Source organism: Epargyreus clarus, unplaced genomic scaffold, assembly GCF_041222505.1.
Source record: "Epargyreus clarus isolate Ecla_fem2 unplaced genomic scaffold, WU_Ecla_fem_2.2 ptg000006l, whole genome shotgun sequence".
Classification (NCBI taxonomy): Eukaryota; Metazoa; Arthropoda; class Insecta; order Lepidoptera; family Hesperiidae; genus Epargyreus; species Epargyreus clarus.
The window spans coordinates 6,238,253-6,515,315 of record NW_027332214.1 but is presented as its reverse complement, the minus strand read 5'-3'; the positions used below and the strand labels follow the sequence as shown (position 1 = coordinate 6,515,315).

At 36.3% G+C, this 277,063-nt stretch overlaps 12 protein-coding genes and 1 long non-coding RNA gene across 18 annotated transcripts; 6 read left to right on the top strand and 7 right to left on the bottom strand.

Moving 5' to 3' along the window:
• The first annotated feature begins 58,347 nt into the window (after positions 1–58,347).
• FMO2 (flavin-dependent monooxygenase FMO2) lies at positions 58,348–72,073 on the top strand. 3 transcript variants are annotated; one of them, XM_073073855.1, is made up of 8 exons: positions 58,348–58,509; positions 64,609–64,811; positions 68,253–68,391; positions 68,990–69,161; positions 69,610–69,885; positions 70,420–70,583; positions 70,939–71,082; positions 71,577–72,073. In XM_073073855.1, the coding sequence occupies exons 1-8, from the start codon at positions 58,435–58,437 to the stop codon at positions 71,781–71,783; spliced, it is 1,380 nt and encodes a 459-aa protein (XP_072929956.1). In that variant the 5' UTR covers positions 58,348–58,434; the 3' UTR covers positions 71,784–72,073. The 3 variants fall into 3 exon arrangements, with proteins under 3 accessions (XP_072929956.1, XP_072929957.1, XP_072929958.1); XM_073073856.1 differs by lacking the exon at positions 58,348–58,509 and adding an exon at positions 62,711–62,915; XM_073073857.1 differs by lacking the exon at positions 58,348–58,509 and adding an exon at positions 64,098–64,306.
• A 2,223-nt stretch (positions 72,074–74,296) lies between these two features.
• On the bottom strand, positions 74,297–99,692 carry FMO1 (flavin-dependent monooxygenase FMO1). The gene is made up of 8 exons (XM_073073858.1): positions 99,474–99,692; positions 92,066–92,265; positions 88,929–89,067; positions 79,032–79,203; positions 77,440–77,712; positions 76,702–76,862; positions 75,999–76,142; positions 74,297–75,519 (listed from the first exon to the last, which is right to left on the bottom strand). Exons 1-8 carry the CDS (start codon positions 99,552–99,554, stop codon positions 75,319–75,321), a joined length of 1,371 nt encoding a protein of 456 aa, XP_072929959.1. The 5' UTR covers positions 99,555–99,692; the 3' UTR covers positions 74,297–75,318.
• A 6,391-nt stretch (positions 99,693–106,083) lies between these two features.
• Positions 106,084–126,042, top strand: tst (superkiller complex helicase subunit twister). Its single transcript, XM_073073854.1, has 22 exons — positions 106,084–106,232; positions 108,542–108,715; positions 108,877–109,138; positions 109,918–110,100; positions 111,029–111,187; positions 111,714–111,856; positions 112,250–112,362; positions 113,025–113,256; positions 113,646–113,829; positions 114,120–114,257; positions 114,480–114,594; positions 115,509–115,635; positions 116,600–116,704; positions 117,904–118,060; positions 119,061–119,205; positions 119,864–120,186; positions 121,004–121,132; positions 121,625–121,757; positions 123,113–123,287; positions 123,750–124,193; positions 124,704–124,853; positions 125,479–126,042. The coding sequence occupies exons 1-22, from the start codon at positions 106,194–106,196 to the stop codon at positions 125,620–125,622; spliced, it is 3,774 nt and encodes a 1,257-aa protein (XP_072929955.1). The 5' UTR covers positions 106,084–106,193; the 3' UTR covers positions 125,623–126,042.
• Positions 126,043–136,407: 10,365 nt separating this feature from the next.
• Positions 136,408–164,989, top strand: LOC140742824 (proteasome activator complex subunit 4). 2 transcript variants are annotated; one of them, XM_073073852.1, is made up of 24 exons: positions 136,408–136,893; positions 140,947–141,087; positions 141,862–141,978; positions 144,235–144,363; positions 145,505–145,549; positions 146,471–146,681; positions 147,981–148,134; positions 148,753–148,930; positions 149,281–150,705; positions 151,071–151,245; positions 151,642–151,917; positions 152,557–152,819; positions 153,063–153,308; positions 153,596–153,840; positions 155,098–155,225; positions 155,855–156,043; positions 156,838–157,033; positions 157,429–157,628; positions 158,225–158,343; positions 158,682–158,815; positions 159,283–159,467; positions 160,264–160,423; positions 161,168–161,538; positions 162,043–164,989. In XM_073073852.1, the coding sequence occupies exons 1-24, from the start codon at positions 136,664–136,666 to the stop codon at positions 162,415–162,417; spliced, it is 5,892 nt and encodes a 1,963-aa protein (XP_072929953.1). In that variant the 5' UTR covers positions 136,408–136,663; the 3' UTR covers positions 162,418–164,989. The 2 variants fall into 2 exon arrangements, with proteins under 2 accessions (XP_072929953.1, XP_072929954.1); XM_073073853.1 differs by lacking the exon at positions 144,235–144,363.
• A 2,357-nt stretch (positions 164,990–167,346) lies between these two features.
• Positions 167,347–169,187, bottom strand: TfIIA-S (general transcription factor IIA subunit 2). The gene is made up of 4 exons (XM_073073850.1): positions 168,960–169,187; positions 168,751–168,878; positions 168,173–168,279; positions 167,347–167,523 (listed from the first exon to the last, which is right to left on the bottom strand). Exons 1-4 carry the CDS (start codon positions 169,029–169,031, stop codon positions 167,504–167,506), a joined length of 327 nt encoding a protein of 108 aa, XP_072929951.1. The 5' UTR covers positions 169,032–169,187; the 3' UTR covers positions 167,347–167,503.
• A 1,884-nt stretch (positions 169,188–171,071) lies between these two features.
• LOC140742835 (uncharacterized) lies at positions 171,072–172,742 on the bottom strand. Its single transcript, XR_012102305.1, has 3 exons — positions 171,612–172,742; positions 171,447–171,521; positions 171,072–171,359 (listed from the first exon to the last, which is right to left on the bottom strand). It is a non-coding gene; the product is annotated as an uncharacterized LOC140742835 (long non-coding RNA).
• Positions 172,743–172,748: 6 nt separating this feature from the next.
• Positions 172,749–176,255, top strand: LOC140742556 (uncharacterized; the record flags this gene model as incomplete). Its single annotated transcript, XM_073073459.1, has 3 exons — positions 172,749–173,025; positions 173,085–173,562; positions 173,827–176,255. Coding segments are annotated over 3 exons (1,020 nt in total), but the record flags the coding sequence as incomplete, so codon positions are not given.
• Positions 176,256–183,065: 6,810 nt separating this feature from the next.
• On the bottom strand, positions 183,066–191,145 carry LOC140742555 (uncharacterized). Its single transcript, XM_073073458.1, has 8 exons — positions 190,958–191,145; positions 189,174–190,472; positions 188,737–189,003; positions 188,250–188,481; positions 185,213–188,124; positions 184,889–185,091; positions 184,150–184,446; positions 183,066–184,028 (listed from the first exon to the last, which is right to left on the bottom strand). The coding sequence occupies exon 8, from the start codon at positions 183,906–183,908 to the stop codon at positions 183,066–183,068; it is 843 nt and encodes a 280-aa protein (XP_072929559.1). The 5' UTR covers positions 183,909–184,028; positions 184,150–184,446; positions 184,889–185,091; positions 185,213–188,124; positions 188,250–188,481; positions 188,737–189,003; positions 189,174–190,472; positions 190,958–191,145.
• Positions 191,146–193,315: 2,170 nt separating this feature from the next.
• Positions 193,316–222,398, top strand: pyx (transient receptor potential channel pyrexia). 3 transcript variants are annotated; one of them, XM_073073847.1, is made up of 14 exons: positions 193,316–193,349; positions 215,150–215,315; positions 215,923–216,142; positions 216,413–216,569; positions 216,932–217,066; positions 217,174–217,402; positions 217,775–218,020; positions 218,235–218,464; positions 218,819–218,957; positions 219,447–219,640; positions 220,020–220,179; positions 220,439–220,734; positions 221,166–221,363; positions 221,609–222,398. In XM_073073847.1, exons 3-14 carry the CDS (start codon positions 216,039–216,041, stop codon positions 222,017–222,019), a joined length of 2,499 nt encoding a protein of 832 aa, XP_072929948.1. In that variant the 5' UTR covers positions 193,316–193,349; positions 215,150–215,315; positions 215,923–216,038; the 3' UTR covers positions 222,020–222,398. The 3 variants fall into 3 exon arrangements, with proteins under 3 accessions (XP_072929948.1, XP_072929949.1, XP_072929947.1); XM_073073848.1 differs by lacking the exon at positions 193,316–193,349 and adding an exon at positions 194,079–194,168; XM_073073846.1 differs by lacking the exon at positions 193,316–193,349 and adding an exon at positions 210,171–210,315.
• Coq6 (ubiquinone biosynthesis protein COQ6, mitochondrial) lies at positions 199,735–226,134 on the bottom strand. The gene is made up of 9 exons (XM_073073849.1): positions 225,806–226,134; positions 224,734–224,924; positions 224,038–224,289; positions 205,502–205,609; positions 204,267–204,437; positions 203,657–203,859; positions 202,707–202,822; positions 201,729–201,895; positions 199,735–199,908 (listed from the first exon to the last, which is right to left on the bottom strand). Exons 1-9 carry the CDS (start codon positions 225,996–225,998, stop codon positions 199,879–199,881), a joined length of 1,431 nt encoding a protein of 476 aa, XP_072929950.1. The 5' UTR covers positions 225,999–226,134; the 3' UTR covers positions 199,735–199,878.
• Positions 226,135–227,649: 1,515 nt separating this feature from the next.
• Positions 227,650–240,788, top strand: LOC140742819 (uncharacterized). The gene is made up of 6 exons (XM_073073845.1): positions 227,650–228,496; positions 231,382–231,546; positions 235,130–235,348; positions 236,190–236,460; positions 238,293–238,567; positions 240,328–240,788. Exons 1-6 carry the CDS (start codon positions 227,712–227,714, stop codon positions 240,704–240,706), a joined length of 2,094 nt encoding a protein of 697 aa, XP_072929946.1. The 5' UTR covers positions 227,650–227,711; the 3' UTR covers positions 240,707–240,788.
• A 1,421-nt stretch (positions 240,789–242,209) lies between these two features.
• Positions 242,210–247,033, bottom strand: LOC140742817 (CLIP domain-containing serine protease HP8-like). Its single transcript, XM_073073842.1, has 7 exons — positions 246,856–247,033; positions 245,727–245,881; positions 244,869–245,289; positions 244,639–244,729; positions 244,245–244,429; positions 244,056–244,157; positions 242,210–243,614 (listed from the first exon to the last, which is right to left on the bottom strand). Exons 1-7 carry the CDS (start codon positions 246,914–246,916, stop codon positions 243,292–243,294), a joined length of 1,338 nt encoding a protein of 445 aa, XP_072929943.1. The 5' UTR covers positions 246,917–247,033; the 3' UTR covers positions 242,210–243,291.
• Positions 247,034–254,809: 7,776 nt separating this feature from the next.
• On the bottom strand, positions 254,810–269,911 carry LOC140742818 (CLIP domain-containing serine protease HP8). The gene is made up of 7 exons (XM_073073844.1): positions 269,785–269,911; positions 263,765–263,902; positions 263,147–263,261; positions 260,721–260,902; positions 258,984–259,120; positions 257,055–257,186; positions 254,810–255,019 (listed from the first exon to the last, which is right to left on the bottom strand). The coding sequence occupies exons 1-7, from the start codon at positions 269,855–269,857 to the stop codon at positions 254,870–254,872; spliced, it is 927 nt and encodes a 308-aa protein (XP_072929945.1). The 5' UTR covers positions 269,858–269,911; the 3' UTR covers positions 254,810–254,869.
• Between the last annotated feature and the right edge of the window lie 7,152 nt (positions 269,912–277,063).

The window sequence follows — 277,063 nt, the reverse complement described above, 5'->3', positions numbered from 1 at the left end:
AATATTACAACAAAAATACACATAGTACGTAAGTTTAACACATTTTGATTAAAGTCTACAAATATAGTGTGTTTTAACGAAAAAACCAAAAAGTATGGTAACAGCCTGTAGATGCCACTCAACCGATATCTGTACGATCGGAACAGTGTGCTATGGCCCCCATACACACGCTTCAATGTTTACCAGGTTTTTTAACCCACAATCACCTTACCGGCAAGATAACACCCGCATCTTACATCATCAGTACCACCTTTTGTGTTCTCACTCGATTCTCACAAGTGCACTCATCGATGTATAAAAAATATGTGGACCTGTAAAGATATTAAAATTATATTTGACAAAATAATATGAGTGGAAATAATAAATAATAATTTAATTTGCTATTATATAATGTTAGAAATAGTAATAATGGATTTACGACGAAAATTGAACTTCATACATATTGATTGGAAGTGAAAAAATATATTTCTTCAAATTTAAATTTATTTATTAGTTATTTCTCATATATATTATACATTTTTAGGCCAATCAGCATGTAGTCTGAGTCAAAAAGCGTTTAGTTTGGGCCTAGCAGCATTTATTTTGAATCAATTACTATGCATTCTTACAGTTTACTCCTGTTAGGAAAACAAGGCCTTTGAGGGCACTATTTGATTAATTTGTCTACGAGAGCTACCACTGGGCACCAGGTGGAAACGCATTACAGACACTTCATGCGAGAACTCATGGTAACGCTGTAAAAATTTCATGAACTTGACAAAATTCAAGGTGCTTTGTTATCGTTGCGTGATTATGTACCCACTTCAGTTATTTGACTCATTCCGATAGTCACAGTTCGGGAATTACGTAAGCTTCAAAATTAGTTATGTAAAATAGTAATAAAATAGTGATAGCCTTCTGGTTCCATATAAGGCTTCTTCGCTGATGGTCCAGGGTTCGAATCAAGCACCTCGTTTGTCGATGTTATGTACGCAGTAGAACTTAATAATAACTTTATTTAATGGTGAAAAAATAATCATATTACTAAATTAATCCTATGCACTTGAGTTTTTAAAAGCATCTCGAAGTGGTGTGCATGTACCATGGCCTAAATTCATATCACTTTGAAAGGAAACTCGTGCCCAGCAGTGGGACAATAAAAGGCTGATGATGATGTAGGTGCATTAGTGTACACATCGATATAAGGAGTCACTTTTCTTTAGCAACAAAAAATCTTGAACAGGGACGAAAAGTCTGTACATTTCTGACTTATAGAAATAAATATTAATTCCAAATATTATTTTCAAACAGCCTAAAGAAGACAGGCTGGGCGGTCCCGCGTGCCGCCCGCCCTCGCGCCGCCCAATCCGCCGCCCCGCCCAGCGCGCCGCCCAACAAAGCGAGAAAATAATTGAATGTAATTGAATCATCTCCCGAGTATTCAGTTAATGCAGCGCGCCTGACTCTAATCAGTGCGATTGTTGTCGCTATGCAGATGTTCTGTACCCTTACCATGAGTTTTCAAAACATCCCACAATTTTACGTTACGTTTACTCAATCCATTATTCTGTTCCGTTTGCTTAGTAGACTGAGTAAACGTAACAATAAATAAGTGCCCAAGTCTTTTTGTCTACCTCACATGTTCGCAAAAAAAGAGACAAAACATAAAGCGCCATTTTGTCAATTTAGACATTTAATGTTACGTTACTGACACTATGGTTCTGATAGAATCCGCTAGAGGCGCTGATTGGAATTTATATGGGCAAATACGTAAACAAATACCAAAACAGTCATATTTGTCGAAACGTAAAAACTCATGGTAAGGGTACTGATGCGAGGCTCCAATATGCGGTACAGCGTTCAGTCTCTATAATGAATTTGATTGTCAAGTAGTAAGTAGAATTTTGTTTGATAAATGATTTATTTTCATAGCTATAGGCATACATAGTTATGTGTTGTCAAGATCCCCATTTTTAGGCACGGGTAACGGAATGAGAGGAGCTTAGGCTCTACTTTACCGTGATGGCCAAAGGCGGGTAGACTGCAAACACCCTTGTGGACGATTTTTTTCTTTTTAAGTACTCTCAGGTCTGCTTTCCTCGCTATACAGTTAATTGTATCAGGCGTTACTTTGCGGAAATCCATGCTATTAAGTTAAGATTAAAACTACTTCGCAACAATCCGCTACAAATATGTATGATGGTATATATTTTAAACCATGCAGTATGTACCACCCTCCCTCCCTCAAAGGATGCATGCAGATGCAAAAATTAAAAATATACACCACCATACATACCACGGAGCATCATCAGGGTAAGTTGACTCTACAACGGTTAATCGCTAAGTGACCTCCTATATTCCTCATATATATATATCGATCTATAGGTTCCTCGCTATATTTTCTTTCGTCGTTTAAACAAGTGACAATTAATATCTAATAAGCATATAAATGGGAAACATCAGTTGTGCGTGCCCTGGATTATATACACACATATCTACAAAGGCAAATACCTACACTAGACAATCAAAGAAATGATCCGCAAGTCATCAGATAACTTGTGACGACCGTACCAGCTTTTGAAGGTGATAGAACCCTTTGTGGTTCGACTCCCGCGGCACCACCGCCACACCTATTTCTACCTAATAACAGCAGTGTTAGGCGCTGCTGTGTTCCGGTGTGAAGGGTGTGGTAAGGGAGACAGACTTTTCCGAGGCGTTCCAGCTTAGTCCTCAGGAGTAGCGGCGCATCTGTGGCCGACCTTAGGTAGGAATATCTAATCCTATCTGTGGTTGATTACAGATGTCCATGGGCGGCAGTAGCCACTTACCATCAGGTGGACTGCATACTCGTCTGCTACTCTTATATTATAAAAAAAAAACATGCAATTCAGTCAGTTTTCTAGGAGTGGGTATTTGTGTGTCCATCCTTGTGTGTATCTTTACACCTTACGGCAAAATCTTAGTATCAGGCTATGAGGTTAAATAGCGTTCTTTTTATGACGACCCGCGTGGTGGAGCGGTCACCATGCCGGTCTGATGCCCATAGGGTCCCGGGTTCAATCCCCGGCCAAGACAGATTTCTAAATGATGAATTTAGATTACTGTTTCTGGGTCTGGGTGTTTGTGTATTTGTCTCTGTGTGTGTCCATAGCACCCACGATACAGGGAATCCTAGTATGGGGCTGTGAGTGTAGAAAGCGTGTAAAGCGTGTGTTCTTTTTATCAACATTTTTTTTGTTTCAAATCAAACACCCACATTAGTACCCCACAAACCTCTGGTCGCAGTCCTCGAGCCACGTCCGGTGCACCTTGCCGGAACTGCGAAGCCCCACTACACGCGCCGGATACTGCGCCCGCGCATCCTTAGGTATCACTTACCCGTAATTAGATAAGTACTTGTTCGTCCATCGGGTCATGTACCTTCGACATGTGAGTGGTTACTTAACCTACCCTAAATTAATGTTTAAATATTTCTCGTCACTTCATTGTCCCACTGCTGGGCACGGGTCTTCTCTCAGAATAAGAAGGATTAGGCCGTAGTCCACCGCTGGCCAAGGGCGTATTGGTAGACTTCACACATACCTACAAATACACATACACATACCTTACATACACTACAAACTACACATACACATACCTTTGATTTTTTAAATATAAATCTCTCAGGTGTAGCTTTCCTCACGATGTTTTCCTTCACCGTTTTAAAGTAAGCGAGTGATAGTAAGTAATAATTAATTCCTAATGCGCAAATAAATATATCTATTTATACAATATTATACGAGTATTAGAAAGTGGTAGAGTAGCAGTCTGTAGTTTGAAGCTTTCTTTTCTGGCTTGAGGGAGTGGCAAGACTTTTTCTATAATATAGAAGTAGCAGACGAGCATGCAGTCCAACTGATTGTAAGTAGCTACTGCCCCCGGACGTCTGTAATCCGTGCTTCCGTCACTCCATGCTTATTGATTAAATATACTAAATGAGACAATTTACTAATGCAACCATTCATATACTTATTTGTGGCGTAAAGCAATTTTTGTGTTTTGGTGCAAAGGTGTGGATTTACGATTACGAATAAAGCATCTTAGTTCAGATGTGGCAATGGATGTGTAATTAAAATGGATGACTTAAGGTAAATCCACTGTTCTATATACAATCGGCTACAGATGACCATATGCGGTGCACTGTAAGTAAATACTACAGTAGTACTGTTGAAGTAGTAAGTATAGTCCGCGTCAAACTGCTAGTCCGCTCTGAAGTTGTTGCGAGCAAGTGTAGTCATACAATTTGCTATGGCGATGCTATTCATTTCTAAATTCAGAGCGGACTAGTAGTTTTACGCGGACTAGAAGTGTGTAACTGTTACGTTAAAGTTAAGCAGGATGTGGTAAGAAAACATACTAAGTCTCAGAATAAGTGGAATTTGGTCCAATATACCACCATGCTGGGCGACTACAGATTGATAGACCGCACACACCTCTATGACCTTTTTAAGAACCTGGGCCTGTAGGTCTCCTCACAATTATTTCCTTCAACTTCAGAAACTAGTTACCATCAAATGGCTTGTTCCTTTGCTACTGCTTTATTATAAAAAGCCCCCAAAGTACGTTTTATATAACAGTGGACCGTTTTAATAGGTTCTCACAGCCGTGTGAACTGAGCATGTGAAGTGACGAGGTATGACATGACGTAAAGGGATGCGGAAGCTCTATTAGCGTGTCCAATCGACCCTCGTCGTCCACTCATTAATGTCCCACTGCTGAGCATAAGTCTCCTCTAACAGTATTAGGCTTAGGATACAGTTCACCGCGCTGGTCAAGTGCGAATTGGTAGACCTCACACACCTTTTTTTTGTTTACGAGGGGGAAACCTTCAAAAGGTACCCGACGACGTGGGAGCGACGCCGGGTTATGTGGGATTTTTACCGCACTAAAACCCGTGGCCGTCTTCAGCGCTTGGTGAAGAACTCCTGGATCTCCGATGGAACACAACCGGAGTCCTCCGAACGCGATGCCCCAACCGGGTTCTTCCCTGCGGGAGCAGTTTACGCTAGCGCTAGTTTAGTCGTCGTCCTTCCCGAGGTTACTTGCTGGACGGTTCGAGCTCCCACTCTTGCCGCCCGCAACCCCAGAAGCCCCCTTTTAGTCGCCTCTTACGACAGGCAGGCTTCTAGTCCCGAGACTACAGGGACAATACCTAACACACCTATGAGAACTTTTTATAGAAGTCTCAGATGTTCTTATGTATTAGGAGAGGCAACACATCTGTGATTAACTTCTGACAGAATCCCTGTGTTAAGTTAGTTACAGATATACATGGTGTAGGGCTCTGGTGACTCGCAGCGATGTTTAGGGCAAAGGCTTTATCGAACTAAATCTAAATTAATATAGTTATAAGGGAGTCGGAGAAAAAACAACGTTCCTTTATTTGTGAGTAGTCAAAAGTGACATATATTTTCTTTTAAAAATACAATAAATTATAAAAAGGTAAAATATATAAAAACCTATCCCTATTGTCAGCCAGCAGCCTGCATCACCAATACATGAGTTCCAGTAATTGCTTATTATCCAGGTGTACTTGCATGCTTATTACTGCATTCTATTAAAACACATTGCTACATACATTCTTCGCTTTTGAAGTTATATTTCTACCTTTTTTCATTCTCCCGCAAAATCTATTTTGTTGAGTAAGTCGCGGAAAATATGTATCAGCTGTTCGCATTTATCTGTATAGATTAACAAAGTTTAATGTTCAAAACTGTTGTTTGTTTATTTACGATACGATTAGAAAATTATAATTTGAGACCACAGACACACAAACAATTAAAATTTGAAATTTTTTAAATAAAAAGTTGTACTCGTAATGCATCATCTAGTATGACTGAGTGAAAATATTTCGTAATTAGTTACGCCAAAGAGGTCAAAGTATCCCCAATTACCCTGTGACGTAACCAACCACTGGCGAACACTCACATGATCAAGCAGTTGGCGTTTCACACGGGTGTGGGAACACCAAATAACGTACCAGACTTTTATATGGGGATTTCAATATTTTTCATAATACTTATATTATTATCTTAACAAATGTACAACCCTTTTGGAATATTTTGATTAATTTACTAAAATTGATCATTTATAAAATTAGTATCAATTAAATATTCTCAAAAACAGAAACATGTACGTCTCTTACATAAAATTCGACAAATGAAAATTTCTCGGTTTCATTCTCGATTTCTGCACATCATTTCTCTTAATTTTAAATAACACTTAAAATTATACATTAGTCGATGATATTTTTAAAATTTAAGTATGTTTAATACGTAATGTATCGTTAATACTTAATACTCTTTACGATCATTGCGTTTTTATTAATATTTAATTCAATTGCGTCATGACATTGAATTTGACGTGTTAATTAGTGTAACTAATCCGTGTATCGTTCTTTATCAACAACCCATTATTGTCCCACTGCTGGGCAGGGGTCTCCTCTCATAATGAGAAGTATTAGGCCATAGTCCACCGCGCTGGCCAAGTGCGTATTGGTAGACTTCACATACATTATAGTTTTTTTTTAATTAATCTCTCAGGTATGCAGGTTTCACGATGTTTTCCTTCACCGTGATAATTAATTTCTAATATTCACATAACTGAAAAATCAGAGGTGCGTGCCTCGGATTTGAACCTCGGACCCCTCGATCGAGAGGCCGAGTTTCTTAACCACTAGGCTATCACTGCTTGCATTGTGTATCGTTCTAATTAACAATAAACAAATAAATATTATTACTAATTCTCTTATAGCGCATAAAACCACACACACTACGTGAGAAATGCACTATAGAGCAAAACAAACGCACATGTACCGTTGACAAAAGCCTAACATCCCTTCTAAAACAAAGGGCCCATGCGACCGGTTCATCCGAAGGGCCGCACGTGGGAATCACGGAAGGATGTACGTTGTTGAACCACCTTTCTGATTGTTTCCGCTCCGTCACTCTATGGTCATCTAACGTTCACTTCACTATGTGAGTGTACATACTTACTGTACCCTCGTATAGTATTTTTTAGGGATTATTTTAGGTATATGACGTAGAAAAGTTGATTGTACTCTTGTATAGTTCATTCATTATGGACTTTAGATATAGAGGGTGAATTTTTCAAATGGGCCTTCAGGGTCAAATCCCAAACTATAAGGATTAACGAAAAATGCTAAAAGGAGATACGAGGCCGATTTTGATAAGAACTAAAACTGCATCATTACTTTTTTTAAAATAAATTTAACAAAAAAGTACTACCAACTTCTATGTCACTACAAAGTAAAAAATAATTGAAATAAATGTTGGTTTAGTACATACCTATTTCTGAAGTCGGAGCTCAATATATTTCGTTGGATAACGATATAAACAGCGTGTCTAATATGAGCGCAGATAGGTACTTACAGTAATTTTGTTCAGTCACTTAAGTATGTCGACACGAAGTAAATTCATGCAATGGTACAGGTACAGGTAATCTACATCTATCCGACTAAAGACGTGAGCACACTTAGCATTCTATTCACCACATACAGGGCTTCACTCAGTTTGACGAAAAACCGTCGATTATTCCGTTACATCGAATTTCGTTATCGATTTGAAATGCGTTTGAAATCAGTGGCGAGGGTGAGTGGCGGCCAATCACGTGCTCTATAATGACAGATGCGCGCGCGCCACCATTGTTGCGCTCACCATTGTTTGAAGGATAGCGTTGGGGTGTGTGAGAGCAAACATATGAGATCGTAACCGTTCTGGAACGCAAAAAGGTTAAATATTTGCTATTTATAATTAAAATACGTTTATAGCAGTTATAGCCTAGTGGTTCAGAAACTCAGCCTCTTGATCGAGGGGTCCGAGGTTCAAATCCCACGCACCTCTGATTTTGAAATTTATGTGCGTATTACAAATTATCTATCATTTGCTTAAACGGTGAAGGAAAAACATTGAGAGGAAATTTGCATACCTAAGAAATCTTAAAAAAAAAATTTTCAAAGGTATGTGAAGTCTACTAATACGCACTTGGCCAGCGCGGTGGACTATGCCCTAATCCTTCTCATTCTCAGAGAAGATATGTGCCCAGCAGTGGGACAGTAATGGGTTGATGATGATAAATTAAAATACGTAGCAAGGTGCAAACAGTTATAGTCCAGTCGTTTGAAATTCGGCCTCGTATATTTGATTCTGGGTTTCAAAGCCAGAGAGATGTACCTCCACATAGGTACCTGCGTGTTCTATAAACAAATAATAGGCTTTTAGTTTTTTACAGTACTCTATCTGTATCTATGTTTGTAATTCTGAGAGGCTTAAGAAAGCCGTGTCCAGTAGTAGGACAATAATCTTTAGTAATTCAATTGCGGCAGTTACAATAAGCCTTCTATTGTTAAAATTGAGCAACATTTTACTCTAGTCTGTGAAGTATTTTATCCCATCTCTGGTCTAAAGAGTAAAGAGATATTACAAATTGACTCAAACGCGATCCCGGAAATATTGAAGTTTTGTTCTGTTTGAAGGCTCACATCTATGTAAGCTTTACGACTAACATTTTACTTAAAGGATTACATATCTAGTTGCTATCTCGATTACATTAGTATAAAAAAATGAACGAACAGAATTTTTTTATAATAATTTAAGGTGAATAGTTTCACAAACTTTTACTGAATGAAATAAAAGTGCATATTGTATATCTAAAATACATAATGATGATAATATACCTTATATGGCTACCTATTTTCATACATCATCATCATTGACCCATTAATATCCCACTGCTGGGCACGGGTCTTTCTCAAAATGAGAAGGATTAGGCCATAGTCCAACGCGCTGGCCTAGTGCGAATTGGTAGACTTCACATACCTTTCACAAGTTGTTTTTTATTTTTTAAAGATATCTCAGGTATGCAATTTTCCTTACGATGTTTTCCTTAACCGTATAAGCAAGTGATAATTAATTTCAAATACGTACATAATTTTAAAAAATCAGAGATGTGTGCCTGGAATTTGAACCTCGGACCCCTTGATCAAGAGGCCGAGTTTCTTAACCACTAGACTATCACTGCTTTTTTTTTACATAGCTACCAAAAAAAAATTTTTATTAAAAAAAAACTACAAACACATATTACCAGTAATACTGTTGAGTGGACGTTAAAAATGTTTATCAGAGTGTTGCCAGGACAACGCTACCCTCCGCAGGTGCTCGGATTTAATCAACTTATTGTTGCAACCCCTGGAGGTGAGTCCGAGGGGCAGTTCACTAATGTAAAGGGATGCTTTTAAATGTTAAAGATGTGTTATCCTAATATTATGCGTTGTTTTTTAACTACTCGTGGATAAATAGTATAGGTTCCCTTTGCGTGTTCTACCGGCTTTATAATGGTGAGTGTTCCGAGGAACTATTTGACCAGGTCAAACTACGTCTACGTCACCATTCCTCCATCGCACCACTCGCCGAAGGATGAAGTTCCATCCACACCAACTGGACTCGTGGCGGTCCTCCACGGTTCGGTTTGCACGGCCTTTTTTGCCGCGGACGTGTAAGATGTGGAATGAGCTTCCTCCCGAGGTATTCCCGGAGCGCTATGACATGGGGCTCTTCAAAAAAGGTGCAAAAAGAGCTCTCCTTCAAAGCCAGCGATGCATTGGCGAGCTCCTCTGGTGTTGCAAATGTCCATAGGCGACGTTAACTACTTTCCATTAGGTAGCACGTGTGCTTTATCGTCAGGTTCAAATATAAAAAAATAAAAAATCGCTTGTAAGTATTGTAGGTATAACCCTTAAGACGTTAGAACTACCTATGTATTGAACCTAATGGGTATACTATTGACTAGGGAGTAAAACATACTATTTTTATGAGACATTAGTCCTTTCCTTTAACTTGTCATGTATTTTACTTTTCAGAAATGTATCCTTATAAGCGACATCAGGTATCAGATTGTGAAATAATACAATTTATCGTATTTTTATAAAATTTATTCAGATAATCCAGAAAAAATATTCTAAAGCATTCTTATGACTACGGACCTCATTAAAATTATATAGACATCATTATAAATTATTAAATACTTATTTTAATTTGTTCTAGGAAAAGTATTCCATAATCATTATTACTAAACACCATACTAAGATTTATAACTGCATTGTACTATAGTCACTTAATAATATGTTTCTTTGCTACGGCAAAAAGGCGCAAAAAAATCTGTGAAATTCCCTATACGTAACATTTATGTATTTTTTAGTATTAAGTACATCTAGTTATCTCACATACTATTAACGGTAAGCTTGGTCACAAAAAATCGCGATAATTCACTGTCATTACAAAAGATCCATTAACCCACTGCAACCCCAGTACGCAAGCCATAAAAGTATTTCGTGTAAACATGAGCGAATTCTTTCATACGTTAACGTATAATGGTGACGTAATTTGGAGAATTCATAGTCGATTGGCGCACAAAAAGCGGAGAGCACCTGAAAACGTCGGCCATGACAGGCGGGGGGCAGCGCGCGCGCACGCGACCGGCACGCGCACGATGCACCTTAGTACTGTCCACAGAAAACACAAAAGTTTATTTTTTTATTTTATTTTTTTAATAATGGACAGTAAACAGCACTACACATTCATACTTACTCAGCCATACATACATAAATGCATTTAAAATATATTGTATGTTTATATAGGTATATCGTTTTTTTTTTGTTTTAACATCTGGAGTTTCACAAATTATTTTTGTTTGTTTGATTTTTTGTTGTTTTTTTAAGGGTAAAATTAATTCAATATATTCTTTAATTAAACGAGTACATAATATAAAAGCAGAAAACGAGCACGTAGTAAATCTTTTGGTAATTCGCCACTGTTCCCATGAATAGAACTAGACCGCAAATGCGTTGCCACCCCTGAGAGCTAACATGCGGTTTATAAAATGAGACAAATACTTATTATATGTGCTTACAAAAAGGACAAATATTTGCTTCGGAAGTTGGTAGAATCCGTGAAACTCCGGATGCACCACCACCACACTCATTACTGTCTTATATAAGCATTCTTTAACATACAAGATGTTCCAAGTTGAAAGGTATGCTAAAAAGGACATACTTATTCGAGGCTTTCGACTTAGTTCTCAGGGTTAGTAACGAATCTGTAGCCTACCTCAGATAGGACTTCAATCTTTTGTGTGGTGGATCACAGATGTCCATGGACTGCATAGTCATTAGCTACTTCAACACAAAAAATCCATATAATAAAAATACGGTAGCTACCTTTGCATTATCATTTATTTTTCTGTCGGTACCATCGCTAAAGCTTAGTACAAAGCATGAGATTATTTTATTGTGTTTTCGGCGCACGCTCGGAGCGGAGAGGGGCAGAACACCTACGAGTATCGGGTCGTACGTTATAATACACGCTCCAGTAATCTCGGCTACGCATTATTGTGATTTTATGCATGTTTTTTTGCATGGTAGTTTGTTGGTAGCGAAATACTTACATTCAACTTTGGAACCAGTGTGTATGGCATTAAATAAAAGAGAATAATTATTTAAAAAAAAGACAAACCCACTGAGTTTCTTACCGGATCTTTTCAGTAGAGGTCGCGTTCCGGTAGTAGTTTAAGAAAAATATTGTAACTGACAATTTGTAAGTGCCATCGTTGGCCTATACAAAATAAATACATATATTAAAAAAAAATACGCTGTTGTCTTGATTGATAGGACTAGTAAGGCGGGTACTTGTGTGAGGATTTTTAATGTTTATCTATTTAGGAACAAACTAACTAACGACATAATATAGATAAGACTCTAATATTCATAATGCGTAATATCTCTTCGCAGGCCAACAATGTTGGACATTTGGACCGTCCTGCAGTGAAAACGCCCTAATTGATTTTAACATATGAGGTGTTGATGCATTAGTCTAAATTGTAGAGTTTATAACAATTCCCTAGTTATCTATTATTATTACATCCGATAAAAATAATAAATTCTTTCCCCGCCCGTATCTTAAACTAGTAAGCGATATAAAGTCAGTATACATATAGAATTCATTCTGAAATCGTCGTAATTTTTTTTATAACATCTTACTTAAATAATTGAAGACTACACTTGAAACTTTACAATAACATATAGTGGAAATATCCTGGATGGTACACAAACCCCAAAATACTAGACTTTGAAACCAGATGATCAAATTAAAATCAAAGCACGCCCGCTTGAACTCTTAAAAATATTTAAAATAAAAAACCCCAAAATACTAGACTTCAACTAAACCAGGTGATCAAGTTAAAATCAGAACCACACCCGCATTAACTCCTCAAAATATTTAAAATCAATCATAAATTCCAGCCTGCTAACAACCAATCTAACGAGTGCATTATTTGGGAATAATAAAACCCCACGCCTTTACCCGTATGAATGCGAACCCGATAGATAGGTGCATGGCGGTTAGCTCCACAGAGTTAACGATAAATAGAAATGGCCTATAAATTTATTTAATAGTATACATAACGGAGGAATTTTGACAACAAAATAAAATACGAAAATTCATTGAGGTTCACTTACTTCTTTTATCATGACAAGAAATGGATATAACATATACCTAATAGATTAAACGGTAAATAAATATCTGTGGCACGTTTTAGTGCTTAACGTGATAAATATTAATTGGAAATTGGTAAAAAAAACATTCTATCAAAATATTACAATAGGTAAAATTACATAAAAATCTACATGTTACATATTTATAAAGACATACAAAATGATATAATACGCAACGTACCATGAATTAGCCAAACAGACACTTCAGTTTTTTTTTATTTAGGAGATATTCATAGTATTGCATATTGTGGGACATTGCGGGACTTGCGGATTTTGTCACAAATTATAGTTCGCGCATACATGCCATTGCTAGTAGACTATATCTGCGTGGTGGCGGATTGCAGCTGCACGCGCCGTGATAAGGCAGGTGTACGTACTGGTATGGGTGCCCTGAGCATCAAGACCGCTATTTATCAGGATTGAAGCGGTCAAAAAGCTTTAATTGTTGTAATGATATGGTTGTATTAATAAATTTGGATTTTGCAACGAGACAACAGAAACAATATACGAGTAAGTCGCTGCTATCCCAGTAAAAAAATCATACTTGGTTTTTAAGAAGTATGTATTTCATAGTAGGTAGGACGAAAGGACGGGCAAAGAATTTACAAATAAAATATTATTGCATTATATATGATTTATTTGTTATTTTCGTAAACTTAAGGAAATTTGTGTCTTAGTGTATCTAAGAGTTGTTCTTATTAACTTAATAACAATCGTTACACACTAAATAGCTTTATTATTTCGCACTAAAATGTGAAAAAATTCATTAATCATTTAAATTCTTTCGCACATGCATTTTTTTACACTTGAATTTATGCAGACAACGTTAAAATATTCTTTTCAAATGCCCCTACTGGTTTATGCATATATACATATGCACTAAAAAGTCCCTCTTGTTCATTCAGATGAGATATGTGACGGTCATTATTATTATTTCTGATTTTGGAACATAAAATCCCTGACAAGGTGCAGTTGTTGAACAATGGTTTTTGACAGAATCATCTTTTGTGAATTGTAAATGTTAATTACATAAGAAATAACAAGAATTATTAAATATTCTACAGATAGTCAATATTTTTAAAATGTTTTTTAAACAAATATTCATAGTTATTTTTAGTATTACAGAAAATATATATAGGTATTTTGCAATAAAAAATGCTAAAATAAAGAAACGGTTTAAATAACAAAACTAAACTCTTAATAATTATCGTAATTTAAATCGTAAATGTTATGCTTACATAAATTAAGTAAAAATAATAAGTAATAGGTGACCACACCGATAAGTGAAAATTGCCATATAATATTTTCATGTACCTACGTATAATAATCGTCATGGTAAAAAACGTACCTGTAAAAGGTTGAATTCTTATTTTATTTAGCCCTTTTCACTTCATAATCACAATTAAAGTGTAATGTTCATTTTACACCTATTAATAGTTATACTAAGCTTAATTTGTGATGCAATACGAGGTACAAAATAAAATCCCCTCGTTTGTTATTGTACAATTTCTGGAGAGCACTTATTACTTTTTCTCACTTCTCTATAGTTTCTAGTGTACCTAATGTACCTATCCAGGTACAATTCTTGTACCTGAATAACCATTACAAGCCAACGCACTAAGTATCCGAGAGCGATTAAACGAAGAATCGATTTTGAATCGATTTTAAGCAATGAACGGATTTAACGAATCAATATACGATACTAGAAAATCGATTCGATCTGATTCTTCTGTTGAATATAATTGTATATTTCACGTAAATTTATTTATTTGTCGGCTTTTCTGGGTATATCATATATAAAGATTTAATTGAATAAGACAGATGTATTATTCAATTAATTTTCTAATATTTCTCCTAAGTATACAGAGATACACAATTTACACAAGTAAACGAATTTAGATTTTTAAGAAATATTTCTACTGTATTTCGATTCTTATATGGAGAGACTCTTAATATAACGATTGTAATTTGATTTCAAAATCGATTTTCTCAGAAAAATCGACATCCCTAGCACCTAAGTCCACAAAACAGTTGTAGTGGAGTGTTTTTCAAAATCATTATAGGTACTTATCTGCGTACCCACCGAATACAAATGCGGGTACTTCTCTTTATTCTATGCATGTTGAACTGTACTTGTGCAAATTTCTATAGACATTGTGTAGAATGACGCTATGATGACCCTTTTGTTAACGTCTAAATTACAATATAGTTTTGTGTGTAAAGAAATATAAATTTCGTTTGATATGTACAGTTATTTGATGTATCTATCTATACTTAGCTATCCAGATATTACTAAAATAGATAGATATTAAATAACTTATTATGTGAACTTTGTTATTTAAACGAATACGTAAAAAAATTTGTAAAAGTTAAGCTTTCTATATAACTTACTGGCTATTAAAACCAACATTTTTGTGATAATGTAACGTCATTTAAATCTCATCTTAACAGCCATACTGCAATAGAGTTTAAAAGCCTAGACTTTAATTTTAAATGGAATAAAAAAACTCAGTTTAACAAAATAAAGTTTTTTCGATAGCGCATATTAATCCAGCTTTTCATTTGTACATTCGGTCAAAGCATCCATTTATCAGTGATCCCATTGTAACGCGATATTGTTGTGTACAATCATTAGTCGCAACTGACAGTGTCGCAGCACTAACGAGGCACTGCAACTGCAGGTTTTATTTACCTTTGTGAGAACACTATTGGTTTAATTAATGCCGTTATAGGTATAATATTTTAATGGATGTCATTATAAAAATGAAAATGGAGGAAAATACAATTCATTCCCACTACCTTAATCGTAATATCTACTAACGGACCAAAATTAGGTACTGTTAGGGACGATGATAGAAAATATAAAATTTACTTGTGAAATGAGGGTATTAACTAAAAAGGGGCGTTAGAAAGGCGCATTAGATCATTGATCTATAACTAAAGATCCGCCACAAGCGGGCAAAACTTGAAACATACAAAATACGGCAAGTGGTGTAAAACGACTCCAGCCAAGTCCAGTCGCTCTCGCGCGGCGTAGTAATACACACGAATGTCACTGAACACGTTAAACGTCATTATTTTGAATTTAAAGCCTCAAAATGCCTTCTTGTGCAATGCGTAAATGCAAAAATTATGTTCGAAAAAGAAACAAACTTCATGGAATCACCTATCACACGTAAATGAAGAGAAATTATTAAATTTTGTTTATTTTTCGTGTTCGATCCGCCATGATTACGTGAGTAACCAGAAAGAGACAAAGTATGTTTTTGTCAATGAAAGTGATAAAGACGCAAAATGCATGGTCATAGATCAACAGAACAGAAGTGACATTTTATTGAATCTGACGATGTTCATATGTCGTATGTTATAGTTTAAGATCCCACTGCTTAATTTTTATATTAGTGTGTTTTTAGTCAAAATATAACATTTTATGGTTTATTTTAATAAAATAAAATCGATATATGGGAAATTCTGTATCTAATATTTAAATTTCCTTCGATACCTGTGGTAAATAATAAAAAATATTACCATAAAATTTATATAGGATAGTATACGGTATTTTAAAATTTCTTTAATTGAATAAATATTTCAATCATTAAGGTCGTATTTCTTCCTTAACCTAAACATAATTTAATAAACAATCTTTGTATAGCCAGAAATTAATCCTCAAAAAAACCACGGTAAAATTAGAATCTTATATATAAAATTCTCATGTCACAATGTTAGTTACTGTACCTACTCCTGCGAAACGGCTTTACTGATTTTCACCAAAATTTATATGCATATTCAGTAAGTCTGAGAATTGGCTACTATCTATTTTTCATATCTCTTAAGTGATAAGGGTTGTTCACCCTTAACATTTTTTTTATTTATATGGCAACACAATGTTTGCTGGGTCAGCTAGTACATTTATAAAATTTACACAACTTTGCAATTATTGGTCGTGTGTAAAATAAAACTGATAATAATAAACATAGATTAGTAAAGATACTTCGCCGCCTTGAAATTGAAATAAGCCAGAAACGGCTTAATAGTAAGTTCTTTTTTGAATTCTTGTCAAATAAAAACATTTTTAGAGAAAATTTACGAATAAATAACTAATACTGCGTAATTTACATAATAAATAAATAATTATTTCAAATATTTTAGAGACATTTTAGCACGGAGACGTGGCAAAACTTTTTTACGCAACTATTTCAATTCTCAAAACTGGGTACATTTTCTTGTTAGGAGTGAGTAATATTTACTAATCTATGATAATAAATATAAACAATTTTTAAATCGTATATTTGAAACCAGTCGATACATCTGTATAGATACATTCTTTCAAATTATATTTTTATATAATAATAATTTATTTAGTTAAACTGTACTATAACATTTCTACGTAAACGACATACTAAAACTATTATCGACAGTTTTGGACATTTTTTACCTTCTGTTCCATTATTTCTTTGTCTTTGACAAGCATGCGGATCAATGGGAAAGCCACCATACGTCCCGTTTTTACGGGACAGTCCCTTTTTTCGATGCTTCGTGCCGTTGTCTCCGAAATGAACCGTTGCCATTGTCAATTAAGTAACAGTAAATAGTATAATTGTGAAAAAAAAACATGGGGTGCTCCATTTATCAGTTTTCATAAAGCGCCCCACATTTTTTGCACAATTATACTATTTACTGTTCCTTAAATGATACTTATATTGAAAATTATTTTCTACTTTTTAGTTAATTTGATCATAAAAGCGTGTTTTTTATTATTTTTAACTATATTTTTTCAAGTAAAAAGTATTTGACATAAAAAAATCGATGTCCCGTTTTGACTGAAGTAATCATTGGTCACTATATTCCATGGTCAATATTTACGTTTGCGTACACTTGAAACGCAAGGTCAAACACTAGTTGTCTTTTGTATCACATTGTTCTAATAGCTCTGTCCCTTATAGAACATTTGTCTATGTAGTTAAAGGTAAGTAAATTAAAAAACGTGCATGTGTGCTATCAAAGCAGTTTCGCTCAAGTTTTCTCTTAAGTTAGTGGGCGTATAACGTGTCTAGTATAAAATGTCATTGCATTAGATCGCTTACTGGTAGATTCCATTTTTGAGTGTTGTAAAGAACGTTACTCTGCCACTTTTGTTATCGAATTTGTGTTTATTGTGCTTACTTGTTATTTTGTTAACTTAATGAAGTAACGTAAAATGATCTCGGTTTATAAAAGTTGTTATTAAATAATTTCCTAACGAGTATTCCCAAGAGTACTAATCTATTACATCGACTAATATACGAGTGTTTGTAAACCATGATTTTTAGATACGTTTATGAATGATTATTTTTACTTTTTTTCCCTGCAAAAGGTAATATTATTCAAGGGTTAGTGTGTATGTTTAATTCTTTGGTACGCCCTGCAACGTATGAAGTGTGGTTACATTAGTCTAAATTGTGGAAGTGACTTAGCAATTTAAATACAAATAAATGCCTTGGGAATAGTTGAGTATGAGTACGAAAAGATAGCGTATATTAGAAGCGGTAGTAATCGGGAATGAACCCTTTTCCTTTTACCCCAAAAATATCTAGGGCTTCTGTGTAAAAGTTCAAAAACTGTGCACACGGGCTACCCCTGCCTACGCACGGGACACAAAAATAACGAAGGGGAATTTACTTAAAATAAAAATTTATAAAAAAGGAAGTTTAAAATATAATATGCTCTGTAAGACGTTATTAACAAATTACTGTCCCAATGTTGCACACAACAAACAATAAATGCTAAATAAAAAATAAATGGGTCACCTCCCACAGTGCATAGTTGTAGTATGAATTTATAGGCTAACAGAACTTTGAAAACGTTTTTATTTAAACAATTCTCAGGTCTATATGTTTCCTCACATTCCTAAACTGTTATAGCTGGTGATAATTAATTTTATTTTAATACGCACTTAAGTCTGAATAATCAGACACCCCCTAATTGGCTGACAGCCTGAGTTTCACTCACTGCTACGCTATGCTTTCCCATATTTATGCACACATCTTTGGCCATAATGTATTAATATAAACCACTTAACACACGCCAAGAAATCAAGTATCTCCATTAATTCATAAATTTAATAATACATTTGTCGTAGATCTTATCATAAGCCAAGCAGTAACCCCGAACAGTTCTTTGACCCCACTCAGATGTTACCTGCAATCTTCGCCACCCCAATTTCCTTCCAGCAAGGGTGCAACAGGTGCCACCTTGACCCGCTTCTTGGGGTGCGATAGCACGCCACTTGCTACTTTAGACAGGTTTTATGAATGATGGTGACGCTTGATAAGTGTGGAGTGTTTTAATCTTTAATCAGCAAAGGCGTTTGATCTTACAAAAATAAAGGATTAATGAATACTTTATGACAACCTTTATAACATAAGAAACAAAAAGCGAAAAGAGAATAGAAGAGCTTTTTAATAAAACCTTTTTTGTCCCTAGCTTTTGTAATATTTAAAGGTTTTACATGAATGTGGAAACTACAGAGATAGTATTATTGTAAAAACAAAAAAAACTGACTGTTTATAAATATAGCATATAACCACAAAATATTATTATGTGGTATAGCACTCCCACAATCTAATGGACCTGAAATAATGAATGAATGAATGAATAAAATATGTTAAAATCCGTACAGACCGCATTTCCGTTTTTCTAAGTTATCACTCAGTAACTTAGAAAAAAGGAACGGAAATCTTGATATACCTAATCTCGTTGAATCTATAATTAATCTATAATCAAAAGTCTAGAATCTATAATCAAACATCTTCGGCTCTCTTAAAGATATCTATATTTTATTTGATAGATACCTAATATACTTCTCATATAATATCTCATATAATCTCATATAGATATTCAACCTAAAAATCTCTAATTTACTAATAAAGAATAGCAACAAATTGTCAGTACATTGTAAGGTATAGAAAAATGTTTCTTATTTAGCTTTTTCTTGTTAAACATGTTTTAATTATTCCTATATTTTTATTAACCACATGAGGTCTAACATCATAACACTATTATATAAAATTAATTACTCTATTATAAAACCTCATGTTACCTATAACCTTATCTTAATCTTGATCATCTCAGCTGTTATTAATTAAAGGGGTCCGTGTTAATTACACATAATCCATATGACATTGTATGTTATTATTATTATGGTAGTAGCTTCAATATTAATAAGTTTTTATTTATATTATTATTAGTTTTACATGCACACACACGTACCTGTATTTTCATTTAAATTTGAAGTCTTTTATTTATAAGTATTTACATATTACACGCTAGATTATTTCAATCATCATCATCATAGATTCAAGAATAAATCCACCAATGTGGATAAATAAACATAATTTACCGTTTATTTTTTTAAAGTTAAATTTAACTTTTTTATATTTATTGATTAATTATTTAACAAATTAAATTAAAAAATCCCTACATTTTTACGTTGAATCAAGCTGCTTCCATAATAGCTACGGTATCAATTTGATTAAGTCAACAGCCAAACGAAGATCAATACTCCTATGGCACATTTTTTTCCTAAAATGTAGCTATAATAACCATAAAGCAAAATACAACAGGATCGCCGTTATCCACTAAATCAAATTTAGAAAAAAGTTACTTTCACTGCAAAAAGCGTACTTCCGACCCCCGAAATCGCCCCATTGAACATCTGACGAGGTGAATGAATCCATTGGGGTGCTACTGATATAAAATGTAAAGTTACGAACAAACAATTACATTCCGGCACACATCTGTCAGGGCTTAGACAATCACGATACGACACGCGATTTTGAAATAGGGTGCAGTGGTTTTGATAGTTGTAGAAAAGGTGTGCAACTTTAGTCGTCACAATTTAATAGGCCCATTTTGACACATGGCATCGCTAGGCTCTAAGCATGTGATATACAAATCGATAACCAAAGAAACCGATTTTTAAGTCAAATCGATTACAACCCCCCATCATATTGCAAAGATTACTTAATATTATGGAAACAGAATATTTATGATATATTTTTTTTAATTATCTATATATTTTATAAAAAGAACAAAAGAAAATAAATTCTACTGTAATTTAAAAATTTCATCATATTTAGAAGATTAAATAAAGCATCGCTCGTAAACTGTTTTTTTTTTTTGGATTTATCATTCACTAAGAAACAAGGTCTTGATTATTTTATTATTCTTATGATGAAAAAGGGATGAATAATTAATTATTGGTAATTCTAAGTTTCAATTATTTGAAAGTTAATCGATAATGATTTCTTCAGAATGCTTTGAAGCCGAAAGCTCTAGCCGTTACGTGGTCGTAAACTCCCTACTAAAAAGTTAATTTAAAATATTAATGATTAGGATGGCATGTGTCAAAATGGGCCTATTAAATTGTGACGACTATAATCGATACACGTCCGCGCGGACGAAACTGTCCACTTTTCTTATATAACAATAGAAATATAAGTAACAAATAACGCAAGAATATTCAGCTTATATTCTCACTGATTGCAATCTATAACCAGATCCACATAGATCTGAGGTTATGGGACTAAATTTGTCTTATATGTAAATCCCTATAAGCCAAGGTATCCACACCATTGCAACATAAGATCTGGAACATACTAACCACACTCCTCTAATATTTATTTGTAGAGGAAATAATTTTTAAACATGATAAATAAATAATCAACTGATTGAGATATTTGAAAAGTTCATTAAAATTAAAATACTGAATTTTGGAGACATACTTTTTCAAGGCATTCCAGTTTAGTCCTCAGGGATAGCGGCGCATATGGTCGACGTCGGGTAGAATTTTAATCATGTCTGATGCCATCAGATGACTGCACGTCTGCAAATAATAAGAATCAAAAAAATAAGAGACATATGTTTATATAACCAAAAATAAAAGTATCAAATAGTTTTGAACGCAGTACCCGCGCGACGACAGCTGCGGCGCGCACGCACCCGCCGTATTCATACGGTAATGCCGCCTTTTAATTATGCCTGATAAATCTGCGCGCGTGCCGTACCGCTCGTGTGGACACCGCCTAATGTTCTAATGTTGCTCTAGTAATAAGGCGGAAAAAAATTATTGGCTAGCAATATTTGTTTGGTGCTTATAGTTGAGAAAGAAATTGGATTGTATTAAAAACAATATCGCTTCATTATCCAATTGCTTACAAACTTTATGCAAAATACTACTTAAGTACGGTAAAATAAATACAAGAACTGCTTTACTCTACTTCTAGTGTAAAACAATTCTTGTAGTTCGGTGGAAGGTTCTGTTGACTTAGTCCTCAGGAGTGGTAATGTGATCTGGCATGCATATATGATCGACTTCAGCTAGATAATATATGGGCACCTATACAGCTGCTCTATGAGGAGTTGCTTACAAAAGTCCATGGGCGGCAGTGCCCCACTTGATCCTAAGCTTCGATTATTTGAAAGTTAATCGTACTTAACCTCAATAAATCAGGAGTCTGAAATTTGAACTCCAAGGTCCTAGAGGTCTAAGTGCACAACTCTAATAAGTGTTAAAAACCAGATATCTATATGCAATCGTAACTCCAAATTGCCATCAGATTAACTGCATGTTATTATTATATTTCCTACAATTACAACCATAGATCACTAACAAACTTTATAAATTAAAAAAACAAGCCAATTCCGTTCGCTATTATAATACGAAAAATATCATGACATTTTGAAACAAACTCAAAACTCAAATAACCCAAAATGGAGGGCGTAATGACAATTAATTACTGCATCGCTTTCAACATTCGATATTAATTGGGAATAATGAGAGCCGGTCGGGGGACATTTTCCAAAACACGTGCGCAAATCACGGACTTGTAGACTAAACAAAAAGTAGAAAGTACTTTTATACAACAAGATACAAACAATGTGCGCAAAATACAAGTTGCGCTTTTAAATTTTTTGTGACAAAATCAAACATATTTTACCCGACTACAGAGGTAGTGTTTTTCGAGCATACCTATCTATATATGTATGTCTCGTTCTTTAGCACGTCCTTCAAGTCAAACGTTTTTGACAGATTTTAAAGCCCGCTCCACATTCTCACAAGAATCTCGCGAGAACGCGAGGAAAACCCGTTTCATATAGGCTCCACATTTTCGTTTCTCGTGCTTTTCTCGCGTTCTCGCGAGATCCTCGCGAGAATGTGGAGCGGGCTTAACATATGAAACGTCGATGGATTTGTTTATACTTGTATTGACATAGGCTATACTTTTAAGCACTCGGATTTTTATTACTCTATGTTTTTTTTTTTTTAATTTATCAGGATACAATGATTTTCGAGCACAACATAAATAACAGAATTTCGAAAAAACCGAAATTACTTCGGTAAAAATATATTACATACAAAGTAGTATAGTAATTTACCGTGTTCGGTTACAAGAATTATGGTAACTTATATCTTCAAGTTTACAGCAGATTTTTTTATCGTACAGAATACCATTTCCTTCAAACATTCCTTATTTTTTTAATTCATTCATTCTTTCTATTTTTTCTATAGTCTTTGGTTCTGTCATTTTCCATCACACGTGGGCTGATCACGGAGCATTCCACTTAGCGTTACGCCATAACATGCAACCGATTGTCTGTGCTTTGTAAATAACTCACTATAATTATAATTATAAGAGACTACAGTCCTTCAATCTAATATTTTTTATAACATTTTTTAAATAGAATGAAATTAGAAATTTTTATAGGGTTATTTTTTAAACAAATATTTACAAGTTTAATGTAAATGTCTAACACTAATAATTGTGATATAATATAAGGTAAATTTGACACCTCACCACCTAAAGAGATTCGCAGTAAATACTACAGAAATGTTACAATTAATTGTTATTCGACTACTCAAGTACCACTGTTACCCTTACTTCAATCTATACTTACTACATAATATTATAAAGAGGAAAACTTTGTTTGTTTGATTGTAATGAATAGGCTCAAAAACTACTGGACCGATTTTAAAAATTCTTTCACCATTCGAAAGCTACATTATCCACGAGTAACATGGGCTATATTTTATATGAAATATATTTGATAAATAGATTTTGAGGCGGTACTAAGTTTGCCGGGTCAGCTAGTTTGTTATATACTTAGCACCAATGAGATGTTGTTTTATGAGTTTGGCGTGTTTTTATTCAATTACTAGTTTTTGCCCGCGGCTTCGCTCGCGTTTATAAGAAAATAATATAACATACTAACATACATAAAACTGAAAATTCGTACCTTCTACTTTGCTAAAGATCATCACTTGATCAAACGCATAGTTTACGATTCAATCCTTACTAATATCGATTAAAATAATCGATGTTTTGGGTCCAAAAGATCGATTCTCCGATTAATCGATCTTAGATCGCTATCCCTAGTTCCCGTGGGATTTCCGGGATAAAAACTATCCTATGTCCTTTCTCGGGTCTCAGACTATCTTTGTACAGAATTTCATTAACATCGGTTCAGTGGTTTAGGCTTGAAGAAGAGACAACCAGACAGACAGACAGAGTTACTTTCGGATTATTATTATTATTATTAGTAAGGATCTCTTAGAATATGAAGGGTTAAGGATAAAGTCATGTAAAAATCTTACGATGTTTTCCTTCGCGGTGAGATAATTAATTTCTAAAAGTACTTAATCTCAATAAATCAGGAGTCTGAAATTTCAAAGTCCTACTCCTAGAGGTCTACATACAGGTAGGTTTGAAGGTGGTAGAACCCTTTGTGGTTCGACTCCGGCGGCACCACCGCCACACCTATTTCTACCTAATAACAGCAGTGTTAGGCGCTGCTGTGTTCCGGTTTGAAGGGTGTGGTAAGGGAGACAGACTTTTCCGAGGCGTTCCAGCTTAGTCCTTAGGGGTAGCGGCGCATCTGTGGCCGACCTCAGGTGGGAATATCTAAACCTATCTGGGGTTGATTACATATGTCCATGGGCGGCAGCAGCCACTTATCATCAGGTGGGCTGCATACTCGTCTGCTACTCCTATATTATAAGAAAAAAATTAAAAAAAACACACCTCTAATAAGTGTTAAAAACCAGATATCTATATGCAATCGTAACTCCACATTCTACTTATCAAACAAGGCAGACAATCGATACCATTCCCAACTGCATAATGGCTCGCCGTTGACCTAAGAAGTCTAAAAATAATCTCCATCGATCGAATCATTTGACGCAGTGTCTTCGATAGGAGACCTAGGTATTCTATGATTTATAGTTGTGTCTGTTTTCTTCGTGCAATTGCATGAAGCGCAAATATAAGCATTTGTGTGCTGACTGCTGACTATAGTTTAATCTGAAAATGTCATATTGGTTTCTAAATTGCTACCTTCTTCCTCGTCCTTAACTCATTAGTCAGTATTGTGAGACCGCTGGGTCATAGTCCACCGTGTTGACGAAGTGCTAATCGGTAGACTTTAAAAACCTTTGAGCCTTTTTTTACTTTTCAAATTATTTGCCTATTAGAAATTACTATGATGAAAATCATCGTGAGGAAATGTATATATGTAAATGTATATGTATATGTACGAGTACACTAGAAAGGTGGTTTCCGAGGCGTTCCAGCTTAGTCCTCAAGGGTAGCGGCGCATCTGTGGCCGACCTCAGGTAGGAATATCTAATTCTATCTGGAGTTGATTACAGATGTCCATGAGCGGCAGTAGCCACTTACCATCATGTGGACTGCATGCTCGTCTGCTACTCCTATATTATAAAAAAAAGAAAGATTAATTAAAAATGTATCATAAGTGAGTGAAGTATACCAATTCGCACTAGGCTAACCCGTTGAACTATGGACCGTTTGTTCTGAGGAGACCCGTGCCCTGGAGTGGGCAGGAATAATTTGACAATGTACTAGAACAAAGGGACTATTCTAGAAGTTTCTAACATAATAATTATCTCATAAATAATACTGTGTTGTAATGTATAGTGTCACGGTTAATTTGTTAAGGAAATATACAGAGAGACTGCAAGAGGTAATTATGTGATTCATGTTCAGGTTGTGATTACTATTATTATAATTAACTAGGCGTTTTTCTTCTAAGTAGAAAAAAAGGATAGTTCAACTGATTTTCATTGGTGTAGGGTTTGTTACCTAACAAAACATTTGTTTTTGTGAAAAAATAAAACCATTTCTTGAACCAATTTTCAAACATTCTTATTATTCCCCCGCAAAATACGTTCTACGTCAGGCGTACAGCGTACAGACGTACGGCGTTATTTTTTTCTATTTTATGATAACACAAGCACGCGTATCAGCCAGTGACTATATAAATGAAAACTTATTATTGTGATCGCGGGTAAATAACACATCATGGTAATAAAACAAAATAATGAATAAAAATTATACTAATAATTTGAATATATTTGTAACAATTGAGTTCAAATACAACGGAAGTAGGTCTAACAGTAACACGCAAAACTGATAGAACTCTCATGTTTTTTTTATAATATAGAAGTAGCAGAAAAGCATGCAGTCCACCTGATGGTAAGTGGCTACTGCCGTCTATGGACATCTGTAATCAACCACAGATAGGATTAGATATTCATACCTGAGGTCGGCCACAGATGCGCCGCTACCCCTGAGGACTAAGCTGGAACGCCTCGAAAAAGTATGTCTCCCTTACCACACCCTTCAAAACGGAACACAGCGCCTAACACTGATGTTATTAGGCAGAAATAGGTGTGGCGGTGGTGCCGCCGGAGTCGAACTACAAAGGGTTCTACCACCTTCTCTTCATGTCTGGAAAGTCACCACATATTTCTGCCTAAAATAAAAAGCTGCAATGTTTGTGGTTCCACTCCGGGGGTATTACTGCGACACTTATTTCTGCAGTTTATTAAGTATGGTATTTTATTAATAGCAGCTTAAAAACTATATTCATTTAGGCACAATTTTTAACAAAATTTTGACAACAAACTAAACTTATTTTTTATTCCGACAAAGTCTTTAATTAACTGTTAAAACTACAACTAATTATGACTTTCGTTTTTACTTCCCAAATTGATAACAAAAATTAATAACAGATACTAAATTGTTCGATTATGATTCGATTATTTCATCGAGTCCCGATTAATCGCTATGAAACATCTGTTTTGGCGGAAGTAAATTAAGATAATACGTCAACATGGGGTGTTTTATTATTTGAAAGTCACTCTTTCGAGCTTTATTCTTTCAATATAATAAGTTCAAATACTCTAATAATACTGTAAATAGTGTTTCGTTCAATACTTTTATGTATTCATAATTTAAGATTAAGATTTTTGAAACACCTTTTGAAATTGATACTTAATTTACAATCGAAATTTTAATCCACATGTCTTTCTCTTCTATTATTTTTACATTATGACATAGATAATAATAATTATTTATAATATGAAAAGTGTCAACGCACTTTAATCGTATTTTTTATTTTGTTTTTAGCATCCGTTGTTACAGGCCATAACAATACCTTCCATTTTAAAATTTCAAGTGTCCATCAAGTACGGTTTATCAAGTAAATGATAGATAGCGAAGGCTTAGTAATAGTGTTCCGTTTTTACCCTTTAGGTATAGACCCTAAAAGTAAAACTAGTACTTTATATTAATATCAAGCGATACTCCCGACAACTGAATCAACATTCAAAGCAACATCGACATTCGCCGCTCTTGTAAAATATCCAGACATAAAATATATTACTGAGAGCTTTTAACCAAAGATGAAACATGTCAATAGCATCAAATGGCCTTTAAGCTCTTCAAACGCAAGATTTGAATCGATGCTTCCAACAGACAGATTTATTTCTTCGTAATAAAGTTCAGATCAAAGACTTTTTAAATCTCCGATGGACTACGGAACAAAAACTATTAGCAGGGAGTCCCTGCCGCGCAGTAGAGTCGCTATATTTACGTTGTAATACGGGATATTCCTAGTTTTGAGTTTCCAGTACTTACCGTGGTGGTTGTACAATAGCAGGCTTACGCGCTTAAATGTTTTAAATTAAAGGTAAATTTAGGTTTTCGAGGCGTTCGAATGTTAATTCGTCTCAGTCAATCAATGTTAAATCCATAGATATTATCCTACTCTATGGTTAAATCAATCAGTCAGTCAATGTTAAATTGTGTCATCTTTATTCTTTACTTACTTTTGCCTTTGTCTAGTTGATAGCTGATTATATTTCCTATTAATTTTAAAGGTGATAAAAACTGTGTTTCGACCCCGGCGACACCACCACTCCTATTTTATTAACAGCAGTGTTAAGCGTTCCTGTGTTCTAATGTAAAGGGTGTCACCATAGACTTAGAATTTTTTCGCTACGCTAAAGACCAACAAAGCATGAGACAGACATATGTCAACTCATATAGACAATCTACTAGAGAGAAAGAGATGCCAACAAAAGTGACAGTGTGTCAATTTCTCTTCGAATAAGCGGCCTTAAGCTCCCCCGACTACGAGACGTTTTAATATTTTAGTGAAAATCAAATTACTATTAATGTATTTCTGATTTTTTGTTATAATGGTGTCTTGTTGTATTGTTAAGTGTATTGTTACAAGAAAAAATAATCCACAAAAGTATACGTTTCACAGGTAAATACGATTTTTCTATCCCAGGGTTTTAAGCAATATTTCGTCAAATTTCATATTAGTTGGTTTTATACATAGTTTATACAATTTCATATTAATTTATCTTGCTATAAATACATACATTTCATAGCTAGATGTAAAGTTACCAAAATATATACGAGAACTAAATTATTAATCCACGCTAGGGCTTGACAATATGGTGACGTCATATTGTATCGATAATGTGTCGATAATATATTGTAAAAATAAATATCATTTCACGCATCGCAAAAATGGTATACAGGCGATAGTGTTTGTTTCCTATATAAACAGAACATAAACTTAGTTGACGGATAGTAACAAAATTTACATTTTCTGAATTTTTATGTCAAATACCCTGTTATTATAACTCGAATAATTTTTGTATCACCTATATCTTTTCAAGGATACCGAGTCGATCAAGCGAGGTTCGTGACAAATGGATCAAAATAATAAATCGGCCAGACTGGACGCCAAATAAATCGGCAGTTATCTGTAGCAAACATTTTGAAGAAAAATGTTTTGTACAACGAAGTTGCCGGCGTATATTAAAGAAGGATGCAGTACCGACTTTATTTGTGCCGATCAATTTTTTGCCATCAAGACATTTAGTAACTTCCTATGTCAATAGAGATATTATCCCTGAAACTTCAAGTCTACAACCCACACCTGGGACTTCGGGTCAAATTCTTTCTCCTAGAAAAAAAAAGCTTATGGGAAAAATAGCAGAAAAAAATAGAATTTTAAGAAATTTAAGAGTGAAGACAAAAAGGATGAAGAAACGTTTATTAACTTTGGAGGAAGTTCTCAAAGATATTAATGAAAGTCGTGAGCTTAATGACCATCGTAATGAGGTTCAAGTCGCGTGTACTAACAATTTATTACAAAAATTAGTAGACAGGGTAAATAGTAGAGATAAAAAACAAATTTGTCAAACAGATTTATACAACGAAGACCTTAAAAAATTCGCTCTTACGGTACATTTTTATAGTCCTAGGTGTTATTCATATATTAGGGATAAATTTAATTTGTGTTTACCTCACGTAAATACTTTAAGAAATTGGTATTCTCGTTTAGATTGTGAGCCGGGGTTTACGCAAGAATCATTAAATACTATATCAGAATTAGCAAAAAAAGGACCGGTGCATGTGTCACTATGTTTTGACGAAATTAAAATTAGAGAAGAGCCTGAATTAGTTGGTAGGAAACATTACGGATACGTAAACATTGGCAACGATTTATATGGTGAGGAGATAGACGTTGCAAAAGAAATACTTGTATTTATGGTGGTAGCTGTAAACGGGTATTGGAAATTACCTGTTGGTTTTTTTCCAGCTAAAAGTTTTACTGCATCTGAAAAAGCCCGATTATTAAAAATATGTCTTGATTTACTAAACGATACCAATTGTAATGTGATTTCAATAACATTTGATGGGATCGCATCTAATTTAAATATGGTGCAATCACTCGGTGCATCTTTAACTACGGGCCCATATAAACCATATTTTATTTATAAAAGTAGGAAATATTATGTGTTGTTTGATCCATGCCATCTTATTAAGTTAATAAGAAATTTCTTTGGAGATCATAAATTTTTTTACGACAGTACGGGACGAAAAATTGATTTTATGTTTGTCGAAAAATTACAGAATTTACAGAGAAACGAGGGCCTGCATCTTGCAAATAAATTAACTGCGCGACATATTAATTTCAAGACCCAAAAAATGAAAGTCCGACTAGCTGCACAATTATTGAGTAGGTCGGTGGGTGTAGCTATACACGTTTGTGAAAAAGATCTCAGAATGGCGGAATTTAAGGATTCGGAAGCAACAGTACAATTTCTTCATCATGTAAATGATATATTTGACATTTTTAATTCCAGAAATTTGAATAATTTAGGATTTAAAAAGCCACTGTGTCCAAGTAATAAAGCCGATGTTTTCAACAAACTTGATGAAATCTCTGAATACTTCCTATCCCTTAAAGGTCAAGATGGTAGGCTACTAATAACTACCCAAAGACGTTTAGGTTTTTTAGGTTTTATCACAAACGGAATTGCATTAAAATTGATGTATTTATCTTTCATAGAAAAAAAAGATTGTCTACGATTTCTTCCTGTATATAAACTATCACAGGATCATTTAGAAACTTTTTTTGGAGCCATTCGTTCAAAAGGAGGTTTTAATAACAATCCTACCGTTAAAAATTTTATAGCCGCCTATAAAAGATTGTTATGCCATACCGAAATAAAAATTAGTGAAAATGCAAATTGCTTAGAATTAGATAAAATCACAGTGTTATCTACCTCTGGCACAATTGACAAAATCAACAGTTCTTCTAACTATAATAAGATTTTCAAAGAACTGGCACAGGATGGTATTTATGAAAATAGTCAATACCAAGAAACTGATTTTGACGAAGAGCTAGTGTTCTTAGATAACTCTGCTTCTTTGTCTCAAATATCTAAGATGATTGTTACTTATATATCTGGATATGTAGTAAAAAAAATAAGTAAAAAAATTCACTGTAATTTTTGTGTACAAAGTCTATTAAGTAATTCTTCGGATTTGTTTTACAATAGCTTAATTATCAAAAGGGATTATTCACAAACAGGCGACGGCTATCTTACATACCCATCCAGAAACGTTGTGACTTTGTGTTGTAGCGCTGAGAGTTATTTTAGAGAAAATATGAAAACAAAAAGAATGGATGATTTTATTTTTGCCAAGAGTGTCTTAATTGTTTTGCGTAATAACCAACATCTATTCAACGATATGAAATATCATATTTTAGATCAAGATCCATTAGATACCCATAGATATCTTCTGATGAAAAGCGTAATCGAAATCTATTTCGATCTTCGTTTGAAATATGAAAGTAAATTATTAAAGCTTGACAGGTGTACTATCCGCACTCATTTAAATAAAACTGTAATTTTCCGAGGCCAATAAAAATACAGTTAATAGTTATTTTATTTACAAACATAAAAATATAATTACTTTTCATTAGCTGAAGGAAATACTGTTTTAGCGTACAAACGGTTTATGCAGCGTTCGCCCAGACAGCTCTCAGAGCGCAAGAATTTTTGCAACTTCTTAATACTTGTCGGTACATTATAGCCGAACCACGTAATATCTTTATAAATTTTAGTCTATATGTTATTCTGATATAGAAAATATATTATTGGAAAGTTTCATTTAAATCTGTTTTGCTGTTTTTGTTACAAGAAGCGACAAACATCCACCCATTCATCCATCCATCCTCACAAACTTTCGCCTTTATAATATTAGTATGATCAAATTGATGTTATTTAAATGGCGTTGCAATTTGCAGTCCTTAAGTAGATTTAAGGCATTTTTTTAAATACGGTTCTAGAAGCAGTGAAATTTTTCACTAGAAGAAAATAAACAACTTCCAATGCACTTTTTTTGCTAATTTTGATATAGTATTTAATGATTCTCAGAACCACGAATATTACTTATATATATTCTTTCAAATTCAAATGAAAAACAAGTATATCGGGTTTTTCAATTTTCCGGGAAAATTAGAAAAAGAAATCCGATTTCCACGAAGTGGACCCCTGTAAAACTAGCCGCACAATAGAGTTTGAATCTTGTCGATCACTCGCGGCTTCGCGAAATAATCGCTGGACATACATAAAAGGCGACTAATAGAGAACCTCTTCCCATTGGAAAGTCGGTTCAAAATGATTAAATACAATAAAAAAATAATACGTCCATACTGTCCAAATCATTGCGATGATTGATATGACATGAGATGAGAACATAAAAGCAAGTTAAGTTTTTTGTTGATTTATGTTATCTATTTTGTTGATTATTTATTGTTAATTATTTTGTTGATCTATGAGTTACGTATCGTTTAATCTCTTATCGTCTTGTTTTATGTTTTATAATATTAATAAATAATCATCTATAAAAATATAGTATTTAATTATTTTTTGTAATAATTTGAACACAAAAGCTACTTTGCCTACTTAATATTGGATGTTAATCGATAAAAAATATGAACCTAACAACACTATTACGCACACAGACACATATCAGTTTTGGTAACGCGTTTTATCTGACATTGTGTATCTTTGACATCCTATATCTATGGGTGTCACACATCCGAGGCATTTCCGCTTATCAGGTAGGAATCTTATCTTATCTGAGGCTGGTTACGGATGTCTATCGGCGGCAGTATCCACTTATCAGTCGACTGCATACTCGTCTGCTCCTTCTAAATTTTAAAAAACCTTTTTGAATTTTTTTTCTATCTGTATTTGTAATGTACAGGAAATTATAAACGATATTAATATTGATGGTCACTGTATTGTCGGGCTGTTTGCGCGGACGGAAGTGGCCACTCGCCGGCCACTACCCGTGCTACTGTGTACCTTGCTTTATGATTGCATCAAGAACTTGAAAGGTTTGACATAATGGATATGACACATCTTAGCAGTATAGATCAAAATAATTATTTATAGGTTTATTCATACCAAGAAAAGCAAACGAGCGTGCCGTTAATCTGATATTATCTAGGTGGCTACTTCGGCCAATAGAGTTTTGTAATCAACTCTAGATAAGGTTAGATTTCTACTTCGACCACAGATGAATCTATAGAAATGTATTTATTATGATTATTAATAAGTTTAATTAGTGCATAACTGTTCCTTTTTACATTAAACAATAAATAAATAAATGTGTTGCTATCCCTGAGGACTCATTTGGTTGTCGGAAAAGTATATATCCCTTACCACACAATATATATTGAGAAACATATATAAGAACTAAGAATTGCGAAATTTCGATCTTTAGTAGGCGAAAAATTAATAGATTATAAATAACGAGCGTTACCTACGAATAAATAGCAACAAAGTCCGTTGATCACTATAGAAACCACCAAGGTGCCAGGGTTCTCACACACCGGAAACAAGGTGCAATATGCTACACCCCGAGTTACATGCACCATAATAAATGTACCACCATTTTCACAGTGATACCCAACCCTAAAATACAGCTTTGATACACTCGATTAAAGTAGTTTTAGGGATCATTTGAATATACCATTGAATATCCATATGATTTTAAATATACAACAGTTTTCTATGTCACTACAAAGTACATTTTTTAATAAGTAAATGTTAATTTACTGTATTTCGTTCTGAAAGCAGTGCTCACATTAGATACATGTTTTACGTCATGAACCAGCGACTATAGGTACTACCAACAACCAACAATTTAATTGTGGAATTTTTTCATGATTTATCTTCCATACAAAATAATTCTATCGATAATTAATCGATAATCGATATACGAGTACCTACTTATATTAGTAGGTACGTATATTTATATATAACGTATATACGTTATATATAAATATATATAATATCTATTCTGCTTAAAAGCCGACGACTGACTAAGTTAGGACGCTTTTATGCAATAATTTCTTAGTTTAACCATGAAAACAATTTTCATTTAGAACAATGTAGAGTAAAGTCACTTACGTATAAATGTTATAAAAGAGATAAAAACAAAACAAAGAATATATTTTTGTAATATTAACATTACTATAAAAGATAATTTACGATCAATAGTTAAAACATGATTGAAACAATGCTGCAAGCGTTACTGGCATATTTCGATAATACACAAAGTGCAGGGGGAGTGCACGCCGGAGGCAAACATTATAGTGTCGGATTTCATACGCCAGTAGCGTTGATATAAGTTTCGTAGTACGAGTCGCATATACCTGTATTGACTTTTATTATCTATCTATATGATCTATATGAATTTAATGGTATTTGTTTAAGACTAGTAGTGCCCCTAGCTTCGCCCGCGTTAAAGAAATATCATAACTAAAAATGTGTACCTTTATATGTATTGGTTCTGTCACTTTTAAAGGTCTGTGTGCACGAATGATATGTCACCTTCAATCCTTTACTGTCCCACTGCTGGGAAAGGGTCAACATCCACCAAGATAGCCAATGCGCCGCCTCCCCTGAAGACTAAGCTGGAATTCAACCGCTGTTATGAGGCAAATAGGTTTGACGTTGGTGCCGCCGGAGTCGAATCTCAGAGTGTTCTATCACCTTAGTCTCATTTGTGAGTGGCCTTATGAGCCATAAAACATTTGATTTAATTAATAAAAAATAATTATAGTTCGAAAAACTAAAAAACACGCTTTTATGATAAAATCAACTAAAAAGTAGAAAATAATTTTCAATCTAAGAATCAATTAAGGAACACAATTGTACAATGGTACAAAATAATTAAAATCGTATATTGTCATCGGTTTTTGATAATTCTTCAAAATTTTGAATTAAACTGAACGTTCAAAGTGGACAGAAATCGGGCTCAAAGATTCCGTTACTGTTACGTACATACATACATACATACAAACGTACAACCCAAGCTAATAAAAGCGTGTTAACAACCATAACTTACGCCAAATATTTATTCCAAATTAAAACACTTTATGAAATAAATACAAAAATGTATAAAACAAAGAAAATTCCTCAAAAAGTCAATTATGCGTCAATTACCACGTAAATGAAAACTTTATGAATTTCGTGAAAATATAGCAATAATAAATTCGCATTTCTTGAACGATTTCTATGTAGCTAATTGATGTTTAACTCCTGGGGTGAATCGCAGTTTATTAAGAGGCGGAGATAATTAAATTAAGCGGGTTTCTTTGACGCCTGCCCGGATAATATTTTTATTAAGATTTCTGAGAAGCGCGTAGCACTAGGGTTGTTAATGGACTCGATAAAATATAATCGAAGCTTTATAACTTTAAAATTATTGAGTTTTTATTATAAGAATTTGTCCAAAACGACTTAAGATGAGAGCAGCGGAGGAGTGAGAGTTATGTCCAGCAGTGGAACGATAAATGTTGAAGTGATGGTGATGCGATTTAAGCTGCATTTTTATCTACAGGCATGTAGATTGCCCGACACGCTACTTGTGTCAGACAAAATAATATAATTATACTCAATTTGTATAAACGCTTATACCTTCTAACATGACTGAAATAATTTAGCATACTTGTCCGCAAAATTATCCAGAAATTTACAAACGTTACAAAAATTATCCCAAAAATAAGTGGAGTTCCTCAATAAAACTTAAAATCTTCATATAGAGATGATTGATGCGCAAGTCGTAAAACACAAAAATTACTAACCTATAACTTTTTAATTTTAAAGAATCTTTTAATAAAACAAATAATTTAAAGTGGACGTGCCCCACGATTTTATTTTAGTTTAATCAATGCATATGTTTAAAACTGTATATTTCAAAAAAATAAAACTGTTTAAAAATAGGTATCAATATCGTCGGTAATAACAATATATAATGTATGATATCGATATCGACCGTTACCCCGCATCACATTTTTTCATTTCAAAGGTGATAATGTTGAAGTTTGGAGCATCGCGTAATTATATTAAGGCCTCCGAGCGGGCAGCTTCGTAATCGAGTAAATTGTGCGGAACCAATAAACAAGGAACAATTAGTCGGGCATTTACGGCATTTTGTCCAACATTTGGCTCGGGCATTTTGGGCATTTTGTCAAAACAACCGCTGTAACGCTGCTAAAATCAAATATTACTATAAGTTATTTTTTTGTGATATTTTTTGTGTTGTCTGAATCGAGTACTCTCAGAATAATAGGTATTAGAGTCTATTATGATTACATAATACGTGTCAGTAGACCTCATAGGCTTCTTACACATTTTTTTTTTTGTTTTCGAGGAGGAAACCTTCAAGAGGTACCCGACGACGTGGGAGCGACGCCGGGATATGTGGGATTTTTACCGTACTAAAACCCCCCGGTGGCCTTCCTCAGCGCTTGGTGGAGAACGGGATTTCCGATGGAACACAACCGGAGTCCTCCGAGCGCGATGCCCCGGTCGGGCTCTGCCCTGGGGGGAGCAGTTTATGTTCCTCCCGCACACCTGGTGTTTACAACGGCATGCGACCACACATGAAGCCGTCCTTCCCGGGGTTGCTTGCCGGACTGTTCGGGCTCCCACTCTTGCCGCCCGCAACCCCGGAAGCCCCCTTTTAGTCGCCTCCTACGACAGGCAGGGGATACCGCAGCCCTATTCTAGTCCCGGAACTACAGGGACAAGGCTTCTTAAACGTATGATTTAGTTTAAACTGGTTCTATTCACTGTAAAACGTTATTTCAGTTAAAAGTTAATTATTGATACGTAATTTTTGATACGTAAGAAAACCTGCACGTTTGAGAGTAAAGAAATATATCTTAAGAGTATATGAAGTCTACAATACTACTTTAAAAAATTGCGTTGGGTACTATGCGACGGAGATAGAACCTTGTGGCAAACGGACAGACAGCGGAGGCTTAGTAATAAGGTCTTATTACCAGGGTCAGTATTAAGGCACGGAACCCTAAAAATGCCCGTATCCTCGTGTACTCATACTATAAAGCAAATATTGATTAATACACAGCAAGTTATAACATACACTGAAATCTGTAAATCCTTTCGTGTTTTCTTACGGGTATTATTACTAAAGTCACGAGCTTGCAAATAATTATATACACATTACCCGTAGGCAGAACATGGAAAGTTTCCATGTGGTGGCACTCACGCCACCTGGTGTAATCCACTGTGAACTTGCATGGCCATCTACTGCAATATAATTAAACTTAATTTACGCAAACTTACTTAAATGGAAGTAGTTGACGGAAACACGAAATCTTATGGCGAAATTCTTTGAAATGTTGCGCATATTCTTAAGGAAAACTTATAATATGCTTAAATATTTGGGGCTTATTAAAAATTATTTTCAGAAGTTTTTTAAAATTCTCAAAGATTTGTTAAGCACTATCAATCTGCACGTGGCTAACGTCCTCAATCCCTCTCCCTCTGAGAAAAAAGGCAAGGTCAGCTTTAAGAAGGAATGAGTGGATGAAACGACACATGTGGCATGGTTCTTTGAAAAAAAAAATACAAAAATACTTATAATTTGAAATTGTGCGCGTAGCAAGTAACATTATTTTTTTGTTAATTACCAAGATATTCCGTAGGTGTAGCTAATAAGGAAAAATGGAAGAAGACTGTGAGCTAAAAAAATATTTTATAAAAAGATAAAAAATCATAAAAGACACCACCGTTACAAGTTGATTTCTTCCGTAGCAGAACTCCAACCAAATTGAAAGCTAAATGCTGAATAAAGTTATTTGCCATGAATGCCTCCGGGCACAAATTTCAATTATTGTCGCATCCGAATAGTTCTGTAGGGGTGCAAAGTACATTCGCACTCATAAGAACATACATAAGTAAAATTAATTATTTATATGCAAGGATTTTTTCAAAAGGTAGTTAGTATAAGACATACGAGTGTATAGTTAGTCAATTACATTCAACACCAATTAAATTGTTGATCTGTTGATTTATATGTCTTTTAGCAATGATGCATGTTCTGCTAAAGAGTATTGTTCCTGTATTCCCTTGTAAAGAATATTTTAGAAATAGGTGAAAAATGTTTGTGCTTATGTAAGCATAGTGCATACGTAAGAACTTATATTTATTAAACGGACAACGTGCTGTTCTGTACCGTACCATACCTAAAATAGAGTATTTAAAATAAAATTATTGGTAGCCTTTTGTGAAAAATTAGCGAAATATACTAGCCAACTTTATGGTACCCATTTTGCATATCAGCGGTGTAAAAAATCACTGACATGGCTTTTTTCGAACACGACAATATAACTTCATAAAAACTTGTAAACTTGTAATTGTACATTTACCGCACCAACAATAAGGGAATAAGAGAAACAGTTTTCCTATCTAAGTAAAATCCTTACTCATATTTTTGATGTATGTAGCAAGTTTCAATGTTTACTCAGGAGATAATAACAGAACATAACAATAGGCATTGCACCATGACAGTAATTATATCCAGACGTGTTCACACCATGTAATTAAAATTACTATAATTAATTATTTATTGTTTTGCATGAATAAAAAAATAAACTAACGAGCATGCAGTCCAACTGATAGTGGCCACTGACTATAGGAGTCAGTATCGGTATCTTTAATCAACACGGCAGAGCGGTATTAGAGTTGTTAGCGGTGGTTCCGGCGGAGTCAAAGCACAGAGTTTTACCACCTTTAGAAATCTTTCCCCGTGATACAAAAGGCGGGCTTAATGCTAAATGCTAATGCATGGTTCGTGTACAACTTTTCTATGTAAGTTGGTTACAGTTGGTTGGTTATATAAAAACAAACAGAATACTTTAGCGACTGTACCGCACAGTGGGCGTATTCATCTCCTAAAAGGGTCAAAATATTTTATTAGCCTTGCGATTTTAACCGAGTAGCGGGGGCGACAACTAGATTAGAGGCCGGAGGCGAAACGACAAATCGAGTGTTACTTCAACAGATCGACTCTACCCTCCTTATATTTACATACCCTCCAATCTATGCAGAGGGAATAGAGTTTATAATGTTACTGAAATCTGGTGCGCAGTCTTTTATGTGACGTAAACTAATTTTCTCAGGGCCACTGGTCAGTTGCAATGGCGAACGGGAGCGAATGTCACTCGCAGTAAATAAATTCATGTCATCATGCCTTTGAGAATACGGATGTTATAATGTATATATATAACGAAATTTTCTACCACCTATACAATTGACGCATTTGTCTATGTGTATGTCTATGACACCAGTATTAGAAAAGATGTCTATATGTATGTAGGTGGTAGAACCCTTTGTGGTTCGACTTCGGCGGCGCCACCGCCACACCTATTTCTATCTAATAACAGCAGTGTCTGGCGCTGTTCCGTTTTGAAGGGTGTGGTAAGAGAGACAGACTCTTCAGAGGCGTTCCAGCTTAGTCCTAAGAGGTAGCGGCGCATCTGCGGCCGGCCTCAGGTAGGAATATCTAATCCTATCTGGGGTTGATTCAGATGTCCATGGGCGGCAGTAGCCACTTACCATCAGGTGGACTGTATGCTCGTCTGCTACTCCCATATAATAAAAAAAATGTATATCTATAAGCGCAAAAAGCATTGATTTATTATTTATGTATGCCTTTTACCAAACCTTTAACATAATATTAAGATGAAATATGTCCCCATGCGTTGCCAATCTGTCTGGCAAAATGAATTGACTAAAATATTCATGAATCTTTTCCCTCCGAAAAGTACTCCTCCCCTTAGTTTAAAATCATTTTGGGGTGTTTATGCGTAAAAAATTAAGTCAATTTTAATGTTTATTTAATGGCAGAACACTTTGTTTAGTTTTATGTTTTAAAGACATAAGGCTTAAACAATAAAATTTTATGCATATTTGTACGTGGGTAATCGATGGATAATGATGTTTTACACATTATTTAGGTGATAAATTATCTAAACCTAACCTTCTAAACTTCATTTAAAACAATGTAAAGTAGTCAAGTAAAGTGACACAGTAAAATAATAAATAAAAAATTAATTATATTATTGTCACAATAATGTATTATACGACTAGGGGGTAAACACAATCGCGATTTGAGAGTATTTTATCAAATGATCACGTGAATAAGATTGCCGCGTATTCAATCTCAATGCGACAAGGTAAAACAGGTAAAAAGGGACAGTGCCCAGAATTGAGTTAACGTAGCAGTCGGCCTAGTCGCGAAAAACTCGTGACAAGCTACCGGATCGCGTGCAAATCGCAACTGTGAAAGGACCTTAGATTTTACGCAACACAAAGTGAGAAATGATTTTATTATGGTTTCGCATGAGGAAGTACGAACAAGTCAGCGTATGGTAATTAATAATGAAAATTGCATAGAAACTGTGACAATAACCGGCAATTTTAAAATCGTTACGGTGTGCACTTTTAATAGTTTTTAAAATTGCTTTACGTTTATTAATTTTGTATAATGACGACCCGCTAAGGGTCGGATCGCGTGGCCCTTAAGTGTTTAATTTTATCATTTGCTTTTTATAAGCATTGCTCACTGGAACATTGATTTATTTAATTTTGTAATTGTAATCTGTAAATGTTAGAAATACTATTAATTTTCAAATTAAGCAATTATCTCTCTTCTTCTTATATGTCTCCGAATGGTTGGCCGTCCTCTTTTTGCTTCTGTCGTTTCTAATTATTTTGATATTATTGTGGCAGACTGCATACTCATCTGCTACTACTATATTATGAAAAAAACATGGGCATGTGTATTCAATCCCAAACAGGACTGAAGTTCTGATGACTAAATAGAGATTCCTCATGTAAGTGTTTCCCCCTTATCACATATTTCAAACCAAAACGCAGCAGCTAGACACTGCTTTCATTAGCAATAAGTGTGACGAAGGTGTCTACAAATTTTTATTCGAATTTAATTTTTATGGTAAAAGTTTAATCTAAAGATAAAACACTTTAAACATAAGAAGTTCCTACTCTACCTAACAGTAAATCTCAACCTTCAAAATTCATATAGCATACCATTAAACATATTTTCTCGTATAAATTCGTAAGCGTCAAACCCAGGCCCGTAATTAGTGGGTTGATTTGACAGCGATAATGGCGCAGCGTGCCCCGCCGTCCCCTGCACCTTCATTGTAGAGTACAACCAGTCAGTAATAATAAAAGCTTTGAATTTTTCGCTAATGATCTAATGCTTTATTTTGAAAATATTATTGTTGAAAGTAACGATAAATTTATTTTAAGTTATTTGTATTGCGTGTTTGCTTGTTTTTATAATGTTTGTCTCTTTTTAGTTTTGACATTTAGCAAAACATTTAGAACTTTTTATTATATTTACGGATGATCCATTTTAGTTTAAAATTGTTTTTCACCATATTCAAGATTTTAATGTATTTTATAATTATTAAAAATTATACCGATATTTATATAGATTACGGAAACATAATAATTATGTATTTTAATTTTTAGGACCATATTGTAAACAAATTAAAATAATAAAGATAAAAGAAATTACGCTAACAAATTATTAATTACATTTAAAGAAAATCTAACGTGCCTTATAACTACATATTTTTCATTATTAAATACTGGTAATATACTACTATTAAGATTGACAAGTACCTAGAAAAATATAAATTATAGAATGCTATTTCTATCTGGAAATAAAATTCATAAAATATTCCTCGCGCTCGCTTATTTCTACATATTCTTATTTCGCTCGCTTACTTCAGAGACTCAGTCAATCGGAGTGCCTCCTGAGAGGCTTAGAGCCTTAAGGTGTTCGCGCTGGCATCCTCCGGGATTCCTATCTCCTTACTTTTACTTCAAAAATTCAATAACTGAACGATGTAAGACGCAATATGTGTACGTAACATTAAAACGGTGCTATTATAGAGATGTGGATGATAAGCTTTCGTATTTTAGTTTTGTTTATAGTTCTGCTGTTTCAATGTATGTGTTTAAAAATAAAGTAATATTAATAATAATAGTATTATTTTAAAATACTTACGTGCTATTTTCTAGGATAATTGAATGTCGCAACACCTATTTCTGCCGTATGCAATTATAATAACGCAGAGCGTTCAGACTTAGTCCTATCAGTGAACGACTTCAGGTCTCACCAATCTAGGGTTAATAAAAAGTCCGTGGACGGCTTTTAATAATCAATAGGGCATACGCATAACACTTGCTTGTTCAAAATTAAAAACCTTATTTTTTATTTAAGAAAATTACTAAAGTGAAAAGCGACTTTCGATCACAATTCCCTAGCTCATTGACAGCTGACGAGATTGTGTGTGATGAATTCCATCAGATGTGTGAGAGTGAAATGAGGTGTCGCGAACCATACTAAGAATTGTAAAGTACGTAACGAGCTTTCTTCTCGTAAGTACTTTCACATGCTTCGACGTCTTCGTTTTATTACATTTAAATTTCTTGGAGATTCAAAGGAAATACGTTTTTTCATCATTTACTTGCGTTATTGAAGAAGACAGTCGATGTATAAGGGTTTTTAGCGGTTTGTTTCTTTTATGTAAGTAGACATTCGTCAGAAATCTGTAGAATTTTCGTGTTCGTCTAACACCCGTTAGTAAAACTTTTCAAAAATTTACTATATTACCTTTACAGAGTAATTGTGAAATTTTGAATTTCATAAGGCAAAGAATGGTTAAGGTTGATTTTTATCTACGACCGGGACATTACCAGAGCACCGTCGGCACAGCTAGTTTTGTCTTAGAATAGCAACTAAAATGTCATACGTTTTCAAACTGTTCTTACACCATCGTTAATATTTAAAGACATTCATCCAACGATAACAGCCGATAGCGAGGGCTTAACATGGCCTGCAATGCACGTAAGCGCACCTGAAATTAGCTACTAATGGTCACCCATCCATTTCCCGACTGCGCCCAACGTTGCTTAACTTTGTATACCATTTATCCGAAATTTGCTAACACTCAGGGGACCTCGCTATTCACACAGGAAGCCCATAAAAACACCTAAAACACATTTACGGAACAAATAGGCCATCTCGCTAAACAAAATGTTTTGATAAAACCGGGGAAAGAATGACGCATCCCCTGATAGTTATTTGATATGATTTATTCATACGAGCACATCGTGCTGTACGCAACGTCAAATAAGTTTGCTTAATAGAAAATACTTTCCGAAATCTATTTATAAAACCATTATGGACGCGTTTTTATTAGGGTTCCCTGGCCAAGGTTTACTTACTATCTCTTACATATATTATGGTTGTTTCCTATCCTATATACTTTCCATTGAATGAATACTACAATGAAGACACGTTAAAGTAAACGAGAAATAAACATGAATAAAAGAAATAATTAAATAAATCTAATACTCGACTGCACAAAAAAGTAATGCACTTCATAATCCGAAACATAATTGAGAATAGAAAACAAAGTTAAAATAATAAAGAAAGTAGTGCTACTTTGTTATATCTTACCTACTATTTAATGAGCTGAAAGCCTGAATTAAATATCTGTACTAAGTTAAGAAGCAAAAGTGACCCGATTAAAAATTATAAACCAAAATAAAATTAACGGTCGGTTATGTTGAAAAGGAACCCTTGGAATAGACAGTTTGAACACGACATTTCAGAACTACAATATCAACACACTAATTACATTTTACAGACGGAACCCTCAACAAAACGCAACTCCCGCCTGTCCTCAATTCTTTTTGTTTGAAAGCTGTTGCTGACGCTCGTTATGCAAATAGGCGGGCGGTGGTTCCGAGATGTTTATCCAGCTAACTATAATGTTTACCCTTGTTCCTGTACCCCTTACTGTATTGGGGGATCAATTTCGCGTGCATCTTTACTTTAGGTGTGACTGACAATTATTAAGTTAATGCAAACATGTTTGTAGTAAATAAACTGATGTGTTCTTTTTGTTACGATAGAGTTTAATGAATCATAGAAACTGTACTGTTCACTACGTAGTAGGAACTAAGGAAACAGTTTTGGGGGAAAGGCAGCGTAATAAAACCATTCCCGATGATTGTCGGTTTTACACTAATTTATTTAAGTAGAATATGTAAAAATGATGACTGTGAAATTATGGGAGTGTGCATGAAATGTCTATATGTGTGCACTTACATACGAAAAATTGCCAATACGCATTATTGGCGTCACGTGTACGTGCAGTAGCTCGTACAGAAACCCTAAGGATTATATGACTCAAATCATATAATGATTGCCGATTAAGGAAGAAAATAAGATAGATCTCAACTCTCAAATCTTTTAACTCACTGCTGGGCATGAGTCACCTCTCAAAATGAGTGGGGTTTAAAACATAGTCCATAGCGCATGCCATGTAAAAATTGGTAGACTTCACTTCCCTCTGAGATATTTTTTAAATGACTCTAAGGCATGTAGATTGCTTTACAATGCTTTTTTGGTGTTTAAGCAAGTGATAATTAATTTTTCATATGCACATAACTTCAAAAAATAAAGGTACCTGGCATAAGAATCTAACCACTAGCCTACAACAGCTTTTTCCAAATTTTCCAAAAATTAAAAACACTTATAGATAGCTTTACTTCTTATAGATACTCAATAGGTACATTAGTTCAATTAACAGACACGAAACATACAGATTCCATATACCACCAGAAAGTACATAGCCGTACAAAATGAAAGAGGAAACGCTATGCATATTATATAAGTTATCACTTAGCCGGAGAGGATTAGGCCCAGCGGTAGGACAAAGCGCTGATAAAGTATTCACTGAACGCCCCCGTAATCCAGGACTGGAGGATCGCCGCCCCGCCCATTACCACAAGCCGCTTACGGCAGTGCACGGGAATAACGGGAATAGTGATGTTGGAACAAAGGGAATATGTAATACATAGAAACAATACATATCTATTGTATCCAAGGTATATACCATCCATTACTGTCTGACTGCGCACGGATCTCTCAGAATGAGAAAGGTGAGGCCATAGTTCACCGTGCGTGAGTTTACAGGTGGTAGAACCGTTTGTGGTTCGACTCCGGCACCACCGCCATACATATTTGTACTTAATAACAGCTGTGTTAAGCGTTTGTTCCGGTTTAAAAGGTGTGGTAAGGAGTCATACTTTTCCGAGGCGTTCCTGCTCAGTACTCAGGGGTAGCGGCGTGTCTGTGGCTGACCTAAGGCAGGAACCAATCCTATCTGGATCGATTTCAAACATCCATGGACGGCAGTAGCCACTTATCATCTTCTTTTTCACAAATAAAGTAAATGATTCTCTTGAAAAAAAAAATATGTAAAAGTTTATAAAAATCAATTAACTTTAAATCGAGCCTTATCATATGCACGTCTCTAAAATAATTCTGACGCTCATGATATCTACATTAAAATATAAAATAAAGACTTAAATAAAATAAAAAAATACAGACTTTATGATTTTTATATATTGTTGCATATATAAGATGGACACAATATAAAAAGCACATCACTAGCAAAATAACATGTTGGTGTACAAATTCGTTCATATGTAGCCGGTGTGACCACAGTAACTCGAGCCTCATTAATAATTCAGAGTCCATTTGGTCTCAATTAATGGTTTTGCTTCGTATTGTTAATATCACAATTATATCAGCAAGTAGATTATATTTATATAGTTTTTTAATTTACCTATTTAAAGGTGGTAGAACCCTCTGTGGTTCGACTCCAGCGGCAACACCGCCTCACCTACATCTGTCTAATACCAGCTGTGTTAAGAGGTGCTGTGTTCTGGTTTGAAGGGTGAAGTGAGGAAGACATATTTTATAAAGTCATTCCAGCTTTTGTAGTCTTCAGCAGCGCTCAGAGGTAGCGGCGCGTCTGTGGCCGACTTCAGATAGGTATTTAATCTTATTCGAGATTGATTACAGATTTCTGTAGACGGTATACACCATATCAGGTGGATTGCATGTTCATCTGCTACTCCTATAATATATCCAAGCATTATGAGAAAGACAACGTTTTAGCCCGAATTTTTTTGTATAGTATTTTTTTATAGGAGTGGCAGACGAGCATGCAGTCCACCTGATGGTAATTGGCTACTGCCGCCCATGGACAACTGTAATCAACCCCAGATAGGATTAGATATTCCTACCTGAGGTCGGCCACAGATGCGCCGCTACCCTTGAGGACTAAGCTGGAACGCCTCGGAAAAGTCTGTCTCCCTTACCACACCCTTCAAAACGGAACACAGCAGCGCCTAACACTGCTGTTATTAGGAAAATGACATTTTTTCCGTTGGTACTTTCACAGAAAAACAAAATCGTTTCATAAAATAAGATTAACAATTCTAATATACATCTTTTGTCTGCTCCGAACTTCAAAGTATACGGGAAACTTAATAGGAGGACAGGCTTGCATATGCGTACGGGGAATCGCATGCATATTTGATGCACGGTTAATGGGAGCCGCCGTAAGCGGATTGTGGCTGCTAAGTGGCACCTCTTTCTGTTAACATGCCGTGTTGGCTTTTAAACTAAACCCAGGTGGCACTGTGGTTATAATATGCTAGTGCCAAAGGTTCTAGGTTCGATCTACGGTCAGATATTTGAAAATTACTTTAAATGTAGTTCGTTTCGTGTTAGTTTTATATATGCACAGAACCTGATTTTAGTGTTGTTTATTAACGTATCCTTACTAATCCTTACTAATATTATAAATCCGAAAGTAACTCTGTCTGTCTGTCTGGTTGTCTCTTCTTCACGCCTAAACCAGTGAACCGATTTTAATGAAACTTTGTTTGAAGATGGCGAACTAAGATCGATTAATCGGAGAATCGATCTTTTGGACCAAAAATAACGATTATTTTAATCGATATTAGTAAGAATTGAATCGTAAACTATACATTTGATCAAGTGATGATCTTTAGCAAAGTTGTTGTCCATGAGCCCACGAAGGTTTCAGAGTTGGTACGACTAATTCGCAAGATGGCGCCATTGCCATTCCAATGAAGGTACGAATTTTCAGTTTTATGTATGTTAGTATGCCATATTATTTTCTTTGAACGCGGGCAAGGCCGCGGGCAAAAATATGATATAATAACCTCCACACTGCAATGGTAGAACCCATTAAACTATTATTGTTCCGTGGTAGAACCCTTCATGGTTTACCTCCGAAGGCACGACTACTACACTCTTTTTTGCCAAATAACACCGATGGTGTCAGCACTGCTATAGTCGTAGCGTTCCTTAGCCCTCAACGGTAGCAACGAGTCTGTGACCGATCTTCGGTAGGATCTTAACCTATCTGGGGTTGATTATAGACATTACGGCATGTTTATGTTGCGGCACTTTGCTGGGGATGATAGGCAATTGCCACCCACCGTCTTACTCATCTGTTAGTTATGTAAATAAAAAAATCTTCATAAAGATATCTACAATAACGGACGTGCATGCATACATCATGCATATTTGATGCGTTTAATGCCCGCACTGTAAGCGGATTGTGGCGACGGTACGGCGGCACTCTTTGTTCTGCCGCTAATGGAGTGTGGGACAAAAGTGCAAAGTCGGATAATATTCCGTTAATATATTAAAAAATGTGCGGATTTAAATGTGAAAATTTTACTCAGATTTTAGGGTAATAAAATAAAAGTACCAATTTCTGCCTAATAACAAGTGTTAAGCGCTGCTATGTATTGTTTAAAGAGAATTATAAAGTATATAAAAATGATATATCAAATGAAAAGAAAATAAAAAAAAGTGTGTGTGTGTCAGCTACGACGCACGATTGGAGTTTACTCCTTACGAATGATAATTATGATATATATCGAATAGAAAAAAGGGTAGGTAAATGAACGCATCTGCTAAAATGATAAGAGAAACAAACATATATCTGTAATTATTCGGATTATTTATATTACTTCAATAATGCGTATTACATAAAGTATGTTACAAAATAATATAAAATAGCGCCATCTAGTGGCAAGTTTTATAAATTGTAAGTTTGCAAGTTTATCAATCTATGTATTTTAGTTCCAAATATTATAATGGTAACTTAATATAATTGTTTATATTAAAGTAAATTTTAATATAATATAATTATTTATATTTAAAACAATGTTAAACGTTTTATAACTCAAAACTTAATAATTATAATTTCTTTGCCATCTATAAAATATCCTTGTTGCAATTTACGGATGAAATTTATATGAGACTCAATAAACATGTTATTATATGTAATTTGGATTGTTTCTGAATGTTTTATAATTCTAGAATTCATTTAAAACGTATTGCTAATTTTATATAACTTATTTTGAACATAATTAATTAGCAATAATTCTGTAATAAATATTAAATAATACTGTTTTGATTTTTCCCGTTTATCGTTGATAGATGGTGCTGATCAATAATGCATCCATTTTTATAAGTTAAATTAATATATCAGTAACTTACAAAAGCCTCTTTATGTTAAAAACTTAGTAAGCTAATATTATATCTTATTCAATTGCTTACTGATTTTATATGTTACTCTTCTTTAAAAACGTTCATAAAAGATTGTTAATCATATTATGGCGCCAATGTTCATATTTTTCACAGTGTTTATAAATGATCAAACCTATAACTTAATTTATGCAAAAATGTAAACAAATTAGTTAATGACGTTTTAATGTTTTATATATTGCTAATTATTTTTATTGTAATAATTACTTTCATATGGGATTTGAACTTACTGTATTTTAAATTAATAAAAGCACTCTTGATTCATATTTTGGTTTCCGTTACGCCTCAACTTTTCGTGTTACACTTGATTTTACTCCTCATAAAATTTCCGTATCGGGCCTTATAACTCAAATCGTTTCTTAAGGAGTAAACTCCAAAAACATCGAATACCTCCATCTTAATTTTTAGGGTTCTTCACCCTAAATGAAAAAACCGAACCCTACGAACGCCTCTGTTGTATCTCCGTCTGTTTGTCTGTCACATGGCTCAATCTCTTGAACCGCAATAAATAGACACAGCAGTGGCCGCTATAGTAACAAATACTAAAAATAATAAAAAAATGAAAATAATTGGGGGTCACCATGAAAGAAATTGCTATTATTCGCCGTTTTTCACTTATTCAAATTTATTACATCTTAATCTTTCTTCACATACTTACTATGACCTGTAAATATCAACAATGTAACTCAACAATAAATATTAAAAGACATATTATATAGACACGTATATTCCACCGATTGAAATTAGCAGAGAACGCAAGCAAGGAATGTCCCATTTTATTAGATTCCATAAGCCTATTCATTTTTTCACCCTCCAAGGGCAGTATTCACGGTACGACGTATTAGTGAATAATGGGAGCGAATCATTCGATCTTGCGTATTACGCGGTATAATATTATGTGCGCAATGATAATAGCCTCGAAGTATTAGCCGATTATAGATATGCGGCGCTCAAAGTTTGCTATTGTTATTTTTACGATAAAATTCTGGAGCTATTGTTGGAGTTTTTTTTTTTTACAATATAGGAGTAGCAGACGAGCATGCAGTCCACCATGGTAAGTGGCTACTGCCGTCCATGGACATCTCTAATCAACCCCAGATAGCATTAGATATTCCTATCTGAGGTCGGCCACAGATGCGCGGCTACCCTTGAGGATTAAGCTGGAACGCCTCGGAAAAGTATGTCTCTCTTACCACATCCTTCAAAACGGAACACAGCAGCTCCTAACACTGCCATTATTAGGCAGAAATAGGTGTGGTGGTGGTGCCGCCGGAGTCGAAGCACAAAGGGTTCTACCAACTTGTCTATTTAATAAATATAGTTACTCGTAATGTAAGATGTAATTCGTAATGTAACACCGAGTATTGAAAGATTTATATTTCTATATCCAGTTGTAATCAGTTTTCTCCAAGTCACCAGGGCATCTATGAGATGCCTGGAGCTTCATTTGCGTAGACATTGTGGTTGCTCCCTTGTTGAAGGTCGGTTAAGTAATTAGCACTTCATCCTGTTACTTTTGAGAGCTATGACAATAACTTTGGTTCGCAGCAATTGTTTCTAAGTCGAGCCACAAAAAGTTCTATCATCTTTTAAACTTTTGTTTTGTCGGGGAGACTTGTCTATCAGTTCGTTATTTGTTTTTAAGTCGGCTCTAAACAGACAATTACAATATGATAAATTAGTTAAAATATAGATATATTACGTTTAAACACTAAAGATAATGTAGGTTATTTGGAAAACACAGAAATACTCATTGTATGAAAAAGTTTGAGAACCAACGACCACGCAAAAACGTTTGTAGTGCGATTACCTGTTTGATTCCATTAAGCATTACAGAGGATTATTGTAAAGATGATACTTTTCTATTTGATAGATCAAATTGCATAATGTATTCATAACATATTGCTGTTTATGTATGACCAAATATGTATACAAGATATTGACTATTAGAAAACAATGCTATTGAAAGATAGATAGTAGAGCCAGTAAGGATCGATCGGGCGACACCACCCCGTGACCATTAGTGTCAATAAAATTTTATAAAAAACACAAACGCAGTGCACAAACACCGAAACTAATAACAGGAATCTAAATTCATCATGGATCTGTCGTTCGTGCTGCTCAAAGAACGAATGCGGAACCCTCTACCTACATGGTAGAACCCTTTGTGGTTCAACTCCGGCGGCACCACCGCCACACCTATTTCTGCCTAATAACAGCAGTGTTAGGCGCAGCTGTGTTCCGTTTTGAAGGGTGTGGTAAGGGAGACATATTTTCCGAGGCGTTCCAACTTAGTCGTCAGGGGTAGCGGCGCATCTGTGGCCGACCTCAGATAGAAATATCTAATCCTATCTGGAGTTGATAACAGATGTCCATGGCCGGCAGTAGCCACTTACCATCAGGTGGACTGCATGCTCGTCTCCTACTCCTATATTATAGAAAAAAAACATCTTCTCTCGAATAAAAATCGCGTGTCCAATGGTCCACTCCAAGGGAGCGCTACATTACACGTAGCTTTAGTAACTATTTAAGATATCTCCTAACATAAGTATGTTGTTCTACATCCAAAAAAGGAAGAAATTCTCTTATAAAAATATATCGTCAAGCATTAAGCCTGCGACATGCGACATCGCAAAGCTAAGCCCTAAATGTTGTAGTTCTTCTCATAAGCCGGCCTTTGTGCCGTAATCTCATAAGGTCCGGAACTCATTGTACCAGACACCGGTGAAGATTTGAGCCCCGGTCTTTGTATTGGCATCCGTAATACCCGGATTGAAGAATTGAGACCGCGGCGATCTCGGAAAATGTACGACAATTTTCTTTCAACGCGAAAAATAAAAATCGGCCTATACTAATACGGGGTTTTTGGTGTTATGACCGTAATGCTTTGTATTTCAACGTATATAATATAATTCTTAATCGTAATGTGATTATACATTATACATATATGGGGGGGGTACATACTACATTGAACGTATACACGTTAAGTGAGGTATTAATGTTTGGGCAATATGAATTTATAGTTCAACAACAATTAGTATGAAATGTCATAAGTTTGTGAAAACGAAATAAGCATAAATAAAGATCGTAATTCTGATTTGATAAATATGTTTACCCTTACTAAATTTGTTTATTTATCCGAGGCATTCCAGATTAGTCTTCAGAAGTAGCGGCGCTTTTGTGGGCGACATCAGGTGGGAATCTAGTCTTATCTGGGCTTGATTACAGTTGACCATGGGCGGCAGTAGCCACGTACCATCGGCTGCACTGCATACACGTCTCCTATACTTATTATACTCATTACAAAAACAACCTAAAAACTCAAAACAATTCTGGTATAAGATAGAAATATTCACAAAAGAAGTACACACATTCAAAGCAAAAGCGTAAGTACCTTTATCGATATTTTGCATCAAATACGAATATCATAAGGAAGGAGAACAATGGGTATTCCCAAGTCTAGGCAAGGAGGAGGCGAGGCGGCGATTTCCCCGGAATTTTTCCATTACCCGACAAATTGCACCCGCCTCGGTAATGTACTGCCAAGCGCTTATTTACTAGCGTTGGTACTGGGATGAAATATTTGTTGGTGATTTTCTATAGATTTCAATATTTTTATTTTGTCTATTTGATATGATCTCCGAGGAAGTCATGTTGTAGATATTAAATTGCTCAAACTATAATGACAACTAAATAGTTTTTAAACTTACATAATTTAAAGATTGAAACATCTTAAGCTTCCAAAGACATATTTTAAGTACAAATGTATGACTAAGTTAACATGCCTGAAACTTTTTATTTTGACTTCATTATTTAATTAAATTCAATTTTTATGACTTAATTACCTAGATATAAATGTCGATATATTAGCGTTTTCTTTAACCTATTTGTTATCTAATTAACAAGTAATTAATTATTAATGTCACCTGTAACTTGATTAGGTACATATTTCAGACGCCCCGTTGTTAATAATCAGCCTATCCAATATCTATCAATGATCTAAATTTGACAATATTTAATATGAAGAAATTGTCAAATGTCGATTATGAGAGGCAAAACACAGGATGGATTGATTATTAATAACAGACGTAAAATATTTCAAGAAATAATACGTTCTTTTCTTATATCTATGCGTAGTTTAAATAACTGTCAGCACCGAGCTGTAAATAATCAGCAGACGGGTATTACTTGTCTTTCTTTAAAGAATAACACAAATAATTGAGTCTTTGTCACTTTATTCAGTGTATTTCCCATTTCAACCACACTTTAACGCTAGTTTCACAAGCTCCGTTCTCTTTGTCAACTCAAACGGTGGAACCTTTGCGAGTGCGGTCAGCGCAAAGTTTACGTTTATACGCATCACTGTCATTATTTTAATGGTCAGTATTTCTTATCCGCAATATTATTGTTCTGAAGTTGTGTGTATTGCGTATATGTTTAGATAGGTAGGTTGTGAATTAGATGTTTAATTTGCAAAATAAGCAGGAATTAGCATTATTTATCCGATTAAATTAGAATTAGAATTATTTATCCAATATAAATATTGGAGATTTAGAGTAAAGTACCTATGAGTAAAAGTATTAATGGCAACTGTATTTTTTTACGAAAATAATATTTTATCTTAAAAATACAAATAAATATCCAATTATAGGGCTTGCAATTTAGACGCTTGTGAATAAATTTAGACTCTTCCTAACGAGATGAGCTGCATAAAGGCTGAACAGATTAGGGCAAGATTTTCCCGCAAATATAGGAAACTTCGTAGTTCGTAATAACTAATAAGGAACCACGCTCTTTAGCTGCAAATTGTCCGAGGTTTATGCGTAAAAAGTTTAAACCATACTTAGACGTAAAATTCAAACTAAATATGTAAGTAGGTGCTTAAAAATAATAACTTTGTACCCTCAGCATTCATTTTCCTAACATTTCCTTAATGAGACTCGTGTGTAATGACAGTTATATTACCTTTTAGCTTGTATGATAATGAATACAGATTTATAACATCTATATTTCTAAATAAACATACGTGTATATTCCATTACTTCACGCCTTGTGGAAGCTATCCTTGTTGGTTCGCAGCCGCCCGGCGCACACAAAGGTAACATTGCGGTCAGTATAAAGTTTCAATTATACACACGGCAAGCATTGTTTAATGGTGATATTATTATTGATATAAACAATAAGATATAAAATACTGTTCTAAAGCTGGGTTTGGGGTCTTCTAAAAAAATGACTGAGTGCGAGTCGGGCGCGTAAGCGATAGGTTCCGTACGACCTTTAGACGTTCGATATCTCAATCAAGCAACGATTGCGAAAAAATCATGTTGTTTTTTAAATTTTTTTTTAAATATTATTAGTAGCAGCTATACTATTGCAGTTCAAGAAATACAGCTCTGTGGTAGCCAGCTGAACGTACGGCACCCTAAAAGGCAATTATTTAGACAAATACATATTTATTTACTCTTTATTGGCCATATTAAAAAATGTGGTACAAAAGGCGGACTTAATGCATTTTCTCATTTTCTCCCAGTCAATCTTAGTGATATGCAGAAAAATTAAAGACGGGACTACTATAGGTATCTACTAAAAGTAAAGAAAAAAAGGGAGAGGGAGAGGAGCACACAAAAAAGAAACAATGAGAGAAAGAGAGAGAAAAAAGAACTAAGATATAAATAGATAAGAAGTTATTACATAAAGTAAATACATACTACGTGAAAATGAAGAAGAAGTTTGTCAGGAAGAGCATTCAAAAGCCGCGCTTTGGAGCGTGAACGAATTAGAGAGAAATCCAGACCGATGAAGAGGTAAAGACAGAGGACGAGAGGCAGAGGAAAGAAGCTTAGTGACCTTAGATATTTTAAGAACATTCTGGATAATTCTTGTTTATTGTTACCGGTCGACGTCATTTAGCGTTACGTAATGAAAGGAAACGTTCTAAAATTATTTATTATACAATGAAGTTAATTACAATTATATCGTAATTGATTATAACATAATTTACATAACAATTACATCATAATTTTAGTTACATATAGACCTTATCGGTCCAGTCACATTTTTTTATTATTTTTTGTGAGCGGAGCGATTAAATACACGATATCAATCCACTGCTTCACTTTTTTTTTTACAATGGAGAATGCGATGAAACTTGCAATGAAGGCTGGAGAAACGCACCACATAATAATGTTGACATGTCTTCGAAGACTTTAGAATAAGAGATAATAGGTACTATTAATTAGCATTAAAACCTTTAGTAATTTACCTAATCTTTTGAACGTAATAGCACAGTATAAGGATCTTTATTTGTACTGTGGTAATAGCAAGCCAAAGCGAAACAGTAATTTAAAATTTGGCTGTTCAATCTGGGAACCCAACTTCTCGCATCTCTATATTTTCGACGTTATGTGGCTATTAAGAAAAAATAATTACTTCATTTAATGATGTAGGAAAATTCAAGGAAGCCTACACACATGAGAGATATTTAAAAAACGTACTTACCTATATACTCAAAGTTGTGTGGAATTTGCCACTATTAAAAAGATACCTTTGCTCAAGTTGGAAGTTGGGACATACGTTAACGCCGTAAACATCATACGTCGCTTACACATTCTACTAACAAATTGAAATATTCATCTGAAATTCGCAAACAATTCGCGTCACCTGGTCACTTATTACCAACTTGCTCAAACACTTTGTATAGTAAAGTATCTCATATAATCGACACATTACAGTTTAATATAGAAAGCACGCTATGTATGAACATTCGATTAGATGGTTCACCGGACAAGTATTTATCTATTAGCAGGAAATTTAATACAGCGAGCTTTCTCCCTGCCCGTACATTAAGGGCATTCCAGTTAATTATTGACACTTTGATGTGTGATGTGGTGTTATGCATGTACGTATATAGGGTAATCTAGAGGGTAATTGTGTAACGAAGTGCTCTGTATTGATAAACGTTTTCAAGATTCTTGAGCTATTATCTACTTTGTCTTATTTTCCTCTTCGACGCAGATTTCTATGTTAATATAAATTACTAGCTGACCCGGCAAACGTTGTGTTGCCATATAAATAAAAAAGTTAAGGGTGAACAACCCTTATTAGTTAGGGGTATGAAAAATAGATAGTAGGCGATTCTCAGACCTACTGAGTATGCATATAAAATTTGGTGAAAATCGGTAAAGCCGTACGGAGGAGTACGGTAACTAACATATTGACACCAGAATTTTATATATAAAGTTTATAAAATAAACGTTACATTTTTTCACGTTTTATTATTATGCATAAAGTTGGATGCTCGCTCGAGAAATATCAAGAAGTACGGAGAGCGCTACGAAATTTCAAAAATGCTATGCATTTACTGTTACTAAATTTATTAAAAAAATATGCATAAAATGAAAATATAAGTAAAATGTACAGATTAAATGTAATGTTTGATCTAATAATAAGAAGTTGCGTTAATTACGTTATATTAATAAATTGTGTTAATTAGACATTTGGCAATACATCACGTTATATATTTCTACAAACTTAGCGCCTGTTAAGAAAAAGAAACCATTTTAAATACAGTTAGAGACATACACTATGTTTCAATCTTAGGTGTATATTATGTAGGCGTTCTATGTCTATTAAATAGTTTTTTTTAACATAGGAGTAACAGACGAGCATGCAGTCCACCCGATAGTAATGGCTACTGCACTGCTGTGTTCTGGTTTGAAGGGTGTGATAAGGGAGATATACTTTTTCCAGGTGTTCCAGCTTAGTCCTCAGGGGTAACGGCGCATCTGTAGAAATCAGGTAGAATATCTAATTCTACCTAGGGTTTATTACAGCATGACAATGGGCCGCAGTGGTCACTTACTATGAGGTGGACTGCATGCTCCATTGCATTATAAGAAAATGGTAACTATGATTTGAAAAAATAATTCCCGACTATTACTATCCATACAATGGTGAGCAAAAAGTAAATGCAACACTTAGGAATAGCTACTATGGTTCAAAAAGGCTACGGACTGAGTGTTTGGGGACAAATTAATGTGATTTAAGATTCAATTTGCGCGTGTCAATGGGCGGTGATTCGTTTGACCCTCGGGTTTCTCTGGCTAATCTACGAGGGTTGTGCCCGGTATTATCAAAATACTATATTAAAATATGAGAAGAATAATTGGCCAAGTGCGAGACGAATTTGCACACGGAGGATTCCGTATCGCCAAATTTTCATTTATTTATATTTTAAATAAATTTGTTATTCTGTATATAAAATTCTCGTGTCTCAATGGTAGTTACCGTACTCCTCCGAAACGGCTTTACCGATTTTCACCAAATTTTATATGCATATGCTGTAGATCTGAGAATCGGCTACTATCTATTTTTCATACCTCTAAGTGATAAGGGCTGTTCACCCTTAACATTTTTTATGTATATGACAACACAACGTTTGCCGTCATAACATACATGTATTGGTTATACGAGTAATATCGGCCGTACAAGTAAATGCATTGTGTAATTTTGAATTGTCTACCTATTACGGTTCAATAGAAACAGCAAATTGCAGTGTCTTGCATGGCAACCCTTATTTGTCTGTGGTTTTTTAATATTTAGTTTCTATTGTTATAGCGACCACCTTTATACATATTGTGTAAATTGAAGTGGCTATCTATCACAGTCATAAATTAGTAAATATTACTCACTCCTAACAAGAAAATGTAACCAGTTTTGACAATTGAAATTGTCACTGTCATCTATTTTCGTGTTTTAAAAATATTTAAAAAATGCAATTTTTAGATCATTTACAAATGAAACGATATTTCTCCGCACTTTTTGTTCGATTTCGTGTTTTTGCACCACATAACTGGATATGTCGGCATTGTTCCGCATAAATTACACCATGGCAGCCATTAAATGGCTGACACATTTGTGAGCCGTTCAAGCCATTTAATGGCTTCCTTCAATTACAAGGCGGTGAGATGTCTATTCGTATCTATGATCACAGTATTAAACGATAGCCATGTATAGAGGGACAGGCAACTGTTTTACCTTTTGGATGCAGAACCCTAAAAATGCTGCCATGCTGACAACGTTTTATGGTGGTGAAATTCGACATATTTTTTCCTTAATACTGTGAACCCTATATTGCATTATATTTACCATAAATTAAAGATTAAATATTTCTGGCATATCAGTGCCAGAAATATTTAATCTTTAATTCTTATTCTTGTTACTATACGATAATAGTATAAGAGGTCATAATGTCCACCTTTAGGTGACTTACAAGAATTCTAACGACGCACAATACATTATAATATACGTTATCTAATGCTACCATGTTAGTTATAATAATATTTAGTCAATTTCTTAGGACGGGACATAAGAACGTCTTGTTCCTTTTATTGACTTATTTATCGACTCTACCCATTGATAGAGGCATCATCCATGTCTCTAGATGTTTCGAAGCATCTAGTTCTAGACAATGTAAAATCTTCTAAATCTTAATATTTTTACCACGCTATTATTAGCTTGAGTTGTATCTATGTATGTATGTATGTATGTAACGAAATCTTTGACCTCGATATTTACCCACTTTGAACGGTCCAATTAATTTATAATTTTGAACAATTATAAAGAATCGATGACAATATACGATTATAATAATTTTAGCCCATTCACCTCATTAGGATCATCAGGAATTTGGATTAAAGATTTTCCTTGTGCGATGTTATCGTGATTTTTAGTTTTTAAACTATTTATATTTTTTATTAGGTTAGCTTTTAACAGCCTTCAGACTTAGTTTAGGATCAGATACGAGTACTTAGTTGTTTCACCGATATTTGAGGAAAAGCGAAAACTTTTCTTAGCTGGTGAACAGTTATTTATTTATACCATCTTAAACGCTTATCAACAAAATAATTTCGATCATTTTCTAACACCTATTTCTAACACCATTTAAGGTTTCTTGAACAGAGCAGATTTGTGGCTCCAGCCTACTATGCTACTGACCAGAACAATGTCATCTTAAACCTCCCCGAATCGTTCCACCCTCCCTGCATGACAATCTGTAGTTAGTTTCGAGTACCATAGGCAGTGTCCACAACTTAATTTCATTCTGCATTTTTTGCTTTGATATTAAAAATCTGAATAATCAAGTTTAAATAAGATAAATAAGTAACTATTATTTATTAAGTCCCAGCTTGACCACACCCTTATATTCATATAAGTTATAATACAGAGCAACTATTGACACAGTGCATAAGACGACCGATAAATGACCGATCGGCGCCTTTGCTCAATATTAGTAATAATTACGAAATTTACAATTATTTTGGCAAAATGAAGTTTTACTGTACAGCGCTCTTACTTGTGTTTTGTGTGCAAATCAGTCTCTCTTTTGGCTACGTTACAAGGGTAAGTAAAAGTAATCTTTGATTAATATTTAGGCAATAGTTGCGAAGGAGGAAAATTACCTTAAAAATTATATATAGTTAGGAATCTATAAATTATTTATTTAAAGTATTGGTTTCCATTATAGATTGAAAAACTTTTTGAACTTTTTAAATAAATTGCATAAAAAAATTATTATATGTTATTTTTTACAAATTCTACGGACGCACTTTCAGTTTCACTTTCAAATTTTCAGTTACAATATTTTTTTCTTATATCTACTTCCTGATCCGAGGTAGGTATGCGTCCCTCGTATCTGAGAATAATTACAAAATTAAAGATAACTACAAAATTATTATATTAATTGAAGTTATGTAAGCTTTTTTAATCAAAAACTAGCAGAACCCGCGACTTTGCCCGCGTAAAAAATATGGTATGACATACAAATAACTGTAATTGTATATTTGTACCTTTAACAATTTTAACGATAAAGTAACATGAATATTTCATTAATAAAAGTTTTTTTTATTAATTAAATATTAATACATTTTTTTTGTCACTGTGTAGGTACCTACCTAAATTAGTCAAGCTTTCTTCAGAAACATATACTAAAACTGTAATTGGTGGACTGTAATGAAACTTCTTTAAAAAATATAAGTTTCATGTAAGATACAATAATTATTATTTACACTATTCCATAGTAACCGTCCATGTTATTCTCGGAGCCATAGAGTACCTAACCACTATGCAAAAATCATAACGATCCCTTGGTACGTGAAAAACAAAACACAAACGTATACATGGGAGCCGTATGGCAACGATTTGGTGCCAACCGTATGGCAAATCATTAACGCACTAAAACTCCCTCTCACAAATTTTGGTGTTTAGCTTAAGGTATGCGGCCTCACATACAGTGGTCCCGCGGTCGCTGGCTGCGCGGTTAGAGCTCCCAGTCTTGCCGCCCGCAACCCCAAAAGACCCCCTTTAGTCTTTACGACAGGCAGGCGATAATGTAGCCCTGTCCTAGCCCAAAATTGTTATCCAAGGTCTATGTGTCTACCACATCACCATTCACGTATAACCACAACTATACCACGGCAGGGAATGTATCCAAATGTCGCAAACAGTGTATCCAAAGTGGTAGTGATGTAGTGAAATTTCAAAAACATTCCTATGTAAATATGTATCAATAAATTTTTCATCAGAAAATTTTTGAAAGCTAATGTTCAACACCAGCGGTCGGCAACCCGTGACCCATGGGTAGCGTGTGGCCCGCGGTTCTGCGCGTTACTAAAAACCGCTGTTCTGCACATCAGCATGCGCATTGCATTCCCATGTTAAAAAATATGTTACGACGGCCCGTGGAATATCACCCTAGACGAATCCTTTCTCTACTCTATTTTTTTTTCCAAACATGCCAAAAGAAGTATAACTTCAATTACGGTTTTTAAAGAAACTTTCTTTACTTATAGTACCCTAATGGGGTTGATTATTGAGTAGCTAAAATGCTGAAACAGGTGTCTAAACAGAAAGGCATACTGCATACACACACACTTTTATAGCCGTCATAAGGGTTGACCTCAAAAAAACAGTGACTCACATGCTATTATTTCATAAAGCTAAATGCAATTTTTACAGTCCATGTTCCCAAATGAACGAATTTTGAAATAAAGTTCCATCTCCTATTAAACGACCTTAAGGGTTAATTTTCCAAAAACTGTGAAATAGGTGTTCTATTATTTTCAATCAGAAAGTTGAATACCAATTTTCATAGGCTTTGCTTCAAAATCCGCGGAATTCTAAACAATTTTTTTTACCCCTATTTCACTCTCTTAAGGGTAGATTTTCCATAAATAATGTTAAAAAAGTTCTATTATTTCCAACCAGAAAGCCACATGCAAGATTTTATAGTCCTTGCTTCGATTAATTTGGAACTAATTTGGAGTTTGATATAAAATTCCAATCCACATTATCGACGTTAAGGGATGATTTTCCAAAAACAATTAAATAGGTGTTTAATTATTTTCTACCGAAATGCCAAATACCGATTTTCATAGAGATTACATCAAAACTGGGGGACTTTCATACAATCTTACAGCCCTTATTTAACCCACATAAGGATTGATTTTCCATGAACGGTAGAATTCAAGTTCCACTATATCTAACCAGTAAGTCAATGGCTAACTTTCATAGTAACGGCTTTCAAATTGGCAAATTTTAAAATAAACTGTCAACCCCTATTTTACCAACTTAAGGGTTGAATTTCCAAAAATAATGAAAAAGGTGTTTAATTATTTTCTACTGACTTTCATACAAACTTACAACCCTTATTTAGCCACATAGGGGTTGATTTACCAAAAACGGTAGAATTAAAGTCCTACTATATCTAACCAGTAAGACAATGGCTAAGTTTAATAGTGCTGGTTTCCGAAATGGCAAATTTTAAAATAAGCTGTCAACCCCTATTTAACCACCTTAAGGGTTAACTTTTGAAAAACTGTGGAATATCAAAAAAATCGTTCTTAGTGCGCATCTACATTACAAAACGAAGCTATATTCCAAATATCATGATTCTAGTTCAGTAGTTTAAGAAAAACCTTGATTAATACGTCTTGTGCTTATCTTTTCGCTTTTATATATATAGATAAAGATCCTGTTATTCTTATAATAACTTACTTATCAATATTAACACAATATGCATGTCATTTACAAATACAGTGCAGTAGAACATATCAGAAAATACTTGTCATATAAAACATTACAATTTCATACGCGCCGTGGTATATTGTTCTAAAAAGTTTTGTTATATAAAAAGTTATATTTTAAATACATAGATAAAAATGTGTATTTGTCTATTCAAGTACAATACACATTGTAATTATACCTACTAATCCTACTATAGGTACTACTAACGTACGAATAATAACGTACGATATGTATCTATTTATTTAAAAGGTGGTAGAACTCTTTGTGGTTCGACTCCGGCGGAACCACCTATTTCTACCTTAACAACAGCTGTGTTAAGCGAGGCTGTGTTCTGGTTAGAAGGGTGTGGTAAGGGAGACATATTTTATCGAGGCGTTCTAGCTTAGCCCTCAGGGGAAGCGGCGCATCTGTGGCCGAACTCACTTAGGAATCTAATACTATCTGAGGTTAATTACAGATGTCCATAGGCGGCAATAACCACTTACCATCTGGTCGACTGCAACCTTTTAGACATTTTAATTTTTTTCATTATTATTGGAAACAGATTACTACCATAGATTAGTAAAGATTACTCGCTCCTAACAAGAAAACGTAACCAGTTTTGACAATTGAAATAGTTGCGTAAAAAAGTTTTGCCACGTCTCCGTGCTAAAATGTCCCTAAAATATTTGAAATAATTATTTATTTATTATATAAATTACGCAGTCTTAGTTATTTATTCGTAAATGTTCTCTAATAATATTTTGATTTGTCAAGAATTCAAAAAAAGAACTTACAAATAAGCCGTTTGTGGCTTCATTCAATTTCAAGGCGGCGAAGTATCTTTACTAATCTATGGTCACTGTCCATTGTTTTCGTGTTTGAAAAATATTAAAAAAAATAGTTTTTAAATCATTTACGAATGAAACGATATTTCTTCGCACTTTTTCTTCGATTTCGTGTCTTAACTGCGCATGTTGGCATTATTCCGCGTAAATTAGGTATACCATGACAGCCATTAAATGACATAATCATTAAATATTTTAAAAAATATATATGCAATATTTATAAAACAATGGAAGTAAAACCACGACATCAACTATTTGAATTTTTTTACAAACAGTTTTACATTCATATTTATCAGTATTTTACATAAGAGAAGTAACAATAAAATGTTATAGTGTATACTTATGTAACATGTGATAATGTTATCACCTCGAAACAAAAAACGAAGATAAAGTATAGTAGACTTTGAACGTCATGGCAGATTTCGTATTTTTATGTGACTTAACGACACACATTAGCATTTTAAGTTTTTTTTCCAAGCGTCAAATATTATAGAACAAAGAATAACTCATACGGTATTTTAATGAGCGCAATTAAGTAGTTTTGATTTGTATTCTATGTATGCGTATACCTATTTGACAAAGCAAAATCAAATCGTCACAATTGAAAATATTAAGACGCCTTAGAACTATAATCGAAAGGCGAAGTCTGTCTTTTTATTTTGAGGCTATCACGATGTGATTAAAATACGACCCGGTGCGGTCTCAGATGCGCAAAACGCAACAAATATCAGTTATTCAGTTCACGTTAGAAGAGACAAGAGACAGGCGTTTTACGCTATCTACCGTATCTTTAAATATACTCGAAACATTTGCTAATAAAATATATTTATACTCAAGAGTACAAGATAAATACAAAACTAGTGTGAAAGTGTTTAAGTTGAAGTCGAGGCCGTAATGGTAAGGTTGAATTTCCTTTGTTTATAAATACAAATTAATCAATGTATGTTTACACAAATCGAAACAAGGTTATTCGAATTTAATGTCACATTATAGTAACTGTATTATTTTGGTCGTCAGTTTTAAATACACAATAGTGTATTTAAGACTGACTATATAATAATTCATTGTTGACATTTGTGCAAACAATCCTGCAAGCTACAACAAAGTTTGTCACACTTCACAGTTCACACTCATAATATATGAAACGTCATCTACGCATTTACGGAGATTGTTAGAGAACGTTTAAACTCATTATAATAATGTTAATAGGGTCATCATTATATCAATTATTGTATTATGCTTTGCAGTTAAATATTAATTCACTTTTATAATATAGGTTCCTTCAGTTCAATATTTTAATTACAATACGCTATAATTAACGTTTCAATTTTATCAATCATGGCGCCATCTCTTAACAAGATAGGCAAACTAAGCCGGAACACTGCTTTAAAGCGTCTGTAACAAAACTTTGAGAAGTCAATACGATTGGTAGCCTTATAATTAATAGTAAATATATGAATATACGAAGTTGACTATTTATTGTCATTTGTAATTCTTGTTCATAAATCTCCTGAAATAAACGAAATATTTTCATACAAATAGTATTTTTTTTATAATATAGGAGTAGCAGACGAGCATGCAGTCCACCTGATGGTAAGTGGCTACTGCCGCCCATGGACATCTGCAATCAACTCCAGATAGGATTAGATATTCCTACCTGTGGTCGGCCACAGATGCGCCGCTACCCCTGAGGACTAAGCTGGAACGCCTCGGAAAAGTATGTCTCCCTTACCACACCCTTCAAAACGGAACACAGCAGCGCCTAACAGTGCTGTTATTAGGTAGAAATAGGTGTGGCGGTGGTGCCGCCGGAGTCGAACCACAAAGGGTTCTACCACTTACTAAAGTAATAGTTATTACAAGCTTTTAGTTTTAAATATTTATTAAGACAAAATGTGTTTAAATTAAGTGTTTTTAAATGTATTTGTTACTTTTCTTTTAACAAAAGAAAAAAATAGTACATAATAATATACAAAGTACATTCACATTGTTATTATTATTGTATAAATGAGGTAGTTCATACAACTTCGTTATTAGAAGGTAGTTGCTAATCGAAACGATACCTACGCTTTTATCAGCTCATATTTATTTGAATAATCGGAAGAGAATATAATAGTTTGCAATAACTTAGAATGAATGCATCGTATGATCGATTGTTAAGGAATGTGTCGAAGATAAACCCTATCTGATTTTAAAAAAATGTTAACGAATATCTACGCTTGATTTTTTCGACTGTTTTACTGTGAAATGTTTTAGTATTTCAAATATTTGTATCTCTCAAACATATTGTAAGTGTGTTATGAATTTTCTTTTTTCTTCCCTACTCACAAACCTTGCGAATTGGAGATTGTTTATCGAAGTTCAAAGATGTAAACACCTAATCTATTTTACCTGAAGTATATTACCATAATTTTTACCACGCTTTTACTAGCTTAGCCTGTATGTATACATCTGGGTATGTACTATGTAACGAAATCTTTAAACTCTCTTTTTCAATTATATAGTGTTATACATATTAAATATTTTTTTAGTTTAATTAACTATAAAAGCTTGGTTTTTAGTTTTTTAAACTACTTTTTTTTATTTTCAGGCTGGATCAAGAGAAAAACGAGTATGTGTCATCGGTGCTGGCTTAGCGGGTCTGTCGTCAGCGAGATATTTGAAGGAGGAGGGAATTGACTTCACGGTTCTAGAAGTTACTGAGTACATCGGCGGCACTTGGCGATACGACCCTAGGGTTGGCACCGACGAAAATGGACTGCCCATACATACAAGCATGTACAAACATTTACGGTATGTATTAAAACAAGAAAAGTACTAACAATTATAAAAAAAAAACACTTTAAAAGTAATTAATTGAAAAGGGGGATTGATGTAGCCTATAAAATTGTCTGATTATATTGATGATGAAACAGCTTGGGACTGATAAATAACAAAATTATTAGTTAATTAAGAAAATGTAATGTAGCGTATCTTGCTGAACATACTTCTTTTTTTAGATAAATGTAAAGCAAGATACTGTAGCTAATGCTTTATTAATTTTATGTAAAAATTATGGCATTTAAAAAAAGGGAAACAGATTAATTATTTAAAAAAAAAAGACAAACCAACTGAGTATCTTACCGGATCTTCTCAGCAGAGGTCGCGTTCCTTTCCAGTAGTAGTTTAAGAAAATATTGTAACTGACAATTTGTAAGTGCCGCCGTTGGCCTATACAAAATAAATATATTACATTTCATTATGACACAGCTTCAATTTAGACAAATCTAAGGAAACTTATGTAAAAATCCGTGAAGCCGTTAGGGCTGTAGAGCATACCAAAGAAATCGAAAACTTTCGAATATTTTTAAAGTAATGTGCCTATTGGAAATCAATTATCACTCCCTACACCTTATGGTGAAGCCAATCATCGTGACTAAACTTCAAGGGTGAAGTTTACTAATTCGCACATTATAAATGGCCAAATTGTATGATTTTAAAGACCACATAGTGCCTATGGCAACAGTTGTACGTTAAATATGTATGTAAATATAACAAACTAGCTGACCCGGCAAACTTTGTACCGCCTCAAAATCTATTTATCAAATATATTTCATATAAAATATAGCCCATGTTACTCGTGGATAATGTAGCTTTCGAATGGTGAAAGAACTTTTAAAATCGGTCCAGTACTTTTTGAGCCTATTCATTACAATCAAACAAACAAACAAAGTTTTCCTCTCTATAATATTAGTATAGATAATTCAAATTTGTTTATCTCGGCTATTATCAACATTGTTATTTATCAATAAGATGATGATTGATAACATAATCTGTAACATGCATATACATATCTATATCTATTTCTTTTTTTTAATAGCATGCATTCTATTTGATTAACCACAGATAAGATTACATTCCTACCTGAGATTACCCACAGATGTGTCGCTACCACTTGTATATTTTATACGAGGCATACCATCCTCTACAAACTAAATAACACTGTTGTAAGTATATTAAGGCAGAAATAGAACGGTATTCGGAGTCGAACCACGAAGGATTCTACCTTTTTTTATAATATAGGAGTGGCAGACGAGCATGCAGTCCACCTAATGGTAAATGGCTACTGCCGCCCATGGACATGTGTAATCAACCCAAGATAGGATTAGATATTCCTACCTGAGGTCGGCCACAGATGCGCCGCTACCCCTGAGGACTAAGCTGGAATACCTCGAAAAAGTATGTCTCCCTTACCACACTTCAAAACGGAATACAGCAGCGCCTAACACTGCAGTTATTAGGCAGAAATAGGTGTGGCGGTGGTGCCACCGGAGTGGAACCACGAAGGATTCTAACTCATTTTAAATTTATTGAATGATTTTAAATATTAATATTACGAGTATATAATTATATAAGCTATTTATCGTGAATCAATCTGCACACAAAAACACTATCTACCTAGGTACTAATGCAGTTAATAAACTTTGATGACAAGATCTTTAATTACGTCTTGACTGAAACATAATAGATAATTATAATAAATCGTTTCATTTCATATACCTAATTTATGTATTGTTTACATTTGGCTTTCACAAAGTTGCTTCATAAGTTATCATTAGTTACAATTGTATTTTACAATTACATAAGTGACATAAGTACCGTGCACTAGAGAAGAAGTTATTTGAGCTCAGCATTTGTTGGATTCAATTTTCTCTGAATCGGACTGAATTGATACCTACTACCTCCACCTAGGGGAATTTACGGTAATCACACGAGAGAGCAGTGAAAGTCTAGTGGTTAGAAACTCGCCCTCTTAATCTAGGGTCATAGATTAGTAAAGATTACTCACTCCTAACAAGAAAATGTACCCAGTTTTGAGAATTGAAATAGTTGCGTAAAAAAGTTTTGCCACGTCTCCGTGCTAAAATGTCCCTAAAATATTTGAAATTATTAGTATAAATTATTTAATTATCATGTAAATTACGCAGTATTAGTTATTTATTCGTAAATTTTCTCTAAAAATGTTTTTATTTGTCAAGAATTCAAAAAAAGAACTTACTATAATAAGCCATTTGCGGCTTCATTCAATTTCAAGGCGGCGAAGTATCTTTACTAATCTATGTCTAGGGTGTGACATTTAATATCAGGCACGCAATCACTGATTTTTCAAAATTATATGCCCATTAATATTTAATTGTTGCTTGGTTTAACGTGAAAGAAAACATTGTTAAAAACTTGCTTGCTTGAAATATGGTAAAATATAAAAACATTCTCAAGGGTTTATAATCAATTCATACTTAGCCAGCGACTGTGGCCTAAACTTGTCTCACTCTGAGAGGAGACCCCTTCCCAGCAGTGGGACAGTAATAACATGACAACGACGACTGCGACTAACCCCATCTAGGGGAACTTGCGATAATTACGTAAGACTCAATGTTACATTGGACTTTGCGGTTTGTTTTCTTAATTTTGTATTCTGAAAATTGTAAATATTGTCTAATAAACAGTCATAAACTATAGCTGTATACGTATACCCAATACTCAGAAGTTTGTGCAAACAGCTACTATCAATATAAAGATAAAAAATGTCATGTTATCTTGAAACAAAGTATCTCGGTACGTTTTATCATCAACTTTCATGAGATAAAGCAAATTGTTCGAAATAAATTTAGAATTGCATAGCATTAACGAATTGTATTCAACTTTCTTTATTTTCTTATTTCATTACATTGTTAATTTATATATTCATATTATGAAATAATGTGAAAAGTAGGTGAAAGGGTTAGAACTGAGAAATAACACGACTACACCTATTTCTAGCGCTAGGCAGTTCTATGCCTTACCTAGAATGGTGTGGGTGCCGGCTAACTTACGTACGAGGTGACTTCCTTAGCCAAGAGTGGCAACACATCTGTGATCAGCTTTAGTTAGAACTTGTTCTATATGGAGTAGGTTATAAGTGTTCACGAGCAGCAGAGACCACATACCTTCATGTGAACTGAAAGCTCGTCTACTACTCCAGTGTTATATAATATAAAACAGTAGCATTTAAAATTCCTGCTGTAAGATGAAATTAGGGAAGTGCTGTAAGTTTTAAGCCCTAAAACGTACTACTACCGTCTATCAATTTATAAGTGCCTATATAGAATAAATATTAACCATTAGATAATTATATCATTACGACCTCTTTGCCCTTATCATTAATTATTAATAAGATCGTGATAATTAATTACGTGCAATAATATTAATTTCCAGGACAAACTTACCAAAACCCACGATGGAACTTCGAGGGTTCCCAATCCCGAAGGATATGCCCTCTTTTCCCACTTGGGAGATGTATTATAACTATATCAAGGACTACGCGAAATATTTCGATCTTGAAAAATATATAAAGGTAGAACATGTAATTTTTTTAGGTCCATAGACCATATGTCTTATGCTCAGAACTTACGGAGTCATTTTCTTCCGATCCTACTCAGTGAATTGTGCTCTTATTTCATGACATAAGCGATTTCCCTGGAAACAGATAAGTACACAAACAGAAAGTGCTGAAGAGATATATTAAAAAAAAACATTTCTACTTGATAGGCCGTTGAACTCGAGACCATCTTCATCTTGGACGCCTGTAAAATACTTCATCATACCAAGTGGAAAGTCGGACAACTTTTAATGAATTATAATGAAATAATAACGTTTTTAAGGCTCGTCCGTCATCAAAATTTCTCCTGTCTGTAGTGCCTGTGTGCAGTGTGCGTGGTGAACACACACAAAGGCGAATACCCAAGCACCCAGACCCAAAACAGAAATCTAAATTGATAATTTAGACATCTGTATTTTGTATTGGCCACAAGATAATAGTCATATTATTTATAAATAATATAGAAATAGAAGTAGCAGACGAGCATGCAGTCCATCAGATGGAAAATTGGAATAGCCCAGGGGAATCTTTAGACAACTTCAAATAAATTAATGATGTTTTTTACTTATTTCAGTTCCTACAAAAAGTAATCAACGTTTCCCGAAAAAACAATGTTTGGAAAGTAAAATATAAACACGTGAAGACTGGTGAGGAAACTGAGGAAGAATACGACTACGTAATCGTTGGAAATGGACATCATAGTAAGCCTAGATTGCCAGAAATACCGGGTGAAGATATATTTACAGGTGACTATGACTATTTATTGCTAGCTCATCAGATCTGATCCATTCTATCAGATTCATCATTAACATCTTAATGACCGAAATTCGCTGTCCACCATTTGAATAATAATAGATTGATGATATTTATCTCCATTTTTAATAATATTTAAATCTCTGACAACTCTCCCAAGTCGTTTTAGCTTGATCATCCCTGATAACTCTACCAAATTTTTTTAGCTTTTTTTTTGACCTAATTTAGATGAAGACTCCCATAAAATTCAACATTTCCTTTGCATTTTCCTCATCCATCCATCCATTATCCTTTTTTCTATTGGAAATAATGGAAGTTCCATGGTAATATGTAACGGGTGACGGGATCCCATTGAATTTTTCTTACAGCTGAAAATTCTTCCAGTTTATTAAGTTCATTTTATGTAAAATTCGTATTTAAAATATTTTTCATTTTCAACAGGAACAATAATTCACAGCCACGACTACAGAGAACCAGACCCTTACACAGGGCGTAGGGTCCTCGTCGTGGGTGCCGGACCCTCAGGCATGGACATTAGTATCGACGTAGCCTACGTGAGCAGTAAACTAATCCACAGCCATCATTCCAAGGTCCACTTCAGAACCCGCTTCCCAGACCACTTTATTCGAAAACCCGATATCAAGGAATATAATGAAACTGGAGTTTACTTCGTGGATGGTAGTTATGAGGAAATTGATGATGTTATATATTGTACAGGTACGATGTTTATCATTTACGATCCATGAATTCATATCAGTTATTCTTAGCTATTGTCAGTTGGTTGTGATACAACTTTATAGTTCGACTAGGTTGACATTCACACTAAAGTATTGTAACAACAACTGACACAAACAGAACTTCCAACGTCGATGGGTTCCCTGGAGAATTAGTAACCACATGTTTGTTTGTTACTTCAGTATGTAAAACAAATACAATAAGTGAATCGCATAGATAGTAGGCGGGCAGACGCTGTCGAGACCACGAATGAGTGCTATAAGCGTACCCGTGGTCCCGACAAAGGGAGTCCAGAGGAACACCGTGGGATTTTAGTCGGGAGGAATCCGCCATATCCTCTCCGCTGTCCCTGCAGCTGAAAGGAACCTATTCAGGGTTTCCCCACGAAAAAAAGGAATTTGATGTCATTTTACTTTTTGGGAAAGTGTAAATTTTCGGTGACTTATGCTCCAAACTTTATTTTAACGTGGTGGTTTTATAACCCTAAATAAATTGTAAATTTTATGCATTTTCCAGGATACGAATACGACTATCCGTTCCTGGACGAAAGTTGCGGACTCACTATAAAACCGCAGAGTGTGGTCCCGTTGTACAAATATATGGTGAACATCAATGAACCGAGCATGGTGTTGATCGGGCTAATAGTGCGGGCGTGCTTGGTGGTAGCCATAGACGCACAGGTAAACAATATGAGTATAATTATAATTGTTATGGATGCACGTGGACAGCTCTAACTAAATGGATACAAGGGAAAAGTCAGTCCAAAAGTTTTAGAAGTAACAATGTTAAATGCTCCTGTGCTTTAGTTTTAAAAATGTGGAAAGGTATAATCGTCCAAGGTGTTCCGACTTATGATTCATCAATGCATCTGTGGCCGACCTTAAGAATCTAATGTGTAATATATGTCTATGGGCGGCAGACGCCTACTAACAGGTGGACTATACGCTGCCTTCATGAGTGCTACTTCCGTATTTAAAAAACTAGCTAGGAGAACCTTAATTATATTATGTTTAACAATAAATATGTCATTTCCAGGCGCGCTATGCAACAGCCCTAATAAAGGGTAACTTCACCCTGCCGTCCAAGGAAGAAATGCTAGAAGATTGGCAGAGACGTGCAGAAATCGTGTACTCCAAGGGTCGCCCAATCTCTGATATACATTTATTGGCTGAGAAAGAGGTAGGTTGTATAATTAAGTTTTATATCTCTGTTTTAGATTAAAGAGTGAGGTTCCGGAGAGTTCCGACTTAGTCCTCAAGGACCTTTGAGGACCAAAGCAATACCAACAGATCTGTGGCCTACGTCAAGTAGGTCTGCAATCCTGCAATTTGGGGTATCAAATATTTTTTGTGCAACTTGTCCTTGTCCATATTGTATTATGTAAAATCTACATTGTGAATAATGATAAAAATGGCAGCTTATATTGATTCTCACTTACACATTATCAGGTTAGAGAAAAGAGGTAAAAAGAAAAATGTCTAAGATTAACCAGTGCAGTGTGTATCAGTCAGTCGGAATTTATAAAATGAGAATTAAATTTATTACTAAACAATAAAGAACATTTGTAATTATTTTAAAAATTACAGACTGTTCCCCAATTAAAGGTTATTTTATTAATTTGTAAACTATAGAAAATTAATTTTCTAACTACGCTGGTTAATTCATGATTCCAGGACAAATACTACGACGCTCTGACACAAGAATCTGGGATAGAACGGGTTCCACCGGTGATGTTCAAAATACGCACCGTCGACACAGAAGCGAAGCTAGAAAACTTGTACAATTACAGGAAATATGTGTACACGGTGTTGGACAATGAGAATTTTGTACGCAGCTTTGAAGATGAAATGAGGAACAACACTACTATTTATTCTCCTTAAACGTTTCTTCTACTAATACTATTTAAGTAAGGTGGAGACGCATGTTCTATACATTTAAGTAGTCAGACTGTACAATTACAGGAAATATGTGTACACGGTGTTGGACAATGATAATTTTGTACGCAGCTTTGAAGATGAAATGAGGAACAACACTACTATTTATTCTCCTTGAACTTTTTGACTACTACTACTACTACTACTATTAATCAGATAGAGAGACATGTTCTAAACATTTAAGTAGTCAGACTGTACACTTACAGGAAATATGTGTACACGGTTTTGGACAATGAGAATTTTATCGCAGCTTTGAAGATGAAATGAACAACACTACTATTTATTCTTCTTAAACATTTCTTCTACTACTACTATTTAAGTTAGTTGGAGACGCATGTTCTACACATTTAAGTAGTCAGACTGTACACTTACAGGAAATATGTGTACACAGTGTTGGATAGTGAGAATTTTGTACGCAGCTTTGAAGATGAAATGAGGAACAACACTACTATTTATTCTCCTTGAACTTTTCTACTACTATACATGAGATGGAGAGACATGTACATTTATAACAGTCCAACAAACTTTACTGTGCGTGTGGCGGTTTTCGGAAACAGTCACTTGTTGCCAGCATCATGAGCGATTTTTCAGTTTCCCCAAGTTTTTCGTTAATTTATACATTAATTAAATACGATCTTAAAAACCAGACCCTACGTTGCTTGTAAATAATATGAATATTTTTTCACATTATCATCGTTAAAATTTCCACTTCCTAGGTAGTTTTGACACATAGCATTATGATAACCAGTGGCACCCCTGCTATGCACAGTAAAGTTTGTCAGGCTATAGTTATAAATGAACCAGAGATATTTTAAGTTTGATAACTTGATTTAAAGGTGGTAGAACCCTTTGTGGTTCGACTCCGGCGGCACCACCGCCACACCTATTTCTACCTAATAACAGCAGTGTTAGGCGCTGCTGTGTTCCGGTTTGAAGGGTGTGGTAAGAGAGACAGACTTTTCCGAGGAGTTCCAGCTTAGTCCTCAGGTGTAGCAGCGCATCTGTGACTGACCTCATATAGGAATATCTAATCCTATCTGAGGTTGATTACAGATGTCCATGGCCGGCAGTAACCACTTACCATCAGGTGGACTGCATGCTAGTCTGCTACTCCTATAATATAAAAAAAAAACTATTTCACAACGAAGATTAACCCCCGTTAAAACAATTAGTAGACAAGTAATAATCAGTCATATTGTTACAAATTCTTTGCTTACCCAAATTATTAAATTTTGAACTGTGATTAGCGAAAAATTGTTAAGATTGATTATTACCTTCGTTTGAAAGTTAGTACAGAAACGTTAAGTAAACTTTGAATTTCTACCTTACTGCGCATCTTCCAAAATGATAAATATGTTCTCATATAAGCGCTTAACAATGTATACATTTTTATTATTGTAAAAATCAATCATTTCGTTTTCAATTAGGTATTAAACATAAGTAAAATTTTACCTGAACACAGATATCATATACGTCTGTATTATTGTACTTATTTATATAAATTAACCCTTAAGAATTTATAAATAACTCAAGGATATTAATAACAAAAATAACACAAAGCATTAAGTAGATATATTTTTGTAATGTAACATGTACAAATTAAATTATTATACTGTATAAAATACTGTATTTTGTTCTCTACTTTTCTTAATTCCATCTATCAACCCTTACAACTCGTATCAGATCGAGTTCTATATATTTCCTAAAAAGAAGGTTACGAATTTGTCACCGCACTGAACCGTTGGCCACTAAACACTAATAAGAAGAGTAGGAGTAGAAAACTTTTTTATGATAGCTAAAAGTATGGTACGAGTAGGTTAAAATAGGATAGGTAGGTGGATTAAGTGGAAGAGTTAGCCTTACAGACATTGGTACTTGTGTGTGTTGTGTACTGTGCGTGTTATACTTATACTCAGTGACAACAGTGAATACAGTACAATTGTTGTTTTTGCACGACTAATGATGCGAAGCATCAGAGAGTGCTTTACGATCGAAAAATTTTTTTCGCTTCATTTTGGCGGCTATTTTTATCATTATAGCCTTGATAGTTCACGGAATCAAGATATTTTGCATACTATTGTCGAGATAATTTAATGGAGATTAATTCCATACTTTTTAAAAATTGATTTACTGCAATAGAATTGGAAAAAAACACCAAAATAGGTCAAAAAAATTTCCTGACCGTCATGTGTGAAACCTGAAAACACTGTAACTTGTGAAAAAATCCATCATTTGAGTTAATTTTTTTTTTTTAAATTGTAATCGACGATTGTAGGTCACTGAATGCGAATGATTAATTAATTCAGTGTCTTTTAATTGCAATTAATAAAAAACGAAAACTACAAGACTGTATATCTATAGATATTATGTACATTTGTTCCACCAGGGGCGCTTGTGCAGTACCTTCTTCCTACTACAGCTTGAGCATTATGAGTCGTGCACTTTTGGATTTTCCAAACTTTTGTTCATAAATTATTTTATTTAGAGACCAATTATGTCACACCTACAAATATGTAGTTACAATATAATATATAATAGTCTGTATTAGTCTAGCTTATAAGTACCTACATATGTACAATTAACTTAATCTACAATTAGCAGGTAAATATTATTATAATACATGATCACATCTCTCGCAGAATACAAATTACTGAAAGTTAAAGCAACTTTATTATTTAAAAAAAAACTTAACTGGTATTAATCTTATTAATTAAGAAATAATAAGAAATCAGTTACAGTTATTAATTATTACTTGATTTGGAAATTATAAATTTTAACAAGCTTTTAAAATGGACGAAGATTAAAGGTTCTAAATTAACCGTCTTAACGAAATGAAATATATACATATTGATTAAGTACAGGTCATTATTAATAATTAGTTAATTATATACACAGCGTGTTCATGTCACACTAATACAAATAAATGTAATTATTGAATGCGATCTATACAGCAATTAATTGTACTCAAATTTTATGCTATTACCTATGTGAACATGTTGCAACTTTACTTATTTACATATCACAAGACAAATTATCGGTATTATACTAGTAATCTTCTTATAGGGTTATTGCGAATACAACTATAAAATGTATATACAGGGTTTAAATTAAGTACAGGAGTACTTCAGAGAGGAGTCCCTAGATTTAATCAGGATCGAATAGGAATTCGGTTCAAGTTTTAAATACTTAGGTATATAAACAAAAATATGATATTCATTTTTGAAAGAATTATTAATTAGGAAAAATTATTGATGAACAGTCAAAAGTCTAATCTGATGACAAAAGAAATAAGTCTTACGAAAACAAATTCCACATGATAAAATAGTTCGTAGTCACTAAAGTGTTCATACGTGGGAGACATATTTTAATTGTATTTTCCTATTATTTAATAATACGTTTTCACATATTCTTTTTATTTCATCGCCACTGAGCATGAAGTATAGCTTTATTCAACTGACTCTATGTTATTAATATTTTCAAACTATTCTTCAATATTGCACGTTTCATTTCTAGGGTTGTACCATCTCTTGTAGCTAAAATCGTCTATTACTTCGTAATCGTAGTCACGATAATTTAATAAATCTTCCAGTCGGTTGATAGCATTGAAGTCTCGTATATCAGTCATAACTGGAGGCACCCTGGTCACACCCGCCTCTTCAGATAAATCCGCGAAGTATTTGTCCTGAAAACCATATTTTTAAAACATACAATTTGAGTAATGCATTAGACATGCAAAAACAATAACGAAATATTAATTACATTTCCCTAAGCATATCTTCTGTCCCTCAGCCATGAAAGTTGTGGCAAGGCAAAGGGTTACAGGAACTAATCAAGCTTATCTTAAGGGTTGAACTTTTCGTGCTTTGACTCTGGAGGAAACACTGTCACAGCTAATACTGTTTATAACATCAGTTAAACGCTGCTGTGTGCTAATTTAAATGGTATTAACACACTCTGCAAACAAAAACAAACCTATTTGAGGCGTTTCAATTAAAACCTCAGGGGTAGCATCACATATGTGGCTGACCTCAGCAACCTAATCGTGCATTGTCACAACACACAATGATAAATTTCTGATTAATCTGTGGGGCTAATTCGGTTGCAAGACTCTCACATAAATAACAAACTAAGAAATCAAGTTAAAAAGCCTTAAAATCTCACCATCTCCACAACAAGGTTGACATTGATCGTCTTCGAGTTCTTTATCGTCGGCAGCGTGAAGAGGTGCTCGAAGAATATCTTAAGCATTTGGTCTTGGGTTGGTAGCTTGAATTTGCCTGCTATCACACTAGCTGCGTACTGACCCTGGAAATTATTAAAATAATGATCCCTCCAATTCCACCTCCACAAATCAAAGATCAAATGAACGATCCTAGGCTCGCACAACTGCCATTCTGAAACATTGGAAGGGCGTGTAGGATACGCCTCAGAGTTCTTAAAAAATGGTGAGTGTGACAAATCTACCAATCCGTACTTGGCACAAACCTCTCTTACTAAGAAAAGAAGATCCATGCCCAGCAGTGGATTGACAATGGTTATTTTTTATGTCCATTACTTTACAAAATGCTATCGTAGGTACCGCCGTAAATTCAGGGCTGACAATGTTTTACAAGTACCATTCACTCACTTGTGCAGCGAAGTGTTCATTTACGTGAATACATATCTACCTGCATTTTTTCAAAGTTATGTGCGTATTAGAAATTAATTATCACTTGCCAAGAAATCTTAAAAAAGTTTTCAAAGGTATGTGAAGTCTACCAATTCGAACTTGACCAGCGCGGTGGACTATGACCTAATCCTTCTCATTCTGAGAGGAGGCCCGTGCCTAGCAGCGGGACAGTACTAGGTTGATGACGATATCTACCTGAGCGTCTAGCAGCCTAGTGATGACCTTATTGACCACTCCAATCACGAACATGGTTGGGTGCATGATGTTCACGATGTTTCGGTGCAAGGGTAGCACATATTTGCCCGTTGTCGTCAGACCGGAACTCTCGTCTAGGAAAGGTTGCCCGAAATTATACCCTGAAACATACAATAGTTATTTCTGAACACGACCATTCCAATAATGTGGAGGTATTTATGGAGTTTTTTCCGCTTCTTCTCCATAGCGAAATACTTTACGAAGTGGTAGTTTGGTGACGTTCAAAAAAAGTGCATTATGTAAAAAGGCATTATATGAGTCAATTTTGTATACTTAAATGAGATTTGAATTTGAATATAACTAACAAAGGAAATACATACTTCTTTCTGAGATTGTTTGACTATTTCACCCCATTTCACCTCAGAATTTTTCATAACCTCATGGACCGAAATTCTGTACAATTAAACCACATAAACATATCATTACAGCTTTCCCCGCTATATATTATCAACCAAATCACATAAACAATCTTCTAACTCACAATATTCTTACTTAGATCCCCATAAGCTTACCATCCCGAAATCCGATAACCAAGAGAATAAACCATAGGCAATCTGCATTATTGCAAAAATTGCCAGAACTATAATAGAAATATATATTTACATATTTCATCTTTTTTATATCATCTTATTCATAGGAATACAAACATTACATTTTATTTTGGAAAAATTAGCCTACCTGTAGCAAAAATCACAGTGTCCACTTCTTCAAAGCTGCCGTCTACGAAAACGACTCCATTCGCCACGAACCCTTTGATGTCTGGTTTCTTTATGTAATTCTCTGGGTAGTTCGGCTGGTTGTACTCCAGATGATGACTGTGGACCAGTTTATCAGCCACTTCCACCAGTTGCGTGGACAAGTCCAGACCAGAGGCCCCCGCGCCCAGGAGGAGAACTTTCCGACCCTTATAATGACATGGGTCCCGGTAATCATGACTGTGGAGAACTGTACCTGTAATCGCCAATTACATAAATATTAGTATAATGAAGTTAAATAATTTATTTTTTTATTATATTGCAACCGGTATGCAGTCCACCTAATGATAGATGGCCATAGACATTACTGATGTTCATGGACGTCAGGTCAATCCCCGATAAGATTAGACTCCTACTTGAGGTTGGCCATATATGCGTGGCTACTCCACACCCTTCAAAGTGGAACACAGACGGCAGAAATACAATAGCGGTGATTCCTCCGGAGTCGACTACAAAAGGTTCTATCACCTTCAAAAATTGCGAAACATGTATTACATTATTTTTGTAGTCTGCTTAAAAAAACATACACATACGTGAGATAATGAAAGTCGGTAACGTAAATCAGTAAACAATATAATCATTAAAATTGTTATATGATATCTGATATCAAATATATTGACTGATATTATCCGACAAGTCATTACAAAATAATAACCGCTCGTTATTCAAGGTAAAACAATCATTGTTAGTTGTACCGTTGTACATAAACTATAAGTTATGGGTAGGGAATGTTACACACCTTGAACTGACATGAACACCATCGTTTAGCCAGGAAGAACTATTTGTTATTGTGTACCACTTAAGTTTATACGATGTATTGATAGTGTAAATATTAATTACCTTATCAGTAATTGTAAATCATATATTGGAAAGGAATGGAATTTTTAAGTACTCTCCATTGTGTTTATGTATGTTTCCTCACAATACTCAGTTTGCATTCAAATTGCCTCACAATTCATAGTTTAAGTAAGTAACATGAAAATAGTTTCACTCATACATAAGGTCTTAGGATACTAAGTGATAGTTCACTTTTCACGCAACTGACTTTGAGTTTGCGCTTTGAACCTCGGACCCCCTTATGAGAGGCCGACTTTCAACCACTAAGATATAACTATGTAATATCATTCTAAGTATTTTTCAGTGTCACATAGAACCATAGATTAGTAAAGATTACTCACTCCTAACAAGAAAATGTACCCAGTTTTGAGAATTGAAATAGTTGCGTAAAAAAGTTTTGCCATGTCTCCGTGCTAAAATGTCCCTAAAATATTTGAAATAATTATTTATTTATTATGTAAATTACGCAGTATTAGTTATTTATTCGTAAATGTTCTCTAAAAATGTTTTTATTTGTCAATAATTCAAAAAAGAACTTACTAATAAGCCGTTTGTGGCTTCATTCAATTTCAAGGCGGCGAAGTATCTTTACTAATCTATGCATAAAACTATTATTTTTAAGAAGTCATTTATCTGCTGATTGCTTATCTCAGAGTACTGATGACAGTGATGACTTACCTCTGAAGGTGTCTAGACCAGCAAACTTTGGTACCACGGGCTGCACGTATTGTCCATTCGCAATAATAACATTGTCGCAATGTACAGTATAGTTGCTGTTATCTGGTGAGTAGTTGTAAATGAGGTCCCAGTGGCTACCGACTCGCTTCACTGACGTCACGTAACTGAGAAGCTGAAATTTAAGGATTTTTAGTTAATTATTACCAATCATTAATTATTCATGTTCGTGTTAGTCCTATTCGTAATCTTATTTACATATTTTTTATTGCATTACACATTGGTGTGTACTTCGTAATGCAATTTACTGTACCATTTGTATAAGTTTACAATCCACGACTCGACCACTCGAATCGAAAGCTTGATAACTCAATCGCCCAAACAAACGGCACCTCTATTATTAGAAACTAAAATTTGACATTTTTTTTTAATATAGTAGTAGCAGACGAGCATGCAGTCCACCTGATGGTAAGTGACTACTGCCGGCCATGGACATCTGTAATCAACCGCAGATATGTTTAGAGATTCCTACCTGGGATCGGCCACAGATGCGCCGCTACTCCTGAGGACTAAGCTGGAACGCCTCGAAAAAGTATGTCTCCCTTATCACACTCTTCAAACCGGAACACAGCTGTACCTAACACTGCTGTTGTGAGGCAGAAATAGGTGTGGCGGTGGTGCTGCCGGAGTCAAACCACAAAGGGTTCTACCACCGTCAAAATGGTACCACATGATGGTAATATACAGATATCGAGTTGTCGAGTTCTCGATTCGAATAATCTAGTTTTTGAAGGTGGTAGAACCCTTTGTGGTTCGACTCCGGCGGCACCACCGCCACACCTATTTCTACCTAATAACAGCAGTGTTAGGCGCTGCTGTGTTCCGATTTGAAGGGTGTGGTAAGGGAGACAGACTTTTCCGAGGCGTTCCAACTTAGTCCTCAGGGGTAGCGGCGCATCTGTGGCTGACCTCAGGTAGGAATATCTAATCCTATCTGGGGTTGATTACAGATGTCCATGGGCGGCAGTAGCTACTTAACATCAGGTGGACTGCATGCTCGTCTGCTACTCTTATATTATAAAAAAAAATTGTTGTTTATTGAATACCCATACGAAGGGTACAGTAGAGAGGCAGATATCTTTAAACGTACTAACAATTTTTGACGTAGAGGTACCGTCGCTATACCTATTTCTGCCTAATAACGGTAGTATTCGCTGCTGTGTTCCACTTTGAAGGGTGTGGTCAGGGAAATTTAGTCCTTAGGGGTAGCAACGCTTCTTTGGCTGACCTTAGGTAGGACTTATAAGGTGGATTTCGTGCGCCTTAGCTACTTACTTCAAAATTATAAATCAAATCAATTATTTATTTCAAAGTAGGTTCTTTACAGAGCACTTTGTGAAATTGACATTTAAATCATATTACTAATTAATTACATGATGGAAATATTAGTTATACATGTCGGAGAAGGACGGCTCTCATCGACATCATTGATAGAATCTATGGGTTTTGTGGGCGTTGTCATAGGGTAGATGCAGGCACAAATACAGTAATCACAGTATTTATTGTTCTCTTAACATGATAACTTCGGATTTACAAAATAACTATACTATACTACTACTATTACTTTACAAACAAAGGATTTGAGCAGCAGGTTCAAGGTAGTGACTACACGCTCCAAAGCACAACGAAATAATGATCCACCTCGATCACTCACATCAGTTCTTATCAAAGTTTCCCCACCGCGCCGCCACATACCTCGACCCCACTAGAGACCTTTTAAGTCTCTGCTCTGATTCTAATACGAAAGCTATACAATGACTTCGATTGATCAAGTACCAATAACATTACTAAAATACTAAAGTAACAGTATAGCTAAAGCTATATTAAATAACTCTGACTCTTCCTCCGACACGGCCATCCTGACGCTTCACACGTCCTCGTGTGACCTTGAAGGATGAGTGCAATTGTTATCTGAAATGAAACATATTTATTTTGGTAAAACTGTATGGTAGGAATGACCTCGAACGGGGACCACATCTGATCAAAAGGAGACCAAAGTATCCCCCGACCAGGTCGCGCGGATTTGGGTAGGCCTATGTCCAGCAGTGGACTTTCAAGGCTGATAGATGGATGGTTGGAGAGTTGTATGGTTAAATATTAAATAACGAGTTTCACAACACTCAGTCACATTAAGCAATGCTTTCACCCTTCACCCTTTGTTGATTTATTGGCACCCATACATTTGACCATTTAAACAATCTTAAAACAAAAATATTGCAGTTAAAGTGTAATCTTAAGTGGGGTCCTAAAATGTTAATGATTAAGAAATTCTCAAACGTTAAAAACAGGACGCCATATCACTCGAAATCTGTCATGGAACTTAGCCAAAGTCATAAACTAAACCCAACTTGGTTTTCAAGTGGCATTTTTGTATTATGAGGTGTCAAATGGCAATGTGTTAAAAATTCTTGGGAATTTCTTTCCTTTCAAGACATAAGTGGCTATAAATTTGCTCTCTATGACCCTCTACGTTATAAAATTAAGAATGTTATGTTGTGACGATGCTTACCTAGCCACTTTACACTTATACTTAAACAATGACTGGTTCTTATTACATTTAACAAGCGAGAGTTCAAGTGCGTAAGAATTGCCCCGTAATGATTTACTTCACTGCGTCCCAAATTAATAAAACGTACACTTTATGTAAGCAATGATATACTTCCAAGGACCAATCGTCAAAATAAACTTATTCGTTCAACTATTGTACAAAAGAAACATTTACCTACACCAAACAATTTTCTATATAATCGGGGCACAAGTAATCTTCCCCTCAGTTAAACAGCCACCACGTCTATTTAACTTATACATAAATATAACTAAAACAGTCTATTAAATGGCCAACTCGCCTATTTAACAAATATATCCATATAATACAACCAGTCCGTTAAATGGCCACCTCGCCTATTTAACAAATATATCCACATAATACAACCAGTCCGCTAAATGGCCACCCCGCCTATTTAACAAATATATCCACATAATACAACCAGTCCGCTAAATGGCCACCTCGCCTATTTAACAAATATATCCACATAATACAACCAGTCCGCTAAATGGCCACCTCGCCTATTTAACAAATATATCCACATAATACAACCAGTCCGTTAAATGGCCACCCCGCCTATTTAACAAATATATCCACATAATACAACCAGTCCGCTAAATGGCCACCTCGCCTATTTAACAAATATATTTTCTTTAATTCTCTTAAACAACCTTTACGTCATCCCTTAAAGCCTTCTGAACGATCATATCGCCGTTAGAAAGCTTTCACTTCACTTACACAGCCTTCGCGCCGTATTATCTACTATCATGGTATTTGGACCATCATATTGCTGTTAAAAAAAAAAACATTTACGTCGCTTGCATAGCCTCCACGACGTGTACCTAAGTATTTCCTAAGTATATGCATCCTATTTGCATAGTCATATCACCTTTAGAATCATATCACCTTAGTTAGTCAAATCTATATACTATTTTAATAGTACACTATAACTGATACACTTACGCTACTAACGTCTATCAACGCTACTAACAAACTTAAAACCCAGTGGACAGTTGGTACAATTAAGGCCATTGTTATTGTTACTTCTTCTTCTAAGATTACATTTTAAAACCTCGCGCTTGACATTTAAATAAGTCATATTTGCCCATTTTATTTGCTTACTGTACGAAAAAAAAACATATTTGAAATACATGTACGATTGTCTTTATTGCGATTTTGTAGACATCACATAGAAGTTAAGAACTCGATAGGTTTCCGCACGAAGTGTTCCTTCACGACAATAGTAAGTGATTAATAATTTCTAATACGCACAAAACTTCTAAAAACTAAAAGGTGCGTGCCTGGAGTTGAAACCTAGGTCCCAGCGATCGAGAAGCCATGCTTCAACCCCTAGGCTATCACTGTTTTTTTTTTTTTTTTTTTTTTAATATTTTATAATCATAATCCCATACTATAACTTATTCTAACCACGACGCCAATTAAAGAGCGGCCACTGGTACGTTGATTTAATTTTATACCATCTTTATTTATACGGCTTCTTCTATACCTTAAACAATATTTATAGACATGGATTTTTTTTTTATAATTATTAATACTTAGCTAGCCATATGTGTTTAAACACGTTACCAACAAATAAGCAGGGCAGCAATTCTACCATGAAAACACGCTAGACTCGAATTTGTAAAATTGATAACTTTAATCCAAATCAATCAAAATTGTATAGTTATCAATTACTAATTTTGATAAAAATAAATTGAATGCTTTAGTCTCCAAAACAAATACCAATCCAAACCAAATAAAAATCCAAAAAAAACGTATATAGCGACGACACTGGAAGCTCAATGTAAGCCCAAAAAGGTTTTTTTTTTTTTTTTTTTATACTTCGCATTGGTAGAAATATTTTTTTATGTCGTTTATACTTCAAATGTACGAGATACATACGAGATATTATGTACAGTTAACTAATCGAAAAAAAAATCTACGGAACAAATACACTAGTAATGATGTAAACAAGGACACAAGCAACAAAAAAGTAAGAATTATGTTAGTTATGGAAAATTTTAAAGTCACAAAGAAATTATACAGTGTTTGTTTATAAATATTGTTATGTAGCGAATAATCTCTTTAATATGTATTTTGACATTTTTTTTTTCTGTGTTACATTATTCTTCAAAAATTCAAACTAGTTTATATCGACGAGAAAAAAAATAAAAGATATATCACATCCATTACAGTGTAATATTGACTATCATCACACCAATACCGCAGACATAATCTAGTAAACTATAATTAATATTGTACTGTCACGTTTCGTTTTGATGCGATAGGTGAGCATTTACTTGAGGACACCTTTTCATAATAATAGTTTGAAAAATATTACTTTGGATCAAATACTCTAGTAACTCTCAAAATTTAATCCGAATCTTAGTTATTTTTATATTATATTATTATAGCGGCGCTATCTCGACAGTAAAAAAATAGATCAAACTGCCCGAAACATTAATCCCATGCGTAAAACGTTCATTTATCAAAATCTTTTTGTAGGGGTAACAAAATTAGTAACAAAATTAGGGGTAACAAAATTACGAGTATATCTAAAATCATCGTCGTCGTCAATCAGATTTGATATATTAACAGTAACATTTTGCAATCCAAAAACTAAACTGTGAAATGCAATCATTGAAAAGAAAACTGCATTCCTATTAATTCCTTCAAAGTATTCGTAATTTAATTCCTAATTTCCTTCATACGTTAATAATTATCATGTCACATATATGTAACCAATACCATATGCTTCTATTAACTTGCATGAAACCATACTGACGGCTTTAGAAGTGTCTCTTGAAGGAGATTATAAATGTGGTTAAAATTTTAATACAAAAATGTTATCTTGCGTCACACGAACAGTTACATTATTTGACTTATATTTCAGAACGACTTACGCATTTATTAATAAAATTGGTAACAACTCTTGGATGATAAATTTCCTCCCTTTGTTCAGTTTATTGCTGATTTAATTATAGTTAAATTATTATTAAATTATTATTGGTATTAGTCTTAAACACCAAGCATAGTACCTACTGTCTTCTCTATTAAATTTGATTCTATTATCTGTTAACATCAACCTGTAATGTGTAAATCTACCAAGAACAGTAAGTATATTACTGTTAATATTGATTGAAATATCACTGTCTTATTCTATAGGTCTCGACATATCAAAATACAACAGCCAACGTCTTATTCATTTAACTTACTAATCTATGATTTAACTATTATATTTATGTAATCAAAATTATATCTAACTCTTATGTTAATAACACACATTCAATCCAGATGTGGTTATTTAACCTTTCTTCAGCTTTTTTTTTTAGCATAAATAAAATTATAACGTCATAAACACAGAATACTTAAATGTATTTCACAATAAAATGCAAGAATCTACATTTTTTATCGTTATATTAGGTATTTTAATTTCTGGCCATTATTTCTCTTTTTTTATCCTAATTAGCATCAGAATCAGAAACAAAATGAATATTGCTCACCAAATTGTGTGAAGAACTCGGGCTTTATACAACACACGTCCACTCGTGTACTATGTCCTATACAGTCAGATGAAAGGTTTTACTTGTTTTTAGCTGACCATAATCTCCAACTGCACGTTCGTATATGAAATTCAGCGGCACGCTTATATCATCAGGTGACTTGTAGCCTCGTCATAGCCATCGTCGTATTGAGGCACTTGGAATTTCGAACATAGTGTAGTTTTCCGTTGGTTTAACTGAAACATTTATAACAGCTATGACAACAAATAACAAATTGTCCACAAGCTAATAAAAAATGTAAAATCTGGGATAAGATTAAGGTCCTGTATTGTAGACTTTCATATTTTTCTACAAATAAAATGTCACGTTACAAAGGAACGAACTAATAACATATAATTTGTCCTGAATGGACTAAATTATTTTATTTTATCTAAAATGATCTATGCTGTAGTAATTATATCATATAACCCATATCGCATAAACATATGGACAACGAAACACTCACAACATTGTAAAATATCACATATAACCGAGAAAAAAAAATCTTAAAATTTTACAATCTTCATAACAGAATCTTTCATAGTAACACTCAAAAAATAAAAGAGAGAAAAAAAATACTCCCCTGACTTCAGCTGTTCATCAACCAAACAATCACAGGTTGCACCTCCTCAGGATGAAACTCAGGTTATGTCTTTAGACCAACTTTCGCAAGTTGCGCAGCTCCTCCAGAAGTAATTTGTTATTTTACTATTTCTCGTTGAACACCGCCGCCGTTATTTGTTACACTCAATTCACTTAAGTCTTTTGTGCCTGCACAGATCCCGCTTCTGATGTCGGAGAAGGACGGCTCTCATCGACATCATTGATAGAATCTATGGGTTTTGTGGGCGTTGTCATAGGGTAGATGCAGGCACAAATACAGTAATCACAGTATTTATTGTTCTCTTAACATGATAACTTCGGATTTACAAAATAACTATACTATACTACTACTATTACTTTACAAACAAAGGATTTGAGCAGCAGGTTCAAGGTAGTGACTACACGCTCCAAAGCACAACGAAATAATGATCCACCTCGATCACTCACATCAGTTCTTATCAAAGTTTCCCCACCGCGCCGCCACATACCTCGACCCCACTAGAGACCTTTTAAGTCTCTGCTCTGATTCTAATACGAAAGCTATACAATGACTTCGATTGATCAAGTACCAATAACATTACTAAAATACTAAAGTAACAGTATAGCTAAAGCTATATTAAATAACTCTGACTCTTCCTCCGACATACATATCCATAGTTTAATCCATCATTTGCCTTATTGCATGATAATTATACTTATACACGGAATGGCTTAGATATACAATAATTATTTATCATTTAAGTGTCATTTACCATTACATAACACCAATTTCATAACTGTAGAAAACCAGTCTAGCTAGAACGTCAAGACATGTCTTATTCTACGAGTTACTTGCTTTACTCTCATTTTCTAAAACTTATATTTTGTATCAATTAACTCAATTAAACATTATAGGTCAGGTTTTATAGGTAAGGTCGAATTACCTAATTCATAAGTTCCTCGATTTTAGGGTTCCGTATCCAAAGATCAACCCCTGTTTGCCCGTCTATCCATTTATAACAGGGCTCTATCTCTTAAATCGTAGCAGATAGATACTTATTTCTAACAGAATGTATATTGTTCTGGCCATTAAAAACAAGCACTAAAAATAAAAAAGTATATATAAATTCGGTAATACGGAACCCTCTACGTGCGAGTACGACTCGTACTTGACCAATTATTCTTATCAAGTTCAATTTTAGAAATCAGTCACGTTTTAGTTATATTCCGTTCATATGTCCTTGTAAATTGATTGGGAAAAAATATATAGGTATACGATACCAGAAAAGCGTATTCAATTACATATGCGATATTATTGTACGAGTAGTACCTATAGCCAAACTCAATGTGATTGATTAAATGACAAAAAACGTAAAAAAAATTAAATCGAGCTGTGCCCCACGGTTTCAACCGCATTTAAAAGTGTAATACGTGTGAAATGTTTTTTTTTGTTTGGCGCGAAACCCTAATTCTTTTTGTAAAATAAATTTAGCCCAAGTTACTCTCTATAACATCAGCTAATTGTTAGCCATCCGCTGTTACTGGTAACAGTCCTGTAAAAATCCGTCCAGCTTTATTAACGATTAGCCAGATCAAACAGACAGACAGACATTTTAATAACTTTTTAATACTTTCATATGTATTTACACAGTGAGAGACCGTTATTTTGACATAAAAAATAGATAGTAATTTTATTCATTTGTTTTATTTATTCATTCATTTATTCATTTTATTTTATCCATCAAATAGTCTGCTCATCGGCTACTTTAATCTTATGTATAAAGATAATAAGTATACATCGTGATACATAATATTATATCAATTTGTTTAAAGATATGTAAATATTAGATTTCATTAATACGATTGCGTTATCTAGTCATGTGAGAAGTCGCATGTGGTCTATTATTGCACAATCTCAGCGAAGTTGCGACCAAAAATCTTGCAATACATTAACATCAACATAGTTCATATGAGGAATTGTTGAATGCATTAGTATCATCATCATCATCAACAACCCATTACTGTCCCACTGCTGGGCACGGGTCTCCTCTCAGAATGAGAAGGATTAGGCCATAGTCCACCGCGCTGGCCAAGTGCGTATTGGTAGACTTCACATACCTTTAAGATTTTTTATAAATCTCTCAGGTATGCAGGTTTCCTCACGATGTTTTCCTTCACCGTTTAAGCAAGTGATAATTAATTTCTAATACGCACATAAATTTGAAAATAATAGCATTAGTATAATGACTTTTAATTTGTTATGCAATTTGTACGCAATTATCTTTATTTATATATAAGTGAGCTATCTAATATATACCTACCTATCCGACTAATCGAGTCTTCCTACCTGCATGTTGTCAATGTGGTATTATAGATTTAATCGCGCCATTGACTGGAGTTGATCATTGATTTTGATAGATATGTTTTTGGCACAAGCGATTATTATTTTCTCTCTCAAACATTTGTCATTTAAATAATAACATATTAAAGAACAACAATTTGCTACAATGTCTAATGCATTTATAATTAAAAACATAATGTACGAAGAGCCCATAGATTAGTAAAGATACTTCGCCGCCTTGAAATTGTATGAAGCCACAAACGGCTTATTTTAGTAAGTTCTTTTTTTTTATTCTTGACAAATAAAAACATTTTTATAGAAAATTTACGAATATATAACTAATACTGCGTAACTTACATAATAAATATATAATTATTTCAAATATTTTAGAGACATTTTAGCACGGAGACGTGGCAAAACTTTTTTACGCAACTATTTCAATTCTAAAAACTGGGTACATTTTCTTGTTAGGAGTGAGTAATCTTTACTAATCTATGGAAGAGCCAGGTTGCCTGGAAGAGATCGCTATGTAAGTGATAAGGTCGCCAATTGTACATTAGTTTATTTTTATTTTTTACTTGTAATTTGGTGTACAATAAAGAGTTTTGTATTGTATTATTATTGTATTTATATCTATTATTTTTTTATTTTGTCTTGTATCTCGCACAAAATATATTTTTAGTATTAAAAAAAAAAACAAAAAATGTATATGGAACAGAAAACAATTGACGATCGTGAGAAAAAATCTATTGAAAAATCGAATTTATCAGTGTTTTACAACGTCCTCGCTTATTCTAACACTTAGGTACGTTTAAGGCAAACATACTTACTTGAATGTCATCCAAGAGCCCGAAGTCTTTGGCGAATTTTCTTACATATTTGCTAAAACAGCTTCCACTCGGGTAGGACGGAGTGTCCTCAGGAAACGGAAAACCGTTGAACTCCATGGTCTGGCGAGGAGTGTTTGTCCTAAAACAATATTTGATAAAGTAAGTTTACCAAAATCTTTTTGTAAAATGATAAAACTCTTCGTTATTTGCATGTGATGGGATCCTTATTTTCGTCTAATGAAGTGGGAAGTAAGCAATTACGAGTACAGAGCAGACCAATCAACATGGCAACGTAGTGTAGTATGCTCAGACATTTCCCAGTGAAAGTGGAATCCTTTGTGATTCGACTCCGCAAGGCACCATTGCCACACCTATTTCAGCCCAATAATTGTTTACCCTACTTTGCACCGGTTTGAAGAGTCTGGTAAGGTTGTCATACTTATTCGATGCGTCCCAACTTGGTACTTAAGGGTAGCAACGCTTCTGTAGCCGAGGTCAGGTAAGAAACTAATCTTATCGCGTGTTTGCTTACAGATGTTGAAGGGCATCAGTAGCCAATTTCCATCAGACAGACTGCATGCTCGTTTGCTACTCTATATTACAAAAAACGTCGGGAAATACCCATCTCTAATATTGGAAAATAATACGTCTTGCAATGGTTGCAAAACGTATTAAGTATCTAGCTACTACGGGTGTAGTAGCTAGATACTTAATTAGGTCAGTCTTATGCACATCTATGTGTACAGTCTGCACAGTGGACAGTTGCTACGAACGCTGGCCTTTCTACCTATTAACAGCAAATTTGTGTTTAATAGAGTTTGAAAGTGAAAAATATTACAGTTCAGAGGTAGCAACGCGTTTTTGATCGACTCCAAATAAGACTACAATCCTGTGTGAGATTGATTACATGTCTATAAATAGCAGTAACCTCTTAAAAATCTTATGCATCTCAAATTAGTAGCCATTTTCAAAGGATATTAACAACATATTAGAACACACAACATTAAACAACACATTAAGATAGAAAATACATTCTAACAGGTTTCTTTGAGCTATTTAATGAGCTAATTTGTATGTGCAGTTGACATTTAACTGATTTTAAGCAGAAAATTTCCAAAACTTCTTAGAATTGAAGCCATGCCTCTACTGTGACCGTGAAAACACTATTCCTCCAATTATCGCGAAAAATAAAAATAAAAAAAAACATTTCGCATCGGAATTACTTAACAAAATACGTTATTGTTTGTACCAAATCGTGTATAGAGAAAGCAGCTGTAAAAAGCATTGACCTCTTATTCAAAAGAAGACTAACATGAGATAACACTGTTGCTCGCATCATACATCATTCGATCGATGTCATTCCCAAAAGTTGTTGATGTAGTGGATCCATTTTAGACCGGTTGGCAGGTAGACGAGCAAAGAAACTTAACAAACTTGCTACATTTTCTGCGATTTTGCGATTCGGATGCATGACGGAATCAGTCGTCTTGTCGTAATTCCTTCTACTGTCCCACTGCTGGGCACTTTATCTCAGTGTGAGAGGGATTTAGGTCATAGCCCACCGAGCTGGCCAAGTGCGAATCAGACATCACACGCTTTTGCAAACATTATTTTTTTTTAGGACCCCTCAGGTGTGTAGGTTTCGTCATCATATGTATATATATCATGCCTGGGCTTGGAACCTCGAACCTTCTGAATGAGAGTCCGAGCTTCAACTTGGTTATCACTGCATGTGCCATCAATATAGCCATGTCATCAATTTATATTTTTTACAAATTACACAAACCACAAACGTTACGTTCAAAAGTAGCAAATGTGCTTCTGCCTTATCAATGGTTTCACCGAGTGCTCAAAAAACAGACTTGTTTACAATTCTTAAGCCGGTCATGTATACGTATGTGGTAATCGCTTACGGTGGCCCTGATTAAAATGGATTAGTCCAAGCTTTTCTCTCATTATCACACATCTCACGTTTAATGAATGAAGAAGCCAATAGTATGCGAAGGTTGGCAGCTGATATGACTCAGTGTTTGTAGCCTCATTATTGTTTGTGATACGTCATAATCAGGTGCAAAGCTGCAATACCCAGAATATTTGTATTGAGGATTAACAACTAGGTATCAGTATATCTAATGCAAATTTGAGAAATAGGCTGGTATCCCTAAAATCTAAAAATAGACTCCCTCCAAAATGGGTGTCAAATTGTTATCAGAATAAAAAAAATTTTGAACACCTATCTCGGTTTTGAAGAGTTTGCACATATTAATCGGAGAATATGGCTTAACCGAAATACAGATCAATAAACGGAAGATATAAAATCAAGTTAAGTACATCTAACCCAAATAAAAAAATGTGTTATATTTCCTACGAATTATTTATTTTTAGAAACTCTTAGTTAAAATCCAATCTTTACCTAACTAAGATCGAAATTTGACAGTGACTAAAATGAATAAATGAACAAATCGATCTTTCAAAAGCAATGTATTGAATGGATTAATTATTATAACGTTCGTACACACGGCCTAACGAATTTGCCTTCTCAGAAAAACAAACACTTAATAGACAAAACTAATTCGCAAACAAACTTTTTTATAACCACAGTTCTTATTCAATCTTGCGGTGTAGGATTACCGTCATGGTTAAGGTCAACTAGTCAAACTTTGCGGTACTTATGTTACATTACTGCTTACGGATAACATTACTGCAAGAGGAAAACTACAGTAGTTAGCGAGTTCTAAGATTTATGGTATTATTAAAATTTACGTCAGCAAAGTAAACAAATTATAAATCGTAGTTTTTTTTAACAAATAATTGTTAAAAAAAAAAATTGCAATTTATTTAAATTTATACCCATGCTTTGTTTGTGTACTCCTAAGCTGATAAATGGACAGATCCACTTTCTCTTTGGTTTTAAGGGAGGTAATAAATGAGCCTGTAGCACTAACGACTTGATGGATTTTGAACATAATAGATGTCATTGTCGGATTTGTCTCAATTGTGAAAGTGACATATTTTTAAGCAGTGAGATTTGTTTTTAGGATTTTTTATTTGAAGATTTTATCATTTGGACTTCGGGATATACTTCACGGATAGTTCACTTTCCACTCCAGTATAAAACCTTAAACCCTCATTCTTACCTCAGATATTTGTACTGACTCGTCGCTAGTGGCACGCCGTATTCGTCAGTGCCAACCCGGGGGTCGAACCGCCATTGGCCTCCAACATCCTTGGCAGCTTCGAACACGGTAAAATTGATGCCATACTCCTTCAAATATCTCGCTGCCGCCAGACCAGAGTATCCAGCGCCGATCACACAAGTATGAGAGGGGACTTGAGGCTGAAACAGATAAAGACTTTATTAAGACAGATACTAGTATATATTTTCAATGGTATTCCACCATTCGGTACATTTTTCTAATACGGGTTAAGAATATCCGTATTTTTTATAGCACTAAAGCGGCCAACGAACATGCAGTTCACCTGATGGTGAATGGTTAGTACCATATGGAAATCTATAATCATCTCCAAATAAAATAATATTCAGTTAAACCCAATCAACCGAGCCGAAATTTCCATACACGTTTGTTTTGGTTGACAACCCATGATTGAATCTATAAAAAATTAAATCGATATTTTACATAATTTTGAAACTAAAATACTGATTTTTTGTCTTCATTTAAATAATCTGATTTTTTATCTTCTTATTTGCATGTGGGTGTCATGGCCTTGTTGCTAACCGCATGCGGGTTGCAAATACATTATTATACTGTTGAAAAAGCTAATGGTAATTGGATCGGTACCGCCACCCATGGAGATCTGTAATCTACCCCAGAGAAGACTGAAGTCCTACCTGGCGTCGGCCACAGATGCGTTGTTAACCCTGAGGACTAAGACGGAATGGCTCAACTAAGTATGTCTCCTTAACCTTTTTTTTTTTTTGTTGACGAGGGGGAAACCTTCAAAAGGTACCCGACGCCGTGGGAGCGACGACGGGTTATGTGGGACTTTTACCGCACTAAAACCCGCCCGGTGACCGTCCTCAGCGCTGGGTAGAGGACTCCGAGATCTCTAATGAAACCGGAGTCCTCTTGGCGCGTGGCCCCGTCTGGCTCCGCCCAGATGATTATGAAGCTCGCCACTACGTGTGGAGCGTACGACGGTATGAGGTCACACATACCATCCTTCTTCCAGGGTTCGCTAGCCAAGCGGTTAGAGCTCCCACTCTTGCCGCCCGCAACCCCGAAAGCCCCCTTTTAGTCGACTCTTACGACAGACAGAGGATACCGTAGCCCTATTCTGATCCCGGAACTACAGGGACAATATCTCCTTTACCTACTTCACCCTTCAAACCAAAACATCGCAACGCTGAACACTATTGTTATAAGGCAGTAAAGGTAGTGGCAGTGAACAAGTGAATTGCCCGTTATGCCAGTCCCTAGAAGAGTAACCTCCGAATTCTACTAGTGCAATACAACATATCTAATTCAAATATTTCTTATCAGAATAACTTCATTGGCATTACAGAATAACTCAATTTGAATATAATTTCCGTCAGTTAATGCAATACAGGTGATAACTCGAGCGAGAAGTGGTCAACCTTCGGAAATGCATACGAGTAGAATGTACTGTTAAGTAATATTTGTTTACGAAATCTTGCAGAGTTCCTAAAAGTTTACCTACGATCGTGAAGTTTTAGTCATTACTATATAGGTTTATCTTGTTTTCCCAGTAGTCTCAGGACAGTAGAGCTACAGTATCCCCTACCCTTCGTAAGAGACGACTAAAGGTATCCGGTGTTGCAGACTTCAAAAGTTGGAGCTCAATCCGCCCGGTTAGCAGAATCCCGGGAAGGGTCACGGTACATGTGGTCGCATACCATTGTAAACGTCTGAAAGAATAGGTTGAACGTAAGCTCTCCTTGAGGAGAGACCGATAGGGGCATTTTACTCAGAGGACTCCGCGTTCCGTCAGAGATCGTCAGATTATGTTGATCTACCGTAGATCTAAATGAGTTCAGTTATATCTATGTAAATCATAAGTATATTAAGTCTTGGTTACTTCATACATGATGTAAGCGCGTTATGACAAGTTTTATTAATTACAAATTTATTATAACGACGTGACTCATAGATCAATACGATGACATTATATGATTTAATATATAATAACAATTAATTGAAACGCGAATAATCCCGCGGTCTGTGTACATTATAGTTGACTTACAAGGTTAAGCAATGTCGGACGGGTTGGGAAATTGTTGGGTGCTAGTTTTGTCCCTATAGTTGCGGGATCAGCATATGACAACAGTATCTCTTGCTTGTCGTAAGAGGCGACTAAAAGGAGGCTTCCGGGGTTTCGGGCGTCAAGAGTGTGAGCTCGAATCGACGGCAGTATGTGTGGTTGAATACAGTCGTACGCACCAAACGGTGTGGCAAGCGCAATATCCAGAGATGCAGCAGAGCTAGGCGGGCCAATGCGCGCATACGACTTGGGCTTCTTGGGTATGCCGATGTCCTCTACGCAGCGCCGAGGATGGCCACAGGGGGAAAACCGCTAGTTTAAATAACGAAATGTGAACGTATCATCTGAACCCTAGTGTCTAAATGAATAAACACATTAAGCCGGTGATGTTTTAGATACCGGACGGTAAACGTTAGATATCAAAGGCCTTACGCCGACCACTAGTAGACACCGTGGCCTCAATTGGACAAACGTAAAATATGTGTCTCTACCATTGTTGTAAAAACACCTTTTTCCACTGAGTACTGACACCATCAAGGTCCACACGCATGAGGATGATTGAATGTATAAGACGGACACATCGCCAGTCATAATTAGGTACTATCAGCCATTACATTATTATTTCTATCCGTGACACCGTTGCTCAGTGGACCTTCGTATTGACTAGTCACTGAAGATATTAGCCACATTGTGTGCATGTAGAATTGTACTTAGTATTACGAAATTAGCATAAAGGTAGATTCACACGACACTGCAACGAAAGCGGCACCAACAGTTTGTTTGACCTCTAAGGACGGCAGCACACACTGGTGGAATTTTAACTTGGGTATCAGAGTCAGGTCATAAATACTATCGGTTATACAAAATAAAGCCGCAGTATCCTTAAAATCTATTAGGAATGCACCAGCGAGTACTAGCCCAAGCCCAAGCCAACTTCCTAAACCTCTTTCGTATTATGAGAAAATATTTGTGCCTAGTTGTGGGACAATAATTAATGATAATGATACACAGCTTTACAAGGCTCTACAAGGAACGTTCGAATGAACGTACTCCTTTGGAACATAGTAGAGTTTAAGTTATCGTCTAGACTAACAACATAAGTTGTCACGTTACGATGAAGTCCATCGATAACAAATCCACTTTATGACCAAGTTACGAATACGAATGGAAAATATATGTACATATTTATTAAACTAGTAAGGGCTAGTAAACGGAACATCTTTTTTAAATAATATTGAAGTAGCAGGCAGTCTAACTGATGGTAAGACTGCGGGAACCGTTGGATCAGAGGGCACGGCGGCGATTGAAGTGGCGCCAGTTCGGGGAGGCCTGGACCTTAAAATGTGCTTCTTCGTCTTCTTCTTAAAGTACCTCTCCAACTAGTGAAGGTTGGCTATCAGCTTCTTGCTATTCTCCTTGCTTTTAGCCCAGCGGAATAGCTCAGCGGCGCTGGCTATTCCGGTCCACTCTCGGATGTTGCGTCACTACGACTTCTTAGATGGTGGTGGTTAGATGGAGTTAAATTAGTTTTGATGTATTTTAATCGACATTCGTATTATATCTATACTTAATATTATAAAGAGGAAAATTTGTTTGTCTGTTTGATTGTAATGAATAGGCTCAAAAACTACTGGACCGATTTTAAAAATTAATTCACCATTCGAAAGCTACATTATCCACGAGTAACACAGGCTATATTTTATATGAAATATATTTGATAAATAGATTTTGAGGCGGTACAAAGTTTGCCGGGTCAGCTAGTTATTAATATAAATTAGATAGTAAAAATTTGTTTTATTTTCAGAAATGGTCAGTATTCGGTGCCACTATCAGTATAGTTGTGATGCTGTTTGTGATGCTCTCAGGCCCAGCGCTGATGTGGACTAGCTACGGCCTGGTGGTAGATGCTATATACGCTGCTCTATATATACATATATATACCTAATATATTGTTCATTATTTGCACACAAACATTTCAACACTTAGGGTGATAGTCTCGGGAGGAAGTTAAATAAAATAATGTTTTTATATCGCGTAATTTATTCATAAGATGCAATAAAAAGGACAACCGAGTAGAATTAACACATACTTATGGCCACCGGGGAATGGTTCTCAACGATCTTTCGTACATATTCACGACTTATAAAGATTTGCAAGTGATTTCCTCATTATTGTAGTTTCCTTCATGTGATTACTTTTATTTGTATCTTATCTATCACTGGAATTCCGCAAGTTTGTATAAATACTTATTGCTATAACTTGCGCAATATTATTGAACTTATTAAATGCGTGGAATATTTGTTTCAAATTTATTTTTTTATTGTGTTTATTTATTATTTTATTAGTTATATCTAAATAATTAGTACATTATCTAAATTATTATTATGGCCTATTGGTCCTTGGCGTCTCGATTGAGTGGTCCGAGGTTCGAATCCCAGGGATCTCTGATTTCCGAAAGTTATGTGCTCATTAAAAATTAATTACCCCTTGCTTGAGCGGAGAAAAAAAATTATAAAAGTCATGTGAAGCCTACTAATACGCACTTGGCTAGCGCGGTAGACATTGTCCTAATCCTTCTAATTCTGAGAGAAGACCTGTGCCCAGCAGTGGGTAACGGTAATAGGTTGATGACGAATTGTTACGTATTTTCAGGTAAGGAAAAAAAAACTTTACATATATAAATGCCTGATAAATGATCTTTCTAGGTTTCTCCTGATGTTTTTCATCACTGAGATTTTACGTCATTTTTTACACGACTTCGACGTCAACATGTCATTGTGATGGACAACCCCATATTTAGTTGTAAGGATGTAGCGCGTATAGTGAATATAATTTTTAAATGTACAAACATACTTAAGGTATTATAATAAAATTGATTTTTAAAATTAATTGACCATCCGACTTAATAATCGAACTTCTGAACATTTTCAACAACATCATTTTGTTTTGTTTTTTGAAAGTAATATCCGATTCAGAATTAGGTGTCCAAAATGTAAACAAAGGTGTTGACCTATCAAGAAAATATGTTTCAAATGGTAGCTTCTTATTTTTGACAATATTAAATTAATACAACGATAATAAAATAATAATCTAAATAATTAAAATCAATTCACATTTTCCAATATTTATATTACCTCAATTTTAATTCATACAGTAATAATAATAAAAAACAAGACTTATGGTAGAAAATTAAATTGTGACAATGGTAACACAATCGGGATCCAAAACATTTTTTGTGCCGCCATTTTTAAGTTTCGTAGTTGATATTATTCATTTTCGTGATCGTGGTGGAACTGTAATGTTTTCTAGTTTTCATAGCGCGTTTTTTTTTAATTGTGTGCAATTATTAAGTTTTTGTTTTTTGTTGAGTTTGTTAGGGTTTGCAATACGTGTAATCGTATTTTGACAATGACATTTCTTTGTTTACATTTTGGACACCTAATTATGAATCAGACTATAGGTTCTTTACAGCACTGTTTTTAAACGACAAATTATCTACCACTACGCAAGGTTTGTTTATGGAGAAGAAGCAAAGAAGAAAAACTTATCCTAACTAATATTATCAATTTGAAAGTGAGTTTTGTTTGCTACGCTTTCACACCTTAACTACATAACCGATTGTCATGAAATTTTTTACATACGTTGTTAGCAGATCAAAAAAGGGCATAAGGTACCTTACAACAGTACAAAAACCTCTGACCACGAGTGAAGCCACAGAAAACTAGTATTAATTTATTTAGGTATGTAAGTAATTTGTGACAGCCCTAAAACATAACCTACAAACAAGGAGCGACATTACATGACCGGTTGGTTGCGAAACTTCCCGCCTCGGTTCAACTTTCCGCAGTCAACTGCACGATGCACGCAGACACACAAACGATTATCGTTATATTGTTACGATTGTGCATATTGTATAATAACTTACTATGTATGCCAGCGCGTGATATTTGCTTTGAAACAAACAGAATAAGAGGTGGTAGAACCCTTTGTGATTCAACTCCGGTGGCACCGCCGCCGCAACTATTTCTGCTTAATAACAGCAGTGTTAAAAGCTGCTGTTTTCCGCTTTGAAGAGTGTGATAAGGGAGACAATTATTCCAGGAGTTCCGCAGTAGTCCTACAGGTAACAAACACATCTATGACCGCACGGTAAACTCACCTCTCTTACGTGATAATTGCTGCCTAATTATGAAATTTTGATCTTTGGTAGGCACTCTTACAATAGATGGATTGATTATATTACTACCTACCAGGCATAAAAAATAACAATATTATTTCAAGAATAACTTTCACTTTAACCAATAATTACAGTATCCAATTAAACACTTAAACACTTTACGCGTGTTCTACCTATTTATTTAACGCTGGGTTCACTGACATTTTTATTTGTTATGTGATATCAATCAATCGTATCTTATGATTGCGTTAGTTAAGCAAATAGAAAATCTTTACACGCATCTGCGTCAGGAGGGTATTGTTTTTCAGTTTTCTCAACAAAAAGTACCAAAAATCTCCCAAAACTATATCTGTTTTGTTCCCGCCTGTAGCATGTTCAAATTAGGCCGTTTAATTTCTTATTGAATATGTTATTATTATGGTTCATAATTATTTTCATGCAGTCGATTTGTTTATTTTTTTAATTACTTAGGTTGTTTAATTTATTTAAAAATACTGATAATATAATTATAATATAAAGTTATTAGATACTCGTCACTAACTACCATAGATTTATCGCGTTATTGAATTAAATTAAATTAATTAGAAATATAGAAATTAATAATATTCCGTGTCTAATTTTATGACTAAGAAGTTTAATTATAAAATTGTATTATCCATTTACTGGCATTAATTGGTCACTCGAATTTAAAAATAATCTTCCGTCCGAAAACCTTGCCAATTTCACAAACACATTACTAAATACTTAACATGATATTTAATTTTATATTGTTTCCGCATTAAAATAATAAATAAAAGCAGCGAGTACTTATCAGATCAACAAACGAATATTATTAAAAGATAATTAAGAGTTAAGAACATATTAAACATAAAGGACAACCCATAATCTAATTTTCATAAATTTTATATGTTATTTAGTTCTCGGTAAATCCTACAAAAGTACATACAAAGGTAAATACAAATATACATATCGAATTTTAAATTTTCTTTATTTAGTCCAATAAAATTAATGAAACCTAAACAAATTGCAGATAAATTAAATTATTAGATATCAATTACTCCTATTGTAATTCATCTAAATACATTTCAATAATAAAAATTAATTAAATTCGAAAACGCGAAACTTACCAAAGACAATCCATCCGTTACTCCCAGAATAAAATACGTTAAGCACAGAAGAGTCACATAGAGAAGCATAACGAACTTCATTTTTAAAACACTTCTAAGTTCTACACATGGATTACTGGCAGCGCGTGAGATGAATAAAAAATAAATCGAGTGTGCGGCTTGATTTGTTCGCGGTGCTAAGACAAGTGAGTCGTCTTGCGAGGGCTGGAAGAACCACTTGCACAACCTTGGCCGTCAAGGCTCACTGACTTATATACCTCTTGAATACGTGATAACAATCAGTGGAAATAAAAAGCTCCTTTATACATCACACCTACGGAATAGTTGATTGAATATAATAATAGGCAATTTGTTACACGCTTTTTGCTCTACTGTGTATAATTTCGTTAATTGATTTACTTCCTGGCATTTTGATTAAATATTTGTTTATTTCTATTAATAGTAGGTACCAATACGGAAATATATGTTTTTCCGTCGCCACCTTTGGAAGTTATGAAAGATGGTAGACCTCATAGATTTTCGACTATGACTGCAAACATCTTTGATAAACCTAGGTATTTCTTATTTATATCAGTAGTGTAGAATACCTCTGGTTTTGTCTGTAGGACTATACGTATATAGGTACGAGACATTACTCAGACCTCTGAGATCAATAAGTTATAAATGTGTCATATGTCCTACAAAAAATTAATAAATAGATGTACTTATGTCCTACAAAGGAAACTCGCTCTAATCGCTAACCTAAATAAATATAGTTTAAAAAACTAAAACACACGCTTTTATGATAAAATCAACTAAAAAGTAGATAATGATTTTCAATCTAGGAATCAATTAAGGAACAATAAATAGTATAATTGTGAAAAAAGCGTGGGGTGCTCCATTTATCAGTTTTTGGAAAAGCGCCTTTGAGTACGGAATCCAAAAAAACATTCTACAAGAGGGCATTATATATATGTTTCAGAACATTTGAGTTATAGGGAAATGACATTATTATTTTCAAAACTAAAAATCACGCTATAAAAGTTATTGAAACTAAAAAGCAATAATTGTTGCAATCTAGTAACTTTGCGGTGAACTTTTTCTAAGGCGCTCGAACAATCTCGCATCGAAAATCGTTAATCCTAAGGATTTTGATAAGGACAATGGTACAAAATTATTAAAATCGTGTATTGTCATCGGTTTTTGATAATTTGTTCAAAATTTTGAATTAAACTGAACGTTCAAAGTGTATAGAAATCGAGTTCAAAGATTCCGTTACACAGTTACATACATGCATACATACATACATACATACATACATACAACCCAAGCTAATGAAAGCGTCTTAATAATATTGCATCATAATTATGACGGCTTCGTAAAATGCAACTTGATATTAAGGTTTTTGTGTTTAAAACAAACAGAAAAACAGACGAAAAGGATTTTTTCATATTTACATCTTGTTGATAACCATTCTTACCTACCTGCTTATATTATTACTATTATTGATCTCAAAATTTGCACCAGTACCTATATTATACTCGTATTCCTTCCTACATAATATAATATGTTTGGATCACTATATTTATAAGTAATAGTTGTCGTCCAGTGCTTAAGATTTGGACTAATTGGTAATCCAAGCCTCTTAAATACTCGTAGCTACAAAAAATGGGTTTACAAACAAATACCTAAAACGTTCACCTGTTCTCTAATGGCTTCTTAATAACTTCCATTATTTGACAAAATATTATTGGAAGTGTCTTGATAGTTATAGGTTCTGTGACGTCATATAAAATCTACGAGTACTCTCTGTAATAGACATAAAGTATTAAACATTTATCGTAGACTATTTTATCGTAAGGTTTTATCCTCATTAAATTAAACATCATAAATAAATATTTTCTAGTATCATGCTTTTTACATAGTCGGATTTTACGTTTTAAACTCATTTTTATATATCTAGATTTAATAACATACTTTTATTGCTTAGGTATGTCGCAAAACTATTAATGTATGTGTACACACGTCATAAATCAATTAAGTACTTAGTTCTTGTTTTCCCAGCTTCATATTTGACATACCTACACTGAGTATTTGTAAATTAATCTCTTAAACTAACGTTTATTTAGTTTAGGCACTTACCTCCTTTCCATCTGATCGCCGAATCCAAACATTATAAGCTAATGCGCTTAAAACCACACAACACACGTTTAAAGACAATAAAATTGACATAACTTGTTCAATAAAACATTAAAATAATATAGAATTAGAAAATAAAAATTATTTTATCACAGAAAGACACATTTAATACCATTAGATCGTGTGACACTCTGGTATTTATACCGACCAGAATTACCTGTTTACAGCGATTTTTTACATTTTAATAGAATAATACAACACCTAACATAAAAATCAGAGAACTGAGACTGACCAAATCAAAGCAGTGAAATCGATTATACAGAAAACTCTAAGGTAAATTATAAGAGGAAAATTAAATTAATATCTACCTAGCCACCATAACAGCCTAGTGAACAAACAAGTATGAGGTCTGGATTTAAAAGCTGTAGGTTTTAGTATTTTAATAATACAACCTTGTAGGTTTTTATAAAAAACTGACGATGCGCGTGGAAATCTCGGTCACAATAAAGGTTAAATTAGCCTTACAGAGGACTCGGGTTCGATACTGATGGAGCCATTTATAAACGACTCTTTTATACTCTTGGGTCTAGGTATGTACCTATAATATATTTGTCCCTGTAGTTCAGGGACTAGAATAGGGCTACGGTATCCCCTGCCTGTCGTAGGAGGCGACTAAAAGTGGGCTTCCGGGGTTGCGGGCGGCATGAGTGGAAGCTCGAACCATCCAGCAAGCGACCCCGGGAAGGACGGCGGTATGTGTGGTCGCATACCGTCGTAAACACTACATGGTGTGGGAGGAGCAAAACCTGCTCCACGAGGGTAGAGCCCGTTGGGCATCGCGCTTGGAGGGCTCCGGTTGTGTTCCGTCGGAGATCCCGGAGTTCTCCAACAAGCGTTGAGGACGGCCACCGGGGGGGTTTTAGTGCGGTAAAAATCCCACATAACCCGGCGTCGCTCCCACGTCGTCGGGTACCTTTTGAAGGCGTCCCCCTCGAGAAAAAAAAAGGTATGTATGTACCTATAAGTCTTCTTCTGTGTAGATAAAATTTGACCAGTACTTGTCTTATTTTAAGAAACAAGAACGACTGAGATCTTAATTCGCCAGGAAAAGGTTTTCCATAACACTTATGCATAGAATATCATCACGAAAACCCGAATGTCTTTTAATACGTATTTGTCAATCATAAACATAACAAACCTGATTTTAATGGAGTTAAGTAGGTATAAAATTAGCAGCGCGCACTTTTTGCAATTATTAAGTAGGTATATGCATATAGTACATAGGTACTACATCCTATATGACGATTATCTTAAACTTTTAATCTTATATATAAAATTCTCGTGTCACAATGTTAGTTACCATACTCCTCCGAAACGGCATTACCGATTCTCACCAAATTTTATATGCATATTCAGTAGGTCTGAGAATCGGCTACTATCTATTTTTCATATGCCTAAGTGATAAAGGTTGTTCACCCTTAACATTTTTTTATTTATATGGCAATACATCAAATTTCTTTCTTATAGTGTGAAAGTATTAAGTAGTGAAGTACGCACTCTAAGAGTAGCAATTAATAAATAGATAGGTATAAGTTATAATTACCCTCACGGATCACTATAATGTTTTGGTTTGAAGGGAGTGATGAGGCACATATATTATTTGCAACTTAGTCCGCTAGTAACTATTAAAATACCCTTCCTGTTTGAATTTGATGGAAAATACCCATTTAACTGGCCCTAGGGTAAAGCGAGATAAGCGCTTGCTTTAGGCACCTAGGAAGATGGTAAGACCACAAAATATAGTTTTTATTTTGTGGTAAGACCCTTTGAGGCTCGACTTCGTAAGCACCACCGCCACACCTACTAATAACAAATGTATTCAGCGCTATCGTGTTCCGTTTTAAAGGCTGTGGTACGGTAGATATCTTTATCAGAGGCATTCCAACTTAGTCAAAGTAAAGTACAAATCAGAAGAAAAAATAATAAAATATATGTTTTTCAGCTGCCAGCTTTATCATATACGACCTACTTGAATATTATACCTTATGAGAGGCTTGGGTTTTTGCTATATTCCAACAACAATCCGTAAAAATACAAGAGTCTATCCAATATGTTTCAAAAGATACTCGTAGAGTTTTGTTACTGACAAAAATATTTTGCCTATTACAATAATGTGTTAATGAAGAAAAGTCTTCTTATTATTTACCTTTTAAAGTAAAACCGAAATATATAATATGTATGTGCATCAATAGTTCATTTATTACCTATATCAAAATTTTCTTTTCTTCTTTTGAATATGTTTATAAATTATTATCATTACGAATTTTATGAGAATTTAAGATTCGGAGATACCCGTTTCCTAATGGTGCAATTTTCATAAAATTCATCATGACGTACTAGAAATAATCTGTGGGTTATTCCACCTCTTAGGTTATGTTAGAATAGGTACACTACCCTAATCACTTAAATTATTCTTATCCAGGGTTCCCACGCGTACCTACTGTAGGTAATACTGTGGGTAAATCCGAGTAAAACGCCCCACTTTTTTTCAACTGTTTAATAAAAAAAATATTAATAACGGAACCTGCAGAAAATAATTGGGTAGTAGTCAGAAATATTTTAAAATGAAAAAGAATCAGGTGGTTTATATTGAAATTCCTAAAAAGGCACATATACCTACCTATACCCACGTATATTTAAAATAAATGTGTAGGTACTTCATTTTTTCCCGAACATCAATAATACAACATTTTTTGATTCCCTTCCTCTTAGTTATTTATTATTAAGTATTTGTTAAAATAGTCGATTATATGAAAAAGCAGTTTTTTCCCAAATGTAGTTTTAATGAATTCAAGAAATCAAAACAAAGTTAAGTATATAGGTATGAAGTTAAATTTGTACTTGTATTTAAACATTCTCAATGGATTTTGTAAACATCATTTAAAACGTTATCTACACATGAATGTAAAATTTGCGTGTCTACACATCGAATATATTTGTGTAAAGTTAGGACAACTAAGGAATAAGTGATAATAGTAATTTCAATCATTTTTAGCACTGTCTGTTTATTTGTGCATTTGAAATCGCTTCAGAAAAAAATACTAAATTGAATTGAATGATCTTCAGTAACAGAAGATATTATAAATTAAATTCAGAAGTTTTTTTTTTAATGTTAGATGTGTATACGGAGCGGATATTTTCTGTTTACTTATGTCCTCGCTTGATAAATAGCGTTATAAAATAATCCCAAGTCTGTATTGTACATTGAATCCGCGCGTACAAAATCGCAGGCTGAGCTCGTTGTAAAATAAATGTGTTACATAATATTCAATTATCTTTATTGTTATTACATAATCTTCTTATGTCATAATAATAATGAACTTAATTATACAAAATTAACTTCCGGCGTACAGTCCTGCGCAGATCTTATACAGACTTAGGTATATTATTATAAATTCCTTCTTTCTTATATCCATTGATTACAACCTTCAAAAGATAGCCGGTGCCGTGAGAGCGACGCAGCGTTATGTGGGATTCCTTTTTTTTATTTTTACTTTTTTGTTTACGAGGGGGACACCTTCAAAAGGTACCCTATGCCGTGAGAGCAGCACGGGGTTATGTGGGATTCTTACCGCACTAAAACCTCCCCGGTGGCCGTCCTCTGCGCTGCGTTGAGGACTCCGGGATCTCCAGAGGAACGCAACCGGAGTCCCCGCAACCCCAGAAACCTCCTTTTAGTCGCCTCTTACGATAGGCAGGGGATACCGTCCTATTCTGGTTCCGGAACTGGGACCGGAACAGGGACACTTGATTACATCCCTAATATAGACAATTTAATATATGTATCTTGTATACAGAACAGAGCAAAGGCGTAGATTAGCATAAGCGGGAAAAACAATATTCTGCTAAAGGAAGATATTTTTTTCGCCGGAAACCAAATTCCTAATTTCTGGGCTATCATTGCTATTATTTTCATCTGTTAATATTTACAGATTTAATCAAAATTATAAGTAAATCTATAAATATAAATTCTGGTTTATTATAGTGGAAAATGTCTGTAAATACTTATGGCTAGGCATTGTCAGTCATAGATGGGTAACTACGTACAAGTTACGTAAAATGCGCGTATGCACCTCATTAACCTGAATAACTTTTATCTTTAGCTAATGAATTTGTATATCGGTGATCATTATACCTACTATACTTGTCCTACTTTAAGAGACGTTCAGTATTTATTTATGAAAGATATTTTAACATAACAAAAATACATATTATTCATATATTATGCCTTGAACCTTAACTAACCATTAATATATATTGTTAACAACATTTTTTTTATTTTACGCGTTATTATTTTTATATCTTAGCCTACTGACTTCGACGCCAATGAGAAATGATAAAAATACTTTAATGAGAAAAGTACAAAAGAAAAAAATGTGATCAGTTGATTTTGACATCTGTCACATGAAGTACTCTGCAGTCAAAGGTGTCAAATGTCACTATCATTTGTCATTTCTCCAAAGGAAATACTATTTAAGTTTATCACCGGGAATCCTTTTTTACAATAAAATTTAAAAAACTTCATGACGACCTATATTAAAAATGTCGTCGGCCAGTAGAGATTCTTTTGCTGATCTAAAGGTAATTATATGTTCAATATCATACTTATATATTAGGGTGGAGTGAAAATTATTTTTTTTCGTATTGTTATCGGAATATCTGTAAAAAGTTGCTGTTATTGTTCACAAATACACACACAAAATTTTATTTAGCACATAATAAATTTAGAGGTGCCCCCAACATCATGAACTCTAGGGAAATTTGCAAAATATTGTCAAAAAGCACCAACGTCTAATATTGTCATATTACCGTTAAATAATATTATATAAAAGAATACAAGGAATTTATATGTATGGCAGAAAAGATAAGACTTTAGTTTGTATTCAGAAGGAAGGCAAATTTTATAGAAAAAGAGTAACAGAAGACCATTATGTGATTTTATCAGAGCCAGGAAGTAATTATTTCGGGCATGTTACGTGTGAGTCGGGAACTGCTAAAAGTATTAAAACTATCATAATAAATCATTTGAGAACAAAATCGGTGGAATTGGATAAAATAGTGGTTGTTGGTTGCGATGGTACAGTCTTGAATACAGGTTTCAAAGGAGGTGTTATTCATTATATGGAGGTATTCCTCCATATAATGAATAACACCTCCTTTAACTTAACAAACCATTACAACGGTTTGTTTGCCAGTTACATTCGAATGAGTTACCATTGCGACATCTTTTATTGCATTTGGATGGAAAAACTACAGGGCCTAAATGCTTTTCAGGTCCTATTGCATCTGAATTACAAAAATGTGAATCAATGCCAATTGTTCAATTTACCATCATTCCCTGCATATTACCTGAAGTTGCTAGAAATGACTTGAGCACCGACCAAAAAGCTTCCAACATTTAAAGTGACTGCTTTAAATTTGGATGCAAAAGATTACACTGATCTAATTATGTGGCAAGACTGTAAGGTAACTGAGCCACCTCTGACTTCCAATTTATCTGATGAAGCCTTGAAAGAGATTGTCAAAAGTGGTTTGATTACATGTCAAACTATTAAAGATTTTAAAGGTGGTAGAAACCTTTGTGGTTCGACTCCGGCGGCACCACCGCCACACCTATTTCTACCTAATAACAGCAGTGTTAAGCGCTGCTGTGTTCCGGTTTGAAGGGTGTGGAAAGGGAGACAGACTTTTCCGAGGAGTTCCAGCTTAGTCCTTAGGGGTAGCGGCGCATCTGTCGCCGACCTCAGGTAGGAATATGTAATCCTTTCTGGGGTTGATTACAGATGTCCATGGGCGGCAGTAGCCACTTACCATCAGGTGGACTGCATGCTTGTCTGCTACTCCTATATTATAAAAAAAAAAAAAAAAATCCCTGCCATACCCAAGCCGTAGAGCGCTGTATCCAATTGGTGACCGAAGCGTCAAGTGCAGTTTGTGGAGAAAAAAAACGAGACGGTTTTATAAGGGCAAGACTATTATCACTCCAGCAAACGCCTAATTTTAAAACAAAAAAACAATTTAACATCGAATAATGTACTATTTCTGATTTGTTTAATTCCCTGATAAGACTTTCTTTTACTTTTCTTGATTAAAAATATTTAAACTACTGATCAGGCTTTTATTTAAAGTATCACAATGTAGTTTGTTTAATAATATACTAGAAAAATACTATCATTAAAAATTAGATCAGTGTTTTTCAAAATTCTGTATTTTTCAAATTTTTAATTGGGTTGGGGCACCTCATAACATTAAGACAAGTAAATAATATTTTGTACGCTGAATTTACTCATTAAAAGGCAACTTTTTACCGCTCTTCCATCTAAAAAAAAAAGAAAAATAAAATTTCATACATTTTCACTCCACCCTATTATATATTTCATATTTATGTTAACTAAACTAAAAGCCGTATGAACATATCGTTTGCCTACAATATGTTTTCCCAGTCGCATTTATTCTACAAAAATGTTATGGTTGTACTTCTATTTTAGGCGTGAAGGGTTTAAAAATAAAGATATACACACATACGACGAGTCGGTACGACTTATTTATTCTTTATGAACCTTACATAAAAAATACAGGAATTAAAGATGTATTTAAGCTATTAACGTTCACTCACAGCAAATGGACTAGTCAGAAAAACGATGAAAACGGTTGACAGGATTAAAATGGCCTGAGATTGGCCACAAAATATACTACCCTTAAGGACTATTTCGGAATGCCTCATATGAGCCTCTCATTTATTATCCTTCAAACCAGAGAGGACCACTGCTTATTACTGATTATTAGGGAAAAAATAAATTTTTTTGAAGTTACACCATGAAGGGTTTAACTCAACATAAGACTGATAGAAAACTTATTAGCTTATTCCAATAAAAATATAAATATTTCAGATCCCAGAGCCACCCATAGGAGAAGACATCGATGAACATGCAAAGAGTTACTTGCAGCAAGCAGAAAAATTGTCTATTCACTTATGGGAAAGGTTACAAACCCACTGGCCTACCAAACTTGATAATAAGACCATTTACAACTATGAAGATTATGATATTCATAGTACCCTACAGGTAAATTATATACACATTATCTAACCTGAAATATTTTTACTTATTATTGAAATTTAATAAGAAATGTTAAAATACATAACATGGATAAATATGCCAATATTTTCTAATGTTTCCTAATTTCAAAAATATGTTTTAATTTTCTAAAAACTACTATGTCCTAGCTTCCCAGAGACATGACCACAGGCGAGATAATAAGTGTCGATGAGCTTGAAGAAATTGATCTACCGGTTGAAGATGATGAAGAGAATCTCTCAATGACACGACCACCACTGCCAACGAGCGTGGCCACCAGAGGCACAACTACACAGAACCCATTCCTACCAGCAGGGTTTGAAGAGGAACTCTTAAAGCTGCAAGAGAAGTCGGTTCAAGAGATCACATTGGATCTTGATAATAATGAACCGGGGAAACTGTTTGGTGAAGGTATGCCATATTATAGTGTTATATTTAATTCACTAATTTATTTGTATTGAAATTAATGTGTATTGAAAGATGGTAGAACCAATACGGTTTGACAAAGAGTACTTATTAGAGAAAAGTAATGTAGCTGTCAATATATAAGTGCCTCTAAGGCCTATACAAATACGTAAGTATATTTAATTATTGACTTCAGGCAGACTGCATGCTCATTTGTGTGTACCAAATCTAATGAATTATACCTAATTATAGGTTAATCAATTATAGCTTAAATTAATTAAGCTATACTTAGCTATTTGCTTGGCTTTTAACTGCATGAACACTCTAAAATAAAATTGTGTCTGCCTTTTCCCAAAACTCATGGAAACCTTCATTCAATATTTGATCATACTGATGGATTGGTGATTTCGTTGATATTCCTTATTGTGATAATGTTAGAGCATAATAATATTATTTATTAGCAGTGATAGCCTAGTGGTTGAAAAACTCCGCCTCTCGATCGAGGGGTCCGAGGTTCAAATATCAGGCACGCACCTCTGATTTTTCAAAGTTATGTGTGTATTAGAAATTAATTATCACTTGCTAAACGGTGAAGGAAAACATAGTGAGGAAACCTGCATACCTGAAAGATTTATAAAAAAAAATCTCAAAAGTTTGTGACTATACGCACTTGGCCACTACGGTGGACTATGGCCTAATCCTTCTCATTATAAGAAGAGACTCGTGCCCAGCAGTGGACCAGTAATGGGTTGATGATGATGATGATTATTATTTTTCCCTTTCAGCTTTAATAACTTCCTTGCCGGATTCAGAGCATACAGTCTTATTTGCTGAAGATGGGTTCACACTTCTGACTGAGGAAGAGAAACAGGCAAGAATAGAAGCAAAAGAGGCTGAGACCAGAGACATAGAGCTACCAGTCAACATTAATATAGAAGAAATGTTTGATAACAATGTGACTTCAGCAGGTACATAGAATTCAGTAGATTAATGATAGTCTGCCTATAGTCCGATTCATAATTAGGTGTCCAAGATGTAAACAAAGAAATGTCACTGTCAAAATTAACAAGAAACAAAAACTTTAACAAATACACACAATTTAACAAACGCGTTATGTAAACGAGAAAACATTCGAGTTCAATCACAATCACGAAAATAAATAATATAAACTACGAAACTTAAAACCTATTTCTGCCTAATAGCAGCAATGTTAGGCACTGCTGTGTTCCGTTTTGAAGGGTGTGGTAAGGGAGACATATTTTTCCAAGAAATGTTTTGGATTCCGATTGTGTTACCATTATCACATTTTAATTTTCTACCATAAACTTCGTTTTTTATTATTATTACTGTATGTAACGAAATTGGGATGATATAAATATTAGAAAATGTGAATTAATCTTAATTTATTTAGTTTACAATTTTATTATTGTTGTATTATTTTAATATCAACAAGAATAAGAAACTACCATTTGAAACATATTTTCTTGATAGGTTTGTTGTTTGTTTACACCTTACAACCTTTGTTTACATTTTGGACACCTAATTATGAATCAGACTATAGAATCTAAATTCTTAATTGTTACTTAGAGATTTATATTCAAGACAATAGTTGAAAAATAAACAGACATTAAAAAAAATTGTGCAGGGTGATAGTATAATCTTTTCAGAAGACATAATGTATACAAAATTAGAAACAAAATTTCAAAGCTCATAATATTAATTTAAATAAACTTTGCTCATGACTGCGGCAAATTGACAGATTTGAGTAGCAACACCATCTAATTTAAATATTTATAATTTCTTCAGTTAGAATAATGTCAATCATATTTATTTAAAATATTCTACCTTCTAATGTGCATACAAACATACTCACACATTATTTTTATATTTTTTTAGGTTTCTGGAAAGATGAAGATGAGCCACCCAACCAACAACCTAGCAAAGAAGAAAAACCAAAAGCAGTTATTGAAAATAACGCGGATGATGATAATTTCCTCCAGAGCACAATCATACAACCTCCAGTGGAATTACCAGAATTACCAGTACTGATGATAGGTAGTTATAATTTGTAATAGTAATACAGATGACCGGTGTTAGACCGGTGTTCTGTGTTTGACGGTGGTAGAACCCTGTGTGGTTCGACTCCAGCGGCACCACCGCCATGTATTTCTGCCTAATAGCAGCAATGTTAGGCGCTGCTGTGTTCCGTTTTGTAGGGTGTGGTAAGGGAAACATATTTTTCCGAGGCGTTCCAGCTTAGTCCTCAGGAGTAGCGACGCATCTGTCGCCGACCTCAGGTAGGAATATCTAACCCTATCTCAGGGGTTGATTACAGATGACCATGGGCGGCAGTAGCCACGTATCAGTGGCAGTAGTATCACATATACTGCTCGTCTGCTATGTATTAAAAACATATAAAAAAGTTAAATACAGTCAGTAGTGATGTTCATTGAATAGTTGTTCTATTAGTTGAATAGCTGGCAACAGAAAAACAATACTACTACTACCTAAGGCTTCTGAGAGCCTTTATGAATAAGTTTGAATACAGTCTTCGGTCCCTAACAATTTTCGTTTTACACAGGTGGACCTTCAATAAAAGTCGGGGTGACGTCTACCCAGTATGCAGAAGTCATAGATGTCACGCTACCAGTACCTGATTTCAGGGAGAGGATTAAAAATATGGCGCACGAGTTCCCATTCGAATTGGATAACTTCCAAAAACAGGTAAGAATGTATGGGGAATATATTATATCTAAATATTCTAGGTCTAAATATTGCCTTTCTTCTTCTGATTACATCTTAAGTTGCGATCATTTATATGTACACCCAAAAAGGGGTTACAGCTATAGTTTTTATGTAGCAGTCGATTTCTATGAGGTGATGGAAATATACAATTTCAAAGTAAACTGTAGCAAAATAAAAAAATATACCTAATAATATATCTACTACTTAAATAAATTATTAAAGATATTATTTCACATTTGATCTTTAATATAAAACAAAAAGCACTTCTTACATTACCATTATAGAAAATACTGATCTATTATAAAATATTGTCAAGTATAGTATAATGCATTAATTAATTATTTTATACAAACTATATTTTTTAATATTTAGGCTATAATAAAGTTAGAAGAAGGACATCACGTGTTCGTCGCAGCGCACACGTCAGCGGGCAAGACCGTAGTCGCCGAATACGCCATCGCAATGTCGAGGCGCAACTATACCAAGTAAGATTCGTCTATGCAATAAAAATAGCATAGTAAATAGTTCGCTATAACCACCAATACTAAAAGTAGCAAAGTTCATCTCCATGGTCCATTGGCCTCTACAGCCAACAATAACTTATGCAGCGATTAACCACTGGTGCGCTTAACCGCCCGGCTTTTAATTGAGGCTGTTAGAACCAGAGTAGCCTAACTACAAAAAACGATTTACAATATTAAGAAAAGTAAAAGTGTATAGTCCGCTCTGAAGGTGTTCCGAGCAGGTGTATTCATACAATTTGCTATGGCGACGCGATTCATTTCTATATTCAGAGCGGACTAGCAGTTTAACGCGGACTATAAAAAAAAATTACGAAAATACAGATAGGTTAAAAATCATTAAAATGCAGTTAGGCCACTCTGGTTCTAGCAGCCTCAATTGTGATTGTACGCACTTAACCGTCGTAAAATGATGAGCTGAAAGCCGCGCAATATGCCGCCTCTGCAGTGAACTGCTGCTGCCTGGGATAGGCCATATACCATATTTTCGATGCTAGCTGGGATGACCTAAGTCATCAGCTTATCTAATACTAGTAACATAGAACACATTAAAGACATTTGGTTCTACTATGTTTAAATTCTACCGATTCTGATCGCATATAAAAAATACTTACATTATTTTCTAGAGCAATCTACACATCACCGATTAAGGCATTATCGAACCAAAAGTACAACGACTTCAACAAAACCTTCGGGGAGGTTGGTCTTCTGACTGGTGACCTTCAGATCAACGCAACCGCCTCTTGCCTGGTGATGACCACCGAGATTCTAAGGTCTATGCTGTACTGTGGCTCTGACGTCACGAGAGATCTTGAGTTTGTTATATTTGATGAAGTCCATTATATTAATAATGCAGAGGTAAGTGTCTATTTAGTTTCACATATATATTACATATTGCATACGTAATGGGTTTTTTTACTTAACAACTATTATTTTGAGACTTCGTATTCATGTTAAAGCAGGTTTTATGTATTGATAAATATGTCTTGTAAAGAAATAGTTTTATCACTATCATCATTTAAGTTTTATCACTATCAATCCCAACTAGGGAATTGTCTTTTTATTTATTAATGGTTTCTACCAAAATCGACTTCGTAATTTCTTTAAGTACTAGCCGCATTGCTTATCGATTCCAATTTGGCCATTTACGGGCACCCCAAATTGGAGAACGGCCGCTTCTCAAGCATGGTCCTGTCGTAAGCTAACCTTTGTTTGCGAAACTTCTGAACCAGTATTTTATATTTTAGCGAGGCTACGTATGGGAAGAAGTGCTCATATTATTACCGGCTCACGTGGTGATAGTGATGTTGAGCGCGACGGTGCCGAACACGCTGCAGTTCGCGGACTGGGTGGGGCGGACCAAGGGCCACAAGGTGTACGTGGTCTCCACGCCCAAGCGGCCGGTGCCGCTCTGCCACTATCTGTACACAGGTGAGTGTGTTGTAGAGACAGTGATGTTGAGCACGACGGTACAGAATTTCGAGTACATGGTTTTTATTTCTTTTATGTAGAATGATATGATACAAATTTAAAATATATTTTTTATATTTTGATAACACAGACAGGCACTTTTATTTGTTTTCTTTGAATAAATATGTAGGTATAGTAACTTCATAATTGAAAATTAGGTTTGGAATCACTGCATTATAAAGATTTAAAACCGTTATGCGTTATAAAATGAATTTTACAAGTTATCTGTAATTTATTGCACTATGTTGCAGGTTCCGGTGGTAAATCCAAACACGAACGGTTCCTAGTATTAGACCAAGAAGGTAACTTCCAGCTCAGGGGGTATAATGAGGCAGTTGCAGCCAAGAAGGCAAGGGAGAACGATTACAAGAAGGGCTTTGGGCCAAAAGGTATTGCTTTTAATTTACATATGTAGATGGAAAATTCGTAAACACTATTTTCAGTTTAATTATTTTACAGGTCGTTCAATATTCATTCATTCATAAATTGATTCATTCCATATCACCACATACATACATAATACTCATATTTTTGTGTCAAGTTTATTAAAACAATTTGTAAGAATAGTTGCAAAATCGATATAAAATATTAGTAATGTTCTTGACTTACAGGTGGCAAGCAGTACATGAATCCAAAAGCCGAGCAGACCATGTGGGTGGCTCTTATAGATCATCTAAAAACCAACGACAAACTACCTGTAGTCGCCTTTACACTCTCACGTAATAGGTAAATGTAATAAATAACTTGGAGGTGGTAAAACCCTTTGTTGTTGTCCGGGGAGTACCGGGACAAGAGTAGGGCTACGGTATCCCCTGCCTGTCGTAAGAGGCAGTTAAAAAGGGGCTTCCGGGGTTGCGAGCGGCAAAAGTGGGAGCTCGAACCGCCCGGCCAGGGACCCCGAGATGGACGACGGTATGTGTGGTCGCATACCGTCGTACACACCGGACGGTATGGCGAATGTCAAGCTCACCTCGGTGGATCCCGACGGGGCAATGCGCTAAGAGGACTCCAGTTGCGTTCCTTTGGAGATCCCGGAGTCCTCTACGCAGCGCCGAGGACGGCCACCGGGGGGTTTTAGTGCGGTAAGAATCCCACATAACCCAGTGTCACTCCCACGGCATCACGTGCCTTTTGGAAGTTCCCCTCTTGAACAAAAAAAAGAACCTTTTGTGGTTCGACTCTGGCGGCACACCGCCACATATCTACCTAGAAACAGCAATGTTTTTGATGCTGTGTTTTTGTTTTGAAGGGTGTTATAAGGGAGACGTACGTTTCCGAGGCATTCCAGCTTAGTCCTTAAAGGGTAGCGGTGCATTTATGGCCGACCTCAGGCAGGAATTTAATAGGGGCTGATTACACATGTCCATGAGTGGCAGTAGCCACCTACCATCAGCTGGACTGCATGCTCGTCTGCTATTCTAATATAATAAAAAAACAACTATTTTTATGAATACAGCTTGAATAGCAATGATAGCCTAGTGGTTGAAACTAGGCCTCGTAGTCGAAGGTTCGAGGTTCGAATTACAATGTAGTGGATAAGCAGGTATTTGTCTTGAACGCATACGTCACTACTGTCATAAGGTGAGTGCTAGCTAGCTAATATTGCTCTTCTTAATAAAATATAACACTTTTTATTGCAGGTGTGATCAAAATGCAGAGAATTTGATGTCGGTGGACCTCACGACTGGCAAGGAGAAGAGTCACATCCGATCATTCTTCAATAGATGCCTCCAGAGACTGAAGGAACCTGATCGTAGACTCCCACAGGTATATAGAGGCAGGAGTGGGCATACTTTTAAGCGTTGCTATATGAGGATTATTCAAATATTAGGAGACATATTTATCAGAGTCATTCCAATTTAGTCCTCAAGGATATGAACGCATCTGGGACTTAAAGTTAGCTAACACTTACTACTACCCGAATGTTATGAAGCGTGGGGTCCTCCATTTATCAGTTTCGAAAAGCGCCCCACACTTTTTCCACAATTATACTTTTTACTGTTCCTTAATTGATTCTTAGATTGAAAATTATTTTCTACTTTTTAGTAATTATAAAAGCGTCTTTTTTAGTTTTTTGAACTATAATTATTTATTAATTTTTAGTATTTGTTGTTATAGCGACCACCATTATGCATCGTTTGTAAAAAAATCAAGTGTCTATCTATTACGATTTAAGGGATAAAGCCCAGTGACACACGAACAGACCGTGGAGGGTTTCGTTTTAACCTTTGAGTAAGGAATCCTAAAAATCATTCTACAAGAGGGCATTATAGATATATTTCGGAACATTTGAGTTATAAGGAAATAACATTATTAATTTTTAAACTAAAAATCACGCTATAAAAGTTCTTGAAACTAAAAATCAATAATTATTTTCAATCTAAACTTGCGATGAACTTTGTCTAAGGTGCTTGAACAATCTCGCCTCGAAAATCATTAATCCTGAGGATGTTGATAAGGACAATGGTACAAAATTATTAAAATCGTGTATTGTCATCGGTTTTTGATAATTAAACCGAACGTTCAAAGTGGATAGAAATCAGGTTGAAAGATTCCGTTACTGTTACGTACATACATACATACAACCCAAGCTAATAAAAGCGTGTTAAAAAATAGACGGCATTTGTTTATTAGCATTCCAAATATTTGCGTGTGACAAATGCGGAAAGGATATTCTGTTTGAGTATTTAAATAAAGATGTCATATAATAATTAATAGCATATCTTTTCAGATTATTCGCTTGCAAAGGGTCTTAGAGAATGGCATAGGTGTTCATCACAGCGGTATACTGCCATTGTTGAAGGAAATTGTTGAAATGTTATTCCAGTCAGGACATGTAAGTATTTTAGTTATTTATTTGTAATAAATGTAAGGAATTCTACTTATACAGCAATGTTTGTAAATGACTGAATATAATTTATTTTCCTTTTTTTTTAACAAAATGAAAAGATTCATAAGTATCAAAAAGTTTAGTTTGTGGCAAAGCATCATACCTTTCTGGCGTGTAGGTCGGTGGGAGGGTTCCGGGTTTGATTCGTAGCCAGACAACTAACTGATGAAGTTAGAATTCTATCCTGGGTTGGACTTTTCGTGTATTCCTTTTAGAGTTTCATTTTGCTCACGACACAGGAAAAGTCTTAGTATGAGATTATAGGTATAGAAAGAGTTATTATTTTTTTGTTTCTAAAATTCACTTCACGAAAGGTGATATTTTCATAGTTTAATTACTGTAGTATCACCGCCATGAAATGCCATAGAAGTCTTGCCTCCTACGAGTATTTCTCCTTCTACGAGTATTATCCTCGTATTCATAAGCTGCAAGAAATAAATTATTTATTTATTTATTTATTTATTTACATGCCAACAGCAACATACACATTACATTATATAGTACTTCGTAGTAAACTATATAGTCCGATTCATAATGAGGTGTCCATAATGTAAACAAAGGTGTTGACCTATCAAGAATACGTTTCAAATAATAGTTTCTTATTTTTGACGATATTAAAGTAATGCAACGATAATAAAATAATAATTTACATAAATTAAGATCAATTAATATTTTTCAATATTTATATTAACTCAATTTCATTCTATACAGTAATAATAATAAAAAACAAGGTTTATGGTAGAAAATTAAAATGTTATAATGGTAACACGATCGGGATCCAGAACATTATTTGTGCCGCCGTTTTTAAGTTTCGTAGTTGATGTTATTCATTTTTGTGATCGTGGTGAAAATCTAATGTTTTCTCGTTTTCATAGCGTGTTTGTTAAATTGTATGTAGTTATTAAAGTGTTGCTTTTTGTTGGGTTTGTTAAAGTTTTAGTTTCTTGTTAATTTGTTAAGGTTTACAATACCTGTAATCGTATTTTGACAATGACATTTCTTTGTTTACATTTTGGACACCTAATTCTGAATCAGACAATAGTATTCATAATAATAAAGTTCGTATGAGTGCCAATTATAGGCATGAACAACGTTTATATATTAGTTATGTTAAATTAAGTTAAGTTATGTATGATACACGTCAGGTGAAGATCCTGTTCGCGACGGAGACGTTCGCGATGGGCGTGAACATGCCGGCGCGCACGGTGATCTTCGACGAGGTCAGCAAGTACGACGGCGTGGCCTCGCGCACGCTCGTGCCCGCCGAGTACATACAGATGGCGGGCAGGGCGGGCCGGCGGGGTATGTTGGTGCAATTTGTTATAGGCCGTGCCAAACTTCTAGTCCGCTCTGAAGTTGAAGTTGAAGTTTGAAGGTGGGAGAACTCTTTGTGGTTCGACTCCGGCAGCACCACCGCCACACCTATTTCTACCTAATAACAGCACTGTTAGGCGCTGCTGTGTTCCGGTTTGAAGGGTGTGGTAAGGGAGACAGACTTTTCCGAGGCGTTCCAGCTTAGTCCTCAGGGGTTGCGGCGCATCTGTGGCCGACCTCAGGTAGGAATATTTAATCCTATCTGGGGTTGATTACAGATGTCAATGGGCGGCAGTAGCCACTTACCATCAGGTGGACTGCATGCTCGTCTGCTACTCTTATATTATAAAAAAAAACGTTGTTGTAGGTGTAGTCAGAGAGCCAATGCGGTCGAACACAGCTACAAGCATATACTCCGTAGCAACGTAAGGGCACACTAACGCAGCTACGTACCCGCGGGCGAGAGCGAGCAGTGGAGGGTGCCGGGGGTCCCGCGTTGTCTTTGTCCCGCTAATATTTACAATTTGCTGTTGCGACGCTACTCGTTTCTATATTCAGAGTGGACTAGAAGTTTGGCGCGGACTCTACTTAACTTACCTTGTTTGTTTGTTAGTATGTGGACACAAATTGAATATTACACAAGTTAATCCCAATCCAGTGGTAAATGATAAACTTGATGAGGTCTTTAAAATCCAATATGGCGGTCGATGCGAAGTTTTAAACAATATTTTATGCTCCCCACATTCAATTATTTTTTTATATGCCTCCATCTTTAAATCTTCGAACAAACCAACAATGATAACAATTAACATTGCCCTGATTTTGAAGTCTTTGTCCGGTTGTATGTTTATGTATCTCATATCATGGCTCTTAAAGGAATCAAATTTAATGAACTGTTTTATTGTAAAACTTAAAATAATCGAGATTACCTTACCTACGTCTCATTAGTTTCTAAGTATGCTAACTTATATAATTTGAATGCTCACAGGTCTTGACAAGACAGGCACAGTGATAATTCTGTGCAAGGACGAAGTCCCTGACCAGATGACGCTGAAGGGCATGATGCTGGGCATCCCACAGAAGCTGTCCTCACAATTTAGATTGACCTATGCTATGATACTAAGTCTTTTACGGTAAGTTACAATACTAGGAAATACGGTTTGCGATGCTTATTGACTTAATCGGTTTTAATATTCAATCTATTCATGTTGCGCTTCCCAAAATTCGAAATTTGACAATTGCTACCTACGCTAGTTATCTATAGATACGTTCAAAACGTATTAATCAAGGTTTTGCCTAAACTACTGAAGCTAGAATCATGAAATTTGGAATATAGCTTCATTTTATAATGTAGATGCGCACTAAGAACGGATTTTTTATATTCCACCGTTAAGGGGGTTAAATAGGGGTTGAAAGTTAGTATAAAAGTCCGCCAATTTTAAAGCAAACTCGTTAATTATAATAATTATTAATCTATATGTTTGCCTGGCAAGTTCGAAACTTGACAAGATATTATTAAATTTAGATCTTATGCAGCAACAAAAATAGTAAGATCGTTTATTTATAACTTTAGTAACAAAAGGACGTTGGGTCTATAAATTAGTAAAATTACAAAGAATCTGAATAATATGGCGTATACGTTATGATTGCGATTGAAATCATTTATTATCATAATTATTATTTATAATTAGAGTTGTACTGTGTAGTAATACAAATCTAGAAGCGTTCTACCATCTATTGGATCTTTGTTCCTTGTCTATCTGCCTGAAGAAGTTAATTGTTTCTTTTTAGAGCAGCAACGGTAACAGTGCTGGGTATGATGAAGCGTTCGTTCCGCGAGTTCGACCAGATCTGTCAGGTGGATAAAAACAAGAAACAATTGGAACTAGCAGAGAAAGAATACGAGAAGAAGTGCAGCATTCCCCTAGCACCCCACTTAACCCCGTTGACAACGTTCTATGATGCGGTCACAGCGTACATAGGCGTGTTGAACGAGATCATGCCCATATTGCTCACTCAGCCGAAGGTTGCGAAGGAGTTGGTTGCGGGGAAAGTAATTGTGTTCTCAGCTGGGCCATATATTAATCAGCTGGGGATATTGTTGAATACTACTGGTAAGTCAATTTTATGAGATTATTTGTCTCAAGATCAATTGTTATGCGGTCGCTGTGGTTCAAATAGATTGAAAAACTCAAATGAGATATTTTATCGATAATTTTCATTCTATTAAACACCAAAAGGAAATTTGGAACTTTCAGCGACCTTTATTCGACCTAAAATGAAGTTTGAATTAGGCTATTTAGTAACTTCCTTAAGTACCTTTAAGTTTTAAGTAGTTATGTACGCCCTTGCGTATTTACGTTAGGCAGCACCGGATCTTCATTTTTTTTAGGCGGGGCCAAAACTAAAAAATGCCGCCCCCGACCACTTTTTATTTTAACCGCACAATATCTACGCGTCTCGCGAATTTCAATGTTCATGCGTAATGTTGGTCAAAGTTAAGTAAATGATGAGTTGTCCATCTTCTTAATATATATAACTCAAAGGTGACTGACTGACATAGTGATCTATCAACGCACAGCTCAAACCACTGGATGGATCGGGCTGAAATTTGTCATGCAGGTAGATGTCATGACGTAGGCCTCCGCTAAGAAAGGATTTTTATCAATTCTACCCCCAAGGGGATAAAATAGGGGATGAAAGTTTGTATAAATCTTCTTAGTTAATAATATTACTTCGTAACGCGAGCGAAGACGCGGGCAAAAGCTCGTTTATAAGGTGTGAATTTAGCCGCCCTCTGAACTTGCCGCCCGGGGCATAGGTTCTGACGTTAGGATAATTCAATTTTTTAAAGGTATTTTAAGGTCTGTCTGAGGTTCGACACGATATAAACGTCATTATTTTGCCTTTTCCAAAATATAATGATTACAGGTCCCCGACTGACCCCATACAAGGTACTAGCTCTGGACACTGTAGAGAAAGACACCAGTAACTACAAGTTCGATGTAGATGAAACCTGGTATCGATGCCTCAGCTTCTCTGCGCAGCATGATTATATAGGTATATCTCTTTCTTTATAACATGATTATAATGATCATTCTGTCAAATAAGCAATTGACAAATAATTGTTTTTAAAAAATAGATACAATTGCGATAATTAACCGGCTTACACATATTAAATGTGTTAATTTCATTACTAATTAAATATATGTATGCACGAAGATGACCAAATAAAGCAAATAATGTTATTCCAACTGAATCTTTAGGAATACAAGGACATCTTCGTTTAAACAAAAAATACTACAAAAAAATAATTGTTTTTGTAGTATTTTTTGCTTTTTTTAAATCCCTAAATGAAAAAGAGACGGCATATTCTGATGGCGAGCATTTAGTTATGGGCAAATCAAGTCTTTTTATGATAAAAGTAGCGAACAAACGTACAGTTCACCAGTATGGGGCGACTACCGAAGGATAGATAAAAAATTTAGGCCGCGAGCAGAGCGCGGATAAAAGCTAATAGATACGTATTAATATATTTTTCTCTCATTTCAGGCACGGATGAAAGCACCATCAACCATACAATTTTGTGTATAGCGTCAAAGAACATAATATCGATTACCAAAACGAATTTCAAAATTGATCCCAATATCATTATTAAAGATTGGGAGAATAGACAAATTCCAAGGTAGTTTTGTCCGCTTTCTAAGTAATTAACAACTTAAGTATATACTAATAACTTAGTTAAAGTTATCAATGGTAAGTGTAAGACATACACTCTCTATAAAAGTCACTATAAAAAGTCAAATGGAAAGAAATAACATATATACCTATACATAGATACCTTCATTGGCAAATCAGCCAACTCTACTGTTTGAAAAAAGGTTTTTTTTTATTTATTTTGATAGTAAATGGCGTTGAACGAAATGGAAGTAAATAAAAAGAAATGCTTTTTAATTGTAAAAAAAATATGTTCTGGACTGAATTTTTTAGACAATCCACTTGCAATATAATTGTCGACATATAATTCGACTTAAAATACTATTCATTTATTAACCAGCTCGGTGAAGGTCGTCTTACATCGAAATCTTAGACCATGGGGGTTACTACCATCTCTTAAAACAATATTATTTTAATCATACTTTTACTTTTTTGCAGGAAATTTAACTTTTTAAGAAAAATATGGCATTTTCAGTTGGTTTTATACAATGGATAAGCGAAAAATTAATAAGGGTTTAAGTTTGTTCAACTGTGTATGACGGAATATTTTACTGTTTTAAGGAGGAAATAAAACTTTCCTAAACTATGATGGCTTTTAAAAGATGGTTGTAGGCCCCCATATATTAACATGCAGCAATATAGGGCGTAGTTAACTACATGTAGTTATGATTACATTGTAGTTAACTACTTTTAATCGTAACCTTTAACTACAGTAGTCTACTACATGTTACATACATAGTTATTAATTTGATTGCTGCTATCTAACTATTGATTATTTGAATTGTATGAACTTATATTTTGCAATGAAATAAAACATGGAATAAGAGTACAGCCTGTAAAGCCACCCGAGTTAAAACCCGAAGGTGTGGGTTCGATTCCCGGCTATGGTCTGTTTGGTGGTTGTGAAATGAAAAGTAATCGTATAATCGTTATTGCAACTACAATTATTATTAGTAGTTAGTAATCAAAACGTTTAACTACTTTTTACGATTACTTTTTGTAATCTGTAGTTTTAATTTCTGATTACTATATGTTCTATATACTATATGTAGTCGATTAATAATAATTATTATTAATCGTATTCATCGACTAATGCCATTCAGGTATTATAATTCAATTGGTAACAAATTTTAATTTATGTCTTTTCATATAATTTTGATGATTTTTTGCAAACCTCATACAGGTAGAACACACTGGACTGTAATATGTCCATAATATCTGTGTAATAACTGTGTTCTAGCAAATAAAGAATTTGAATTTGCATTTGTAATCGTAGTTAGTAATCCGTACTTAGATTTCATATTGCTCAACACTGTCATGCAGGTTCCGCGACGCCCCAGTGGGTTCGAGCTGTGCCAGTGCAGTACAAGAGCTCCTACGGCTATCGCACGCGGTTCGTAGCGGTGCCACTACATTAGATTACGTCAGCCTCACGCACTCTCTCGCAGTCACCGACGGGGAGATACTCTCTGCCTTGGACAAGATGAAGATGCTAGAGGTCAGGTTATGTCTGCTATTGGTTAAGTTTCTTGAGACTTTTTTTTGTCAAAAAAGGGGAAATAGGCACCTTTATAAATCACAAACTGGTAGATAGAAAAGGTATCCATTATATCGACGGGCATTGAATGTTACAAAAACGTGACGAAGGTGGTAAAAAACCATCTTCACACTATTTTTTTTTAGTTTTTTTTATTTAAAATATAGGAGTAGCAGACGACCATGCTGATGGTAAGTGGCCACTGCAGCCCATACACATCTGTAATCAACGCCAAATAGGATTAGATATTCCTACCTGAGGTCAACCACAGGTGCACCGCTGCTCCTGAGGCTTAAGCTGGAACGCCTTGAAAAAGTATGTTTCCATTTGCAACACTATCAAATCAATTCCTTCATTCACCTTGTCTGACATCTTTCGATGAACTTTACACACAAAAGTATATAAAACGTAATTATTTTACAGGCGCAAATACAATCGGTAAAGAAGACAACGGACATAGCGAACTTCAAAGCGGAGTTCGCAATCGTATACGAACGAAAACAGTGCGAGCGTATCCGCGACAAATACAGGCATTTGCTGTCCCACGAGAACCTAGCTCTGTACCCCGACTACCAAAGACGACTGCTAGTGTTACGCGAACTGAACTATATAGATGAACGAGACGGAGTTATTCTTAAAGGGCGTGTCGCTTGCGGAATGGGAACGAATGAACTGATCATATCGGAGTTGGTGTTCCGTAATGTGTTCACTCACCTGATTCCAGCGGAGATAGCCGCTCTGCTCAGCTGTTTCGTATTTCAAGCTAAAACCAACGTGGAGGCACAGTTGACGCCGAAATTGGCGGAATGCGTGCGAACTATTGAGGAAATTGATGCGGAAATAACGCAGCTGGAATCTAGATACCTGGTAACTTTTATCATTTGTTTCTCCATTTTTTTAACCGCTAAATGATCGCTAACTTTATGAAACAACGTTATCAGTAGCCTTTTCTTAATATAATTTTTGTTTGTGGGCTTGGTTTTTTTCTAATTCTACGTGATTTTAGATCCCGATAATATAACGAACTGTATCTCATTCTCAGTTTCGGTCTCTAGTGTCTAATTTTAAGATCTAGTCTCTAGGCTGGGACGAGCTTCATGAAGACAATCAAACAGACTAAACGAAGGGTAAACGATATTATAAATTGACTGCTAAAATCTATTAACTTTTTAACGATCAGATTTATCCGATTTACTTTGAAACTTCGTTGACATAGTTCACCTCTTGGTTCGTTACTGAGTTCTCTGACTCTGCTCTAACTCTCTTTATGCTTAACTACTGGATCTCTTCCCACGTCTGAGAGAGGCCAATATACTCCATCATGCTCCTTTAAAGCTCCTTGGAACCTGGGTTTATTAAAATAACTTTATATTTTAGGTGGAACAATTCGAAGGTTCTGACAGACTGAACTTCGGGCTCGTAAGAGTGGTGTATGAGTGGGCGCTGCAGAAACCCTTCGCAGACATAATGGACCTCACGGATGTACAAGAGGGCATCATTGTGAGGTGCATCCAACAGTTGCATGAGGTATTGGATTCGATTCTTTATTTAGATAACTAATATTGTATTGTATTTATTCTTATTAACATTCGTCGTCAACCTTACTACATTAATGGTGGGTACGGATTTCTTTATAAAATGACAAATATTTTGATTAAAGTTCACTTGTTGTGTTCCATTCACTGTGTTGTATTCACTGTTGTAATCTAGTGCAGATTCGTGGTATTTACACGCTTTCAGAACTATTTAAATAAATCTTAGTTATGTCGACACTTAATAAATTATTGTGTGTAAAATTACAAAGCTACCTTCATCGGATATGTCTGTCTGTCAAACGACTCATTAAATGATAATGATCGATGATAAAACTGTCCTAGCCACATTAAAATACTTTTACACGGTTTTATCATACAAAGGACCGTCTAAATTTAAATAATTAAAGTGATTAAAATTAGTGAAGAGGTATAATAAACAGACACTATTTAATAAAATCAGATAGGCATATTTTAATACTTCATACTATCCTTTCGTTTCTCTGATGCACATAAAGAGTTGCTCATAAAGATTGCACATGAAGAGCATTTCTCATAATTCTCACATCTCTCTGAATGCATGCAATTCTACATACACTAATAAAAATGTTTTTTTAAAGCTGTTAGTCGACGTAAAAGACGCAGCGGTGGCGATCGGAGATACGAAATTGCAAGCGAAGATGACTGATGCGTCCGTTGCCATCAAGAGGGACATCGTGTTTGCCGCCAGTTTATACACCACTGGGAAAGATGCTTTGTCCTAACGAAACCCAGCTAAAGTCTTAATTCATAATGTGGTGTCCAAAATGTAAACAAAGAAATGTCACTGTTAAAATTAACAAGAAACAAAACTTTAACAAATTCTACAAAAACCGAAAACTTTAACTATACACAATTTGACAAACGCGCTATGAACACGAGAAAGCATTCGAGTATGATGACAATCACGAAAATGAATAATATCAGCTACGAAACTTAAAAATGACGGCACAAGAAATGTTTTGGATCCCGATTGTGTAACCATTATCACATTTGATTTTTCTACCATAAAACTTGTTTTTTTATTATGACTGCATGGGGACGAAATTGAGGTAATATAAATATTAGAAAATGTTAATTAATCTTAATTTATTTAGATTATTATTTTATTATTGTTATATTACTTTAATATCGTTAAAAATAAGAAACTAACCTTGAAACGTATTTTATTGCTAGGTCAACCTTTTTTTGCATTTTGAACATCTAATTATGAATCGGACTATATGTTTATGTTAATATTTATTTTGCTTTTTTATACCTTTTATTTATGTACACAAAATAAAAAAAACATACATGAAGCAAGATTACAAGGTGGTACGATATAAAAAGTATTTATACAATGTGAGGCTAAAATAGAACATAAAGGGATACACCATTGCGTGTCAAGATATATGAAATTATCCTATTTTAAGGGCTCTGCACTCAGAAGAATGATCCTTTTGAGGTTTCCGTACCCACAGAGTAAAAACGGAACCCAATTGCTAAACCTCCGCTGTCTGTCCGTCTGTCACAGTGCTCTATCTCTGGGACCGTAATAGATAGACACTTGAAATTGTATCACAGAACATGTATAACGATAGCCACTAAAAAACAAACATTAAAAATTTAAAAAAAATCGAAAATAATTGCAGGTCGCCATGTAAAAAACCGCTATTTTTCGGCGTTTTTCGATTATCTATTCAACCATAATATATAGAGAGTTCAAATTCTCACAATGCATTCACTTTTATAGCTGTTATGATACCAAATACTCAAAAAATGAAGATTTTGGTGGTACGGCACCCTCCATATGCGAGTTCGATACTTAAGAATACGCTTTAACTGGAATGCTTGCGTTATTTAAGAAAATAATATTGTTTGTACCACAGGATTGTACTTTATAATAGGCAATATGACATCAAAGAATCACTTTATGAACTATTTCAATTATTTGACGATGTTAACTTAAACTCCAAATCAAATGACGTCATGCCTTAGTAGTAGTTCAATATCTTGTTGTATATGCTTAGAGCTTAACAATCCATAGGCGTGACGTCACCAAGACTCCATGACCTCTCCATGCATTTCAGCAAACTTAATATTTTGCTAAAATGATGTTAATTTGAGACATAACATTAGAGGTGATTTCAAAATTAGTCATCATGCCTATTGTATTCCTAAACGTTTTGTCTAACAGTCAGCGAACTTCAGGCATGGCAAGAATTTTTTTATTTTATTTTTACATGCATTTTCACTGTAGTAACTATAAGGGCTGATATACAAAGTACAGTTGCCATGTGGTATATGTAGTACCTATAGAGTATGAAGCACTGAACTATGGTATTTGAACACTGAAATAACATTAAATACGTGTGCATATGCGACCGCTATCCATGTAGAGAATATGAATAGTATGTAGTATATTGTAGTATGGCAGAAATATAAAATATTAAATGTTCCTATGTAAGCCACCTTGTCACATAAAATGCGAAAGCGAATTGTTTCCCCAGCGAAATATGTCATATTCTTTCCACTCGGCCAGTGGCGTAACTATAGGGTTGTAAGACAGGCAAAATGCCTCGGACTCCCGGCCTGTCGGGGCCCTCGGCTCATGAGGCTGCAAGTTCAAAAGTGACCAAAAAAGTGTATAAATCAGCAAAAAAAAGGTTGCCAGGACAAAGCAATCACTAAAGTAGATTTCAGGTGTAAAGGTAAAGTAGACGCGCCAAACTTCTAGTCCGCTCTGAATATTGAAACAAGTCGCGTCGCAACAGCAATTTGTAAATATCAGCGGGACGAAGACAGCGCGAGATCCCCCGGCGCTCGTCCGCTGCCCGCTCTCGCCCGCGGGTACATAGCGTTAGTGTGCCCTTACTGTTATTATCGAGTAGTATATACTTGTAGTTGTGTTCTACCGCGTTGGCTCTTGACTACACCTGCGCGCAACAACTTCAGAGCGGACTAGAAGTTTGGCGCGGACTATACGTATTCGTGAACGAAAATTTCTTGAGCCCTATGCAATGATGTGCCACATGTCTCCTAGTATAGTTACGCCACTGCGCTCGGCCTCCGGTTCGCTCTCAGTTAGACAAAGCCTTATGCGAAGAAGAGTTTTTATGAGCCGCTCAATTGTCAATCCTAACTTCAGACTATCATAAGTGTCTTACATTTGAAAACTTCTACATACTAGACATTGTCAAATTTTGATCGTTGGCACGTGAAAATTGGATAGCTTCATTATTAAGTACAGGAGTTAATCTACGCTTCTTAATTTTCATGTTACATTAATTATGTAACATAAAAATTCTACTGTTTGATATTAACATTTGTCATCTGATATTCACTCGTTATTAAAAATACATTCAATTAATAATTTTTATACATTCAATTAATAATCGTTGGCACGTGAAAATTGGATAGCTTCATTATTAATTACAGGAGTTAATCCTACGCATCTTAATTTTCATGTTACATTAATTATGTAACTTAAAAATTCTACTGTTTGATATTAACATCTGCTATCTGATATTCACTCGTTATTAAAATACATTCAATTAATAATTTTTAAATTGTAGTACATGAAGATAGTTTGTAGCAGCTAATAAAAATCTTTTTTTTGCATAAATGACAAAAATCTCAATTTTTTTATATTGAATAATCGCGAATCCGGTAGACTAGGGCCCACGCTGCAACACTGTGATTACTTATTATGATATTATTTGATATACATTTATACATTTTGTACTTTACTCATAATATTGCAATAATAATAAATTATTAAGCGACGTACCAGTGATATTAACAATGAACAAAAAAATATTAATTTAGACGTGCCTTACATAAGGAACACAAAGCCAAAATAATACGTTGTTTTACTTGTATTAAAATTATATAAAGTGAATTGATGTGCTTTATGAAATAGTAATAAATAGCAATTATCTAGCTCTTATAAACCGGAACATTTTTGTGTTTGTAGCCCGTATACAGAGATGAAATAGAATGCATGCTTGTAGTCGAATATTCGAATAGTAGTGAGTATTTTATATAGCTTGTCCACGGCTTAAAGCGTAAATGTGCTAAGACCAAAATGTCAAAATTAACATAATATTATTATCTTTTGGATTATACCAAAACCAGGTTTAGGTAAGCGAAAAAAATAACTCTTATTTACTCATTAAGCCGATAATATACAGGGTATCCCGTAAGAACCACGACAAACTTGGGGAGAACATAGGTGAGGGTCTGACCTCTCTGGGAAAAAAAATACCTTAGTCAAAGTGTCACCGTTTTTGCACTATCAATGGTTTTAGATTTTTTGAGAAATTCAGCCCTCTTCATCTTCTTTCGTTAACTGCGTGTACAAATTTGGTGATGCAGTGTTTATTTTTTCTGTTACATACTATCAGATAGTTGGTCTATCATATTGAAATATAAATTGGTTGAAAGATGTAATGGAACCATAAAAAAATAGGGATATTTTTAGAATTTTTTTTACTATTTTTCCCGCAACTTTGACTCGTCGTGGTGAAAAAAAAATGTACTGGACTATAAGTGTACATTGCGCAAAAATATGTCCAGTTAATAGTTGAAGAAAAAAAGTTAAGCCGTTTCTGCATGAAAGGGACTGAAACCAACTAAAACGTAATTATTGAGTTTTTATTTAAATTACGGTTTCTACCGACTCACAACGTGTCAGGCAGTACTAAATTACATTATTACCTAGTTACACACTTAAAAATATCATTCTTCTTTTGTAAAAAAAAACATTAAGTAACTAACTAGCAAACAAAGTAATACATTTTAGTAAGTCAATTTTTACCTCCTTTGAACTGTCGTTTCGAAGTGAAACTTCGTACATGTATGTAATTTGAATGACAATACTATTAGCTATCAGAAGCGGTTTTTATTAAAAAAAAATACACGTGGTAAATAACCTAAACTAAATTTAATATGAATTATGTAATTAAAACAATAACAATCAAAGATTCAACACAAAAATAGATTCCTAATGAAAATTGACAAGAGGTCCGCTCCGCACAAAGTCTTGAATAATAATGACCGACCGACGTGCTCGCACCGCCTTTTATACCCATTCTTGATTTTTATATGTCAACCCTCTAACACGGCCTCTCCTGACACCCTGGCGTCACGACAGGCTTATTCTTCGTCGTCTGAAGATGTTGGGATCCACCGAGGCAGCGAGTGTAGTGATGGGGCCGCTGTTTCAACGGAGTCTTCTTCTTCCAAGGATGTTGGAAGTGGCCGCGGCACAGGCCCGGCTGTCCCGTCAGGTGCTGAAGATGGCCCCGCCTTATCGGAGTCAATTACTTCTGGGTTTGGATTCAAGTTTTCATCATCAATGTTATCATCACCAACGGCTGAAATCAAAGACTAAGTTATTCTAGAATCCAACGTCACTGATATACAAAATTAGTTTGTTAGTAACTGTTATAAGTCAACAATAAAAGAAGGAAATAGTGACCAGATCGTTTAACTTAAGGTTTTTGTAACAAACCTAAGTTAAACATCTAGAAACATGCATAATTCTTATGTGACATAGGCATGATTATCAAAATCTTGCCTAGCCATTCATAGGTTCCTCGGTATGGGCCCTACCGAGGAAATAACTTTACACCAGAGGGCAAGGCGCATGAAACCCTCTGGCGACTCTCCGTAACACGGAAAGCTTTCACGTTGGGGGAAAAGGAGTATGTACTCCCCCAACGACTCTTCGCCACGCGAAAAGCTTTCACACCAGGGGGCAAGGCGCATGAAACCCCCTAGCGACTCTCCGTAACACGGAAAGCTTTCACGTTGGGGGAAAAAGGAGTATGTACTCCCCCAACGACTCTTCGCCACGCGAAAAGCTTTCACATCGGGGGAAAAGGAGTTTGTACTCCCCCGATGACTCTTCGCAACGCGAAAAGCTTTCACGTTGGGGGAAAAGGAGTATGTACTCCCCCAACGACTCTTCGCAACGCGAAAAGCTTTTTAAGGAACAACTCAAGGTACCAACATAGGTAATAAAGGTGAACACACACCTTCAAAAAACATTTCACTTGTCTCAGGGGTCCACCTTTCCATGGAACCATATACTGGGCAGCTGCGTAAGTGGACTTTCCATAAAACCCAGCAAGTCACTGTAACTCATATCGGTGGTTAAGAAGAGCCTTTTCTACTCTATAAGGTCCACGCATGCCAGGATACAGTTTACCCAGAGATTGGGCCAACTTGACAACAAACACCATGTCACCATACTGGAAAACGAGGAGGCTTTCAGTGCTTTTCAACCGTTCGGCCGTCCTTTGTCTGAGCATTTTCCGTCTCGCTTCCCAAAGTTCGGATTACAGGGCCAGTCAAGAGGTTCAAAGCACAACTCTGCGTAGTTTTCTGCTTCATCAAGTTTACAATGATTTGTAATTGCCACAATTCTTCGGCCCACTTAGCCTTTCGATGGTTTACAGCGATGCGAAGCATGTTCAGGACTGTACAGATGTAGCGTTCCACCTGCCCGTTTGCTAAATCCATTTCAGAAGTAATGTAATAAAGCTGTACACCAAGGATCTTCATCCACGAAGTGAAGCCCATCGATTCGAACATACGTCCTCTAACTGACACTACTAACTTAGGTGTACAGAACAATGACATTACATGTTTAAATACTAGTTTCAAGAACTGACATTCTTGAACAATATTTTGTAAATGCATCCACCACAAGCATAACAAACCCGTAACCCTTAGAAACGGGATGAAACTCTAGGACATCTACATGTAAGGTTTCGAAGGGGACTTCAAACTTGTCCCAAGATGTTATAAGCTGTAAAGGTGCTTTAAGTATATGCTTGTGGGCGATACATGTTAAATACTGAGAAGTAACAAACTTCCTAAGACCAGGTAACCAAAAATAACTTAAAATTAGGTTCACTACCTTGTCTGCCTATATGGCTATGCTCACCATGAAAGATACGGAGGAGGCTCAAACGATTCGGTATGTAGCAAAGGAGCCTCGGCTCTTCACCAATCCGTGAATACCAGTAATATAATATGTCATTATGTTTTTCATACCTTGACGCGTCCAATTCACCTTGTTCAAATGATCAAATTATAGTTTGAGTCTCCTCTTTACCTGCTTGAGAAATATAAACCCAATTACATGGGCGTTTTATATTGTTAACATTACATAGGTTTCTACTTAAGTAGTCCGCGTGTGGCACCATGGTGCCCTTTCGGTAAAGAATGGTGAAATTAAAATCCTGTAGGTAAATCCACCATCCTGCCACACGCGGTAACAAGTCTCTTTTTTTTATTTTGGGTGGATTTTAAGACATTACAATCAGTCACCACCTGGAACTGAATTCAAACGCTGCTTTGCTAAGCAATCACGTATGTGATGGCCTGGTTTCTTACAATAGGCACAAGGAATAGAGCGATCGATCTTAGCGGTGGTCGATTTTGGAACGGCCTCGGTAGCGGACCCGGCGGTGGCAGGTTTCGGCTTTTTAGGACACTGTAACTGCTTGTGTCCTGACTCACCACATAAATAACATTTTGCACTGATCCCAGAGACCTGAGTCCATTGCTTGGTAACTGACATCTTGTTGCTACTATGTTGCGCAACCGGACAGCGCATGACACGTGCATCTACATTTACTGGTTTCGAAAAAGTAGCCAAGTAACCTACCAGATCTTGTGGAGCTAAATTTGCGTTTATAGCTGCTGCTTTAACTTGTGGATCCATAACCCCTCGCAACACAATGTCAGTAACCAAGTCATCACTAAGACCCTTAACTATCCGTAATCGAAGTAATGTCTTGCGCGCATATTCAGCATAAGTGCGAAAACTGTTAGAATTTGTAGACATTACATCATACAAAATGTTTGCTCGGTCCACCCTCCTAGCGCACAAACATTTAAAGTCCCTTTTAAAGTTTGACCATGAACGGTCATTGGTAACCCACTCGTCCAACCATGACCTTGCGTCACCTTTCAAGCACTTACCGACGCGAGCAAGACACTCGCGTTCATCCCACCTATTTGCAACCTTGGCCCTATCAACTTCTTCAAACCACGAATCCACGTCGTGTATGTTAGGGTCAAAATTTGACACATAGTAGCTATGTGTACTTACCGATTTCAGTGATTGAATCGCTTCGACAATCTGTTCAGTTCCGTTCGCGTAGGACGGCTCAGCAGAGGCTAATTGGGCTGGTAAATGTTGAGCAGGCGTCTGTGACTCCAAAGCCTGAAGACGAGACATAATAGTGTGCCACGATTCGCGACCACTGAACTCACGATTGTCGTTCCGCCGGCTGCGAACACGGCGATAATGATCGCGGCTATGACTCCGACTGTAGTCACGACTCCAGCTACGATCGCGGCTGCTGCGACTGTGATAACGGCGGTCACGGCGCATGTGACGTCTACCATGACGTTCACGACTTCGGCTACGGCTAGGACTACGAGTAAGATGTCGTTCTGTTACCGGAGGGGTGTACCCCCTGTTGGAACTGCTTGAACGGTAGGTCGCAGAACGCTTGCTGCGTGAGCGGCGGGTGCCGGAGGTATGACGCCGTTCGCGAGATCGAGATCGACCCATTTTCTACCTGCTTCGAAACACCTCGACACAAAGAAGCACAACAACACAAAAAGACCTTACCAATGATAAATAATCGCAACTTTGTGCTTTACGGACACTCATACAAGACTAAACAAACGTTTAAAGTGAGCAGTGTTCTATCCCACTTCTGATATTAGCTATCAGAAGCGGTTTTTATTAAAAAAAAATACACGTGGTAAATAACCTAAACTAAATTTAATATGAATTATGTAATTAAAACAATAACAATCAAAGATTCAACACAAAAATAGATTCCTAATGAAAATTGACAAGAGGTCCGCTCCGCACAAAGTCTTGAATAATAATGACCGACCGACGTGCTCGCACCGCCTTTTATACCCATTCTTGATTTTTATATGTCAACCCTCTAACAATACCATAATTTGACAAGTTTGTCGTGCGTACTTACGGGACACCCTGTATATTTATAAAACATAAACTTGTATCTACACGACTTTATATTATGCTTTTCAACTAGTGAGTTTAGCGAATATTTATGAATTTATCTTCCAGTGAAGTGGTTAAAACAGTGCCAGAATTATATTATTAAATTAACATTTACACGGTATTTGCTCTTTATTAAGTTTAATTTTTGATAACTTTTTCATGATATCGACATGTTTAATGTAGCGTTATGTATGAGATATTGTTAGTAAAATTTAGTAGAAATTTAATTAAACCTCAATCTCTTCCTCGTAATATTAACATTTAACCCTAATTGTTACTGTTTATTCTTAACAATGGTTGTTTTGATATATGTATTTACATGCTATCATATTACAGTTTTATCATTATTATTAAAAGTTATATATAAAACTTCATCAATGCCAGTCCTTTCTTTTGTAGCAGCAATGATTAAAATTATCGCCTTACCAGAGAAAACCAAATATTATTTGATCCGCTGATGTATTTTTCATTGTGGGTGACTGGTTTCTTAGTTAATTCTGTACACTGTATGTATCGCTTTATCTAATAAATTACGCTGGTGTCCTGCAAGGGAGCATTTTATGACCCCTTATATTTATTTTAACAATTCAATATTTATTTTAGCTGTGTATTCCTAACTGACACAATATATTATTATGAATTAATAAAGTGCATAATTGGTATTTACACCCTTTTTATAATACTTCTATTTTTTTATTATTTAATTAACATAAAGTTGATCTTTTTTTTTTATTTTAAATTTTCCCTAAAGTATTTTAACGAGAAAACCTTTTTTATTTTTGATTTGCCTGTGTCTATGTTTTATTAGTGTACAAAAATTGTATTTAAATTAATACTATAGTATAGAAGCCTATTTATAATCTACATAGCGCGTCAAATATGTTATTACTTATTACGATTTTAAGTGCAAGGCAGGATAAACGCTCCACAGGATAACTCTGTATTTAATAATTTTAAAATATGTATTCATTTAGTTCAGCATTTTCCTAAACCTAAATGAATTCATATTTTCCACTTATTGGGGATTCGCTTCTACGCGATAATGTTATTTTCAAACTTTCATACTTTATTAAACTTTTGTACCAGATAAATAAAACAAATGATTTGAAAAGTTTTTTATTACTATTACCTTACGACACTTTAACCATTCGACCAAATCATTCGCTTTTATGAAGTACAATGTCAGTGCGCGCTAGGAACGCCAGGGTGCGTATGGTGCGCCACTTGCGCTCGTTATTATTAATCAATCTATCCAATGTTTAGCATTTCAAAGATTGACATTTGACAATTTCTTCATAACCAAAATATTGTCATGTTGCGATCTTTGGTAGCCAAAAATTTAGATAAATTGCGGATGTTACCAATAATCGCTTAACGTTTCCTAATCGCGATAATCGCGTAATGTTAATGTTATCGAAACGATATTTATAAATGCTAGTATTTTAGTAATATGTAATTATTCCGGAAGGATAAGTGAAGTTATAACATCAGATGAGTGAGAATTTTTACAAATTAAACAAACGTTGCGCGCGCAAAGGTAACATAGGATGAAGTTAGTCTCAAGTGATAAAATCTCAGATGAATAAAATAGGATGTTTTATCTATTTTACTTATCAAGGGAGAAAATATTAATGTTACAAAAAGATATATATTTAAAAATAATAAACTTATTTCAACAAATATTCCTTACCTTTAGCATAAAATATTAGCACATCTTTAATAATAATATTAAAGATTGCGCTAATATTTTGTATTTTGGAATTCTAGATTTTTTGAGAAAGCCCAACAGGAATACAAATGAAGAACCAACGTTTTATAGGCTATCAATGGGTGAAAACTTCCAAAATAAATTTTAAGATAACGCTTGTCTTATAATTATTAAAATTGATATATTTCTAAGCAGTATTAATAATAAAAACTTTACAATTAAACTTGAAAATATACCATATGTTTAAGAGTTCAAATATTGAAGGCACAATGAAGGCATTAGTCTAGAAAGATTTAAAAACATAGTTATTGATTTTACGGCATCGTCATTTTGCATTCCATTCCGAATAAGTATTTTTGTGATCATCATACAAGGCGTTTACATAGATACTTATCAAGGTTATTAAATTATATTTTGTTAGAATAATCTAAAACCTATTTACTTTATTTTACATACAATATACAAAATAATAATAGTGTGGTGTCGCCCTAATCGAAGAAATGTTATGCCATCTTAAACTATTTCTTATCTTTTGCCTAATTATTTAACAAAATAAAAACTGAAACTATGTATTAATGTACGTATGTACTAATTGTACTGATATAAATTGTTGCTAAACAACGTTTTGTTAAATAATTAAAATGCAATAAATACGTGTAAAGAATTGTAATTTATCAATGACAGTGCGTGCAAATGACGTGACACTGCAAAATGATACTTGTAGACATAGATGATACACTTAATTGCTTGTAGATTTACGTCAATCAAAATGCCGTAGAACGGAACGTACGTATAGTCGAATCGTATAGTTCGAGTCATTCGGATTTCTTTTCTTGTAAAGGAAATTATGTAGATGACTTGTGTAAATTCAGTAGTGAACTGTGAATTTAATTTGTGCATGACGAACGACAGTGATTATTTGCAGAAGTGTTGTCCTCTGTAACAGCTGTGTTCATATGGACACAAACCCACAAGGATAATTAATAAATGAAGCAGTAGAACTCGATCGTCCAAAATGATCCAAGACGAAGAGTTCGATCTAGTGGATCTACCCCCAGAGAGGGTAGATAAATTGGGATTCCAGCCGCAGAAGGAGATTTTAACAAACCATATTCTGCCGTATGCTAGTGAGCTGGACGAAGAGTCTACCAAGTTTTTGGAGCAGGTCAAGATTAATCTCGGCAAAGCTGTGATGCTGCGCGAGATGAAACCAGCCTGCGGTATGTGGACAGCCAGGCTAATGAAGTAAGTAGGAGTTGTTATATTTTATATACATCATACAATTCTTTTATTCCAATCAGTTAATCGATTTTGATGTGTAATATAGAATACGGGTAGATGCTCGCGCAGTGTTAATTGGTGCGTAAAAATATAGCGATAGTATACATAAACATTCAAATGTCAAGTTCAAAAATTGCTTATCACTATGCTGACAAAGATCAAAAAAAAATTTTTCAAACAATAAAATACCAAGATTTATTGAAATTTAGATAATATCAGGAGTGTTTGTCTATATTTAAAGTTATGTTTGTGTTGATCTTAACCTTTGGCAGCATATTGTTGACCATGTCTTAAATATCTGGCGGCCACCCAGAACTTCCTTAACCCTACACCTGGCATTGTACTGCTTACTATCACAGATGATAATAATGAAATTGTTTTATTTAATTATGAATAAAATATGTTATATTTTATGGAGCTAAACAAAAGCTAAAAAAATATATAGTATAGTATAGATATAGCAAACAAGCATGCAGTCCACCAGATGGCTCGTAGTCTGCTAGCCATGGACATATGAATTAACACCAAATTATTTATTTATTTAAAATTTATTGCATCACCTCTAAAAAGAAATGTACAAAAGGGCAAACATAATGCCTGATGGCATTCTCTACGAGTCAACCCTGGGTGGATGTAGAGAATTTGTAGCAGGTGTTGCAAAGCAACAAAAGTGAAAAACGACGAACAATAACGATAACAGCAGAAATATAAATATGTATTTGGAGTAAGAAAAAATACATATTATAACAATTTAATAAGTTTATATTATAAATTATATGAGAGTTTTACGACAGATGTGTTGCTACTTATTTTTTTAGTACAGGACTAGCTGACCTGCATGCAGTCCACCTGATGGTAAGTGGCTGCTGCTACCCATGGACATATGTAATCAACCCCACATAAGAATAGATTCTTACCTGAGCTCGGCCACAGACGCCCTGCCCCTGAGGAGTAAACTAGAATGCCTCGGAAAAATAATCCCTGAGTGTATACTTGGGAGTTTTCTTGTGGACTAGATTACATCCTCTTGTATAAGTGGCTTTGCCTTACCAAACCTTTCATATACGTTTTTTATAATATATGGGTACCAGGCAAGCATGCAGTCCACCTGATGGTAAATGGCTACCGTCGTCTATGGACCTATGAATCAATCGCAGATAAGATCCGACCTGAGGTTGGCTACTGGTGTGTGGCTGCCCTTTAGGTCCAAGTTAGAATGCCTCGGAAAAGTATATGTCCCTTCAAATCAGAACACAGCAGCTCTTAACACTGCAGTTACTAGGCAGAAAATAGTGTGGTGGTGGTGTTGCCTGGTTGAACTACAGACGGTTTCTACCAACTTCTAAACTAACTTGGTATTATAGTATTAAAATAAAGTGCCAATGATGTCTCCTGAGTGACTTACAAAGTCTTCATCCTTGTAAATAAGCTGAGGTTTTCTCTATTCTTACTATTTTAACAATGATCTCTTAAAATTAAAGCAAAAATTCAAAAAGAAACTCGCTTCTGGGACTGTTAACATAAAAATGCAGTAATAATTAATAAATATAATATTTTTTTATCTTATCAATGTGTGTATAATTATGAAATAATAAGAGAATGGAGAAACTGTACTTCTAAATTGTGACTCATAATGTGTAATCAATTTTTATCAATAATATCAATTTATATATTGTTACCTTAATTCGTAAATCAGCCAACTCCACTTTTTGTCAAAAATGTTTTATTTATTTATTTTGATAGTAAATGGCGTTGAACGAAATCAAAATAAATAAAAAAAACATTTTGACAAAAAGTGGAGTTGGCTGATTTGCGAATTAAGGTATTGATATGTATTATAGTTAACTTAAACTTGAAAATAATGAATCATTTCTTAGAAAATACAATCATTGATAAAAAAATTGTCAAAATTTTACCTTATTAGGTAAAATTTTGCAACTGGTTTAGATTGATTACTACTATTAGATCATCTATACTTCTACACTAATATTATAAAGAGGAAAACTTTGTTTGTTTGATGGAATGAATAGGTTCAAAAACTACTGGACCAATTTTAAAAATTCTTTCACCATTCGAAAGCTACATTATCCACGAGTAACATGGGCTATATTTTATATGAAATATATTTGATGAATAAATTTTGAGGCAGTACAAAGTTAGCCGGGTCAGCTAGTAATCTATAAGGCAATATGGTGAAACTGTCAGTAAGGTGACTTTGCCCAGACTATTGACATATCAATATTGACTTATATATTGATGGCAAGTCCAAATTTATACTTAAAGGATGGCGTTTCTATCCAACTTGGGGTTTTGCATATATCTCCCACCAGCAATTACTTATTTTTTTTTTTTATCGTATACAAGTAGCAGACGAGCATGCAGTCCACCTGATGGTAAGTGGCTACTGCCGCCCATGGACATCTGTAATTAACCCCAGATAGGATTAGATATTCCTACCTGAGGTCAGCCAGAGATGCGCCGCAGCCCCTGAAGACTAAGCTGGAACGCCTCGGAAACGTCTGAACCTGAATATTCACAGCAGCGCTTAACACTGCTGTTATTAGTAGAAATAGGTGTGGTGGTGGTGCCGCCGGAGTCTTACCTTAAAGGGTTCTACCACCTTCAATCTTGACAGATGGATTCCATATTGTCTGCCTGTTTGTTGCTTTCATAACATAAAACAAGATCATCATACATATTTACATACTTTGAAGGTAGCAGTATGCTTTATGGTTCAACTTCGGAGGTTCCACCTTTTTTGCCTAACAACAGTGTTGTGCACTCTTGTGTTCTCATTTGAAAGACGTGGTAAGGGAAACTTATATGAGGAATTCCAACTTAACCCTCAGGGGTAGCAATGCATTGTTAGCTCAGGTAGGACTCTTATCTTATCAATGGTTAATTATATATCTCCATGGGTGACAGTAGCCACTTATCATTAGGTGGACTGCGTACTTGTTCTCCAATTTTATGAAAAAAACATATATAAACATATACATAAAGTATACATAGACATAAAGTGTATAAATCCTATTGTATAAAATTAATGGTTAAATAGACATAACATATTAACATTTTTTAGAGGTTTTGTAACCTTTATGAACACAATTTATAATGAACTAGCTAAGCCCAGACATTTCTCACTAAGACTAATCAATTATTAAGATTATCACAAGACTGTTCTTGTTCTAGGAATTATTGAACCTCGGATCTCCCAAATTAGATGTTAAGTTTTTAATCACTTGGATATCAAATTGATAAGAAGATATGTAGTGTTGTAATTTCTTTGTATATATCAGTTATACTTAAAAATGTTATCCAACACTAGTATTACTTCATTACTCGAAGTGAAATTACAACATTTTAATAAAGTTATTGTTTTATAATTGATAATAATATATCAAGATTATTAGGTATGTTACTTTTATTTTATCAAATATATAAAAACATTCATAATGTTGTAAAAACTAATGATTCACTATACATTTATTTAAGTTAATTGAGCATATTGTTAGCAATATTCAAATATAGCTAGAACCAGTATGGTTTATCTGGGGAGTGCCATCACCACACCTATTTCTTCTTATTATGTTTTGGTGGTTCCTATGCCCATATTAGTCCTCAGGAGTGCAAATACATCTGATTGACTTCGGTACTGTTCTATAGGGAGTTATTTACAGATGTACTCGTACATGGGCAGCAATAACCTTTTACCGTCAGGTGAACTGCATGCTAGATTGTTACAACTTATAGGAAATAATATCCTCCGATCACAACTTTAATGATATATATATTTTTTTAAATAAACGCTTTCTACACTCACAGCCCCACACTAGGATTCCCTGTGTCGTGGATGCCATGGACACATACACAAACACCCAGACCCAGGAACAGAAATCTAAATTCATCATTTACATATCTGTCTGGCCAGGGATCGAACCCGGGACCCTTTGCGCGTTAGACCGGTATGGTGACCGCTCCGCCAGACGGAAAACTTATAAAATCCTATTTTTTCAGGTACATCCGCATTTATGGACTGAAATTTTCGAAAGAAGACCATATCGCCCTGATCAAGCTGGCATATGAGCTTGTTCTGATCCCGGATCTGGAACCATGCCGGATTCACAAGTTTGCGACCGTGTTTGTCTTACTTGCGAAGTAAGTTAACTATGCATGCAATATGCATTTATTCTACATGCATGCAGTATATTGTTCCCATATATTGCAGAGAACTTAATAAAAACACATGGCATGCATTATCATATTTATCGATAAGTGATTACCAAGACAGTTTTTACAGTATTCTGATTTTTAGGGATTTTAATAATAGTTTCCCTATAGGGTTGGCGTTGATGAAAACAACACCAACATCGGATTGATTGTGCATCTAAGGACCGCGAGTACGGTTATTACGATTCAAATCTTCGCTATCTATATATAGCATAGCTGTTATCTATATATAGCATATAGGGATATACAAGATTAAAAGCAAAATTCTGATATTTCTACAAAATCCATAATAACAACAAAGTGAACAGAAAAGACAAGCAAAATATATGTAAGGATAGTAGAGTTTGGTAAACATAATAATATTGATATAATACATTAGTTGTTCCAACTTATCCTTCAGAGGAAGCACCAGATTTATTGTAAGCTTCAGCTTAAAATATTCGGATTTGATTTCAGACGTCCAACCTATCCTTCAGAGGAAGCACCAGATTTATTATAAGTTTCAGCTTAAAATATTCGGATTTGATTTCAGACGTTTGTTCAGATAAATTTATCAGTACTTGTATATTTTAATTGTATGATTAGTTATTGTTTTAGTGAGCATTATGTATAAGAAAGGTATAGCATTCCTTGGCTCTCAAAAACAGTGAATTGCCAAAGAGCATATCGTTTGGCCTATACGAAACAATTGTATCTTTACAGGAAAAGGACTTTGATTGCTCCCGATGAGATGACACTGCCTTGGCGGCCGCTATATGATCTCGGGAACAAGATATTCAACAAGAGTTCCACGCTCGTGGGGATGTACCACTACCAACCGTATGTATATTATATGTTCTTTCCACAGATTTGCTTGCATAGAACGAGTTGTTTATTAGATACTAGTAGTGCCTACAGCTGTTCCCGCGTTTAAAAAAAAAGATTGACTTGACTTACATATACCTGAAAATGTGTACCTTCATTGGAATGACAGTGGTGCCATCGGTCGAAAATTGGTCGTACAAACTCAGAAACCTTCGTGAGCTCATGCACAACGTTGCTGAAGATCATCACATGATCAAATGCATATCATGATTCTATAAAGGGCATACAGATAAACATTAATTTTTATATACATATATATAGATAAAATTATGTCCGTGACCCTGCCTGTCTTTTACTTACCCTTGAGTACATAATACTTAACATTGTGAATTATTGGTCTGGGCGCTTGTGTATCTGTGTATATGTGTCCTTGGTACCCAATATACAGAATCATCGTCAGCGTCGTCAAGTAATTACTATTCAATTGCTGGCTACGGGTCTCCTCTCGGAGTCAGAGGGGTTAAGGCCATAGTCCATCTGCTGGTCAAATGCGAATTGGTAGATTTCACATACCTTTGATAACTTTTTTTTAAGTAAATTAGAATATGTGTAAATTAGAAATTATTGTTACTTCGTAATGAGTAGGTAATTGACAATAATTTCTATTTCTGTTCAATAATTTCTATTTCAAAGTTATGTGAAGTATATTCACATAACTTTGAAAAGGTGCGTGCGTAGGATTCGAACCTCAGACCCCCCGATTGAGAGTCTGAGTTTCAACCACTAAACTATTACGCTATATCACACAGAATTATATTTTTGAATATGATGCTACTGAAATGTTAATAAACACGTAGATTGATCAAAATGATTATTATTTATTTGAATCGGCTTAGGCAACAGTAGAGAGTATCGAAATTCAAAATTTAATTTCAATACAAAATTATAAAATCAATCACGTTTCCACAATACACCGAAACTCGTTAGAACTAGTACTATCTAAATGAGTAATCATCAATGTTATAGGACGCCCGCTAAAACAGGCGCGCGTGCACGGAGCGGGCGCCCGCGCCGGCGCGCACGGAAACAGCCGCGGGCGTCCGTCGCGTGCAACACGCGGTACGTAGTGGCTCGCTCGACTCACATTCGAATCAGTGTTCTCGAATAAAGAAAATCGGTAGAGAAGCCCACTAAAATCGATATATTATGGTTAAAGATCAATTATTCTCAAAATAATTGGTTAGAATTCACTTAAATGAGAACTTAAGATTAATAAATTACATTCATAAGTAATGAGCATGAGGTAGTATTGCAAATATTATGAAGATGTTATTATACTTAAAAAAATACTGCGAAGGCGATATAGATGGAATCTGTTAACAAAAGGTAACCCAGCGATATGATGATGATGATATTCGTACCCAAAATCGGTGTATGGCAAAATATTAATACAATACAATATTAAATTTTGGCTACCTTTTTTTTCTCCTTGACATACCTTTATTTCACAGACTATTTCGTCCTGACGAGCTTTTGTTTTCGCTGATACTTGACTATATATCGGTTACTAAACTGACCTCAACCCAAAATAGTTCTCAATTATGAGCAATGTCTTAATTTGTCAACAATTTCTTAAAATTCGCCACTCTGCATCAAACATCGATAAAAAAATCGGGATAATTTACATCCGCAAAAATCGTGGAAAAATCAATGCATTTCGGTAGGACAGGGCCAAATTCGGTAGAAATACCGAAAGACCGGTAGGTTCGAGAACACTGATTGAAATAGTATACGAGCGGGCGCCCGCCGCATTCGAACGCGCGGTGCGCCCGCCGCGCGTGTAGAGACCCGTCGCACGCGAGCGCCCCTAAGGCGCTACTCGTACTATTTTTGAATACAATATAAACACGTGAGCGTGCACCCGCGTAGGTTTTAGCGGACAGTAAAATCAGCAAATTCGTCTATTTCTTGTTATCCGTGTAGACTAACATCTGTATTAAAATGCTAGAATGTACGAATATTTATCAGTTTATTCGACATAAGCAACTTAATACATGTAGTAAGCCTTTTCTTCACTTATACCTAATTTTATCCAAAAAGTTATTATTGAATTAATGTTACTAATGTTAGGTAGGTAAGACCTTAGAGTTAATCGATTTCTCGATTTTTTTCCAAAAAACAGCATTATTGCTTAAAAATAACATGTTTGCACAAAATTTAATGATTTTGCCTTTAAAAAGTTAATAGATATGACCTCACCTGTGTGTTTAGGCGAAAGAATACTGGCAAGCAAGAAGGCAGTATGCTCGATTTGGTACGCAAATTTCTATCTGGCTACGGACTTGATGACGCAATAAACTTGTTCGGACTCGGGCAAAACTTCGACAATGAGTTGCCAACGTAATTTTATTCAAATACAGATTTTGGTGCGCTTATGTGCATTGGCGTAACTAGTTGTTCTTCTGGGGGTCATAGAATTCCGGATACTTGTTGGAGGTCCCCATTGATCTACTAAAATGGAGTCGGGATCTGCTCTCAAAAACGGTCCAAATCACAAGAGCTACAATGTGGTATTGGTACAACATCGGCGGATGTAATTCAAGTGTAATTCGCTCTAATGAATTTATAATGACTGATAAAATTCTGTTTGGTTTTATGCTAAAAATTATTGCAAATTAAAAATAAATATATAATATTAATATATTTAAATATTTTTAATTAAAAGATTGTAGAATTGAAGCAGCATACAAACAAGCTCATAATAATAAATTTAAAATTAATGGGTAAAAAAATAATGGTTGACTTATGACATCTAATCAAAACGTAACAACAGTTGCCTTTCTAAGCAACCCCATTATTTTTGAGAATTTTTAGACATTAATTTTATGAAATTGGGCGTAGTACATCCGACGTTCATTCATTCCTTTCTAAATCAAGGGAATCTCCAATTTGTTTAACAAGAGATTGATCAAATTTACTCCTTCCAAAGTAAGATTACGTGAGCCATACCCTGCAAAATTACAACAAAAAATATTTTTCAATAATATGATATAATATTTATAAAAACATATGCAAATTTTATGAATAATAAAAAAATATCATAGAATTATTAGTTTATCAATAAATGTTGTAATAAAATATAGTAATATATAATATGTATTTTATTTTCACCTATAACAATTTGTAATTATTAAGTAATTTGTAATGTGTTATTTTTTATTTGTTTCTTTTTCTTTCTTTTATTTATTGCCTTACGGGTACGGTGTCCGTAATCCTACAAGGGAATACCCAAATAACTGATACTCTTAATAACCGGTATCCACAATATCTACCCAAAGTTTCGGGGTGTTCTACACCACCCTAATTACGCCAATGCTTGTAGTTGTCGGGCGGTTGGGATCATACCTCATCTTGTCACTATTCTTAGCACAAATCAGCAGTCATGTAAGCGGGTGTGGGTTCAGGTGTGCATGTGATGGGTTGTAGTGTGTGTGTGTGTGTGAAGTTTATACGGTCGTTACACACTTTCGTATGTTTCCAGATCCCTGGAAGGCTCGTACTTGACAATGGTGAAATGTGCTAAGCCGTAAGTATTTTTACTTTATGAATTACAGTGCTAGCTATTATAGTTTTGTCCCTGTAGTTCCGGGACCAGAGTAGGGCTACGGTATCCCCTGCCTGTCGTAAGAGGCGACTAAAAGGGGCTTCCGGGGTTGCGGGCGGCAAGAGTGGGAGCTCGAACCGCCCGGCCAGCGGCCCCGGAAAGGACGGCGGTATGTGTGGTCGCATACCGTCGTGCCCACCAGACGGTGTGGCGAGCGTCAAGCTCACCTGGGCAGAGCCCGATGGGGCAACGCGCTAAGAGGACCGGTTGCGTTCCTTTGGAGATCTCGGAGTCCTCTACGCAGCGCCGAAGACGGCCACTGGGGGGGTTTTAGTGCGGTAAGAATCCCACATAACCCCGTGCCGCTCCCACGGCGTAGGGTACCTTTTGAAGGTTTCCCCCTCGTAACCAAAAAGCTATTATACTTTATGAGAATATATGAAAGAATACAATACAAAGCGTTGGAACAAATGTATCTTAAGCACATAGTATGAATAAGTTGTAGAAAAAAGACAACATCTCCTGATTATTAAATAAAGATATGTATGTAGCCCTGCAGCAGTTAACCTAACTGTTACAGAAAGTTCCGGGTTCGATCCCCAGCCATTTAGTCATAAAGGTTATAAATTATATTATTATGTTTTGGTTCGGGGTCCGGGTGTTTATAAATTTATTATCTTTATGTAAAATCCTAGAATGAAACTATAACATTCATGGGCATTGGTATAGTTTTCTTTTTTGGGGTGTTAAGTAATTAGTCTGTCTCTTGTTGGGGAAAACTTTTTTCGTGGTCCGGGTCGCATTAATGTCTAACATGGGATGACCTTATATACCCGCCCAAGACCCTATTCAACCGTAGTAACAACAGTCAAGACACGAACTAAAATAAATATAATTTAACAGGTATTTCGACATTAACGCTACTAAAGAGATCCTGGAGGAGATGTTGCCCCAGATCGGGTTATGGTCCAACGACACACACTTGATGGGCCAATTGGTGGTGTTCCTGCCCAACGGACTGCCGACCAAGTACGCGGCGCAGGGGCACGAGCTGTGGCTGGACAAGCTCATGGCCATATGGGACACGTGCTACAACTCCCAGTGTGGGGTGACGGTAAGACTGCCAATATTAATTTTTTGAAGATTTATTTATGTTTGGGGTACTAGTGAAATGATAACAAAACCTATCTAGTTTTGTGAAATAATTAAACCCAAATATTACAAACATCCATAGTAGTGATACCCTAGTGGTTAAGAAACGCGGCCTCTCGATCTAGGGGTCTGAGGTTCAAATCCCAGGCAAGCACCTCTGATTTTCAAATTTATGTGCGTATTAGAAATTAATTATCCCTTGCTTAAACGGTGAAGGAAAACATCGTGAGAAAACCTGCATACCTCAGAGATTTAAAAAAAAAATCTCAAGGGCATCTGAAGTCTACCAATACGCACTTGGCCAGCGCGGTCCAATATGGCCTAATCCTTCTCATTCTGAGGGGAGACCTGTGCCCAGCAGAGGGACAGTAATGGGTTGATGATGATGATGATGATTACAAACATCATGTATGTTAGGCGGAATTCCTTGACACTCGAATTTATAGACTTAGTTGGAGTATTTGGATCTTGAATACATAGTATTAAACGTTTTGGAAATGGCTAGACGGCTAGGATGCAGCTGCTGTAATAAATAGTTATTCAAATTGATCACCATTATCTAAAAAAAATTTAGTTAAACCCCATTTATAATCATTCTTCAGCCATTTGGAGAAGGTTTAGGTGATCTTTTTATTCACATGTACATTGCATGTAAGAAATGATGGCATTTGAAACAAAAGAACTATAATAATAAAATATAATGATATTGAAAAAAGACAAACCCGTTGAGTTTGTTAATGAATCTTTTTAGTTGAGGTCATATTTTGATCCAGTAGTAGTATAAGAAAAACTAAAGTGAACTATAATTTGTAGGTGTGTACTAAACCAATATATTTCATTTCATAAGGTCATTTTGAAGGTGGTAGAACCCTTTGTGGTTCGGCTCCGGCGGCACCACCGCCACACCTATTTCTACCTAATAACAGCAGTGTTAGGCGCTGCTGTGTTCCGGTTTGAAGGGTGTGGTAAGGGAGACAGACTTTTCCGAGGCGTTCCAGCTAAGTCCTCAAGGGTAGCGGCGCTCCTGTGGCCGACCTTAGGTGGGAATATCTAATCCTATCTGGGATTGTTTACAGATGTCCATGGGCGGCAGTAGCCACTTACCATTAGGTGGACTGTATGCTTGTCTGCTACTCCTATATTATAAAAAAAAAGGTTTTGTACAGTGGCGCCTTCTCTGCCATATACGCATTAAGAAGCGAGTAGGTACATAGTATTTCCTACGTTCTTGTCTATTTTACAATTGGTAACAATTTTTCAGGATCTTCTAGTTCTTTTCTCGTCCTTGGCGAAGAGGAACCCTGGTGCCGTGAACTGGACGCCGTATGTGCCGAACATGTTTGCGCGATTCCTTCACGCGCTCAACCTGCCCGTCGGCTACAAGGACTTGCAGTACTGTAGGAACCATTGTCTTGGTAAGCAATACCTACAACCCTTTATGTATCTTCCACTGCTGGGCTCTGGTCTCTCCTCATAACATGCTCGTTTGCGTCTCTATATTATAAAAACAAAAAATGGCAAACGAACATGTGGTACCACGTAATGGTAAGTGGCAACTACTGCCTATGGTACATTCACAATTATATGGTACATGGTATATCTTGGTATATGGTACATCTTGAAAGCACTAGAATTCACGGTGGGTCAACTATGGCCAGAACTCTCAGAACCACCGCCACACCTTGCTTCATAATACCTGTGGTCTCGACAGAAAGGTTTGGTAAGAGAGACATATTTTCCCGAGGCTTAACACTGATGTTATTAAACAGAAATAGATACTATAGCGGTGCCACCGGAGTGAACCACAAGGCTTCCACCATCAGCCTACCCATTCCTACATAAAAAAAAGGTGACGTTATATAATTTTTGAGAGGTGCAAAAAGAGCTTTCCTTCAAAGCCGGCGATGCATTGGCGACTACTCTGGTGTTGCAAATGTCCACAGGTGACAGTGACTGTTTTCCACCAGGTAGGCCGTCTGTCTTATCGTTAGGTATAAATATATAGAAAATATATAATATTTTCGTCCTCCCAGATACGAAGCATGTAGCGTCGTGGATAGTGTGGAGTATCTGCCCGGACGGCGCGGTGCTGAAACACCTGAGGTCCTTCCTCGGCGGCGTGGAGAGCTACCTGCACAGCGCCAACGCCGGCCGCTGGTCCTTCAAGCTGAGGGACTTGCTCAGGAAGCTCGCTAGGGAGTTCCTGAATAGGTATGTTCTATTAACGTTTGTGTATTGCGAGGCGATAAGTGATATCTATACTGACTTATGGGTGAAGGGACTCCAGCTTCCAACCGGCATTATATGGAAAAATAAGGAATTGTAATCTTTTCTGGATCTACAGGTTTTGGATTTGTCTGACTCGATTTTTCCTTTAAATAGAATGTTGAAACTATCACGCAAGGTTTAATAACTTAAGAATATACTTTTGTCTAAAGTTTACTCGTCAAACATATTATACTTTTGCATATGTTCTTGCATACAATTTCAGATTGTGTCTATTGTATAATAAATTGTGAAAAGTTATGACAGGTAATTAAAATAAGCGAATTATATTTTAGAGTCCGGCGTGAACGCGAGAAGAGAAATAAGAAGGGCTGGGAAAACCAGACACCTAAGGCATATTTGCTCCGAGATTCGGATATAACGGAATACGTGACCATCGTACTTGAGCCGACGCTCCAAGCGGTGTACAGTCGGAGCGGTGCTCTCGACATATCGAATGCGTTGCAGAACTTGGCAACCCTCCGACCTGCCATCGTCGTGCCACCGCTGCTCGAGAGACTCCGAACGTCCCTAACGTCTCTGACGGAGCCACATCGAGTGACAGCCGCCATGTCCGCGGTCGCCGCAGTCGCAAGGCCCATGCTGCGAGGCCCGGACCACGACTACCCGGAAGGACCCACCCACGTGATCCCCATCCTCATGGCAGTGTTGCCCGGACTGGATCCCAACGACATCAAGAAGACTTTGGTCTCCTTGCAATTCATACTAATGTTTAGCGGGATGGTGCCCTTCATAGACTGCAGCTCCGCTCACGAATACTGGTCGGATCTGACCGAGGAGGAATTGCTCACTTGCGAACTTACAGCCCAGTTCGAGGACTTCGTATTGGTCTTCTTAGACAGACTGTTCATCATCATCGAATCGAGTGTCATGGAACATGTCCGTCTGGAAACAAAGGATTCGGACTGCATGCGAAGTAAGACCGACGCCGTGATGGAGACGGCCATATCGTCGGCGGCCACCTCCGTTCTTATACAATCCTCCCCTAAGATATTCCAGGAGGCGATGAGAAAGTTCAAGGCTTTCGCAACGGAGTCCACGTTCGAAACGCACGTGTCGGGCAGCATGGTCGGTGTGTTGTTGCGTGTGTTCGCTCGCATCGACTCCGAAGCGACCTTAGCCGCTTTCTTGCCGAAGCTCTGCGAGGAGCTGCAGGAGCTGCTGTCGACCGACGAGGCGCTACACGAGGAGAACCCGTCCAGAGACCTCATGTACAGGCTCGTGCTGTTCATGCATTGTGTGGAATGCGATGGTGTGGTTCTGTTGAAGTACATGCCGCAAGTGCTGGGCGTGCTCGACCGAGCGCTGAAGCTTCACTCCAACTATGCGCTGACTAGAGCATGCGAGGGCTTGATCCACGTCCTGAACTCCCTCAGTTACATGGATTTGAGGGAATGGCGCAGCTCGCCGAAGGACTTCGGCGCAGCGCCCAAGGAGTGGTTGCCGATCAGAGAATGGGGTAGGGGTTGTTTCTTGAAGGATACAAACTTCAAGTGGCACGTTCCTTCAGTGGAAGAGGCGGAATGTGCTCAAATGTTGATCGATAGATACTTGAAACCGGAGGTACAGCGGCTGCGCCAGTGGCTTAGCGGGGAGAGGCCGATGTGCCGCGAGCGGAGGCTGAGGAGCTTCCACATCATCACGGCCGCGCTGTCCTGCAGCAGCTTCCTGCCGGCGCCCAACGAGGAGCCCATCGAGTTGTAAGTCAATTTATTTTTATAACTATTTTTTTCAATAAGAAAAATGAAATGGATGTTGATTGTCATTTCTGCATGAAGGTTACTTGTTTAATGTAATTTAAACTGTGCTTTTATCGTGACATTTTGTCTTTTAACCGGTTAACTTTACACCGTACCAGCATTGTTTTTTTGTACATTATATATTATTTTAAGAATAGCACCACCTACATATATAAATAAGCTATAACAGTACAGTTCAGTGTCTTTATCTTTTTTTTTTCCTGGTATCTATTGACGAGCTTTAGTAACATCAATAAAAAAATTGGTAAGTTTATGATTATTTGTAAAAATTGGTGAATTCATTTGTATATTAAATGTTCTTCCAGCTTGGAGTCCCAAGTGCCACCATTGCACATGCCGTTCGTGTGCGGCGCGAGGCACGCGGTGACCCTCGATGGTGAGAACATCCGTGTGGTGATGACCAAGCTGATGATGCAAGTCCAGGAGCGCATGATCGCGGATAAGACGGATGATACGAAGGGCCTCGAGCTGCTCATACAGGTGATACAGGGCTTGTGTCAATTAACTTCGTGAATTTATTAGTTACACATTAAATTAAACGTAATACACTTTTTACATCGGGTCCAATAGTGTATCGTTTATATAAAGTTATATGTGTATTTGACAATTAATACTCGCTTAAATATTGAAGGTAAACATCCTGAAGAAGCATACAGGCTTGGAAATTCTTTAAAATTGATGTCCTCATAGGTGTGTACGGTATATTAATTCGGATTTGTTCATTGTGGCCCGTATTATAAACTTGGACAGAATAGACTGAACAGACTTGGACTATAGCTTAAACTCTATTCACATTGAGGGATGAATCGTGTTCAGCAGTAAGCTGATAATGACTTTACGACGAACACATTGAGGATACTTACTTTTGTTTTCTAGGTATGGGAGCGCATAATAATCCTGAAGGGTCAACGGACGGGTCCGGGCATGGAGGCGCGTATCCGTTCGTACAGTGCGTTAGAACGGGCGCTAGACGGGCGTGGAGGGGTTGCGGGGGGTGCGGCGGGGGCGGCTCGCTTGCGCATGGTGCACGCCAATGCCGCGCGCTTACAAGACGAGAACAGGCTGGACCTGGTCTGCGACTCGCGGATCGTGCCCTCTATACTGAACGCGTTGAATGCGCTGTTCGAGCTCTCCATCAACACGTATAGCTCGGTGAGTTGGTTAACTGTAACACATTGATGAATATGCGGACTAGGGAGCTAGTAAAAAGGCGGCTGACTATTAAAGCACTGATGTATTTTCTTAATACACACAATACTTGCGACATTGAACGCGCTCATGGATCATTATCCGAACAGTGATGTGCTTGCTGATGACTGAAAGCTAATCATGTCTGTATGCTTGAAGTCCTGTGAGTTGTCTGTATGTTTGATCTGTCTAGTTAGTGCAAGTGACCTCGGCCGTTCTAATTAGATCAATAAAATAAATAAATAAATGGCGGTGGGCGCAGCCACGCACACATGCATACAACACTACACATACACAACGCACATAAACTGCGACACGTGGATCGTACCCACCATACTGAACGCGTTAAATGCGCTGTTTGAGCTGTCTATCAATATGTATAGCTCAGTGAATCAAATCATATGTATATACACTGGAATAATATTTATTAATTGGTTTTGTTTTTATTTCATTTATTAATAATAGTTAAGATAAAGTAATGATGACGCACCATCATATATTTTTTTAAAGAAATCTGCGCCGAATACACAACCCCTTTCCTATGGAAAGTCGCTAAAACCTCTTCTAAACAATATATTAACCAATCTTTACATCTTTACATAGGTAAGAATGCTAGCTCAAGTCCGTCTCTACTGGCTATTGAGCCACTACCCGTACTCCTACCGGCTGTTGGTGCCCAAGCTGGCGGAGCTGCTGTCGCAGGGGGGTGAGGGGGACGAGTGGCACGCCCGGCACAAGGGCGCCCTGTTCATCATGCTGGGGCCCCGCGCGGGACCCCTCATCGCCAAACAGGACTGGGAGGCCATAAGGACCCTCTGGCCGGCTGTCTTGAAGACTCCGCTCAGTGAGAAGCCGAGTATTATCAGGTATGGTGGTTTTATGGCAAATTTAACGATTTAAAATGTATTATAACATTTATGATGCATCGCATAAATGTTTAATAATACTTATTTATTCTCTTGTTGAGAGTAAAGTGATGTACAAACGTCTAATTATTTTTAATACGGTCCATATTGACATGAATTTTAAAAACAAACTTGAAATTCAGTGACGTTTTATTTTAAAACAAGAACGCCATAAACAATTCTCTATGCATAAACATTTTTCAGATTAGAGCAAGCGTTCAGCGACACCATACACCGACACTTCACGACAGTGAACACTACACTCGAGATGTCGGACACCGCTGTGGAGTTTGCCAAGAGTTTATTGCCAGAGTCGGAGCTACAGGATCCGGCGTTCCTGAGCCAACTGCAACAAGCCGTTGCTAGGGAAATTGCTACCTCTGAAAAGAGCGTGAGGCTCTACAATGAACTGATACTCGATTTGGTCGATGTAGCGGAGGCTTCCAATGTGTGAGTTAACCAGATTACACTGTCATATTTACCCAACATGTATGTCTAATTATTTGGTACAACTTTTCTTTGACAAGGCGAAAACCTTCAAAAGATACCCGAGGCCGTGGGACCGACGCCGCATCATGTGAGACTTTTATACCGCACTAAACCCCCGAGTTTAGTGCAGTTCGAGCTCCCGCTCTTGCCGGCCGTAACCCCGGAAGCCCATTTTAAGTCGCCTCTTAAAACAGGCAGGGGATACCTTATTTTATACAGATATACAACTATACCCTTTGTACACGCAGACAATGGCGCCGCCTCGAGATCGTGATGCACATGCTGTCGTATTGCCCCTTGCTGCAAACCCCGTACCCTGCCAAGGCGGTACACCTGATAGTGCGCTCGCTACTCCACGACGACATCACCGTGCGCCGCGCCGCGCAACGCCTCACCCACTACGCCATGAAACAGCGCAAGCGGAGTGTTAAGAAGATTGCAGTCGATCCGTACGAAGTGGCCGGCGTTGAGAAGCCGGAGGTGCACATTCCGGGTGAGTTTGAGGTTTATTCACAGGTTTGAAGGTAGTAGAAACCTTTGTGGTTCGACTGATGAAGAAATGCAAGCGGAGCGTTAGGAAGATCGAGGTCGATCCGTACGAAGTGGCCGGCGTTGAGAAGCCGGAGGTGCACATTCCGGGTGAGTTTATTCACAGGTTTAAAGTGATAGAACGCTTTGTGGATCGACTCGGGCGGCACACCGTCACACGTATCTCTGTCTAATACCAGCAGTAATTAGCAGTAGTACGAGAGACAAACTTTTCCGAGGCGTTCCATCTTAGTCCTCAGAGCTAGCTACGCATCTGTGATCGACCTCTGGTAGGAATATCTAATCCTATCTGGGGTTAATTACAGATGTCCATGGGCAGCATCAGGCGGTACCACTTACCATCTTGTGGATTTCATGCTCGGCTGCCACCCATATATTATTAAAAAACATTTTATCCCCTGTTTTATCTAAAGGGTGAAAAATAAAAAATAAATAAAAAAAAGTTTGTATGATGAATGACTGTGCGATTTTAAAAGCCCGTAGATCGAGAGCTGGTTTAAGCTGTGCGTTGTCTTTCTATTGTTGTTAATGTATGTTGTATTATTAAGAAGATAATTATTTCCTGGTTGGTCAATATGGAATAATGTTATAAGTATTTGCGACTATCCACATGGCCAACCGCGATCACATAACTTTGTAATGCCCCTAACAGACTAGCTACTTTTAGCGTCGGCGATTCGCGTTTTGGCGATTGTACAGCATAAATACAATTACGTGTATGACGAAAATTCGCCTTTCAGCCACTGCATTGAGTCTGCGTCGCGTTTTTGTGTTGAAATATTGAGTTCGGGGCGTACCGTTTGATCGTTGTATCTAATTTCTGAAAAGCAGCTAATACGTCGATCGCCGATACGAAAAGTAGCACATCTGCTGCGGCCCTTTAATCATGAGTCCGATTTAACAAGTTTCTACTGCATATTGTCCATTATATTTTTTTTGCTACATTAATTATTATACAATATAATTGTAATCATTGTTTTCAATACAATATTGCAATGCTGGGCACAGGTTGCGAATAAACAAAGAAAAAAGTTCACCTAACTACCGCACTATTAATGATATTAAGATACTGGTTTGATAAATATATATGTCATATCAATAGAAATAAATAATCCATTAGAAACAGGAAGGGATCCATTTCCAATAGCAAGTCTTTAAATATTAACACTTTATTAACAAGATGTAAACATTTTTATTATAGGATACAGAAAGGATCTCGAGTGGACGATTTGGGACGAAGACAAGATCCCACAAACCGAGGAGGAATGGGATGCACCGTGGTTGAGGAATCCCTTCTTAGGATTCTATTCCTGGCCGAAAAAGCTTGAGGTATTTTGAATAATAATTTCCTTAAAATATAGTTCCATTTGTATTTAGGGGAATTTTAAATTAAAATAGTAGTCTAGGTATGTACAGTTTGGTTTTATATATTATTCAATTTTGTATTGTTGTCTATATAAACTGCAGAGGACTTGATACTTGTAATCTGATGAAAATTCTTTAAAATAGTATCAATATAACATCATTAATTAATGATCCTATATGATGTCTTTTTATAGCAACGGTTTATTCATTATTTTAATAAATGTTCTCCTTTTTTTACGCTTTTATTTAAATTGACCATCTTGCATCTGGTTCGAAGGACCAAAATACGTTAAGAAAAAAGAAATGACATAAAAATATAATCTTAGTTAATTAGTATAATAGTATTAACTTAGTACGATACTTCGAGAAAGTTCGTTGCATTTTATCGTAATACTTTTTATACAACTACCTACATTTTAAACTCATTGAATATTACATAGATAAGCATCGCCTCGTAATTGAAGGAAGCCATTAAATGGCTTCCTAGATGACAGTGACAGTTTCCATTGTCAAAACTTTTACATTTTCTTGTTAGGGGTGAGTAATCTTTACTAATCTATGGAATATTAATAGATTTTTGTATGTATAACTAGATAATAGAACCGCCGATGAAGCAATACGATCCATCGGCCATCCGTCCCGAGGACATGGAGGAGGGCGAACGCCACGTGTACGAGTTCTTCAGCGATGACGCAAACATCGACAAGCTGGTGGGCTTCCTCACTGTCGAGGAGAAGAAGGGCAAGGACAAGTTCAGTGGTGTGCGCTTCATCATGTTCAGGGTGAGTTGCGAGAATCCATAATCTATATACATATTTCGAAAGTACAATACACAATATACTGTGGCTCCGGCGGCACCACCGCCACACCTATTTCTGGCTTATAACAGCAGTATTAAGCGCTGCTGTATTCTGTTTTCAGGAATGTGCTAAGTGAGACATGATTTTCCAAGGCGTTCCCATAGTCTTTAGGGGTATCGGCACATCTGTGGCCGATCTCAGGTAGGAAACTAATTTTATCTGGGTTGATTACAGGATTACAGATGTCTATTTCCATCCATTCCAATTTGTCTTCAGAAGGACTGCGTGTTCGTCTGCTACTCCTATATTAATAAATCATGCCGGCGGTGACAGATTCTGCTACTTTAATTTAGTAAAAAAGATTTCAATTGACGCCTTTCGCTAAAAAGCAATGATAGCCTAATGGTTAAGAAACTCGGCCTCTTGATCGAGGGATCCGAGGTTCTAATCCCAGGTTCCCAATCAACAACAATCCCAATCAACGCACCTCTGATTTTTCAAAGTTATGTACGTATTATAAATTAATTATCACTTGCTTAAACAAGAAGGAAAAACATCGTTAGGAAACCTGCCGTTAGAATACTGGAAAATTCTTTGAGAAACAAAAATTTTCAAAGGTATGTGAAGCCTACCAACACGCACTTGGCCAGCGCGGTCCACCGCGAAGACTTAGGCCATAGTCCACTATGGCCTTATCCTTCTCATTCTGAGAGGAGACCCTTGCCCAACAGTGATACAGTAATGGGTTGATGATGAAATCTCTCGCTCCTTAACAGATGGTATTCGCACAATTCGGTCCGCGCGTCGCGAACAGGCTGCTCGAGCACGCGCTTCGCTGCGCTGCCGATTCGCAGGAAGCGCTGCAGCGCTTCGCAGCGGAAGTGGCCGCAGCAGCGCTTCGGGCGCCGCGCTACTGGCCGATGCAGCCCGCTATCGAGATGTACCAAAAGGCTGCGGATATCATCAATGCGGGTGAGGATTTGATTGTTCATTGCATGATGATAGTTTCGAGTTGCATCGTATTTAAATTGCATGCTATATATATGAATATATTTAAAATATTGTTAAACTATTTGTAATTAATTTGTCATTTTGTCATTTAAATTTGTATTTGAATTCTGCGTTACTTGAATAGTGTTTTTTTTTAATGTAATTAATTCGAGTAACTGGCGAAGACCGTCATTGAAATCAATAAATTCTACGTACCATTATTACATCGACAAATTCTAAGTTTATGTTACCTTTATTTTATAGGACAACATTAAAGTCATTTTTAAAACTGGTCATGGAGCTCTTTGATATTTTTGATTTATAAAATAAGGGTATACGTTTGCCAGGTGTTTTTGAACGTATATTTTTTCATCCAGGCTTGACAGCGGTAACACCGGAGACTATGGAGGACTGGGGCACGTGCGTGGCGACCGGCGTGGAGAAGCTGGAGCCCCGCCGCGGCGGCGTCGCGCTGCAGGCGCTGATGAAGCTGTGCACGCCGCCGCCCGCGCCGCGCGACCAGGACCCCGACCACCACACGTCCTTCGTCGTGTGCGCGCGGCTGTACGCGCTGCAGGTCAGCTCGCTTCTAGCGCGTTGGCACAGGCCGCCCACACACGTCGCAGTCCCTTCGCTCTACGATCATTGTGTAGTAACACTGGGAACGATGGAGGCAGGGGAGGTGCGAGCGTTGCGATCGCATCGGACGTTATACTAGGGGCGCGAAAAACACCCAAACGTCACTACTAAGTAAAAAGGCTACGATGTTAATTGAACGGAAATTTAATGTACTTAGCTGCAACTTACATATTCTGTGCCGTAACTATAAGGTGAAAGCTAAAAAACGTCGCCCCCCATGACCTGCACCACTTAAAATTTTTGCTAGGGTTGGATGAGAGCTGGGGCTGGTGCATGACGACCTTCTTATGTGGGATCAGACTGCGAAATATTCTCGGCATCAAATTATACTGGTTTTCCGACTGGATATTACTGGTTGGTTTGGTTTGGTTCCGAGACCCAGCTGCGTGGTTATAAAGCTCATCTTTTTTCATCATTATGTAGTTTTTATAAAAAAAATGTTAGAAATTAAAAAATTACCTTTTATAAAAATAGACTAAGTCTAGACAAGATGTAGTATTTAGCAGATTAGTTAATGATAATGGTTATTTTCAGGGTGCTCTTGGATCCCTGACATGGCGGGCTGCCCCGCTGGCTGCGGAGTTGCTGAAGAGGCTCGACGATGCAAACTTCATACAGCATCCTTACCAAAGCGTACGCGAAATTGTTGGCAGGTTCGTTTGAAAAACTTGTATTTACATATAAAACGTACATACATACAGTGTGAAATAACAATCAAAATTAAAAAAAACAAAATATAAAAACATCATCTACAAAATTATTTTTACACGTTTCGCAGTGTTTCGTCACGGAAATAACCTAATATATGTCTTTTAAAAGGTTCAAATACAATGTGTATTACCACTTAGGATCATGTGTGGCCGGAGCTACTTCAGACCACACAATTTTATCACTCAAATAGTCACTACGCTTTTTAATACAGCCCTTTAATAACCTGTTTAAACTTAATTTCTGTGAGATTCGTGATGTTAAATGTTGTTTATCATTCCAGTATCCTCATGACACTGTTGGATACGGAGCTGATATTCCCGGGCGGCAATGCTGGCAAGGCGCCGCGTTTGGCCGAGTTCCTAGCCTCCGTTCAACCGAGGCTCGCTGCTCTCTATGACGAGAACGGAGATATTGGTATGTTTTGTTATTCTGTTCTTCTATTTTATTCATTGATACAGGCGGTAATAACTTTAAAAATATGGTGGCACTATTTTTTCTATTATTAATTTGAAATTGCTATCAATTTATATCAATGTGACGTCATAAAGCTTAGCCGCGCTCCTTCGTCCAGTGGGGGAAGTCGTATACGTATACGGAACAAGCATGGCGTAAATAGAAATGCACCTAAAATTAGCGGGGAGCATCCGGCGCTGTGACGCGTGATACGAAGCGACGGCGTTTAACAAATTTTTAGAACAAAGTGTGTGCGAGCGACGTTCGCATGAGTACGCGCGGTGTGTCCTCCACTCATCCCGCGTGCAAAAAACGTTACGCTCGCGTGCCAACAAGCAAGCGTGCATCTGCGCCAATTTTAGCGAACGCCCTTGCATGCCATTATTGTATAGACTATAGACGATAACTTGTTACATATTTGCGCACAGTGGTGAAGACGGCGACGTTCGTGTCAGCGAGCGAGCAGTGCGCCCCGCGCGCGGCGGTCCCGTGCGCGGCCGCGGTGCGCGTGCCGGCGGGCGCGCTGGGCGTGCCGGCCGTGGCGCACGCGAGCGGCGAGCCGCACGTGGCGCGCCTCGAGCCCGACGCGCCCCAAGCGGACTACGCCGCGCAGGTCGGTGTGTGTGCTGTGATATGCGTACGCGAGCGACGAGCCGCACGTGGTGTTGGTGTGCGTTGTGTGCGCATTGTAACGACGTTGGTACCAGCGTGCAGCATACGCCACGTCCTCATGCGCATTCCAACTGGTTTACTCTAGAGAGCTCCTGGTTAAGGAGCCTCTGAGCACTGAGGGACAGTCTGTCAACGTAACTCGTTTTTGGCAAAAAAGGGTCGCTCTTTATCCTGATATAAAGAGCATGAATTACTTTAAATTATTTTATCAAATTGCACTTTTATGTTGGAAATCGGGATTCAAACCCCAGGTGCACTTTTTGACGTGACAACGTCTTATAATTCTATGGAACCAGCTGCATGCACCAAAAACATGACTAATGCGGCGTTACCTCGCTCTGAAGCGTTCCATTTAAGACTTGAAGAGCAAGCGAGAGCGCGGAATGAGCGACAAAGAGGCACAATCGGCCTCCGCGTATTTACTTCTTTTTCTATATCCATACAAAATATCTATCAAACAAAAGAATTAAAATTTTCTTTTAACAAATGCAACCATTCCATTAGCATTTTCTTACGTTCAACTATCGTCAGTAAACCGACTTTACAAACAACCGATTTTATGTGTGTTATAAATTATCACATTAACAACAAGACAAATAATACCACGAGGAGCCTTATAGTTTCGAATTTGACTGAAAATTCACCCTTTACAAGGTTAATGATGATGATGACGGTGGTTACTGATAAGATGTGTGTTAGATTTTCCTATACCTAACTTTCATCTTTTCGTCCCTCAGAGCGCGGAGGGTGGCGAGGGCGTGGCGGTGGGTGTGGGCGGCGGCGCGCGCGCGACGCGGCGGCTGGTCGCGCGGCCGGACGGCGCGCTGCTGGCCGCCGCCGCGCCCGCCTCGCCCGCCGCCAACGACCACGCGCGCGCGCTCAACCTGTTCACCACCGGTACGTACACAGACGCATATACACACACACGCACACACGCATATACGCGCATACACACGCACACACACATACAAACGCGCGCGCACACACACACACACACACACGCACACACACACACACACACTACATACACACGCACACACACAAGAGGCATGGGACGCGACAAACACCTATGCGACAAAAGTCCTCAAGGAACTACGTGTCCAAGAAAGAGAAAGAGCTCGAATGACTGGTAGCCAAGCAATAGATGGAAACAGCTTAAACAGCTAAAACCTTCCCCCGTGAAGTAATACTTAACGGTGATCTCACGGGGAACAACGAAGGTAGATGAGAGATGCCAGACCAAGTCTGACATACGAGGTCCAAAACATCTAGACCCTATGATACGTAGTATTTTTCCCCTCAGAAAAAAAACAGAGTCAGTACGCACACTCACCCGCTCACCACCGCCACACCTACCTGTATTATAACAGCAGTGTTAGCACTACTGTGTTCTGGTTTAAAGGGTGTGGTAAGGAAAAAATACTTATCCGATACGCTCCAGCCTATCAGAGGTAGCGGCGTATCTATGGCCGAACTAAGATAGGAATATGATCCTATCTGAACTTGATTACAAATGTCCCTAGATGGCACTAGCCATTTCAGTGTTACACACTCAGGATTAGTACACACATAATGTAAATGTACGTATACACTTCAGTACTGGAACACGAACCAATAAATCACTGTTTGATAAATCCACAGTGCTCCGAGGCTGCATGGGCGTGATCGTGCGCAGCCTGAACAGCCGCACGGAGATAATGTACGAGATGTTCTCGACCGCGTGCGCGCTGGCGGCCCGCGGACCCCCACAACCCCACGACGAGCTACCACGATACGCCGGCGGGTTCCTTGCGAGTCTCGCACTGGCTCACCACACACCACAGGCCTTCGATAAGGCCCTTACCGTGCTGGAGGGCCTCGCGGACGGCAGGTCCTGGTGGGCGCGCCTCGCGTGTCTGGACTTCGCGCAGCCGCTGCTGTTCTATGGACTCCCGCTGTTGTGTGATGAACCGGAAAGGGCGGTCCGGGCGGAACGCTTCGCTTTGAAACTCATGCGCGATGCTAGGCTTGAAGTGAGTTCAACTTAATATCATACGATACTATTTCAACACTGTACCGTTAAGTCTTTACTATCCTCTTGCTAGGTACGCGTTGCCTCTAAAATTGAGAGGGAATGAAGCCAAGTGCAAATTGTTAGACTTCACATACATTTCAGAACTTATTTTTTTATAAGAACTCGTGAGGTGTTTAGGTTTCATAACGATGTTATCCTTCACCGTTATAGCAAGTGATAATTAATTTATAATAATACGCACATAACTTTGAAAAATTATAGGTGCGTGCCTAGGATTTGAACCTTGGAACCCCCGATTGAGAGGCCGAGTTTCAACCACTAGACTATCACTACTTATTATACTACTGTATCAAATAATGTATTCGTACTGTATACTATATCAATGAAGTTACACCACGAAGTATTTTACAATTTTATTTTTTTTTCCTTTTTTTTAATTGCGTAAAAAAAACAAGAAGTCCATTAGTGGCAGTTTTATTAATTTACGTATAATCTTCTGTAGGTCCGTCAGTTGGCTGCGAAGCTATTGACGGGTCTAATGCACTGTCGAGCGCTGCCCGACGAGGACAGCACGCTCCGTTCGCTGATGCGGAGCTGCCGTTCCAAGGAGCTAGTGGAGAGGCACTGTGGTGTGCTCGGGCTCTGTTCCTACCTCGCGTCGCGGCCGTACAGCCTCGGCCCGCAGCTGGGCAGCGTGCTCGCCGAGCTCGCCAAACACACTAACGCGCCAGACCCCATCCCGGCCACCATACGAGCCGCGCTCGCCGAGTTCCGCCGCACACACCAGGACGACTGGCCGAAGCACCGCGAGCAACTCACCGAGGAGGAACTCGACCTGCTCGCCGATCTCACCTCCCCACCCTCCTACTGCGCTTAAGCGGAAGATATTACATATGTCACTGATATTATTTTCGGTTTAACGACTTACAGTAATGCCGGAATTCGATTATTTAACTCTCGTAGTGATTTCTGTGGCGTCGTGCGACGCGTTTTATGGATAGTTTTATACGAGAAAAAGGCCAAAAGTATTGGCTACATTATTACTGATTAGTATTGCTGTTTTCGTCGTTAGTACTGTCTTTGTTGCTATTAAAGACACACTCGTATCTGCATGGACAGTTTTATGTGAAATAATAGGCAAATGATTTTATTACTTTTCTACTAATAATAGCGTCACAAATTAGGACGGTCAGTTTTATCAATAATGTGCCCTAAATGGGTATGTATAATCTGTGGCGCCATATATACACGCAGGACCCGATCTAGGGTACAAGCCGGGCAATTGCCCTGAGCGGCAAGAATGAGGGGCGGAAAAATTGAGCGCAGTTGCACGAAGTGAATTTTATTTTTATATATAACTCACTCGTCACTGACGCATAATCTTACCAATACATTTTTTGTATATTAGGTTAATATTTCAAAATGTTTTCGAGAGGCTGTCGTATTTTTTTTAATAAGAATGCTTTTTGCCGACCTATATCTATAGAGAGCGGCAAATTCAAATTCCGCCCCGGACGGCACAAACCTACCCTGGAACACTGCTCATAGCGTGTCACCATAAAGGGCGGCAAGTACGTGCCCGGAGCGGCTGAAAGGCTAGATCGGGCCCTGTACACACGCACATACACTAGACTATATACTTGATTGTAGTGTCTGCGATACACATCGTATTATTCTATAGGCATATATAATATCTCAGCTTACAAATCACATTTCGCTGTTCAATGGTATCCGGGTTATGGCTTACGGGTTTGTATGTGATTTCATAACTTAATACTACTTTAATATTAATGTTTATTGCCTATCTGTTCTGCTGACCGAAAGCAGATATACTTCAAGTTTCATTTATATCTACATTCACAGCCTATCGGCCCCGTGCTGTGGCAGATAAAATTATTATCATAAGTATTCTCTTAAACAACATGTCTTAACCTATTTATACCTCTCGATATATGTAGATATAAATGCACCTTTATGCGTTCGGTTACGCGATGCAGACATATAACTTAAGTGGTGGCTATATTCGTAACGTAAGTAGTGTTTCTGGTTGCTTTTATATGTATCAATATATGTTGTCGTAATAATTCGAAAAGTCTGTAATCTGCTGATTCGGGAAGATTAACTCATCATTCGAAATAAGAATTTGATTGCTTGTTTTTGAAGTTATAATTCTTACGGCGCGTTTGGGAAAACAGATCAGTGTATACTTTGCGGGGAACGAAATGTGCGTACGGATGTAACACATAATTGATGTGATTGCAACCAACGCCATCTAGTTCCTTGAAAGTATTAACACGAAAACATATCAGATCATTATTATTTTCTATTTGGCGGCGGCATATAACATTACCAAATTAATTATATATCGCAGTTTAATTACAAATGCAATTAGCGGATTACAAACTTTCGCATCTAATTGTATCAATCCTATACATTTACTATATAATTAAATGTTACCGCTATGTCATAAACGACACTATATATTGTAGGGTAAATTTTTTAATAAAATAAAGCATAAACTTAAACTGGTAAAGTAATTATAATTGCTCGTATAGCCAAAGGGCATATTATTGCTTGGTATAGTGTAATGTTGTAGCATATGATTGAAATTTAATTTATTTCTACTACCAACATTATGTCTGGGTCTCAAATACAGCTTCTATAATAAGTAAGGATTAATTACACACTTCATAAATTTCAATTACAGACACGCTATACCTATATATGACACTTTAAAATTGACTCATTGGGTTCTGTAAATTTTTATCAGAAAATGCTTAATGCGAAATACAGACAGAGTAATTATACTATTTCAATAAGAGAAAACGATAAATTTTTATTCGGTTCTATATCACAACACATTCCACAAGCTATTTAACTCCAGCGCCTCTGATTGAAATCTATGAATGTTGCAATACCTATAATCAGTAGAAAAAGGAGCCGGTTGTGACAATTCATATCTTCATCATATTTGTATGACACCAAAGAGTTTCAGACAGGAGGCAAGCAAGCTCAAAGAGGTTTGTTTCGTGAATCAATCATAAGCAACCACATTTTACGGGACTTTTGTGCATTTATTGTATGGAGAATATTCTTTCCTAGGCGTAAAGTTTTTAGTAGGATAATTTGTGGATGTTTGGTGGATTAATGGTGATGGTAGATGTTGTCTATCAAATATGTATTATTTTTAAAGACAGATTTTTTATTTCTTGCAATATTCGTGTGTATTATTTTTAGGGGTTTTGCCCATGTTTCATATGGTTTACAGTAATTCCATACCATATTTTCTTCTACAATATTAATTGTATATCTGTAATATATTTTTATTTTATTACTTTGTGTACCTATATTAGTTTATATACAGTGTTCAATAAAGATCTGGGGGAGTTTTGTTTGTAAAAAAAGGAATGTATTTTATGTTTTTAAAAATACATAGTATTATTAAGTAATCTGCGTTTTTATGATAACTCAACAGGTGCAATAAACCTAATCTTGTTGTTAATTATAATGGAGCAGTGGTGAGGTACTTTAATGTGTAATGAAGCAGTGGAGGGGTGCGGTGACGAGGGGAGGGGAGAGAGATGATTGACATTCGGCGGAGCTGTCATTATTAGCTGTTTGAATAATGGGGAAAATATTTTTGGTTGAAAGATTTTTTAAAAACAAATTCTCTTCCTCTGTTTCTTTTACGTAATAAAAATATAGACTTGGTTTAAAAGCATATTTTTTGATACTAAATATGTTAAATTGAACTAAGCATATGAAAATAAATTAAATTCTTCATCTCACGCTATTACCACCTATTACCCTCTTTTTTTTGTTAACGAGGGGGAAACCTTCAAAAGGTACCCTTCAAAAGGTGGGAGCGACATAGGGTTATGTGTGACTCTTACCGAACCGGCCATCGTCAGGGTTGCATAAAGGACTCCGGGATCGCCAACGGAACGCAACCGCAGTCCTCTTAGCGCGGTGCCCCGTTGAACTCCGCCCAGGTGAGCATGACGCTCGCCACACCGTCTGGTGTGCACGACGGTATGCGACCACACATACCGCCGTCCAAATCGGGGTCGCCGGCCGGGCGGATCGAACTCCCACTCTTGCCGTCCGCAACCCCGGAAGCCCCTTACGACAGGCAGGGGTTACCAAAGCCCTATTCTGGTCCCGAAACTACAGGGACTCCACCTATTACCCAGTCTGTAGTTTAACTATGCAACTCTATTTGTAGTTCTGTAGCTAGAAAGACAAAAGCGACGTGAAACACAACTATAAATAAGTAGCATATTGCAATGCAGACAAAACGTAATGTGAATTCATCTGCATATTGTCACGTCTCGTACACATGTGCCTTATGTTTAGATCAGTCTCAAAAATGTAGTAATAATAATAATAATAACGTTTATTGCCATAATAACACAGTTACACAAAGAATAAATGTACATTTTACAGTAATATTAATATGACAAAAGGAATTCGGCTCAGCATTGCTGTCTCAGAATCAGGGATTCGAGTAGCGCTGTTTTTCAGCCGCTCCTATAATCCCTGTGGTGTTAGGTGGGATAAGAAGATAGTCAGCTGTGGGGCATCTCCTGGGTTTTAAAATCCAAGCGTGTATGTGTGTGTGTGTGAGTGTGTATGTACGTATTTGGAGGTTAATTAATGTGTTTAATTAGCATTAAAGTACTCCTTTATTGGTAGATATTGCATGCAGGCAGGTTTCAAATTTTCACCAGCAAGTTGTCTTTTTAACAAAGCAGATTTATATTTGTGTTTAAAGCATTCCGTTCTCATTTTTCTCCTCAAAGGGGGAGGTAAGTCGTTCCAAATTTTAGCTGCTTCAAATTTGAAACAACGCCTGTATCTGGCCGATTTATGAGCTGGAATTTTTAGGAGACCTTGAGAATTTGAGCGAAGGCTCCGGTGGGTAAAGTCGTCGACCCAGTGCAGTTTCTCAAATAGGTATTCAGGCTTCTTATTCCAAATTACTCGATGCACTGTACAAGCATAGTGTAGGCTCCTCCTCGCACTTATGTTAAGTATGCCTTTGCTATTTAAGTATGGTGTTATAAATTTTCGCCTAGGGACATCAAAACAAAAGCGAATACAGGCATTTTGTACTCTTTGTATAGCATTTTCTAACTTAACATTTAACCTAGGTCCAAAGATGGAGCTGCAGTAATTAAATTGAGAGAGCACTAATGACTCACAAAGTTGTAGGCGTAAATCTGGTTTGATATAGGGCCTAATCTTATACAGGGTTTTAAGTTTATAAAATGCGGATTTAATTTTGCTGTTTGTATGCTCTGAAAATTTGAGCTCTCCATCTAAAATTAGGCCAAGATTGCGTGCGGTGCTTACTTGTTCTAGGGCTACGTCATTAATCTTTATTTTATCTTCACAATCCAGTACATTTTCAATTTGTAATGTAGTATGTGTGAGCATGACCAGATTATAGACAATATATATTAGCAAATACATGCACACACTAGTTGGTACCACTATTGCAAAGTAAACGCCTCACACTATTTACCTATCTAGACTTTGATGTGTTAACTTTACTTAATATCCATTCAATGTAATTACTAACAAAGGCTATATAGTATAAAATAGTTAAGGATTTAACAACTAAAAATTTGAAACTAAGACGCTAATAAAGAGACTTGTACTTATGAAAAAACAAATCATTGTTTTTCAAAAAGTTGGAAGAAAATTATACTTTCCAGTTTTCCACTTAGAACATCACGCCTACATTTTGTTGATAATTAAAGGTCCCATGGACTTCAATGGAAATGGAAAGAAAAGATATACATACTTGCCACACACAAATTTATTTAGGAATAGGTATCATAACATCATTCGCAGTTACAATTAACAAAATAGAAATCCGACATCCACAAAACCTATAATCATATAGATCACTTGTTGCCATATATACAAAAATAGTCCCTGTTCATCACATTTGCAGTCTATCTTCTATCTTCAACATCTGAAACAAATATAATTGTAAAATTAGTCATCAGAAGCATTCAATATTATATGGACACTAGCTGACCCGGCAAACGTTGTGTTGCCATATAAATAAAAAAAAGTTAAGGGTGAACAACCCTTATCACTTAGGGGTATGAAAAATAGATGTTGGCCGATTCTCATAGATACCGGATAAGCACAAAAAATTTCATCAAAACCGGCAAGCCGTTTCAGAGGAGTATGGCAACGAAAACTGTGACATGAGAATTTTATATATTCGATTTTAAATTATTGGTTACAAAGGCGTAAATGAACTGCTGGTGATCTGACATTCATTTTGCAAGCTGCTGTTGCAATACCAAATTTCTCCGACTATAAAGTACTTTCGCAATGTATTTAATCTTCGTAAGATGGTAGAATCAGTAAGGTTTCATTGGGGAGTTACCGTTGCCACATCCATCAGTAGCTGATTTCTGTGTTTCTATGGATGCCAGCTGCGTTACATAACAATTTAGTCCTCAGGATTGGCAAACCATCAGTGATTGGCTTTGAGAAAAATCTGATTTATATGGAGTTAGTTACAGACGTTTATAGGCAGCCGTGAGAAAGTGATATGAGTTTCATGTACACATAAAACCTAAATGTATTTATTAAAAACAGATACTCACTTTTACCATCACATGCTACAATTTTCACTTTATCAACTTTAGCTACCTCCTGTACTTCTCTAAATTCAACATCATTCAACATAAAAGTCCACACATTGTCACAAAACCTGAAAAAGAAGCTATGTTTAAGTATAGACAAATATTTCTTACAAATAAACATTTTCATAATTGCATCATGTTTTTGTTATTTTGGCTATTTCAGACAAATATTCTAAATTACCTAAGTCTCCACAATTGAAGACTACCTAGGAATATGTTTGAAAGCTGAAACATCAGCATTACACTACTGCTAAAAGGCTGAAATAGGTGTTATGGTAATCCTGTGATCACAAGAAAGTATTCTACCATCTTGACATTTTAAAGGATTAATAATTACCACTCATATAATTTTGATAAGAAGGTCAACATTAATATTAGGAGGGTTATACATAATGTGCAATATGTATTTGTGGTCATTCTAATCATGACTCATTAGCCTATACTTTTTAATAAGTATGCTGTTTGAATAATTGATAACTAGAAATTTAAACAAGGCAAGGATGGACAAAGCAGATATTTTGTTGGACAAGAGATCTTACCTGTATGTATTCAGTTTTCCTGCTTTAAAAGTTAACCTAGATTTAACTCTGTTGGACAGTGCTTGGTTTATGGATTTGTCGAACTGAAGTAAGACTTTTACAGCAAGATTCGGCGTAATCTGCCCATACTGTAAATTTTAACATGTATTAATAGTCATTCAATACTTAATATAACCAATATTATGTTTAGGACATTAAAATTTATTTACCTGTATCAACTCATCAAGGCTTTCCTGTAGTGTATTTCCAATTGTAGTATTTCTGTACAGTTGATATGACATATTTGCTGATCAGTATATTTAAAGTTATCTAAAAATATAAGTAGTCCGAAATTTTACGTTTACTTCTAAAATGGACAAAATAAACTTTTAGAATAATGTCTCGCTGACTTTTATTCAGATAATTCAGAATTCAGTTCGCACTTGACATTCTTGACAAGCGACAATAAATATAATAAGTGTTACCAGCTACTTTAGATACAGACTACACAGACTGCTTAAAAGCGACAACGATAATATATAAATAGTCTGAGGAACTTTTCTGTGTATGTGGCGATTTTAGAAAAAGAATTTGCTCTATTGTCTATACTCCTATGTTTTCAGCTTCATCACTTCATGAGCGATTTCTGCAATTTTCCCTAATTTTCCCTAATAAAAACTAGTGTTTATATTAATTCAATAAAATTACTATCTTTTTAAAAACTGTTAACTTATGTTATACGGCAGTAAAATAAACAACTTAATTTTTTTTATTAAATATTCGTAATAATAGTTAAATATTGATAAAAATACTCGGTAACTTCACTCTTTGACGACCATACGATATTATCACAAAAAACTAATTAACAGAAGGCTATCTTCATACAAAGCGGTCTGCACACTGCGGCACTGCTGACCGACACGTTATCTCGGGGAGACTCGGGCGCGTATGTGTGCGACTGTCAGTTAACATTAAACTGTGAATTTTCCTTTTTTTGATCTACGATTTTTTTAAAGAGGTGTATTTTTTAGAAGTGGCTCGATTCAACAGCAAATACCGACTGTATTTGCTGTTGAATCGAGCCACTAGGAGTTGATATTTTTGATGATCATGGCAAAAATATGTTTGAAAGTGACTATCTAAGCTGGATTTATATAACAGTTTCCTATTTTTAATCAGTATAAACGAACCTCACTACATTTTTGTAAGGTAAAATCACGCCACCAAAGTTACATAAGTTGAAAACATGATTTTTTTTTGTGTAGATATTGTGTTGTCTTTAATGTCATTTGGTAAAAAGGAATTGTGTAATTAGGGTAATCCGTTTAGAAGTTATCAGGGATTTTACATTGTGTACATTGTAAAATGTAAAATTTTGTGTTTTTTTTTTGTTGTGGAAACTATTTGTATTGTAAAACTATGTTAATTACTAAGTTTTAATATTGTAGAATACGTTTTTTGTGGATTTGAAGTATGAGTGCATCAGTTAAAGTATACAACCCTAGCGCGATGGCCCAGCGTAGGTACAAGAAGTGAAGTACGGTTTCAAATAAATGTCCAGTGTGAAAATTTTAAAAACAAATGGCCACTTAATCACTTAACAATTCATTCTATATAACCACAAGAATTTCTCACAATAATGTATACAAAAAATATGGACACAGATTGTTTTCAGATATTTGTATATACGATCATATCTAAATAAATCTATCTAAATCTGCCCGTGTATACTTTTCATTGCACGTGTCACGTGACTGTACATGAGATTGCCTTTTGTTCGTTTTTATTTTGTGATATTATGCTTACTGATACAAGTGAATAGTGATGGAGTGATCTAAACACCATGTCTATGTATTCTAAGTTCTAATGTAAGTCTAAAGTTGTTAAAATGGGGTGGTGTTAGTGTAGCAAGAGGGTAAATTATACTTAATATCGATAAACTGCTTCATTCGATTTTTATTCATTCATTCAATTCATTCTTTACTGATATTGTTATACACAGACTATACTGATATGGGAGACCGGAGAATAATGTTATATGAGGATCTGTTAAAAAGTAGCATTATATAAGAGCTTAAAATCCCTCAAAAATTGCACTAGTAAAACAAAGCAGCGCTATTGTAAAATAATATTGCCAAAATATATATTATTCTGGTAAATTATATGTAAAATGGACTTTTTTTAAAATGTGTATTTTAAAATAAGTATTTGAACTATCTCGATTATAATATAACATTTTCTGTTATGTAGGATTAGCATCAGCCACGAAACCTTTAATACTAGGCTTGAGTGTAGTAATTTATTATTAGCTGGGTCAGGGTAGCGAATAAATAAAAGGAAAATTGATTTTATGCAATTTATTACATTAAGTAGATTGTTCAGTTTTACAGAATGAGTATAATTGAGAAATCACAGATTTTATGTTATAATTTATTTTTTATCAAAGGTAAATGGACAAAATATTATGTAATGTAATACATTTTATGTAATGTAGCTACAAGGCTGCGCGGCGTCTTCTACAATGCTTCAAGAACTTAGTTTTAGCGCCGACTATATTTCCAGCGGTACCAGCATTTCAAGACTTCTTTCAAGACAGGCAATCGATTTGAAGTAGGTCAGTCAGATGTCATCTGAAAAAAGGAAAGGAACTTTTAGAAAAAATCACAGAATATTGAGGTAACAAAATTCATTACCAATTTATTATAACTATACTGTACCTTGATTTTTATTTATTATACAGGAGTTATCCATAGTCCAAGACGTAACGATTGCCTGTTAAGGTCAGACGTTATCTGAAAAAAAGGAAAGGAACTAATTTAGGAAAAAAACAAAATATGAAGTACACACAAATAATTGAATAATTTATTATAATTGTACCATACCTTGATTTTTATTTCATATCTATATTTTCTTCAAACGTTCTTTGTATCGTATTTAATTTTTCATACATATTCTATTTTACTACATTTCGGTGATCATCTTTTTAGTTCTCTTATAGGCAGAAATTATTTTTCATTTTGTATTCATCCAGAAAGTCATATTCCGTGATTTGGTATTGAAAATTACTTATTTTATTTATCGTATTGTAGAAATCCTTCACTTTTCGGAGTTTAGCTTAATTATATTTCTTCTTAAGTTATTATTTGTCTTCTTAGTAACCGTAATTTATTCTTCATGTCCATTTTTTTACTTCTGAATTGTACTCAATAAAAACATGTGTATTATGTTATGATTTACATCAGTCCTAATAATTCTTTATAATGTCTTCTCAGTTTTTCTCTCTTTGTAAACATTCTACTTCGGTATTAATCTTCCTTCATCTTCTTTCTTCTAGGTTGGTTTTAATCTTTTTCTTCTATCTTCATCTTCATTCTTCGAGCTTGGTCTTCATCAGTATTCTTTGAATTGGATCTTCATCTTCACTTTTCGAGTTGCATTCGTCTTAATTTTTTTAATTTGGTTTTCAATTCTTCATCTCCATTATTCGAGCTTGTTCTTGATCTTCATTCTTCAAGTTTGGTTTTTATCTTCATTCTTCAAGTTTGGTCTTCTTCATCTTCATTCTTCGAGTTGAGTCTCTATCCATCGCCATTTTCAGTCTTCACCTTCACTCTTCGTCGTTCTTCATTTTTCGATCTGCATGTACATTCTTCATCTTCGTTCTTTAACTTCGGTCTTCTATCTTCTTCGTCTTTGGTCTTTAGATTCATTTTTCTCAGGTGTTCTTTATTTTAACTCCTTATTTGTATGTTTTTGTTGTATAGTCATTTCTTCATTGCGTTTAATTTTTGAACCTTCGTTGTTAATGTTGAACTTTCCTTTTTAGCGCCGTGACTTTCCAACTAAACGAACTTTATGCATTCTGTCTATTTTTTAATGTTCTGCCTATTTTCTAGATCCCTAATATTATTTATTCAAATTCTTTTTCCTTTCTTTATATTCTCATTTCTTCGTCCCCAGTCTTATTTCTACACCTTCTAGTCTTTTTCGTCGCCGTCAGTCTTCTCTCTTCGACGACTAGAAGACTGGAGTTCTCTCTTGATCTTCAGTCTTCTTTCTTCATCTCTAGTCTTCCTTCTTCATCTTCAGTCTTCCTTCTTGATCTTCAATCTTCCTTCTTCATCTTCAGTCTTCCTTCTTCATCTTCAGTCTTCTTTCTTCATCTTCAGTCTTCTTTCTTCGCCTTCAGTCTTCTTTTTTCGCCTCCAGTCTTCTCTCTTCGCCTCCAGTCTTCCCTTTTGATCTTCAGTCTTCTTTCTTCATCCCCAGTCTTCTCTCCTCATCTCAGGTCTTCTTTCTTCAACATGTTCTTTGTTTTCTAGTCTTTTCTTGTTTGCACTATTTTGTTTTTATCCCCTTCGTATTTATTCTGTCGTCATTTGCTGACTTCATTCTTTATCTTCGGTCTTCTTTTTTCATCCTCAGTCTTCGGTCTTTTTTTTCATCTTCAATCGTTTTTCTTCAACTTCGGTCTTCTTTCTTCATCTTCGGTCTTCTTTCTTCATCTTCGGTCTTCTTTCTTCATCTTCGGTCTTCTTTCTTCATCTTCGGTCTTCTTTCTTCATCTTCGGTCTTCTTTCTTCATCTTAGGTCTTCCTTCTTCATCTTCAGTTTTCTTTCTTCATCCTCAGTCTTCTTTCATCATCCTCAGTCTTCTTTCTTCATCTTTGGTCTTCTTTCTTCATCTTCGGATTTCTTTCTTCATCCTCAGTCTTCTTTCTTCATCTTCGGTCATCTTTCTTCATATTCGGTCTTCTGTCTTCATCTTCGGTCGTCTTTCTTCATCTTTGGTCTTCTTTCTTCATCCTCAGTCTTTATTTTTTATGTTCAGTCGTCTTCTTTCAAATCTTGGGTATTTTTTTTTCGTCAGAGTCCTCTTTATTCGCCTTAAATCCTATTTCTTCATCTCAAAAATATTTATTAATCTTCATTTTCAGTCTTCTCAATACACCTCCCTGTTCTCATTTACTTTTTAAGTCTCCTGTTTATTTTTTTACTTATGTCTTCGTTTTACGTTTCCTCTTCTTTTAACATTTGTTTCTTTGTCGTCAAACATCTTTTTCACCTAATTTCTTATTCCTTCATTTAAATTTAAAGTAATTTTTATCTCTTTAATCTTCAGTCTTCGTTCTTCATCTTCTATCTTCAGTCTTCATTCTTCATCTTCAGGCTTCGTTCTTCATCTTCAGTCTTCTTTCTTCGTCTTCAGTCTTCGTTCTTCATCTTCAGTCTTCTTTCTTCGTCTTCAGTCTTCTTTCTTCGCCTTCAGTCTTCTTTCTTCATCTTCAGTCTTCTTTCTTCATCTTTTTTATTATTTTCTATTCATTTAGTCTTCCTTTATTCATCTCGTGTCATTTTATAAATTATCTCTTATTTTGTTTTTGTTTGTTTATTTTTTTGGCTTGTGGTCTTCATTCATTTTGTTTCCATTTTTTAATATTATTTTTATCATATTATTATTTTTAAACATTGATTGTGCAATATTTTTTTTTAATTCTTTGGTAATTTTTTTTACCCTTATTTTAAACTTCTTTCCACCACCTTCTTCATCAGTGAACAGATAGTTTTTTTACCTATTTACAAATTAATATTTATTTGCTTATCACTATTTATTATAACTCGTACATTTACAGTCCTTTTGCAGTACATTGTAAGACAATAGTAGTTTTTTAGTCTTTCTTTATTAACATTCGAATCAGATTACGATTTCGTGCTATCATTTTGTCGTATGAAAAATTCACTTGTTGAAATAAATTTTGATCAAAGTCCATGTTTTTCGTAGTACTTTAAGAGGTTTCAAATGTCCTTAATAATCCATTTTCCCATCCGTCTCTTTAGTCGTAAGTCCTACAAGATTACCATGTATTCTTTTTGTCTGTGAATCTGTGAACAAAGATTATTATGGATGCCTAACACGTGTTGTTCAACTTGTTCCAGTACATCTATCGGCTGTTCTTAATTTTCATTATTTTATTTTGGTATCATATAATCTTTGTGTAAACTTCAATTTCGTGACGTATTCATAAGCTTCGTATTTATTTATTTACTATATTTGGTAATATTACATTTAATATTATTTTTGGTTTCGCTGAAATAAATGCATTAAGTGCTGAAAAAAATATATTATATCCTAGAAAAAAAGTTAGTTGAATATGTAACATGGAACATATACCTGACCACAATGATGAATACATTCTGCAAATAATTTTATGAACACACAAATCTACATACTATATTATTAATAAAATACAAAAAAATATATATAAAACAACGTGTAAGTAAAATATTGCACTTCAATATCCAAAAATTAAAACAGTTACAATCTCACCAAATCATCCTGTTATCTGCAAGTAAGAATATTATTGTGCTATGCGTTACAGTACAAAATATTGTTACAAGGATATGTATAGCAAGCATTTTGAAATACACAAAATATAATATTTATTAAATATGTTAAGAAATGCATTAATTATATTGTCACACACGAGTAAAATATTACACAATGTAAACAGATAATAAAATAAATCTTACTCTTTCAACACTCCATATAAGTATTTTTTTTCAATATCTCAAAACAGTTTTTCTTTAATTCTCATTTGTGTTTATATTAATTTTACTGATATATAATTATGTATAATGTATCGTTATTTCCAACATTTGCTTTGATGTTTTTGGTCAATTGTATTATTTACTTAATATTTTTCCATTGTTGATTTCCTCTTATTTAGGAATTTTGCATATTTCGGTACCTAAGATTTTGTAAGAAAACTTGTTATTAGACCTAATAGAAATAAGAGGTGTACCTTACTATTGTTGATTTCGTCGACGACACCTTTGTTTCGTACCTCCAAGCTGTCCTTTCACAATATTTGAATTTGAAAAATAGCATACCATTGACTGTCCATTCCACATTACTTGTTGATGATGAGTGTTTACAAATTCATTGTGTACCTTTATTGCTGTCTTTATTTATGGCTGGATCAGACTCGGCATCGTCTTGTCTAGATACCGATTTCTGTAAACTTTTGCATTAGCGTTCACTTACCAGTGTTGAGAATTGTAGAACCATTAAATGTTTACTCTTTGGCGGATTTGTTGATACATCTTTGTCTTTTTCTAAATAGTAAGATAGGTATACTTTTGAAGGGTACCTTGTGGTAAAGTAGCTTTTTATCCATTTCTTCAATATTCTTGCATATATTAATTTCATATTTACTTGCTTTTGTTATTGTTATTGTCTTACTGAGAACAATTCGTCGATACTCGAAGCAAAGCACGTAGATTAATTATTACACTATCCAATGTTATTCATAGTCATACCTGTTGACCTATCTGTGCGTATTCCCTTTACGTTCAAATTCCTGGTACCTTATATCATTTAGCAGAATTCGTACCTGCATTTCCAGCAGTCGACACATATCGGCACCCATGCACAATGTGATTACCAATTTCATTAGTCACTCCATGCAAACTGCCTCTTACATTAAAGAACCTATTGTAATTCTGAGAACAGGAAAGTGATAAACGACAAATAATGTGAGGCTAGTCCTCACCACTTATGTAAACGGAAATTTTAAATTTTGTAAAATCATTAATAAAAAAGTAGTACCTTTACTAATTGTTATTTAGTTGGTCTACGTACATATCGATCACCACCAGTTCAATCCTTCCGTTTGATGCTATTCTAAGCGTAACTATAACACACACTCTTACTTTTCTTCCCTTTACAAATATCAGGTAACTACAGAATACTCCTACTGCTCTATCCGGAATACCTATAGCTGTGCTGTGAACAGGCTAATTCCAAACATTATGTGAGGCTAAGCCTCACGAAGTATTCTTCACATTAAGAACTCACGTCTGTAATGATTGTGTTTATATCTAACCTGGATTTAGTAGTTACTTCTGGTACTGTTCATGTAGTGCACAATGGCATTCTGAAGCTTTTCCTTTCAATTAATTTGGTTCTGTTAACTATTTCTACTTTGAGAAGTATTTTTACCTCATTATTCGCATTTGCACCCTTGCATGAACCAAAGAACTCTCGCAGTGGTTTTCCTGAGATCAGAGTAACAGAGGAAAGTTATGTGAGGCTAGCCCTCACTACTTACGAAGTCACGTTTGTCAATATTTAGGCAATTGTCAACAATAGATACAAGACTTACTGCAACTTATTTTACAACTTCTAGTGTAGTTTCTTTGTCGTGTGCTATTCGGGATAATCTGTCGTTAAGCATAAACTCTTATATTATATGGCTTACATGTTTTCCCCTCGAGTAATTTGATGGCCTGTTGCACGTACTCTCCGGAAATTAGCTGCTCTGAGGACAAGATCATCTCAACGAACATTATGTGAGGCTAGCCCTCACCACTTACGTAATGTAGGCTTCAACTGCTTTATTTTTTACATGTGTCTAAGAGTACGTTCACTTTTATAAGGTCATCTTCTCAAAATACGAAAATAAAACTCAATTACTTGCATTCGGCTACAATGCGTGGTGATCATCATCTTCTGCACGTATTGCAAGACCTTCACGACAGAATAGAACAGGGACAACAGGGAAATTTATATTTACCAAGTCATTAGATTAATCTCCTTCATCGACTGGTGTGTTGTTCTAAGTTCACAACAATAATCATGAAGACGTTCTGGAAACAGACTAATGGTAACGAAAAAATTACGTGAGGCTAGTCCTCACTACTGAGTTAGCAAATAAATGTGGAAAGTAATCCATGCTTACTTAGTAATGCTATTGAATATGTGTACCTTTCCTTTTCCACATTGGTATGAGGGTGAATTGATGTTTCATACATAAGTCCATTCAATTCATATAAACTCACGTGTTAAATTGCCAGGCTCTGATACGCAATGTCAACACTCCAGGAGTATTTGTTCTGGGGACAAACTAACATCGACAAAGTTACGTGAGGCTACTCCTCACTACGTTAGCCCAAGACTTCAGAACGCAATCCATGCTTAGTTATCAAAAATCAGTGTTGATTTTTCTACTGTAATTACAATCCATATAATTCTAATTCCAGGAGTTCTGGGAAGATATAGCGGCAAAAGATAGCGTGAGGAGAAAACTTTTGGTCACTTGCAATTTTTGTGGAATTCACAATTTTTGCATGCAATTTCAAGCGATACCTAGAGCCGATTCCATTGGATGCCTTGAAAATCACCCTCGAAAGTGCATTCATCTACTTCGTGAATCTTCATCAAATTTTGTGGTAGAAATAGTCCTTGCGCACCCAAAAACACGGCTGTTTCACGAATTGGGGTTATTCTGCAAATAGGAGGAAAGCAAAAAAAGGAGGCCAGGCCTCAAATAACGATGACGACTGCAAATAGCTACATTTTACAAAACTGAAAATTATGAATATACCTTAATCTGCATACTTTTACCCGAATTACTGGCGTCATGCGATTATTAACGTAGATTTAGCGTTTTTATCAAATGTGTGCGCAATGGAACCCTTCTACTTTGTGCATGTACCGTGTTATCATGTGCCACTCATGCAACGCAACACGAAACCTGAGAACACTAAAAGTAACACACGGATATCCCTAGCATTGCGTTAAGGTATTAAAATTATGCATAAAAACGTAGCCGCACTTATAGACAGAAGCTTAAGGGAGACAATGTTGTTAATACACATGACCTGTATGTAGATGTCCCGAAGACCTGTCGTAAGAGGTTCTAATATATCGCGGACGCCATAAACCATTCCACCTGGGAACACAGTTTTAACAAGACATAATTGTGTGAGGATTGTTTCCTCACGTTAGCGGTTAAACTGAAAAGTACGTTTGAAAAATGTAAGACCTGAATTTTGGAGTTTTCGGAATCCTGTCGACTCGTTTACAAAATCGTCCGCTACGGCAAAGTCGGTAAGCTATGTATCTGAGAACATTGGAATAGAAACACTTTATGTGAGGATTGAGTCCTCACGTTTGCAAAACAAGGTCATTTTTCAATAATTTTCAAGACTTTGTTATGCTAACCTGTTTCGGAGTGATTCCCTATGACCGTTGTTTTTGCACGTTCAGCCACGTGTGGCCCCAAAATTAAACCTGGGAACACGGCAACAACAAAAGAAAATATGTGAGGATTGAACCTCAGTTAGCTTAAAAATCAGCTAAGTCTAATATAAACTAAGGAAAACATTGTGTTGACCTGAATTTTGAAGATTTGCGCTTATGGAGATTCCCCCTTTTGTTCAAAGACGCCTCTATTGCGAACCATAAGCTATGGCCCTGAGAACACGAGAAGAGTAACACAAGATTATGTGAGGATTATCTCCTCACTTTTGCTTAGTATTAAGAAACGTTTAAACAGGATTTTTGTAATACCCATCATGAAGAATTGCAGGATGTCTTTAGATATTTCAATCCGTTGCAATCACGTGACTAAGCTCTAACTCGTTCTGGCAAAAAGCTGACCTGAGAACACGCAGAGAAAAATGCAAGGACTTTGTCCTCGCGTTAGCCTAACTCAATTCTTCTTATAAACTTTAGTAAACATTATACTATTTATACCATATTTTGAAGATTTCAGAATGCTTTCTATGGTGCGTAGTCAGTAGAACCGCGTGCGATATTAATTCTGAGAACACGAGAAAGCCACACAAATGCAAGGGTCGATACCTCACGTTAGACAATAACAAGGTCTATTTTTAAAAAAGATTACTCCAAAATGCGTGGGGATTTTCAGCGTATGTGTAAAGTATGCAGTTATTACTGTTCACATTATGTTACAAGCTAAGCTTACTATTTTTGCGAACGTAAAAACAAGTACATTACCATCATGCGAAGACCATCCCCGACGTTAAAGTTTAGACACAACTTCTTCCAAGACAAAAAAATTACATTTACGATACTTCAAGTAAGCATCATGCTCGTGTGAGTACGGGTTTACTTGTCACTAATATTCAAGCACCTTTACCAAAATCTCAAAACAAGGAGCGTATTGTGCACTGCGATGGTTTGCCCAATCTTGTCTACGTTAATTAGCTTCCCAAACGTCACATGCTCACTAGCTAAAAACCTGAGAACATGAAAAATTAAAACACAATGCGAGAAGCATTACCTCGCGATCATTGTGCAACAAACAAATACAACAGTAGGGTTCTTTCGACAATTTGCAAATTTAGTAATCCTTTTTACTATGCAATGCAATACACATAACATTAAAGATTTAGTAAATAATCGCAAAACCACCCCAATAAAGTAATTATACAATTCGTACTTGCATGAATTAGAATGTAGCGTATCTGGAAACAAAAAGAGACACAAAATAACGTGGAGAATATTCTCCACTTGTAACAATTAAGAGACGAAATATATGTATATTATAAACAGTATTGTCAATTGAAATATAAAGACAACTAAATAGAGAATTATATGTTAAAACACTTTTGGGGGTGACGCTTTAATTGTGGAGATTCTTTACAAGCTCTAGTGAATGCTTTTCACACGCTCCCATGCCAACTAACGATGCTGAAGTGTTCTGTGAACATGACTACCACAAAAAAAAGCGAGGACATACCTACATCGTTAACAAAAACATACAAGTACACAAAAATAGATTGACAAATTCAAATTAAAAAATCGCAGGCAATATGTGTAATAAAATAAAAATATACACAAAATTACGATCACAGTAAAATAAACCAAATTATGAAAAATTTAATTAGTGGTTTGATCTATAAACGCATTTTGCACACCCAATAGCAAGGGATTAACTGTCTTACAAAAGGGTTAGCCGCTTACTCAAAGGCAGAGAGCACGATGCTAGGCGGTGAAGGCAGAGGCACAGATCGGAGGGGCGAAGCCGGCAGACAAAATCAGGGTAAAATCTGAAGATGCAAGCAGAATTTGTGTCGCCGGCATATAGCATACCGGAATACTACTGTTTCCTACGTAATACATACAATTGTGTCGATATAGGCAAGGGGCGTACGGATGTATATTTGATGGTACCTGATGACTTACAGGCAGTAATCCACTTATGGTGAATAAGTATTTCATATACGTGGGTAAGGACAGTTAAGGACTGACACTACGAAAATAACAACGACTCAAATACACTCACGGCACGATCGAGAGGTAATACAGACACATCCACGCGAAGAACGGGGCTCATGCAGCATGTCCGCTTGCACGGGGAACGCCATGCACTGTTCCAAGGCTGAGACTGCACCAACCGGCAGCTCGCGGGCTGACACGCGGACTCACGCAGAAGGTGAGCTGGCACGGAGACGTGGGCAACCCGTCGGCTGACACGGGAGCATCCATGCGTAGTTCGAAGGCTGAGATTGCCTCGTAGAAGGCGGGGCGACTTAGTGACTCCCGCAGCTCGCGGGTTGACACGGAGACTCGTGAAACGCGTAGGCTGACACGGGGACTCGAGCAGATCTCGACCCGGGGACGCTCATGGTTAGCTCGAAGACTGAGAAGATTCGCAGGACGTGGGCTGGCTTGGGCACTCCCGCAGCAAGGAGGTTGACGCGGCCACTCGTGGAGTGCGAAGGCCGGCACGGAGATGCGTGCAGTACGAGGGTTGGCACGCGAAGACCCATGACTCGAAGGCCGAGAAGACACCCACGTGCAGAACGTGGGCTGGTACGGGGGCTCGGGCAGATCATCGGCTCGAAGGTGGAGAAGTCGGCATCCACGTGTAGAACATGGGCTGACTCGGGGACTCGTGCAGTTGGCGGACACGGAGACTGCAGCACATGGGTTGAACAGGGACTCACACGCTGGACCTCGATTGGCACAGGGTCATAAGTGCGTAGCTTGACGGTCAGGAACAAGGCACCCGTCGAATGCGGGTATCCGTCTAGGAGATTGACGCAGCACGTGGGGTGTCATGGAGACTCGTGCCTGCGGCACGAGGTTCGACACGGAAATTCGGGCAGGACGTCGGCCACACCTAGGCAGCTCGAAGCTCGTAGGTCGAAGGCTGCAAAGGCCATGGCTTGGACGCGGGCTGGCACGGAGATACGTGCAGGATGAAGACAGGAACGGAGAGTCGTTCAGCACGAAGTTTCGTGTTGGATGAAGGGTGGCACGCAGACACGTGCTGCACGTAGTTCGGCACGGGGATTCGGGCAGCGTGAAGGTCGGCACGAAGACTCGTGTAGCACGAAGGTCAGCACGACGAATCGCGCAGCATGAAGTCCGGCACGATGACTCGTGCAGCTTGAAGACCGGCATGTTGACTTGCCCAGCATGAGGGCCGGTACGGACACTCATGCAGTAAGAAGACCGGCACGTTGACATGCGCAGCATGACGGCCGGCGCGGAGACTCACGCAGCCTGAGGGCTGGCATGTTGACTTGCGCTGCATGAAGGCCGGCTCGAGGACTCGCGCTGCATGGGGGTCGGCACGGAACCCGCGCAGCATGAGGGCCGGCACGATGACTCGCTCAGCGTGAGCGTTGGCACGGACACTCATGCAGGATGAAGACCGTCTTGAAGACCCGTGCAGCATGAAGGCCGGCACGAGGATACGCAGTATGAAGACCGGCACGATGACTCGCTCAGCATGAGAGCCTGCACGGACACCCGTGCAGCATGAAGGCCGGCACGAGGACTCCCCCAGCAATGAAGGCCGGCACGGACACCCGTGCAGGATGAGGGCGGCACGGACACCCGTGCAGGACGAGGGCCGGCACGAGGACTCGCCCAGCCTGAGGGCCGGCACGAGGACACGTGCAGCATGAAGGCCAGCACGGACACCCGTGCAGGATGAAGGCCGGCACGGACACCCGTGCAGGACGAAGGCCGGCACGAGGACTCGCCCAGCATGAGGGCAGGCTCGAAGACACGTGCAGCATGAAGGCCAGTATAGACACCCGTGCAGGATGAAGGCCGGCACGAGGACACGTGCAGCACGAAGGCCGGCACGTAGTCTGGTGGAGCAGGAAGGCCAGCACGGAGACTGGTGCAGCAAGAAGGCCAGCACGAAGACCAGCCAGGAGACTCGTGGATCATGGAGGCTACCACGGAAACTCGTGTAGCAGGCCGGCAAGATGACTTGGTCAGCACGAAGGCCGGCACGGAGTCTGGTGGAGCAGGAAGCCCAGCACGGAGACTCGTGCAGCATGAAGGCCAGCACGAGGACTCGCGCAAGATGAAGACCATCACGGAGACTCGTGTAGCATGAGAGCCAGCACGAGGACTCATGCAGCATGAGGGCCGGCACGGACACCGGTGCAGGATGAGGGTCGGCACGGGGACTTGCGCAGCATGAAGACCGGCAAGAAGAGTCGTGCAGGATGAGGGCCGGCACGGACACCCGTGCGGGATGAAGGCCGGCACGAGGATTCGTCTAGCAGGAGAGCCGGCACGAGGACTCGTGCAGGATGACGGCCGGCACGAGGACTCGCACAGCATGAGGACCGGCATGGATACCGGTGCAGCATGAAGGCAGGCACCAGGACTTGTGCAGCACGAAGACCGGCACGAGGACTCGTGCAGGATGACGGCCGGCACGAGGACTCGCCCAGCATGAGGACCGGCATGGACACCGGTGCAGCATGAAAGCAGGCACCAGGACTTGTGCAGCACGAAGACCGGCACGAGGACTCGTGCAGGATGACGGCCGGCACGAGGACTCGTCCAGCAGGAGGGCCGGCACGGACACCCGTGCAGGATGAAGACCGGCACGAGGACTCGCCCAGCATGAGGGCCGGCACGAGGACTCGTGCAGGATGACGGCCGGCACGAGGACTCGGCCAGCAGGAGGGCCGGCACGGACACCCGTGCAGGATGAAGACCGGCACGAGGACTCGCCCAGCATGAGGGCCGGCACGAGGACTCGTCCAGCAGGAGGGCCGGCACGGACACCCGTGCAGGATGAAGGCCGGCACGAGGACTCGCCCAGCATGAGGGCCGGCACGAGGACTCGCCGGCATGGACACCAGTGCAGGATGAAGGCAGGCACCAGGACTTGTGCAGCACGAAGACCGGCACGAGGACTCGTGCAGGATGACGGCCGGCACGAGGACTCGCCCAGCATGAGGACCGGCATGGACACCGATGCAGCATGAAGGCAGGCACCAGGACTTGTGCAGCACGAAGACCGGCACGAGGACTCGTGCAGGATGAGGGCCGGCACGAGGACTCGCCCAGCATGAGGGCCGGCATGGACACCGGTGCAGGATGAAGACATGTGTAGCTCAACTGGGAGAAAGGCCAGGCGTCGGACGCAGACAGTCACGGAGACGCGTGCAGACTTGAAGACTCGTAAGCTGTGACTTGCGCAGCACGCAGACAGGCACGAAGACTCGAGCTGGTAGAGTATTTTTCTAACTTAAGTGACTAATCAAGTAGAAATTTATTGCTATACATATCTGTTATGATTATCATGCAATTGTAATGCATTCGTTTGATAAATAAAAGGCGTAACTTACCAGGTGAATGACTGATGAACATTGATCCTGGAGGTATGATCCGCTGACTCAAGCAAGGGTTGCTCGGCTTTCAGAAGGATGAAGCATAACACGCAGGCAGGAAGACTAGCGAAGCAGGATTTGATGACTGTCGCATCTCAGACGCCAGTCGACTCTTAAAGCTCGCAGGAATACACTCGCCAAATTTCTCAGAAGAACTTGTGAAATGAGAGGGCTGGTTCGATGCACCAGGCTGCACGCGGATTTACACGTAAGCACAGCTTGCAGCGTGTTGACACGAAGACGGCCGAAGAATGGCTGCGAGGATATGATTGTTACTTAAATTATTAATGCTAAAATGCAAATACTGAAACACTCATAGTAATCAAGTAATCAGAAAACGTACCAACTGAAAGAAAGAAAGCTCAGAAGCAGGAGGCTGACGCTGACAACTTCAGCTCGCAGTTCATCTTATACGATGACACACGTTGCTTGATCACTCGAACTAGATAGAGCTTCCAGCAAGACGACACCAAACACTCTGACACCGCACCACCGCAAGCAGGCATGACAGTAACGTGCAAGAAGACATTCATCTCAAGCCCTGGTGCGAAGACTCTTCACAACACTCCGTACGGCACGAAGACTCAGGATGGGCAGAATGTTTGCAGCTAAAGACGTTGAGAAGAAAAGTACTTAGTAACTAATAAAATAGACAATCATTATAATATAGTTTTCAAAAAATCTTTCGAATACTTACCACCTGAAAAAGTAATCACGCTCAGAAGACAGCATGGGTAAGGCCTGCTGATGCAGGCAGAAGACGCTCGGCCCGGCTCGGCTACGAAGTGCGAAGATTGATGCAAATGGCAAAGGCTCCTACCCACATCTTGAATGTCGCTCGAAGGCGCTACAGGGTCGCGTAGTTTGAAGGCTGGCCCGAAGCTAATGGCCGCAGACTGGCTGGTGGAATATGTTCCCCACTTGAGTTATCGATATTTAATGCAGGAATTGTTTTTACAATAAAAGTCTATGTCAATACCTATAATGAAAGTACCAGTTTTAGATATTCCAGATAACTCACCAACTGAAAAGGTAAAGAGCAGAAACATCGAAGCAGGATGTGCAAGGCCCGCTGACTCACGCAAAGGATGCCCGTAGATTGAATGGCAGAAGATGAGTTTTTCGGCAGCTGGCTAGTAGAGCAGGGCCTCGAAGACCGCCAGAAGATTGGTGTAGGCTACCCATAGCAGCGCTAGCCGAGCACTTCTAGCTAGCTGATATGCAGAGGAGGCATGCAAGCTTGTAACGACTTACAAGGTTTCTTGGACCAAACCGACTACATTTGCACCAAGGTAAGTCTACATTCTAGCTTATTTTCGAATCTATTCAAAATATGCTAATTCAATTTTGTGAAGTCTGGCTGGCTAAAGTAGGTAGACCTCACGCAAATGGTTATGTTTACCATAAGTTACAATAATGCAGAAAAGGTACTCTCGTGCATTAGATTTAACACATTTATCACATATGCATAAACAAACAGCACAAACACAACTTGGGTAACACATCATTTTTATACACTTCACTCATTGTATATGAAACGAAATAAGAAGCATGCAGTATATAAGTCACTTTCTGCTTAACCTTATATCAAGTAGTAATACGAAAAGTGCGGACATCACAGCTTTCTCATATTAAGCTCAATTTAATGTCGTTGTTACAGATTATAATATTACAAGCTTATTAGCGACAAGAAAGTATTTTCTTCACCACAGCTGAGAGCAAATCAAGTGGTATAGATTGCAGTAAAACGCATTCTGTTGATAAATATCATATGCAGCCCAGGAGAAAATTATATTATGCATTAACTTAATTTAAGAATTAGCAGTTCATGGCTTTGTACATACTTAATTATTTATTCTACTCACTTAATTGTCAATCATTCTTACGTTAAGTCCATTTTACAAGTGTTTAAACAATATCTTTTCATTCTAGTATGCTTCTTTGGTTTACAGGAGTGGTTCCTCGAAGTTATAATACATAGTTATAATTCGTAGTTATAATTCCTCGTAGGAATAATACATCAGATACCTTTACACAAGTCCATAATTTCTCTAAATATAATAATTTCAAGTTAATGTTGTATGGAGTATTTTCCGGTTACATCGTATAGGCGACACGGCACCTAGCTAAACAGTTACATATGGAGAAATATGACATGTTTTGTTATATATATATGGTCGTTTAGATATAGCATATCCAGTTGGTTTTACACACTCATAACTTAGTTCTTACTGCTTTGTAGCATATCCAGTTGCTTTTAACTTATTTCTTATGGCTTTGAATAATTGCTTCGGTCATATTAAGAAAGTTTCGTTCACGTCTCATCATATTAAAGGTACCTATATGTTGGAAGTAAAGATTTTAACATATCTATATCTAATTAATTACTAAACAGTAAGAGAAAAAGCAGGTCATATATTAAATATTTCATGGATAGGTAATAATATAAAGGTATTATAGGTTGCAAAATTTAACTATAGGCAAGTAATATATTTGCTTATAATAGAAATTGGTAGTTAAGGTTTTTAGAAACGGTTGATACTAACAAAAAGCTACACAAAGAATATTTGTAAGATACTAAATACATTTTAAAAATAAAAGAGAAAATCGTTGTTACCTGAGTATTTTAGGTAGATTCGTATTATTGTAAAGCGCTGTAGTAGTTGATCTACTCTTGTCAAAATTGTAATGTAATTTTTATACTCAATAAATTCAGCGAAGCCTGGACGCTCTTCGTATGGGTGGTATTATACACTACACACAGGTAGCAAATACATAAGACCATAATAAGTATACACATACTTGGACAGTGGCGCCAGTAACCCAGATGTGCAGGATGATTCAGCTTCCAAGAAACTTCTCGGCCAATGTGTAATTTATTTCATGATTTCGATGTTACTCACGAATGAATTGAGAGCGCCGTAAGAACAGGTATTGTCACATGTGGAGATGAATATATTACATGGCTCTGAGAGTGATTGTAATGGAATATGTCATACCATCTGTCGTCTCATTTTTGTACTTCAAACTGCTGAAAATTACTGATTTATTTTACTCGTTCACCTCCATGTCTGGACGAAACTTTAATATCAGATAACTCAATCTTCACAGGTCAGTAGAATTCATTTCCTAACTTACTCGTACATATATTGTATATAGTGCTATTTCCATACTCTCGTACAAGATGACTCGGTCCTGAATTTAGATTAAGAGAAGCGAGCAAGCAAACTAATAAATATAAGGTACCACCATTAATCATGCAGCAATAAATCAATTATTGCAAAGATTACCTTACAAACTTATACTTGCAACTTTCACTGCCACCAGTTCCTTTGTACATTTCCTTTAGCGAAATTGTAGGAATATGTCTATTATTTATCCTATTATTATTTATGTTAAACTTGATTTCATTATTACTTTGACTTTAATAAATTTAGGAGGTAAATTAAGATGATATTTTTAAGGTTTAAAATCAGAGTCCTGAAAAAAATGCTGACCATATCAGCTTTAGAAGATTTTTGTAAGCCGCAATGTTTTGTAGTAAAACAGATATCATGTATTCTGCAAATATATCAGCTATAATCCGATATTCGATTTAAATATTTTGTCGTATTCGTAAGCTCCGATGTGCAATTTCTTCCAATTTCTTGCGAATTTATTTGATAATCAATATAGGTTATTCATTATTATTGCCTTAATTTTTGTAGAAATGTCTAAAACCTAAAAAAATATCAGACAGGCCAGGACTTTTCCACAGCCTACTCTAGAAATTTTATTTTTCCTTTAATTCGAATTACTTCGTACGTCATAGATAAAATCTTTCGAATTTATGATATGTATTTCATAAATGCATTTAGGAGGTCTATTACTTATTTATGTAACATTATTTAACTTTCGTACAGTTAAAGATAATTTTTCGTTATAATGTATTATCTGAAAAAATTGGATACATGTTAATAACCGATCCTCCCCTTCAACCTAATTGCCCATATATAAAAGGTTGATTGTATTCTTGAATTAATAAGAAAGAATCTATGATATATCTTATTATGACTTACCATATCGCAATATAAAACTGATATGTTTTATTATGTGAGAAAAATTAAAAAAAAAATCATAATGCGTAAGTTTTTGAAACCAAATGCTATTTAAAAAGTAATCAATCGTAAAAGAGCATTGATTTTAATCCGCAAATATAGATTAGCAGTCCTTATAGACTCAGTGTAGTATTTTTTTAATTATTTATGAGCATTATAAAATATTCAGTTTGGTAATTATTGCACTTCAAATCTGAAATATTAAAAGTCTATGATGTAATCATGATAATTCTATCAACCAGATAATGTAAAGAAACTAATTCTATATTGTATAGTTCGTATTCCATAAAGACTGATGAGGTTCGAAATTTAGGAAAAGGTTAGGGAATATAGCTTAGTACAGAAAATCATCAAAGCCATCATGCAGTCTGTAAAAAATACGAACCCTAATTACAATTAATTTCTTTACCAGTAACAGATCTACTGTATAAGTAGAACGACCACTTACCTAAGTTTTACTTCGGTCATTCTCAGATCGCGATACGATTATTCAGCTTATATGTTGCAGATTTGATTTGTAGGATTTATTCCTTTCGATTAAATGTCACGTGCATATTAAGATTCTAGAAAATCATCTGTATAATGTAGGAGTGATAATTCCGAAATTACTATAGGAACAGTCTAGTTTTTCCCAGGACTTGTTCCTTTTAGTGCAGTCAATTGAAGAATTGGAGCATGAACGCGGTCTCGCACCAAGTTCACGGCATCCAGTTAGCTGTGAAACGTACACAAACCAATTAATCACTTGCCCAGATTATATTGATTGTAAAATTTATTAATGTCCTGTTTTCTTAATATATTGATTGACTCAAGAATACATTTTGTAAGTAGGTAAGTATGTTTACACCTAATAAGAAACTTTTCTAGAAAGTCTATTTAACTCACCGCACATAAAAGGTCCATACATAGGGTCCCTATTTCCATGTCCTCATTTTATTTCAGTTTCTATCAGTAGCAGGTTCGATAAGTGTATTGGATAGCCTAATTGACGTCCCTTACGTTACGGAGTTCGCTCGCTTCGTGCATCAGCCCACATATCGTCACGAAAATAATTCATAGTTCACAAAAACAGATTCAGTTTGATATAACTTTTAAACCATCACTAATAGCTTCATATTATGGTCCACATTATACACAGACATGTTGTTTATAGAAGACCTGACCTGGAATTGTTGCCTACAGCTCTCAACGCACAATTGGACATGTTCTCTGGCGTGTCTATTTTTAAATCGGCATGCCAGTGATTCATTACTCTTCCGTCATCGTTCCACAGCTTTGGATATCAGGAGCTGGTCGTGATTCTGCGAGAGGTGAATGTTAAAGGAAAAATGATGCCCACATTTTATTAAACATTTAAGTGGGCATGTAATAAAAATAGTTTTGCATTATTTAATAACATAGACTCACCAACACCTTACTTTCCTCCAGCGGACGGACAGTAGGCGCAGTGCCAGAGTGCGTCACCCGCACGGTAGAGCGTGTTCAGGTCAAGTCAGGTCGGGCAGTATGCTCCACGGCTAGATAAGAGCAGGCATCTGGGCTCCAAACACAACAAAGTATACGAAAAAATCCGTCCGTGGACGGCCATATCGCTTCGTGACATTTCATAGGTTACATGATTACATTTCAGAAATTATGGCGCAATCTCCTAACGGTTACCTAGTGTGGGCTGACACCGGGACTTATTCATGTTCGCACGCCGTTTATCGCGTGTCGAGTGGGCCGTATGTCGTGGCGTGATACGCAGCGACCTCGACATGACAGCACGTAGCCTCCTCGAACAGCTCGCAAACGTTCTGCGTCTCGCCTCTCCGCAACCGCCACGTTCTCGGAAGTGTTGACGATGACTCATGGAATAATACATTGTGGGTGAAACAACAATAGATAAAGAAGAAAATGAAATTCGAAACACTTCTTTTAAAACTTCTTTTATTTTCATACTTAAACATATGTTACAATATTCTTATTCAATATGAATAAAACTCAATTTCCAATTTACTATTTTTCAACAGAGAACTGAAATCATTAACTATAATTAAATTTTATTTACAATTTGCTAAAAGGAATTAACTAAATAAATGCATGATACCGTTACAAACCCATTTTGTAGTAAGCAGCGACCACGCCCCAGCGGCAGCCAAGATGGCGGCCGTCGGATGCAGACCCACGCGAAACGCAATGGGACTGTAATTTAGAAAAACATCCTGCATATATCACAGATACAAAACGAAAAATCACTTTCCTATCACCCTACGCTAGCTATAGGTTTGACATTGTCTAATTCTTTGAAAAAACTATCGAGCCCGCTGAGATCATTCTTCCATAAGTTATCTATTTTCTCTCGATGCTGCTTGGCCATTTCCTCTTCCTTATTGCACAATCCGAGATCAGCTTGCATGAGCGCCCACCTTCTAGCACGTTCTCTTTGTTTCGATATGAGCTCGCTCTCGGCGCGAGACAGGGAGTTACTCAAAATGGCGATTATTCGCAAATCACGCTTTCTCTTTGTTCTAGCATTTATTGATTTACATTTAACTTTACGGACCCAGTTAGATAGGGATTCTGCTTTACTTTCACAAAAGTCAACGACAGATTTTTCTTGAGCACTATAGCCCATTTTTTAGTATTTGGGCTATAGTTATAATATTGCGGGTGAGAATTGTACACACCTGAATCCAAACAGGCACTAAATGACTAGATGAGCTTCTTTTCACTGCACAACACTTGACGTCCACACTTCACCACGCTGAGAATTTTATGAGAACGGCGCTTGACGTCATGGCCGCTTTATATACCCCACTCCCAACTGCGCATTTCATGAAACAAAATGGCGGCGCATAGACGCAATTCGAGGGCGCAATGGCGTCGGTCGATAGCCGCGTTTCGGATACTCACTGTAACATTTTAAAATATTATATTTTTTCTCATTATAATTTTTATATTACAAAAAAAGACAATATGACGATGAAAGTCGAAAGGGGTCCATCATAGTACCTTTACAAAGAGTGATTTAAATGTGGTAATTTTCCATTTAGTTTAAATAGGAACAAACCTTTTCATCGTTTATCAAAAAAATTTGCAGAATAAATAGTTCTTATTAAGTATTTATGAAAATTAACATTCATAACCACATATTCGTTTTGGATAATAAGAATTTTATGTATTAAATGCCCATCTTGCCTAAAATAATAATAACATTCAAACTATTTGTTTAGGGATTAACTACACTATTTCAGTTAATAACTATGGTAGAACATTAAAGAACATACGACAGTAGCTATGCAGTAAAATGGTGACTAAGAAAGAGTTAATTGAAGATTTCCTTCTGATTTAAGTCTCGTAGTCGTAAGTGGTGGTAGTTTTATGACATTCAAATAGTGTTCTGTAAAGAACCTATTTTAAATAAAAAAAATGATTTGATTTGATTTGAAATAGTCTGAACAAGTGTTCATAATAGTCTAAACGTTCAGTAAGCTAACTTATTATCGGCATTAACTAAAAAAATCTAGCACTTTAGTTAAATCCTAATAAAGATGCAACAAAAATCAGAAGCTAAGCATAGTATATAATTAATTAATAAAATGTATGAAGAGTCGGTGCATATTTCCGAACGCAATGCGGTTAGTTGGGTACGGGCGGAGGGGGCGGGGAGAAGTAAAGAAGCGGGGCGCGGAGGGGAGGATGTTGACGATCTGAGCCAAGCGAGGGGTAGCGATGGGCGATTGTTCTAAAAAAAACAATCGAATAAATCGACAATCGACGGAATCAACAATCGATTGTCGATTTATTCGTAGTAACAAAAAAACAATCGAATAACAATCGACGTTCGAATAACAATCGACGTACGAATAACAATCGACGTACGAATAACAATCGACGTTCGAATAAAAATCGACGTACGAATAACAATCGACGTACGAATAACAATCGACGTTCGAATAAAAATCGACCTTGAAATAACAATCGACGTACGAATAAAAATCGACCTTGGAATAACAATCGACGACCGAATACAAATTATACCGCGCGGCCACATGCGTGTGCTCAGGACAATGTGCAGGTGCGTCGTGTTGCAAAGTTATCGTCACTTGCCACTGGTTGAAAATGTAAAGTATTGTATTACATTTTAGTCAATTGTACTATATATTGTTGAGAAATAATTATACCATAAATCATTTTGTATCAAATACTATGGAGTATCATCGATAATCCAGATGTCGTAATCATCCCCTAAGTTCGTTTCATGACAACGTTTTCAAAAAGGTCATCTGAAAAATATAATATACGTCTCCATGGCGCATATTATAGAAAAAGATTATCAGAAAATATAAAATATGTCTTTTTAGCGTATATTATAGATCATGTACTCATAGTTACATTAAAATTACTCGGTGAAATACTATATATTAGAAGAAAAATAATGTTAACAACGCGAGTAGGGTGTGAGAGTGTGTGGCCACGAGGCGCAGTGAGCAGTGCGAGAAGCAAGGTGTGGACGCACCATTAAATAACGGAATGCAACGAAGCAGCGGCAGGGTGCACGACGCACGTGCGCTTCCCACACCAAATATATAAGACTGACTCAGATTTCTTAAACACAGAAATTAGGGGCTCCTCGCTGCTAGTAGCTTTGTGTATACTAAATAGTTGACCAACAACCAAATAGCTTCGATAGTTCCATTTTTACGTAACAATCGCGTATCGCTTGACTGCGCTGTTACTAGTTTTGCGTGTACTAAACAATCGACCAACAATCGAACAATCGACGAACAATCGAACAATCGACCAACAATCGAACTATCGAACAATCGAACAATCGAACAATCGACGAACAATCGAACTATCGAACAATCGACGAACAATCGAACAATCGACGAACAATCGAACAATCGACCAACAATCGAACAATTTCGATTGTTCGATAGTTATTCGAATACAATCGAAGAATTTCGATAGTTATTCGAATACAATCGAACACAATAACAATCGAATAATTCGATTGTTTTTAGTAACAATCGCGCATCGCTAGCGAGGGGCCGCTAAAGGGGACGCGATCGATACGTAAGACTAGCTTTGCCCGCATCCATACATGTGTTATACTTTTATGGCTTTAGGTTTCATAATAGTACATTACAATACGAGGACGAAAAATTTTTTTCTGACAAGTGTGAGTTTGCAGGCCGAGCCGCAGGCGAGGACTGCAATCACACGAGTCAGAAAAACATTTTTCGTCCGCGTGTTGTATAAAATTTTATATTACGGGGTCGGAAATGGGGGTTTTGCGCACGCGAAGCGTGCGTAAAACGTCAATTTACGCACGCCGTGATATAAAATAATATTCTTAACTATTTAGATTTAATAAAGTACCTACTAAGAACAACATACTGTTTACTCATAAAATATAAGTGTACGGTAACACAAATATTTTATACCTACTTATGTATCATTTTTTTATTTCTTAAGTAGGTACCTAAGTAGATAGCTAGTACCTAAATAGTAGTTTTATCATTTCCATAACCATCACTTGATTAGAAAAATACTTCTACCCCGCTCTGAACTTGCTTTGCGCAGGTGTACAGTCGGGCATATATTTCCTAGTAGAGTTTTTAATATTATATTGTGTCAAAGGTTAAGAGATGTGATACTGTTCACTCTTAGGGCAATATTACAGAACGACAGTCCAAGCTTAAGCATATGCTTAATTAAGGAGTTTTTAAGAAAAAATATTGACATATGCATTTTCTTGAACTCAGAGTGACGTTCTGTAATACCACAGTATACTTAAAGACAGTGGTAATACGGTACTAGTGATGTAAATAGGGAATATTATAAAAAGCTTTACATAGAGGAAAGAAGAAAATTATTTATTTTTGCTAGAATGTGTGTTAAAAAATAGTTATAACATATTATTTAATGGTACTAATACTAATACATTCTACACTTGTCGCTGCCTGCAGTTTCGCCCACGTGGTTTTCACTAAAATCTCTAACTAACGTTCTAATCTCTAATATTCGTTTGAAATGGAAATTTTCTTAAATAAAAGTGAGTAGATATTTAATGTTTCAAAAATTACAGCTGTTTTCCACGTGTAATAAAATCGGAGGTGGATGTTAGAACAAGGCTCGACTTCATTTCAGTCACTGTAGTCGTCGCTTGATTCCAGATTGGAATCCGTACCCCCTTCTGTCTCCTCCTCGCTTTCTGATTCCGACTCATTTTCACTGACTTTAATGGTAATTTCATCAGTTAGTGCATCTATTACGTAATCGCTTTTTCTATATTCGTCTTCAATAATTTCCGCTTGTGCGCATAGTTCCATCCACTCAGGTTCACCCATCATGTCACATTTTTCTTTTATCAGATCCACAACTTGGTTTATATTCCAAACTATATTTTTTTCCGCAATATATCCTTTTATTGCTACCCAAGCTATTTCTATAGGATTCATATCCTGATGGTAGAGTGGAAGCCGTAAAATTGTATGACCGTACTCTCCGAGAATATGGTCCATGCTAAACTTAATATTTTTGTCCTTGTTTAACAGAATGAGTTTATACAGTTGAGGTTTTAGCATATCGGGACTGAAACTAATTCCTTTCTCACGAAGCCATGCCCGCATATCAGATTTACGACTGTTTGAAGTTGGACAATGATCTTCATGTTTATTATGATAGAATGCATTATCAACAACCACAACTGACCTGGGAGGTAGATTGGGAATCAACTGCATTCGAAGCCATTTTTCATAGATTTGAAAATTCATATTTTCATGGTTATCCTCACCCTTTGTCCCGACTTTAAACAGAAGCAGAGCATTGGGTACAAAACCAGCTATGGAGCCGGCATGTACAATTATAACACGTTGCCCTTTATCGCTCCAGGAACTGGAGCTAGCAACTGTTGAATCGACATACGATTCATCTGTGTAAATAATTGGTCTTCCCTCCTGGCGATAACGTGCAATTTGCAGCAGAAACTCTATTCGTTTCAAGCGTATATTGCTTTGTTCTATAAGAAGTTTCCTGTTATCTTCTGCTTTTTTCCATTGGAATCCTAAGTCTTTTAAAATTCTGCGTAAACTACTTGCAGAACCTTGAAAGTTAATGTCATCTTTTAACTTTCTTAAAAGGCTTCTAACCGTCGGCAATTCTTTTTCCGTATTATGGAAATTGTGAATACATCTTATAATTACGCCTTCGTCAAAAATATCAATATTGGTAATTCTTTTTTTCCCTGACCTCCTCTTGCCAGGTGTCCGAAATACAAGATCCAATTTATCGGCTTCTGCATTTATTCTGCGTACTGTTCGCGTTGAAACTCCAGTAGCTTCTGCAACTCTTTTTTGTACATGTTTAATGTTTATTTTTATGCCTTCGTCCGCTTCTGTCTGCATAAATTTTGAAACATTATACACCATTTCTCTTACTTGCCGACGTAAAGCCGTTTTCCGGTTAGCCATTTTATATCATTGATAATATGATCAGTGACAACAAAAATTTGCAACAATAAATTATAAATACCGAAATTATAAATGTAAAATAACAAAAACAAAACAACGTAATGTGGACGATTGTATTTTGCTACGAAAACAAGCGCGTGTGCAATTCGGACGAACGCTGAGCGCACACTAGCTCAGCGTTCTCGAATGAAAATAAACGTAATCGGTAGAGTTGCCCCCAAAGATCGGTATATTCCCAAAATCGGTCAAAATGACACTACAATAATATAATATTCAATTTTGGCGACATTTTTTTTTCTTGACATACATATATTTGACAGATTATTTCGTCGTGTCCAGCGTTTTTTTTTCGCTAATAATTAACTATCTATCGATTTAGTAAACTGACTTTATCCAAAATAGTTCTAAATTATCGTGGAAATTTCGGTATTATGGTAGGACATGGCCAAAATCCGTAGAAATACCGAAAAATCGGTAGGTTAACACTGCACTAGTTCGCAATCATACGGAGCGGCTGGTCTGTGGGGGTGGGTGGGACCATTCTAGAAATATATTATAGACTTATTTCATAATAACAAAACATATTCAAAAATCAATAAACGAATGAATAATATTTTAAGTAAATATTGATTGACTCAGACTCTAGTCTGCGTCATGCATTTAAGCTGCACGAGGTTGAGTCACCCGATTAGTTTTATATGGATGGAATTTTCTGGGGATTTCCGTTACTTAATACAAAGCTATAAAGCTGATTTTTGTCTGACCAGTTTTTCAATGACATCGATAGAATGGAACGCTCACAGACGCAAGAATGTGACGTAAGCCCTCGGAGCGGAGGGAGGGGGCCCTCCGCTTCGGTCGCCAAGAAATATTCCGATAGCAGCTGCTACCTCCCCCCGCACTCTTCGTGTAACTCAACGTTCCCCGCCGTGGCGTCGTATTGTAATGTAAATCGACCTCGTTTTGCCCTTAAATGAAACGACGCAAATAACGAACTTTCCCACACGCGATGTGTAGAAATAACACGAGGGGAAGTTGTAGCAACGTATAATAATAATACGACTTGGACGGTTGGAAATTGTATGTCCCACGGCGATATTCAACAATTAATCTTATAACTTGTTATTACATTACCTACCTACTTACCTAGGTAGTACCACGACGTAGATACTTATAACTTTGAGCAACATACATTTCCCAAAATAACCACAGGTCTAAGTTATATTTACGAAAATTATTCAATTGTATTTAGACTATTTACCAAACACTTCATCTAAGAAAATGTGTCTAAAACGAAGTACTCAAACGTGTCTTAAAGCGAAATACGTAGAACTAGGTATTTCCATTTACTTAGGGACTTTATCATTAAAAGCACTAGAAATTGTCGCGTAGGTATGGCTTCTATTTTTATTGGTTAATCTTCTTTATCTCATTAGGTGTTCACTGTTCGTGGACTTCCCTGTGCGTCATGACACTCATTTCGTAGATAATAATGAGAATAATTAGTGCGTCATTATATTTGTGCTATTCCCAGAGTTTATATTTGTGTTACTAATTTGAATAAACATTAACGTTTAGAACCGTCACACCACATCGATGTACAGAGTAATAGACAAATGAATTCTAACTGCTAGAAAATCAATGGGTAAAAAATTCCCACTAATTCAATGTTTAAGCCTATTTTACTTAACATTATGGGGACTGGATCTGGCTTTTTCTCTTTATTATGAACGTCCTATTTAGGAGTTTTACCTGAGTGAAACCGGTTTAAACTACCTGCACATTGCTCTTTGTTGTGTCTAACCTCGGAACAAACAAAAGGACAAAGCCCCTCTAAAAATATAGAATGCGACTCTGAACTCGTCCGATTTACGTATTAAGTAAGTACCTATGTATATTTTTGTTACACGAATTACGCTCCCAAAACAGTTATTTTCTTAGAATTTCTTGAGTTGTTACCTGGGTCTTATTTACTATTATTACTTATACTTACCATTCTCATAGTTTTACTAGCGTAGGGCCATGTAATATTTATTGAAATAATTAGTTGGGTCTACGAACAACAATCATCATTATTGTTACTAAGTAGAGATAAATTATCTTTTGATATCTATAGGTTTCTAAGAATCTTAGAAAGTTATCGTATTTTTGGAAACCAAGATCCCAAGTCATAAGGGAGCTCCCGTCTTTTAGTGGATCACATCAAAATCGGATAGTCCTCTCTGAGATTACCTATTTATGTGTAAAATCCCAAGGTTTCCAAAGTACCTAAATCTATTTTTATGAATTATGATTGAGTAGGAGTTCCTTTCGTTGCTTTTTCTTTGTATAAGTCAATAAACAAAAAGAGATTTCTTTTTTTCTGTATATTTTAGTTTTATAAAAATCAGATAGGCGGCTTTATATGACAATCTTTGTACCTATATGAACCGTGAATACAAACATAAATTATTATTTGAATGTGTATCTCGTCTAAAAATAACTAGCTTATTTAGGGCAGTGTAACACATATTATTGAGTGTTGTCGCCAATCTAGGCATATAAATGACTTGTATAAGACAAGTTCCAAAGAACACTTGTAATATGTTCTTTGGGGAAATAGGCATAGCACGAATGCGTGTGGTCTATAAAATAGTACCACTTTCACTCATCGTGGATGTCATACGAGATCACTAAGGTAGATATCAAACTATCAAATGCAAAGCAGAGTAGTCCCGTCTTTTAAAGAAAGTTATGAAATTATTGTTAATTAATCTATTACACAGTTACACCCATCCCAGTGCTCCTATTTTTAGAGGAGGTCTGTGTCCAGAAATACATTTGCGGTAATTAAAACCTTAAAAAACATTTAAAATATTGATATTTTATTTGAGTAACTCATATATTTTTAACACTAGCACGCTTACTGAACCGTTTTTTACTGTATTAGCTTTAGTTAGTTTAGTTTGTCTTATAAGTGAAATTTTGTTATTTCTTTACACAAAAAAATTCTTTAAACTTAAAACCGACATATATGTAATTGTATCTTATAGCAGTATGGATATAACCATAATATTGGATTCCAATTTTGAGTTTAAAATCAATAATACATTTAGAAATTGAACATGACCGTTTAATATCAGAAAGGATGACCGTTTGGCAAACGGCATTTACTAGTTCTGTTACATAAAAAGTAAGATAGAATTATTATAGTCCTTATAGCAAAGGGCTTTAGCAATGCTTACAACCGTGGAACCGAAACGAAACAGGTTCTATGGCCATTAAGCATGTCAAAAGGAATAGGATACCCTCGTTTTCAATGTAGAGTTACGGTTCGTTCACACGAGGATGTTTGTTTTGTTTGGGAAATATTATGTGTTTTTTTTGCCAAAACTACACAGAAAATCGACACTATAGGCACGTAAATATTTCAATATTTTGTAACATCATTGCATATGTGTAACGTGTCGTAAGCATAGATAAGTAGCGAAAAAATTCTAAGTCTATGCTCGTAAGTCACTTTACGTGATTCATGTACGGTAGGTCTTTGTACAAATTATTTTGAAATATTTTTAACTGCGCATATATTTATACATGATAAATTGATTACACATTCTTTATTAAATACGCAACAGAAGTAAATTCTTAGATGCGTACATAAATACACACAAAGACTGCTAGAATTCGGTCGGACTGTTTATATTTAAAGGACTATATAGGATTATCACGATTTGTTCGACGGGTAGTATCTTCGATCACTAATAAGAACTATTAGTGATCGCAGGATAGTATCCATAAAAATACCTACTTTACATAGTTATGAGGTGACCATCTAAGTCTACAGGAATACTAACGCATTTGTGATTAGCTTGAGTTAGTACTTTTCGTGAAACATCCATCAAAATAGCTTAAATCATTTTCAAAATTAACTCGCAAAAGTATTTTGGATATACTCGTACTAAACTGTCTGGTATAATTTACAAAGTTTGTATAAAATAATACAAAAGTTGTACATACTATAAATACTTTATTTTCTATAACATACAAATAACATATTGCAACATTAATCGTTTTAACAGTTTAAAACAACACGTTTGGTTGTTTCATTGTGATTCCGGCCATTGGGGTAAAACACATGTTCCCAGAAATTCTTACGTCGCGGCGTGAGACATGATTAATTTCTGAAACAATAGACCAACATTAAAATCATACTTTTACCGTCAAATTGCAAACAAAATCTATGAATAATCGTATATTTATCACAAATGTCACATGTATCAATAATATTTTCGCTATTTATTTGCTTATTTCGCAGAATATCAACAATTATTTTTCTTTAGTACGTAATTGTGTAGTTAACCATCCTGTTTCACATTTGAATGTACCGCCATTCAAATTAATGCGTTAACTTTACGAAGATGGAATGTATACTTTTTGTTACTTTAATACTATAAAAAGTAAAAGTATAAGGGGTAAAAGTAATGATGAAGAATCCTAGTCCTAATATGTCTTAGTATTATTTAGGCACAAATTTTCTACAATAGAAAATAATTAGGATTTTAACAAAACATAACATCTGACAGCACTAATCAGTAAGAGATTAATTTTACTTTTTTTTTTTATAAATTAGGAGTAGCGGACGAGCATGCAATCCACCTGATGGTAAGTGGCTATTGCCGCCCATGGACATCTGTAATCAACCCCAGATAGGATTAGATATTCCTACCTGAGGTCGGCCACAGATGCGCCGCTACCCCTGAGGACTAAGCTGGAACGCCTCGGAAAAGTCTGTCTCCCTTACCACACCCTTCAAACCGGAACACAGCAGCGTCTAACACTGCTGTCATTAGGTAGAAATAGGTGTTGCGGTGGTGCCGCCGGAGTCGAACTACAAAGGGTTCTATCACCCTCAAACTTTTACTATTATTCACAAAACATTTAGCATAGACATAATTATACGCTTACAAAAATATTCGTATGAATAATAAGATAATCATGAATACCACCAATTAAGATAAGATTGGTAATTAGGTACTAATTTGTTAACAAACGAAAATAGGTAATGGTAGTATTTTAAGAACAAAGGAAGGATTAGTTTTAACTACTTTTACAGTAATCTGGTTATTAAGAAGTAATATGAATGTAGGGGTAATTAACTAATTCGTTAGAAATTTTAATCATTAGCATTAGTATTATGAAATGAAATAATGTTTTGTTTATTTACTAGTTAGCCAAAAATAACTATTGAAAAAAAAACTATTAGGAAAAAGTAGAAAGGGACTATACTAAGTTACCGAATAGACTTCTGAGTAGGAATTTTGCATACAGATAAGGATTTCCACTAATAAGGGTTTATTTACGTCTACATAACAGCAGTGTTAGACGCTGCTGTGTTCCGGTTTGAAGGGTGTGGTAAGGGAGACAGACTTTTCCGAGGCGTTCCAGCTTAGTCCTCAGGGGTAGCGGCGCATCTGTGGCCGACCTCAGGTAGGAATATCTAATCCTATCTGGGGTTGATTACAGATGTCCATGGGCGGCAGTGGCCACTTACCATCAGGTGGACTGTATGCTCGTCTGCTACTCCTATACCTATTATAAAAAAAAACATAAATAGAACGGTAAGTATCTACATATTGTATGCATGAATTCAACACAGTAAATTTGATATCTACATAAAGCGGGTCAGGCGAGTACCGTAGCAGACAAAATAGTATTTCATAATTATTGTAAATATCTACATATTGTATGTATGAATTCAACACAGTAAAATTAGAGGTGGTAGAATCCTCTGTGGTTCGACTCCGGCATCACTAGCAGCACACCTATTTCTGTCTAATAACAGCAATGTTAAGTACTGCATCTGTGGTCGGCCTCGGGTAGGAATCTAACCCCATCTGGGGTTGATTACGGATGTCCATGGGCAGCAGGAGCAGGACTATCAGGTGGGCTACATGTTCGTCAGTGTAATTATAAAAACAAATAAAAAAAAAAGTTAAGATACCTTGATAGGATGCAAAGCGTTGGTGATCTGTAAGCCAACACTCCTGATGAGCACCAGCGGGGGTATATCGAAGGCATACAGTCTGTTCAGTGCGTCCACAGCGAGCTGTGTGGGTACGTTGTGTCGCTGGCGACTGCTTTCGTACCTTTCCAGCCAGTCGTGATGCGCTGGAAACAGATATCTTTTTCTTTAGATAGAAGGTAGATTCTCTTTGTGGTTCGATTCCGGCGGCAACACCGCTACACCTATTTCTACTATAACAGCAGTGTTAAGCGCTGCTGTGTTCTGGTTTGAAGTGTGTGGTAAGGGAGACATACTTTTCCGAGGCGTTCCAGCTTAGTCCTCAGGGGTAGCGGCGCATCTGTGGCAGACCTCAGGTAGGAACATAATCCTATCTGGGGTTGATTAAAAATATCTAATATATTAATAATAAGTATCGTTTGTTTTCGATATAATATGGTTAAAGTTGTGACGACTTTCCACATTTCGCCAAGACGTGGCGCCACAAGTATTCTGAATCGCGCTATCGAAGTTTTTTTAGCATCTTCCAAAATACACAAGTTACGTAAATACAGTATAAGTAGTAATGTAGTAAAAATAATGTAGTAGTAAGTAAAAGTAAATAGATAGGTGATAAGAAAATATAAAAAAATGTGGTATGACTTTAAAAGTTCCACCGTCACAACGATATACCAGTTATATGTTCTCATAGGTGGCAATGCATCTATAAGCGACTTCAGGTAAGGCTGTAATCTCATCTGGAAATATACGGCGCTACCTCTGAGGACTAAGCTGGAACGCTTCGAAAAAGTATGTCTCCCCGACCATACCAAAATTAATACGAATTATGTTTCAAATCAGTTCTCAAAGACTACAGGTAAGACTTCACCTGGAATAGATTACTATGGCCCACAATGGCTACTTACTTTACTAGTGATAAGATAAGTGATTTGTGTTCTTTTTGGTAGTAATACTTACTGATATCATAACCTGCATAAATACAATCTGACATTAAATCAGCCAAGTCCTTTACGTCGCCAAATCCTAAATTGACCCCTTGTCCCGCCAAAGGGTGAACTCTATGTGCGGCGTCTCTGTAATGGCCATGAACAATTTATTAAAAATAAGTAAGAAATAACGAAAATAATTGTTAGAAATTTTGAAATAATTTGAAAGGCTGAAATATTGTTCTTATAGATAATGAATTACTAACATATTTTGGCGGATAATACAGAAAAACAATTAATCAAATGGGAGTCAAACTCACACACGGAGTGTTCAGTACCATCAAATTTTCAACTACATATTTCTAATCTACTAAACAATACAGGCATTGTGAAACTTTAAAATAACGTATTCCGATTAAGTACATAAACCGAAAAATGCCGAAATGTTAAGGTTTCTTGCATGGAGTATTTCTACACATTTATTTAAATTTAATTCTTTCATTTTTGGCAGTATTAGCAGTCATAGCCATAATACACACTGAAAAATGAAGTGTCTATTCTAATACGGTTCGAGATTGAGCTCTGTGACGGATGGACAAAGCTTAGTAACAGGGTACCACGTATATTCTTTGGGTATGGAATCCCAAAAACGATCTCTAACGTATCCTTGCCTCCAATACACGTCAGAACATCAGACCATCAGTTTCCTAGTGCACATAATATAAATTTTTTTTTCGAGTATACTTGTCTCAATCTTTAGCCCTATATCCCAAATGGTTCGATGGATTTTAACATACGTGGTGTCGTTGGATTCGTGTTAATTGTGGGTGCTACAATATTGTTCTGGTGTATATTGTTTAGACATAGCCCAAGAGGCTAAACAATATACACTGGAGCAATGCCGGGTGCAGGCATACATACTACTGGGATGTTATTGTTTTCACTGATTTTGGATGGATTCTGCCAAATTAGTTGACTCACCCCACGAGAGCAACGCCCGGTGCAATATACCGCGTGCTGTGACCGAAGCCGAGGGGGAAAGCCGCCCTGGAGCCCGGGGCGATGTCCCTGACGCTGGGCGGGAGCTGTCTCTCCGCGCCGTCGGGGAGCCCCACGCTCTTCAGCCAGGAGCCCACCCAGGAGGTGCAGGCGTCCACCGAACTGCTGCGAGGGTACTGCTTCCACTGGAGATTTATGAGAGGTGGTTTACATTTTAGTATACTATTCGGATTTTTTTTTATAATATAGGTGTAGCAGACGAGCATGGTGATGGTAAGTGGCTACTGTGGCCTATGGACATCTGTAATTAACTCCAGGTAAGATTAGATTCCTAGCTGAAGTCGGCTACAGCTGCGCTGCTATCCCTGAGAACTAAGCTGGAATAAGTATGTCTGATACCCTTATAACTAGAACACAACAGCGCTTAACACTGCTGTTACTAGTCAGAATTAGACGGCCGTGGAACCACAGAGGGTTCTTCAAAAGATAAATTTTATTTATATCATCGAGGTTATTACAATGGCCACTTGCCATCAGGTGTACTACATGCTCTTTGCTACTCTTATATAAAAATAATAACTAAAACCCGTACCAAGGCATCGTTAAGCGCATCAACGAATTGCTCCTGTGGTAGATTCAGCAACTCTTTGGCGTGTGTGTTCGACGTCGACCACACGAGGGAACTCCTCTTGGAGTCTAGAGGCAACAACGCCACCGGCCCGGTCGGTAGGAACCGCTGCCAGGCTGTCGTGTTCTCTGTTTCCTGAAATTATGTAAAACAAATTCAAAATTCATGATGGTCAATTATTTTCTAGGTAAGGATGATGATCGATGATCTTTCCAGGTTTGAGATAAGTGTATGCCAAATGGTCCAAATTCGATTAGATAATTTCGTGACAATATGATCGTCTACAGCTCTTTAGCGTCTATAGTTCAAAATAAAGAAAATCCGTTGATAAACAAAAGAAAAAAACGTTAGAAAAGTGTTTTATCTATGCCCTATTAATATAGATAGAAACAATATTACAGGATGAAAATTTCGTTATATGAATAATTTGCTACACTCAAAGCCCTGCGATTCTCTGTATCATGTAATACACACAAAGTTTAATATATAAACACCCATACATAAAACACATATATAAATCCATAATCAAAATGTTTGGCTGGCCGGGGATCAAACCCTAGACCCACTGCATGTAAATGCCGATAGTCTTCAAAGTAAACAAATATTATAAGTTTTGATAAGTTAGATTTACGTTAATCCCATAAAAAGTAATAAAGCTTGAAATTAAAAGATAAGATATAATAGATATGATTATAACATTGATTTATCGCTTGTACTGGATTTATACTCATCTGGGCCAAAGCAGTCGAAAAATGTAAATTATACCTGCAGTGGCGGACTCAGGTCGGAGGCCCGGGGCGGAAACTTGAATGGGGCCTCCATTGTAAAAAGGTTGATTTAATTTTACAAAATTAAATTTTTGAAATCAAATCAAAATCGCATCTGAGGTATGGTAGCACACGAGCATGCAGTCCACCTACTGCCGTATTGTATTATATCCATAGACATCTGTAATAAATCCCAAATAGGATCAGATATTCGCGGACGCGGCGCTTCCCGTGAGGACTAAGCTGGAACGCCTCGGAAAAGTATGTCTCCATTACCACACCCTTCAAATCAGAACACTGCAGCGCCTTAACACTGCTGTTATTTGGTAGAAACAGGAGTGGCAGTGGTGCCACCGGAGTCGAACCATAAAGGGTTCTACCACATTCAAACTTCTACCGTAATTTGAATTTGAAGTGCTTAAAATTGTATACCTCGGCTAGGTGTAAAGTGGCCACAACACCCATTTGGTCGTAATTCCAGGACAAATACTGCACGCCCATTGCTTTCCGAACAGCTGAATTAGCCCCGTCTGCGCCGATCTGAAATATATGAATTATATTTTATTACATGTTTATTGTCATTAATCAACATTGAAAGTTTTTCCAAAAGTATCGTGATTAAGATTTAATCATAATGAAATAAATTTTGGATCGAGGATTTTTTGGGGCTAGACCGAAAAAGTTGGCTTTGACCAAGAATTTTGTCGGCCTCCTTCTTCATATAAGGAGAATGTCTTTAGTTTTCAAAATAGGACTTCATTTTACTATAATTTTGCCGCCCCAAAAAGGTTACGAATAAATTTGAGAAAATCATGCACACATGATTTTATATTTACGAGAGGAAATTGAGGTCCTTTGCCGTAATTAACCCCGGATCATCACAAAAATTAGTAACCAATTACATCTTTGTTCAATGATGATTTTCGATTAATTCATTAATTCAAATCAAATTTCGATTAATTCAAATAAATCGTAATAACTTCATCACCAATTATATTTATGAAGAATCATGGCATCTTTTAGATTGTAAATTTCGTTATTTGATAATAGTTTCCTGTTTCTTCAATCAATTGACACTGATGTAAACCTCCGGCTCCGTGCTATAACTGTATTATCGTAGATTTATTAAAGCATTTGTAAGATTCATTAGAAATAATTGTTTCCTGTCTGCATCTTACCCGCTGTCTTCGGGACAAGTGCCAAAAAGATTGCAAAAAATTGCTCAATATCTACTTATATTAAGTCCATTCCATTAGTAAATACCTAATAATTCCATGAATGAACAAATTTATTTTTTATTTACGTAGATTCCGTGAAGGAGGGATAAAAACGGGGTTTTATTATTAAGTTTTGTTCGACTTTTACAGGACTCGTCTCAAGAGAAGAGTGTTGATTAAGTGTCGATCTTACAGAAGCGTAATAGATCGACACTTAATTTTTTTACAGAGTCCGGGCCGGATTGTTTACTATGACGTCTATAACGACAAATACTAAAACTACTACGTTAAAAATAATAGTCTTAAACATTTTATCGTGTACGGAACTGCGTTTGCTATTTCGACTCTCATTTGAATTATTTATTGAATACAACCAAATGTTCTTGTGCAAGTCTGAGGCAATCGTTAATAGAAATACATCGTGGTTTAAAATATGAACGGAATTATTATTAGGCAACGCGATAATTCTAAATCTGTCATAGTTGCATCAATTTTTGTGATGTCTGATGCGAGTTCAGTAAAATTGTACGCCTTTATTTTACGTATAAACTAATATTATTTGGACTGTTGTCAAATCGATTGTGTTTACACGCTTCGATTTATACAAACTTCACCTATATTTTTGTCTGCGTGTATGTGACAATAATATATTTTTAAATGTAATATTCATTCACTTAGAAATGTCTAATTAATTTGAATATGTGATTATGAACACCGATTACTATATAATTTCGTGACGTGGAGTTGATCTGATGTTGGAGCTAGAAGGTTTAGGGGAACTCTTCAATAGGTAATAGTAAATCCTTCGAATTTGGATTCATATGATTCGTTTTAATGAGTCCCTTGGACTGATACTGGTAACGAGTGTCTGATGGTGCAGTTATGAGTTGGATAAATATAATAATAATAATACTCTTTATTGTACCCAGGTATAGAACATAAAATAAAAACATACAATTTAGGACGACACAAAAGGCGGTCTTATCGCTAATACAGCGATTTCTTCCAGACAACCTTAGGGTGAGGAGTTAAAGAAAGTATGAAATACAATAAAAGGTAGGGTGCAAAATAATTAATATACTAAATACGATAAAGAAACTCTTTAGTAGCTATTGGTAGAATCCCTTCGAGTATGGACTCATATGATTCGTTTTAATTATTTGCATGGATTTAGTTTGATAATTAAGTATCTAAAAGAAATTTTAATACCAGAAAAAAAATTTGAATACTAAAAAAAATAATGGAGAATAGAACTAAAAAGTGAAAAATATTTTTAACCAAAGATTATGTTATGTGTAATTGATGTTCTGTAATTTGTACGTGAAATAATCGTGGGGTTACACAATGCTAAAATGATGTTATTAAGTGTAGGTACACATTAGGGTCCGTTCACACAGACCGGCTCGGAGAGCATCGAACCCGCATTTTTCTTTTCACATAGACCGGACGGTATACACTTGGAATTGATCGGAGCGGAGCCGCCAACTATTTCACATAGACCGGCTGGTAAAGATCTGAAAGCGGGTGCACTCGCAATCGGAGCCGATCTGCTGCGCGAGGTAGAATGAGCACGCAGGCAGATCCGGCTGGCTCTTATTATTTCACACGAAGCGCGTTCAAGCGTTCTTAGTAACAAAAGAAGCACATGCAAAAATAAACCTTAAGTCAATTAGGTATTTAAAACTCTGTAAGTAACGTGATAAAAATCTGCTCTCCTCTCCGAGCCGGTCTGTGTGAACGGACCCTTAATCGACACACATTCCTTTTTCCACCAAAATGATTTAAAAGTAGGTATATTATTCAGGTATGCTCAAATCACAGAAAAAAGTGCTTTCCTTGAAAACGTTTGATCTTAATTCGTTAAGGAAAATCGTTGGAATGTTAGCTGATCTCACAATGCCGAGAATATTAAATGTTTAGGAGACGAGCTCAAAAAAACTGTGATGAATGAGCAGCTCCAATTTTGTATTTAGGTTTTAATTAATCTTATTCGCAGATTTAATAGGTTAAGAATAACAGCAAAGCGAAATAATATATTAAATGCTTAATGATATGCCTAGTGGTTGAAACTAGGCCTATCTTGGGGATCCATAGTTCAAATTTTAGGCACGCACATGAATTTCAAATTTGTGTGCGTATTAAATATTTATTATCACTTGCTATAACACTAAAAGAAAACATCTTCAGAAGATTTGTACACCTGAGAGTTCTTTAAAAGAGTTAACTAAGACATGTAAGGAATTAATTATCACTTGCTAAACCATGAAGGAAAACATCGTGAGGTAACCTGCATACCTGAGAGATTTATAAAAAAAACATCTCTAAGGTATGTGAAGTCTACCAATACGCATTTGGCCGGCGTGGTGGACTATGGCCTAATCCTTTCTCATTATGAGAGGAGACCCGTGCCCAGCAGTGGGACAGTAATGGGTTGTTGATGAAGGTGTGTAAACTCTTCCAATTCCTACTTGGTCGTTATGGTGGAGAGGAGCCTAAGCCTCCTTTGCAGCAATGGGCAGGGATGGGTTGACGATCATGACGAGGTAGACTATGCAGTATGCAGTCTGGAGAAATCTAGAAAATAACGCAGGCGACCTCCTGTTTATCTACTTATAAATGTCGCATTTCTTTACATTAGTCTAATATGTAGGTAATCATGGATAGAATCGATATACGATCAGTCTGCAATTCGGCCATAAAACTAGTTAGGCTTTAGTAATAAAATAACGATATTTTCCACTTAGCCATTCTTCAATTGATATGAGATAGAGCACATTTATTCAGTTACGATCTTTTCATCACGAAAGAAAGACAATCTATTTATTCAGACAATTGTTTTAGCTTTGTTTATATACTCTAGACATTTATATCCAGTTGGTCTTCATCATCATTTATATACGAGTATTATAATACTCGTATGTAAATGTAAGATATAATCTTAACAGTTCACCAAAAGTTTCATATTGTTGTTAGGAAGTTTAAGTTCAAAAAGATTTTCAAAAACGTTTTATTTTTAGTACAAAACATTATTCTAGTGATTTATACCAAAAAGATCAGAGGCGAACCAGAACAAAGAACAAATATTCGATAGAATTACGCACATGGAACTAACAAAGTAAACGCGTATTATTATAACGATTGCTTCAATTACATATTTCTGTAGTCTCGGTACCAACTACCATCTTTATTTGTATTTTCACGTATTAACGCGAGTGAATGGGTCGTCGTGCAGTGTTCGGGAAAATTAGTAGTCAGTTCAGACGAAATATAAATGTGGTGACGTAGTGACAGTTTCATAATAAAATTTAAATTAGGCAACGTATATGTGTTATTAATTAATTAACTTTATAAAAAGCGTCAATTAAGAATATTAAAGTTTAATCGGGCAATTATAAAAGGTATAATAGGACTAAAAAAATTAATATATTTTTTAAAAAGTACGTCAGTACAATTTAGTTTTATTATCTTTTCTGCGTATTTTTCGGTATTACTACAAACAGTGTTTAAATGTGAGTTGATTACAGTTGTCAGAATTTAGTATTCAGTTACAAACGAATCCGCAATATATTTGCTTACGACTTTCAGAGATAGGCGATCAAACAAACGATCTCAGCTTTATAATATCATATTAATATGGATAAGTTTCGCACCTAAAGAAATTCAATCTGGTACTGTTTTTGTTTATCTGTGCTAAAACCACAACATCATTGTTATTTTATTTTGTGAATCTCGATTCATCGCGTAAAATTTAATTCAGTTTCACGAAATCTTCAATCCGTTTAATTTCTTAGAAAATATGCCGAATGTTTTCCTGTGACGGTATCCGGTCTGTTAGTGTGAAATTGGGACGGTATTATTTAGGTCAAATAAATACTTTTTTTAATAAATCGATTCAGGAAAATGGCCGATCGATCTCATTATATTTGTGATTTGTCATTCGTGAGTTGAGTGTCGTCGGAATATTGGACCTGAGTTGTTACTGAGAAGTACCTGATGTTTTACGACACGATTATCGACGGAGTGACACAGGTAAATAAAAATGTATTATTTATTTATTGTATGTTAAAAAAATTATTTCCTTTATAAAAAAAAAAAAAGAAAGTGAGTACATCATAAAATAGAGTAAATATATCATAATTATGTGTGAAGCTAAAATATATTGAGGTTATTTATTCTAATTTTAAATTCAAGCTCAACAAACCCTTAATCGGTGGCATTACTTTTTTTAATTATTTTCCTAAGATTTTTCCAAAAATATTTATTATATTTCCTGAAAATAAATTCAAATGTAACTCGTTTGAAGTATGTACGAGATATTCTATAAAGCTTAAACGAGATGCTTTGGAACATCGGTATTTTAATCCGAAGGTTCCCACGCGATATATTATTTTGATAAACAAAGACTCGTTTCTTTTATTCTTTTAATTATATAAAATGTAACGTCATGATAAAGAACGTGCGGTCGTCAGTTGGACGCATGTCTAAACATAGTCTAAAATAGACGTACGCCAACGTACTGTAAATACTTTGAAACAATCGAAGTGAAACACATTGGCTCCCTGCATACTGAAAAATTGTTGAAGAAACAAGCATATCTTTAGACAATGTATAGTGTAATCATAGATTAGTAAAGATTATTCACTCCTAACAAGAAAATGTACCCAGTTTTGAGAATTGAAATAGTTGCGTAAAAAAGTTTTACCACGTTTCCGTGCTAAAATGTCCCTTAAATATTTGAAATAATTATGTATTTATTATGTAAATTACGCAGTATTAGTTATTTATTCGTAAATTTTCTCTAAAAATGTTTTTATTTCTCAAGAATTAAAAAAAATAACTTACAAATAAGCCGTTTCTGGCTTCATTCAATTTTAAGGCGGCGAAGTATCTTTACTAATCTATGAGTGTAATATGTAAAGATAGTACAGCCAGTATGATTCCGTAGGGGAGATGTTTACACAAAAACAATTTCTAGCGTAGGGCGGTTCTGCATTTCGATGAATGACATTTTTTTTTATAAAATCGGAGTAGCAGACGAGCATGTAGTCCAACTGATGATAAGCGGCTACTAATGCCCGTGGACATATGTAATCGACCCCAGATAACATAGATTTTTACATGAGGTCGGCCATGTGCCGCTACCCTTGAGGACTAAGCTCGAATGGCTCGGAATAGTACGTCTAGTCGTCTACCTCACCACACTAGAGTGGATGTCGGCTGATTTAACCGCCACACCTGTTTTAACTTGATCGTATTTTGAATTGGTGCTTTTTGAAGGAAAGCAATGGCCTAAAGAAGTACTTAAACATGTTTCATCAAGTTCGCGCGAGAACACTGCCCTATTGGGTTTTACTGATATATAAATGTTTCCATAGGGCTGCATGCCTAATTATTTTAAAATCGTGAAAAATGTACGTTTTGCCACTAGAAGGTATAGTGTCAGAAATGTAGCTTTCTGTTATATTACATCGAACTTCTTTCTATAGCATGCAGTCTTCACGTGTAATTGTAATGGCACTCGCCTATTTTCTCTAATTATTTCACGCTTTACTAATATACTCAATGTACATTATGTTGGTAATATACTCAATGTACATAATAAATAAATAAACTTAGAACCATTAGCATCCTTATAAACAAAACGTACAACTTGATACATAAATATCGATATCTTGTTGGGTTGTGTTAATTAAATTAATATTAAAATTTTGCACTGTATTTTCCTATAATTAAGTGTTTTTTATTAAGTCTAAAAGATGCAAAATGTATTTTTTTAAACCGACAACAACATTTACATTCTTACATTATTATGTTTATTAGATTTCCTATTGCAAATGAACATAGGCTATGTGAACCACATAATATGGCCCACATACGTCATTCCATGACTTAAATCTATGACAAAATAAAATTTCCCTATTTTCCACAAATTCCTTGTTCCTGTGCACTTCACAGGATTCTATTTTCTACTCTCATAACGGGAGTGTGGCTTGCAGCATGTGGTAATGACGGGCTAATATTGGAAGTTCGCTACAATAATTGTTTGCTCGCCCGCCCGCCCAGCATATGGTTTTAGTTAAATTATGACATGTTTTCACGTAGCCCGCCCTGTTCAATGTCTGTTTTTGTTATCATATTTATTAATGGGGAAATACGTGGCGTGTACATATAACTATTTAGGGGTAAAACTATTCAGTCCAAAACTTAATCTAATTTCCAAACATTTCCACGTACACAAGTAATTCAGATATCTTTGAATATCATTTTGGTAATATTTATGTAACTGGGGTTGATGGTCATTTTGGTATGTATTTTTGGTGTCTGTATATTTATCTTTGTTTACCCAATGTCCAAACAATACAATACAATTAACTACCGTCTCTATATTTTTTTTCTTCTTCTAAATATTGTATCACATTATATCGTTTTTCTTAATGGATTAATTGAAATATGTTGAATCGTGTGGCTTAGTTCCTGCAGTTCGTGCAGTAACCGCATCGTTCCAATTTAACATAGAAAAGCAAACATTATTACTACAAGGCAGATCATAAATTAAACAACACCTTTATTCAAGGTTATGTGTGGTGAATAAAGTGGAAATTCTTATCATGGCTACGTGTCATGGTAATGATATTTTCTGTATAAAAGGCCTACCCCAAGGGCGTATCCATTCCCTAAAGAGATTTAAAAACGTCTTACACCTTAAACTTTTCATCAATCTCTATAAATCAACTTGCCCTTTTAGGTCATCAACTAGCGACGCCCTCGACTACCCGTTTAAATCTTTCATTGTTTCCATGAAAATATTTCATGTCAAAATCTTTGAAATCTTACAATAGCTTTCAAAATCAACATAAAATGCTTAAGTATTCGACCTCGATTGAATTATAGCTATTGCGGAATTACCAACGTTATTCCCGTTTCATTTCAAATTACTTTCATGTTATTGCATTTGTGATTGTGTATTAACGTATAAATCAAATGGATCACAATTAGTTCTATCAATACAGACACTGTTCGTTAGAATCTCTTCACGGTACGTATAAATAAAAATAGGCGCGAAATTGTTTACTTTACGGCTTCTTGAGTAATAAGTAGGTGTTTCTCTCGCAGAAAGTGTTCATGTACCATTGTATTCGGGACTGTTTCATCTGAAATATCATCTTGTTTATGGGTGCGACAGTTTTTATGATCTAACCTACGTTAAAATTGGGACATCGTGGCCCAAATACTTTTTAACTCTTAAAATTGTGTGGGCGCGCAGACGCACCTGATTCCAATGCAGACACGTTTTTGGGGGAAAAATATTTTCAATTGAGTAGAGTTAGACTTTAAGGAATTAGTGTGTTGGATTTGTGAATTAGTATTGGAGGGCCGATTGCCTCCTTCAGTGTGGTGTTATGCGATTTTAGGGGAGCGCGGGCGGTTTGTTGCTGAATTCGCTGAGTTTGCTGAATACGGTTGTATCGGCAAGTCGCGATGTCTTCTAGGGAACGGAGGACCGTGAGGAAGAAAAAGGTTGTTATAAACACTACCATTTTATTTACTTTTAGTGTAAATTCATTAAGCGTGTAGTTAACTGAAGTGCTCGTGATTTCCAAAAACAAATTTTGACGTGTTGTATTTTTAATTTTAAACATTCGCTGAATTTCCGACGCAACTGTAAGTGGAGTGAAAATTTTGAAACGTAAAATGTATTAACATTATTTATAGTATATAAATTGTAAATGTTTATTTTAAATCCATCCAAGGACCCCAATTACGATTTGAGATTATTTGTTGACATACGTAAAAAATACCGTAAGTGACGCAGTTTTTTTGATATTCCAAAACTATATAATTATAGTGTGTAATTCTAAAACTATTCTATGCCCAAAGTCAAGTACATAAAATATGCAAGTATGACGTTTATATACTCCAAATTAATTACTCGTGGAGTTCGCAGTTTATACTTTGTTGTTTCGGACTTAGTAATTCGAAATTTGTAAAGTATTTTAACAACCGACATAGATTTATTGACACTTGCCGCGAAGTATACGCCGATTAGTCAGTTACACATACATAAAAGAGTACAGGTTCCAAGTATTTCAGTAAATTTATTGCTACAAAGTCAAAATAGGAACTACTATATAGGTATTTAGGCGATTATATATATATGTATTTTATTATCATACGTAACTTAGCATTTAACACCGAAGTAATCAATTTGCGGGTATTGAAGCAAGCACTTTGGAAATAAGTAGATGAATTTTTGATTTGAAATAATTGAAATAATAAAAATCATCCAACAAGAGACTGAAATGGGGATGGAAGTTTGTTTGATAAACTGTCGATGACTTATAGTCTACGCGTACAATGTAACGGTCAACATCTAGTTATGTGTAAAATGGTGAATATTTGATGATGCTTCCTGGCATACCAGGAAGCATCATGAAAGAAGAAAGCCTCTTTTGTGGCTTACGATCATAATTCTGACAAGTATTTCGTTTGTTTCTTGTTCGATTGTTAAAGGCTCACCAGTGAATTAATTAAGATCTAGCAGGCACAAAATAATTCCCTACGAGTTTAATCTTAATAAGAAAACCTTTTTTTTTCGCAAACTTATTCCGGAAACTTATTGCGGAAACGAGATATTCTTTGAAAAAGCCTACTTTTAGCTGGGTCACGCACGGAAATCCTAGACCCTACCCTTAAATACTGAAATTGGATCGGACGACCTTTAGATAGTTTGCAACTGTGTTTGGGGTCCCCCTGGATTGGAGGCCTGGGGCGGATCGCAACCCTTAGTCCGCAAAGCCGAAAGCCCTTAGAGCAGAAAACGCTAACTAATATAAATAAAGTAATATAAGAGTGTGTTTCACAGGTATATCGCGATGATAACGCTCGATGGAGGGATGACATAAGCGAGATATCGGAGGACACGGACGAGGCTGAAGAAGCGCCGTACATATCTAGCGATGAATCGGCTCACGCTGCCGACCTAGGAGATAGGTTTAGAGTTAAACCTTCCAGGGATATCTGGGAGCTTGGTAAATATTCATTTATATATTTTATATTGTTTAATTTACCGTATCACCTTTAAAAATTAGATAAGAATATGTTTCAAGAAGTACACTTAATGCTTGATGGCATTTGTTATTTTGAGTGGGAGCAGAAAAAATGCGGCAGATTTAAGTTTTAATATTTTGATAATCTTTTAATTACTGTTAATATTTACATTTTCAATTTAATTGAAATAAATTGTGTAAAAGTGTGGTTTAAAAATTTAGTTGGGGAAAGGCCGCACCTGCAAGAAACATATATCATTGGAATTGAAATGTAATTAGGCCGTATTTACGGGAAATTTTCATGATTTTGCCATTTTTTTTAAATCGCTAAATTAGTATGTTATTTTACTCATACAATTTTGGCCCAGTGCTAAACTACATTATAACCATCACACAAATAACATTTTACAATTATCAAAACATATTTCAAATAATTTATATTAATTTTAGCACAGATCGTTTGTGACCTACTTAATATGAATTGGAGTAAATTATGAAACTTGTTGATCCCTCCGTAATAAGTTCAACGTTCATACGCCAAGAATACTTCGAGACAGATAAATAAAAACGGAACTCGTCACTTTTCCAGAGCAGATACAATACAGTCTGCAACAACTGCCATATGCTGAGGAAATCGCCGCATTAGTTGAATCTGGACAATGTGAGGAGACGCTATCGTTTGCCACTCAAGCTGATGGGATTGGGATGCGAACAGCAGCGCTATGGGCTTGCTGGTTGGGTAGGAACACAATGCTGGGTAGCTTGCTGAGACTGGGATTAGATCCGAACTGCGCGGATGATTCTGGCAGGTAATAGGATAAAATGAAAACAAAGGATAACACGCTCTTATTTAGCAGAGTTTGATAATATATGTGTTATATTTTTACTAACAAGTGGTACAATGAATAATATAATGTCTCAATAAATGTTGATAAAAATAAGACTCAAATTATGCTTAAAGAAACTACTTGTAGTAGGTAGAGCTAGGCTAGAGAAACAAATAATTGAGGACGGGAACACATTCCAATGCGGAAGTAAATATTGATATTTCAATCAATATTTCTATTTGTAATTTTCAGAACATGTTTGCATTTGAGCTGTTTAGTGGCGAATGCAGATTGTGTGAACCTGCTATTGGAGCACAGAGCCGATCCAAACCAGTGGGACTCCGTAACGGACAGAAAGGCCACACCGTTGCACTGTGCTGCCAGTGCAAAATCCTTATCGTGTGTTCAGGTAAATTTCAAATGGAACTTTTAAACCGTTGAGTAAGAATAGAAGCTCAAAAGTACTCGTATGTTAATGTTTTCCTGCTTGTATGACTCATTAAGAATAGAAAACATTTGAAGAACTAGTAAAATTTATGTCCTTTGAGGGATAAGGATGTTTTAGGATTGCATATACTCGTACGATGACGATTGATATATTTACATTATTTTCAATAGTTTCTAAGTATTTATAATGTATTTGTATCTACTTTGAAGTATATTGGTTAAATTCGTTGTGGAAAATAAGTCAAAATTAGTGTCAGATACGTAGGTAAAATTTTTAGTTATAACATTTAACTTAAATTTAATCAGAATATTATTGAATTGCAGGCATTAATAAGTCACGGAGCTGACGTTAATGCAGGGCTAACGGAACATTCACCACTGCACTACGCCGTTCTAAGTGACGCACCGGAGGTCGTCAGCGCATTATTAAAAGCAGGCGCCTGCCCTGACACTCCACAGGTGTGTATTAATTCATGTAAACGTCAAACAAAACGAAAGATCAAACACGAACCGAAAGGTGCACTGTTTGTTCAAATGATTGTGAGTTCTCGATTGAAATGTTCCAGGTATTCACTGAAACTCCGTTGCACGTTGCCGCGTCCCTAGGCTCTGCGTCATGTATGAAGCTGCTCCTAGATGCAGGAGCTGACGTGCGAGCCGCGCTGGGACCGGGGAGAGCGACTGCATTGCATCTTGCTGCAGTGGACGGCCATGCGGAATGTGCTTGTTTGTTATTAGAACATGGCGCCAGAATAGACTGTCCAAATTCGAGAGGGCAAACGTCACTTCATCTAGGTAAATAAGATTTGCCAATTCTTATAATTGGAATAAAACAAGTCAATCAATGAAACTTATACGCGTTATGGATGTTTTGCATGTGTTTTGAAAAACATATGGCTTCCGAGCTTTAATCGGAATTTATACTGATTTATAATCGGAAAGACCAGTACCCTTAGTATGAGTTTTTACAAAAATGACTGTTTTGGTATTTATTTACGTATTTGCTCATACATTTCTAATCAGCGCCCCTAGCGGATTGTATCAGAATTGATTGGAAATATATGGGAAATACATAAACAAAAACAAAATCATTTTTGTCAAAACGTAAAAACTCATATTAAGGATACAGGTTAAAATATCCCTTAAAAAATATCCAATTTGTTATAGCGGTCCTAGCTCAATCAGTAGAAGTAGTAGAGCTGCTAGTCGGCAGACGAGCTGACGTGCGCGCTCGCGACATCGACGGTAGGACACCACTCCACGGCGCGATAGTCCGGGGTGCTAGAGCGTGTGATGTCGCGCGACTGTTACTGTCAGTGGGCGCTGATCCGAATGCCCCGGATAACTTTGGATACACACCGTTACATATCGCTGCCTTGAATGAGTTCTCGGCTTGCGTCCTGTTACTCCTGGGTAAGAATTAGATATAGTAACATTAAGATATGACGCCTTGAAAGTAACTAACTGTTGAATCATTAAAACCTGGTGGTGACCATCGTGTGTTAGTTAGTAGTTAGTTGTACTACGTTTTATATTATTTACAATCCTCATTTAATAAATAAATTTTAGTAATGTAATAGATGAGTTACGGGAATCATTTCTTTAACACCTTTTCATTACATTCCAGATTATGGTGGCGACGTGACTCTACGAACGAACGGCGGTGTCTCAGCGTTATCCTTCATAGTGCGTAGAGTACCTGATGTGATACCGCGGTATCTGTACAAATTGGACGACGCGGTACATGTGAGCGAACATGAGCTGGGTGATGTGGATTGTGAGCTGACCATAGACTTCAGGCCGTTGGTGCCGTGCATCACTAGAGGCGAAGCTGAGCTACTGCTGGCTTTTGTGGAGGTACGAATTGTTTTGGCCAAATACGACACTTTTAGATGAATATTTCTTTTTAGGAAAAAGCTTATGACTTTAATAAGTATTCGGTGCAGAAATGGATACGACATCTTTAAAGAGTTTTATAAGTAAGTGACATAAAACGCGAAATAATTCTTAAATTATAAAATCTCAAAAATAATTACGAGATCTTGGGTTGAAATAGTTCTGAAACAAATCAGAATCAATTTTTGGAGATTCCAAATGGTGAAATGTTTAGGAAAGACATTGGCTTTATTTGTATCGAGTAAAACTTGAACAATTAGATATATATAGCAGACATTTAGTAAATAGGTAACATTGCTCGTATATTTTTTTCAGGTAGGACGAAAAGATGTCTTGAAGCATCCGGTAGCGGAGACATTCCTCTTCTTGAAATGGCGAAGAATTAGGAAATTCTTCGTTCTCAGTTTTGTCTACCACGCACTGTTTATAACACTGTATAGCCTTTACATATTACGTAAGTTGACATATCTTGAAGTAGATTTAATTATGTTAAGTACAAAGTAGAACGAATATAAAGTTACTCACTTATCAAGTTACAATATGTGATAATACTCTAAAATTAAGTGAAAAGTTTAATGCCTTTGAAGCTAACAAGACCATCACCAGATTTGAGTATAATATAATGTCTGCTGTGGATCGATTGCTGGTAAAAGTTATGGAAACCAAAACAAATTGGCGAGCAGTTATAAGAAAATTGAGCACAAGTCAAAGTCAAGACGGATGAGAAAGAAGACAGCGGGAATATAGTGTATAGGACAGGTTGGAGTGTCGGTAATTAGGCATCGTTTAAGTCCAAAACTGTATTATAAAACGTCATTAATTATAATCTAGTGCTATTGATATAAATAGCCATTTACCCTTTTTAATTTGTAAATAGTAATCAATAGAGATACTTTCTGTGATTTCTATTTACGTTCCATAACAATTATTGGTTTCTTTGCAGAAATCTTCCGTTGCGCAGATGTAACATGCCACGTGCCATCGTATCTCAGACCGGTGCAGTATTTGATACTGCTTCTCAACACGTGTTTCTTGTCTAAAGAGATATTTCAGTCATGTCTGGATTGGTCGGCTTATATTCGACAATGGGAAAACTGGTTGCAAATTTTAATTATTATAGGAGTATTTTTATGTACGGTAAGTATTTTTATTATTTTCATTAATTACGCCACTACCACCTAGAAAACTTATTCTAAGTCATCTATTAAATTATATGTTTTTGCAACTTTTCTTAGGTTTGATGTTTTGTAATGCGATTCTACAAGAAGTTATTTCTGCAGTGAAAATAATCCACCACGTGATTTGTTTGTCACAATTTGTTGCTACGTAATGCGGACTTCCGTTATATTTCACTGTATACACAATTAACATTACACTGTGAAATCACATAAAAGCACACTAGAATTAATTCGTAATATGTAACAATAATAAATATACTGGTATGTAACAATAATAATATATAGTATGATAAGAAATTCCTTATGACCATATCTACATCACGGAACGTATTTTTCAGATACCTTCATGGGATATGGAGAATGGGGTTGTAAGGACTAACACTTCGAATTGGCAGCATGACGTTGCAGCTATTACGATATTCTTCTGTTGGTTGGAGCTTATGATGATCATCGGACGGTTTCCCACTTTTGGGCTGTACGTGCAGATGTTTACTACGGGTAAAAAAATTCGATTTATACGAAAGTCTCATAGACACCTATTTTTCCTCGATATAAATAGTCTAGTATCATCACATGTATAATATGAAAAATCCATTTCAATATTAATATGTTTTTTTCTCATCCAATCTTTCTCAACTTATGTATTTGGTTGAATTTTTAATTTTGTCAATGTTCACGTTTGGCATAATTTTTGATTTTGAATTGTAGCCTATAATTATAAGACATATTGTAAATGTGTTTCGTTTTTCAATTCCAGTGACTTTAAATTTTGCCACATTTCTGATGGCGTACAGTTGTCTCCTCATCGCTTTTGGGTTAGCCTTCAGCGTGTTATTCAGCAACTACCCAGCATTCCACCTCCCGGCCGGTCTGGTCAAGACGGTCATGATGATGTCAGGGGAGCTAGAGTATGAAGATATATTCTACAATAACTGCACGGATGCTCAGATACACTATCCATTGACGGCACATGCCATGTTCTTGATATTCGTGGTGCTTGTTACTGTTATTCTGACCAATCTCTTGGTTGGTCTCGCTGTCAGTGATATTCAGGTAACTAACGTTCATTTTGTGTACACAATGATAGACATACATATGCCTATATATGTATGCCGCATAATACCGCGTAATAGACTTAATCCGAGAACCGCGTAATAGGCGTAATCTTACCTACCTCTTACCGGCCATGGACATCCGTAATCAGCCCCAGATAGGAATCGTACCTGAGGAGGACAGATGCGCCGCTACCCCTGTGGACTAAATTGGAGCGCTTCGGAAAAGTATGTCTCACTTACCATACTTTCAAACCAGAACACAACAGCGCTTAACTGCTGTTAACTTTTATTAGGCAGAAATAGGTATGGCGGTAGTGCCGCCGGTGTCGAACTGAAAAGAGTTCTACCACCTTTAACGAATACCTACTCCTGAAACGTCTTATGAGCCTTATAATTTTATTGTATTTAAAAACTCATCTTGACTTTCAGGCATTACAAGAGAGCGCAGGTCTTGATCGATTGGTTCGACAGACGCAGCTAGTGGCTCATTTAGAGAGTATGCTCTTCAGTTCCTTACTAACTTGTGCGCCGAAGCAGTTATTGGCCGTGTTAAGGTGGGGAGCACTGCTCACTGCTTCACATTTGCGCACCTTGAACATTCGTCCCAATGATCCCAGGGAAAACAGGGTGAGCATACAATACATAAAAAATCCCACCTTTATATATTTTGCTTGAAATAAATGTTGATAGATTGTTTTCGGCACTTAACTTCAGTAACATTTTTAAGATACACAATATGATAGACAACCACAACGATGCCTGAATACTCTGTCAATTATAATAACTTCCAAATCCTATTGCAAAAATAAAAATGTGCAATTGTGCATGGAAGTTTATAGAATCTACTAACATAATTTCTCATATTTTTCCAGATACCAAAAGACCTTATAGCATCAATATACAAAATGGTGGTAGCAAAACGCAAAGACACGAAGAAGAGTATACGAAAAAACAACAATTACGAATGTCGAATACGAAAGGTGAAAGATGACGAAGACATAGAGAGACAGGAGATTGTGAAGAGAAAAAGCAACTTGTACGACCGATACTCGTTTGAAAGTCAAAACGTGGTGCGACGAAAGAGAACCACATCTGCGACCAACGAAAATAGAAACAGACCAATGTCATTCACAATTAACGCTATACAGGAGATATGCATGGTTGACATAAAGAACCAACTGACTGATTTGACTAAGAAAATAAACAAGCTCGTTGAGAATACCGACTCTAGATTGAATCTCATTGAAAAGAAGTTGGATGATGTTGATCCTACTAAAAGATAAAAGATTTAGATACGAAATTTTACTTTTATAAGTTTTTTGTTAGGGATTTATTGTTGTATATTTTGTATTTTGAACACCAAAAAAGAGGTTCTGTACTCAACCGGTATGTATGTTTTTATTATAGCAATTTTGTCGATAACAAATGAACCGATTAATTACTTAAAAGCATAGTTTACAAGGAAGGTTTTAGTATATAATATAACATAGGACACGTACATAAGTTTTTTGATTAGTTATTTATTGTGAAAATACTGTTATATTTTATGGTATTGATTGAGGAGTGAATTATTGGTTATTGAAAATTGGAATAAATAGTACAATTTAATTTAAAATTGTTATAAATTATGTAATAATTAAAATTAAAGTATAATACAAAGTATGTTCTGCAGTTTTATTATAATTATTTGAACTGTATGGTCTTAATACAGTAATTAGTCACACTTGGAAAATTGCTTAACTTTTATTGTTAATTTATTTCTTAAATATGAATTCACATTATAGTTTTATTATATGGGTTCTTTCAAGTTATGTGGGCTTAGAATTTTGTCAGTAATTTGCTTGAGTTCCATTTTTATGAACATTTAAAGCAGCCAGTGGAACTCAATCCATTATAAAAACAAACTTACTTATCAGTACTATTGCTACAACTACTATGTAAATTAAATTTATCTAATTAGACTAATTACCTATGCTACATCATGTTAAAACATTAAGTGTCATTGTGTATATCTATTTGAGAACCTATAGTGTGGTCATAGATTAGTAAAGATTACTCACACCTAACAAGAAAATGTAACCAGTTTTGACAACCGAAATTGTCATATATTTTCGTGTTTGAAAAATATAAAAAAAAATAGTTTTTAGATCATTGACCAATGTCTCCGCACTTTTTCTTCGATTTCATCTTTTTGCACCACTTAACTGCGCATGTCGGCAATGTTCCGCGTAAATTACACGATGACGGCCATTAAATGGCTGACAGAATTGTCAGCCGTTTAACCTATTTAATGGCTTCCTTCAATTACAAGGCGGTGAGATATCTATACTTATCTATGAGTGTGGTATTTAATTTCTAGCTGTTTTTCATAAGTTTTATAGAGTTTATTGTATTGCAATTTACAAATTCTTTGCAAAATTAACTAAATCTTCAATATCCTGGTGTTAGAAAACATCGGGCTTCAACCCTATAACCAACTCTCAATTGTGCATTAATATCAAATAACCAAGCATATCATTTGTAAGAAATCGAAAGAGGGAGAATTTCATTGATGCCAAATTGGTTCCATTCAAACAATTTGTTATGGTAAATTGGTTTCACATTCCACCATACATACAATACCTTTTCTAGCCTTACAACTCTTAGAAAGCAGTGTAGAAAATTTTCATTTTTCTCAACTGCTCATTCAGTTTATTATAATAAACATTAATATAATTGAAACTCAAAAATATTGGTAGATGCATACTATAAACAAACATTTTCAATTAAACCAAAGCATTACATGCAAAATATTTTAAGTATAAAAAAAATATATTTTACTAGCTTCTACCCATAATTTAGTTTTTTTAAGTTTTTATCTGACTTTCAGGAACCCTATTTTCGGGACAAAAGATCCCGAAGTTTACAAAATTTCATGAGACTCAGCTAAGTAGTTAAGGCGTGAAAGTGTAACAAAAAAAACCCACATTAGCATTTATAATATTTGTTAGGATTAGGAAGAATCATAACTTTGTCATCATCATCATCAACTATTTACTGTCACAGGTCTCCCCTTCAGAATATGAAAGATTAGACCATAGTCCACTGGCTGGCCAAGTGCCAATTGGCAGACATCACATTTGAAAATTATTATTAATAGTTTTTTAAGATTTCTCAAGCACACATGCCTTAGAAATTGAGAATGCTTGCCTGGGATTTGAACCTCGGACTCCTCGATCAAGAGGCCGAGTTTCTTAACCACTAGGCTATCATCATTGTCAGCTATCACAGTTAACTTAATCTAACTTAACTTAGTACTTACCAATAATTGACACGAGTAAGTATCCCCATTACTCATTTTGACTATGCTCTCTTGTGATCCATGAGTTGTTGGTATTTCATAGCCTTCTATCTTAGCTCCGTAGACTACCTCTATATTTTTAATCTCGGGGGACTTCAATTCAGTGTTGACTGCATGTAATAAGACATCATTTTCTACAATGTATGCAACGTCATCGTCCATTATGTCCGTACTACTGAATGTTATTAGTGCATCTGAACAAGCATCCCATACCTGGAATATTAAGAGATTTTCTTTAGAAATTGGGGAGAATTAAGTAACAACAATAAAAAGTAATAAGAGATTATATGAAAAAAAAAGAGAAATTTGGATTAATTAGAATATAACTAAATCAAATTGGAACAATAGCATTGAGAGCTGCTATGTACTAATTTGAAAGGTAAGTCAATGTAGTTTTCGGGCATTGCAACACATCTGTGGCCGATGTCAGGTAGGGCTATATTATTTTTGTGGTTGATTGTGGAAGTTCATTGGTGGTATAAGTTATTGTCCACTCGCCCATTCACATTTTTACAGCCCATGTCCGAAATTCGTCACAAATGTGATAATTGACAATTAAGTTAAGTTACTTCTCATTACTATATTTTCTTTATGCTACCCTTTTAAGCAGAACTGACTCACAGGACAGTAAATAGGTTTGATTATGGTGCTACTTACTTGCATATGTCTTACAGGTTGAAGCCTCATCTTTTCTATGTGGCCCCATACATTTATAGAATTCATTAATGTTTTTGTGTTTTGACTCAATGCAACCACCCGATTGCTATATTCAGGCTTCAATTCAAATTTCTTGTCAGGACTGCCTTCTAGTAAAAGGACCCTCAGGTTTGAAAGTAATGAGGTTTTACCTAAAATATTAGTCATAATATTGATACAAATGCATTTCTCTTGAATATATGGTATTGGTACTTAATCATTGTAATTTTAAGGATTTGATTTAATCACTTTACAGACTGATTACATCAAAAAAAAAATTACAATTTAAGAACATGATGTTATTTTTTTGCAAACTTGTTGCAAAATTATAACATTAAGTTTTTGTTTCATTTTTTTCAGCAAGATTTAGTGGTAAACTATTGAAGCTTTCTCAAGTGTCCTACTGCTGGGCACAGAAAAGGTTCAGGCCATAGTTCATCAGGCTGATCAAATTTGACTTATTGAAACTTTTTGTTTTTCCAAGCATATAGGTTTCTTTACAATGTGTCTATAGATAAAGTATGTGATTATTATTTTCTTATATGCACATAACATCGAAAACTCAGTGTTATTATGTGCCTGATATGTGAAGATAAGCCCCTGAAGTCTTATGACCAATGTACAGTCAGCTTCAATAGTAGGTTAACAGATTAAGATTTCAAAAATAGATATACATCCAAGTGTTCATAAGTTGGTTAACACCCATAGCGTCATAATTAGAGTAACATCGCAAAGTGTCAAAAATAGGTATACAGTAGCGCATCAAAAGTAGATTAACACCTATACATGCAAAAATAGATTAATATTATTCTACTATTGAAGCTGACTGTACATTTAATTTTGAGAATGGATTCCATGCACATACTGGACTAATGAAGTTAACAATTATTGATTGAAGTAGTACATAATGTCTTTTACATAATTTCAGTGGAGCTTTAAAATCTATATCTATTTTACAATGCTATAAGATTGTATCAGTAGCTTAAGTGTTTTTAACATCTAATATTGATAATTATGTAAAAAGAATGCATACCCATAACACAAGCCAGGGTGCACCCGACCATCCCCCCACCGGCAATAATAACGTCGTATTTTCCCTTATATTTTCCCTCTTCATGACTAGATATACTGGAACTTAATTTTCGAACAGAAGTGATGGCGCGTAAACTTGTTTTTATTTTTGGAACCCAAACACATGCGCTGTAGATGCCTTTGTCGAGTAACATTTTTATGTATTTTTGATTCCTTTAGCACAGAAAATGTAGTGGATATTTTCAAGAGCTTAACAATGTTTTTTTTTTTGGCAAATCAATCGTTTTTATAATATTGTCTTTTTGACTTATGAAGTTTCGATTATTTCTATTCTGTCAGACTGTAATTGATAGTTATTGATATTGACAATTGACTTATCGGTTGACTTTGACATATGTCATTATTATTTTTCTTAATACTGTTTTCGCAGCCTTGACCTCTTGCTTTTCAGCTTAATTTTATTAACTTTCATTGAAAATAAATCATATATTATGTTCTGCGCTGATCTGATTCCCTTCATGGCCAGGGATCGTCTGTACTAGGAAATTCCGTGAATGCGAACAGGGTTGGCTATATCGTAGGGGAGCTATTTCCTTGACTAGCTATTTTAGGTGCAGTCAATAGATACACACCAGATATCATCAAACAGTTAAAACGACAAATGCACCAGGAGTCCCAGGAGTTAGGATGCATAATTCTTGTTCACTCCACTGCTGTCGACTTGGCAATGCAGGACCACATGCCATTTTAATGTAGGCTTCTAAGCGTACGTACCTGATACAAATCAATTACTTGTACATCAACTTGGTTGCCTAATATGCCGCCATTTACAGTATTTTATTAAATTCTAAGAGTATTCTAATTTGCTTAGCTAGCGAACAGGTGGAATCGGTCGTGACTAACGGCACGGAGGTGTGTCCCCTCAACCGTATAATTTCATCGGCAACAGAGGAGTAGACGCTTCCAAGTAATTGCGGTATCCGCTGTATGTATGTAGGTATGTACTTCTATGACTAAACACCCGAAGAATTCTTAACAGCGCTTCATACGACACGTCCACGAAGTGCCAGATTGTAGACTTTAAGGCCGTTAATATCTACAGAGATTGAATATGTAAAACATGGGGTCTAGCAGACAAAAGCCAAAATTTTGCTTATATCTATTTATTTATTATTGGTTATAAATTATCAAGATTAAGGATGTGTGTTGGGAGAAACGCAGACATGTACCGCGCCTGAAATAATTAAATAGCAATGTCGCACCTACGTATAATAGCGCGTCACAAAACTGACAACCGCTCTCTTCTACTTTTGATATTACATGGTGCGTCACAGTTGTAGTTATTTTCAAGTTAAATAAACCATTTTCTATAGTTTAAAGTCTTGATTTTCATTTATTTCATCAGGTTATGGGCCCAGCACGCTTCCACTGCGCCACGCTGCTGATTTCATCAATGTGATTTTTTCAAAACAATGTAGACAATAAAGTCTGGTTGGAAGGGTGTGGTGAGTTTAGTCCTCAGGAGTAATAATTTATCTTATCTTAGATTGATTACAGATGTCAATGGGCGGCATTAGCCACATACCATCGGGCGAACTGCTTGCTCCTTTGCTACGTGACTATTATAAGAAAAAATAATATATAAGTATTTAATATTTTGCCAAAAATCCAAAATGATAAAAAGCAGGTTGAGTACAATATATGCGTAACATTTCTGATTTTTAATTTAAAAAAATATTCTACACAAATTCTTCATTGTGAACTTCATTTAATCTTGAAATAAGTAACCCAGAATGCTAAAAATCCAATATCTAAACAGAATGCAGTATAGGTTTCCAAGGCGACTGTAAGAACAACAAACATGTTTAACACCAACGCGCCACAATTATTCTTATAATGGCTTTGTGATGCATCAGTGTAGTGTGTTTCGAAATTCGTGTATCAAAATTCCAGTTGACCCCATTACTAAGATGCCAAAAACTTCCCACGAGCGTCATGGTATTGTGAAAACAGTTACTGAGAACTGTTCGATTGATTCATCTACAACGTGCTCGTTGTCAGGTGCTGAGATTGAAGCGGAGAAGTTAAAAGATTTCTACCGAAGTATTCCTGATTATAATGACATCAATCATTTACCTGAAAGTGAATTTTATTCAACGCTGAAATCTTTGCGCGATAAGAAGAAAATTATGCTAGGTCTAGCTGTAGAACACATTGATGACTGTAAACTAGATGACATGATTAAAACTGATAGTGAATTTAGAAAAGCAAACAACGGGAGCCGTTCTCCTATACTTTCAAGACGACGGCTCTCCGATGACAGAAACTTAAGTAATGCAATATTGAAGAATACGCAAAATGTTAAGACATCATCCCTAAAACGACCGCAACAAAAGACCGTGAATCATAAAGCAAATGGTTTCGATGTATCTAATACTAAAGACATTTCGTCTAATAAAAAGCTTGATCGTCCGAAACGAAATCATTCTGCTTGTTCCATATCGTGGCACGATGATAAAATTGATTGTAAAGATGAGGTTGATGAGAAATTTGAGCAATTTTTTGAACAACAAAATGATGATGATTTTAAAACGAGAAGCATGCCGTCTAGTCCATTAAGAACACGGCGTGTTGGAAAGTTACGAAGGCGAAAAAGTATCACGATTCCGAAACCGTTTAAAATGACTGAAAGGTGAGCATAATTAGAGAAAGATGTACGTCAATGGAAAAACCATGCGCGTACGAGGTTTCTAACATGCTGATTTATATAATCGAAGTGCGAAAACCTCGTGCTTTTATTTCATTACTAAGAAAAATGACTCAAAACCTGTTTTTCAAAATTGCAAGGTGTAAGAGGATAAGGAAACAGGATACGTTGAAATTCTTATTCTATACTACCATTCTTAATCGTATCAATTGTGGTTAGAGGTTAGTTAGAGGTAAGTTAGAGGCTACTTTGTGGCGAGGTAGTAAATGATTTTGCGTGATAAAATCAATTGAAAGCTTTTGTTACATAATTAGGTATATAGTAGGTACCTATTTTGTTGATCATGGACGCCAATTATTAAGTATTATTTAGCTGTAAACCTTTGTAGGGTTCCGTACTGTAAAAACGTAACCCTATTATTAAGCCTCTGTTGTCTGTCCACCAATCCGTCTGGCCGTCTTAGGGTTATATGTCTTGAACTGTAATAGATACACGACTTGAAATGTTTACAGAGTATGTATAACGATGGCCTCAATACAAATACTAAAAATAAAAAAAATCGTGAAAATAAGTGGGGACAGACATACAAGAAACCTATTTATCAGAGTTTTTCATTTTATTTATTTAACAGTAATAGATTATTATAATTAACCGACTTCAAAAAGGAGGAGGTTATCAATTCGGCCGGTATCTTTTTTTTTTTTTTTTTTTTTTTTATGTATGTACAGCAATTACTCCGCCGTTAGTGGACCGATTTTAATAATTCTTTTTTTATTGTGTAGAGACGAGCTGCGAATTGGTCCCATTTAAATATGGTTAGGATCCATCGATTGGTTCTGGAGAAAAAGAGGGGAACTCCTCCACCCAAATATAACAGCCATAACTTCGCCATTTATGAACCTATTTTAATGCCTTTCATTTCGTGTGTGGACAATTGCTACAAGTTGGTCCCATTTAAATATGATGAGGATCAGAGTGGGTTCTGGAGACAAAATATGTAACTCCTCAACCGATGGGTATAATTGAGTTTTGTTTGAAGATATTTGGTGTAGGTTCTAATGAAATTGAAAAACCAGTTTATCTTTGACTATTTAAGGGTCTGATAATGTGGCTCGGAGTCAAAATATGTAACTCCTCAACCGATGGGAATAATTGAGTTGTGTTTGAAGATATTTGGTGTACGTTCTAATAAAATTACAAAGCCAGTTCATCATTGACTATTTAAGGGTCTGATAATGTGGCTCGGAGTCAAAATATGTAACTCCTCAACCTATGGGAATAATTGAGTTGTGTTTGAAGATATTTGGTGTAGGTTCTAATGAAATTACAAAGCCAGTTCATCATTGACTATTTAAGGGTCTGCTAATGTGGCTCGGAGTCAAAATATGTAACTCCTCAACCGATGGGAATAATTGAGTTGTGTTTGAAGATATTTGCTGTAGGTTCTAATGAAATTGCGAAGCCAGTTTATCATTGACTATTTGAGGATCTGATAATATGGCTCGGAGACAAAATATGTAACTCCTCAACCGATGGGAATAATTGAGTTGTGTTTGAAGATATTTGCTGTAGGTTCTAATGAAATTGAAAAACCAGTTTATCTTTGACTATTTAAGGGTCTGATAATGTGGCTCGGAGTCAAAATATGTAACTCCTCAACCGATGGGAATAATTGAGTTGTGTTTGAAGAATGTTGCTGTAGGTTCTAATGAAATTGCGAAGCCAGTTTATCATTGACTATTTGAGGATCTGATAATGTGGCTCGGAGACAAAATATGTAACTGCTCAACCGATGGGAATAATTGAGTTGTGTTTGAAGATATTTGGTGTAGGTTCTAATGAAATTGCAAAGCCAGTTCATCATTTACTATTTAGTTAGGTTAGGTTGGAACATATAAGACAATATAAAACTAAGCGAGCAGGGCGCGGTAGCGCCCTGCGAGCGGGCGGTTCCAATCAATGTAAATTCAGACCTTACTTTCATTCATGATCACGTTTATACAATTTTATATTGTATTAATGTAAAAGTTAGTATGTCATCACTAAAAAGGGTGAAAAAAAATTTTTAACAAAAAATACAACCGACTTCTATGTCACTACAAAGTAAAAAATAATTCAAATAAATGTTGGTTTAGTACATATTTCTGAAGTCGGCGCTCAAGATATTTCGTTGGATAACGATGTAAACAGCGTGTCTAATATGTGTGCGTGTCTAAGTCGGCGCTCAATATATTTAGTTGGATAACGATGTAAACAGCGTGTCTAATATGAGCGCCGACTTCAGAAATATGTACTAAACCAACATTTATTTGAATTATTTTTTACTTTGTAGTGACATAGAAGTCGGTTGTATTTTTTGTTAAAAATTTTTTTTTCACAATTCATTTCCTAAAATTTATTTTACTGCTATGATATAAAATACAAAAAAAATCGGTGGTACGGAACTCTCCGTGGGCGAGTCCTACTCGCACTTGGCCAATCAATTTTGTATGTTTAACGGCTGGGCACGGGTCTTTCCCCCCTGGGAAAGGCTAAGAGCTTACCCTGTTGAGGAGGTATTCCGACGAGGTCTACTGTGTGCTATCCTATAAAAACAACAGGGATCGATGGCTTAATGTGCCGTCCATAAGACAAAATTATTATTTATGAATAAACATTTGCGTTTTTACCATCCGTAATAACTCGTGAACTATGATCATGAACAATAATTTAACAGAAAAAATAACATGTTATTAAACGATGTAGTTTTCTAAGTTTCAAGATACAGCAGAATATTCGTTATATTTGTAGTAAAATTATAGGGAAAATATAAAACACTTATATTTCATTGCTTTAAATGTTCGTTAAGAGATTTTTCTCAATGTTTACAGGGACGAGGAGGAACGAATAGTAAACGAACTTCGGAGTCTTCGCAAGTCGTTTTCAGAAGACATGCTTCATCAGAAGAGGGATCGGAAGGTATTTAAGGCAAGGCCTGTGCCTATCGAGTCTCGGATACCGCTCTACGACAAAATATTGGAAGACCAAGCTATGAGGTGACTAATTTTAACTTTTTTTTTATAATATAGGAGTAGCAGACGAGCATGCAGTCCACCTGATGGTAAGTGGCTACTGCCGCCCATGGACATCTGTAAGCAAACCCAAATAGGTTAAGATATTCCTACCTGAGGTCGGCCACAGATGCGTTGGTACCTCTGAGGACTAAGCTGGAATGCCTCGGAAAAGTATGTCTCCCTTACCACACCCTTCAAACCGGAATACAGCAGCGCTTAATACTGATGTTATGAGGCAGAAATAGGCGGTGGTGTTGCCTGAGTCGAACCACAAAGGGTTCTACCACCTTAAAACTGTGGTAAGGGAGACATATTTTTCCTAGGAGTTACAGCTTAGTTCTCAGGGATAGCGGCGCACTGTGGGGCAGGTCGGTCGACCTCAAATAAGAATTTCTAATCCTATCTGGGGTTGATTACAAATGTCCATGGCTGGCAGTAGCCACTTGCCATCCGGCCCTTTCCTTACACCATACACCATAATTACTCATCAACAACCCATTTATGTCCCACTGCTGGGCACAGGTCTCTTCTCAGAATGAGAAGGATTAGGCAATAGTCCACTGCTCTGGCCAAGTGCGTATTGGTAGACATCACATACCTTTGAAAACTTTTTTTAAGATTTCTCAGGTTTTCTCACGATGTTTTCCGTTTAAGCAAGTGATTTATTAATTAGTAATACGCACATAACTTTGAAAAATCAGAGGTGCGTGCCTGGGATTAGAACCGTTTGCACTATATCTATGCCTAACTTATTCATATGAAGCCATTAAATAGTTAACTCTGGACAATGCTATCAGTTTGAAAATATTTTCGAGGCCAAGTATTGTCCTATTGTACCTACCATGTTTCCGTTTGTATTGCAGGTCACCTCTACGCACTGATTAAAGTTCGTATGATATGATGATGTTCGCTTTTGTTACATAAATATTGAATTATAACAAATTATAACATGGACATCTGTGGACCCCAGATAGGATTAGATATTCCTATCTGAGGTCGGCCACAGATGCACCGCTACCCCTGAGGACTAAGCTGGAACGCCTCGGAAAAGTTTGTCTCCCTTACCACACCCTTCAAACCCGAACACAGCAGCGCCTAGCACTGCTGTTATTAGGTAGAAATAGGTGTGGCGGTGGTGCCGCCGGAGTCGAACCACAAAGGGTTCTACCACTTTCAAAATTCGTATAAAATATTCAATATCTTTTTCAAATTCTTGTAGGTTCTTAAATTTAATAGTACCTGATGGTAAGTGGCCGTTACCGCCCATAGATATCTGTGAACAACCCCAGTCAAGGTAAAAGTTCTAACTGAAGTCAACACAGATGCGTTACAACCCCTGGGGACAAACTTGGAAGGCCTCGGATAAGTATGTTTCTTGTCTCTTACCACGCCCTTTAAACCAAAATGCGGCAGCATTTAACAATGCTGTTATTTGGCAGAAAAAGGTACGGTGGTGGTGCCTCCGGAGACGAACCACAAAAGGTTCTACCCTCGAGTAGTTGAATGTTTTGATTAAATAATTTTCTGTTTAAACATACGCAGCTTTTACTTATCACCAAAGTACTTACCTATTTAAAATGTTTCATAAATTTTAAATTTATCTGTATTCTATATTTACCGCACGATATGATATCGGACAATAAACATATTTTTTTATCAATTTTGTTCATCCTGTATATAGTTAGCTCATCCCGCATAAAATGTACAATCCTCTGATTAATTTATCAACTTAGGTTGTTATGATAATTGCGGAAAAACCCAACCGTTTATAATTAATTTGTTCCTAACCAAACTTTTATGTACAAAAAACAAATAATATGCAAGATAAGTAATACATTGTTTTTTTTTTTTTATAAAATGAAGTAACAAATTTGAGTAGGTCACTTTATTTACACACTTGATTGTAGGCACACCTATTTCTGCCTCATAACCGCAGCATTGAACGCTGTGCTCTGGTTTGAAGGGTGTGGTAAGGGAGACATACTATTCCGAGGCGTTCCAGCTTAGTCCTCAGGGGTAGCGGCGGATCTGTGGCTGCGTAAGAATATCCTATCTGGGGTTGATTACAGATGTCCTTGGGCGGCAGTACCCACTTACCACCTATATTACAAAAAAGTGGGCTATGCCAATAGGCACTGCAATGAACTTACGGAGGATTAAGGACGGACACGTTTGTCGCCAGACAATATGGTACTTATTCTCTTATACTCGTACAATGTGTATTAAAAAGACGCTTTCTACTTTCATACTCGTAGCTGCACACTAGGATTCCGTTGTAGGTCTCATGGACACACAAGCCGACACCCAGCCCCAGAACAGCTATCTAAATTCATCATTCAGATATTTGTCTGGCCGGGGATCTAATCCAGGACCCTTCGCGCGTCGGACCGGTGTCATATTAACTTATTTATATCTATCATGCCGTGCCAGTCCAAAATATTGTATCAAGAAATATAATTTAGTCTCTGACGACCCGTGTCTGGTGAAGTTAAGTGTCTGTAGTTATAAATTAATCTTTAATAGTGTCGTGCTGATGACTAAGGAAAGATTTCGGGGTCAGAACACTGTTGGAATCCAATAAGGTTTAACGATACACGGCTAAAAACAAAAATGACGCTACTACCACTGTAGTCGAATCATGAAGAGTTCCACCTTGAAAGTAACCGTGATGACAAAGGCACTGCAATTCTTAACCTTAACATTACTCATGCTGCACCTAAATGTATGTTTGAACATTTATGTAAAGCTCATACGGATATTGATTTTAATGAAACTCACGTTTACGAACGTTTCCCGGAAAAGTGAATGGAGTGATGTGACCATCTTGTCGTGTTGTTTCCACACGCTTTATATTACCTTCACCTGTATGTATGGTCGTTGACAATAGAGTAATTTACCACTTTGAAGATATCTGGTGATGGAACTAGGAGAGAGTTGGTGGAACTCTTCAATAGCTACTAGTAAACCCCTCGAGTTTGATTAATATGAGTTTAATTCGTTTTATTGAGTCCAGTAGACCACAGGTTGGTCGACGAGGGTTATATTTGCGGCAGTGTCTTCTTTACTAGGTAGGTAGATAGGTTCTACTAGGTAGAAATTGTCCCTGTAGTTCCGGGACCAGATTAGTGCTACGGTATCCTCTGCCTGTCGTAAGAGGCGACTAAAAGGGGCTTCCGGGGTTGCGGGCGGCAAGAGTGGGAGGTCAAACCGCCCGGCCAGCGACCCCGGGAAGGACGACGGTATGTGTGGTCACATACCGTCGTGTACAACAGACGGTGTGGCGAGCGGCATGTTCATCTGGGTCCAGTTGCGTTCCTCTGGAGATTCCGGAGTCCTTTACGCAGCGCCGAGGACGGCCACCGGAGTGCGGTAAGAATCCCACATAACTCTGTGTCGCTCCCATGGCACCGGGTAACTTTCAAAGGTTTCCCCCTCGAAAAAAAAAGGTAGACAGAAATATATTAGTCTATTTTAGTTCATAAAATAATTGAAAGAAGATAAAATTGTCGCATAGTTTTAATATACCAAGATTGAGTAATAATATCCAATAATATCTGACCTTTAGGCGGGCGATTACGAAGATCAACAGTGAGGCGGAACTTAGAGCTCAGATGAAACCCTTCAGCTTCACGAAGAGAGAGGAAAACGGTAACAGCATATGCGAGAGAGCAGTCAACGTGATACCGAAAGGCAAGAAGAAGAAGAGGTTCAGAGCCCGGCCGGTGCCAAAAAATCTCTTCTCTAATTACTTTTATGATAAGGTTAAGGAGGATAACTTCTTTCGGTGAGTGTTTCATTCGGTTAGCAAGTCGGATGGTAAGAATTAAAATTAAAGGATTCTCCAGTGACACCTCCGTCACACCTATTTCAGCCCATAATAGGAGTGTTACGCGTTGCTGCGTTCTGGGCTGAAGGGTGTGGAAAGGGAGACATACTTTTCTGAGGCATTCCAGCTTAGTCCTCAATGGCAGCGGTACATCTGTGGTCGACCTCAGGTAGGAATCTAATTTTATCTGGGGTTGATTACAGATGTCCATGGGCAGTGGTGCTTTCGGAGTTGAATCCTAAAGGGTTCTATAACCTTCAAACTCCCGTTCGCCAAAATTCCGCATGTCAGACCGGTTATGTATTGGGTTGCACGAGTCGTGATGTCGTTCATTAATTTATATAAATCAAACCGGTACTGTGTCACACGTTCATTTAAATATTTTATTATATGAGGCGTTTAGATCATTATGGCATTTGATTTATTATCAAGTGTCAAATTAAATAATTTGTTTTCAAAGAGAGGTAGCAGAGTGGAGCTTGCAGTCCACTTGATGGTAAGTGGCTATTGCGGACATCTGTAATATAAGATACAGATTCCCACCTGAGGTCAGACACAGATGCGCCACTACCCCTGAGAACTAATCTGTCTCGAAAAAGTATGTATCTCTTACGACATCCTTCAAACCAGAACACAGCACCGCATAGCATTGCTGTTATTAGGCAGAAATAGGCCTGGCGGTGATGCCACCTGAGTCGAAACACAAAGAGTTCTACCACCTTCAAAATACTATATTTTTACTACTATATTATTTACTTACTGATTACATTACTTTAAAGCTATATTTCCTTTCATTTAGATCAATGAATAAGAGAATTCGAGCAGAAGAAATGCTACGGAATTCAAGTTTCCCAGGGACAATGGCGGCTCGTGATCGCAGCAGACTCTCCACGCCTGCAGCTCACAGTGATCTACCAATAGACCCGTCCCCAGCAGCGCCCTCTGTGTCCTCTGATAGACAGCCCAGTCCTACCAAAGAGTTGAGAAAAGGCAAGCGATCAAAGGAAGACTTCATCACAACTAGCCCTCAACCGTTTCGTTTCAGTACCGCTGATAGGGCCAATAAAAAGGTATGTGTACATAGTGTCTGATGCAGTACTAGGTTTTACCCGCAGATTGGCTTATGGTCAGAAGTTTATCTATCACTTAAGAATGGTACATTTTTCGGGATGAATGGTATCCTATGTCCGTTTTCGAAGCCCTTATAATGTGTGTACAAAAGTACATGACAAATAAGGTAACATTCGAATTTATAATATTTAAGATTTACAAAATCTTTCTTAATATTTTATTTCGTTGATAGAAGCGATAGAAAGATAACTTTGAAAATCATGCATTCAATGCTTATGCTTGGGATTCGAACTTGGGACCACCGATCGAGAGGAGGCCGAGTATCAACCAATTGGTAATACGACTGATGTCACCTTACCTTCCCATTTCCGGCTTATTTGAATGTTTTTGTGTTTTTGTTAGTAAATGACGTAATGAATGAGCAAACTCCTGAGTCAAATAACATTTCCGGTGAACACAGTGACTACATTGTCGTTTACTTGCTCATGCTTGTGACGTTATAGTGAAGTGAAGCTTTTACTGACATTTTTTAGGGATCCGCACCCAAAAGGTAAAGACGGAACCCTATTTACCAAGACTTCCCTGTCTTGTGTATTTTGTCACAGGGCTCAATATCTTGAATTGTAATATCTATCGTATGTGTTTTTTACAAAGTATGTATAACGGTGGCCGCTATAAGAACAAATACTAAAAATAATAAACAAATTAAATAAATGGGGGCCACCATAATAATACATATTAAAAATAAGTAAATAAATAAAAAATGGTACAGAACCTTCCGTGTGCAAGTTCGATTCGCACTTAGCCAAGTATTTCTTTTTTATTTTGTAATGGAAGTTTTTTTTCTTTTTTATAATATAGAAGTAGCAGACGAGCATGCAGTTCATCTGATGGTAAGTGGCCACTGCTGGCCATGAACATCTGTAATCAACCCCAGATAGGATTAGATATTCCTACATGAGGTCGGCCACAGATGCGCCGCTACTCCTGAGGACTAAGCTGGATCGCCTCGGAAACCCTTCAAACCGGAACACAGCAGCGTTTAACACTGCTGTTATGAGGCAGAAATAGGTGTGGCTTTGTTGCTGTCGGAATTGAACTTCAGAGGGTTCTACTATATATATAATATAGAATAGGCTATAGATGACAGGTGGACTGCGGCTTTAAACTTTAAGGTGGCCGAACCCTCTGGTACAACTCCGGCGGCAGCAGCGCCACACCTATTTCTGCCTTATAACAACAGTATTAAACGCTGTTTTCCGAGGCATTCCAACTCAGGGGTAGCGGCAGCATTTTTGGCCGACTTATGGTAGGAATTTAATCCTATCTGGAGTTGATTACATAAGTCCATGGGCGGCAGCAACCTTATCATCAGATGGACACATAGTCATCTGCTACTCCTATTTTTTTATAAAAAAGGCTACTTCAGTGTTATAAAAAATAAATATATGTAGTTGACATAACGCTGCAGACGAACATGATAAGGCTCTATCACCTTCAAAGCAGTGACATGCCCTCGCTATCACTGTGTCGACCCTGCTCTATATTTATATAATATGTTTCCACAAAATCTGTAATTACTCATATTATGTCTATCATCGTTTTATTTTTTCGATTCAGTGGTACAAAACTGACTGTATATTAGGCGGGTAGAAATATGTGTCTATAGTTACAAGATAAATAAATAAAATTAAAATTAATGTTCTTCTATTATAATTTTGGCATTGCATTACTTATTTACTTTTTTTATAAAAAAAAAGATCGTAACCCATTGATTTGTTGTATTAAATTCATTATCATTCTAAGTGCTTCATCAAGCTTATCTTTGCAGATGCAAGAAATAACAAAAAAGATTTACCAGGAGAGCAAGAGTACTGGGAGTATTGTGGACGGTGGAGCCAAGCCTGAAGCGTATTCCGCGCTCGAATTGCAAGGGTTTGCAGCGGGGAGGTCCAATTTAGCTGCATTATTAAGAGCCGAGGCAGTCAGGAGGAAGTTTGAAATGGAGACAGCGAAGCGCTTAGCAGAACAGCGGAGACGAGCAGAGAACAGGCATCGGGATCGCTTGCTCAGATCTAAACCTTCGTGGCATCTCGTCAAGAATAAGTGAGATTTTTATGCTATGGCATAGATTAGTAAAGATTACTCACTCCTAACAAGAGAATGTACCCAGTTTTGAGAAATAAAATAGTTGCGTAAAAAAGTTTTGCCACGTCTCCGTGCTAAAATGTGCCTAAAATATTTGAAATAATTATTTATTTATTACTTAAATTACGCAATATTACTTATTTATTCGTAAATTTTCTCTGAAAATGTTTTTATTTGTCAAGAATTCAAAAAAAGAACTTACTAAAATAAGCCGTTTGTGGCTTCATTCAATTTCAAGGCGGCGAAGCATCTTTACTAATCTATGTGCTATGGTAGCAAACGAAGGTACAGTCCACCAAAGTGGCTATTGTCTATGGACATCCGTAATTAACGCCAGATTAGATTTGTTCTACCTGAGGTCACAGATGCTTTTCTACTTACAAAAGCTAAAAAAAATATCAATATGACCGAAAATATTTAACAGAAGGGAAATCTTGAAAAAATATCCCTTTTTATCTCTTAATTTTGCTGAAAAACCAGGACTGTTAGTGGTAAACCTTATAAATACATGTTACTACTGAAATACGTGCCACTAATGAAAATTAAGAAAATATGCAAAATTTTATACATTTGCACATACATACGCAAACATACAATTGCGTATATTCCGATGTATAGGTACAACAGAATGGCAACTCGCGAGAGGTCGTCAAGGACATACATTTCCTAAGAGTACAGAATGAGGTAACTCGTAAACGACTTCGCTGTGTTATTTTACCGTCTATTCATTGTGATAATTGATTATCGTCAACCCATTATTGTACCGCCGAGCACGGGTCTCCTCTGTGAAGGATTAGGCCATAGTTCACCGCGCTGGCCAAGTGCGTATTGGTGGACTTCACATACTTTTGAGAGTTTTTTTTCATGAATCTGAGGTGTGCAGGTTTCCTTACGATGTTTTCCTTCATCGTTAAAATAGGTGATAGTTAATTTCTAATAGGCACATAACTTTGAAAAATCAGAGGTGCGTGCCTGGGTTTTGAACCTCGGACCGTTCGATCAAAAGGCAGACTTTTAACCCCTGGTAATTCATTATTGCCGCTACAAAATATACCTATACAGATGGGTGTGAAAGGCATCTGTGACCAGTTTCAGGTTCAACCCTTGTTTTATATAGAGTTGGTTACACGGCGCTTAACAATGCTGTTATTAGATAGAAAGTGTAAGTAGTGAGCCATGTCAACGACCTTCGCCCATAGAGGTTGGTTGCGAATATGATAAGGCTGTACATGTACAGTACACAATCAGTTGCGTTGGCGTACGCATAAATTGATAAACATATCAAATATATGTATCTCTCTAGAAGTAGTTCCTCTGAAATGACTTGTACTATATCAAGTAATCTAATTTTGTAATTATTTAAAGTACGAAAATGTTGCTGTTTTAAAAATATAAGTGATAGAAAGTCAATATCATTTTCCAAGTTTAGCCGGTTAAAATTTAGGCCATCTAAGTAATTATTTAATTGCTTAGTTTCTTTATTTTTAAAATATTCTTCTGTATTATTTTCTGAGTATAAGTTTAATAAGCTTTTAAAAAACCAAAACCCCATCCAAATTGGATTAGTATTATAGTTTTTGAGGAAATCCCGGACATACAAACTTACATAGATACATACATAGCGGTCAAATACAGGACCTAATTTTTTGGAGTCGGTTAAAAATATCTATCTTTTAACCGAATCTAATTTGTCATAACCATTTACTTTTTATTATCAGCCACGAAGAGGACATAGCGATGCGTCTGCAAACACGGCGCGATGAAGAACGGATGAGGCGTGAGGAGTTCCTCCACGAAATGGAGCTGATGTACGGTAGAGTTCAGCAGCAACCGATGCTCTTCGAACGGTACTACGCCCCTCGGTCCTATGCCACACCCATTGACTACACAGACCCTGCAATGTCACCCAGAAAGGGTTCAGGGAAGAAGAAAGGTTCCCGGAAAAGCAAGGCTCATCACAGTCCAGGACGGTCGTGCAAATTGTCTTTGAACAGTGGGTCGGACATATACAATGGGGATCTGTTGAAATATTTGGATAAAATTGAAAAAGATGAGAAACGAGAGTCGGAGGATAATCTCGACAGCTTGGATAGATAAGAGAAGGTTCCAAATAGTTGGGTGCATAAAATCATGACTAATAATTAACGCTCGTAAGAAACAATAATGGTACGAATATATCGTCTCTGGGTATATGGAGTGGCGTCACTTGAATATGGAGTGGCGATGTGCCAGTGAGGCGTCAGTTTGTGTTCTACGTCAGAAGACCGAATTCGAATTCAAGACATCATCAAAATTTCGAAGTAATGGCTTGAAGATGTTCATCATAGTGAAAAAATAACAATCATAATATGAATATTACATAGTAGGAATATTTAATTAACTAATAATGTTAAGAGTTAGAGATAGATCTTTGTAATTAGTTATTGAAAATATGTATGTTTTTATTTCTGTGTAAATTGTGTAGTGTCGCGGTGATAACAATGCAATTGGTGCAATTTTATTTATTTGTATCATTGTTGATAGTGTTTCGACTTTTTTATCAATGATATTATCATTATCATTATCGTTCATTTCGCAAAGGCTATTTATTGTCAATAGGTCAAAGTACCCGTGTAAAAACACGTATACATCATCATCAATCAATTACTGTCCCACTGCTGGGCACGCGTCTTCTCTCAGAATGAGAAGGATTAGGCTGGCCGCAGCGCTGGCCAAATGCGAATTAGTAGATTTCACATATCTTAAGAAAACTCTCTTTTAAGATTTCTCTGGTACGCAGGTTTCCTCGGGAGGGTTTCCTTTACCGTTTAAGCAAGTGATAATTAATTACTAAAACGCACATAGCTTTGAAAAATCAGAGGAGTGCCTGTGCCCTCAGACCCCCGATCAAGAGGCCGAGTTTCTTAATCACCAGGCTGATATACATACATAGGTATATTTAAAGTAGTTGCACTTTTCAGGGTGGTACCTCCATCATACATATTTCTATGAATGATACTAGATAGTTTAGGCACCAATGTCCTCGGAGATATTATGGGTTTTTTTTTAGAATATAGGAGTAGCAGACGAGTATGCTGTCTACCTGATGGTAAGTGGCTACTGCCGACCATGGACATTTGTAATCAACTCCTGGTATGACTAGATTCCTACCTGAGATCGGCCACAAATGCACCGCTACTCCTGAGAACTAAGCTACACAAGTTTGTGTATTCATATGTTTATTATAATGCAGTAAGTAAAGTAAAATTAAAAATGATTTGGTCAAGTTAAGAATCTATATAGGTTATACCTGAGTAAATACGTTATACCTTATGATTATGTAAACTTTATTTCTACCCATACGATAAATTACCGTTTAATAAGTAGGTACATAATTTGTCACTGAATAAAATATATGAAACCAAATAACAATAATGTATTTATTAATCATTAGAATTACATATCTTTTTAATAATTTTCTTATTACATATTGTTATATAATGATTTTCATAACATTAATAACATGTAAATTAATTTAAGTCTTGTAAAAATAGGTAGATATATGTTCGTATTAAGTATTTGTTAATAATATGGTTTTTAGAATAAAAAGAAATACCAATCTCTATTAATTGTTATTTTTTATTAATTATTATCATTTATATAATTTGTACAGTATTAATACTATAGATAAATATACATACACTTAATGCTAATAATACTGATTGTTGCCTTTATATGGCAATTCTAGCATCCATATTAACACCATTCGTACCATCATTACTTTAGATGCCCACAAATTCATCTTTAAAAGTTGAACGGTGTTTGGTATTGTTGACATAGGGTCGCAGGACTGGTGAAATGCCACGGACCCCGCCTGACGGGGCCCCCACCACGAGACTGCGAGTTTAAAAGTGACAAAAAATGTGTAAAAATCTGCGAAAAATAAATTCTCTTCAAATGTTTAAAAGAAAAAAATAATTATTTAATTTTTTTATGAAAAAAATGCGCAACAATTTCTTAGGGCTCCTTTCCGGGGCCGTTTAGTTACGTCACTGATTGTTGAATACATAGCACAGAGTATAATCAGTTTGAGTTATTTTCTTTTCACGCAGGCTTCTGCCTGCTTGCGGGTCTGTCTCGCATGAGTCACTTGCATCCTATTTCTTCTTAAATACTTTTTTGTTATGTAATCCATACGCACGCGGGACGCAGTTACTGCAGCAGATTATTTCACGCATGCAGGTGAGACACGCACGCAGTAAATAAACTCGCGTGACAAGATATAGGTCCTAAATGCTACTCTGTCTTCGTGTACATATACCATAGTGTGTGACCATTAGTGTGGTCATTTCGTTTGTTCCTCTATCTTTTAGGTTAATAACTAGTCTTAATCCTCCCAGGTAGGGTTAATGACCTTTTCATCTTAATGGAGCGTTTAACTCGTCTCTGTCTTGCCATGAACCACTGAGATGTTGGCGAAAAAAGGTCCTCCTATTTTATTGATGATCATTAGTATTAAATGTGAATGCAGTCCACGAGAACACCGTCGTTTATTTAAAATTTCACTGACCACTTTTAGTATAGCTGCGGACCACCAGTGGTCTGCAGATTGCATTCAGATTCAGAAACGCTGCTCCAAGGGTTGTGAGCTGACGTAGTCTTCGAAATCGATTAAAATTAATATAATCGCTACTAATCATTAATTACTCATTCTCTTCGAGGGTTTGAACTATCCAGTCCATGAACGCTGTCACTCTGGTGTAGATTCCAGGTTTTCCCGTGGACCCGCATTTCCGTACACCATAACTAGTGACGCCAAAGAGGTACCAGTTGAAGTTATAGTTTTCTGAAACTACTCTGAGGAGAGGTCCGCCTGAATCACCTCTGCAGGTGTCCTGGCCGGCCCTGCCGCCTGCACAAATTATCGCTGCTGGATGCTTCTTTGGTAAGAGTGGTATTGTTCGTTGGCATAAGGAATAGGGGACTGAATCTATGTTTAATTTGAGTTTCAAGACGGACTCTCGGCCTGTAAATAGTAAATGAATAGGTTATGGAACATTTTATGTAATAAATACAAGATACAGTGTATTACGTGGTATACGTAGGGCATCTGATTTCAGGGTAGTCGGAGTAGATACTAAGTTGGAAGACTCTTTCAGCAAGAAGACATGTACCTACGAGCATTCCAAAGGAAAGAGAAATCGTAAAAACCTAAATTTGAGTAATATCTATACGTAAGATACCACTTTATAAGAATATGCGACGGTTTGGGCGGTACAATTCATAATCTTTGACTATTAATTGTGCTAGCTAGATTGATAGATAGATACGATGCTCTCTAACTTAATTCTCTGATGAAATTTGAATCACATTTGCGGTGGGTTACATGTTGGATGGCAGTGACCTCTTACCAGCACTAGGGCTGCATGTATGTTACATGATTTGTAATTTCGTTTTGTCTGCTTACCGAATTCAGTCAATCCCCAGCCAGCGGTGGTGTACGTGCTGTCAATGTAGTCTTGTTTCGCAACGTAGGGTGTGCTCGGCAAGCAAACCGGCCGTACAAAATCTGGTAATACAAAATTTATATATGAGTCTAAAGTATACTCTCAATTGAAGATAATAACGAAACTAGTCATTTGTTCATCAAAAGTACCTGTGAATGTGACGCTACGTTCCAGTCGCAGTAATGCAATGTCACCGCTCGTTAAATTTTTTTTATCATATTTTGGGTATACTAGGATTTTATCGACTTTTAAGTCTACTACTGGATCACTGCAAAATCCGTCCTCACAATCGATCTCTGTTTCCGTGTCCCATTCTCCTAAGCGTACACTGACACTGAAAAAATACATTTACAATGATTATTACAAGCTCAACAAGGTTCTTAAATGAATCATTGTAATCCGTTTACCACAGCTATCAGCTTTGCATAGCAAGGAGAATTTTGGTATGCGATCCGTTATTTTATTCATGGTATGTACAAAGTGTGCTTTTTTAATGAATACATTTTTGGAGATGAAAGTTTTAATCAATTTTATTGTACTTACATTTTGTAAACACCAATACAATGCGCCGCAGTGACCACAAATCTGTCAGTAATAAGAGATCCGGCACAAGCAAACATTTCTTCGCCTTTTGCTGAAATTAAAATAGACACAGTATTAGCTTTGATATCTTTATGAGATCAATTTAATTTGTTACATCGTTGTTCATTGAGCGCAATTTTAGCGCAGTTTATTTTACGCAATTACTTATTTTGAACTGAATAAAATCTTACTTGGGTTATAGTATTTTATTCTGGCAAGCCAGGGGAATTCATCAATTGCTGTTAAACGGCCTCCGAATATCTTGTCTTCATCCATCACTAATCCGCAAACATCTCTGCCAGGCAACACGCTACGTTGCACTCGTGGTGGAGCTTCACTTTGGACTGTTGGTGGTCCTTCACGTGTCACTGGTGGTAGAATGTCACGTTGCGCTAGTGGTAGATCTAGTGATTGTGGAATTTTAGGAACTTGCCGTTCCACTTCACTGTGCTTTTGCTGAGGTGCTCTTGTAACTATTTGTTGTTCAGGTAACCTGCTCTCATCGGCAAAACTGGTTACATATTGTGGTGTTGTTGTTACGTATTGTGGTGTTGTTGTTAGGGTCCTAATTGTCGTGGCTGCGTCAATTTCGTTTGCTATAGGACAACAAACCTGAAAAAGAATTTAGTTTGTAGCTCCAGAATAAATAAATTATTTTAGATCGGTTACATCTTATATATAAAATTCTCGTGTCACAATGTTAGTTACCGTACTCCTCCGAAACGGCTTTACCGATTTTCACCAAATTTTATATGCATATTTAGAAGGTCTGAGAATCAGCTACTATCTATTTATCATACCCCTAAGTGGTAAGGGTTGTTCACCCTTAACATTTTTTATTTATACGGCAACATAGCGTTTGCCGGGTCAGCTAGTAGTATTTTTAAAAAGATTAAATTGAAGTGAGTGTATGGACTCGAAAAGTACTATTGATGCTTAACGATAACTAAACTGAGTAATATTGAATGCGTTTAAGCTAACATTTTTTGGATTAAGGGCTACAATTTTCGATGGACGTATTGGTACGGGATTGTATACTATTGAATTACCTTTGGACTAGCTCCTTCAAATCCACAATGCATGGCCCTTAAAGTCTGGACATCGTTGATCTTCAATATAGCAATCGCGATTTTACACGATCCTATCACTTGGCATATGCCATCTAAATGCTTGAGTTTGCAGGGTTCATCCGCCGGTAAGGTAGCTGTGAATAAAACAAATTGGTGTTCACCTTGTTGGCCTTTGACACTCATTGACCCGTATTATCTATCTAGAATACAATTGTCTTTTTTTGTTGATATCTGCTGTATTATTTTAATAATTTATTTATTATTTATTATCGAGGGCTGTGTCTTCGGCAAAACTCCCCATTTTCAGGGAGACAGAGACTACTGTATATGTACAGTAGTAGATTTTTTGCTACAGAAATGTTCCTGTCTTTTGGCCGGGTTCGAGTCACATTACTTGTGGTCTGGGTATCGTTCAAATTGTTCAATGTACATCTGTACTTTGAATATGACGCTTTAAGTAATGGACTATGTATTTTACGTATATCTTCGTTATTTACGTATACAATTTGAAGTAAAAATACATTTGTATGTGTATGAATGTACAAATGACCTCAACACACTTTCAGTTTATTAAACATATGGTATTGTTATTTGCTAATAAATATTGATAATAACATTACTCAATAGAAATTCTACAACCTCATCTGATAGTTTATAAGTAAACTCAACGCTTTTTATTTATTTACTTAATTTCTGAAACACCTTAAGGGTTAAAAGGGTGAATTTAATGCCCAATGCCTCTCTAGGTTTGAGAAAGTAAATGAGAAAAACTCAAAGTGCGCACGTGTCTATTTAACGAAACAGGTGATTATATCGTTATAATATATGTACATGATATTATAATATTATGACTGTAACACCTACATCCATACTACGTTCATAAAGTTACAATATTTTAAAAGATAGAATCAATTTAGATTAAACTGTTAAAGCGGTCATCGATGATCATAATATAAGTTAAAAACCGGATCCGTGCTATTTTAAAGATACATTTTTAAATATATGTATGCCAGTGCATCTACAACAAAAAGTTCGGAAAAACCCACACTTTGCTGAGGACACAAGTAAGATTAAATGTTGATATTGTATAAAGTCGATTAAATCTTACCACATGCTCCAAAACCGAGGATTACGAGTAAAATCCAGCACGATAAACTTTTGGTAACCATGATTATTTGTTTGTTTTCTAAAAAATATCAGTTTATAACTTATTACGTTTGTTTATTTTGATTTCGCGACATGCGACCGTTGTGTGTGAAGCCGTCTGGCCAACTAACGTAACTGTCGGTGTGTAGGAACCATTTATATTTAAGTAAATGTTATTTCGCTTATACGCATCGGATGTTCACAAAAAAAAACGGACGTCATTCGTTACGTTTAATAGAATCACCCAAACCTGGGATACTTGGTATTTCGTCATGGAACGGGGAATTCTACGTCAATGTTAGATAGGTATGTAGAGTATTTTTTATGTAATATAATAAATAGATTTATCACCGTTAGTGACTAACTTTCACAGTAATCACTCACTGGATTTGGGGGGTTTTATAAGGGTATTATGGCATATGTATAACCACGCTGCATATGTTCTTATTTGTTTGGGTAGACTTTTGAGACTTTTTATAGAGGATCATGGGAGCTCTCAGCAAAACAGAACTTAGAGTTCCCCTGTAAGCCTGCGTACCTAAGTGTCAGTGGTATTAGAGGCACTGAACCGAGGCGAGGCATTTAGCTCTCAGAGGTAACAACCGTGACCGACATCAGGTAGGAGTTTTATCCGAAGGGTTTAAGTGTAGTTGTAGATTGGTATCATGTGGATTGCATGCTCGTTGGCATGGGGCCTCTGCACCACCACTGAGAGGGGCCCCTCCTTGAGACGTGGCTGGCGTTAACATCAGTGCTGACCATCACGTTGCCGGGTCGCGAATTTAATGCTAACGCTTTCTCGTGGCACTGAACGTTCAGAGGTACGCCGCGGAGTTTTAGTTGGTAAGAGTCCAACATAGCCCTGCTGTTCCCCCGAGCAAAAGGGAATTGATGAGGATTTTGCCGCGTTAAAAAAAGGGACTCTGCCACCGAGACTCTGGTTGGATACTACTATTTACGGACACCTTAACGAAACACCTTATGAAGTGACGGTAGATATATTGAGGTTCAAAAAGAATTATGTAAAGAATCTACTTTGAATAAAATATTTTTGATTTGATTTGATAAGAAGTCGCATGTCCACTAAGCAGAGACATTATCACACCCTTCAACCACAGATTAATAAATAGTTACGGCACCACTACCACACCTATTTTTGCAGCTATTCTTAATAACAGCAGTGTTCTGGTATGAAGGGTGTGGTAAGGGAGACATACTTTTTCGAGACATTCCAGCTTAGTCCTCCGGGGTCGCTGCGCGTTTGTGGGCGACCTCAGGTAGGAATCTAATCTTATTACGAGTTGATTACATATTTCCATGGGCGCCAGTAGCCACTTACCATCAGGTGGCTCCATACTCGTCTGCTACTGTTATATTTAAAAATAATACTCGTTCACATCTTAACTAATGAATGATAAGCTTAATTACTTTGCAGTGCAGCTACGGGCACAAGTATCTCAGGATGAGAAAACTTTAGTTGCCAAATAACAGATGCTTTCATCAGGAGACTATGAGAAGTTATTTAAAAATGATTCCTTTAGTAGGTATGATATTTAAGATATTTTTAAAGTTTTATCTCTGGTATAATATAATATAATATTATAACGAGTTCGGACCAGACCCTCGTTATCTTTTGTAAAATAAATATTGAACTGCGCATTATCAGCGTTTAAATAATGTCAAATAACTTTGCTTTCAATGAAATGATTCATGGTTATCTGACCAATCCGAAATACGCCTGAAATTCTATTTCAATTCCTGAATACATATGCAGGGTGAATTTTTCAAACGGGCCTTCAAAGCCAAATCCGAAACTCCGATTCGATTTTTAATAGTTCGAATGATGCAGTTTTAGTTTATGTAAAAATCGGCCTCATAACTCCTTTCAGCATTTTTCGCTAATCGGTGTAGTTCGAAGGTGGTAGAACCTTTTGGGGTTCGACTCCGGCGGCACCACCTCCACACGTATTTCTGCCTAATAATAGCAGTGTAACAGCTGTGTTCCGTTTTGAAGGATGTGGTAAGGGAGACATACTTTTCCGAGGCGTTCCAGCTAAGTCCTCAGGGGTGTTGGCACATCTGAGACCGACCTCAGGTAGGAATATAATCCTATCTGGGGTTGATTACAGATGTCCATGGGCGGCAGTAGCCACTTACCATCAGGTGGACTGCATGCTCGTCTGCTACTCCTATATTATAAAAAAAAATGCCCTGATGGCCCTTTTGAAAAGATCACCCTGTATATTTACCATATTCACCAACATAGTAGTGCCATTACTATATATATAAGTGTCGATACCAAGACTGAATTTAAGAGATAAAGCCGGAATAACATTCCCGTTCTAGAAATAATCCGATTTCTCGCTAATCTCATATTACACATCGTTGTACAATGTACATACAATAATACATACTTGTTATGAACTAAGTAAGCACTTCCTAGTACATTTCCGGATATAGGGATATGTTCTTCTGTTCCGCATTTTAAAATGATTATTGACTCTTCTTATTGGTTTCTGGGAGCTAAAAATAAGTCACAGGCACCTTGGAAATATGTTTACTTACAAAATTTGTAGCCGCGTTGCAGATAGAGAACGTTATTTCAAGTGGATCATGTCTTGAAAGTATTACTGCTCCTGCTGAGCACGCGTCTCCTAGAGCGAGAAGGGTTCAGATAGAAGTCCACCGCGCAGGCCAACTGGGATTAAGTAAAATTAACACCCTTGACAAGTGTCTTAAGAAGTCTTATGCGTGCAGGTTCCCTCACGATGTTTTCCTTCGCGATAATTTATTTCTAATTTTGTTCAAATACAAAAAACGTTGCATTCAATTATACTTATACTTATTGGCCTTTTGGCCTGCATTAGGTATCTATGGTAAAGACCGTACTGCGAATATGCAAAAAGGTTAAACCTATTCGTCACGTATATTTTATATAATATTGACAGGTAGTAAGGAAGCGACAGATATCTAAAATATCATTCCGAGACCTTATTACGTACTAACTTTTAACCGCGGCTCTGCTTGCGGCCAGATGTCGATGAAAATAATTATTTTTATCTATCCGTCAAGAGCAGTACTTTGTTTTTGGGATTAAAAGTTACCCTATATCCTTTTCTGGGCCCCGAATAATGTGTTTCATGACAATCGGTAAGGAAGTTATGCCGTGAAAGCGTAGCAAACTCTTGTTAGTTTGCTTTCCTTTTATACGTTTGTTTGTATTAGTTAGGAAAACATGAGTACTTAATGAATACGTGCCAATTGTCCATTATTCCACTGACAAGGTTTGCTATTAGTCAGTATTTATTTTACTTACTTACGACTTCTTAATTTTCTTTACCAATATTATAAATGGATTAATATGTATTCTGTGTATATAATTAAGATGTGATATGCCTAGTGGTTAAGAAACTCGGCCTCTCGATCGAGGGGTCCGAGGTTCAAATCCCAGGCTTTTCTATCTGATTTTTCAAAGTTATGTGCGTATATGAAATTAATTATCACTTGCTATAACGGTGAAGGAAAACATCGTGAGGAAACCTGCATACCTGAGAGATTTATAAAAAAAATTCAAATGTATGTGAAGTCTACCAATACGCACTTGGCCAGCGCGGTGGACTATGGCCTAATCCTTCTCATTCTGAGCGGAGACCCGTGCCCAGCAGTGGGACAGTAATGATGATGATGATTAAGATGTATTCTATATATATTTCGTTTTTTTGGAAATTCCTACGCTATTCTATAACATGCTTATTTGTAGGTAGCCTATTTAAACAACCTTTGTAAACTCTTCAATGCGGGTACAATCTATACCTTTTTATAAACCTACACAATACAAGGTATATATGCCGTTTTATATGAAATCTGTTTTTTTCCAAATCAATTAATTTCAATTTATGAAGCACTAGTTTTTGCCCGCGGCTTCGCCCGCGTTTAAAAGAAAATAATATAACATACTAACATACATAAAACTGAAAATTCGTATCTTCAACTTTGCTAAAGATCATCACTCGATCAAATGCATAGTTTACGATTCAATCCTTACTAATATCGATGAAAATAATCGATGTTTTGGGTCCAAAAGATCGATTCTCCGATTAATCGATCTTAGATCGCCATCCCTAGTTCCCGTGGGATTTCCGGGATAAAAACTATCCTATGTCCTTTCTCGGGTCTCAGACTATCTTTGTACAAAATTTCTTTAAAATCGGTTCAGTGGTTTGGGTGTGAAGAAGAGACAACCAGACAGACAGACAGACAGACAGAGTTACTTTCAGATTTATAATATTAGTAAGGATTTTATTTTTACAGATACCTATATAAATGAGTTTTATTAATCAAATTCTCACTATTATTACTACAATTTGCACTATGCATGTTTTTTGAACAGAGAACAATTTTGAACTTTTACTACGCATTATTTAAATTTTTTACCCACTAAAGAGAGAATTTCAACAATTTTTATCACTTGAGCAGATATTGTGAAATTTCGATCTTTAGGCACGCATGAGGGAAATATTTAAATATACCTATATACAAATGACGTATTTATACATGATATCGGTAAATACCACCAATATAAAAATATATTTAACAGTTTCTGTACCAATGCGGGTTAATCTTTACGTCATTGTTTAGCGGAAATCTGTATTTTTATGTTAAGTTCGTCAATGATACATAACCAGGTTTAAGGATAGAACCACAGTACAAATATCTATCCTTATACTGTGATGGAACCCTTTATAGTTAAACTTCCGCGGCACTACCTCCACCTATTTCTGCTTTAATAACAACAGCAGCGTTTCTGCCTAATATCACCAGCGTTAAGCGCTGCTGTGTTCTGGTTTGAAGTGTGTGGTAAGGGATACATACTTTACCGAGGCGTTCCAGCTTAGGCCTCAGGGGTAGCGGCGCATCTCTTGTTGATCTCAGGTAGGAATATCTAATCCTATCTGGGCTTGATTACATATGTCCATAGCAGCAGTAGCTGCTTACCATCAGGTGGACTGCACGCTCGTCTGCTACTCCTATATTATATATATAAAAAAGATGCCCTGCCACTAATTAATACTTACTGAAAAAGTAGTATATGTAGTAAGTGCCTCAACATCCACACCTTACCCAGGTAGTCTGCATGTTCGTTCACTGCTTCAATCTTAAAATAAAAACCATAAAGGTCGATATGGTCAACATTGCACAAGGTTATTCAAGAGTATAGGGTATCATGATTAGCTTCGTGTATATGCTATATCATTCTTCTCTGACTCAAAATCAACCAACGTAGTGATTTTTTCCCATGAGAACATGCATTGAGGAAGTATTTTAATTACTTAAGTCTAAACTCATTCACTTTTAGGAGTTTCCTTTTGATTCACAAATTCATGCTTTGTAAGCGACATATTGTAAAACAATAGACATGGTTAATTCATCCTCACCGCCGTCCTAGAAGAAGATAGAACTCTTCGGTTTTACCATAGTAAAGAAAGAGTAGTAGGTTAGCTAAGGCCTCTCGGCGAGATAATTACCTACTCTTGCAGTGATGCATAGGGTTGTCACTTTTATTTGTAATTAAATACTAACAGACCCGGCAAAATTTTTACTGCCACATTTATTTATGAAATACATTTCATATTTATTCACCTTTTAAGCCTTCCCTGGACTTCCACAATTATTCTAAACTAAAATTAGCCAAATCGGTCCAGCCGTTCTCGAGATTTAGCGAGACTAACGAACACCAATTGATTTTTATATACAATATAGATATAGATTATTTTCGTATTATGACAGAACTAGGGTTTAAATACCGTAATATAATAAAATGTTGTACCAATTTATACATGGTTTGTGAATAAAATACGTCTTAAATATAAAATAGATATTTAAATAATTATAAATTGGGCACAGAAAAAAATCTTCCTGAAAAAATTCCTGAAAGTGCGGAACGCTTTATTGTTCGCGGTTAAAGTAAAATAGATTCTCATCTTTATATACATTTTACGCAAAAAAAACTTTTACGGAAACATGGGCAGGGCATTAAAAATAATTAAGCTTAAATAGCTTTTTTTTCCAATACTGAGTAAGCATAATTTTAGTAGTATCGCAATATAGCTATCTAAACACCTTGTATGACGAGTAGTTTTATTTACTGTCGTGTAACATATTGCATACATTTTGTTAGTAAATGTATAACTTGTACGAAGTAAACACACTCATAATCGGAACAATTACATATTTATACAACAAAATACAACTGAAATCTTAAATTCAGAAAACGGAATGCGCGCGATCATTTGTGATCATCTATTTGATTGTGTGCGTAAAAAGTGCGTGCACACATTCAAACCGGCGGAGGCCGATTTGTATGAAGCTGTGCTACTACTCTTTCTTTACTATGGTTTTACTGTCCCATAATATCCTCATTATATAGCCTTCGATTGGAGGGTGTGTAAACATAAAGCAAAGAGATGCCTAATTTTATGTATGAAATGGTGACATAAAAAAAGAATTAATAAAAGAACTTAACCCGCTAACACCTTAGGATTTATTTTTCTTGTACACCTTACAAAAGTGTACATACAAAGGCCTGACTTAATTTTGTAAGCATTTACTGCAGTAACCTTCGGGCAGTCATAAAGTCAGATCTTTTCTGTTGAGGTCGTGTTCCGATACAACAGTAGCTGTAACTGACAATTTGTAAATGTTTCCTAGGCCTATACAAAATAAAATTACATTTTCTTTTAGTGATAAAAGTTTCTCATACAGTCAACCATAGCCGTTGCTACCCCTGGCCTACCACCATCTTTTAAAAACCATCATAGTTCAGGTAAGTTTTATTTTCTCCTTAAAACAGTAACATATCCCGTCATACACAGTTGAACAAACGTAAACCCTTATTAATTTTTCGCTTATCCATTGTATAAAACCAACTGAAATTGTCATATTTTGCTTAAAAATTTAAATTTCCTGCAAAAAAGTAAAAGTATGATTAAAATAATATTGTGTTAAGAGATGGTAGTAACCCCCCTGAAGAAACATCTTCGCTCTAAACGTAGACCGCCTTGAATTTGAATTGAAGTACCTTATCACACCCTCCAATCCGGAACGCAGCAGCCCTTACCCTTGTGTCATTATTGAAAATATTGTAACGTCATTGTACGTAAGTTTTTAGTAATACTTCAATTTCCTCCCATTCACGGATTTCCAATAATATGTACTGACAGTTTGATTCAACGTATTTTCAATTGTAGCTGTTTTATTTCAGTTGAAGATTTCATCATCATGGTATTTAGCACGTCCTTTTAAGGAAATAGTGGAAAGGGAATTCCTTTTAACGTGAAGATACACACGTAATGTAGGTAGCTGTATTTTTATATAATATAGGAGTACCAGACGAGCATGCAGTCCACCTGATGGTAAGTAGCTACTGCCGCCTATGGACATTTATCAACTCCAGATAAAATTAGTTTCCTACTTGAAGTTGGCCACAGCCGCTGCCGTCTCGCTACCGTACTGAAAAGTATGTCTCCCTTACCACACCCATCCAACCAGAACACAGCAGCGCGGTGATGCCGCCGGAGTTGATCGGGTTCTACCTTCCAAAATATCTTGAATTAAATTTTATAAATATCGGCTGATGCGAGTTTCACCATTGAACAGCTACTTTTATCATTAAATTTAAAATCTTTATTAAAATTTACAATCAATTATAAGTACAATAATTGAAGGTCTTTTCGTTATGATAAAGTATAGATTACGCATACATGCGAACCAACTGAGTAAAAACAAGTGAGAACACATAATTCAAGTTCAAGCAGAAATAATTAGCTATTTTTGTTGTTTTCATAGTACTTAGGTAAATATAGGAACACTAAAAGTAAAGGCCTGGTTAGAAATAAAACATAAGTAACAACGCTAATAATAAATAAAAAATCTTCAATATTTTGTTACATATTTTTGTAAGCACTTAAAATAAACAATTAATAGGTATTTATAATTGTGTCTAGGATCCATTTAATAAAATGCGAGACCGATGTGTAGACAGCAGGCTTCTTGATACCACATATTGAAGTTCCGAATGATACAACCCCAACCAGAAAAGTCTTGGGGCCCTCAGGCGTGTCGAAAACCTGGAATAGAATAGAATAGAAATGCACTATAAATGTATATCACAGGTCACGTAGAGGACCGAATACTGCACTGATGCCTGGCAGTTCACAACACCGATGGGCAGTGTACCCACTGAGGAGTAGGCCCGGGTAAGGAGGGATTCCTCGAGGCCTGTAAACCCTGCGCCACTCGGCGAAGTCACGCCGCGGCATAGGACGACCGATATCGTATATCGTATCAATGTATGCACATCAGTGATAGCGTAGTAGCTTGAAATTCGACACACACTAAATTTCCGAGGTTCAATCCCAGGCACCAGGCGAACCGATTTTTGGAACGTATGCCTATTGGGACATTAAGCTTTATATAACGCTGAAGGAAAACATTTTGAGAAAACATGCACGCTTAAGAGCCTAACAAAAGTAATCGATGTAGGTGAAGTTTATCAATTCACACTTGTTCCGCATGAATTATTTTATAAATTATGTCTCCTAAGTAAAAAGTAAAAAATAACCTAATTAAAGGCCTCCTTTGGAGATCCCTGAGTCCTCTACGCAGCGCCGAGGACGGCCACTGGAGGGGTTTTAGTGCGGTAAGAGTCCCACATAACCCTGTGTCACCCACGGCACCGGGTACTTTTTGAAGGGAAACCTTCAAAATTTCTCATTAACAAAAAAAAAAAAGAAAGGCCATTCAACATATCCGCCCCGGGCGTACGACGAGCTCCATCACTGCTTCCCGCCTCCCCTTGCTTACGTAATACACGTACTTCTGTGGTTCGAACGGTACCTACTTAAAATTATCACGTGTATGCAGATTCATGCTGATGCAAGCGAAATCTACAACGATGACTCCTCTGATTCTGATTTTCATGACGAGGACGAAAATTAACACTATTATCTTTTTTTTTTTATCGTTTAACCTAACGATTAGGCAGACGTGCAACCTGATGGAAAGTAGTCAACGCCGCCTATGGACATTTGCAACACCAGAGGAGTCGCCAATGCATCGCCGGCTTTGTATGAGAGCTCTTTTTGCACCTTTTTTGAAGAGCCCCATCAAATCTTACAGTTCTTTCAGGACGATGTTATCTTTAAGTACTTAATATCAAATGTGTATAAGTACCTACTTAATAATAAGTTACCAAGTAATTAATATAGGCGACTGCGTAAAAGTACATGAAAAGAGAAGTAATGTCTCCTAAATCTGACAGTTTAGACGATTTCACGACACCTCATATGTTACAATCGTAAGTCGTTTGTGCTGCAAAGCGTGGTAAAGAATGAGACACACATTACCTTCCACAGAAAAACATTACCTTCCACACTCAGATAAAATAAACAACAAAAGTATACCGCTTCCATTTTTGAACTCCGTTAATAAATACTGCCCAATAAAATATTTTTTTTGATAATTCTTTGAACATACATTTAGTATTCATGACTAAATACAGCAACCTCCTTTTGTGCAGGTTAACGAGCGAAAGTGCATAATAAAATAAGTTCCTAATTACTTAAAATTTCCGATACTAAAAAGTTTGATGACGCAATTGGATACATGTAAGAAGTGTAAATGTTTGTGTAATTAAACTTACATAAAGGAGAAAATTCATTGTGTGTGACTCATTTCTTAGTCACAGTTAGATACTGATAGACTTTTTATTCCTACATTGTCAATGATTGACATTGAATACAGCACTTAGTCAGTTAGTAACCGTGTACAGAATATTTTATTAGTCATTGAATTGTTACATTTGGGCTGCAATTGTCAGAGGACCAAATTTTTTTTTTTTTGATGTCAAAGGGAGGTTAGTGTAATGTAAATTATTTTCTTTCTTTCTTTCTAAATCCTAGCCTAGCTACTGCCGCGAATGGACAACTGTAACCAACCTCGGATAGGATTACATTCCTACCTGACCCCGGCGATAGATGCGCCGCTACAGGCAGTGAAAATGGCGTTAAAATCGGTCCAGTAGTTTCGGAGATTACCCAATGGGGTTTTTAATTAGAAAATGTCCTATAAACCAATTTTCCCAAGTATATTTTTGATAATTACCTTCATCAACGGACCACCAGAGTCTCCCCCACACGTGTCCTTGTTCTTCTGCCCCCCAGCGCACAGCTGCGATGGACCCAATTTGATCCATTTCTCAAAGAATACACATAAATCTGGTCTTACTATTGGCAGCTGAAAAAAATAACTTTCATATACTAGTTGACCCGGGGATCTTCGTATCACCTAAATTGTTATATAGTGATTCTACGAATCAGGAGGGGACAAATTCAAGAAAACAAAAATTATAAAACTCGTTCCAGCGATTCTTAATTTATAAATAGTTTAATTAACACGATTTTGGACTTTTTTATATACATAGATATTATATAAAAAGTTATTGCCTGCAACTCAATAAGTCATTTTCAAATAAAGCTGTCTCTTGTGTAAAATTAGTTTGTTATTATCAACAACAATAATATATCAAAAAAACGAGAACAACAAAAATAATAACACAATCTATGTTTTCATGAAATCTGGATTTAAATCCAAGTCACATCTTAAATTTAGTCATGAGCCTCTTAGGAAGAATGCGGAGTCCATCTCCCTCTTAATTTGATGGACCATAATTATTTTTAATCTAAGAGAAAAGTCTTTTTTTTAGTGTGACAATAACAGGTTGATGATGAAGTCATTATGACTAAACAAGGTAATTTCCAAAGTAAGTAAACAAGTAAGGTAAGTAAGGTAAGTAAGGTAAGTAAACAAAGCCTTTCTCCTGAATTTATGATATTTATAATTTTGTGGAGAAAAACATAATTATCTGATAAGCAGAGGAAAATTTAATCACTTTACATAATATCACTAGATTGATTTTGTGCGATAAAGTCCCCAAATATTTGCACACTGCAGTACAATGAAAAACAGATAAACGATGCTTCTTAGAAAAACTAAGTTATGTAGTATTATGAATGACGTCAATAGAAAGACGTGGAAAGAATAGAAGGATAGATAGGTGGTGGAACATATAATAATTCTATTATGTTACACTATTGTTTATTAATTAACAAGTAGAAGTAGTTTTCTATAGTATAAATCTAGAATATTTGTTGGTAGGCCGAGGTTATAGCAATGTAGAGACAAATTTTCCGCGATGTGTGAATCAAACAAAGATAGATCGGTCAAATAAAGCCATTTTTTGCTTACCCAAGATCGAATATCACAAATTCTGCCTATTGTCATTGTTAAATTTTGAGCTTTCGTAGGCAAAATATTGATTATTGTTATAAACGAGAGTTAAACGAAACGTTTCCATCATTTCTCATTTTCAATTGACTCTGGTATGACTTGTATCGTCGTATCTCTCGTTGTAAGAAGAATATAGACAACAGTTGAAATAGTACTTAGTACTAAAAGTAGTATAGGCTAAAGGCTTTAAACAGACCGTACTTGATCCGAATTCTTTTGGAAAATCGTCTCCGATACATGCATCCTTTTACAGAACCACGAAAATACGTCCAATAAGTATTATTAGTAAGAAATAAGTCCAACCTTAATTAACCTCCCGCGAGAAAGCGGGTTTTACCGAAGTCGTCACGTGGTTGAGAAATGGATGTTCACTGGTGTGCATAATATGCACCGATATGACCGCGATATAAATTATATAATACAGAAAAAAACAGACAATTAAGACTATTGGTCCCGTTATTTATTATTATACCTAAGTGCACTTTTTGATTATGAAAATAAGTCAATTCCTAGCCGGTCGAATTGACAAACTTCGATCTTTCTAGGCAAAATATAGGATAAATTAATTTCTGGTGGGTATTAAACTAGTTAAAAATTAATCAGTACTATTAGATAAGTATTTAAGTCAGCCATATTAATATTTCTGGATCTCTTTTCCCAAAATCATCAGAATCATTTGCCTGATGAAGCCATTATTATGTAGTGTCTATTATTTATTTAACTCATGTGAAGTGTGATACATACTGCTATAAACTGTAAAACTTCTGCTCGTTCTTCTGTAACCACATTAGTTTTACCCCATCCAGCTGAGATCACGTATTCTCCCAGAGCCAAATCTCTCAATTGTTCACCGCGCGGCAAGCAAATCGGCGTCACATAGTCTGTATAACATGATTAATATTATACCAATGAAAGGTCAAGTAATGCAATATTGTCAGAGTTTCATCAGAAATTATAACTGGAAATTGAAGACGCGATATATTTTCTAGATTTTGCAAAAATGAAAGTCATGTAAGTGCATGACTCAAGCGGTAATAAATTTGGGTGGCGGAAATAACTAGTAATCGACTGCGGTTTCGGCTTCAGACAAGTTTCGGCCAAAAAAGACGTTTTGAACATTTTTTTCATTATATAGAAGTAGCAGACGAGCGTACAGATCACCTGATGGTAAATGGCTACAGCTGCCCACGGATATCTGTAATCAACCACAGAAAAGATTACATTTCTACCTGAGGTCGGTTACAGATGCGCCGCTACCCCTGAGGATTAAGCTGGAATGCTTCGGAAAAGTATGTCTCCCTTACCACACTCTTCAAACTAGAACACAGCAGCGCTTAACGCTGTTGTTATTAGACAGAAATAGGTGTGGCGGTGGTATCGCCTGTACTGCATGCTCGGAAATCTTAAACCAAACCATTTTTAATGAGGGCATATGCTATTTTTATATGTTTACCTGAAAAATATCTACGTCAGTACTAAAAACGGGAGCGTGCGGAAGCGCATGTAGAAACTCCAAACAATTACGTCGATTGCTAGAAATACTAAGACGTTTACGTAAGTTGTCGTTACTGTCATTAGTCATAATTTTCACTGACGAGCTTGTATGGTCACTTATTATCAATCCTAGCAATTGTTATTAATGGAGCGTAACATAGGAGGGTTTGTCCCATGCGTATGTAAGGGTCATTAGGAATATATCGTTACATCTTGAGTCATGGCTGAGTAACTGTCAAAACTTAAAATTGACTTAATAGAATGTACAACGGGGTATGTTTTGGACTGGAAGCTACCATCGCTCCACCTATATCTAGCGTAAAGCAACTATAGATAGTAATATAGATAGCGTATAGAGATGTTTCCACGGAAGGGTGTGGATGCCGAGTTACATTTATGATTCAAGCATGTTAATCCCTAGGAGTTGCAACTTGCAACACATCTGGAAACAGCTTCAGGTAAAACCTGCGAATATACGGAAGGCTGTAGATGCCTGTTAAATTAAATTAAATATAATTTGAAAATTCTGAGGAGTTGTAACACATCTGTAAACAGCTTCAAGTAGAACCTGTTCAATATGGAGCTGATCACACTTGTTCGTGGGAGGCTTTGTCTTGCACATTATATGAAACGAACATTTTGATGGTGGTAGAGCCCATTGTGGTTCGACTCCGGCGGCACCTATTTCTACCTAATAACAACAGTGTTGCGCTGCTGTGTTGTGGTTTTATGGGTGTGGTAAGGGAGACATACTTTTCCGAGGCGTTTCAGCTTAATAATCAGGTGTAGTGACGCATCTGTGACCGACTTCAGGTAAGAATATCTAATCCTATCTGGCGTTGATTACCGATGTCCATGGGCGACAGTAGCCTCTTACCATCAGGTGGACTGCTTGTTCGTCTGCTACTCCTGTATTATAAAAATATCTTAATTATAAAAAATACTTTGTAGATAACAAAGAGTTAAAATATTCTTAAATATGCATACCGTTTAAATTCAAAGGATTATCCAGTACAAGAACAGCGATATCGTTGTGGAAAGTGGGGTTGTTGAAAGAATAGTGACTTCTGATTACTTTGACGGATCGGTCCTGGACAGGTGGCGCGCAGACACTCAGTTCACAATCTGGATCAGTCCCCACATTGTGTTCCCCCGCGCGAACTGATGTTCTATAAATAATAAATATGTTAAAAAGCGTCTAATTACAAGTCCGCCATTTAAAAAAACACGACTTCCGGTGGCCAGTGTTATTTTATTATTAAATTAGTATGTACTTTTTAATTTGAATCGCTGTCCATTGCGTATGTTTTATCAATGGCTATTTAAAAATGGACGAGTTTCGGTGGCCAGTGACATTTTTACTTTTTGATTGAAATCGTTTATGCTGTCCATTGACATATATTATATTTTAAAATTTATAAAAAGCAGTAATAGCCTAGTAGTTAAGAAACTCGGCCTCCCGATCGAGGGGTCCGAGGTTCAAATCCCAGGCACGCACCTCTGATTTTCAAAAATTATGTGTGTATTAAAAAATAATTATCACTTGCTTAAACGGCGAAGGAAAACATCGTGAAGAAACCTGCATACCTGAGAGATTTATAGAAAAAAATTCTCAAAGGTATATGAAGTCTACCAATACGCACTTGGCCAGCGCGGCAGACTATGGCCTAATCCTTCTCATTCTGAGAGGAGACCCGTGCCCAGCAGTGGGACAGTAATGGGTTGATGATGATGCTGTCCATTGACATATATTATATTTTATCAATGGCCATCGAATCTATTTTTTATACTTGGAATATGCAAAAAAGATTAAACGTCATTCAATCGTCTGTTTGTACCTATAGTTGTCTTTTGGTGCATTTAAAAAAAAAAAACAAAAAAACAATGCTTGGTTGAATCCAAGTCGCGTATTATTTGACGCTAATGAACTTAACAGCATCAAACAATGCCATCTATTGACAATTTTGTAAGCTATGCGATCTTTTTACAAGCTTTTTTAAGTGATATTTTAATTCTATTTTATATGCGTACAGGCGTAGGTAACACACATCATCGTCATTAACCAGAATATGACAAATTTAGATTTTTGGTAGGAAAAACATTATATATTACATTGATTTTATTACCGCCAACTAGAAATTGACATGTTTCGATCGTTGGTAGGCAAAATAGAGGATAGTAGGATAGATTGAGTATTAATAACGCGCGTAGATCAGCCCCAAGATGCTAAATTGTCATCCTAACTACAAATAGGCACATACAAAGTTTTATTTCGATAAGGCAATTAGAAGTAGGTCAAATTGATTTCCAAGATTTGATTACTTGTTGTTTTATAGTAGAGCTGATAAAAGCGTGTTAGAAATACCACGCCAATGTTACCCATACGCAAGTGATTTACCCAACCATATGAAATTGAGGAAGAGTGTACAAGTATGTGATCAAAACAGTGGGAATTTAATCATTCTTATGCGATCATGACCTATTTATCTATACATATAAATAAAATTGGAGTGTCTGTTTTTAATATTGAAATAACCGCTTTTTACTACATGCATATGAATATAAATACGGTACATACAACAAAATAACATTTTTTACAATTTTTGTATGTCTGTCTGTTTGTTCTGGCTAATCTCTGAAATGGCTGGACTGATGGTAGCTGATGTAATAAGGAGTAACTTAGGCTACTTATATTTCAGAACTAGCCGTGCCCCGGGGAGGGGACACCCGCGTTAGAATTACTTTTTAACGCGAGTAAAACCGCGGAGCACAGCTAGTTTATTATAAATATTTGAACGTAATAGCAAAACCCATTCATTATCGTTACTTAGAAAAGCTGAGATAACATTCAGTGACTTCGTAACATAGTGAAAAACATATTTTATAATTACCAATGTAAATAAATGGTTTATTCCGGAAATCCCCACCGACAAATCCCTACCAGTGGGGATTGTTATTTTTTTTATATTTTATAACCGGACCTATATTGGTAATTCTTAAACAATATACTCATTGGGAATTGCTATTAATTATGTATTTATAGTGTAAATTATTTACTAACGTCCTCAACCCTTTCACTACTATATCTCATAATCTATCCATTAGCTTAAGTGTGTCTTTTCATTTCATTGTCATTCCTTATGATTTTATTTCCTTATTTCATTCAATAGTTTAGCTTAGTTCTGGCATTTAAATTCAAATTTAAATCTCATTTATATATTCACAACTGATGTATACAAAAACAAGAATGCTCTTTTTAAATCTACAATCTACCACCGCGGCACCACTTCGGAAGGTGTTTGGCTATGGAGAAGAAGCGGAGAAAGCAACTCCATACAGAAACAAAACTCATGTACGGTTGATTTGTAAGTAACAAGCGTAAGGTCCTGTGTACCATTGTATGCAATACTCACAGGATGAACTCCACTGGTGCGACTGAATGGTCCACACAGTGTGCTGCAGTCAACACGTGTCGGTCAGACACGAGCGCGCCGCCACACATGAAGTCGATTTCATCATCATCTTGGACTGCAGAAACAAGTTTTTTTTTTAAATATAGCAGCAGGAGTAGCAGACGGGAATGTAGTCCACCTGATGGTAAGTGGCTACTGCCGCCCATAGACATCTGTAATCAACCCCAGATAGGTTTAGATATTCCTCTTCCTTCATCTGAGGTCGGCCATGGATGCGCCTCTAACCCTGAGTACTAAGCTAAACCTCAGGAAAGTATGTCTCCCTTACCACACCTTTCAAACCAGAACACAGCAACACCATCAACACACCCATTTCTGCCTTATGGAAGCAGTGTTGAACGATGTTGTACGAGTATTCCGACTCGAAGAGTCTTGTAAGGAAGAATCTTGTAGGGGTTTACATCTATGGATGACGTCAGGAAGGAATCTAAACCTAATTACGATTAATTATTAAAGATGTCCGGGCGTGGCCGTTGCCACTTATGATCAGGTGGACTGCATGCTATTTTACTACTTCAGTATAAAATATATTAAGGACAAGTATATTTTATATCTTACAAGTATAGCCAAGACGTACAATCCAGGGGAACTGGCCAAGAGAAGCGTTCATCCCTCCAATGATCCGATCAGCTGCGCTGTACCCACATTCAAAGGAATCCAGGATTGTCCAAGCTGGGTGGTTAGACACATCGTCGGCTAGAACATTAATTAGTTATTAATTCTTATTTCATATTCGATTTAGTTGGTAGAATCCTTTGTGGTTCGACTACGGAGGCACCACTGCCACACCTATTTCTACCTCATAACAGGAGTGTTAATCGCTTCTGTGTTCTGGTTTCTTGGGTGTGGTAAGGGAAATTATTTATTTCTGAGGCGTTCCAGCTTAGTCCTCAGGCGTAGGGGCGCATTTGTGGTCGACATCAGATAGGAATATCTAATCCAATCTGGGGTTGATTACAGATGTCCATGGGCAGCAGTAGCCACTTCATTCAGGTGGACTGAATGCTCGTCTGCTACTATGAGACAGAAACAGGTGTGGCGGAGGTCCCGCCGGAATCGAACCACAAAGGGTTCTACCACCTTCAAATTCGGTATGCTTATTTGTTAATACAATATTAAACAATACTTATAAAAGGATCCAATATATAGAAATACATAGGAAAGTCCGTAGCTGGTTGGAAATCTTGTGTTCAAGTAGTCTCTATTAACTCGTGATGTGATGACGTGTGTGGGCTTTGCACTCATTCAATCAATTGTTCATTAATCATCTTATATTGCCCCTTAGATGAGTAAAATACATAGATCGATCACTCCTAACAAGAAAGTAACCAGTTTTGAGAATTGAAATTGTTGCTTAAAGAAAGTTTTGCCACGTCCCCGTTCTAAAATGTCCCTAAGATGTTTGAAATTCTTATTTCATTAAAGTAAGTTACGTAGTATTAGTTATTTATACGTAAATTTTCAGTAAAATGTTTTTATGTGTCAAGATTTCATAAAATAAATGACAAAATCATCCTTTTGTGGCTCATTCAACATCAAGACGGTAAAGTATCTTTCTATTTTACTTATCAACGTATTGCCCTTACGATTACGGTTTCGTAAAATTGATACAGATGACATCAGCATTGTATACTTATTTTTTTATTTTTTACTTCAGTACGTAGGTAGGTAAATTTTATAAAACTTTTTTATTAGCTTGGCCTTTATGTATCGGGTATGTAACGGAATCTTTGAACTCGATTTTTAACCACTTTGAACGGTCAGATTAATTTAAAATTTTGAACAATTATCAAGAACGGATGACAATACACTATTTTAATAATGTTGTCTCATTATCCTCATCAGGATCAAGAACTAACGATTAGAATTAAGATATCCATTACAAATTTTGGTGAAACACCTGTTATTATATATTTATTTATAGATGTGTGCATCAATGAGAAATAATTATTATTTATCATCAACTTCAAAAACCCAGAAAAAATTGGGTATTATTTTTCCCGGATGTGACTGCGCGTGCTAGATGCGGTTTCCTAATGATTTTGGTAAGATTTGTTTTGATTTATTGCCTGTATATTATAAATTATATATTATATTTAATATATTATAAAGTAATACTTTATATTATTATTTATGAAATCCCGTGTGACCAGTTTATCAACGACTATAGACGCTCAGTCCGGAATGCCTTTTTTACAAGGGAGAAACCTTTAAGTGGTACGGTGCCGTGGAAAGAATACTGGGTTATGTAGGATTCTTTCTGCACAAAAATCCGTCCCGTGGCCGTCTTCGGCGCCGCGTCAAAATCTCCGGGATTACTCTGAGCGCGTTGCCCAGGTGAACATTACGAAGGTTTGGAAAGTGATAGAACCCTCTTTAGTTCGACTCCGGTGACACCATCACACCTATTTCTGTCTAAAAGCAGCAGTGTTACGCGTAAATGTGTTCTGGTTTGAGTTGATTGGTCTGGTTCTTGGTTGGGGTAAGGGAGACATACTTATTCGAGGCATTCCAGCTTTGTCCTCAGGGGTAGCGGCATTTGTGAGCAACATCAGATAGGAAGCTAATCTTATCTGGGGTTGATTACAGATTCCCATGGGTGGCAGTAACCAATTATCCACAAACAGTTTCATAAAGAAACATAAATAACCGATATACTTTCAAATCGGTGTTCGAATTATTTAAATGATTGTGTCCTTTATAACTTGTCTCCGTTATATTGTGCTCTATAAAGACGTCTTACTCGTTCTTTGTACTGCCTGAGAGATACATATACCGTCGCTAATTGAATTACATTATTTATCATGTCAAGTAAGGTTAGTACCACACGAACGACAGTTAGTTAATACGCTAACAACAGTTTATGTCAAGTAAAATTTATTTAACAATTTGAATATTTTGTGCCTATTTACTAGAAATTGTGAAAGGCCGAAATTTGTCAATGTTTGCCAACTAGAAATTGTCAAAAATAAAAATTTTCAATTTTTGCCTACTAGAAATGGTCAAGGATCGAAATTTGTCAATTTATGCCTACTATGAATTGTCAGACATCAAAATTTGATGTCTAAAATTGTTAAAGAACGAAATTTGTCAATTTTTGCCTAATAGAAATTGTCACATTTCTTGGTAAGCAAAAAATTGAACATTGATCAATGTTTTGCCTGTCAAAAATCGTGTGACAATTTGTAGTAGGAAAATCGAAATTTGACAAAAAATGGATAGATTGATTTTAAATAACGGTTGTACACGAACAGCTAGTGTCTCTGCCCCTTAACGCCTACATCATCACTTAGTCTTGAACGCAGATATTATTTTTTAAAGGATGCGCTCATTGAGTAGAATTGCGACCGAGTCACCGGTCTCAAGTATTACGAAGCCGAAACAAATCGATTTGTTTTGGTTAGTCATTACCAGTTTATGCCAGTGCCTTTTATGGACGATATCCGATATGTAATGAATATGTATTACATTAATTATGGTACAGTTTCGCTAAGCTCTACATTGTCTCTATTAATTACTTACGAGTATCCCGCGGATCCACCTGCATTTAAAAGCGTAATACTCTCTATCAAAGAACAAATACAATAAAAATATTTATCCTTTTTTTTGTTGACGAGGGGGAAACCTTCAAAAGGTACCTGCCCGAAGCCGTGGGAGCCACGACGGGTTATGTAGTGTGTGTTACCGCACTAAAAACCCCCGGTGACCGTCCTCGGTGCTGCCTAGAGGAATCCGGGATCTCCAAAGGAACGCAACCGGAGTCCTCTAGGCGCGTTGCCCCGTCGCAATCCGCCCAGATGAACATAAAGCTCGCCATTCCTTGTGGAGCGTACGACGATATGCGGTCATAAATACCATCGTTCTCCCCAGGGTCTCTAGCCGAGCGGTTAGAGCTCCCATCCTTGCCGCCCGCAACGCCGAAAGCCCCCTTTTAGTCGACTCTTACGACAGGCAGAGGATACCGTAACCATATTTTCGTCCTGGAGCTACAGGGACAATCTCACGTTACTTATAAGATAAGCTCACTGTCTGTGAAAGTTCCGTTAAAATAGGCTAAGCCGTTTTGGAGATTAGACAGAACAAATAGACAGGCAGAAAGACAGACAGACATGTTTTTATAGGTAAGTGTTGTTTTTTAGATGTGCCGCAGATTCTTTATATATCAATTGCAGACACTTCGATTTTATTTATTTGCACACATACAATTAATGGCTTATCTGTTACATATATTCACTTTTTAAAGGTAAAAACGCTCTATTTTACTTGTATATATTTGATAGTTTAGGTGGCCAGCTACAAACTATAAAATGACAATATTAATGATATTACATTATTGACTCATTCTTGTAATAATAATTTAATTATTAGTGTCTATGTGGTTTAGATGTCCTACAATAAGAACAATGATTCACAATAGTACAACCTTATTTTAGAACAATTATTATTCACACTTAACGCGTTAATGGGTAAACGCAAATTGATTAGACACATATTAAGCCTTAATTGTTGCGGTTACAATAGTATTCAATATTAATGTATAATGTAAACAAATTCATAGACTACATGATTCATATAGTCAGAAGTAGGTATCGCAGGCATGACTGTATAAAATATCTTTTTGGTGTACAAATTAATATGAACGGTACCTTGACTTTTGGTTGCGAGTGCCTCTTAACCACAAGTAATAGGCACGTGCCCATTACCAATCGTTTTGGCAACTTTACCTGTACATTTTCCCTAAGTTCGCAGAAGGAATACCTATTTAGTTATAAAACTGTTATAAAATACCTAAGTATATGCAGCGATATAATTGAGCTAAGATGATCGAAATGTGTAAACACAATATTTTACATTTTAAAGATATGCAAAATAAATGCAAAACTAATCCTGAGATATTTTTCAAAATGAATTATTTCAAATTATGCTGCTAAGGGCCATTTTCCTATCACGCGCGTTAATGCACGCATGCGGTTCTGATCCGCACACATGCGGCTCGCATGCTATCGTTTCATAGATACGTTTCCTATCATGCAAGTTACAGAGACGCCGGCAAGAGACTGCAGCGGGATAATGCACGCGTGTGGGTGAGACACGCATGTGACCGTCTGCGTGACAAGTCCCTAGAAAAATTGCTGCATAATTTAGTTTGACAGGGTATCGATCTTAGATAAGAAAGCTAACAGTATTAAAAGTGCATTTTTAGTAGCTCCGTCGATCACGTGTTGTACATATTATTAGTACCGGAAAATCAAATAAATAAGAAATCAAAAACGTTTATAGTTAATTGAAATTACGAATATATTTTTACACCTGATTTAAATTCAATATGAGTGAGTGCAAGACGAATCGCTCACAGATGGTTCCGTAATAACATAAAATACTCTACACTGTATATTGTAAAATAGTTTAATTAATAAAATGAATTACGCACAAAATACCGGCTTCTTGTATTTTTATATTTTCAAAATTCCTTATATAGTGTTTTATAGCAGCCATAAACACTGTAAAAATTTCATATGTCTATGTGTTACGGTTCAAAAGACCAGGACTCTATCTTTCTCTGTAAGACATCGGACAGATAGCGAAGGCTCAGTAAAAAGGTTTTAAGTTTTGGCTACGGAACCCTATTATTATTTGTATCTTACGAGAAGTGCTATATCATTGGATTTGCGCTTAAACTAACTTCTGATTAGAACATTATTACTGTGATGTCATCACAAATACGTCAGTTTGATAAAAAAGGTAAGAGTGATAAAATTCCAACACAAATTTACAACCAAGATAACACGAAGTAAATACACAATACACATATAAACATGTGTTATTTTAATACACGCAGCCAAAACATCGTAACTATTATGAGAGTGACTGTTTGAAATAGTAAGAAAAATATTCGATCTTGTTATAAATGTAAGTTATCGTTATTTTCTTAAATAGTTGAAAGGTGGTAGGATCACACTCCTGAGGAAGGTCACCCACACGTTGGACTGATCAAATCAATTGCCCAATGGCCCATTGCATGAGTAGCACGTTGCACCAGTAAATCGGCTAGCTGCGAGAAATGGCGTGACATCGTGAGGTGAGTTCACCTACGGGTCTTTCCTACGGGCCTGATGTAGTTACATCAGGCCCGTAGGAAAGACAGACATGATGACCACGACCGCTCTGCCAAGAGTGCAACGACAAAGAAGAGGATCACACTAGTTCTACCTAGAAGGAACCATGGCAACACCTATTTCCAACGCGAAGCAGTTTTTGGGTTTCGATTTAAGTGTGTGGATGCCAGCTAGATAGACATTTTTTAGATAATAGTCCTCAGATGAACCAACGCATTCGCGATCGGATTGGGCAGCTAACTAGGAATTCACTCCTGTCTGGGGATGATTACAAATGTCCATGGACGGTATTGCTACTTACCATTACCTAGGTGCATAGCATGCTCGTCTGCTACTCCTATATTATAAACAAGAAAACGCTTTAACCAGAACGCAAAATCATTAAATCTCTCAGATCTTACAATACTGGTTTTAATATCACAGAATAACGCACTAAATACTAAAATAATGAAATCATCTCACCGGAATTGGCATCTCGCAGACCAAAAAGAATAATCCAGAAGCAGCCCAGGTGAATTCTACGTCCAGTTCTCATTTTAGAGGTATTATTAATAGGAAGTGAGAACCATGAGTGCAGCGTTCAGACTACTGGATATTACAGACGGCATCGAATTCAGCGATAAAATTGAATTAGCTACACGACACAAACGTTTTTACCGTTTGCGTTGTGTTCGCGGGTAAATAACTGGACCAAATTGTATAATAGTGTTCAATAGTGTAGTACCTGCGAGTAGTCTACTAATTAAATTAAAAATTGCGTGCGACTAAAACTGCGTTGTCTCCAAAATTGTTTTTATCACACTTAAGCGTTGTTTTTATCACACATAACACTTAAGCGTTGTTATAAAAGCAGCGGTAACAGGGCCCTGTTATAAAGATGACTTTAGCCTACAGATACTGAAATTTATATATCTCTATTCATTTTTTTTACAGTCACGGTTCGTGTCTTCGCGGTTGTGTTACAGTAGATATAAATACGTCAATGTATAAGATTTCCTTTTATAATATAAAAGTAGCAGACGAGCATGCAGTCCATCTGATGGTAAGTGGTTACTGCTGCCCATGGTCATCTGCAATCAACCCCAGATAAGATTAGTTTCGTGCCTTAGGTCGCCCACAGATACGCCGCTACCCTGAGGACTAAGCTGGAATGTCTTGGATAAATATGTCTCCCTTACCACGCACTTCAAAGCAGGACACGCCACTTCTTAACACTGCTGTTATTAGGTTGAAATAGGTGTGGCGGTGTTACCGCTGGAGTCTAACCACAAAGAATTATACCATTTTCAATCCTTACTAATATTATAAATCCGAAAGTAACTCAGTCAAGTGATGATCTTCAGCAAAGTTGTTGTCTAAGAGCCCACGAAGGTGTGGGAGTTGGTAAGACCAATTTTCGACAGATGGCGCCACTGTCATTCCAATGAAGGTACAAATTTTGTGTTTTATGTATGTCATATTATTTCTTTAAAATGCGGGCGAAGCCGCGGGCACCACTAGTGATTCTCTATCTGGATGATGTCCGATGTCCTATTTTAATGAACGCTTTCCCGTTAAAACTTACGACAAAAAAAATTGGTTATCAAAGTAAACAAAAGAAAAGTACGGTACTGGACTGTTTTATTTTTTTTCCTATTATACCACAAATTATTCACGGGATTGATAAGGAGTATTAAAAATAATGAAATTGAAAATAAAAAAGAATATAACATTGTAACTGAGTTCAGAATCTATTAACTCACGCTTAAAACTTCACAAATCCTTACTTATCAAACAATAAGTACTGACATTAAGATTTTTATAATTTTCAATATTATTATTAAGTATAAAAGTAATTAAAAAACCCCGACTCTAAAGAATACTTATGTGAAAAGAGAAGTCATGTAGCCTATATCAGTCCAAAACTTAGACAAATCCGACGACATTATAAGTTAAAAATTCGTCAAGCCGTTTGGGCTGTAGAATATGCTAAAGAAGCATCGAAAACATTACCTTCCATAGTCAGGTAAAAATTAACTGAATAATTGTTTTTATTGCCTATTTTTTTTCCATAATAATATTTAAGTTTTGCAGCAAGTTATGTATTGCGTCGGGATGCAGCAGCCAGGATACAGAAAGACCGAATTTCTTATATATACAGGGTGAATTTTTCAAACGGGCCTTCAGGGCCAAATCCGAAACTATAAGGATTAGCGAAAAATGCCGAAAGGAGTTACGAGGCCGATTTTGATAAAAACTAAAACTGCATCATTAGTTTTTTAATATAACTTTTTCCCTAGCCGGGAATTGAACGAGTTCATATTGAAAAAAAATACACCCTCTATATTATTCCACTATCTGATAGTGTTGCTTATAAGGATGGAAATTTGTAATATTACAAATTTTGGATTAAACCTAACCTAAATTATAACTAACTATCCTAAGTGACTGGCTGGGGCGATGTTGTGCACTCAGAATGACTTCCCACGTTCGGGACTATATGATGGAAACGGAGCAGTGGTGCGGAGTCAGCGTTCCCACGGCACGGCGGCAGTACATGATCGGATGTCTTCTTCATAATTTTGTTTAAGGCGAATACCTAACTATGGTGGTTAAGGCCAATATATAACAAGCCTGTAAACACATTCAAATCTTAGTGCACATTACCTACGGCGTATTCGTAAATAGAAACAAAGAGTAGAACAATATATTTTTTTTATGATGTAGTTATAACTAGCATTAATTAGTAATTGCTAATTGCTAAGACTATTACAATTGTTTACCGTTAAGCCGGTTACACACGTATTTCTATCTAATAACAGCAGTGTTAAGCGCTGCTGTGTTCTGGTTTGAAGGGTGTGGTAAGGGAGACATACTTATCCAAGGCATTCCAGTTTAGTCCTCAGGAGTAGCAGCGGATCTGTGGCCGACCTTAGGTAAACTAATCTTATATGGGATTTATTACAGATTATAGATGTTCATGGGCGGCAGTAGCCACTTACCATCAGGTGAATGTAGAGTATGATCTTATATTATAATCTTGAGATTTTTTCTTTTCCGTCATAAGTAAAAGTTAATTTGCAATATGCAAGGAACTTTAAAAAATCAGAGATGCGTGCCTGGGACTCCAACCCCAGACCCCCGATTGAGAGGCCAAGTTTCAAACCACTGATCTATCATTTCTTCATATTTTGAAGGTGGTAGAACCCTTTGCGGTTCGACTCCGGTGGCACCACCACCGCACCTATTTCTGCCTAATAACAGCAGTGTTACGCGCTGCTGTGTTCCGTTTTGAAGGGTGTGGTAACGGAGACATACTTTTCCGAGGCGTTCCAGCTTAGTCCTCAGGGGTAGCGGCGCATCTGTGGCCGACCTCAGGTAGGAATATCTATCCAATCTGAGGTTGATTACAGATGTCCATGGGCGGCAGGAGCCACTTACCATCAGGTGGACTGCATGCTCGTCTGCTACTCCTATATTATAAAAAAAATCAGAGTTTTCATTTTATGTGTCAATATCTTCGGTTAAAGTACATGGTATTTGACCATGAACGACTGACCATAGTTCATGTTCGCAGATTACTGGACTTTACTTACCTTTATAAGTAATATTACTAAGAAAATGCCTGTTTACCGTCACACGAAAACCACAGTCATCTTTTACCTCAGAACTTAAACAAATAAATAAAATTTAAGTGTCTCTTCGTATTTCTTGTAAAAAGTTGCAATTTTTAGGGTTCCGTACTCAAAGCTTAAAAACGAATCTCTATTACTTAGCCTCAGCTCCTCCTAGAAAAATCAGAGGAACCTGGGATTTGAACCTCGGACCCGTCGATCTAAATCCTGAGTTTCATAACCATTAAGCTATCAATGCTGTGGTCAACGAACACAGCAGCAAATAGTTGAATTACATTTCCTACGCGTGAAACGGCGGGGCACAGCTAGTTTTAATACAAGTGGTTAGTAATCAAATTTTAAAATAAGGTTGTCCTTAAAGAACGTGCGACGTCGTGTGTACAGACGTATATATGTGGTCGTGTGCAATTGGCAGAGTTTATATGCGAGGAGGATGAGGAGTCTTCGACCGAGAAAGGTCTTCTTGGTGAAGGTCGTCGTAATTTTCGATTTAGGGATGGCCAGTCTTTCCAAAATGATTCTTATACGATTGAAGTGTGATTCGCAAAGAAATCGAAGCCTAAAGAAGTGGCTCTCCAAAAATCGATTTTCGATCCATTCATGGTCGTATCTAGCGTAAAAAAGCTCGTCAGGACCAAGCAATCCTGAAATACGTATCCGTCAGCAAATAATGTTCATAACACATTTGTTAATATTCAATCAACTTTGAAAAAATCTAATTTCGATTTTCTAGGCTGAAATCGATTCACAGAAGCGGTCCATTACAGGAGACCAATTAAAATTATCTCTTAAAATCTATTTATATTATATAAAATAAATATTAAAAATCTCTTGTCTTGGTACGAAAAATCGATTCTTCGATTAATCGATCTCAGATCGCCATCCCTGTTTCGATTTTCGTTTCGTATCCAAGTTGGTAAATTAATGGAATCTGGTCCAATTATTCTTCATAGTACCTATACATTAGTCTTAGTTTTATATTAATCTTATATATAAAATTCCCGTGTCACAATGTTAGTTACCGTACTCCTCCGAAACGGCTTTACCGATTTTCAGCAAATGTTATATGCATATTCAATAGGCCTGAGAATCGGCTACTATCTATTTTTTATACCTCTAAGTGATAAGGGTTGTTCACCCTTAACATTATTTAAATTATATGGCAACACAACGGTTGCCGGGTCAGCTAGTAATTAATATAAAGTACTTGCTTGAATTAGAGTTTCCGAAAATGTTAAAGTAAAAGAAAATATTATCATTTTTCTTGGTTCCGACTTCGCACGCACCACCACACCGACTTCTGCTTCCAACAGTGTTAATCCTTGCTGTATTCTAGTTTGAATTGTATACTTTTTTTTACAATACAGAGGTAGCAAACGTCCACTTGATGGTAAAAGGCTACTTCTGCCTATACGTTTGTAATCAACCCCTGATAAAATTAGAGTCTTACTTGAGTTCGGCTACATTACCCTTACCATGGTTTTTCAAAACATCCCACAATTTTACGTTACGTTTACTCAATCCATTAGATATTCTGTATCGTTTGCTTACTTAGACTGAGTAAACGTAACAATAGGTAAGTGCTCAAGTTTTTTTGTCTACCTCACATGTTCGCAAAAAAGAGAGACAAAACATAAAGCGCCATTTGTCAATTTAGACATTTAATGTTACGTTGCTGACACTATAGTTCTGATACAATCCGCTAGGGGCGCTGATTGGAAATTGTATGGGCAAATATGTAAATAAATAACAAAACAGTCATATTTGTCAAAACGTAAAAACTCATGGTAGGGGTACAGATAAGTTGCTACTCGTAAGGTCTCGGAAAAGTGTCTCCCTTACCCTCAAACCAGAACACAGCAACGCTTAACACTGTTGTTATGAAGAAGAAATAAATGTGATAAGGGAGAGTCACTTATAAAATGCTCGTTTGCTAATTCTATACAATAATACATATAAAAACATTAAGTTCATTAAATTTTGGTACAAATCAGAATCTCGGATGTTACATTGTTACACGATATTTAGGCTGAAAACAATTAAATGTTATCAAGTGTCATTGAGTGGTGTAGATAATTATATTTCAGAACATTCTCGAAATATTTTTGTAGGTACATCGAAATCACATCACAGATGTATGCACATCTGTAATGTAGTAACGTATGTACGCTACCATACTCTTTATAGGTACCAATACTTTTTAGGGTTCCGTATCCAAATAGTAAAAACGGCACCCGTTTTCTAAGCCTTTGTTGTCTGTCTGTCTATCACAGGGTTCTATTTCTTGAGCAGTAGTAGATATGCGCTTAAAATGTCATCATCATCATCAACCCATTACTGTCCCACTGCTGGGCACGGGTCTCCTCTCAGAATGAGAAGGATTAGGCCATCGTACACCGCGCTGGCCAAGTGCGTATTGGTAGACTTCACATAACTTTTCAGATTCAGATCAGATCAGATTTTTTTTTATAAATCTCTCAGGTATGCAGGTTTCCTCACGATGTTTCCTTCACCGTTTAAGCAAGTGATAATTAATTTCTAATAAGCACATTTTTTTTTTAAATCAGAGGTGCGTGAGATTTTAACCTCGGACCCCTCGATCAAGAGGCCGAGTTTCTTAACCACTAGGTTATCACTGCTTAATATATAGAGTATGTATAATGGTGTTTATATCAAATACTAAAATAAAGCTTGAAAATAAATGTCGCCATACAAGAAACCACTATTTTGGCATATTATATATTTGGCTTTATACGATTTAACCGTAATAGCTCTACTTATTACGGTAAAATCGTATATTTCAAATTTTCAATTCATTTACTTCTGTGGCTGCTATGATTACAATTACTAAAATAAAAATAATATTTTTTGTACGGACTCTACATGTCGACTCTCACTTGACCAATTAATTTCTACACTGCTTATTTTTATTTAAATGTGTAGATTATTCTGTTACACACCTATTGATAACAACATTGACACATCATATCTGTAGCACTACCATGAGTTGGCATAGAAACGCCACTATAGAAATTGTAAATAGAAAACTATTGTCATTTTGCTAGTGAATAACATAACTACTATCGTTACGGTATTTCTTGACAACGTCTGTCAAATTAATGACTCATGGGACCGAATTTGTATGGCAATAGATAATAATGACATTCGCTAGCGATTTGATTTCGATAGGTTTTTTACGTATCGAGTTACGCCACTACGGATTTTAGTTCTACGAGTAACCACCAGAGACGCTGTACAATTTTTCATACATTTATTTTACGCAGTCGCTAGCGAGTAATACTTTTGTAACCTCATGGTAGTGCTACTGAATATAACATTTTACTACGGATTAAAAAACTTGTCATTATTCATACATACGTGTAAATACTTCGAAAGTGACACATAATACTAACAATCTAGTATTTGTAACAAACACGCATTCTCGTATATATCTTGAATATAGAACGAGACAAGAATAGCGTGATGTAATCCTTATTTACATAATTACGGTTATATAAAGTGAATTAGCTAAATGTTCGTTTTAATACTCGTTCAAGCATTATACAGAACGTGTTTGAATGTTATTGTGATATCTATTCTTTATAATCTGTGCTCGTTTGGTACTCGTATCAATTGTATGCTAAGTGATTTTAGCACGAAATGATATTTATGTCGCAGTAAACTCAATGAACTCACTAGCGTTAGTTAGACCATTGATAGAAAGGTTGGTTGCTATAGTCCGTGTAAAACTGATAGTCCGCTCTGAATATAGAAATGAATGGCGTCGCCATAGTAAATTGTATGACTACCCCTGCTCGCAACAACTTCAGGGCGGACTAGCAGTTTGGCGAGGACCACACATACATAAAATATATCAGTTATTGGATAGAATAATAAAAATACATCGAATTCTTGACGGTGGTAGAACCCTCTGTGGGTCGACTCCGGCACCGGCACACCTACTCCTGCCTAATAACAGTATTGTTAAACGCAGCTGTGTTCTCATTTGGAGGGTGTGGTAATAGAGACATACTTACCCGAGGCATTTAAACTTAGCCCTCAAGGGTAGCGGCGCATTTAGGAGGTAGGAATTTAATGTAATTTGGAGTTTATTTCAGATGTCTATG

Coding starts and splice junctions, on each gene's coding strand:
- FMO2 (XM_073073855.1), top strand. CDS start 58,435: ATGAAGTTTTACTGTACAGCGCTCTTACTTGTGTTTTGTGTGCAAATC. Junction 64,812..68,252: donor AGCATGTACAAACATTTACG/GTATGTATTAAA, acceptor ATTAATTTCCAG/GACAAACTTACCAAAACCCA. Junction 71,083..71,576: donor ATTTATTGGCTGAGAAAGAG/GTAGGTTGTATA, acceptor TCATGATTCCAG/GACAAATACTACGACGCTCT.
- FMO1 (XM_073073858.1), bottom strand. CDS start 99,554: ATGAAGTTCGTTATGCTTCTCTATGTGACTCTTCTGTGCTTAACGTAT. Junction 89,068..92,065: donor AGTCAGTACAAATATCTGAG/GTAAGAATGAGG, acceptor ATATTGTTTTAG/GACAAACACTCCTCGCCAGA. Junction 79,204..88,928: donor GGCTCTTGGATGACATTCAA/GTAAGTATGTTT, acceptor CTTAAATTTCAG/CTTCTCAGTTACGTGACGTC.
- tst (XM_073073854.1), top strand. CDS start 106,194: ATGTCGTCGGCCAGTAGAGATTCTTTTGCTGATCTAAAG. Junction 121,133..121,624: donor TGCGCAGCATGATTATATAG/GTATATCTCTTT, acceptor CTCTCATTTCAG/GCACGGATGAAAGCACCATC. Junction 123,288..123,749: donor ACAAGATGAAGATGCTAGAG/GTCAGGTTATGT, acceptor ATTATTTTACAG/GCGCAAATACAATCGGTAAA.
- LOC140742824 (XM_073073852.1), top strand. CDS start 136,664: ATGATCCAAGACGAAGAGTTCGATCTAGTGGATCTACCCCCAGAGAGG. Junction 141,088..141,861: donor GTGTTTGTCTTACTTGCGAA/GTAAGTTAACTA, acceptor GTATCTTTACAG/GAAAAGGACTTTGATTGCTC. Junction 145,550..146,470: donor ATGGTGAAATGTGCTAAGCC/GTAAGTATTTTT, acceptor ATAATTTAACAG/GTATTTCGACATTAACGCTA.
- TfIIA-S (XM_073073850.1), bottom strand. CDS start 169,031: ATGTCATATCAACTGTACAGAAATACTACAATTGGAAATACACTACAG. Junction 168,280..168,750: donor GGAAAACTGAATACATACAG/GTAAGATCTCTT, acceptor CTTCTTTTTCAG/GTTTTGTGACAATGTGTGGA. Junction 167,524..168,172: donor TGTAGCATGTGATGGTAAAA/GTGAGTATCTGT, acceptor TATTTGTTTCAG/ATGTTGAAGATAGAAGATAG.
- LOC140742555 (XM_073073458.1), bottom strand. CDS start 183,908: ATGTCTTCATCCTGCACCGGTGTCCATGCCGGCCCTCATGCTGGGCGA.
- pyx (XM_073073846.1), top strand. CDS start 210,280: ATGTTTTACGACACGATTATCGACGGAGTGACACAG. Junction 215,316..215,922: donor CAGGGATATCTGGGAGCTTG/GTAAATATTCAT, acceptor TCACTTTTCCAG/AGCAGATACAATACAGTCTG. Junction 216,570..216,931: donor AATCCTTATCGTGTGTTCAG/GTAAATTTCAAA, acceptor ATTGAATTGCAG/GCATTAATAAGTCACGGAGC.
- Coq6 (XM_073073849.1), bottom strand. CDS start 225,998: ATGTTACTCGACAAAGGCATCTACAGCGCATGTGTTTGGGTTCCAAAA. Junction 202,823..203,656: donor CCGGGCGTTGCTCTCGTGGG/GTGAGTCAACTA, acceptor TGGCCATTACAG/AGACGCCGCACATAGAGTTC. Junction 199,909..201,728: donor ACGCTTTGCATCCTATCAAG/GTATCTTAACTT, acceptor CTATTGTTTCAG/AAATTAATCATGTCTCACGC.
- LOC140742819 (XM_073073845.1), top strand. CDS start 227,712: ATGCATCAGTGTAGTGTGTTTCGAAATTCGTGTATCAAAATTCCAGTT. Junction 235,349..236,189: donor AAGGAGGATAACTTCTTTCG/GTGAGTGTTTCA, acceptor CCTTTCATTTAG/ATCAATGAATAAGAGAATTC. Junction 238,568..240,327: donor TGGCATCTCGTCAAGAATAA/GTGAGATTTTTA, acceptor TTTTATTATCAG/CCACGAAGAGGACATAGCGA.
- LOC140742817 (XM_073073842.1), bottom strand. CDS start 246,916: ATGGTTACCAAAAGTTTATCGTGCTGGATTTTACTCGTAATCCTCGGT. Junction 244,430..244,638: donor TGTATTGGTGTTTACAAAAT/GTAAGTACAATA, acceptor GTATTTTTTCAG/TGTCAGTGTACGCTTAGGAG. Junction 244,158..244,244: donor ACGTAGCGTCACATTCACAG/GTACTTTTGATG, acceptor TTGTATTACCAG/ATTTTGTACGGCCGGTTTGC.
- LOC140742818 (XM_073073844.1), bottom strand. CDS start 269,857: ATGAGAACTGGACGTAGAATTCACCTGGGCTGCTTCTGGATTATTCTT. Junction 263,262..263,764: donor TGTACGTCTTGGCTATACTT/GTAAGATATAAA, acceptor TTGTTTCTGCAG/TCCAAGATGATGATGAAATC. Junction 255,020..257,054: donor CTGGTGGTCCGTTGATGAAG/GTAATTATCAAA, acceptor ATTCTATTCCAG/GTTTTCGACACGCCTGAGGG.